General features: G+C 38.2%; 1 protein-coding gene across 1 annotated transcript; it reads right to left on the bottom strand.

Moving 5' to 3' along the window:
- Positions 1-78,597: 78,597 nt before the first annotated feature.
- ATKRS-1 (lysyl-tRNA synthetase 1) lies at positions 78,598-239,649 on the bottom strand. Its single transcript, XM_089384261.1, has 17 exons — positions 239,194-239,649; positions 238,970-239,042; positions 238,292-238,372; positions 226,194-226,359; positions 225,994-226,087; positions 198,554-198,639; positions 163,347-163,468; positions 163,172-163,252; positions 162,731-162,856; positions 162,295-162,577; positions 162,004-162,100; positions 161,672-161,828; positions 137,695-137,838; positions 137,332-137,400; positions 81,887-82,030; positions 81,757-81,807; positions 78,598-79,013 (listed from the first exon to the last, which is right to left on the bottom strand). The coding sequence occupies exons 1-16, from the start codon at positions 239,283-239,285 to the stop codon at positions 81,769-81,771; spliced, it is 1,854 nt and encodes a 617-aa protein (XP_089240387.1). The 5' UTR covers positions 239,286-239,649; the 3' UTR covers positions 78,598-79,013; positions 81,757-81,768.
- Positions 239,650-288,358: the final 48,709 nt, after the last annotated feature.

Here is a 288,358-nt window from a genome sequence, read left to right as displayed (position 1 = left end):
CAGATAAGTTGGTCATGCAAGAGGTTGCATATCACATCTCACAGGGTTATCAGCAGGGCTGCATATGAGGAAGAAGGCACCATGGATTTCTCTTCCTCTGCAGATTGGATTGTATGAGATTAAGAGCTTGAAAGAAGCGGATACTGAAGCCAAGGAGATATCGACGTATGAGTTTGGCACCAAATATTACAATCTATATGATCCCCATGAGATTTGCAGGAACCACTGTGCGAGAGTGTATTATCCATGGATTCACTTTTCATGTCATTGGGTAGAGGAAAACGCTTGGAGGTATTGTTACAACCACTGCAAGCTCAATGAACCAGTCAGCATAGTTGTAGAATGGAAAGTTGCTCTACAGGTAGCACCACCACAGGAAGCAACAACAACAGTAGCAATAAGTAACAAACTGGCACAGGATAAGGGTAAGAGGAAGATTCTTGAGAACCCAGAAGCTGAGAAAAGCTACAAGTTCAGAGAATATCCTCTCATTGAGAAATCAACTTTGGCAACGAAGGCAAAGAGGCAACAACGCATAAAGATAACATAACAGAGGAAGAGAGAGAAACAAAGGTTGGAGGAAGCAGAAAGGAAGTTGTAGGAAACGAAGAAGAAGTTGAAAGAGGAACATGAGATAAGAAGGAGAGAGAGGGAAGAGAAGAAGAAACAGGAACAGGAAGAAGGGAAAGGCGCGATCACAGAGAAAATTGTGCCCATATATGTTGAGGACTCAGAATAACCAGCAGATGAAGAAGAGGGTGAGCAGATGCAGGATTAGGAGCTCACTCAACAGATTGAGAAAATGGTTAAAGCGATGAACATGGAGTTGGGATAGGAGACACAGGACCAAGATATCAACCTCATATTGAGAGCATTTGAGACCGTTGCTCAGTCTCCACCACCTCCTGTATCATAACCAGTCCCGAGCGAGCAAGGAGAGGTTGTTCTCCTTGATGATGATCTGATGATCGATGTGTACAATCTTTCATTTGATTAGTTGCAATAGAGGATTCTACAGGCGTGAGGAAAGAATTTCTTGGATGATCACGCGTCACGTGCATTTATGAAGGAAATGGTGATAGTGCTAGATTTCATGAAGCATCTAGGGCCACAGCTGATGCAACTATGGCTTATGCAAGAGACACAAGCTCAAATGTCAAGTTCTTGTTAATAGAGAATGAATAGATGGCTAAGAACTTGCAAGTGTCTAGGCATAAAGCAAAACAATCGGCGGGATCCGCAATGGCAGAAAAGAGGAAGGAAATACTTGCTGAATTATTAGCTTTTGAGGCCACCGTGGGGAAACTCTATGATGGATTTGTAATCGTGCATAAGGCAGTTGTCCATCTATGTGTTTTTCAGCGGTGGAGCAGAAAGATTGTCCAAACTCCTAGAGACATACACACTATTATCGCCCATGTGCAGGAATAGAAAATGAGATACAAAGGAGCCTCACTTCACTTGCCCAAGATGATAAAGTTGTAGGAAGAGCTAAACAAAGCAAAGATCTGGATGCAGATCAAAAAATTATGAGCAGCTCGCCTCGTTTGTTAGTAACATATAGGCTTCATATGCAGGGTTTTTTAAGAGTTTGGATGTGATGGTGAGGACACAGAGGATCCCGTCAATCGGTTCCCTCACCATAGCCAGGGAGAAGAACCAAGTCTAACTAGAGATCAACAAGTACATGGAGCATCTCAGGCGAGAGGCCACCAATGATGACTTGGAGATGAGCATAAAAAACATGCAGAAGTACATGTCAGTGGCCCTGCCATAGTCAAGACCATGCTGCACATGTTTCTGGATGAGTTGGACAAAGGTTCCCAGATCATATACCCATAATCTATGGGGGCAAGAGTTCACTTCCATAAAGACACCATCAAGCAGTATGGGGACACAATAGCACAGTACCAAGCTTGGTATCAGTACATCATCGAGATTCATCAGGTAGATATTGCTGAGTTGGTCTTCCCCCAGACTTCTGATTCATAGTGTTGTGTCCTGTCTGGCTATCTATAGAATATTTTGTCTCACATGGGTACATGTGGAAATTGTATATTATTTGTAAATTTATTGTAAGTGAAATTTTAGGTGTCATTAGTGGAATGTGAATAGTCTCTATGTAATGTAATGAGTTATTTGTAAAGAAGTTGAAGAGTAATGAGGGTAGTCAAAGGGGAATGTCAAGGGTCACCCCACCCTTTGTTATAAATAAAACCTCATAACTCATAGAACATGCTTTCGGGATCCAATATTTTTGCTAGGCTTAGGCTTAGAGAAGGCTTAGGAGTATTGTGACAAGCCTTGGCTTCTCCACAGTATAAAGCGAGTATACTTTTTTGGAGGAGTAGGCGGTGTTGACTGTAATGTTCCACTATTGGGGCTAGTGGTTGCCAATGGTGTATGTATGGATGGAACTTTCACTTAATAATAATATAATCGAGCCAACATGTTTTCATGCATATGTTGTTATTGTAGTTGTACTATTCTAGTTGATTTAGCAATGTATGTTGTTTAACTTACACATTGTCTTGTGAACTATTTTGTTTGCAATTGTATGAATTTGGTTAAAGGTGTGTTGTTGGATTAACCCGTCACTTTGGTTTGTGGACTATTCTGCTTTCCATCTTGTGATGTCATTCTACTCGTTTGTTCCTTTCAAGCTGCGTAATATTATAGGCTTCTAAGGGACACATGTCCTTTTCCCGTCCATGTGTTAGAACCCCCATACATCTCACTTGACTTGCTGCAAGGTCACACACTTGCTTCCTACCAAATTCATCATACTTATCTCTACGCACTACCACGGTCAAGGCACTACATTACCACCCACTGTTGGGACTCCTACTCCAAATGATTTGAGGTCTAGTTGGGACTTCTTACTGGGGAGATCGCCTTGAATGTTGGCAGGTCCATCACCGTCAACAATCCTATAGATAAAATTTATCTTCACAAGAATGCAGGAGAAATTATATACACATCCTTGACAAGTTTTTCCATGGAAGCATCTAAGCTATAAGCATCTCTGAACAATATTCACTCTCAATTGAAGCTAGAAAAGATGTCTTCTCTAGCTAAGGATACAAAAATTAAGGGGCTAGAAGATCTGGTTTTAAAGTTAGGATTGAATGCTAAATATGTAAAGGAAACTGAGGAAATAATTAAAAGGAAATTTTCATACATTCAGGTACTAAGGAAACAACTGAGATTACCAACAGCTAAACATCCCCTAGCACAAGAAGTAGGTCAGCTAGAGAAGGAAAAGAAAAACATGTTTCGGATGATTGTGGAACAAAATGTGTAGATTCAGAAGATGGGGGCAGAGATGGAGAAATTAATCAAGGAAAAATAACTTCAAATCAACACTAGAGCAGGGACATCTACAACAACAATTTCAATAATAGAAACAGAGTCTACTATTCAAAACCCATCCGAGCAATTATCAAAAGCTATGGGAGATCTATCATTACAAGATATGGAGATTGAAAAGCTTAGAGCTTAGTGGGAGAAGAGCCAAGATAACAAAATAAAAGTTGATAATGCATATCTTGCCGAAGTACATAAAAACTTCATATTAACCAAACAAATTGAAAAATATGAAAATAAATCATTGATTGGAAAAAAATTATCTGAAGCAAAAGAAAAAATATGGATTGATATAAATTCAACCATGACTGAACTCTGGACATCTATTAAAATCATTTTTGAACATGAGGAACCAGTGACAAGGTCAAAGGCAACGATTACAGAAATCAAAGAAGATTTAGATCACAAGCCAGGGGAAGGAACCAAAATAATAAAAGTGATTAATTATAAAAAAAAAATAAGAACAGGAGGAATTTGGAACTGAAGACATGACTAATATAATCCTAGAAGTTAGAAGATTTTTGAAAAAAAATAACTTAATGTTACAATTAGAAAATAAATGTAAAAACTTAGAAGCACAGGGTAAAAAATTTCATAGAAAGTTTAATGTCTTATGCTAGAAAGGACTTCCACCTCTACGAGATTCTAGTGGCCAATTGATTCCACTAGAGAATTAACAGTAGAGATTGCATGAGATAGCAACAGATAGAACAAAGTTTGTTAAAATCAAAGGGATAATCAGTGGTAAAGCATTCCTTGAAGGCCTAGAATATGATATTTTTATCCAACATGAAGTTCAACATTTTTTCATTACTAGGCCAACCTTTGAGAAGTATACAGAAGTTGATGAGGCATATAGAAAAGTAACAAAATTTTCTATTCCAGATGATAAAAGATGGGATAAATTACTTGAACTCATTGAGTGACACTGAATGTAGAAATTCAACAACCAGTTGCAGGGAAAGAATGAGTAGAAAGCAAGATAACATGAGCATAAAGCAGAGAATTCAACTTGAAGCAGCAATCATCAAACAACACCCTTGAATTGTGTGTTGATTACTCAAATCAGTTCAGAAAAGCTATTTTTATGTTCTATTTTTGTAATATCCAAATCAGTTTTGGATAATATTCCATTTTGTAATAAATTTTATTAGATCTAGATATTTTTGAATTACACTCTATAAGTATTTTGTAGTTCGAAGAAGAATGGGTTGAACCCTTGTGATGATCCAGTGACACTATTGTAATACTCTGAAATATTTCTGAAGATAATCAAAGGATTTTGGCTTCATTCTTAACAACTTTTGTGTTCATGTGAGTTTTTCTTGTTTATTCATTTATGTTTTTCATAATTTATTTATGCATATGTTGAAGGTAACATAGGAGTTAGGCTAGGGCTAGATTGAGTATCAATCTCCCCAACAACCTATTGCAAAGTTATATCATTATAGATATTAATTAACTAAACAATTTGTTTATGTTAGTTCCTCTACATCTTTTAATTGTCGCCTTATGTCATATCTTGAACATATATTGTTTGGCTGTAGAATTCTTCTACATGCATCAATTGTATTTCATTAATTAAATATTCAATATGGATGTTTGATTATCACATATATTCTTATTTTCCACCTTCAAACTCAAGTTAAAGATTTATTTTGTTATGAATGAAAATCGTCCCTTTGAACTTCTCAAAAATATTTAAATTTTACAAGTGTTAAAGGTTAAATACATTGGTCATCCAATTTAATTAAACCCTTACTTAGATGCTTTGGCACAGTTCTCTAGCCTAGAATTGTCTACGAAGTTACCACATCAGATTGGTGTTATTGACGGGGAACGAAGTTTGAAGTTTTTCCCTAGTACAATGACCAAATTTTCCTCTTAATGGTAAATAAGAGGTCAGTGAGCTAAAATCTTTCACTTGACGACTTCACTAGTTAAATCTGGCTTCACGCAGGCATACCAGATCTTATTCCAATGTATAACTCTTCTCTCCTTTATAAAATACAGAGAGACTTGTGAGAATTGCATCTATCAGACGTAGATTAGAAGCTTCCACTTCTGCTTCCGCCTCTCTTCCACCTTAGATACCCTCACAAACTGAGTCTTTTCAATCAATCCCAATACCTGCTAAATTATCAAATCTTCCACGTAAAGTTAAATAACTCCTTTCTAACGGATTAGATCTTCAACTTGCATTGCTAGTTCATTAGCTTGATACCTTTGAGTTTCCTACTTCCCATTCGAAACCATCTGATACTGAAGTAGATCTCGAACTTCAATTACCTGAATTGAAACCACCTGATTTCATTTTCTATCTCATACATACTTATCCTTCAATTTTTGCTAAGCCTGAAGAGGAACTTAGCATTTATAGCAATCCTCTAACCTTTGAAGATCAAGAGAAAAGCATACCCGAAGTTTAGAAATTAGTTGTCATCCTCAATTTTTCAAGAAACCTAAACCTCCATCCCAGTCATCTTCAAGCAAAGTTGTCTCTCCAAATGATCCACGTGGATGTTGGTGGCCACCCACCTATTGCACTTGGATCCCCACCACTGTCTCTTTCAGTTTTTCAGTTTGCTTAATTGTAGCACAATTTACTATTTTTGGTAGTTTTTTGGGTCTTGAACTTCTGGAGCTGTTTTGAGGCCCTAAATGAAGTTTTTTTTGGGAAAATCAGGGCCAACATAGACGTTTGTTTGATGTTGCACACACATAATTTGTAGTCCTTGCATTGATATTTCTAATGAGGTATTGTGCACATCAAATGAAGATCATATGCCAAAGTTGTAACCCCGGGAAGTTGATGTACCAATTTACCCAAATAGGGCCCATAGTTTTGGTGCTTCATCTCCTAGGGTTAGGTTTTTGGATGTTTATGTTTTTCCATTATTTCTCAATAATAAATAGGTCTTTGAGCCTCATTGTAACACAGTTCAGAGGCATGTAGCCTCCACATCTCTTCTCAGAGATAAGCTACCATTGCCCGAGCTAGTCTTATTTCCATTATGTTTGCAAGAATCTTACATTATTTGATGAAATGAAGTGTTATTTCTACTGCATCTTTGTATTTATGGTTATATCTATAATTTATTGTGTTCTTGTTTAAGTTTGGATCAGTGGTATCAGAGTGGTCTGCTCTTTCTCTATTTTTCTCTGCATGTCCCCAACGAGGTCGGGATATAAGGAGTTAGGGCTCGAACTAGTCGAACCTTTGCAATACCAACCTCGCAAATCCCAACAGCCTCCCATGGCGGAAGAGATGAAAGATGAGGGGGCAGGAGATCCTTTCAAAATATTGCTCGAAGAAGCCCTCGAGCGACAGAGGAACGCGATGATGGACAACTTTTCCCTGATCCTTTAGCGGCTACCCAAGGGCGACACATCTCCTTCCAGTAGCTACTCTGGAAGTGCCACACCATTTAAGGTACAAGTGAACTTTAACATCCCCATACTTGAGGGTCAAATAGATGCAAACGCCGTAGATAAATGGTTAAATATGCTAGAAGGATATTTTTTTGTTCATGGTTTTTCCAGCCAAGAAAAGATTACTTTTTCACTTCTCAAAGATTCCTGCCATGTCAAGGACTAGTGGGAAACCTAATGTGAGAAGAAGGTAGAAAGTACACCCTCACTATTTTCGATCGCACCCACTTGGGATTCGTTTCGGGATGCCATCAAGGAGCATTACTACCCTGTTGGTAGCTTTGAGGATACATACATAAAGTGGACCACGTTGCAGTAGGGAAGGGACCAAGACATGCCAGAGTTTACCAACGTTTTTCATAACCTTTGCACGAAGTTGGGTATCAAGGATTCTGAGAAAAAATTGGTACTCAAGTACCGCGACTGCCTACACAAGTACATCCAAGATGAGATGGAGTTTCTGGACATCTCCTTGCTCGACACAATGTACCAATACACTGTCAAGATTGAGCAGAAGTTTAAACAAAAAAGGTGAGACTTTGGATATGTGAATCTGGAGCAAGGGAAAGACACCCCCAAACCATAGAGAAAAGGGAAAATCCAAGGCAGGGTGACCTCGGATAACCCATTGAAGCAACAAGCAAAGACAAAGAAGGAAGGGGGAAAGTGGTGTGAGTTCCATAAGAGCTCCACTCACAACACAAGTGAGTGTCCGGCCAAGCAGTCACTGGTGGCGAAGTTGAAGGCTTCCGAGCCAGACGTATGTTCTGACATTGAGTCAGAACCTAACAAGGAGAATGATAAAGGGAAGAAAATCATTGATGTGGAGCCTAGTGCCATTGTGGCCACCACCAAGATCCATAAGATTGAGCCTGAAGATCTAGAGGAGGGGGAACACCTATTCCACTCACAGATGTGGGTGAAGGGTTCTCCGTTGTAGTTCATTGTCGACAATGGGAGTCAAAATAACCTCATTTTAGTAGAGGTCATGAAGCGACCGGGCCTACCGACTACAACACATCCACATCCATACACCATTGGGTGGCTTCACCAAGGATGAGATCTCTGCGTCAGCCAGTAGTGTCGCCTTCCCTACAACATCAAGCCCTTCACACATGAGGTACTTTGTGGTGTTTCTCCTCTTGAAGTTTGTGATGTATTATTAGGAAAACCATACTTATGGAAGTGACATGTTGTATATGATTCTATTCCCCTATATATTATTATTTCTTTGGGTAGTAAATTGTACAAGATACTGGAGGTATCCCTCCTACCACTATCTCTTTGATCTTTGCTAAGCAATGTAGTAAAATCATCTACTAGTCTGGGAAATTTGTTTTCTTTCAGATTCACTCTCAAAGTAAGGGGAAGATTGTAGCCACATCTATGGCCCCCGCGAAGGGTTCCTCCATGCAGCAGAAGCAGGTGGATACGGTCATGGAAGAATACAAGGACATCTTCTCCTCACCCACAGGGGTACCCTTGCACTCTCAGGTCGAGCATTTGATCAATATAACTCTCAGAGCACCTCTACCCAATGGGCCGATATATCACCACTCCATTCTGTAAAATGAAGATATCAAGGGGAAAATCTAGGATTTGTTGCAGAAAGGTCACATCCGACCAAGTTCCTCGCCTTGTGGGAGCCCAATTGTACTTGTACAAAATAAGGATGGGACCTGGAGGATTTGCATTGAATATCGGGCACTAAACAAAATCGTTGTCAGGAACATGTATCTAATCCCATGGATTGATGACCTTCTAGACCAACTCAAGGGGACCAAGTATTTCAACAAGATCGATCTGAAGTCTGGCTATCACCAGGTTCCAGTAGAGCCCATAGATGTATGGAAGTCCACATTCAAATCCAAGAAAGGCCTTTTTGAATGGTCGATTATGCCCTTCGAGTTGAAAAATTCCCATGTTACTTTCATGAGGCTAACAGATGACATATTGCAACCCTTCACCAAGTCATTCATGGTTTTTTATCTGGATGGCATCCTCATCTTTCAAAAAGATTTGGGAAGAACACTTGCAACACATTTGACAAGTCCTTCCAACCCTTTGGCATCACAAACCGTGTGCCAACTTGGAGAATGCACCTTTGGCATGAGCCAAGTCCAATATTTGGGTTACATCATACATGAGCGTGGCATGCATGTGGATCCGACTAAGATCCAAGTCATTCGGGATTGGCCAGCCTCGACCACTCTAACAGAGCTTCACAACTTTTTGGGCCTTGCAAATTTTTATTAGAGATTCGTGTTGGGATTCTCAAATGTCACTTGGCCTTTGAGTCTGATTAATAAGGGCGGGGCGAAAGTAAATTTTTCCTCATCTGAGTCCCAACAGAAGGCGTTTGTTGAGTTGAAGCACCAACTCTACTCTACATCAGTATTCACACTGCTATACCTGCAGTAGCCATTTGAAATCGAGACAAATGCCTTAGAATATGTTATTGGTGCAGTCCTCACCCAACACGGACATCCATTGACCTATCATAGTGAGACACTTTCTGATACAATTCAGAAGTACCCCACCTATGATAAAGAGATGTATTCCAATGTGCAAGCTTTCCGGCAATGGAAGCATTACATTATGGGGAAGGAGACAGTCATCCACAAAAACCACCGACCTCTTCAGTTTATACAGACACAAGGGAAGTTGTAGGACGATCACCATCAGAAGTGGTCTACATATCTGCAACAATTCCACTTGAACTTTAAATACAAAAAGGGAAACACTAATAATGTTGCAGCCTGCCTTAGTCAACCTCCAGTTGTAGGACTAACTATTGTTCTCAACTCTTGTGGCCATGAGACCTATGGATGGCCCCAAATATATAAAAATGATCCAGATTTCTCCTCCACATACCAGATGCTAGTAGATGGAAAGCAAGTTCCTGATTTCCACCTCTAGGACACATTATTATGTTACCTGGGCCACCTTTGTATTCCTTCAAGCGAGCATGCCAAGTTGATTTTGGAGGCGCACTACAGTTGGGTAGCATGACACTTTGGTGTGGAGAAAATTATGGTTGTACTACAAAAGTACTTTTATTGGCCCAAACTCCAACTAGATGTTGGGAAATATATCAGATCCTGCACTGTCTGGGCTATCGCCAAGACAACCATAAATAAGAAAGGCCTGTACACTCCTTTGCCTAGTCCCAACCAACCATGGGAATCCATCTCCATGGACTATATGTCTAGCCTCCCTTCTACGAAACATGGTAATGACTGTGTATTTGTGGTCGTGGATAGATTTTATAAGATGACTATATTGGCGGCCTGCAAGAAGAGTATCACAATAGAGGAAACTGTAAATCTCTTCTTTGAATGAGTATGGGTACATTTTGGGATCCCACAGACCTTTATATCATATCGGGATAGCAGGCTCCTAAGCACATTATGGTCAAGTCTCTGGACACTATTGTACACCTTGCTCACCAAGTCGACTACTTTCCATCCCCAGATTGATGGCTAGATAGAGGTCGCCAATAGGATGATAGTGCACATACTCTGCAAGTACAACTCAAAGCATCCACGAACCTAGGATGAGAGTGTTCCCTATGTGCAACACAATTATAAAAGAGCTCTCCATAGTTTGATTGGTTGTATTCCCTTTCAAGTGGGTCTAGGATTTCAATCATTATGTCTGATTGATGTTGCCATGCCTCATGCGACTACATAGACGGAATCCACACATGTATTTCCTGAGGTTGATAAAGAAACCAAATTTATTGAACGCATCTAACACATCTGCCAATAGGTTCACGACATCTTGGAGAAGTCAAATGCCAAATACAAGCAATGACATGATCAACATTGGGTGCCACACAAGTTTCAGGTGGGCGACAAAGTTTGGTTACATTTACAGAAAGAACGCCTTACCAGAACCCATCAAAAGCTCAAACCACTCTGATATGGTCCTTACACCATTACCAAGGTTGTGGGATATAATTATTTTGAGCTCAAAATTCCACCATTCCTTGGTCTGCACCTAGTGTTCAATGTGGACTGCCTTCGACCATACTTCCCACCATTACTGGACACATCAGACATTGTAGAACAACTCACACCAACAGAGTTAAACCCAGACTGCATGGAACATGCCATAAATGATCGGATTATGGACACATAGGTCAAGAACACTTGCCAACAAAATATCCAACTGTATCGGGTTGTCAAAGTTGGCCAACTCCTGCAATAAGGCAAGTGGCTCACCAGGGACCAACTTTAGCAGAAGTTTCCCCATCTCATGGAGGCACTCAACACAATGGGGACCATTGATTCCTAAGGGGGAGGACTAATCCAGGTGGATGTTGGTGGCCACCTACCTATTCCGCTTGGAACCCCACCACTCTCTTTTAGTTTTTTAGTTTCCTTAATTGTAGCACAATTTACTATTTTTGGCAGTTTTTCGAGTCTTGAACTTCCGGAGCCATTTTGAGGCCCTAAATGACGTTTTCTGGGAAAATCATTTCCCACGAGGTCTTGTTAACCCATGTTTGTTGCTCAGAAGTTGTTTTCCTTGGATATACCTTTCTAACAAGGTATTGTGCACATCAAACAAAGATCGTATGCCAAAGTTACGTCCCTAAAAATTTGATGTACCAATTTAACCAAACGAGGCCCATAGTTTTGTCGCTTCATCTCTTAGGGTTAGGTTTTTGGATGTTTAGGGTTTTCCATTGTTTCTCAATAATAAATATGCCTCTGAGCCTCATTGTAACACAGTTCAGACGCATGTAGCTGCCACATCTCTTCTCATAGATAAGCTACCATCACCCAAGCTAGTCTTATTTCCATTATGTCTGTGAGCATATTTCAATATTTGATATTAATGAAATGAAGTGTTTTTCCTATTTCATCTCTGTATTTATGGTTATATCTGTAATTTATTGCATTCCCATTTAAGTTCGAATCACCAAAACAGACAGTTCCATTACAACACCAAATGGCTGGATTTAGGCGAATTGTAGTAGCTTGGTAAGTAGCATTAGTACTTCCTCCAACAACCCAACTTCATGATTTTCCTGAAGGGTATTTGAAACCTTGTACCTAGATTTAATGGAGAAACTAGGTCATCTAAAGAAGATCACTTGATTGCATATCTTGATTTTGCATACAATGTGAACATTGAACATGAGGATGTTTATACAAGTCTATTTGTTCAATCATTAGAGGGAAATGTCAGGATATGACTTAGACAATTACAAGTAAATTTTATAAAATCATGGGCTAAACTAACCAGCATCTTCAATAATCAATGGGGAATTAAAAATTATCATGTTTACTATTTAACAAAATTTGAAGATTTGAGAAGAAACCTTGGGGAACCTGTTGTAGGGTTTATCAAAAGATTCAATAATATTTATAACAAGATGCCACCATATTGTAAACCCCTAGTCACTATAGCTAAAGTCATATTTTCTAAAGAATTTGATGACAATTTTGTTGTAATACTTAGAGAAAGAAAATATGAAGCCTTAGCATACATGCAAACTAATGCAATTGAGGTGGAAGCTAACATGTCAACATCCAGTAAATTGAAAGCAAAGGCAAAAAAGGTTGAAAGGAAAATCAAATCTAGAGAGGAAAGTACTTCATCATCCAAAACCAAAGATGAAGAACACAAAATTGATAAAATAACCTCTTTATTAAGAAATTTATCTAATAGAATTTCAAGAATGGAAACTCAGCCTAGAGTAACCCAACAGGTTGCAAATAGACCTCTAGTTCAATATAGAAGACCTTTACAACCTCAAATTTTGCAAAGACCAAATATTGATCAACAAATTCAACCTCCATTAATGATTGATGATCAGGACCCTGAAGAATTTTTCCATGTTGTTACAAATGATATCAATTATTCTTAAGATCCATCATCTCAAAATTCTCTTGTCCCAATCAGTCAAGACCAACCTCTAACTCAAAATCAAGAGTCCTCCCAAGTTTCCAAAATATCAAGCTTTTTTTTAGTTTCTCATTATTGAACTGAATAGAAGATATGACCTAAGACCTAGACAAGGTCCTAATAGACCTGTAAAAAAGGTTACCTTTGATGAACCTCAAATGAAAGTTGTTGAAATACCATTTGTCCAACCACAAATCAGTTAAAAGAACAATCCTCAACTAAAAAATTTGTTCCAGTTGTTTTTATGTTGAAAGAGAATTAGAAAGGGTTAAAATTCTTAGTCCCTTATTTGAACTTTCTAGAAATCTAGGTTATAAACAACAAGTATTCAAATGGATACAATCTTCAAGTGTAGATGTTGAGGGGGATGTCATTAGCCTACAAGATGAGAAGCCTTTAGTTGTTTTTGGTGCTAGTTCAGATATGATTGATGAAAATGTGCCACCTTTCTATGTTACATTAAAAGTTCATGATTTTATTTTATATAATTGCATGTTAGATTCTAATGCTTCCCATAATCTGATGCCTAAAGTTATCGTGGACCAACTTCAATTGCAAATTACCAGACCTTATCACGATCTATACACATTTGATTCAAAGAAAGTATCTTGATTGGGATTAATCAAAGATTTAGTTGTTACACTTGCTCAAATCCATGTTAGAAGCATAGTATTGGATATAGTTGTTACAAACATTCCTCGAAAATTTGGTATGTTGTTGTCAAGATCTTGTTGTGCTAATCTTGGAGGAATCTTGGAGATTGATATGTCCTATGCTACAATCCTAGTTTATGGAGGTGAACATCTAAGGATGATAGAGAAGTAAGATTCATAAATACTATCTATAAAGCTAATCAAGCAATAAATCATATTATATATGTTATTGACCAATATTTTGGATGTTTTACTTTGGCTTCAATTGATCTCTCTAATCATCAAACTAGAATTGAAGATATTCTCAATATACCTCAATTTTCAGATAGTGACTTTTGGAAAATGTATTTTGATGGAGCATTTTCTAAGGATGGAGTTGGCGCAGGGATTGTACTCATTTCCCATAAAAAGAAAAACATAACCCAATCCTTTAAATTAGATTTTAAAGTCATGAATAATGTGGCAAACTATGAGGCTTTAATTTTAGGATTGAAATTAGCTAAAAGTTTGAAAGTACAAAACCTAGCAGTATATGGTGATTCAAAATTAGTTGTAAAATAGATCAGGAATCATTTTCAAACAAAACCTCCTAGACTTAGAGCTTATCGGAAACAAGTATGGGACTGTGTGGAAAACTATTTCCAAACTTTTAATATCTCGTCAATTTCAAGAGAAGATAATATCCATGTAGATTCCTTGGCAATTTCTACAAGTTATTTTAAAATACTTGCTACTTTGCAATTACATTACTAGATTGAAGTAAAATATAGACCTTCCAGCCCAAATCATTTAAGACACCGGAAAGAATTGCTTACAGACAATTTTGATTAATTTTCTGGTTTACATGTTGAAGAAGAAAATAATGATGAAATCAAATCAAATGATAGAGACTTAGATTTGAACTTTAAACAAAAAATTATTGATCATGATATCATTCAGTTATCTAATAATTATATTCCAAAGGGATTGGTTCCCCTTGAAAAACTTTTTGATCAAAATGATGTGTCAAAAAATTCATTGCTAGGTTCACAACAAGAAGACGTACAAGACTATAATATTGGTACTACAGAGGAAATCAGAAATATCAAAATCTCAGCTAGTTTTCCTAAGGACATAAAAGAAAAATATGTTAATTTGTTTAAGCAATAAAGAGATGTATTTCCATAGTCATATGAAGAATTGAAAACCTATGACACAACTATTATTGAGCACAAAATTCCTCTTAAACCAGGAGTTAAGCCATTTCGGAAAAAATTAAGAAGAATTAACCCAATCCTACTACCAATTATTGAGAAAGAAGTAATAAAGTTGTTGGATGCTAAAATAATCATTCCCTTACGATATTCTAAATGGATAGCTAACATGGTACCTTTTAGGAAGACAAATGGAGAAATAATATTTTGTGTTGATTTTAGAAACTTGAACAAACTGTCCCTGAAAGATAATTATCCATTACCAAAAATGGATCAATTGCTTCAAAGAGTATCAGGTTCTGACAGGATTTCAGTGTTGGATGGATTTTCTAGGTACAACCAGATTTTGTTCAGTCAAGAAGACAGAGAAAAGACAACATTCAGAACTTTATGGGGTACTTTCATGCATGCCAAGATGCCATTCGGTGTAATCAATGTTGGAGCAACATTTCAAAGGGTAATGGATTTGGCATTTGTTGGTAAGGTAAATAAATTCATAGTCATTTACCTTGATGATTTGATAGTATTTTTTGACTCTGATGCTAAACACATCAAACACTTGAGGAAATTTTTTGAGAGATGCATAAAATTTGGGATTTCTCTTAATCCTAAAAGGTCACTTTTTCAATGAGGAAGGAACATTTTTGGGACACATAATTTCAAAAGGATTTATAATTGATCCTAAGAGAGTTTCAACAATTCAGGTAATCAATTTGCCTATAAATAAGAAAGAAATTCAGTGATTCTTAGGAAAGATAATTTTTTTAAGGAGATTCATACCTAATTATGTTGAAATTGTTAAAGATATTATTGATATGCTCAAGAAATATAATGAAGTTAAATGGACTATCCAAGCTAGATACTCTTTCTCATAGATCAAAAAGGAAATTTCAGAAGCTCCAGTGCTAGCCAACCCAGATTATTCAAAACTTTTTAGTATTTTCTCCTTCGCCTCAAATACTACCATAACAATAGTTTTATTGCAGAGAAATGATGATCAACATGAGCAGCCAATTGCTTTCTTTAGTAAGGTTATGAGAGATGTTGAACTAAAATATGACATCATAGAAAAACAAGCTTATGCCTTGGTACAAGCTTTGAAAGAATTTAGGATTTATGTTTTACATTCTCCTATAATTTCTTATGTGCCTAACAATGCAGTAAAGACAATGTTGACTCAGCCTAATACAGATGGAAAGAGGGGGAGATGGATTGCTAAGATACTTGAGTTTGATTTAGATATCAAACCTACAAAGTTGGTGAAAGGACAGGGTTTAGCTAAGTTGTTGGCATAATCAAACTGCAAAATACTTGGTATTATAATGCAAATTTTAAGTGAGAAGAAACCACAAGAATCTTCTCAGATTTCAGGTGAGAAGAATCCACAAGAACCTTCTTCTATTGGAGTTCCAATTCCTCTTCCTTTACAAATTGATGAAAATGTTTTACTATCAGATTAGTACAAAGACATAGTTTCATTTTCTACGTGATTTCGAGTATCCTCTTGAATTCACAAAGAATCAATGTAGATCCCTTAGACTCAAGGCCATGAAGTATTGTATAGTAAATTCAAATTTGTATTGGAAGGATCCCTGAAATATTCTCTTACTATGTTTGACTGAAAGTGAATTTTGTGGAGTAATTGAGCAATTTCATGAAGGAGTTTGTGGAGAACATTATGCTTGGAAGGAAACTACATATAAAATACTAAGAGAAGGTTTATATTGGCCAAAATTATTTGCATAGGTTGGAGAAAAGGTGAGGAGTTGTATCCCTTGTCAAATATTTGCATGAAAACAAAGGTTAGAAACACTTCCCCTTGTTCTGGTTTCAGTAGAAGCTCCTTTCTTGCAGTGGGGTTTGGATTTCATTGGTGAAATAGTTCCTACTTCCAGCGATCAACACAAATGGATATTAAAAAGCACTTATTACTACACAGCATGGGTAGAAGCAATTCCTGTTAAGAGTGAAACTGACACAATGGTGAGAAAATTAATTGAAGAAAACATTTTGTCTAGATTTGGTTGTCCAAGACAAACAGTTATAGATAATGCTCAAGCTTTCACTAGTATAAAGATGATAGAATTCTATCAAAAAAAATCAGATTGGTTTACATCATTCTACACCTTATTATCCACAAGGTAATGGGTTTGTAGAATCTTCAAATAAGAGTATGATTAAAGTCCTCAAGAAAGTGTTAGTCTATCAGAAAAGGAACTGGGACAATCACCTAAAATATGTAGTATGGGAAAATAAGGTTTCACCTAAAAGGTCTACTGGTAAATCTCCTTTTCAACTTGTTTATGGAATATAAGTTATCTTCCCTACACAATTAGCATTTCCAGTCATGAATTTTTTGCAGGAGTTATATGAATAAGTAGATAATTTTTCAAGAAGGATAAATCAAATCAGTGAGCTAAATTGAGATAGAGATGAAGTTCAACATAAACTTCAACAATATCAACAAAAGATGAAGAGTATGTTTGAAACAAAAGCCAGAGAAAAATATCTCATACAAGGAGATTTAGTTCTCAGATGGGATGCAAGAAGAGGAGAAAGAGGAAAACACGGAAAGTTTGATAACCTATGGTTAGGACCTTTTAGCATTGCAGAAGTCAAAGGCCATAATACATTCATATTACACAATAAGGAAGGAGAATAGTTCCCATTACCAATCAATGGGAAATATCTCAAGCATTATATTCAGTATTGAATTTTTTTTATCATCATCATTGTACATTTTGTATATTTTTACTTGTAGATTCAAATTGCTTATGTAATATGCTAAAACAAAAGACTTGAATCTATTTTACTCATCAGTGGAAACAAAAATTGATCAATGAAAACACTAAGTAGAAAATGAGAAATTTGAATCGCACTTAACAAAATATTTCTCTAGGGAAAAAAACGGCTTGAACCCCCGACTATCTATATTACATAAACCAGAAGATCTGAGAACAAAATATAATGTTTGTTCAACCCGAACAATTCCTGCACAAGTACAATATATTTCTTTGCTTCACAAACCAACTTAAGCCAATACTTAGTCAATTATGTTGCCTACCAAGACCCTACTTCCTTGCGCAATTCTTGGTAGAATTAGCCCATATTTAATTGGAAAATCCACTCCCCATAATTGCGCAATCCATACATATGCCATCAACTGATTGCATGCACCATTTGTACTGTTAATTTTTCATAGGGCGACCTTTTTCTTTTCTATGATAGTTGCATTTCATCATTAATATATTAAGTTCACCCCATATCATCATTACATTATTAATATCTACACCATTATACATCAACATATGAAAATATATAGAAAGAAACAACATCACCATCATCATCAATGCAACGGAGCATAAAAGGAACAATAGAAGAAAAGCATGCACACACATAGAGACACCGGGATTGGTCCAAGACCAGGGAAAAACCCACTATGGGGAAAACCCTTGCAAATATTCTTCTTCGTAAATCATCATCAAATGATGCAGCAAAAAAGAGTACAATGATCCATAACTTTATCTATGCACCAAAAAAATAATGATATCCATGAAATGGATCTAATAATGCTAGGAATAAAAACCCTTATACTGATGGATGTAATGTGTTGTCAAAAATTGATGTCAACTAATGTATATTGTTGTCACTGTGTAGAACACTGTTGAGTACTGTTGTTAATTTCAATGAGGCCAATACATATGTTTGCAACGGATACTAACAAATCAAATCTACAGATATATATATATCTATATAACAACAAAGAGAAACCCAAATCCACCAGACCACTAAAGTCAATTAAATCCAAGATGTTAAACCCTAGATCTGAATTCTGGTCACTTTCATGAAACAAATATAATCATGCTAGGAATCAAAACCCTCATACTGATGGTTGTAATGTGATGTCATAAATTGATGCCAATTGTTGTATATTGATGTCATTGTGTCGAACACTTCTAAGTAGTGTTGTCACTATCAATGAGTCCAATGCATATGTTTACAGTGGACACTAACAAATCATATCTACATATATGTATAGCAACAGAGAGAAACCCATATCTACGAGATCACTAAAGTCAATTGAAGCCAAGATTTCAAACCCTAGATCGAACTCAGGTCACTCTCTTGGATATTATGTGAGGGTGGCTGTGACTGCTCGGTCGCTCTATAGAAGACTTTGTGCATGTGACCGGGGTGAAACACACCTAAAACCCTTGGTCACTCCCTTGAAGTTATTTTGCATGCGTCTAGGACAACCTGGTCGTTCTCAGTACCACTCTATGCGAGCGACCAGGGACTGATACCTCCAGATCTACCTTTGAGGCCAAAGTCGCTCCCATGAGCCTCTGTGCCAACGACTATAGGTCTCTGGTTTCTCTCATAGGCTTGTGTGCTAGTGTCCAGGGACCAAAATTCCTTGTTCTGTGCCAGCAGCCAAGATCCAGAAAACCATAACTCAGATCGAACCTTTCACCTGTGATTTTGGACCCTTGCGAGAACTCCTTCAGTCCAACATATGCGAACCAAGAAAAAAGAGAAGAGAATATATGTCCAAATGATCTTGAGGTCTCTTCTATTTATAGGTTTTCCTGAGGGTTCACTTGGGGTTAAGACTGGCCCAAGTAGTTACTCATATGGTTAGGGCCGACCCATTCCATAATACATGTATGAATAAAATAATTCATAACTCAACTTTTGCTTGACCAAATTGGGTGATCTTTAGGTCAATTTTGGTCCTCCCAAAAAGGGGAATCTAATGCAATCATTATATCAATCATTTGAGCTGTCCAAGGTGGAATTTTACCGTGGTTTCAAAAATTAACACTCCCTCTCAACTAGGGAGAATTCCACCTCCCAATTTCTATCCATCGGTCAATATGCCATTATGGAATCTTCAAGTGTCATCACGTATCATAACAGGTCATATTTTTCATGTAGTCATAGTGCCATGTCCATCTCAAGTGTCTTGTCATCACAAATCATCATTGTACATCTTGATCCATCCTTTGATTATTCCTTCTTATCTCTTGATTGTTCCTGCTCATATGTTAAACATTCTCGGATCTAGAAGAAGAATAATTTGTTACTGGAGGAGAGCTCAGGCTACCACCCTCTATCCATCAGGTTGCTATATGGAATATTTGTTAGTGGGCTACTACCCAAATCATCATCAATTATCATTGGAGAGAATATAATCAGGAGCACATTTCAACCTGAAATCACATTGGGGAGAAATAGATTCCACACATAACAAGAAATAGGATAACTCATCACAGAGGGGAGTAAATGCTCGACCCTAGAATTTCATTAGGGAGCTTTACCCTCAACCTGCAATCCTATTTCCTACCAATCTTCCCAACTATGACCCTAAATAGTCATGTGGTATAACACCTGCATCATAATCGCCTTAGGTTGTACACCCCAAAGTACACTCTCGAATTGTTGGCCAAATGAGGAGCGATACTCCCAACAAGCTCAGCTTGTGGGTATGATGCCAACTGGGGTATACTCTACAAAGACCATATAAGGGAGTAAAACCCTCAACCCTATGGGTAACAGATAGGGGTAACACACTATTGTCCAGAGTTCCCTCAACCCCAAGAGCCCTCTATCTCGATTCCTCAACCTGGGAGCTAAAACAAGATAGGAAGAGTTAATTCAATGTCCTTAATCAGTGCTGCCCCTCATCCGAAGGGGGTACATCCATCAGTCCAAGATACTCTCTGAAAAGCAAGAACTTTCTCTTTGGTAATGCCTTTGTGAGAATATCTGCAATCTGCTTGTCTCAATAGAAGTTGTTTCTTGTTCATACAAAACATAAAATCAAATATCATGTCAGATCATATATAATCATATAAATCACAAAAGGATACCATAATCATCCTCACTCTCAAGGAGGTGCCAACCACAAGCCTGAGCTTGTTTTAAACAACTACATTGTCTCAATATATGAGAGTATCTTGGTCCCAACTATATATATGTAACCATGTCATATCCAGATCATGCTCAAACAACTCTCTAAGGAGATTCTATATCCTACCTCATAGCTAGCCATGCTAGAAACATTATGATCAACCTTGGTCACGCTATGGACCTCTCATCCAAGATATCACGGCATGTCTCATACTAAAGCAACATTCAAAATTTCTTATCAACAATAATATAAAATATCAACAATACATCTATGTAGACACATACCAAAAGAGAAATATAATACCTCATGCATATATTTCAAATCATGCTCTGTGGCAACTCTATGTGAGTGAAGTAGCTCAATCATGAATTTATTTAGGTTCTATGCACATCATATATGTACAAATGGTTGTTCAAAAATGCAATCAACAATACTTCAATCAACTGTTGGATGCCATGTCGAGTTCAACAACATCTTTGAACTTGAAATCAAAATATCAAGGATTTACAAAAACATTTTCCAATAACTTTGCAATATGGAATTTCTTTCCCAAATTCCAAAAATCAATTCATCATGCCATGATACATCATTTCCAGCTTCAAAATCCATATCCCTCTTATTTAGATCATCAAAGGATCATCACCTATCACAAGTAGATCATCAGGATATAAAATCAAAACCATAATCAATATCAAAACCGTATCTTGAAACTCATCATCCTGACTTCATCAGTTAACTGTCAAATTGACATATCTAGATTCTAAGCATAATGCCTTTCTAAGCCATCATAATCATCCTTACATAAATCAATCTTGTATAATCATATCATCAAAATCATCTCATCATAGTTTAGAAGCCAGATCACAACCATTATCAAATTCATCATTATCATAGTATTAATACTTTCAACCAGGAGACAGGTAGAGCTCATATCAAGTCTGAATTTGATTATTATCAGGTCAACAAGTTGTAATCAACCATGCAATATAAGTTTGAGGCTTCATAAAGTCATTCTCATAATCACAATTATCATTATTTCAACCATTGTACTAAAAACAAGGAGACCAATTTCCACATAAGTCATCATGCCCACATAGTATTGATATCAAGGCAAATCAACAATCATCAAATTAGATCACTAAACATCATGTCAAGTCAAATCTGTTATTGTAGAGACAACTATAGTCAAATCAAATCTAAATCATCAATTCAAAGTTATTTTCAAGCATAATGTCAAAACACTTTTAATGTATACCAATAATACCAAATCAATTCCAACCTCTTGTACCACAAACATAGTGACATATCTATATGTATGTCCTGGTCAACTGCAAACACAAGTTCAATCTACATGTTCATTTAATCTTTTCCTGCTAGCAGATCTTGCTATTATCTACAATACATATGTGGTACTGACATATTCTAGGTGACCATCTGATTTCATGCACAATACTTCATGATATGATCAACCATTTAACTCAATAAATTTAGAAATCAGTTAGCACTGGCAAAATATGTCATGGACATCATTATTCATAGTTCATACAGTTTCAGAAAGCTTTAGATGATGGTCAACTATAGTCAAACCTCTAGTCTCTCCCTTCAGGTTAGCATGAGAGCGACTTTAGCTGCCTAGACATTGTCTAGAACTTACCATGTGTGTGTCCAGGGATGAGATCTCCTAGATTTGTGACTGCATCCAGAGCAGAAACCCTAATTTTTGTACGGCCTTTAGATCTAAGACTCTGCTACAGAGAAATGTTGTTAGCTGCACATACTTCAACAACTTAGAATACAAATAGTAATAAGAATCTTGATAATAGACTCTCCCTCTGACTAGGGATCTACATCATTTCTCCTCATTCATGTACGAAACCTATCTATACTTGAGTCATGCAACAACATATATGTTAGATCATAAACATATGGCTATCATCATGATGACATCAATCTTTCATCAAAGGTTAGACTCAAAGCAGTAGATAGATGCAGCATCATATCTCAAGGATTATGAACACAATAGCACTTTCTATCAAGTCACTTCATCAAGTTAGGACATTCATTTTAACCACGAACATAGTTAGTAAGAGACCTACTTATCAATCCTACACTTATACTTCTCACGTCAAGGTTACCAGGCTCTTCATGACCAATGAAATCACGTTAGATCATTCAATAAAACTTTATCAAAACAACAAGAGTGTTAATCACTCTTTCCATATCCTTTCATCATGCTTATCACAAGCATTACTAGCATACTCATGTATAGGAGTCAATGAACTATCCTTCTATATGAAATCCAACATGACAAGTATCAAGAGTATCATTTTCTAGAGCTAAGGCGCTAAACTTCTTTATAGGATCAAGATATCAAATGGATAGATCATAGATGTTAGCAAAACATCAAGTGTATCAATGTATCAACATTATACAGCCTCATAGAATTCAAGAAGATCAAAAGTTCAACATTAGGAGAAACATTTCATTATAGGAGACATAGATCCAAGTCGCTTTCATATACATCTATGAGTCATTAAAGAAAGAGACATTCTCATCATACCTTAGGGCTTACTGAGTCAACAGCTGAAACATACCATGCATATCTTGTGGTATTACTTGTGCACCTTTTCATTAGACATAGGCCACTTGAAGCACTTTGTCATATGTTCATCAAGTACCTCTTTGTCTCTTTCCATATCTGCATCTCAAATTGTTACTCAAGAGGATCTAATCATCACATCTCATAAAGGAGGTTAGAAACATCCATATACTCAAATATATATGCAGGAAGTATAAGCAATAAACATAATCATCAGATCCATAAGTCTAACAAGAAAGAAGCATCATAAGTCATGAAATACTTATCTTCAATTCGAGGTGATACTCTCCCTCTTGAACAAATATTCAAGAGCCATCAATGTCCATGGTCCATATAGCAATGTTGCTTTCAAGTATCCAACCAAGTCTTCTAGGTATTATCCCATCTGGGGCTTCATCAAATCCCCCACAAGTGCTTGACATAAACCATGCTAGAGTTTCATACATAAAATCTCAAGTCATTTCCATATACCAGGGTTTTCTCTCCACCTTAACCTAAAATAATCCATCAAATCCTAATCATCAAGATGCCTAGGGTTTTCTTCAAACCCTGGAATTATTTTAGGTATCCACCATCTAAGGTGTCATTATCAGGGTGATCTCCATGACTTTTCTTCAGCCCAGCTCTGATACCATGTTAATTTTTCATAGGGCAACATTGTTCTTTGTTATGATAGTTGCATTTCATCATTAATATATTAAGTTCACCCCATATCATCGTTACATTATTCAGATCTATAATGTTATACATCAGCATATGCAAATATATAGAAAGAAACAACATCACCATCATCATCAATGCATCGAAACATAAAAGGAACAGTAGAAGAAAAGCATGCACACACATAGAGACACTAGGATTGATCCAAGACTAGGGAAAAACCCACTATGGGGAAAACCCTTGCAAATATTCTTTTTCTTAGATCGTCATCAAATGATGCAGAAAAAGAGAGTACAATGATCCATAACTTTATATATGCACCAAAACAATAACGATATCCATGAAACAAATCTATTCACGCTAGGAATCATAACCCTCATACTGATGGTTGTAATTTGTTGTCACAAACTGATGTCAATTGTTGTATACTGTTGTCACTGTGTCAAACACTGCTGAGTACTGTTCTCACTGTCAATGAGCCCAATACATATGTTTGCAGTAGATACTAAAAGGTCAGATCTAAAGATCTTTATAATTGTAGAGAGAAACCCAGATCTTCCAGATCATTGAAGTCAACTGAAGCCAAGATGTCAAACCCTAGATCTGAACTTTGGTTTCTTTCATCGGAATTGTTTTTGTGCGATCGAAACTCCTTGGTCACTCTCTCGGATACTATGTGAGGGAGACTATGAATTTTTGGTCGCTCTATGGAAGACTTTGTGTGTGCGACCAAGGTGAAAAACACCTAAAACCCTTGGTCTCTCCCTTGAACTTATTGTGCACGCATCTGGGACAACCTCATCGCTCTCATGACCACTCTGTGTGACCTTTGAGGCCAAAGTCACTCCCATAAGCCTCTGTCCAAGTGACTACGGGTCTCTGGTTACTCTCATAGGCTTGTGTGCCAGCATCTAGGGACCAAAATTCCTTATTCTGTGCCAGCGACCGAGATCCAGAAAACCCTAACTCAAAGTGAATCTTTCGCCCGTGGTTTCAAACCCTTGCGTGAAATCCTTCCATGGAACCTGTGAAAATCAAGACAAAAGAGAAGAGAATATATGTCCAAATGATCTTGAGGTCTCTTCTATTTATAGGCTTTCCTGAGGGTTCACTTGGGGTTACGATTGACCCAAGAAATTACTCATGTGGTTAGGGCCGACCCATTCCATAATACATGTATGAATAAAATAATTCATAACTCAACTTCTGTTTGACCAAATTAGGTGATCTTTAGGTCGATTTTGGTCCTCTCAAAAAGAGGAATATAATGAAATCATTATATTGGTCATTTAATTTTTCCAAGGCATAATTTTATTGTAGTTGCAAAAATTAACACTCCCTCTCAACTAGGGAGAATACCACCTCCCAATATTTGTCCATCGATAAATATTCCATTCAGGAATGTTCAAGTGTCATCACGTATCACAACGGATCACATTGGTCATGTATTCATTGTTCTATGTCCATATCAAGTGTATCGTCATCACAAATCAACATTGTACATCTCGATCTATCCTTTTCTTATTCCTGCATATCTCTTGATTGTTCCTACTCATATTCTGAACATTCTCGGATCTAGAAGAAGAAGAATTTGTTATCGGAGAGGAGCTCAAGCTACCACCCTCTATCCATCAGGCTACTATCTGTAATCTTTGTCATCGAGCTACTACTTGAATCATCATCGATTATCATCGAAGAGCATATCATCAAGGAGCACATCTCTACTTGTAGTCACATCGGGGAGTAATAGGTTCCACCCATACCGATCAATAAGATAACTCATCACATAAGGGAGTAAACGCTCGACCCTGGATCACATAGGGGAGAAAGCACTCAACCCAGGAATTTCATTGAGGATATTTACCCTCAACCTGGAATCCTATTGCCTACCAATCTCCCCAAAAATGACCCTGAATAGTCATGTGGTAGAACACCTACATAATAATTGCCTTAGGTTGTACACCCCCAAGTACACTCTAAACTCGTTGGCCAGATGAAGAACGATACTCCCAACAAGCCTGACTTGTGGGTATGATGCAAACTGGGGTATACTCTGCAAAGACCAGACAGGGGAGTAAAACCCTCAACCCTATGGGTAACAGATATGGGTAATGCCCTATTGTCCAGAGTTCCCTCAACTCCATGAGCCCTCTATCTCGATTCATCACCTTGGGATCTCAAACAGGGTAGGAAGAGTTGGTAAAATGTCCTCAATCAACGTTGCCCCTCATCTTGAGGGGATACATCCATAAGTCCAAGCTCTTATATGAAAACCAAGAACTTTCACTTTGGTAATGCCTTTGTGATAATATCTGCAATATGCTTGTCTCAATAACAATTGTTTCTTGTTAATACAGAACATCAAATCAAATATCATGTCATATCATATATAATCATATAAATTACAAAAGAATACCATAATAATCCTCCCTCTCAAGGAGGTGCCAACTACAAGCTTGAGCTTGTTTCAAATAGCTGCATTGTCTCAATATATGAGAGTATCTTGGTTCGAACTATATATATGTAACCATGTCATATCTAGATCATGCTCAAACAAATATCTAAGGAGCTTGTGTATCCTGCTGCACAGCTAGCCATGCTAGAAACATCATCATCAACCTCGGTCATGCTATGGACCTCTCATCCAAGATATCATGACAAATCTCATACTAAATCAACATCAAAAAGTGTTTATGATCAATAATCTCAAATATCAGCAATACATCTATGCAAACACATACCAAAGGAGAAATATAATACCTCATGCAGATATTTTAAATCATGCTCGATGGAAACTCTATGTGAGTGAAGTAGCTCAATCATGAATTTATTTCGGTTCTATATATATACAAATGGTTGTTCAAAAATAGAATCAACAATACTTCAATCAACTATTAGATTTCATGTCGAGTTCAGCAATTCAAATCAAAGTATCAACGATTTACAAAAACATTTTCCAATTTCTTTGCAATATGGAATTTCTTTCCCAAATTCCAGAAATCAATTAATAATGCCATGATACATCATTTCAGGCTTAAGAAGCCATCTCTCTCTGATTTCGATCATCAGAGGCTCATCACCTATCACAAGTAGATCATCAGGATATAAAATCAAAACCATATCTTGAAACTCATCATCTTGGCTTCATTAGATAACTGTCAAATATAGACATATCTAGATTCTAAGCACAATGGCTTGCTAAGCCATCATAATCATCCTTACATATATCAATGATTTATCATAATATCAGCAAAATCATCTCATCAGAGTTTAGAAGCCAGATCACGACCATTATCATAGTATTAATACTTTCAACGAGGAGATAGGTAGAGCTCATATCAAGTCTGAATTTGATTATTATCATGTCAACAAGTTGTAGTCATTCATGCAATATAAGTTTGAGGCTTCATCAAGTCATTCTCGTAACCATAACATAATTCATTCTCATAATCACAAATATCATTATTTCAACAATTGTGCTAAGAACAAGGAGGCCAATTTCCACATAAGTCATCATACCCAAATAATATCGATATCAGAACAAATCAACAATCATCAAATTAGACCACTAGACATCAGGTCAAGTCAAAATTGTTATTGTAGAGAGAACTATGGTCAAATCACATCTCAGTCATCAATTAAAAGTTATTTTCAAGGATCATGTCAAAACACTTTTCATATATAGTAATAATGTCAAATCATGCCAACCTTTTGTAGCACAAACATAGTGACATATCTATATGTATGTCCTGGTCACCTGCAAACACAAGTTCAGTCTACATGTTCATTCAAGCTTTTCCTGCTAGCAGATCTTGTTGTTATCTACAATACATCTGTGGTACTGACATCTTCCAGGTGACCATCTGATTTCATGCACAATACTCCATTATATGATCAACAATTTAACTCGGCAACTTAAGAAATCAGTTAATAGTGAAATAATATGTCAGGGACATCATTATTTAGAGTTCATACAGTTTCATAAAACTCGGATGATGGTAAACTATAGTCAAACCTCTGGTCACTCCCATCAGGTTAGCATGACAGTAAATTTAGCTTCCTGGATGTGTTTTATACCTTACAATGTGTGCGTCTAGGGAAAAGATATCCTAGATCTGTGACTACGTCCAGAGCATAAACCCTAATTTCTGTATGGGTTTTAGATCTAAGACTCTGTTGCAGATCAATGTTGTCAAATGCACATACTTCAACAAAATATAATACAAATAGTAATAAGAATCTTGAGAAGATATTCTCCCTTTGACTGGGGATCTACATCATTCATCCTCATTCATGTAAGCAACCTGTCTCTACTTGAGTCATCAACAACATATCTGTTAGATCATAAACATATGGCTATCCGCATCATGACATAAATCTTTCATCAAAGGTTAGACTCAAAGCAATAGATAGATGCAACATCATATCTCAAGGATTATGAACACAATAGCACTTTCTATCAAGTCACTTCATCAAGTTAGGGCATTCAGTTTAACCACGACCATAATTAGTAAGAGATCTACTTATCAATCCTACACTTATACTTCTCACATCAAGGTTACCAAGCTCTTCATGAACAATGAAATTAGGTTAAATCATTCAATAAAGATTTATAAAAAAACAAGAGTGTCAATCATTCTTTCCATATGCTTTCATAATGCATATCACAAGCATTACTAGCAGACTCATGTATCGGATTCAATGAACTATCCTTCTATATGAAATCCAACATGACAAGTATCGAGAGTATCATTTTCTAGATCCAAGGTGCTAACCTTCTTTATAGGATCAAGATATCCAACGGATAGATCATATATGTTAGCAAAACATCAAGTGTATCAATGTGTCAACTTTAGATAGCCTCATAGAATTCAAGAAGATCAAAATTTCAATACTAGGAGAACCATTTCATTATAGGAGACATAGATCCAAGTCACTTTCATATACATGTATGTGTCATTAAAGAAAGAGACATTCTCATCATACCTTAGGGCCTACCGAACCAATAGCTGAAACATACCATTCATATCTTGTGGTACTACTTGTGCCCCTTTTCATTATAAATAGGTCTCTTGAAGCACTTTGTCATCTTTGCATCAAGTACCTCTTTGTCTCTTTCCAAATCTACATCTCAAAGTGATCCTCAAGAAGTCTCTACTCATCGCATCTCATCAAGGAGGTTAGAAAAATCCATACACTCAAATATATATGCAAGAAGTATAAGCAATAAACATAATCATCAGATCCATAAGTCTAACAAGTAAGAAGCATCATAGTTCATGAAATACTTATCTTCAATGAGAGGTGATCCTCTCCCTCTTGAACTAATCTTCAAGAGCCATCAATGTCCATGGTCCAATACCAATGTTTCTTTCAAGTATCCAACAAGGTCTTCTAGGGATTATCCCATCTAGGGCTTCATCGAATCTCCCACAAGTGCTTGACATAGACCATACTAGAGTTTCATACATCAAATCTCAAGTCTTTTCCATAAATCAGGGTTTTCTCTCCACCCTAACTTCATATATTCCATCAAATCCTAATCATCAAGAAGCATAGGGTTTTCTTCAAACCCTAGAATTCTTTTAGGTATCCACCATCCAAGGTGCCATTATCAGGGTGATCTCCATGACTTTTCTTCAGCCCAGCTCTGATACCATGTTAATTTTTCATAGGGCAACATTGTTCTTTGCTATGATAATTGCATTTCATCATTAATATATTAAGTTCTCCCCATATCATCATTACATTATTCAGATCTACACCATTATACATCAGCATATGAAAATATATAGAAAGAAACAACATCACCGTCATCATCATTGCAACAAAACATAAAAGGAACAATATAAGATAAGCATGCACATATAGAGAGACACCAGGATTGGTCCAAGGCCAGGGAAAAACCCATTGTGAGGAAAACCCTTGCAAATCTTCTTCTTCTTATATCATCATCAAATGATGCAGCAAAAGAGAGTACAATGATCCATAACTTTATATATGCACCAAAACAATAATGAAATCCATGAAACAGGTCTAATCATGCTAGGAATAAAAACCCTTATACTGATGTGTTATCACCAAAATAGGACCCTGATAGGCTGCTAATCAGACTACCTCAGTGTAACTATTTCAAACCAATCTTTTAGCTAAGGCTTAGCCTCCTCAGCCTGAGAGGGCTCTCTCAAAGGGTTAATGATTTTGATTAAAGAATAAGATAGATGGCTAACTCTATGGTTTGTGATTGTATATGTTTATAGGTTGAAAGAAGAAGACTAGCTACCATTGGGATATGGAGTCAAAGTATGTTTGAGTACCACAGCAAGATCAGCTTAACATGAAGTCAGGGTATAGAGAGTTTTTATATATCAACAAAACAAAGATACAATGCAAGGAAACACAGTTTATAAATACATGAAGGAAGTTAGAGCATCATTGATGAGTTCTAAGTAACATGTATTCATACCACTGCAAGTAAGTGAAAGAGGAAAGCCATGAGACAATAGGACATTAAAAACTCTCTTTGAATCCTGAGTAGTGAAGCCAAAACATTCTACCTAGCATGGAAGTCAAGGAATTATAGAGTTCAAGTGCAGAAATGCAAATATAAAACAATGAAACACAATTAGTTTATCTATGAAGGAAGTCAGAGCATCATTGATGAATTCTGAGTATCATAAGTAAACACCACTGCAATGTAAGTATTGGAAGATGCCATCAAAACAAGAACATACAAGAACTCTTCATGAATCTTGAGTTGTCTAAGTAGAAATTCTGCATTAGGTTAAAAATATACACAATCTGCACATAGAGCAGCAGCTGAGCCAAAAAGTCTCCAACCCTTTGCTAATTTGACCTCTTGCTCTATATAAAGCATTTACAACATGGATTCCCTCATCACTCATCAAGAGAATTCAAATTTTCTATGAGTGACACCTATTCTAACCATAAAACAAACTATTAAATACAAATGATAGCTAACTAGCAGTCCTAGAGTCCTAATACAATTAGGAGTGTAACTCCTTATTATGATTACAACAACCTTATCTAAACATTGAAAGCATTCTTTGACAGCTGCAACCTCATGAAGTCGAATTTGATGAAGCCTCCCATGTTGTCACCTTACTGCTGATGACAAACCCTAGAAATTAGGGAACATGTTTCCCTGTTTTTAGGTTTAGGATCCTTGAAAATTGGCATGTGGGACAGAGCCTTTATCTTCTCATACATGAAATATTTTACAAAACTGAAGGATATTTTTTTAGTCCATTCTTTCTAGAACAAAAACGTCTCTTGGTTTTTTAAAACACTTCTCTAGTTGTCCAGAATCTGTCCTTGAAAAACACGTGTAAAACAAGAAAACTCTGTTCTCTGAAATTATGGTTTCAAAGAAAGCTTAGTATCTCCGAACTGAAAACACTTATGAAGAAAGTGAGATAGGTTATTTTAGCTGGAGATTTTATGAATATAAACCTCCTTCAAAATTCCAAAATACCTTTTCCTGTGACCAGAAACTGATCTTGAAAAATACTGCTCAAACCAGAAGACAAAGCTTGACTTTCAACAGTTTCGTAGCGCAAGTTTAACCATAAATTCCTCCCACCTCAGAACGAATTTGAAGAAACTGAAAGAGGTTTTTGTAGTTAAGTATGTTAGGAAGAAAAGCCTCTTTCAGTTTTGAAAATTGAGTTCTTAGCTACTCAGGAACCCTTCTGGAAGTTGACTAGTAAAAGCAAAAAACAGAGTCTTTTATGCTGAAACAGGCTGCTTCAGGGGTTTCGTAGCGCGCTACGAAAACTCCTAGTTCAGAATCCCCGATTTCGTAGTGCAGCCAGTGCAAATTCTGGGTTTTGCGCTACGAAAACTCCTAGACTGAGTTTTGCACTACGAAAACCTTGACACAAGTTTGACACATGGAACTTATGTGTGATGTGGGACCAGTGATAGGCAAGAACAAAGTATTGAACCTATTTGACCATACCAACAAGACTCTCTTTTAGATCTTAGACTCTAAAACAACCATGGAAAGACTAGACCAAGACTAACATCAATCCTTTGGAATCAAACTGATGTCAAAACACATGGTGAGGCTTTTAGGACATGGAATGAGGCTGTGAAACTTTTTTTTGGAAAAGAGAATGACGCTTATTGAGATGAGATGACTCAAAACCTATAAGACTATGACTAGAAACCAGGCAAACTTTCCAAAGCTTAGAAGCAAAAATTTTAGGGTGATAACATGATGGATGTAATGTGTTGTCACAAACTGATGTCAACTATTGTATAATGTTGCCATTGTGTCGAACACTGTTGATTATTGTTGTCAATTTCAATGAGGCCAATACATATGTTTGCAGCGGATACTAACAAATCAAATCCATAGTTCTATAGATATGTATAACAACAGAGAGAAACCCAGATCTACCAGAAACTCCCTAGTTACTCTCTCGAATAATGTGTGAGGGCAACTGTGACTACTTGGTCGCTCTCTAGAAGAATTTGTGCATTCGACTGGGGTGCAAAAAACCTAAAACCCTTGGTCACTCCCTTGAAGTTACTGTGCACGTGTCTATGATAGCCTGGTCTCTCTGCGGACCACTCTGTACAAGCCACCGAGGACCAATACCTCCACATATACCTCTAAGGCCAAAGTTGCTCCCATAAGCCTCTGTGATAGTGACTATGGTTCTCTGGTCGCTCTCATAGGCTTGTGTGCCAGCGTCCATGCACCAAAATGCCCTATTATATGCCAGTGACCAAATGGAGAAAACCCTAACTCGTAGTGAACCTTCGCCTGTGATTTGGGACCCTTGAACGAACTTGTTCCGTCAAACCTGTGCAGACCAAGACAAAAGAGAAGAGAAGATATGTCCAAATTATCTTGAGGTATATTCTATTTATATGCTTTCCTAAGGGTTCAATTTGGGTTAAGACTAACCCAAGCAATTACTCATGCAGTTAGGGCCGACCCATTCCATAATGCATGTATGAATAAAATAATTCATAAAGCAACTTCCGCTTGACCAAATTGGGTGATATTTAGGTCAATTTTGGTCCTCTCGAAAAGAGGAATCTAATGAAATCATTATCTCAGTCATTTTATTTGTCTAAGGTGGAATTTTACCATAGTTTCAAAAATAACACTCCCTCTCAACTAGGGAGAATTCCACCTCCCAATATTTGTCCATTGATCAATATGTCATTTTGGGATCTTCAAGTGTCATCACATATCATAACGGATCAGACTTGTCATGTACTCATCGTTCCATGTCCATCTCAAGTGTCTCATCATTATGAATCATCATTGTGAATCTCGATCTATCCTTTTCTTATTCCTTCTTATCTCTTGATTGTTCCTGCTCATATGTTGAACATTCTTGGATCTAGAAGAAGAAGAATCACCTATCAGAAGAAGATCTTCGGGTTATAAAATCAAAACCCTAATCAATATCAAAACCATATCTTGAAACTCATCATCCTGACTTCATCATATAATTGTAAAATATAGGCATATATCGATTCTAAGCATAATGCCTTGCTAAGCCATCATAATCATCCTTACATAAATCAATGTTTTATCATCATATCAACAAAATCATCTTATCGGAGTTTAGAATCCAGATCACCACCATTATCAAAGTCATCATTATCATAGTATAATTTCAACCAGGAGATAGGTAGAGCTCATATCAAGTCTGAATTGGATTATTATCATGTCAACAAGTTGTAATCAGCCATGCAATATAATACTGAAGCTTCATCAATTCATTCTCATAATCATAGCATACGTCATTCTCATAATCACAACTATAATTTTTTCAAAAATTGTGCTAAGAACAAGGAGGCCAATTTCCACATAAGTCAACATGCCCATATAGTATAGATATAAAGGAAAATCAACAATTGTTAAGTCATATCACTTGACATCAAGTCAAGTCCAAATTGCTATTGTAGAGAGAACTATAGTAAAATCACATCTCAATCATCAATTCAAATTTATTGTCAAGCATCATGTCAAAACAATTTTCATATATACCATTAATGCCAAATCATGCCAACCTCTTGTAGCACAAACATAATTACATATCTATATGTATGTCCTGGTCACCTGCAAACACAAGTTCAGTCTACATGCTCATTCAAGCTTTTCCTGCTAGCAAATATTTTTGTTATCTACAATACATCAATCATACTGACATATTCAAGGTGACCATCTGATTTCATGCACAATACTTCATTATATGATCAACAATTTAATTCAACAACTTTAGAAATTAGTTAACAGTGCCAGAATATGTTAGGGACGTCACTCTTCAAAGTTCAGATAGTTTCAGAAATCAGGTTAGATCATTCAATAAAGCTTTATCAAAACGACAAGAGTGTTAATCACTCTTTCCATATGCTTTCATCATGGTTATCACAAGCATTACTAGCAGACTCATGTATAGGAGTCAATGAACTATCCTTCTATATGAAATCCAACATGACAAGTATCAAGAGTATGATTTGCTAGAGCCAAGGTTCTAACCTTCTTTATAGGATCAAGATATCCAACGAATAGATCATAGATATTAGAAAAGCATCAAGTGTATCAATGTATCAACATTAGATAGCCTCATAGAATTCAAGATAATCAAAAGTTCAACACTAAAGCAACATTTCATTATAGGATACATAGATCCAAGTCGCTTTCATATACATGTATGAGTCATTAAAGAAAGATACATTAGCATCACACCTTAGGGCTTACTGAGCCAATAGCTGAAACATACCATGCATACCTTATGGTATTACCTATGAACCTTTCATTAGAAATAGGTCGCTTGAAGCACTTTGTCATATTTTCATCAAGTACCTTTGTGTCTGTTTCCAGATCTACATCTCAAATTGATCCTCAAGAAGGATCTACTCATCACATCTCATCAAGGAAGTTAGAAACATCCATATACTCAAATATATATGCAGGAAGTATAAGCAATAAACATAATCATTAGATCCATAAGTCTAACAAGTAATAAGCATCATAAGTCAAGAAATACTTATCTTCAATGAGAGGTGATCATCTCCCTATTGAACCAATCTTCAAGAGCTATCAATGCCCATGGTCCATATACCAATGTTGCTTTCAAGTATCCAACCAAGTTTTCTAGGGATTATCCTATCTGGGGCTCCATTAAATCTCCCAGAATTGCTTGACATAGACCATGCTAGAGTTTCATACCTCAAATCTCAATTCTTTGCCATAAACCAGGGTTTTCTCTCGACCCTAACCTCATATTATCCATCAAATCCTAATCATCAATATGTCTGGGGTTTTCTTCAAACCCTAGAATTATTTTAGGTCTCCACCATCCAAGGTGTCATTATCGGGGTGATCTCCATGACTTTTCTTCGGCCTAGCTCTGATACCTTGTTAATTTTTCATAGGGTAACATTTTTATTTGCTACGATGGTTTCATTTCATCATTAATATATTAAGTTCACCTCATATCATAGTTAAAATATTCAGATCAACACCATTATACATTAGCATATGCAAATATATAGAAAGAAACATCACCATCATCATCAATGCAGTAAAACATAAAAGGAACAATAGGAGAAAATCATGCACACACATAGAGGTACCGGGATTGGTCCAAGGCAAGGGAAAAACCCACTATGGGGAAAACCCTTGCAAATATTATTCTTCTTATATCATCATTAAAGGATGTATCAAAAGAGAGTACAATGATCCATAACTTTATCTATGCAACAAAACAATAATGATATCCATGAAACAGATCTAATCATGCTAGGAATCAGAACCCTCATACTGATGGTTGTAATGTGCTATCACAAACTGATGTCAATTGTTGTATATTATTGTCATTGTGTTGAACACTGCTAAGTACCGTTGTCAGTGAGTAACATTTCTTGTTCCTATTTTCAACACATTTCTAGTTTTTCTTTAAAATTCAGAGCAAGTGTGATTTTCACGGCAAAGACTCCATAGCCCAAGGAGAAGGCACACATATCTGCAGGTTCTCTGCATCCCGCAGGGGGAAACAATCCCCAATGGAGCCGATGTTGTAACTTATTGTTACCCTTACAATAATTTGTAAATTTCCTTTTATTTTCAAAAAATAAAAAGAGAAAAAGAGAAAAATAAAAATAAAAAAATCAAAAAATGAATAGAAAAAAAAATCAAAAGGAATTGAAAAATAAAAGGGGTAATTAAAAAAAACAAAAGTAAAAAATATTTTTCCCCTCGAATAAGCGAGCACATTTAGATGTCGCTCTCTATATTTTATTTTATTTAGAAATTTGAATAATTTTTTTATCTTAATAAATTTTATATATTTTTGCCCGCAGAAACTTAATTCTCATGCATCTTTTAACAACTACGATTAAGTGTGTCGATATCAATGGAATCCTATGCATTGCAGGACCCCCCACATTCCCGAAAGTTTATTGGGGGGGGGAGGGGGCATCCGCAAAGTGGTTTCGCTCAACTTCACTTTTGCTACATGTCCAGTCCTTGTGTATTGCGGTACCCCCCTCACTTAAAACCACAAACCACCAGCACCCCTCCCTCGCAAATCGCTTATCTCCTTCCGCCAACCCTCTGCCATTATTATCGTCGTTTTCACCTTCCGCCAACACTTTGCCATTATTATTGTCGTTTTCACCTTTCACCAACTCTCTACCATTATTATCATCGTTTTCACCTTCTACCAACACTCTGCCATTATTATAGTCATTTTCACCTTCCGCCAACCTTCCGTTATGATTTCCTTGATAAAAGTTGTTATCCCCACTAGACCATATTCTTTTTCCATTTTACCTGCAACTAGATCTTCTAGAACGACACCATAAGCGAAATCTAGTGAATAGCAACCTCCAATCATCGCTACTTCTGGGTAATTTTCCAATTGTTCTCAAAAAAATTATTTTTCCCAAATGGCCAGCCATAAAGGAAAATCTAAAGTGTTTGTAAGAAATCCCTTGTTATCCCCTGTGATTAATTTAGATGAACTTCCCCTTATTGATACCTATTTCAAAATTATTAAAACCAATTGTGAATTCAACTTGTACGAGCTTCACAATTGGGCACTTCAGAAATATGAAGATGCCAGTGACGATTTTTTTTTTTTTGGGAATCCTTACTTCCTCAGTTGTGTTTCCCTCAGACATACCATTTTCCAGAATTTGTCACCTGGTGCGGAGCCCGATACCTTCCCAATCAGAGAATTGTAATTTCTCAAAATAATGAAACTCTTTTCTACATAACCTCTAAGTTATGTTGTCATGCCCTGCAGTTAAACCCTCAAGACTCCCTTCACTTTTTTTCCATTGATTCTCTTATGGAGATTTATCAAAAAATTTCTTTTTTAGAAAGAACACATATCTTTGAGTCTTTTCTACTAGAAAATTCAGAATTACCCAAAATAAACCCACCTTGTCCCTCTACAGTGTTCCCTGAGATGTCTAGCAAGTTATTTTCTTAGTTTCTTGTTTGTTAGGATATCCCAATGATCAGTGGGTAGATGAATTTATTTTGGGGTTCTTATCAATGTTTTCTTCAGGTAAAAAACCTTCAATTATGTTCAATTACAGTCAATTTTTATCTGATGCAATTCATGATCAGTTCCTAATGTTCGATGATGAAGGGTCATTCAAGAACCAATAAATTTTGGTTTACTTATTTTTATATCATCATTCAGAAAGGTTCAATTTTACTCCATAGAAATTGGATTCTGAAGGCAAACCACAGTCAGTGATTCATTGGACCTCATTAGTGAGGAAAACTTCTAAAGAATTATCTTTCATTGACTTTGTCAATCTTTTTTTATATATGGAAATATGTTTGTTAAGTAGTGATGCAGTTCCTAGAGTTTCTATATAGATCAAAAGGATCCTACATTTGAGTGAGCAGTCTAAAGTTGGAGACTAGTATTTATACCAGAATTTTATAGAGATTAGAATCTATGGTTGCAAGCTTCCACCTTACAAACTACCAATGTTCCTCCCCGTGAGTATTTTTGCACTAGAATATATCATAAAGATGATGAACATGGATGATGTTCATTTTATTTCTAGGAAACAAAAAGCTCAATTTAAACTAAAGGCACAGGTTGGCCCACTCATAGTCAACTTGAGCTACAGTAAAAGAAGTCAACGATTTGTTAAGTCATATGAATTTTAGATTGAGTTTTGGTCAGTCATATGATCCATTAGGAGTAATATCATCAATGAGAGTTTAGAAGAAGTTTGTAACATATGTATATATTGCAAAACCTGAGATTGAACACTATGCCAACAAAGAAGAATGGGAAGATAACACACTACAGGAAGTTGAGGAGATAGTTTCCAATCAAACAACATTGGAAAGTCCAAGGATGACAAAAAAAGAATTGAAAAGACCTAGAGAAAGTTTGTCCCTAGCAAGATCAGAGTAACAGAAGGAAACATTCAAAATGTTCAAGAGAAGAAAGACCATAAATGTTGAAGAAGAGTCTTCAAAAGTTCAAACTTTTGAAGAACCTACCACAGCCATACCTTTCAGGAGAATCTGCATTTTCATTAGAGAAAATTGAAGAAACCACCATAGATTCTGCTTATTCTTCGTCTTCTTCAAGGTAGCGGAGTATTTTTGCAAAATTATTAGAGATGAAGAAGAAAAACAAGGCACTAAAAACTTCAACATATGCACAGTTCTCAAAACAGTCTTCCACAACTTTGCCTTCGATAGTGAAAGAGGACAGTTCCAATTATAATTTTTTGAACCAAAGGTCCATGTGCCTAAAAGTGTCGAAGATTAAAAAACCTTTGTGTTTTCATTTGATACTAAAAAAATACATCTTATAGATCAAATTAATCTTCACAAGCAAGCGGGAGAAATGATATACACATCCTTGACAAGTTCTTCCATGACAACATCTAAGCTACAAGCATCTCTGAACAATATTCACTCTCAAATGAGCCTAGAAAATATGTCTTCTCTAGCTAAGGGTACCAGAATTAAGGGGTTGGAAGATCTAGTTTTAATGTTAGGATTGGATCCTAAATATGTAAAGGCAGTTGAGGAAATAATTAAAAGAAGAAATGCAAACATTTATGCACTAAGGAAACAACTGAAATCACCAACAATTGAACATCCCCAAGCACAAGAAGTATGTCAGCTGGAGAAGGAAAAGGAAAACGTGTTTTAGATGATTGTGGAACAAAATGTGCAGATTCATAAGATGGAAGAAGAGATGGAGAAATTAATCAAGGAAAGAGAACTTAAAATCAACACTGGAGTAGGGACATCTACAACAAAAGTGTCAACAGTAGAAATAGAGTCTACTAGTCAGAATCCAGCAGAGAAATTATCAAAAGCTATGGGAGATTTAACAATAAAAGATATGGAGATTGAAAATCTCAGAGTTTAGTTGGAGAAAACCAAAGATAACAAAATAAAAGTTGATAATGCATATCTTTGCTAGGTACAGAAAAACTTCACATTATCTAAAGCAAAAGAAAAAATATGGATTGATATAAATTCAACCATGATTGAACTCTAGACATCTATTGAAATCATTTTTGAAATGTGGGAACTAGTGACAAGATCAAAGGAAACTATTACAGAAATCAAAGAAGATTTAGATCACAAGCTAGGGGAAGCAACCAGAATAATCAAAGATTTAGATCATGAGCTAGGGGAAGCAACCAGAATAATCAAAGTCTAGAATTCTAAAAGAAAAGAAGAATTGGAGGAATTTGGAATTGAAGACAGGATCGATATAGTCCTAGAAGTAAGAAGAGTTTTGAAAACAAAGGAATTTAATGTTACAGTTCAAAAATAAATGTCAAAACTTAGAAGCACAGGTTAAAAAAAAAATCATAGAAATTTTAATGTTTTACGCCAGAAAGGACTTCCAATTGTACGAGATTCTAGTGGCCAATTGATTACACTAGAAAAGTACCATCACAGATTGCATGAGATAGCATCAGATAGAACAAATTTTGCTATAGTTAACGGGATAATCAGTGGTAAAGCATTCCTTGAATGCCTAGAATATGATCTTTTTATCCAACATGAAGTTCAACATTTGTTCATTACCAAGCCAACCTTTGATAAGTATACAGAAGTCGATGCGGCATATAGAAAAGTAATAAAATTTTATATTCCATATGATAAAAGATGAGATAAATTACTTGAACTCATCGAGTGAAACATAATGCATAAATTCAACAACCAGTTGCAGAGAAAGAAGGAGCAGAAAGCAAGATCACAAGAACATAAAGCAGAGAATTTAGTTTGAAGCAACAATCATCAAATAACACCCTCGAATTATGTGTTGATTACTCAAATCAGTTCAGAAAATCTATTTTTTATGTTCCATTTTTGTAATATCCAAATCAATTTTGGATAATATTCAGTTTTGTAATAAATTTTATTAGATATAAATATTTTTGAACTACACTCTATAAGTATTTTGTAATTCTAAGGAAGGGTTGAACCCTTGTGATGATCCAGTGATACTATTGTAATACTCTGAAATATTTATGAAGATAATCAAAGGATTTTGGCTTCATCCTTAACAGTTTTTGTGTTCATGTGAGTTTTTCTTGTTTATTTATTTATTTATGTTTTTCATAATTTATTTCTGCATATGTTCAAGGTAACATAGGAGTTAGGGTAAGGCTAGATTGGGTATTAATATCCCTAACAGCCCGTTGCAAAGTTATAATCATTATAGAGATTAATTAACTAAACAGTTTGTTTATATTAGTTCCTCTACATCTTTTAATTGTTGTTTTTTGTCATCTCTTGAACATATATTTTTTGGTTGTAGAATTCTTCTGCACGCATCAATTGTATTTGATTAGTTAAATATTCAATATGGATGTTTGATTATCACATATCTTCTTATTTTCCACCTTCAAACTCAATTTAAAGATTTATTCTATTTTGAATGAAAATCAACCCTTTGAACTTCTCATAAATATTTATATTTTTAAAGTGTTAAAAGTTTAATACATTGGTCATCCAATTCAATTAAACCCTTACTTAGATATTTTGGCATAGTTCCCCAGCCTAGAACTGTCTACAAAGAAACCACACTCACAACCACAAATAAAAGAATGGTCTCAAACCCTCTTAGCCAACTTCTAGTCCCAATGGTCACAAAGGACCAAAATCAAATAGTATGAAGACTTGTGAGCATTGCAATTTTTGTGGAAAAGATGATCATTTGGACTTTAAATGTTTCAAAAACATGGAGATATTACAAGCAGTTATGAAAAAACCCACCATCAATATTGATTCTTCTTCTTGTCCCACTTCTTCTCATGGACATGCACTTTTTTGGTCTAGGTTTATTTCAATGCAACATCTACTTCTTTTGATGAATGACTTATTGTTTTATGAGCATCTTATCATATGGCTAACGATAAAACCATTTTTTCTGCTCTTAATGATTGTAACACTAAAAAAATATTTGTTGTGGGTGATATATCTCTTAGTTTTGTAGGGTTTGGAACAACTGAAGTAGATAATGGTCATTCAACGATGTATTATGTGTTCCAAATCTTTCTTGCAGCCTTTTATTGGTATATAGTATCACTTATTCAAGTGAAAGTAAAACAATAGAGTTTTCACCCCACCACTCATAATCAAGGATTTAAAATATCTTGAGCATGTCTTCAAAACTATAGTAGGTGATGATATTACCAGGTTGTACATGTTAACAACTTTGGGTCATCACATTTTCCATCAGTTTTTATTACTCACAACAATGAATTATATAAACTTTGGCATGAGTGGTTTGGTTATCTAAACTATCACTCATTGTCAAAACTATGTAATCAAATATGGTGATTAGTCTTCCTCTCATTTCTCGTAGATATGGTGTTTATATCAGAGGTGTTCTTGAAAAACATCATCTGAGCAATTTTGACAAGCATGCCTCTTGGCAAGCTTTGGCTGCTTCGCAACTTGTTCATAGTGAGTTTCGTGGTCCTCTTTATTCTCCTTCTTTCTTTGGGTACAATTACTTCTTAACTTTCATTGGTGACTTCTCCAAACACACTTGGGTTTACTTCTTAAACTTGATAGTGAAGTTTTTGACATGTCTTTGGCTTACAAAGCCCTTGTAGAAAAAGAATTTGGACATCTATTGTAGAGGTTAAGTATATGGCAATGGAGGTGAATATGTCCACACCAAATTCATGACTTACTACACTGCACAAGACATTTAAATGCAACCTATTGTTCCATATACACCACAACAAAATGGTGTTGTTAAGATAAAGAATCACACTTGAAGTGAAATGACCAATTGTGTGATCCAATATAAGGGGTCAAGTCTTCATTAATGGGCAGAAGCAATCAATTGTGCAAAATACATCTTAAATCACTATAACAAATAGGCTTAAAAACATGATAATGAAATAAACATAGATTAAAATTAAGCCAAATGTAAGCCACTTTCATGTATTTGGTAGTGTAGCATGGGCTCACATTCTCGATGAGAAAATGAAATTCTCACAACCTAAAAGTGAGAAGTGTACTCTTGTTGGATATTATAAGGATGTAAAAGGTTATAAAACTTTTCAACTTCATTCCAATGAAATACTTACTCGTATGGATTTTAAATTTGATGAAAATATCTTGATATGAATCCTAATTTAGTGTTTGTGCCATCTTCATCTTGTGAGCCATCTTCGACAATTGTGCCACCTTTTGTTCTTATTCTAGTTTCTTCTTCAAATGATGATAATGAGGATGAAAATCCACCTTTTCGCACTCACCTTCCATCAAATGAGTCCATTGAACATGAAGCTACAATAACACAACAACTTTATATATGGGTCCATTTAACACGAGAAGCAGTTGGTGACATTGTCGGTAATACTTCAAAGCAATGCCTTGATTATAGTTCTAGTGAGCCTCTTGTATTTTCAATCAAGTTTTAGAGACTCATGATCAAGAAACGTCTACAAAAGATTCAAACCATCCATATCGGGACACAACGTTGTATGAATAATATTGTTCCTTAATGATGAATGATACTAGGGATCTTGTCCCTATTCCAAAAGGGAGAAAAAAAGTTACATGTAAATGAGTGTATAGATATAAGTATGCATCCAATGGAAATGTTGAGAGACACAAGTCCTAGTTAGTTACTAAATGGTTCTCTCAATTTGAAGGAATTGACTATAATGAAACCTCTACCCCTATTGCCAAAATGAATTCCATCCACCTTGTTCTAGCTCTTGTTGCCGCACATGGATCAAAGGTCCATCTGATGGATGTTAAATCTACCTTATTGCATGGTGATATACAAGAAGAAATCAACATGGAATAGCCTCATGACTATGTTCAAAGTGACTTCAACCATGTTTTCCACCTTAAGAAATCTCTCTATGTTCTTAGGCAACACCTCGAGCATGGTATGTTAAGATGGATGGGTTTCTTCTTAACATCGACTTTCTAAATGTCATTCCAACCCTAATGTCTACACCAATAAAGTAAGAAGTCATATCATAACCCTTATTATTTATGTTGATGATCGTATCCTCATTATTTTTGACTCTAAAGTTTTAACCCATGTGAAATCAAGCCTTAGTAAGAAGTTTGAAATGATAGACTTAGGCTATTTGCATCTTTTCCTTTGCCTCCAAGTATTGAAAACCTAGGAAGGAATTTCTCTTTCCCATTCTAAGTATGCATGTGACCTCCTAATCTACTTTGACATTGAAGATTGTAAACCAACCCCTTCTCCCTTCTAGTGTGGAGTCAAACTTCTTTCCACTTATACCACACCTGAATTTGATGCCACTTTGTACAACCAGTTAGTTGGTAGCTTCTTATATTTGACTCATACTCATCATGATATTTCCTTTGTTATTGATCTTGTTGCTCGGTATATGAAAATGCCCCATGAAAGTCATTGGAAAGAAAATAAAGGATAGTTTAGTATATTTAAGGTATAGTTCAGTGTGGGATACATTGTTTACTCGCCATGACTATCATATTTCACTTGGAAATATGTGGTTATTATCAAATGAAATTGGCATATAAATTGTGTAGTGTCTACATGAAATAAAGTTGTATCATTTGTTGGGTTGTGTTATATTCTTTCCATGACTAGCCCACGTAGTTAACTGGGGGGTTAAAGGGGGGGCGGAGCCCCCCCTTCGTTGCACCGATTGTGTAGAAAGGGGGGTGTCACAGGGGGTTTGAGGTGTACCCGTAACCCCACTTTATGGGGTTCGAGGCAGCGCCCTGGAAAATTTTGGTTTTGGACCCTATGTTAGGTTGGGTAGACCCACCTATGGTTTTGTGCATGATTTCCGCACATGGTTGTGGACGCGATGGTTTTCGGTCCATGGTTTTGGATGCGATGGTTTTTTGGTCCATGGTATTGGATGCTTAGGCATGTATAAATATGTATTGTAACATTGAAAGGAATATAATGAAAAATCAAGCTGGTGGTCCTGGTTTTGGGATCCAAGGGAAAATCTCTGTGTATATGTGTTTTATGTGTTATTCTCTCACATTGTTTATTTTCCGTGTTTTAGAATTTGTATGCAGGTAATTTTTGTACAGGGTTAAAACCTACATTTGGTATCAGAGTTGTTTTGGCTTCAAGGGGACGCCTTTGTTGTTGAGGGGTTTCACTCGGGCCTGTGGTAGACCCTGTTAAGTGGGAGATCTGCAAGATTGATTTTGTTGGTGAAAGAAGATGGCGAGCAGTGGAAAGATAGAGATCGAGAAATTTAATGGTCAAAGTTTTGACTTATGGAAACTCAAGATGGAGGATCTATTGGTGGATAAAGATTAGTGCATCGCGGTAGATCCATGTACTAAACCAACGGGAGTATCCAATGAAGAATGGAAGAAGTCGGATTGGAAGGCAAAGAGAACAATACGATTGTGTGTCTCAGATTCAATATTGCTGAATGTATTAGGGGAAGCTACGGCGAAGGCTTTGTGGGACAAGTTAAGGACTTTGTACCAATCTAAGTCTCTAGTGAATAAATTGTTCCTGCAGAAAAATTTGTATAACCTGAGGATGAAAGATGGAGACTCGGTGATAGAACATCTGAATGCATTTAATATTGTGGTAAGTCAATTATCATCTATTGATATTAAAATTTCAGATGAAGATAAGTGCATTAGTTTGTTGTGTTCTCTATCAGATTTGTGGGATAGTCTGGTTATTGCAATAGGTAGCATTGCAACTACCTTGCAGTTTGATGAAATAGTCTTAGCCTTGCTGACGGAGGAGATGAGACGAAAAAATATGGAGAGAAAAATGGTGATGCCTTGTCTGTACGAGGATGGTCCTAGAACATAAACAAAAATAAGTCATCGAATGGGAGATCTAAATCTAGAGGGAGATCTAAATCTCCTAGAAAACCTGTAAAGGTGGTGTGCTGGAAATGCGGAAAGGAAGGGCACTACAAAAGGGATTGTAAATCTAAAGCTCCTGATAAAGGAAAGGGATCTGATGATGCTTCTTCTGCAGAGGCAAAAACCACCTCAGATGAAGGCGGGGATGTGTACTTGGCTTCTTCAAGTACACATGTAGATCATGAGGCATGGTTGATTGACTCAGGTGCATCCTTTCACTTCACTCCCCATAGAGAGTGGTTCTGTGAGTATGAGAAATATGATGGTGGTGATGTCTTCTTGGGGGATGATAGGAAGGCTAGAATCATTGGTCGGGAAAAAATAAAGTTGAAGTTGCAAGGTGGAAGGATTAGAACACTTCCTGGTGTTCTGCATATTCCTACATTAGCCAGAAATCTGATTTCTATAAGCAAGTTGGATGATGCAGGTGTAAAAATAGTGTTCAAGAAGGATACCTGCAAGATGGTTTGGGGAGCATTGGTATTGATGTGGGGAGTTCAGATTGGAACTCTTTACAAGATGCAAGGTAGCACTGTTATTGATGGGTGCAACAGTTCTGTGGTTCCTGAAAGTGGAGCAGAAAATCTAGTGGTCTCTAGAGAAAAGACCATGCTATGGCATCAAAGACTTGGACATATTGGAGAGTGTCAGGCCAGGCAATAACTCTCCAAAGGCAGTAAAACTGATTCCATTTATTTCATTAGGTATGCTATTGTTATATACAAAGGGTGTGACTGCTCAGTTCATCTCCTGATAACTGTTCACATTCCTAATTTAGCTATTTACATAAATTCACCTAATCGTGAGGATTAGGTGTCAACATTCCCCCCTTAATCTGAATGGATGTTGGTGAGTCCAAGCATCATTCTGAATCTTTCAAGCTTTTCTCTTCCAAGCGCTTTGGTGAAGATGTCTGCAATTTTCTCATTTGTGGAACAATGATGGAGATGGATTGTTTTGGCCTACACATGATGTCGGATCATATGATATTTAGTATTGATGTGCTTTGTTCGAACATGGAACTTTGGGTTCTTGGCCAACTTTATTGCAGAGGTGTTGTCAATCATGAGTGGAGTTGATTGTACTTGTTTTACCTGCAAATCTTCAAGAATTTTCCTGAGCCACACAATTTCTTTTGTTGCTTCAACTGCTGCCACGTATTCTGCTTCTGTTGTGGAATCTGTTGGAACTGATTATTTGCGTGATCTCTAGGAGATAGCTCTTGATCCAAGACTCATAGCATATCCTGAAGTAGATACCCCAATTTCTTTGTCTCCATCGAAGTCTGAATCAGAGTATCCGATCAAACTGAAGTCATCCACCTGTGTGTACTTGATTCCAAAGTCTTGAGTTCCCTTCAAGTACTTTAGAACTCTTTTTGCAGCAGACCAATGTCCCTCACAAGGCTTTTGCATATACCTGGAGAGGATTCCAACAGCAAATGAAATGTCTGGTCTGGTAGTAGTAAGGTAGTTGAGACTTCCTACAAGCTGTCTACACTTTGTTGCATCCTAAAATTCCTTTCCTTCAATAGATGTGAGCTTTAAGTTTTGTTCCATTGGAGTAGTAAGAGGATTGCACTCTGTCATGCCAAATCTGTTTAACAAATCTCCAATGTATTTCTTTTGAGAAAGAAATATGGACTTTGGATGTTGGGTTACTTCAATGCCAAGATAGTAATGAACATAGCCCAAATCAGTCATTTCAAAACTTTTCCCCAATTCCTTCTTTATGGATGCAATATAGCTTTCATTGTTCCCTGTCATTAAAAGATCATCTACATACCACAAGATATACAACTGTTTTGCCAACTTTCTTGACAAATAAAGTTGCATCATCAAGATCAAAATGATTGAAGTTGAGTTTCAGAAGATGCTCAGTTAGTTTTTCATACCAGGCTCGCGGTGCTTGTTTGAGGCCATACAAGGACTTCACAAGTTTGCGTACTTTATGTTCATGTCCTTTCACAGCAAATCCTTCAGGCTGGGACATAAAAACATTCTCTTTTAGATCTCCATTCAAGAAAGCAGTTTTTACATCCATTTGATGGACTTTCCAACCGTTCTGAGCTGCTAGTGCAAAGAGTGTCCGGAGGGTGGCCCATTTTGCTGTGGGGGAAAAAGTCTCCTCATAATCGACCCCTTCTTTCTGTGCAAAACCTTTTGCCATGAGCCTAGCTTTGTGCTTGTCAAGTGAGCCATCAGCTTTGTACTTATTCTTGTAGACCCACTTGCAACCAATTGGTTTGGTTCCAAATGGAGGATCAACCAGCTTCCAAGTGTCGTTCTTTATGAGGGCATCATACTCCTTTTGCATCGCTTATTTCCATTCATCATGAGAAGAAGCTTCTTTAAAGGAAGTTGGTTCAAAATATGTAGACAAGTTCAATTCACAATCATAAGAAACATCCATATCAACAAGTGAATTAGAGTCATCTACATCACCTCCATTTTGTCGATTTGAATTTCTGGTTCCTGTTTTTCCAATTTCATCAGGATGAACACTTTCAAGTGTCTTTGTCAGCCACTTTGGGGGACCTTTCTAAGATGGTCCAGGCTGCTCTGTTGATTGAGTTGGGACTGAATCAAGATTGAGTCTCCCAATTCTATCAATTACATCACTTAAAGCATCATCCGTTGTTGAAGTTTCATTCGGGGGAGAGTATTCTTCAGAAGAAGATTCCACATGTTGATCTAGAATAGGAATCCCCCCTTCAAGATGTGGAATCTGATTATCAAATTCTTGAAATGATTTTGTTTTTTTGAATCTATCCAAGCGATCAAGTTGCCGCTCAACAACATTGTCAGATTTGGATGATTCAAGAAAAATTACATCTCTAGATACAACAAACTTTTTATTTACTTCATCATAGAGGCGGTATGCTATGGAGGTGTTTGAATACCCCAGGGAGATACACTTACGACTTCTAGCACCAAGTTTTTTTATATGTACCTTTGGTATCAAAGCATAACAGGTGGAACTAAAGACCCTGAGATGTTTTACCCAAGGAACATGTCCATAACACAATTCATAAGGAGTCTTGTTTCTTATAGCATTAGATGGACATCTATTATTTATATATGCAGCACATAGAACAGCATTAGCCCAAAACATTATCTTTACATTTTTGAAGAAAAGCATGGATCGTACCATATTCAAGATTGTTCTATTCATTCTTTCAGCTACACCATTCTGTTGGGGATTATAAGGCACATTTGTTTGATGTTTGATCCCATGTTGGCGAAGATAGTTTTCAAATTCATTTGATGTATATTATTTTCCATTATCAGTGCGAATAGACCCAATATTAGATTGTGCATCATTTTCAATCCATTTATGAAAATTCTTGAATGTTTGAAAAGCATCAGATTTGTTCTTCAATAAATAAACCCCAACACATTCTGGTGTAGTCATCAATAAATGTCATGATATATTTATTTCCATTTGCAGAAGGAACAGGCATTGGACCACATAAATCTGAATGAATGAGTTCAAGCTTCCTATGTTCTTTTGAATGTGAATCATGAAAAGACTGTTTGCTATGCTTTCCTAGAATGCAAGCATCACATTGCTTATGTTTCCTAGGAATTGTAGGCAAACCAGCAACACCATTTTTCTTCAATAAGCGAAGATTGTCATAGTTTAAATGTCCAAATCTAGCATGCCATAATAAACTTGATGGAAGTGTACCTTCTTCATGATGAGAAATATATGAGAAATGTTGTGCATGAGCAGAGGTTCCTTGCAGTTTGAGAAGCCTTTCTTATTCTATTCCCCTCATGAAAAGTGAGTGGTCAAATGCTTTTCTTACCTCAAGCTTGCCATCAAACATATGAATGGAGTGACCTTGCTCGCGGATGTGGACCAAGGACAGCAAGTTTCTCTTGAGCTATGGGAGATATAGAACATGATCCAGAAGAAAGTCTGGAAGACCAGGCAGTTTAAGCCTGATTGTGCCAAGCCCTGATGGCTTGATTTTTGATTGATCTGCAAAGTATACTGCTCCATCAACATTGTCAGTGAAATCTTCAAAAAAATCTTTTCTATGAGTCATGTGACAGGTTGCTCCTGAATCAAGCAACCAATCATTTTTCCATGAAGCAAGTGAAGCATTAAACAAATCTTCATTTATTCCAATGTTACATTGTGCCTCAACATAGTGAGCGGATTCAGGTGCTTTACCTTTGTCTGTATCATCAGTTTTACCTTTCTGTTGGTTTCTTTTTTGCTCAATTTTGTCCCATGGTAGCTTGCTTGTAGAGGCATCATGTGATCCATTTCTTTTGCAGCGAATACAGTGTAAATCTGCCTTTCTTCCTTGAGAATGTCTGCCCCCCCCTGCCTCTGAAGTATCTTCCTCTTCCTCTTCGTCCACTTCTTCCTCTTGTAGAATCTTGAGCAGGATGCTTTTCTTTATGAGCAAGGCACACAGTCTCTTCAGAAGATTCAGGGGTTGTCTTCTTTCCGAAAGCTTTCTCTCTTTTAGCAAACTTTTTCACAAGAGAGTCAAAGGTTATCTCTTTAAGATTTCCATTTGCTTGCAATGACTCAAGATAATTGGAGTAAGTAGGATAAAGTGCCTTGAGAAAAGCAATAAGAGGAATATCCAATTCAACCTTAGTGGATTTGATATCATGCATTATAGACTTTACTTCAGATGCAAGAGCAAGAGGATCATTATTTTGCAGTTCAAGAGTGAAGAGTTTAATCATGAGTTGGATAACTTCAAGTGCAGAATGTGAGTCATAGAGCTCTTTTAGCTTTTGTAGGGCTTCAAAGCCAGTTGAATATGACGAAATATGGCGACTCACCTCTTCATTTACAAATGTTGCGATTAATGCATAAGCTTTGTTGTTCTTGTTTTCCCAAATGACGAGCTCTTTGGCTGAGGTAGGCTGTACTGGGTCATTGTCTCCTTCTCTGACACACACTCCTTTCCACAACTCATTGAAGATGAGGGTGTGTTTTATCATCGGGACCATTCAGGATAGTTCTCCTTGCCAGTGAGAACTATTCCTACCATGGAGATGATTGAATGCATTCTGTAAGAAAAAAAATTACTTCTGCTGATAGAAAACAGTATATATGTTATACCTTCCACTTCATTCAAAATAATATATTATCACTCCATATAATATATTATTATTCTTACAGACATGAACATATGTTGGTCACCGCACCAAACTGAACTGAGCAGTAATTTAAAAAACTGCGATACCATTCAAATGATTTAAAAACTGCGCATTTGAAATGTTACCATTCAACACTCCATACCATTCAAATGTTACGCTTCCGCTGCGCCAACATTATACTCGTTCAATGAAACAATATTCATGATATGCGCCACCCAATAAGAAGGTATAAGCACTAACAAAACTTTGATACAAAAATAGATATTTATAAATGTACATAGGGTGCCATACCATTCAACGCTGGTCCGAATTCCAGAAAGAGAAACAAAATATTCGGGTTACCCAAAAAGGATTCAAGTTCTTCCAACTTAACAGCATGTGATTTCTGGGGATAGAACACTGCACAAACCGATTTCAGATTGGATGGCGGACGACATATATAGTATTGTTACCGTGTGGGTCACAGGTTTGAATCACGCACGAACCGATTTCAGACCTCACGAGCATACTAACACGTTCTGATCCGCATTCGAACTTATTTGAAATGACATTATTCAAAGCGTATTTGAAATAAACAGCAACATTCGAACTTATCAAAATGTATTTGAAACCATTCGAACTTATTTAAAAACAGCAGCTTCAAAACCATGTCAGGCAGCATTTATTTGAAAACAGCAGCATTCATTGAAAGCACCACGAACAAGGGAAGAGACCTGGGCTCATCAACGCTTCCGCTGCGCTCACAATCACGCTTCCGCCGCTGGGCTCATCACGCATTCAGGCAGCATTAATGGTGGTATGTCGATTCAACAGAGTTTAGTCCGTGGAGGGTAGTATAACAATTCACCAAAAAGAAGCAAACACATTTGAAATAACAACAAACGTATATGAAACAGCGTTCAATTCAAGTGTTCAATGTAACACAGTCAATTCAAGCATTAACCAAGCAACAAGGAGGAGTGGTCAGGCGTTGAGGCAATGAATCACAACGCAGAGGACAAAGGCGTTGAGGACAGTGCTCAGGTCAGAATGACAGAGGACAGCACTCAGTGGACAGTGCTCAGACCAGCGTACAGCCCATAGTAGCAAAAAATGAAGGGAGTTACAACTTATTTTGAGAACTGGCTCTAATACCATGTCAGGCCAAGTAGTAACTCTCCAAAGGCGGTAAAACTGATTCTATTTATTTCATTAGGTATGTTATTGTTCTATACAAAGGGTATGACTGCTCAGTTCATCTCCTGATGACTGTTCACATTCCTAATTTAACTATTTACATAAATTCACATTTACATAAATTCACCCAATCGTGAGGATTAGGTGTCAACAGAGGGAATGGCCTTTGAATACTTCATGGTAAAGGTATGGTAGAAGGTATGAGTAATAGCTCTCTGGATTTTGATTTCTGTGAAAATTGTGTATATGAGAAGCAAAATCGGGTGAGTTTCCTCTCTGGTGGTAAGAGGGAAAAACAAATATTAGAGCTTGTGCACAATGATGTGTTTGGACCTGTGAAGGTTCCATCACTAGATAAGTCTGTGTACTATGTATCATTTATAGATGACTTCTCAAGGAATACATGGATATATTTCCTTAAGAAGAAATCTGAAGTCTTTGAAAGGTTTAAAGAATTTAAGGCTCTCGTGGAAAATCATATAGAGAAGAAGATAAAGTTGCTGAGAACAGATAATGGTGGAGAGTTTTGCAGCAAGGAATTTGAAGAATTTTGTAAGAAGTGTGGTATAGCACGACATAAGACTACTCCATATACACCTCAGAAAAATGGAGTTGCAGAAAGAATGAACAAGACATTGATGGAAAGGGCAAGAAGCATGCTCAGTGGTGTCGGGTTAGGACAGGAATTCTGGGCAGAGACAATGGAGACAACATGTTACCTGGTCAACAGATCACCCTCATCAGCGTTGGAGGATAAGACTCCACAAGAGGTATGGACTGGTAAGAAACCCTCTCTTTCACATCTGAGGGTATTTGGGTGTGATGCATATGTACATGTTCCAAAGGAGAAACGAACCAAGTTGGATAGTAAATCTGAAAAGTGCATCAATATTGGGTATAAGGATGGTTTAAAGGGTTATAAGCTTTGGAACCCAGTAACAAGGAAGGTTGTGTACAGTCGAGATGTGGTGTTCAGAGAGGTGAAAGATGTTATTAAACATGAAGTCCAACCAAAGGAACCTGAAAAAATAGAGTTTGAGCTAAAGGAGGAAGAATCAAACTCTAGAGCAGAGGAGGAATCAGAAGATGAAGAGCCAGAAACTCTGGCTGTGAGAATATTAGTTCGAGAAATAAGGCAGCCAGAAAGGTATAGTCCATCTGCTTTCTATTCAAATTTTTCTTTGTCTGTCACTGATGATGATCCCAGGACTGTGAAGGAAGCAGTGGATTCAAAGGATGGAAAACTTTGGAAAGAGGCCATGGTTGATGAAATGGCATCTTTGCACAAAAATGAGGCTTAGGATCTGGTGGAGTTGTCGGCTGGAAGGAAACCCATTGGAAACAAATGGGTGTTCAAAAAGAAGACAAATGCAGAAGGAAAAGTGGAGAAATACAAAGCTCGGTTGGTAGCAAAAGGTTATTCCTAGGTGTTGGGAATTGATTTTGGTGATATTTTTTCTCCTGTTGCCAAGGTAACTTCTATCAGATTACTTTTATTTGTTGTTGTTGCTTTTGATTTTGAGGTAGAACAGATGGATGTGAAGACATCATTTCTTCACGGGATTTGGAAGAGGAGATCTACATGAAGCAACCTGAAGGCTTTGCGCTGAAGGGTAAGAAAGAACTGGTATGTAAGTTAAAGAAGTCTCTATATGGGTTAAAATAGTCACCAAGGATGTGGTATCAGAAGTTTGATACATTTATACGGGGACTTGGCTTCACCAAAAGCAAAGCAGATCACTGTGTGTATTTTAAATTAATTGGTGATCGTGTTATTTATCTGGTCTTGTATGTGGATGATATGTTGCTGGTTGGAAATGACAAAGAAATTATCCAGGATTTGAAGACACAATTGTCCTCCAAATTTGACATGAAAGATCTTGGTGCTACAAACTATATTTTGGGCATGGAAATTAAAAGAGATCGGGCAAAGAGGAAGCTCTGGTTAAACCAGAGGAAGTATGTTGAGACAATACTACAGATGTTTAATATGCAGGATAGTAAACCAATGAAGGTTCCTATTCCTGTAGGTGTGAGGTTATCTGCTGAATAGTGTCCCAAGACACAAGAAGAGGAAGAGGACATGTCCTGTGTTCCATATGCAAATGTAGTCGGTAGCCTGATGTATGCAATGGTCTATACTAGACCAGACATTGCACATGCAGTGGGAGTATTGAGCAGGTTTATGTCAAAACCAAGAAAGGAGCACTAGACAACAATGAAGCGGGTTTTCAGGTATTTGCGTGGCACTAGTGATTATGGTTTGTGCTACCAAGGAAGACCAGGATTGGACAGAGTGTTGGATATTCATGGCTTTGTTGATGCAGATTGGTCTGGAGATCTGGATCAGAGAAGATTTATAAGTGGGTATGTGTTTAACCTATTTGGAGGTGCAGTTTGTTGGATGAGTAAGAAACAATCTGTAGTGGCACTATCAACTACAGAGGTAGAATACATGGCAGCCACTCATGCAAGCATGAAGTAGTTTGGTTGCAGAGATTGTGTTCAAATATGGGGTTAGTACAGGGAGCTATAAGGATAGACTGTGACAGCCAAAGTGCAATTTTTTTGGCAAAGAACCTTGCATATCATTCAAAGACAAAGCACATTGATGTTCAGTATCACTTTGTGAGGGATATGATAGAAGACAAAAAGGTGTTGCTGGTAAATGTGGACACTTTGAAGAATACTGCAGATGCATTAACAAAATCTGTGAGCTCTAAGAAGTTCTCTTGGTGTAGAGAGACAATGGGCATTTCAGGGCTGGAAAAATGACTAAGCTCTCTTGTGGCCCTTGTGGAAAGAAAACAACAAGTGGGAGAATGTTGGGTTGTGTTATATTCTTTCCACGACTAGCCCACGTAGTTAACCGAGGGGTTAGAGAGGGGGCAGAGCCCCCCCTTCATTGCGTCGATTGTGTAGCAAGAGGGGGGGGGGTCACAGGGGGTCTGAGGTGTACCCGTAACCCCACTTTATAGGGTTTGGGGCAACGCCCTAGAAAATTTTGGTTTTGGACCCTATGTTAGGTTGGGCGGACCCACCTATGGTTTTGTGCATGATTTTTGCACATGGTTTTGGACGCGATGGTTTTCGGTCCATGGTTTTGGACGCGATGGTTTTTTGGTCCATGGTATTGGATGCTTCGACATGTATAAATATGTATTGTAACATTGAAAGGAATATAATGAAAAATCAAGTTGGTAGTCTAGGTTTTGGGATCCAGGGGAAAATCTCTGTGTATATGTGTTTTATGTGTTATTCTCTCGCATTGTTTATTTTCTGTGTTTTAGAATTCGTATGCAGGTAATTTCTGTACGGGGTTAAAACCTACAACATTTGAACTATGTTTCTTTCATGCTAATGAACCTATGGTAAAGTCATTTTGAATGTTATCATAAGATCAATGTTACTTGGTTATAATATACTAATTTTCTAAGTGGTTACAATCATCACATATTCCAATCGCTATCACTAACAATCTTATTTAAAGCATGTGCATAAGTAATTTGTTGCAATGCCACTATAGCTCCACAACTATGTCTTCTCTTCTCATCTATCTTCTCCACATGTAATGATCGCCAAATACATTCATTGAAAAGTACAAGTGCATTTGTTATACAATTTAAAAGGATTTCAACTACATGCAAGGTAAGTGATTACATGATTATGACTAAAAAGCAATGCAATTATTGTAACTAGTATATATCATAATAAGACAATATTTTTCATAATTCAAACATGAATATTGACATTATCATTGTACTTGCACGCAACTATATGTAATTATAGTTATTCAAGTATTTGCTCAATAAGAAATAGTATATATGCTTTATTACCTATGTGCCTCTAAGCTTAGATTTGTGTGTAATATTGGGTTTCTTTGAAGTGAGTTCTTTTCTCCACTCATAAATGCAATGATTTGAAGAACATTTATGCAATTCATTTGGAAATGCTTTCGCGTTATTTTTTAACTCTTAATTTCTTAATCTCTTTATGTTAATCTTTCTTTTTCCTCACATGACTCCACCCAATATATTGTTACACCTAAATTGTATAAATAAATTTATCAATTACTTCTATCTCATTGAACCCCATACATGAACAAATTAAATAATTATAATTAAATGATTTCACAAGGAAATGGAATGGTTCACACTAGAAGGACAATTTTACTCCCCCTAACGAAATGTCTTGCTCTAGCTTCTTGCACTATGCCTTTCTTCCTTTGACTACTTCTCTCCCTTAACTTGTTATGCCTCTTATGGCTTGCGATCCCTCCTATCAATAAGCATTCCTTCTTGAAAATTTTCCATGACTCTGCTACTCCCCTAACTAATATGTCCTAAAAACTTCTTCACATCTGCCATTTGTCAAACTGTTGAAGGATAGATTCTTCAACCACTACTACTTAGACTCTCCCTCTTTAACATTCACAAGACAGGGAGACATCAAGCTAAGATTCTTCAAATTATTGTATGAACCAGCTCTACAGTAGAATTATCTTGAACCTTGACATATTCCATTGCACATGTAGATTCATCATGGACTTATGATTTTACAAACCTTGAGAGCATGACTGCTAAAATTTTTCCATTCACTTAATCATCTTGATTTTGCTTTCTTCACCAAATCTTCTTGTACCTAATATTGAGTTTTCCTTCACAGAAGATTTCATCATGTATTTTCAATCACAAGCTATATGTCCATATTTATGGTATTTGAAGCAATCTACATGATACCTAAATGACAGACCAACTGACGTATACTCTTTGTTGATGAGGCCATTTGGATGTCTGCCTTGTTTTCCCGCAAACTTGCTTCTAGGGTTTTGATAATGACCTTGATAATCATTCTTGCCATAAGCTTTGTAATCCCTATCCTTATTCTCAAAGTTAGTACATGAAAAACAATAACCATAAAACATATTGGGGTACCTAGATGACGTAGCTTGCTTTGATGTTCACTTGAAGACATTCTTTCTTGGAAGAGCTTTAGTTCTTTGTTGTTTCTTGTTGTCAATTACCTTAGCACTTCCATTCTTCTTCAGTCCTTCACTTTGATTGGCCTTTGAAGGATTTTTATTTCTTGCTTCTCTTCCACCTTGTTGTGTGGGGGCTTGGAGCTTGTGCCTTCATTGCATGGATCTTCACCTACTTCTTTGGCCTTTGTCTTCAACTGAGCAATTTCTTGATCCTTCCCATTAATGACATGATTTTTCCTTTTGACATCTTGCAATTTCTCTTTCTTCCATTCCTTGAGCTGGTTTATTTCATCTAGAGTTGCATCAAGTTCCTTTTGCTTTTGACTAACTTCTACTTGTAAATTTTGAACATATTCTTCTAATTGACTTGTCAATTTTTTGTCTTTCTTTCCTGCCTCCTCCACTTGAAGTCTTAGAAGTGAAACTTCTTCTTCGAGTATCTGATTTCACTTCCTTGCTTTGTTAAAATCACATAAGGCGTCAATCATTTCTCCCTCCATGTCGACTACTGCTTCTTCTTCTTCTTCATCGTGAACCTGAGAAACTACTTTATTTGAATCACGATCATCATCATCTTCTTCTTGACCTGCATGCTTCTTTGAGTAGAGACTATGGAGCAACTTTCAAAGATTTTTTGTTGATGAGCATTGATCCACTATGGCTTTCACAGACTCTAGCAAAGCACTAAGAATGGCATTCATTTCTTTTGTAGTATACCTTCTAGATTCGTTAGTAAACGTGTCTTCATAAACAACAAAATGCCATACATCATATCCATGAGCTTGCAAATAGGTTTCCGTTCTTGATTCCCATATTTCATATTTGGCTTCATCAAACTCAGGAGTTGGTGGACCAACTTGATTCTCTTCATTAGTTATAAAATATTTTGATACTACTGCAATACCAGAGACTTCCTTCGACCATTTAGATACATGCTTTGTTAGCTTTCCCATCTCTGCTCTTTGGAGATCTGCCTTTCGGTTATTAAGCTACAACTAAACGAACCCACTCTGATACCAATTGTTGGAAATACTAAGAGGGGGACAAATTAGTATTTCACTTCAATTAGTTGATTTTTATTTTCAAAGCATTAATTAACATTAGCATTAGATCAAACTTAAACAATTAGCAACACCATTCAACAATGTGCAACATCAAATACAATACACCATATATTTTTACGTTGAAACCCTTCCGAGAGAAAAACACTTTTAATATAGGTCTTTTCAAGATTACATCAATGAGAAGCTCCAACTTCTGAGATTTTTTAGCAACAACTGGGAGGAGGCTACAACCCCTTGATTTATCAGCTTCAATTGAAAGGATGTTCCAACACCCTGGTTTACCAGCTCCAATTGAAAAGGATGCTCCAACACCCTGCATAGGGTCCAACCTTCCCTAGCACCACCCTTCCTCCTTGAAGTGTTCTTAGGCTCCAAATTGAAGGAGACTCTAATCTCCGCCTTGCACCACCCTGTCACCATACTCAGTAAGCCACCACTTACCCTGAAGGCTTTGACCTTTAGTTCACCACTATGGACTGCATTTCACAATATTCATATTGAATCATGTATCTTTGCATATCAATAACATCAAACCAAATACCTCAATACAAGCCTCTGCTCAACTATTGGATCTGTGTCTGCTCAACATGAATGTCAACATCAAACATTATCTCAATAGCTCTTCTCAAGTTACCATGTCACCATACTCAACATGCCACCACTTACCATAAAGGCTTTGACCTTTAATTCACCACAGTGGACTGCATTTCACAATATTCAGATTGAATCCACGTATCTTTGCATATCAATAGCATCAAACCAAACACCTCAATATAAGCCTCTGCTCAACTATTGAATTTGCATCTGCACAACATGAATGTCAACAACAAACACTATCTCAATAACTCTTCTCAAGTTGCATATGCCTCCGTCAAATCCTAGCAATATGTCGATCATCCATAGTTCAAGGCATTCTTAACAATGCACCAAACCCTAGTTGGTCAATTCTCGCTCAGTCGTATGTCATCATGTAAACTCAATGAAAATAACACATATCAGTGACATATAAGAGACAACAATGATACAATTTCACTTATGATAATAAGAGGTGAAGCAATGTATGCATGTCAATGGTCAAGCTCTCTACAATGGTGAAATATCAACAATCCATTTCTTGAAACTGTTGATGTGAGGTTTGTCTTGAAGATTCCTTTAGGAAATATTTCTTTCAAAATGCTACTTCTATTTATTCACTAAAGATACTATTGATTCCCTTAAGAATTATTTCACATCGACTCATTCAAGTCTTGCTTCAAAATTTGTTGTGAGGTCTATTCTCATGTTTCTAAGTTCTTCAACTATGGCTAATAACTTGCAATTGCTTCAAAACTAGGACATGATTTTAGCAAACATTGACTTCTAAGAGTTCACAAGTGAGCCCTAGAAAGATTTAGACACAACTCAACAAGTTCTGGTACAAGTGACAGATCTTGGTCTAACCTTAGATCAGCCTCTGAAACAATATATTAGGACAACAACTCAATCTGGGCAATGTACTATTAGCAATATACCTTTTGGATACATGTCCTTGACAACAATATTGATAATGTTAGTCAAGGTTGTCATTGATGTCAATATGGTATTATTGGGATGGCAATATTCTTGTGATATCATAACCTCATGCATATTATGATGATTTCCTTGCTCATGATGACAAGTCCCTCTTGTTTGATAAGGATGCCATTAATGAAGATGTCAAGCTATTAATGATGCCATTATGATGTCAAGCCACTAAGAAGAAGTCTTGTCCTAGATGCTTATTGTTCATAATGTCCTTGAATTAACCATGAAGACACCATAACCTCTTGTATTCTCTCTCTTGATGAAGAAGCCTTAGAAATCATGATGATGTCCTTACTCTCGATGGAGGACTCTGTGTTATTGATGCTCATAGTGAATCTTGATGAAGCTCTCATTGTGAAGAACTTACTCTAAGAAATTGATGAATGTTGCATATGGTTAATGACATATCACTGCACTATCATGATGACATCTATAGTGACATTACATTTGATGACATGGACAATGAAGGAATTGGAGATCACTTGATGACATGATGATTAAAGACATAACAAGTGGAGACCTCACTTAAAAACACTTGGTGACAAAGAAGAGGCCCTTGTTGTCTCAAACAATTTATGCACAAAAATTAAGGACAATCACAAAAAAAAAACCACCTTAGAGGCGTCCTTCTGAAATGATTCCTATACCATCTTTCAGTGTATATTTTTTCCTTTCCAATGAACCCTTACTTGCCCTGAAACTCAAAATAATTTGTGAGATATTGAATTTTTAAGTCAAGAAAATTATATTTAACAGTGAGCCGACCTACACTCAATCATACAAGCCGGTCTAGAGGAGGCCGAGGAGATAAAATCGAGATCATAATTACAACGTTTGGGAAAAAAGGTTCAAGAGGCCGAAAAAGATTATTTGTTTAGGAAAATCAGTATTTATCTAACAGCACGGATACTTTTGTGCAACCCCTTACACATTAACATTAACCCTTAACACTTTGCCTCTAAACTCTATCCATTAACATTAACCCTTAACACTTTGCCTTTAAACTTTATCCTTGAACCTTCGTTGACTATCTTAAGAGCATAACATATACAACATTAAAACAACGAATACAACACCAAAATAACCATCACACACCAACACGAAAGAATCTCATTTTCCAATTTAGTAAAACTGAAAAGCAATTTCCTTGTCAATTTGTAATAAAAACAATGTTTTCTATTACCTATTAGATGTTAAACGTTGATTCCTTCAAACATCAAAATAACATTGTTGAGTGCCAATTTTGGCTACTTGTGAAGGCTAACTATTTACAACAACACTAAGTCTAGCTTAGTGTTGTAACTTAACATAACATCCAAAAGTAGTAAGTTTATAAAATACATCAAAATTCTCGAAGGCACTTTTATTAAGAATATCATAAAATAGTGGAACAAAAGGTTATAAAATATAACACAATCTTAGAAGGTAGTAATTTTATTATGGTATATAAACAACAATGAAATATTGGGACAATAAATAATCTGAATGTAATTTTATTATGGGATATAAACAATAATGAAATATTGGGAAAATAAATAATCCTGATGAAGTTGGATTATGTAAGTTAGCAATAAGTGAAAATTACAACTGATGGATTGTTGATGAAGTTGTTTATCGATGGAGTAAATTGGCCTAGAGACTAAAATTTGATGATTTTTTAGGAATGTTTGAATCTTGTTTTCGCTGGTGGAAATGGATTCAGCGCCATCAAAAACTCCAAGGTCACCCGAATTTTTTAAGCTTGACAACTATACCTGGGATTTCCAAAAAAAATACCAAATTTTACCAAAATCTCGCCTGAAAATCCATTGTTTTCTGGGCCAATTTACTTCATTTTTAGACTACGCGATTGTGGACATATTTTAAATCTAAAATGTACAAGTAGCATGCAAGGGTGAGCGTATCATTTGAGTTGCACATTGGAGTAACTATTAAAGTGGATATATGGCATCTAAGATTTGAGCATGCATGAGAAAAATCTTTGAAAATTTTGATGAAGGGCCAATTTGATGGCCAACTTGCATTTGCCAAGGAATTTAGAGATTTGCAACAAATGTCAAGTTACTTGATCCGAATTGGATCCTAGAACACTCTCTAAGTTTTCATGAACTCTTAAAATTATGCCAAAGTTTCAAAGTCTTATAAAAGTCAAGCTTATCAGAAATATCCTCATGACAATGGCAATTTGTGATCAGCGCGGAGCAACGAGGACCCTTGGTCAAGCGCGCAGACCGTTGGCCCATGGTAACGCGTGTTGGCGCAAATTGGCAAAACCAGAGGTTAATTTGAGAAACGGGGGCAGTTTCTGATATGCGATTAGCGACAAGTCGAGGCTTATCCTTCTTTGATGGGTCGCTAATCGCATATCGCAGGGCAAACCCCTCAAAGAAGGATAAGCCCCGAGCGCCCGGACCCAAAAATTTTATAAAATGCAGAAAAGTAATTAATTCAGTTCCGACAGAGCGGGATTCCACAAAACTGGCAGGATATCGGAAGGGCTCGAGGCGGTAAGCGGTTTCAACCGAGTCCCGCCCGATGCCACACATCGATTGCCACGCGTCCGGCGGAAGAGAGAGAAAACCGCTCACATCAGACGGGTAAACGTCATGTTACTTATCCGCCCGATATGAGCGATGACCGTTGGATCTGGAGGCCCCAGATCAATGGCGGAGACGTGATCCAATGGATGACCAGATTCGGCGGGGTAAACAGGTAGAATTATATAAGATTTGAAGTCCGATATGGATGATGCATTGGCAAAGATTCGTATTTCGTGGGCAATCTTGGAGCAAACGAAAATAACAACCGTTCAAACATTTCCAAGAGAACTGACACTCAGTTCATTATGAAACAGGTGGTCGCCTCCCTATGAAGCGTTACACAGTGATGATGACGCAGAATAGAGGAATTCAAACGAACAGAGGCAGGAGATCCAGAGCGCTGGGAAGCAGAAACGAACAGTCAGAAAGCCAATGGCTTTAAAGCCACGAACTAACAGAGACAGAGAGAGCAAGCAGAAGGAAGTAGTGAGAAGAGTTAGTCAAGGCAAAAAGCCAAGAGCAGACAACAAAGAGAAGAAGCTGAGCTGACCTGAAGGCAACATCGAGCCAGACAGAGCCTGAGAGAGTTAGAGAATCTGTGTACTCCAGAGAAGGCTTGAGAGGTTCAAGTGAACTCCTATGTACTTGCCTGTCATGTATGAGTATCAGATTGGGCTCATACTACTGTGACCAATAGAGATCGAGAGTTTCAGTGAGGAGATTTTGTGTACTCCAGAGACTTGGTGGATCCAATTCCAGTCCTACTGATTTATATCTGTTGAGTGAGACTCAAATTGAGCTCACTGTTGTAAAAACTCTGCTTCAAAAACATAATAGAGAGGCCACCACTGAAGGCTGGACCAGGAGACGTAGCCCAGGAGCATTGGGTGAACTCCTTATTAAACTTGTTGATTTACCAATATATGATGGAGAGTTGAATGCAGAGAAGCTGGATAATTGGATTAGACAGATTGAAGTTTATTGCAGAGTGCAGAGCATTGATTCAGACAGTAGTAAGATTCGGCTGGTGAGCCTACGCCTTGGGGGCACTGCCTTGGTATGGTGGGAAGGCAGGACACACGCTGACATGAAGAAGCATAGTAAAATTCTTTGTCTAGAGTGAATTTGTTTTTGCAATTAAAAAGCAATTCTATCCACTAGCTTATATGCAGCAAGCCATGATGAGTTGGCAAACTCTTCGACAATTAAAAGGGAAAAGTGTACAAAGTTACACTCAAGAATTTAGGAAAAGAGCTTTGATTCTAGGAATTTCTTTAGACTCACCTAAAACTCTGCTGAAGTATATAAGTGGTCTACACAACTACTTAAGGCACACAATTCTCATGTTTAATCCCGCTAGCATAGATGAGGTATCTATTCAAGCTACACATCTAGAGGCTAGAGGCAAAAATGTGAACCCGGAAGTTGGGGAATCATCAAAACCCACTGCAAGCAAGAATAAGGAGAAAAGAAAACAGAAATGGAAAGAGATGAAGACAAACACTGTACAAAAGACCAAATCTTCATGCACTCACTATAAGAAGGATGGGCATGATGATGAACACTGTTGGATTCTGCATCCGGAGCTGAAACCCAAGAAATACGATGGCAAGAAGAAGAAGACTATTGCAGCTATTCAAAAGTATTTGGGGTCGGACTCAGGAGATGAAACAACAATTGCAGCCATAGGTTGTCTATTTTAGAGAATGCGGAAATCAAGAAGAAGGTACAGGAGCTGCTCGAGAAAGGGTTCATTAGACCTAGCACATCACCTTGTGGGTCTCCAATTGTCTTGGTGATAAAGAAAGATGGCTCATGGAGAATGTGCATTGATTACCAAGCACTGAATAAGATAACGATCAAAAATCATTATCCCCCTCCTCGCATAGATGATCTATTAGATCAGTGGAAAGAAGCTGTTTATTTTTCCAAGTTGGACTTGCATAGTGGCTACCATCAGGTCAGAGTTGCAGAGCAAGATGCATGGAAGACTACTTTCAAAACAAAGTAGGGATTGTATGAGTGGTTGGTTATGCCTTTTGGCTTAACTAATGCTCCTGCTACTTTCATGAGAATAATGAATGATGTACTTAGACCTTTTATTGATGATTTTGTCATTGTATATTTGGATGACATTCTTATATTTAGTAAAACATGGGAAGAATATTTAAAGTATGTCAAGCAGACTCTAGATGTTTTGAAAAAAGAGAATCTTCATGTCAAGCTCTCAAAATGTAAATTTTGTAAAACATCTTTGAATTATTTTAGTCATATTGTAGGGGGTGGTGAATTGAAGATAGATCCCTCTAAGGTTGCAGTCATTGTAAACTAGCCTAAACCCAAATCTGCTACAGAAGTTAGAAGCTTCTTAGAAGCAGCATAGTATTAGAGGAAGTTTATCTCTAACTTTTCATTGATTGTAGCTCCCTTACATGCTTTAACAGGATTGAACAAGGTGTTTCAGTGGGGAGGCAAACAGCAGAAAGCCTTCGACACCTTAAAAGAAAAGATTAGTGCAACACCAGTACTAGCACTGCCCGATCTTCAAAGACTATTTGAGATTGAAACGGATGACAGTGACTATGCCATGGGAGAAGTGTTGATGCAGCACGGTAAACCCATATGTTATCATTCTGAGACATTTAATTCTGCAGTAGTTAACTATCCCACATATGATAAAGAATTGTAAGCATTAATACAAAGTGTGAAAAATTGGAAACATTACTTAATGGGAAAAGAGACAGTTATACACATTGATCGTCAACCACTTCAATATTTACACTCACAAACTAACTTGCAGCGATCAAGACACTATAGGTGGATGGGTTTTCTACAACAATTTCATCTTGTCATCAGATATAAAAAGGGCATACACAATAAAGTTGCAGATATGTTGTCCAGACCAATCATAAATGCATCCACTATACTTGAGCATAATTCAGTATTGCATGAAAGCTACATTGAACAGTATGCTCAAGATATAGATTTTAAAGATGTATATGCAACTTTAAGTCATGGAAAACAAGTAGAAGAATTGGATTATCATGTTAAGGACCAACTCTTGTATCATTTGGGAAAGTTATGCATTCCTCAAACAAAAAGAGTAAAGATAATTTGAGAAGCACACACTTCTCTAATATCAGGTCACTTTGGTGTAAGTAAAACAGTTGCACAGCTGCAAAGATTTTGTTATTGGCCAAAAATGCATGAAACAGTTTCTAGATATGTAAGAGGGTGTACCATGTGTACTAAAAGCAAACCCAGCGATAGAAAACTAGGCTTGTACACTCCACTATCTGTTCCTTCTCATCCTTAGGAAAGTGTTTCTATGGACTTCGTTGGGGGACTACCTAAATCTAGAAAAGGTCATGACTATTTATATGTTTTTTTGGATAGGTTCAGCGAAATGTGTATTTTAATACCTTGTAACAAACAGATTACAACTGAGCAAACTGTAACGTTGTTCTTTCAGCATGTATGGTTTCATTTTGGATTACCCACTTCCATTATCTCTAATCGAGATACCCGATTTGTTGGGAAATTTTGGTCAAGTCTGTGGGAATTGATGGACACCAGACTGAAGAAGAGCACAGCTTTTCATCCGCAAACAGATGGCCAAACAAAAGTGGTAAACAAGACAGTGATCCAATTGCTCAGAGGCCATTGCAACAAGCATCCCAAGCTTTGGTATGAACATTTATGTTATGTGCAGCATGCTTACAACCGAGCTAAACATTCTTCTACACAAAGATCTCCTTTTGAGACCTGTTTTGGTTTCACACCAAGGTTTCCTTTGGATTTTTCCTTTGGTAAAGACATAGTGGTTGATGGACATAGTGATGTGGACAAGGCAACCAAGTTCATCGAACAAATCCAAGAGATTCACCAAGCAGTACAGAACAGCTGGAAAGAGCCAAGCCAAGTACAAGGCAAAGCATGATAAGCATCAAACTAAGCATAATTTCCAAGTGGGTGATCAAGTCTGGTTGTATATCAACAAAGACAGAATGCAAGGTGAAGGTAAGAAGCTAAAGCCAATAATGTATGGACCTTTCAAAATACTTGAGAAAATTGGTGAGAATGCTTTTCGCCTTGATTTACCAGCTTACATGCACATCTACTCAATTGTTAATGCAGACATCTTGAGACTATTTGAACCTTCATTGATTGAAGATCTCGAAGAGCAGAATCAATTGTCTTCTATTGATGATCTGTTGCCTGAATATCTCAATGAATTACAGGAAGATACAGTTCTGGACAGGGAGGTAAGTACAACGCACAAAAGGGATGTTGAGTACCTCAGGATTGGGCTCAAAGGTTCAAAACCAAGCAGTGTAAGATGGATAGAAATTGGGCAAGCAAGGAATTTATACCCTCACTTGATTGATGCTTAAAAACTAACTTTTGGTGATCCAAAATCTTTTTCAGTGGGAAGGCCGTGATCCGAGTTGGATCCTAGAACACTTTCTAAGTTTTCATGAACTCTTAAAATTATGCCAAAGTTTCAAAGTCTTATAAAAGTCAAGCTTATCAGAGATATCCTCGTGACAATGGCAATTTGTAATCAGCGCGGATCAACGAGGACCCTCGGTCAAGTGCGCAGACCGTTGGCCCATGGTAACGCACGCTGGGACAAATTGGCAAAACCAGAGGCTAATTCGAGAAAAGGGGGCAGTTTCTGATATGCGATTAGCGATAAGTCGCTAATCGTATTCGCAGGGAAAACCCCTCAAAGAAGGATAAGCCCCGAGCGCCCGGACCCGAAAAAGTTATAAAATGCAGAAAAGTAATTAATTTGGTTCCGACAAAGCAGGATTCCACAAAACCGGCAGGATATCGGAAGGGATTGAGGTGGTAAGTGGTTTCAACCGAGTCCTGCCTGATGCCACACATCGATTGCCATGCGTCTGGCGAAAGAGAGAGAAAACTGCTCACATCGGACAGGTAAACGTCTTGTTACTTATGCGCCCAATATGAGCGATGACCATTAGCTCTGGAGGCCCCCGATCAACGGCGAAGACGTGATCCGATGGATGACCAGATTTGGCGGGGTAAACAGGCAGAATTATACAAGATTTGAAGTCCGATATGGACGATGCGTTGGCAAAGATTCATATTTCGCGGGAAATCTTGGAGCAAATGGAAATAACGATCGTTCAAACATTTGCAAGAGAACTGACACTGAGTTCGTTATGAAAAAGGCGGTCGCCTCCTTGTGAAGTGTTACACAATGATGATGACGCAAAACAGAGGAATTCAAGTGGACAGAGGCAGGAGAACCAGAGCGCCGAGAAGCGGAAACGAATAGTCAAAAAGTCGATGGCTTTAAAGCCATGAATTGACAGAGACAGAGAGAGAAAGCAGAAGGAAGTAGTGAGAAGAGTTAGTCAAGGCAGAAAGCCAAGAGCAGAGAACAAAGAGAAGAAGTCGAGCTAACCTGAAGGCAGCATCGAGCCAGACAGAGCCTGAGAGAGTTAGAGAGTCTGTGTACTCCAAAGAAGGCTTGAGAGGTTCAAGTGAACTCCTTTGTACTTGCCTGTCATGTATCAGTCTCAGATTGGGCTCATACTATTATGACCAATAGAGGTCGATAGTTTTAGTAAGGAGAGTCTGTATACTCCAGAGACTTGGGGGATCCAAGTCCAGTCGTACTGATTTATATCTGTTGAGTGAGAATCAAATTGAGCTCACTGTTGAAAAAAATTTGTTTCTAAAACATAATAGAGAGGCCACCACTGAAGGTTGAACCAGGAGACGTAGCCCAAGAGCATTCGGTGAACTCCTTATTAAACTTGTTGCGTTTACATGTTTGTCTGTTATGTTTTCCCTAACTGCTTCAATGTCTATGTATTTCGCAATCTTATCGATCCGTTGCATAAATTAACATAGGCACATCCATGCACATGAGTATGTAATACCTTTAATTCTTTGTCCTGGATAAATTCCAGATCATTACCTAGCAACTGAAATGTTTGCCAAGGAATTTAGAAATTTGCAACAAGTTAAATTGACCAAAAACATTACAAATTGATACATATTTGTAATTTCCCTTATGGATTAATTTCCTACAAGAGGATGAAGTAGCTTATCCAACCTCGTAGGCTATAATCTTGATAAAGGGGGGAAACCTAATTATCTAATGTTTGGGGCAACATTGGGTAATTTTGTATGAGTTGGGCAAAAAGCCCAAACTAGGGGTTGCACTTGCAACCCCTCACCTTTGAGAAACCCCATGAGGGAATCTATAAATAAAGAAGAGTTGGAATCACATTTTCATCATCAATTTGGATCAAAATATATGTTTCTTTGAGTTGAATTTCTAAGGGTTTTAAAACCCTTTTTCCCTTATCTAGTTTCGATGGAGGTGATTCCACCCTAGCTAGATTTTATCTAATTTTGGTGATGAAAGATTCCACCCTAGTCATAATCTCTCTTATTCTCTTCGCTTTTATCATTCACCCAAAGCAGCTTGTGGATTATGGTTTTGGCACAAATTCTAGTCAACAAAAGGATTTTGTTTGTCGTCGACTGAAGACAATTCATTGAATATTTGGAACATACTTTGGGCAGCAAAGGGAGTTCAGTTTGTGGATCAATTGAGTTTGAAAAGAATGAGTCATTTTGGCATTAACTCATGTTCAATCTGTGGAGACTTAATTATAGTAGAAGGTTGTAGCCACAGCCACAAGGTTGAGGGCCTCAAGTCCCAAATTTGACAACCAATCAGTGGTAGTGACCTGTTGGGAATCATTGAGGGAAACAGGGAGTTCAGATCCCCTATAACAATGAAGTCGAATGCAATTAAGACTGACAACATTATACAGTGAGTTGAATGTTGTTGTTAGGGCTAGACAATGGATTATTAGTAATGTTAAATAGTAGAATTGATTAAATAGTGAACTATTGGTTATTAAACATTGGTTCTGCAAGTCATAATTACATTGGTGGATTGGGTAGTCAACCCTAACTTATGATAATTGTTAAGGATCATCTTGTTGTTGGATAATTTATTTGCTTATGTTATTGTTGAATAAATAATGTGAATGCACTACTATTGTATAATCTTTTTGATTTATTAGAAATCCTAACCAACATAGAAACCCTAAGGGCAAAAAACTACCCAGGGACATTACAGTGGTATCAGAGTTGGCTCTCATGTTAGCCTAAAGGTTTGTTTTAGGATGGAGCAATGGGAATCAAAGTTTGGGAAGGAATACGCAGAGTATTCGGGGAAGCTTGAAGAGTCTCATAAGAACCTCGCAAGGGAAAACATGGATAAACTCACACCCAAAGGATTAGTCATGGTTATACCCTCCTAAAAAGAATAAAGGACCTCAATCCTTTGAATTTGATGGGATGGGAAAATCAACATCTTTGCCATACGCAATTAATGGGGCTCAAAACAAGTTCAAGATTAGTAAGTTTGAGCAGAGTTTATCAAAGGGATGGAATTCAACCAGTTTTGTTGAGCTCCAATATTTCACTGAAGAGAACTATGAACCTGAATCGTAGGGTATTTCAATGAAGAGAAAATTTTGAATTATCACCCTTTGGTCAATCATCTCAACGTACATCTCTTTTTGGGTCAATCCCTTTGTTGGGGTCAACCCCTGCATATGAATCAAGCACACCTCTTAGAAGTACTTAGTCATTTGGAATGTTTCAATCTTCAACGTCATTTTTTGGCCACAGCACTCCTACTTTTGAGAGCAACCTATTCTCTAGCATCACATTCGTTGTGATGTCACAAAGCAATCCAACAAGCCTTGTATAATCAAATTCTTCCGTATTCAATGGCCTTCCATCACCAAACCCTACCTAGGCATAGGGTGCTTCTTCTTTTGGCAATTTTGATCAGGGACAACCAACTGCTTAAGGTGCTTTTGGAGGATAAAGGCACACATTGGAAAGCAGTCACAAGGAACTGGAATGATTTTTGGGCTAGCAACTGGAAAGACAGACCTTATAGTATGGACATTGAATCAAAGGCAAAATAACATGGCACTAAGGTGAATGTAGACAAATGGAAAAATAGTAGTGATTAAGATGAAAGCTCGGTTGTAATGTAAACAATGATGTTCCAATGGAAGCTGAAATTGGAGCTACAAATGGCAAGTATATTGGTCCCATTGTTCATTCCATGAATGCCCCACTAAGAAAATTGCATTCTCCTACCAGTGAAATAGTCAAACATGATGACGATCATGATCTCACTTCTACTGAGATTGGAGAGGCTATACCTATGAAAGAATATTACTCTTCCAAAGATAATGGAGAAGAGGATGAAATTTACTTTGTTGAATGAGCACATGAGGCGAAGTTGAGGTATCTATTCCAGTGCATTTTCTTTAACAACAACTACTATGAATGACCATGACCATGTATCCTGTGAAAATTCCAAACTGGAATGCTATTACAGCAACTAGAAATTATTATCCTAATTGTTAATTTAATTTAGCAAATTATTTATTGTTTGCTACAACAAATACTGAATAAATCACACTGCAATATACACAAATAAAAATGTGGAAGAAAAAATGCTAGCACACACACATAAAATAACACAGTTATTTTTGGACAAAAATCCCCGGAAAAACCCAACTTGGGAAAACCGGTGCAACAGCTGAGGGTTTTATTATTAAGTAAGAGTGACATAATCTGAGTACAATTTGGATGTTGAATACTAGCAATCCTGCAGAGAAAATACTGGCAAAAACCTAGTGAGGAAATTTCCTCACCCCACAAGAAAATTCGAGCTTTGACCTCAGCTCCAAGTCAGCCATCCAAACTATCTCTACGCGGCTACTGTGTCACCCTAGCACAGTCCCTTCTGCACTCAATCAGGAATAACCTCTCATCAAGCCATCTGGTCTGTTGTTTTTTGGGAAAATGTTTCCCCTGACCTCCAGAACCTTTGTCCAGCTTCTGGCACTGAAATGTGTCTTTCCTCAGCAGAATCGACACTGCCTCTATAGGCTACTATGTTGCCCCAACGTCGGCCTCTCTATGGTTCTTATGCCTCCCTAAAAATGTACTCACCGGATTTGGAATGCTTCCTCCGACTTCATTATCTTTGCCCCTCTCACTACTTCAATCTCTAGCTCTCTCTCCGGCAACTAATTGTTGCTACTCTGGAAATCAATATGCCAAGATATCAAACTACTCATGTGTGTTCTCCAAGTGCCCATTGACTTCCTCTTATAATCCATTGTTGAAGCACCAATGGCCAAGATTAAAACTTAATTGATGGCGAGAATCATCTTGGAATCGATCTGTGAGTTTATAGGCTATTCTCACCTTGACTTGATTAATACTGATTAATTAACCAGTTTTCCTAAGTTTAGACTTAGGAAACGTTAAAAAAAAGTTGTTAATAATCTAATTAAGTCACTTTTAAGCGGAATTTCCAGAAGCAATTTCTAGGTCTTGGAGATCTCATGTATTCTAGACTCTCCACAAAATTTCAAGGGTAGAACACATCCGATGCTACAAAAAATAACATATCCATCAGTGCTAAAGAGAGCTATCAGAAGTAGAGACCATTGAATTGTTCCTAATGCAAAGGTTTGTCCTCGATTGAACTTCTTCATTGGTGGAAAGCAGCTAGATAGGTCATCTACATTAATCCAAGGCAATAATGCATTATAAAGTACTAGATGGATATCAACAAAAATATGTTGGTTCAGATTTTTCTATGTATGACAGTCAGAGATTTTGGGATGAATTTTACATTATTTCTTATCAAAGCACAGATGCAACAGTTGAGAAGGATTTGACTGGAACACCTAAAATGTTTTCTATGCCTAAGAATATTGAGTATGTGTCCCTTCTAAATAACATTTTGCAAACAAAACTTCCCTGTGACATGGAGGAATTAAATAGCACATATAAGATTTTGTTGTTACTTATAAGGGAAACAAGCCCCAATCAGAGGATTAGTCTTGTCTCTATCAAGCGTGTATGTGGAACATTAGACACAATAATGAGAGAAAGAATAGACATCATGGAGATTCCTATATTCAAGTAATGGATATGTTGGGGCCTAGCCCTTGGGATGTATGGAATTCATCTAGCCCAACAATGTCTACAAAGATGGTTGCATGCATTGTTCTGAAGGCAATGTCAATACTTCAAAAACTGCATTTAAAAGGCCTTGTTCATAGATATGTTAGCCCTAGAAATTTTTCACTTTTCCAGCTTGGAACTTTTGATGAAAAAAATATCTTTCTAGTAGATTTTGGTTTGGCCTCAAGGTGGAAGGATTCATCATCAAGTCAGCATGTTGATTATATGTTGACTATAATCAACATCATGATGTCTTCAGAGGTATTGTTAGGTATGCCTACACACATGCACATTTGGGGGGAAGAGTAAGTAAATGAGATGTTCTAGAGTTTTTACAATACAAAGATGGTTGCATGCATTGTTCTGGAGGGAATGTCAATACTTCAGAAATTGCATTTAAAATGACTTTTTCATGGATATGTGATGCATGAAAAAATTTCACTTGGCCAACCTGGAACTTTTGATGATGAAAAGCTCTTTTTGGTAGATCTTGGTTTGGCCTCAAGGTGGAAGGATTCATCATTAGGTTAGCATGTTGACTATATGTTGACTATAATCAACGACATGATGTCTTCCAAGGTATTGTTAAGTATGCCAACAGACATGTACATTTGGGGAAAGCAGTTAATAAAAGGGCTCTCTTGTTTGTAAAAAGAAGATGTTGACTTCCCCCTAAATGTTGTGTTGCCTATGTCCATAATCAAGATTGGGATGTCTGCCTCTTCCATTATCCAAGGAGGGATTGGAAGAACACCTAAAATTCCTCACAATGTAGAGCCTAGTTCATTTCATTCAGATGTTGGAAATTCCGAACAAGGTTGAATAATACACATACCCTCATATCGCAACTTTTATGGTCGCTATTATTTCATGTCATAACATGTTTATCCCATAACATTTGGAGGATAAGCCTCAAATGGTAAAGTCCATATAAATGTCACGTATAGAATGTTGAAGAAAGTGTAACTAGGTTCGAAATTTACAAATGTAATTTTGATCTTTGTACTTGTCAAGAAAAAGAAATATTATCTTTTGTGAATTATAAGAATGAGTTTCTTGCTCATTTCTTAGGTCTAGTCAAAGAGTCAATGTCATGCTCTTCTTGAGCTTATATGTAATGTAAATGAGTCAACCTAGTGTCTAGATCAAAGCCCTCCAAGACAAGCACCATCCCCTTGAAGAAGGCAGCAAGCAAAATGAATTAACAAGAACAGTCATGTCAGCCTGCAAATGAATTAACAAGTACAGTCATGTCGGCTCAATAAAAGGACACAACGGTTCACACTGTCATGTCAACTCAAATGCATAGGCTGACCACTATATATATGCGGCTAGGGTCTTCGTAAAAGAACAAGAGCAGAACTCGCATCCCTCTGAAGTTTCGGATGGTAGTTACAGGAAGGGTTTTGTATGCCACAGGAAGGTAATGTCGAAGTTTGTCCATAATGAAGCTTGTGTATTTTTTGAATAAGTACCACTGCCTCGGCACCCTAGTTGCAGTGACTATCTCGACATATTTACACTCTCATAATACTATCTCGGTACTGTTACAATCTCGGCTTAATTGTGATGAAGAGGACTTCGATGATCTACAGTAGCACACTCAATCTCACAGTGACATGCATTAGCTTGACATATAGTCTGGACACAGTGATGATCTCAATCTCTATCATGGATATGTTGAAGATATAGTTACAAAGTCTTGATCATGTAAAAGTTCTCGGTGCAGCTCTCATGAATACATACATATGGACCTCGTTGTTATGATGGTGATCATGATGAAGGTGTAGAGATGATCTCAGTAAAGGCATAGTGCTGATCTCAATGAGTCAAGGTGCACGGCAATAATGATTTTGTTAAGGCAATAATGGTGATGATGATCTCAGCAGTAAAAAGAAGATTGGTGTCTTGGTCTTAGAGTGGCTTGATAGGTCAACGGTCATGATCTTGGTAGTTGTCAATTAGAATCTCTATAAGAAGAATTTTGTGTGGGTTTTCCTCGTCAAGAAGGAGAGGTTTTGGCCCTGGCAAAAAGCCAAACATCTTGTGTTCTTGGCTCTTTGTTTTGGTAGCAGTTTGATGAAGCAAACACTCACACTAATGATAAGAAGAAGATCAGACTAAGATAAATTGCAAAAGCACTTCACAAATTGTTATAAAGTCTAGAAGAATCACATTAATCCTGCTTGTTTTAGATTCTTCAACATAGAAGCTGCTTTAACTAAATGATCTGATAGCATTATTTGTCATTTTGAGTTAAAAGCCTTTGACAATGTTCTTAAAATTAGCTCAATGCAGAGTTTCGCAAAGCATGCCTCATCCCCTCAAAGACTACAATATAAGTGGAGCAGTACGAGCAGTGTTGACTTTGGATGGGACCATGAAAGCCTTAATTAGTGGGAAGAACTTATATGAAGAATCCAAAACTATCAAGCTCTCTACATGAAGATCTTAAATGTGCACTATGTGAAAGATGGTTCTTCAAAATTCATGATGGAGTTCTCAGAGGATGGTAAGGACTGTAATTATGCCTATTGCAAGGGCATTGTCTTGCAGCCATGTTTATCACGCAAAATGCCTAGAACAAACTACTCCCAACTCTCATAAGAATGATCCACCTTTTCCTTTGTGTATCGGAGCTTTCAAGCCTCCCATACTCTCTAGCCCCGCTGATTTTGTTTCAATTAATGAGCTAGAGATGATTTCCACTCTAGTTAACAAATTTCCAAGCTTCAAAATAACTACTGACGATGGCAGGCCGAGGTTTTCTGGAAGTGAAAATTTTTCATCAGTGAAATTATATGGTAGATATATTGGGCACAAGGTTCACTTCTCAAATATATGATCTTTTTGTTGTCTTCCTGCACAAGGATTGGATTATGAAACAATGGGAGAAGAATTACTATATCAGGGCCATTTTTCAGTGCTATGAATGGCAATCTTGTGTTTGTTATGTCCAAGGGAACACCTTATATGCAGCAGTGTTATAAAGTCAACAATTCTTTTCCTTTCCAATGGATCAGTGAAAAGTGGGATGGATTTTATGTCACATCGATGACAACTACTAGTCTTTCCGGTGTGGTCATGTCTCGAAATGCAGGGTTTTCAAATGTTGAACTTGATTTTCTTGATCCAAATGAAGGCATTCATAGATGTTGGGAGAACGCAGATATGGATGAAGGGCTACGGGATCTAAGAGAGGGGGATGACATTAGCAAGGTGGAAGAAAAGTGTAATTGCAAATTCTTGGGATTTTTCCTGGTCAAGGAATTTGCTAATATAACGACAAAAGAGCATGGTGGATTGCATCTACCATCCTGTCATAATTTTCTCTAGAGAACCACAAGACAAGGATGTCTTACCAAGAATATGAGGGTAGATTTCACAGCACCTAATGTTGTCATTGATTGAGGACAAGCAACGTCAAGAAGGGGGGACTCTAATGTCCCTTATGGATTAATTGCCTACAAGAGGACAAAGTAGCCTATCCAACCTCGTTGGCTATATAGTCTTGATAAAGGGAGAAAACCCAATTATCCAATGTTTGGGGTGACAACCCCTTACATTGATGACAACCGCTAATCATTGGGGTGTGGTCATGTCTTGAAATGCAGCATTCTCAAATCAAGTTTTTGAACTTGATTTTCTCTATCCAAATGAAGGCATTCATAGATGTTGGGAGAAAGCAAAAAAGGATGAAGCTCTGCGGGATCTAAGAGAAGGGGAAGACATCAGCAAGGAGAAAGAAGAGTGGAACTACAAATTTCTTAGGATTTTTCCTGGTCAAGGAATTTGTTGATATAATGACAGAAGATGATGGTGGATTACATCTACCATCCAATCATAATTTTCTCCAGAGAACCACAAGACAAAGATGTCCTACCAAGAAAGGTCATTTTTGAGAATATGAGGGAAAATTTCTCAGTACCCAAAGTTGTCATTGATCAAGGACAAGCAATGTCAAGAAGGGGGACTCTAATGTTCCTTATGGATTAATTGCCTACAGGAGGACAAAGTAGCCTATCCAACCCCGTAGGCTATAGCCTTGATACAAGGGGAAACCCATTTATCCAATGTTTGGGGCAACATTGGGTAAATTTGGGTTCACTAGGGCAAAAGCCCAAATTAGGGGGGACTCTAGTGTTTCTTATGGATTAATTGCCTACAGGAGGACAAAGTAGCCTATCCAACCCCGTAGGCTATAGTCTTGATAAAAGGGGAAACCCATTTATCCAATGTTTGAGGCAACATTGGGTAAATTTGGGTTCACTAGGGCAAAAGCCCAAACCACATTTAAAAAACCCCATGAGGGAACCTATAAATAAAGAAAAGTTGGAATCACATTTTAATCATCCATTTGGATCAAAAATATCTCTATTTCTTTGAGTTGAGGCTCTAGTTTCCTTATCTAGTTTTGGTGGAGGTGATCCCACCCTAGCTAATTTCTATCTAATTTCAATGGTGAACTATTCCACCCTAGTCATAACCTCTCTTATTCTCTTTGCTTTTATCATTCACCCAAAACAGCTTGTGGATTATTGTTTTGGCATTTTGGCACAAATTCTAGTAAATGAAAGGATTTTGTTTGTGGTTGACTAAAAGACAATTCCTTGAAGATTTGGAACATATTCTAACCAACAGAGGGAGTTCAGTTTGGATCAGTTGAGTTTGAAAATGAGTCATTTTGGCGTTTATTCATGTTCGGTCTGTGGAGAGTTAATTACAACAAATCGGTTGTCTAGCCAATGGACCTGAATTTGACAACCAATCAGTGGCAAAAATGTGTTGGGAATCATTGAGGGAAACAAGGACTTTGGAACCCCTATAACAGTGATGGCAAATGCAGTTGATATTGACAACATTAAATAATGAGTTGAAGTTATTGCTAATACTAGACAATGGATTATTAGTAATGTGAAATAGTAGAATTGGTTAAATAGTGAACTACTCGTTACTAAATATTGGTTTTGCAAGTCAAAATTACATTGGTGGATTGGGAAGTCAGCACTAACTTATGGTGTTTGTAAAGGATCATCTTGTTGTTGGATAATTTACTTGGACCGTCTTGTTGTTGGACAATTTACTTGGAACATGCTACTTTATGCTACTGTTGAAAAAAAATGTAAATGCACTACTGTTGTATAATCTTTTTTATTTATTAGATACCCTAGCCAACATACAAACCCTAAGGGCAAAAAAATTACCCTAATACATTACAATCTTAAATTGGCAAGAAATAAGATTACATATTTTTTAAATTCGTAAATTTCCTCTATTGAAATTGTTGTCACTATTATTGAGTGTAAAATCTATGAAAACTCAAATTTCTTAAATTCATGAACTTCCTTGATTTAAAACTACAAATTTCTTAAATTCATGAACTTATTTTATTCAAATTATTGCAAGATGAATCTAAGATGGTTTTATTATTAATTATAATTATAAATATGATTATTAATTTTATGTTTTTATTTTATTTTATTTTTACTTATAGTTGTATGTAATTTGATCAAGTCAAAATATTTTATTGATAATTATTAATTTATTTTTATTTTATTTCATTTTGGCCCAGTCATGTTTATTCAATGTTACAACATTTCATCATACTGGTTTGCTTTTAGATTTAATTAAAAAAATGTTATAAAATAAAATTAAAAGTTATAGTTTATACAAAATAAATCCAGTTTGATCAGCCAATGCGGATAGGACAATCCAAAATAGCGAGTTTGATTACTAAAGACCTGCGAAATGAGGAGCTAAGTTGCTCGACTAAAACGGAGAGGATGTGTAAGCATGGCCTAGCGTATCAAATGACGAGAGGAGAGAGGTTATGAATGCTCATGGAAAGAGTTAGTCGGGAATCTCAAGAAAAAATCAAGAACCCATGTAAATATTTAAGAATGTGGGTAAGATAAATTATGACTTCCTTTTTAGAGTCCTTAGTTCTTTTCCCGCCACCAGAATCCAACAAATTTTGATTTTCCATACTGCAGGTGCGCTGTTGGTTTTTGGTGGCCTCTAATTCCGTTTGTGGCATCTAGTGAGGTGATTTCTGTATGTTTTGGCGTGAATATGCCTTGACAAATTATGGTATGCCTCCTTGGAAAATTTTGAAATCTTTGGCTAGTCGTCCACTTTTAAGAAATTGATGTTTGTGCTGAAGAACAAATTGCAACACCATTAAAAAGTTCTACGTGCATTGGTGCCCACTTACCCCAATAAAATAGAGTTAAGAAACGAGAAAATATAACTTTATTTGAAAATGCGAGGTATATGTTTCTAAGAGTTTTAGATTGCCGCTTTATAATTGAGACTACTACTACTTCACATAAGCCGCGGCCAATCAAGCATGAGAATGAAGACAGACAATTATTTATTGTTGAAAAAAAAACATTTACCAAAGGGACGCATCAGAAGATCATTAGAATACAGTGCATGATAGTAAACAATTATTTATTGTTGAAAAAAAAACATTTACCAAAGGGACGCATCAGAAGATCATTAGGATACAGTGCATGATGGTAGGTCGCAACTCGCATTCAAAAGCATATAATTTGATCCCATAAAGTATCAAGTCATTATAAATCGAAATGTAAACTTCGATAAAGTCGAAAACAACGAAACCAAACATACAGAAATAAAAGTGTTATGACACGAAGTACAAAGGAAGCATTCCCTTCAAGTGGCACAAATCAAACAAAATGTAATTTTGCAACCACAAATTGGAATTGAACATATTGGCTAAATTAATGCACCAGCACTATGTGAGGGGAGTCAAAAATTGAGCGGTGTCCAATCATTGTAAGGGAATATTGGGGGCGAGCCCCAATCTTGGATTATTTTAAAACTATTTATTGTTGAAAAAACTATGATAGGTTTTTCGTGAGAGTGTTTTATGTACTGTTTAAACCCAAATTTCATTTCCTTTGCTCAGCCAGTCGCCACAGATGACTTTTCTTCGGAGAAAATTACCAGATTAAATTTCAAATTAAAACAATGTGATGTAAAATGAAATGATACCCAATCATTCCTTGAAAGTAAAGGAGATACTAATACCAAAATTCCCTCTTCTGAAAAGGCCAGCTAATGAACTGAAAATTACATGTCTCAAATTTTATGAAAGCTGACAAGATACTTGTAAATATTTGAACTCATCTTGAAATGTTTCCAATGTTGTATTGTTATAACGCTGCTTTCTTTTGTCCGCAACTTTGGGGTGTGAAACGGCACTTTACTAGTGGCCGAAAATTTATGCTATTCAGCTGCAAAGAAAATCATCATGACAACTGTATATAGGCCTACAAGTATTTCCAGAGTCTCCTCGAGCAGCATGTGACCAAATCTCACCTCCCTCATCAAACGTTCAACCTGCAACATGCACTCATCCAAACATCTTTTACTTGATATGAACAATATAGCATCTGCAAAATCAAAACATAGGATGTTCCTACAGTGTTCAACTATAATAAAAACTAAACTGTTTTTGAAACTCAGACATGGTTTCTATTGATATCAAATACAATCAGATTATAACGAAAAAAGGCAAGCTACTAATGTCTTGTGTATGAAAAACTTTCTAGCTTCAAAACCAACCTCCGACATTTTTAAATGAAGGCCGTATACAATGTCATCAGAGAATTTTCAATTCCAAATTGGGACAGCCAGTGCTTACATAGACAATTTCCAGATCTTGAATCAAAGGAATCTGAAGTTACATGCACTCATCTGAACATCTTTTACTTGGTATGTACTATGAACAACATAGCATCTACTAATAATAGATCTGCAAATTGAAAACATAGCTGTCCCTACTGTGTTCAACTCAATGTTGCACGACTCGTACTCGTATAGGACTTGCCTGGCTATTGACTCGGTGACTCGTATAAGAATCGGGAACAACCCATATAAGACTCGTATAAGACCCGGCAAAATTCAGAAGGAAGAGAACAAAAAGAAAAAAGAAAAGGGAGTGTTGAAGAAAGGGTAACTAGGTTTGGTCTTCATAATGACATGTAATTATGACTGATGTAAATGATGTAATAAAGAGAACAAAGTCATTATTCTAAACTTGCTTCATTAAACCCATTTCATGAGCAAGTGATTTTAGAATAATAGGATTTGTCATTTAGAGTCTAGAATTAATGTCAGGTATGAAGAGCTCTTCTTGAGCCTATGTTTAATGTATACTAGTCTCTAGAAATGTCTAGAAGCACTCCCAAGACAAGCACAATCCCTCTTGAAGAAGCCGGCCTCCAAACAATAACAAAGGAAGATCATGTTGCCTTGCATCAATAGACACGTCCATTCATACTGTCATGTCGGCTTAATATGTGGGAAGGATTACTATATATGCCCAGCTAGGATCTTTGCATAAGGGCGTTGAAGAACTCAGATCCTACTGACGTTTCGGAACGCAGTCATAGAAAGGATTTCGGAGGTCACAGTGAAGTTTCGGAGGTCTGTCCACAGTTCAAGAATTCGGATCTCTCTGTTTTTCAAATGGGTGCCACAGAGATGAAGTCTTGGCCTCCTCACAGTCTCGGTAATCACTATCTCAGCATACATTCTAGACGCAATCACAGTCTCGGCATATTTGTGATGAGGAGGATCTCGATGATCCCACAGTGACACACTCTGTCTCAGCATACATTCTAGACGCAGTCATGATCTTGATGGACACATGGTTACAAGGTCATAATCTCAGAGAATCTAGGTACAACTCTCATTTATATATATACATATCTGAATATGGAGATCTCATTGTTATGATGAAGATCTCGGTGAAGGTACAACAATGGTGCAGCAGTAATGATCTCGATGATGCAGTAGTGAAGATCTTGGTGTAGCAGCAATGATGATTTCAGTAGCAGTGATGATGATCTCAACAATGACAAAGAAGAGGATTGGTGTCTTGGTCTTGGAGAAGCCAAATAGGTCAAGGGTCATAATGTTGGTATTCATCAATTGGAATCTCTAAAAGAAGAATTTGTGCGGGTTTTCCTCTCAAAGAGTGAGAGGCTTTTGCAAAGACAACATCTTGTGTTCGTGTCTCTTTTGTTTTGGTAACTATTTGATGAAGTAAGAAAACACACATTAATGATAACAAGTGAAGATTGTGCTAATAAGAAAAAGTAAAAAGTACCTCACAAATAGTCATCATCGTCAGAAGAATCTTATTAACCTAATTGCCCTAGATTCTTCAACACTCTCCACTATAAAGATAAATTCTTCAAAGATTTACTAAAGGCCGATTATTATTAAGAAGATTCAACTCATTCACAACACGCTCAATTTTATTTAGCTTCTGAAAACTTTCAAGAAAGAACATCTTAATGAAACATAGAAACCTCCTCAAAATCCAAAATGACAATCAGTAATCACCTTCCCTGTCTTTTAACCATGTTTTCTTGTTTACAGGAAACAATGATAAAGAATTTCGATCAATTAGCCTAAGTTAAAATAACATGTAAATGTAAATCAGATTATCAGGCAGGAACAGATATCAGACCAACCTAGTCCTAAGGAAACGGGTTATTCGGATATGGGAAAAAAACATAGTTGAACGAGCAAAAAGATTGGTTATGTGATTTTGCCGAAGATTTTCTAAACAGAGCAATGCTTAAATTACATCTACCTTTTCCAAAGTGTGTTAACTTGAAAAGTTTGTTTGACAGTTTCTATATAACTATTATAACAGGATCATAAAGTGCTCAATAAGCACATAATGAAAACGGATCTGCCAGGGCAAACTGAAGGACACTACAAGTTCATTTTTAGACATGCTTTGTACAACATTGAGCTAGGATGATGCTAATCAGAATGCAAATGGTATCCAACTGGTAACATACAGAGAATAATAAGATAAAAATTATATAAAGCTCAATTTAACATCATCTGCTCAAGGTAAAGAAACATGATTCACCTATTGTTAAGCCCACCCACTGGCAGAAGAGATGGCGTTAATAGTTTCGGACTTCTTGTACACCATTATTTAGTAAAAACTTAATTAGAGGCTGGCATCCTGGGAGAGATTATGAGGATGGGGCTAGGTGGGTCTATAGTAATTTCTAATTCAAAATGTTTGCAAATATGTGAGTAACAGCTAACTCACCTTTGAAAAAAGCTATTCTTGGGGCTTCATTGCAGGGAAAAGTAAAACCTCCTGCAAAAAGAATTAAAAAATCAATCTCTATATTGAGAAATCATCTCCCAGACAAAACATTCTAATAAACAATTATGACCTTTATATTCTGAGAGTCTGTTAACATCATGGCAAGTCGATCAATGCCCATTCCCCAACCACCAGTTGGTGGTAAGCCATACTCTAACGCAGTGCAAAATGTCTCGTCAAGAGCCATTGCTTCATCATCACCTGATTGTCTGTCCTGAAATATTCAAAGCCAACAGGAAAAGAAAAACCATAAGAAAATATTTAAATTGAATATCCATTTATGATATCAAATGATTATTCAACTCTGCAAACATCTATGAACACTCAACAGTTGTATCTACCCACCCTTGCAAATCAAAATTTCATTGCCAAAGTTGATATTTTATAATGTCACCAAATGAATCTTCTAAACTCCAAGCTATACTGCCACTTTCACCCACGTTCTACCTTTGAGCACAGAATTTGATTGAATTAAACAGTCACATGCAGAGGAGTTCAACAATTAGGTCCCTCATTTTTTGTCAACAATTAGGAGTTCAACATGCTAGTGCTTTGACTGCTTAATATTACTAGACATCGATTCACCTTTTCTCATTTTAAAAGCAAAAATATTATTTCATTAACATAAACTCAGCATTATAGGGTGGCAAGCATGGGAGGGATCCACACTGATTGGAGGAAAAAATAAATTGTCCTATGCTTGGGTATTCAAAATGTCATCCAACAAACAGGCAGAAGCCTACTCACTACTCTAGGGAAAAAGGTTAGCAGTGGAAACACAAATTGGATTACAAGTCCACAAACTTATTCACCACATGTTTTCCATGCACCAGCCCCTCTCCAAAGGCAAAGCAATAAACCTGATGAGACCCAAGGCTCCCTCGTACATGCTTGAGCTTGCAGTGCTGACAGGTAATGAAGCCAAAAGTTTAATACATCCCAAGCAGGTTGAGATAAGGGACCATTTGACCTGTGTGTAGGGACGAATTCAGAGAGCTCTGTTCATCTGGACTACGATCATAATTCTCTTTGACTCTGAGGTTGGTGGTTGGTTCTGTTATCACTCTGTTTGCCCTTTATTTGCCGAGTTTGGATTGTACACAAGAGCTGGCTATTAGAATAATAGTTGTCTCTGGTCTGAGTCACTGTGGAATTGATTTTGTATACTTGGGGAAGGGTGTAATTAAAGCCCCAGTCGCCACTCTAAAGCTGTGAGCAGCTCTGTTTAAATGGGCTACGCTCGAAATTCTCATGGGCTCTCAAATTGGCAGTTGGCTCTGTTATGACACTGTTTATTCTCTGTTTGATGAATTTGGCTTCTAAACAAGATAGGGCCAGGGGTCAAACCAGCCACCAACTTGAACAGGTGTACCAGTCTGTACTAGTTTGGTATCGGTTTTTTGCTTAGGGTTTAGGAGTTAGGTTTTTACAGCATGACTAGTTCAGGAAGGGACCAGCCAGTTCAGACCAGCCAGTCCCGTCCTGAACTGGTCATACCATAAAAAACTAACTCCTAAACCCTAAACAAAAAACCTAACTCCTAAACCCTAGCAATGTTGGCAATCAATGCTAATATTAAGTTCTTAAAGTAAAAGTTAACAAATCCTTATCTTTCCTTAGTTGACATTTCCTACATTTCCTTTATCCTTCCTTGGTTGACATGTCCTTTATATTTCCCTTTTATAATTTTACTTAATTTTTAACATTACCATTAATTGTCTTGGGATGTTTGAGAGTAATTATAACCTTATCAAACTTCATAAGTAGAAAGTAGATTTTCATATCCCACTCGAAAAACTCAGCAGACTTAACAGTTTTCATGATTTTGGGATTGGTAGGATTGTAACATTCCCATTGAATTCTATCATGTATGAGGGTATGGCACTAACATTTAATCAAGAGTGCCAAGCCTTTTATGTACCTTGATGTCGTTGGTAATGACTGTTGAACTACTCTGATGTTGGTGGTATTAATTGTTGAACTTGTCTGCCATGGCCTTAACAAAAATATACCCTTCACGCAAACCAAAATCATTGATTAGGCATGTTAAGTGTTTTCTACCATCTTATATGGTTGAAGAGATGAACCTTTCACTAAAACCAAAATCACTGGTTAGGCATGTTAAGGTTTTTCTACAATATTATAAGGTTGACGAATCTGATGATTCTGAAGACTCTAAACCAGATGATGTTCATGTAGCTCCTATTGATGATCCCTTTTCCAATAGTGGTGATGACCTTGACGAGTGATCATGTTGATCAGTTTTTTGTGGAAGGCTAGTGACCCAGTAGTTTGTAGCAAGTCAACTCAAGAAGGGCATCAAAGAAGTAATGGATCTCCTATTTTTCTCTAAAAAGAAAGTGACCAAGACATCTACAAGGATGAAGGATTATTCTCAGCACTCACTGGCACATTTCAAGATGAGAATATTTGGGTGATCGACAGTGGAGCATCAAGCCATATGACTGGTCAACATAATCAATTGAAGACATTATCAAAAGGGAAGTCTTCTTACTCCATAGAACTTGGTGATAATAAAAGCTACCATGTGAGAGGAATTGGATCAACTTCAATTGAGCTGGAAAATGGAGGAAACATTCATCTCAACAATATCTTATTTGTTCTAGGTTTGCACAAAAAATTACTTTCCATTTCATGCTTAGAAGACAAAGGTGATCGAGTTGCATTCATTGATGGAAAGGTTGTAGTATGGGGTAAAAACTCAAGCATAGAAGATGCTACAATGATTGGGATTCGTGAAGGAAGACTCTATAGATTGATAACTCCCCTCGCTCAAGCTTTGGTTCACATTGAAGTTAGCCTGTGTGAACTTTGGCATAGAAGATTTGGTCATCTCCACTAAAAAATCCTTCCAATCCTATATACCATAGTGAATGGCATCCCTGAATTGAAAGATCATGGAGTTTGCAAGGGATGTGCATTGGGTAAGAACACCATGAGACCATTTGGAAGCAAAGTTTCAAGATCAAAAGAAATCTTGGATCTTATTCATTCCGATGTATGTGGTCCTATGACTCCAAAATCACTTGGAGGCCATCTATACTATGTCACATTCATAGATGACCATTCAAGGAAAGGGTTTACTTTACCAAATTCCAAAAATTCGACGCTGAAGTAGAGAACATTACAAAAAGGAGAAGCAAGATATTAAGATCTGATAATGGAGGAGAATATACTTCAAAAGAACTTATAGCCTTTTGTAAGCAGTCTCAGATTAAGGGGGAGATGATAGTCCCATATAATCCCGAGCAAACTGGAGTTGCAGAACGAAAGAACAAGCCCATTGAGGAAATTGTGAAAGCAATGCTACATGATCAAGATTTGCCAAAATTCCTATGGGGTGAAGCAACAAAAACAATTGTATAGATTTGCCAAAATTCCTATGGGGTGAACCAACAAAAACAATTGTATACATATTGTTGTACCTTGGGAGACAATCCCTGGCTAAGTAGAAACTAGTGCCCAAGACATTCATTAAAGCTTACAGATTTATTATTTGTTTGTCTCATCATTTTGCAAACCCCAAAATATTAAGTTTTAAACCCTTTAACCTTCAATACATGGAATACAACTTTGGATGGCCTTTAACTATTGAATACAAATGGATTGAAATTTGTGAGAAGTGTTAGTGAAAGCTTCAGAATAAAAGATTGTCTTCGCAGAATCTTTTATCATAAACTTAGAGGAAAGTGTGTTTGATGAGAAATGAAACTTTGAAAGAAGAGCATTGTTTTTAAGGATTTTTAACCTCTAAATTTACAGAGAATTATAACCATTAACTGTAAATAAAGAACAAACTACTTCAATTCTTTCAATGAAGAAATACATACATAATATGACACAAGGAAAACAAATCATACCCAACAATTTCTGGAATTACTGAAAGCTTTTTTATCATTAAAGCGAAGATCAAAGTACAAAGTGGTCCTCTTGTGGACGTACACTTATACAAACTTCTCAATGTTAGGATATTCCAACACTTAGGAAATAGTTATGTATAACTTGGTCTAGTATAGAGTTAGGTAAAGTGTGTTTCTTTACTATGTACATTTTGTAACTTACAATCCGACGGTCATGATATGTAGTGATCCGACGGTTCATTCTCTCCTCGGTATTACCGACACTTGATCCGTGGCTTAACACCCGATTGGTCCATGATCTCTATTTAAAGAGCATGGAGGGTTATTTGTAGGGTAACCGTCCATGAGAGAAGCTTATGTAAATTTTCATTCTTTTATTAATAAATTGCCTGAAGTGGTCGTGTTGGCTCAGGCTGTGGACTGTTTCCCTCTTTGAGGGTTTTAACCACGTCAAAAGTACTGGTGTATTGATCTGTGATCTGTTTGTGAGCGGTGTCCTTTAGTGTTCTGTCTGAGGAACTTACCCTGTAAATTCCTACATGGTATCGGAGCTATTTGAGGGCCGCGTCCATTGGTGATCCAAATCTGAAGCCGGTAGAACTGCATCCGACTACCGTTTCCTAGATCTACTGTTTCTGACTGCTTTCGGGCCGAGAGGACTGCTCTGTTGTGTTGGGAGCATCTGTTCCAGTGAGGAGCCCCTTTCGTTTCACCCGAAAATGTTTCCGCTAGCCCTAGCTACGTCATTTTTAATATCTAGAGGTATACAGTGTTTATTTGCAGTTTACAGTTATTTTCTCTCTGTTTATTTCGGTTTCAGTTTATTTAGCATTTTTTATTACCGGATCTATACCTTTCATTTCTGTGTATGCTCTTTGCCCCGCGACTCTGTGCGATCTGGGCAAATCAGAAACAGAAAGGAAGGATTTTTCTCATGCGTATGCTCTTTTCCGCTGCGCCTTAGTGTGATCTCGGAAAATCAGAAACATTCAGGAAAATATTTAGTTTCTGGCTAAAGCTAATTTCGAGCCGCAAGGTTCGTTTTTTTTGTATGTTCGTGTTGGGTTTTGTGTTTTTTTGTTTTGTAGGGAAAAAGAGCTTTCTCAAAGCAAGCACGCAACCCAAAGCTTCAACCTCTCTCTCTCTCTCTCTCTCTCTCTCTCTCTCTCAAACTTTTTGTATAGCTCACTTGGTCCAAAGCTAATTTATGAGAGTAGAGGTCTTGAGTTCAAATCTCCTTTTTTGTGGGGGCGGATTTTTCGTTTCCGCACATTCCCGCACTTCATCAACGACTTCATCAAATTTTCTTCAAAAAGCCATAACTTCTTCATCCGGAAGCCGTTTTCAGAACCGTTTTTTTTGAAACAGCCTAATTTTTCGAGATCTTTCCATTAGAACACTTAGTTTCAGCATCTATTGCTTCAGTTTCTGTTAAAATGGAAAGTCCATGCCAAGTTATTCTTGACAGCACCAACTACTTTCAATGGTGGTCCTACATTGTGGATTTACTTAGAAGTAAAGGTCTTTACAGAATAGCCTCAGGCCAAGAGACCAAACCGAAAGATGAAGATAAGGCAGCTAAATGGGAAATAGGCAAGACCAAACACGTGGGTTGATAGGGATGTCTACTTCTCCAGATCTTAGATTCCATATTGCAGAACTTGATGCTCTTGATGAAGCAATGAAACATATTACTAAAGTTTTTGGAATTAAAAATGAACTTAGAGCCCATCAACTTGAAAATGAGTTGCTTACATTGGACCCCAATAATTTTTCTTGCATTGAAGATTTTTTGTCCAAGTCCGAGACCCTTAGACTTCTCTTGGAAGGTGTTAAGGTTAAGAAAGAAGACAGTAATCTTATCTATTCCATTCTTACTAAGTTGGGACCAGCCTACTCTGTGTTTGTTTCCACCTTCCATTCTACAAGAGAAGCCTTCATTTCTCAAGGACAAGACTACAAGTCCCCTTCCTTTAATTCTTTTTGTGATTCTTTAATAAGAGAACAAGAAAAACTCTTTCACCTTGGTCTTCTTAATCTTGGAAACTCTTCTAAGAAAGCGTTAGCCGCCCAGCAACAACCAAATCCAAAGAATCCTAAGAAGTTGTATCCTAAAAAGAATGGTCCTAAACCAAACAAGGGTCCTAAGCAATTTAAGCCTCAAAATGAAAAATCATTTCAACAAAATGATAAGACAAATAAAAACAAAGGGAAGAAGACTGATAGACATTGCAACTTTTGTAATCGAGATGGCCACATAGAATCCAAATGCTTTAAGAAGATGGAAGCCTTGGAAGAAGCAATGAAGAAGCATAACATCCATTTGGAGCACTCTTCAACTTCAACTTCATCTTCAGGAATGGCACTTTCTGCATGTGGTTGTCAAGCATCTCGGTCTGGCTATGCACTAAATGTATCTTCTTCTTCTCATTCTCATGAGTGGCTCATTGATTCTGGAGCTTCTTATCACATGTCCAAAAACAAAGCCATGTTTTCTTCTTTAAATGATTGTAACACCAAAAATATATATGTTGGTGATGATAGATCTCTTAGTGTTGTAGGGACTGGCACTGTTCATATAGACAATGGTCAGTTTAATGATGTATTATGTGTTCCAATATTATCCTGCAACCTTCTATCTGTATATCAGATAACTCATTCAGGTGAAGGTAAAATCGTTGAATTTTCACCTCACGATGTTGTAATTAAGGACCTAAGAGATCCTAGACAGATTTAACTACTGGCATTGCTGATGATTCTACAAGGTTGTATAAGTTTCACAACTTTGGGTCATCAAATCTTCCCTCGGTATTTGTTGCTCATAATGATGAAGTGAGCAAACTTTGGCATGAGCGATTTGGTCACTTAAACTATCGCTCTCTTCAAAATCTATGTAAAGAAAATATGGTGACAGGTCTTCCAATGGTATCTTGCAGAGATGGTATTTGTTCCGGATGTGTACTCAGAAAACATCATCGGGACAGTTTTGAAAAACGTGCCTCTTGGCACGCCTCAGCCCCTTTACAGCTCGTGCATAGTGATTTATGTGGTCCACTTCCAGTTGTTTCATTCTCTGGCTACAAGTATTTCTTAACTTTCATTAATGATTTCTCCAGACGCACTTGGGTATACTTCTTAAAACTCAAGAGTGAAGTATTTAACATGTTCTTGGCCTTTAAGGCCTTTGTTGAAAAACAATCTGGACATCAAATTCTTAAGTTAAGATCTGATAATGGCGAAGAATATGTTAACAACAAATTCATCAACTTTTGCACTGGGAATGGAATTCAAATGCAACATATTGTTCCATATACTCCACAACAAAATGGTGTAGCTGAAAGGAAGAATCGCACCTTAGACTTAGTCTTAATTATTGGGCAGAAGCAATTAACTGTGCAAATTACATAATAAATCGCACTCCTACTAAGGTTTTAAAGAATATCACTCCAGAAGAAGCATGGAGCTCAATCAAACCAGATGTAAGTCACTTTCGTGTTTTTGGAAGTGAAGCATGGGCCCATATTCCAGATGAGAAACATAAAGCTTTAGAACCTAAGAGTGAAAAATGTATTTTTGTTGGATATTCTGAAGATGTAAAAGGATATAGACTTATTCAACTTAAGTCCAAAAATGTTATCATTAGAAGAGATGTAAAGTTTGCTGAAAATATATCGGCCTGCGAGCCTAGTTCGGCGGATCTGCCACCTCTCCCTATCTCTTCTACTTTTGAAAATATTTCTTCTTCAGATGATGAAAGCGAGGATGAAAATCCTCCCCCACCTTCTCAGGATCCTCCTTCAGCTCCTCAGCTTCCAAAATGGGTCCGTGCTACTCGGGATGCAGCAGGTGATCTTGCCGATGATCCTACAGATCAGCGACGTACACGTTCTCAGTTCGAGAGAGCCTCTTCTTTACTGGCTCAAGCTTCAGTGAATTATGATCCTGACACCTTTGCAGAAGCTTCAGGCCATCCAGATTGGGAAGCAGCTATGAATGAAGAATATCATTCATTATTGGAAAATGATACATGGGATCTTGCTCCTCTACCAAAGGGACAAAAACTTGTTAGATGCAAATGGGTTTACAGAACCAAGTATGGACCAGATGGGAAAGTTGATAAACATAAAGCTCGTCTTGTTGCTAAAGGTTTTTCACAAGTTGAAAGCATTGACTATACTGAAACCTTCTCCCCTGTTGCCAAAATGAACTCTATCCACCTTGTTCTTTCCCTTGCTGCCTCTTTCAAATGGGAAGTCCATCAGATGGATGTTAAATCCGCCTTCTTGCATGGGGACTTGCATGAAGAAATCTATATGGAACAACCTATTGGCTTTATACAAACAGACTCCAGCCTTGTATGTCGGCTTAAGAAATCCCTTTATGGTCTCAAGCAAGCTCCTCGAACTTGGTATGCCAAAATGGATAACTTTCTTTTAGAAAATGGCTTTTCTAGGTGTCATTCTGACAATACTGTCTACACCAAGAAAGTGGGCAAGTCTCTTATCATTCTTGTTCTTTATGTTGATGATCTTATCCTGACTGGTAGTGATCCCAACCTTATAAACCATGTGAAGTCTAGCCTTAAAAGGAAGTTTGAAATGACAGACTTAGGACACTTACATTATTTTCTTGGTCTTCAAGTCTTGCAATCCAAGGAAGGCATTTCCCTTTCCCAGTCCAAGTATGCCTGTGATATTCTACGCCATTTTCACATGGAAGACTGTAAGCCAGCCCCTTCTCCCTTTCAGTCTGGAGTCAAACTTTCAGTCACTTGTACTTCTCCTGAAGTTGATGCTACCTTATACCGTCAACTTGTAGGAAAGCTTTTGTATCTAACCCATACTCGTCCTGACCTTTCCTTTGTTGTTGGCCTTGTTTCTCAGTTTATGCAAAACCCACGTGAAAGTCATTGGAAAGCAGCTAAAAGAATACTTCGTTATGTTCGAGGTACAGTTCCGTTTGGGATTCATTACAATGCCGAAGCATCTCCTCTATTGGTTGGTTTCACTGATTCCGATTGGGCTGGTGACCCTGATGATCGGAAGTCTACTGCAGGTTATGTGTTCACTCTTGGTTCAGGACCTATTACATGGGCTTGCAAGAAACAAGGTGCCATTTCTCTTTCTTCAGCAGAAGCAGAGTATCGTGGTGCCGTAGAAGCTAGTAAGGAAGCCTTGTGGCTTCGTCAGATCCTGTCAGAGTTTGGCTTTCAGCAGCAGCATCTGACTACACTTTGGTGTGATAATCAAAGTGCCATTCAACTATGCAAAGATCCAGTCCAACATCAGCGCAGCAAACACATTGAACTACACATGCACTTCATCAGAAAGCTCATTCACGACCATGTTCTTGAAGTGCAATATTGTTCAACAGATGATCAAGTTGCAGACATCTTTACAAAGGCTCTCACAAAGGCAAAGTTCACTAAACTTCGATTTATGGTTGGAGTTCAGGAAGTTGTCACTAAGGGGGGATAGGCTCTAGTGCCTCCTTCCTTCTCCTATTGTGTCATATTTGTAAATCCTTCAATCCTATCCCAAGTTGTTCTTAAGGGGGGATGTTAGGATATTCCGACACATAGGAAATAGTTAAGTATAACTTGGTCTAGTATAGAGTTAGGTAACGTGTGTTTCTTTACTATGTATATTTTGTAACTTACAATCCGACAGTCACGATATGTAGTGATCCGACGGTTCATTCTCTCCTCGGTATTACCGACACTTGATCCGTGGCTTAACACCCGATTGCTCCATGATCTCTATTTAAAGAGCATGGAGGGTCATTTGTTGGGTAACCATCCATGAAAGAAGCTTATGTAAATTTTCATTCTTTTATTAATAAATTGTCTAAAGTGGCCGCGTTGGCTCAGGCCGTGGACTGTTTCCCTCTTTGAGGGTTTTAACCACATCAAAAGTACTGGTGTATTGATCTGTGATCTGTTTGTGAGCGGTGTCCTTTGGTGTTCTGTCTGAGGAACTTACCCTGTAAATTCCTACACTCAAAAAGACAGTTATCAAAACTGTCAACCTCCTGACCACCTGACTATTCAAACATTACACTGAAACATAAAAATTATATGGCTTGAAAATAAAACAACTTTTAAAAGTGAACATTTCATCTCAAATCAATCTGAGATTATGGAGCAGTAGAGGGTTTTGCTTCTATATCAGCAGCTTGTGCCGACATTCCTTGGTCTTGCTCCAGATTTATGTACTTGTACTTGAGGAATTTATAAACTTAACATGTGTTATCCTGAAGTCCATGATTCTGCTGTATGTAGGCTTCTCAATAAACAGAGTCTTCATCATCCAAACAAGTTGAAAATCTTTATGAAGATAGTTGACAATTGTAGCTCCCTTTAAGACTACATCTTTTTCATGCATAGAATTGATTTTACTTTTTGCTTCCACCAGTAATGTTTCATACAGTTCCCAGGATAACAAATTGTTTTGTTGATCCCAACAAGATGGAAAACCAGCGCTTGTTCTTTTATCAAAATTGATATCAAAACTCATCATTGCTTCCTTAATCTCCATCAATTTCTTCTTTGCTGCTTTCTAGTTGGCATGTTTCAATATCATTTTGTTTATCTCCATCACATGCTTTGTCATGTCTTCTATTCCAAACTCTTTCATTTCCTGCGTATACTTTGAATTTAAGAAGTTAATTAACTTCTTAGCAAACTGGGCTGTATTCTACAACTTTTGCTTATTACTGAGGATGACTTCTTCTAAGTCTCTGATAATAATCTTCTCCTCTTCAATGATAACTAGGAATTGCCAAACACTCTTTACAGTATTGATTATGTCATTTCACAATATTTCTCTTGCTTGTACCAGGGACATATTTCCTTTCACTTTTTCCTTCAATTCTTTAATTTCTTGCTGAGCAGCCTAGAAAGCACTTCTATATTTTTTTGCAGTCACTTTGGTCATAAACAGCGCTTGCTCAGTTGCTTTGATGATTTTCACAGCATTGTCCAAATCTATTTGCTTCTTCTTTAACTCATTTTCAGAAATGTGCAACTCAGTCCTAATAATTGCCAGAGGGATCATCTGAATCTGTTGCCACCATAATTGTGCATACATGTGAATCAAACTTTTGTTGTAAAGAAATATTCATTTCCTTCAATTTCATTATCTCCTCATGCCTTTGTAGAAGCTCTTGGACCAGAAATTCTTTTTCTTTCTCAACCCCTGCTACCTCTGAAGCCATGGGATGCTCTCCTTAGGGCAACTTCAACTTTTTCTTCAGTGCTTGAATCTCTATCTCAACACTCTACAGTAACTTTTGAATTACAAACCTATCTTCTGGATTTACACCAATCTTAACAATTATTTTTTCAGCTCTTCATTTTGAGTATTAAGAGCTCTGGAGTTTGCTTTCTCCAACTTTAGTTGGTTTACCACTTTCTCTAACATATTTTCAGCTTTAGAAGCAGCTAAAGCAGATTTATATAAATCATGAAAAATTAATTGCCCAATTTGCATATGTAGATTAATCTTATCAAGCAATGGAATCCTCTTTGCATCCACTGTTAAATTAACAGTCTTGAACCCTGCTGCAGATGTCATTGACATTTTTGATGGATGACAGAGAGCAAATTTTCGCTGGCTTTTCTCTAAATCCATCGTTGATAGCAGCTTGTCTGATATTCAGAAGATACCTGAGCTTTTGATTGTGATTCCATGTTTTCTCTAATTTTCTTGTTTCTCTCCTCCACCTGCAAAAACATCTGTTTAATCATGGAAACTGAATCTTGAGAAGATTCCCCTGAAACTGGAGAAGGAGTACAAAAAGTTTCCCCTAACTGCAATTTTATACTGGGAGCTGCTGATGCGCTAGTCTCTTCAAACATCTTTGCCCTTTTTGTTGCTTTGTCTTCCTCTTCCTCTGGATCAACTACCTCTGACTTGCTTCTCTTCAGGTTCTTTTCAATAGCAAGAGGGGTCTCAATCTCTATATTTCCCAAGGGAGTTGACTGCCCTCCATTTGCCAACTTTTCAATTTCTAGTTTTGATTCGTGCACAAAAGGAGCATACCCATTTTATATTCTTCTATTTGAAATTGTATGATATGGATCATAAGCCCATTTCTCTTCTAGTAATAAATTCATCCCTTCTGACAGTTTATGGACTTCATCTCCTGCTTGCCTAGTATTTACAATGAATGGTCCAACAGTCCTAGGCAACCTGCAAATGAGTCCCTTCTTTGCGGATACAAAATGTACCTGATCCACATTTAGACTCTATCTAATGAATTCAAGAGCAAACATCCTCATGGGAACAAAAGTTAGTAATATGTAGGGCTCAACCTCAACTCCATACAACCTTATTTCAACATGATCCTAGAAAAAAAAAAAACCAATCTCCAACCTTTACATCTTTACTCACTTGAAGGAAAGATTGGACTTTAGGGAGTAAAGTTGGTGCAGGTGAACTATTGATGATTGAATATACAAGAGAAAGGAAAAAAGATGCAAAATAGGACAGACCCCCATTTCTAGGATCAATTCTTACGATATCAATCCAGAACACTGATTGTTTATGCTTGAGGGTGTCCATGATATTCAACCCTAGATGCATGAATTTCTCAACATTGGAATACAGGAATAAATATGTTACAAGTGAAGGAAACATAAAACAAACTATAAGAGTGAAATTCATGTACTGGACATTAATTTATTTTTCCCAATAGGTTGGTATATCTAATACAACTCCAGGGTTCACCATTACAGCAAGCATTCCTAAAATTGCTTTATCAACTACTGTAATGTCCTCTTTCCCTAAAAGTTTGGCCAAGACCTGAAGAACTAGTCTTACATCTTCCGAAAAAATATCCAAGGGAAAATGAGTGGAATCTACAGGGAATTGTTTTCCATTAGTCATTAAATACAAGTGAATTACAGCAGATTCTGATTCGTATAATTCTTCAAAATAAGCAGTGAATGATTCTTCAGAGAAAGAGAAGTAAGACTCTGCAAAAGGATAGCACAATGCTTGTTGAATCAAAAGAGAGGACACCTGAAAAACACTTTTTCCCAACCTATTTATCACAAAACACCTTTGAGGATACATTGTTGAAACTAGCCAATGAATAAATTTAGGAAATAGGTGTTTGAGGGAAAAAGGTTGCCAACACACCAGATTTTACCATTGCAGCATAAATTGGGGAATTGGATTGGTTTAATTGGACATGTTGGTAGAATTCATGATGGATGACAAGGAAAGAAACATCAAAGACATCCATTTCAGTATCCATGAGCGGAATGTGAGAGAATGAACAGGCTAAAACAGTTTTCTTGGCCATTTTTAAAAGATAAACAGTTGATTATGGAAAAATACCTGGTACTGGTGATGAGGCTGACTCGGATGTGAGCTGGACTTTGAATTTCTTGGCAGTGAACAACAAGACAATGTACTGAGCAAAAGCCAAGAAAAGGTTTTTATAGCGGAATGAGAAATTATAAGAGGGAAAACGACATTAAATTCCATCATGGGAAATGACCGAATTAAATGGAGGATTTGACAGTTTGGAGGACAGTTGGACAAAGGAATGTGACATGGTGAATGAAATTAGAATGAGTTGGCTCGCTTGTTGTCGTCACTATGGGGGGACTACTTTGTACGGAACCAACTTCTGAGTGGTGCCCCCGCAGTAAATCTACACCGTTCATTTAAAAGTCAACAGAGTCGACAAAAGTCTTTGCGGTGGCACTGTTTGTGTTAATCTTCTCTTTAGTTGTGCTATCGAGTTTTCTCCATCGAGCGGGTCCCATCCTCTCTGCCTTTCGTGCGCCATCACCCTGCTCACACTTTAACACTTCCGATTGTCACCACAGGGTCCCACCGTCCGTCTCAATTTATTACAATAAACTTTTTAGGCACAAGATATTAGTAATGCAAAAGACTTTGATAAACCAACATAACTTAGTTTAATCAAATAACAAAAAGTCTTTCACATTTTTCTTTTCCTCTTTCAATATTTGATTTTGTTCTTTTTACACTTATGTTTAACATGTACATCACATATAATTCAAAACATGTTACAACACATACAAAATCAAAGTCCCCATAGGTCACTAGATAACTTAACTCTTGAAGAAGTATTCACTAGGAAGAAACCAAGCGTAGATCATCTCTGAATTTTTGGTTGTCATGTTTATATTCATATACCAAAGTATAAGAGAAAGAAGATGGATCCATCAGGCATGAGGGGAACTTTCATTGGCTACAGTAATTCTTCTAGGGCCTATAGGATCTACATAAAAGGACACCAAATAGAAGTCAGTTGAGATGTAATATTTGATGAATGTATTGCGTTCAAGAAATCGAAAGATATCCCTATGGACTTTGATGATGAAGAACTTATGGTATTTGAAGAAAAAGTCACTAGGGAGGAAGAAGAATAAAATCATGAAGTTGAAGGTCCCAGTGAACATATACCTCGAGACTAGAAAGAGACCTAACAAGTTAAAATCTACCGTATTGGATGCAGAGGGACATGGAATTGCTAAGATCACATTCAGGGAAAGCAAGAAACCAAAAATGTATTATATTTATGCAGCATATATGCCAAAGTTAATAGAAGCAGAACCATCCACTTTTGAAGAAGTTTTCAATCATCAAGAATGGAAAGATGCTATGAACGAAGAATACCAATCGATTATGAAGAATGGGGTATGGGAGATCGTACCTAGGACTAAAGACAAGTTTGTGGTAACTTCCAAGTGGTTGTACAAGATTAAACATGTGGCAGATGGAAGTATTGACAAGTATAAATCAAGAATTGTGGCTAGGGGTTTCTCTCAACAAGAAGGCATTGATTATGAAGAGAGTTTTGCTCCAACAGCAAGGTATACAACTATTAGATCATTGATCTCTTTGGCAACATCGATGGGATGTAATATACATCAAAGGAATGTTGAAACTACATTCCTTAATGACACAATTGATGAGGAAGTCTATATAGAGCAACCTTTGGGATTTGAAGTCAGAGATAGAGAGTCATATGTTTGCAGAGCGAAGAAGGCATTATATGGCCTTAAGCAGGCACCAAGTGCATGGTATGAAAAGGATGGATGCATACCTTCAAAGATTGGGCTTCACAAAAAGTTTTGTTGATCTGAACCTTTACTTCAAGGTTGTAAAGGGTGAGACTATACTCATTCTTCTGTATGTGGATGATCTTTTCTTGAGAAGTGTGGAAGGTCGAATTGAAGAATGCAAGAAGAAACTAGGAGCAGAATTCGATAAGAAGGCCCTTGGGTTGATACACTATTATTTTGGACTTGAAGTCTAGCAGGGACCTTATGAGATCTACCTAGATCAAGGGAAGTACGTGATCGAGATGTTGAAGAGGTTTGACATGATGGATTGCAAACCAATGACAAACTTGAAGAGACTAAGGAGTTTCGAATCTAGCCCAGTGGATCCTACCAGGTATAGACAATTGATTGGCTCACTGATTTACTTGGTGAATACTAGGCCAAACATATGTTTTACAGTGAATGTTCTTAGTCAGTTCTAAGTAGAGTCAAAGCATGATATCTGCAAGAAACAATCCACTACTCCCTGAAATATGATAGGATGAATGATGTCCAGTTGATTGGATATACAAATTCCAACTGGGGAGGCAGTGAGCAGGATGGAAGTAGCACTACAGGAGGATGTTTTAGTTTAGGATCCTCCATGATCTCATGGATGAGCAGAAAGAAAGATACGGTTGCTTTGAGTAGTGTTGAGGCTGAATATATTGCAGCCTGTGCAGTATGCAAAGAAGATGTCTAGTTGAGGAAGTTGATGTTCGACTTATTTGAAGGACCAATGGACCTTACAGTGATACATTGTGATAATAGCAATTGCATAACATTGTCTGAAGACCCAGTGTTTCATGGAAAGACAAAGCATATCAACAAGTATCACTACATTCAGAAGCTAGTACAAAATGGTGTGTTGCAGCTACCGTATATCTCCACCGATGAGTACGTAGCTGACATATTGACAAAATCTCTTCCTAATAAGAAGCTTGTGTATTTGAGAGACAAACTTGGTTTGGTTGATATATCCTCCCTGGTTGAGAGGGAGAGATAGGCACATCACTTTTGTCTGCACTTGGGAAGACATAATGGAGGATTGGGTAAGCATCCGGCATCTAATACTCTTTGAGAATGTGTTAGGACATCCAAGATAAGAGTAGTCGAGTATCGATATTCTTTGAGGACTACCTATCCAAGATAAGAATAGTCCAAGGAAGGAAATACTCTGCAAACACCAAGGTGGGGTATGCACCTTGACAGACAATGATGATGGTCTCTATAAATCATTGGTCTCGTCAGCATCGTGCTCTGATCTTGTGGAGAGATAGAGTTGTTAGTCAAGGCCTTGCTATATGACAATGCTTGTTGATATGATGCTAAACAGATGGGTTACCAATCTGACTCTTCTTATGAGATGTCTTCAAATTGAGAATGTCAATGTACCATTTGTGAATACCTCCTTAGTTAAGAGGGAGTGTTGAAAAATCTGTAGCTAGGTTCGATCTTCATAAATATGAAATATACTTTTGATTCTTGTATATTGTAAAATGAAAGAAAATATATTATTATTATTTTTAGAGCATGGGTTTCATGCTCAAGTTATTGTATTTTATAGGTCAAGCACCCATTGAGTGCTTCTAGGATTTGTCCTAGGTCAAAAAGTCAAAAGTCATTGTCATAAGTTGAAGACCGCATCAAGCACATTGTAACTTGTAAAGAAAATTACTTTTGTCATTAAAAGTGTCAAAATACCCTTCAAGGCCAAGTCATCCTAGCAGCTGGGAAGTCAGCCTATTTTGAGGAGCCACGTGCAACTTTAGAAGCCTATATAAAGGAGGGACCTCGACCTCCTTGGAAGACATTCATTCACTCAGCAATTGAAGTGAAGAAGAAGAGCAAGAAAGCAACGAAGAAGGAAGAGGACGAAAAAGGCTTGTTTTTGGGCTATTTCTTTCCCACACGTATGAAGGAAGGCTAGGGTTTTATGTTGTTGCACTAGGGTTTTTCTTCAGCAAGTTCGATCTTGAAGAAAAAAGAGAAAGAAGGTCAGCAAAGGTCACATTAGGTCATCTTCAAGCACAAGAAGAAGAAAGCCAAGTGAAGGTCTAGACTCTAAATAAGCCTTGGGAGGCCAAAATAAGTTCACACGTGTGGCAACAGCGGTTGCTGGGAGGGCCGAAAATTTCAGACCTACAGTAGTCGCCGAAATTCTGAAACTGGGGGTCAAAGTTGTGCTACTGGAAGAGACTTGACTAGATTTGACTTGGACAAAGGAAGCACATCATCTGGAAGCGTTGGACATGGTCTTGGACAGTATTGGTCTTGGTCTAGAGGTCTTGGAATTCGTCAATTGAAGAATCTATAATAAGAGAAGAGATTTGCAGGTTTTCCTCTCAAGTGGAGAGGTTTTTGCCTTGGCTTGCAGCCTACATTCTGTGTTCTTGTGAAAAAACTAATAAGTAAGAAAAAGTAAAAAGAATGTAGGAATTTACAGGGTAAGTTTCTCAAATAGAAAACCAAAGGACATTGCTCACAAATAGATCACAAATCAATACACCAGTATTCTTGACGTGGTTAAAACCCTCAAAGAGGGAAACAGTCCACAGCCAGAGCCAATGCGACCACTTGAAACAATTTATTAACAAAATCAGTAAAATTTACATAGGCTTCTCTCATGAATGATCACCCTACAAATGACCCTCCATGCTCTTTAAATAGAGATCATGGACCAATCGAGTGTTAAGCCACGGATCAAGTGTCGGTAATATCGATGAGAGAATGAACCGTGGAATCACTTAATGTCTAGAACATATTGTGACCATCGGATTGTAAGTTACAAAAGTACATAGTAAAGAAACACACTTTACCTAACTCTATACTAGACCAAGTTATACTTAACTATTTCCTATGTATCGGAATATCCTAACATCCCCACTTAAGAACAACTTGGAATAGGATTGAAGGATGTACAAATATGACACAATAGGAGAAGGGAGGAGGCATTAGAGCCTATCCCCCCGTAGTGACAACTTCCTGAACTCCAACCATAAATCGAAGTCTAGTAAACTTCGCCTTTGTGAGAGTCTTTGTAAATATGTTTGCAACTTGATCATCGATTGAACAATATTGCACTTCAAGAACATGGTCATGAATGAGCTTTCTGATGAAGTGCATGTGTTGTTCAATGTGTTTTTTGCGCTGATATTGAATTGGATCTTTGCATAGTTGAATGGAACTTTGATTATCACACTAGTGTGTAGTTGAATGTTGCTGCTAAAAGCCAAACTCTGACAGGATCTGACGAAGCCACACGGCTTCCTTACTAGCTTCTACAGCACCACGATACTTTGCTTCTGCTAAAGAAAGAGAAATGGCACTTTGTTTCTTACAAGCTCATATAATAGGTCCAGAACCAAGAGTGAACACATAACTTGGAGTAGACTTCCGATCATTAGGGTCACCAGCCCAATCGGAATAAATGAAACCAACCAATAGAGGAGATGCTTCTGCACTGTAATGAATCCCAAACTGAATTGTACCTCGAACACAACAAAGTATTCTTTTAGCTACTTTCCAATGACTTTCATGGGGGTTTTGCATAAACCGAGCAATAAGGCCAACAGCAAAGGAAAGGTCAGGACGGGTATGGGTCAGATACAAAAGTTTTCCTACAAGTTGACGGTATCAGGGACCATCGACTTCAGGGGAAGTACAAGTGACTGAAAGTTTGGCTCTAGACTGAAAGGGAGAAGGGGTTGGCTTATAGTCTTCCATGTGAAAGTGGCGTAGAAGATCACATGCATACTTGGACTGGGAAAGGGAAATACCTTCCTTGGATTGCAACACTTGAAGACCAAGAAAATAATGCAAGTGTCCTAAGTCTGTCAATTCAAACTTCTTTTTAAGGTTGGACTTCACATGGTTTATAAGGTTGGGATCACTACCAGTAAGGATAAGATCATCAACATAAAGAACAAGAATGATAAGAGACTTACCCATTTTCTTGGTGTAGACAGTATTGTCAGAATGACACCTAGAAAAGTCAGTATCTAAAAGAAAGCTATCCATTTTGGCATACCAAGCTCGAGGGCTTGCTTGAGACCATAAAGGGATTTCTTAAGCCGACATACAAGGTTGGAGTCTATTTGTGTAAAGCCAGGATGTTGTTCCATATAGATTTCTTCATGCAAGCCCCATGCACGTAGGCAGATTTAACATCCATCTGATGAACTTCCCATTTGAAAGAGGCAGCAAGGGAAAGAACAAGACAGATAGAGTTCATTTTAACAACAGGGGAGAAGGTTTCAGTATATTCAATGTCTTCAACTTGTGAAAAGCCCTTAGCTACAAGACGAGCTTTATGTTTATCAACTTTTCCATCTGGTCCAAACTTGGTTCTGTAGCCCACTTTCTTGGTGTAGACAGTATTGTTAGAATGACACCTAGAAAAGCCAGTATCTAAAAGAAAGTTATCCATTTTGGCATACCAAGCTCGAGGGGCTTGCTTGAGACCATAAAGGGATTTCTTAAGCCGACATACAAGGTTGGAGTCTATTTGTATAAAGCCAGGACGTTGTTCCATATAGATTTCTTCATGCAAGTCCCCATGCACGTAGGCAGATTTAACATCCATTTGATGAACTTCCCATTTGAAAGAGGCAGCAAGGGAAAGAACAAGACAGATAGAGTTCATTTTAGCAACAGGGGAGAAGGTTTCAGTATAGTCAATGTCTTCAACTTGAGAAAAGCCCTTAGCTACAAGACGAGCTTTATGTTTATCAACTTTTCCATCTGGTCCAAACTTGGTTCTGTAAACCCATTTACATCTAACAAGTTTTATTCCCTTTGGAAGAGGAACAAGATCCCATGTATCATTTGTTAATAATGAACGATATTCTTCATTCATAGTTGTCTCCCAATCTGGATGGCCTGAAGCTTCTGCAAAGGTGTCAGGATCATGAATCGTTGAAGCTTGAGCCACTAAAGAAGAGGCTCTATCAAACTGACAACGTGTACGTCGTTGATCTCTAGGATCACCTGCAAGAGCACCTGCTGCATCCGGAGTAGCACGGACCCATGTTGGAAGCTTAGGAGTTGAAGGAGGATCTTGAGAAGGTGGGGCCGGATTGTCATCCTCGTTGTCATCATCTGAATAAGAAATGTTTTCAGAAGTAGAAGCGATAGAGAGATGTGGCACATCCGTCGAACTAGGCTCATAAGCCGATATATTTTCAACAAACTTTACATCTCTTCTAATGATAACATTTTTGGACTTAAGGGGAATAAGTCTATATCCTTTGACATCTTCAAAATATTCAACAAAAATACATTTTTCACTCTTAGGTTCTAAAGCTTTATGTTTCTCATCTGGAATATGGGCCCATGCTTCTCTTCCAAAAACATGAAAGTGACTTATATCTAGTTTAATTGAGCTCCATGCTTCTTCTGGAGTGATATTCTTTAAAACCTTAGTAGGAGTGTCATTTACTATGTAATTTGCACAATTAATTGCTTCTGCCCAAAAATTAAGACTAAGTCCTTTAGATTGAAGCATAAAATTAGCCATTTCCTTTAAGGTGCAATTCTTCCTTTCAGCTACACCATTTTGTTGTGGAGTATATGGAACAGTATGTTGCATTTGAATTCCATGCTCAATGCAAAAGTTGATGAATTTGTTGTTAACATATTCTCCGCCATTATCAAATCTTAGCTTAAGAATTTGATGTCCAGATTGTTTCTCAACAAAGGCCTTAAAGGCCAAGAACATGTTAAATACTTCACTCTTGAGTTTTAAGAAGTATACCCAAGTGCGTATGGAGAAATCATCAATGAAAGTTAACAAATACTTGTAGCCAGACAATGAAACAACTGGAAGTGGACCACATAAATCACTATGCACAAGTTGTAAAGGCGCTGAGGCGTGCCATTAGGCACGTTTTTCAAAACTATACCGATGATGTTTTCGGAGTACACATATAGCACAAACACCATCTCTACAAGATACCATAAGCAGACCTGTCACCATATTTTCTTTACATAGATTTTGAAGGGAATGATAGTTTAAGTGACCAAATCACTCATGCCAAAGTTTGTTCACTTCATCATTATGAGCAACAAATACCGAGGGAAGTGTTGATGACCCAAAGTTGTTAAACTTAGACAACCTTGTAGAATCATCAGCAATGCCAGTGGCTAAAATCTGTCTAGGATCTCTTAGGTCCTTAATTACAGCATCATGAGGTGAAAATTCAACGGTTTTACCTTCACCTGAATGAGTTATCTGATATACAGATAGAAGGTTGCAGAGTAAGGTTGGAACACATACTACATCATTAAATTGACCATTGTCTAGATCAATAGTTCCAGTCCCTACAACACTAAGAGATCTATTATCACCAACATATATATATTTGTTGTTACAATCATTTAAAGAAGAAAACATGGCTTGTTTTTTGCCATGTAATAAGAAGTTCTAGAATCAATGAGCCACTCATGAGAATGAGAAGAAGAAGATACATTTAGTGCATAACCAGACCGAGATGCTTGACAACCACATGCAAAAAGTGTTATTCATGAAGATGAAGTTGAAGTTCAAGAGTGCTCCAAATGGATGTTATGCTTCTTCATTGTTGCTTCCAATGCTTCAATCTTCTTAAAGCATTTGGATTCGAAGTGGCCATCTCGATTACAAAAGTTGCAATGCCTATCAATCTTCTTCCCTTTGCTTTTATTTGTCTTATAATTTTGTTGAACTAAGTTTTCATTTTAAGAATGAAACTGCTTGGGACCCTTGTTTAGTTTAGGACCATTCCTTTTAGGATAATGTTGCCTAGGATTCTTTGAATTTGGTTGTTGCTAGGTAGCTAAGGCTTTCTTAGAAGAGTTTCCAAGATTAAGAAGACCAAGATGTAAGAGTTTTTCTTGTTCTCTTATTAAATAATCACAAAAGGCATCAAAAGAGGGGGACTTGTAGTCTTGTCCTTGAGAAATAAAGTCTTCTCTAGTAGAATGGAAGGTGGAAACAAACACAGAGTAGGTTGGTCCCAACTTAGTAAGAATGGAATAGATAAGGCTACCATCTTCTTTCTTAACCTTAACACCTTCCAAGAGAAATCTAAGGGTCTTGAACTTGGACAAAAAATCTTCAATGGAAGAAAAATTATTGGGGTCCAACGTAAGCAACTCATTTTCGAGTTGATGGGCCCTAATTTCATTTTTAATTCCAAAAACTTTAGTAAGTTGTTTCTTTGCTTCATTAGGAATATCAAGTTCTGCGATATGGAATCTAAGGTCTGGAGAAATAAACATCCCTATCAACCCACATGCTTGATCTTGCCTATTTTCCCATTTGGTTCCATTATCTTCTTTAGGTTTAGTTTTTTGGCATGAGGCTATTCTATAAAGATCTTTACTTCTAAATAAATCCACAATGTAGGACCACCATTGGAAGTAGTTGGTGCTGTCAAGAATGCATGGACTTTCCATTTTAACAGAAACTAAAGTTGTAGATGTTGAAACTAAGTGTTCTAATGGAAAGATATTGAAAAATTAGCAGATTAATTAAAAAAAACGCTCTGAAAACAGCTTTCGGATGAAGAAGTTATGGTTTTTTGAATAAAAGTTGTTGAAGATGCCAACGAAGTGTGTAAAAGTGCGATTTAGAAATCTCCCCCCCCCCCCCCCCGACCCGCCCTTTCCAAACATAATCTAATTAGCTCACTTTAAAAAGAGATTTTATGTGACTCACTTTTCTAAATAAGAGACTTTAGAATTATAAGTGACTCACTTTTTATAATGGGTGAGAACACTTTTACATAAAATAGCTTTAAAACATAAGTTACATGTGCTTTTTGAAAAAGTAACTCAACAAAAGAAAGACTTGAACTCAAAACCTCTATTCTCGTAAAGTAACTTTGAACCAAGTGAGCTAGTTTAAAAGGCTAGTAATATTTGGAAAAGAGGGAGGGGGGCTTTTTTTTTAGCCATTGAAGCTTTGGGGTGTGTGGTTACATGAAAAAACCCTTTTTGCTTACAAAACAAAAAACCACACAACCCAACACGGACATACAAAAAAACCAAACCTTATGGCTTAAAGTTAGCTTTCGCCAGAAACTAAATATTTTCTCAATGTTTTTGATTTTCCGAGATCACACTAAAACGCGGCGGAAAAGAGCATACACATGAGAAAAATTCTTCCTTTTTGTTTCTGATTTGCCCAGATCACACAAAGTCGCGAGGCAAAAAGCATACGCAGAAATGAAAGGTATAGATCCAGTAATAAAAAGCAAAGGGATAAATAAACTGAACTAAACAGAGAGATAAATAACTAAAACTGCAAATAAAGACTATATACCTCACACAATAGAGCAATCCTTTCAGCCCAAAAGTGGTCAAAAACAGTAGATCTACGAAACGACAGTCGGATGCAATTGTACCAGCTTCCGATTTGGATCACCAACGGATGCGGCCCTCAAATAGCTCTGATACCATGTAGGAATTTACAGGGTAAGTACCTCAGATAGAACACCAAAGGACACCGCTCAAATAAATCACAAATCAATACACCAGTATTCTTGACGTGGTTAAAACCCTCAAAGAGGTAAATAATCCACGGCTTGAGCCAATGATACGAATTTCAACAAGAACGCAACAAATTACAGAGATGACCATAAATACAAAGGTGCAGCAGAAATAATACTTCATTTCATTAATGTAAAATACTGAAATATGCTTACAAACAGAGATGGAAATAAACTAGCTCAGGCGATGGTAGCTTATCTCTGAGGAGAGATTTGGCGACTACATGCCTCAAATTGTCTTACAATGAGGCTCGAAGGCCTATTTTGTTGAGAAACAATGGAAAACCCTAAACATCCAAAAACCTAACCCTAAGAGATGAAGCGCCAAACTATGGGCCCCGTTCTAGGTAAATTGGTACATCAACTTCCTGAGGTCGTAACTTTGGCATACGATCTCCATTTGACGTGCACAATACCTCGTTAGAAAGATCTATCCGAAGACTACAACTTTGGGATGAGAAACATCGGTCCATAGACCCTCGTTGCTCCCAGTTTTCCCAAAAAACGTCGTTTAGGGCCTCAAAACAGCTCCAGAAGTTCAGGACTCGAAAAACTGCCAAAAATAGTAAATTGTGCTACAAATAAGGAAACTAAAAAAACTAAAAGAAACAATGGTGGGGGTCCAAGTGGAATTGGCGATTGGCCACCAATATCCACCTGGATCATTCCTCCCCCCTTAGGAAGAAATGGTCCCCATTGCGTTGAGTTCCTCCATGAGATGAGGAAACTTCTAATGAACTTGGTCCCTGGTGAAGGAATTGGCCTGCTTTGACAACTCGATACAGTTGGATCTTCTGCTGGCGAGTGTGCTTGATCTGCATGTCCATGATCCGACTAGTTACAACTTGTTCCATGCAATCTGGATTTAACTCTGTTGGTGTGAGTTGTTCTGCAATGTCGGATGTGTCTATTAATGGCGGAAAGTATGGCCAAAGGCGGTCCACATTGAACACTGGGTGCAGGCCAAGGAATGGGGGAATGCTGAGCTCAAATGCATTGTCTCCCACAGCCTTGGTAATGGTGTAAGGACCATATCACAGTGGTTTGAGTTTCCGATAGGCTCTGGTAAGGCGTTCATTTTGAAAATCCAACCAAACTTTGTCACCCATCTGAAACTTGTGTGGCACCCGATGTTGATCATGTCGCTGCTTGTACTTGGCATTTGATTTCTCTAGAATGTCGTGGACCTGTTGTCGGATATGTTGGATGTGCTCAATGAAGTTGTTTGCCTAATCTGTTTCGAATTGGACATGAGCCGAATCTGCCTGAGTAGCTGCAGATGGCATGGCCACATCAATGGGACATAGTGGCTGGAATCCCAAGCCCACCTGAAAAGGGTTGTGGCTAGTCGAGTTGTGGAGAGCCCAATTATAGTTGTGTTGAACATAGGGAAGGCTCTCATCCCATGTGCGTGGATGCTTTGAGTTGTACATGCGCAAAATGTGTACAGTCACCCTGTTGACAACCTCTGTCTGGCCATCAGTTTGGGGATGGACGGCTATGGACTTAGTGAGTTTGGTGTCCAACATCAACCAGAGACTAGACCAAAATGTACTGAGGAACCTGCTGTCCCAATCTGAGATGATAAACTATGGGATCCCAAAGTGTACCCACACTCGTTCAAAGAAGAGTTTAGAAGTGGCTAATACTGTGATATTCTTCTTGCAAGCCGCCATAATGGCCATCTTTGAGAACCTGTCGACGACCACAAAAACACAGTCGTTTCCATGCTTAGTAGAAGGAAGGCCCGACATGTAATCCATGGAGATGGATTCCTAAGGTCGACTAGGGGTAGGCAACAGAGCATAGAGGCCTTGCTTATTGATGGTCGATTTGACAATGGCGCAGGCAGTGTAGGATTTGATGTACTTCCCGACATCCTGTCGAAGATTCAACCAATAGAAATACTTCTGTAGTACTGCCACCGTTTTCTCGACCCTAAAATGCCCAGCGACCCAACTATAGTGCTTCCCAAATCATCTTGGCAAGCTCGCTTGAAGGAACACAGAGGTGACCCAGGTGACTTAACAGGGCATCCTGGAGGTGAAAATCTGGAACATGCTGACCCTCCAAGAGTGTCTGGTATGTGTGGCCGAATTATAGGTTGCTTTTGTATAGAAGTGGCCAATCAGAAGTCTCGTGCCCACAAGAGTTGAGCACGGTGGTTAACGCCATGATCAGTGGTCAATTGAGGCAATCTACAACATTAATGGTGTTGCCCTTCTTATACTTAATATTCAAATGGAACTGTTGCAGGTATGTGGACCACTTCTGATGGCGATCATTCTGCAACTTCCCTTGCGTTTGTATGAACTACAAGGACCGGTGGTCTATGTGGATGACCGTTTCCTTCCCCAAAATGTAATGCTTCCACTGTCAGCAAGCCTGCACAATGGAATACATCTCTTTGTCATAAGTGGGATACTTTTGGACTGTGTCTGAGTAAGGATTGCCCCAATAGCATAGTCAGAGGCATTTGTCTCGATCTCAAATGGCTGTTGCATGTCTAGTAATGCAAGCATTGGTGTCGAGCAAAGGCGATGTTTCAACTTTGTGAATGCCTTCTGTTGAGATTCAGACCAAAAAAATTTTGCTTTCGCTCCTTTCTTGGTGACTTGACTCAAGGGCCAGGTGATATGAGAAAATCCTAACACGAACCTGCAGCAGAAGTTGGCAAGACCCAGAAAGTTGCGGACCTCTGTCAAAGTGGTTGGAGATAGCCAGTCCCGAATGACTTGGATCTTGGTTGGATCCACATGCACTCCCTGTTCATCAATAATGTATCCGAGATACTGAACTTTGGTCATGCCAAAAGTGCAATTCTCCAAATTGGCACATAACTTGTGTTGCCGCAGTGTTTGGAAGACCTGTCGGATGTGGTGGAGGTGCTCTTCTCAAATCTGTCTGAAGATCAGGATGTCATCCAAGTATACCACTACAAATGAGTTGGTGAATGGCCGCAAGATGTCATGCATTAGCACCATGAAGGTTGCAGGAGCATTCGTCAACCCAAAAGGCATAACCAACCATTCGAAAGGGCCCTCCCTCGATTTGAAGGCAGTCTTCCACACATCGGAGGGTTCAATTGGTACCTGGTGATACCCTGACTTCAAATCGATCTTGCTGAAATATTTTGCCCCCTTTAGCTGGTCCAGAAGATCATCAATCCATGGGATCGGTACCTATTCCGAGCAGTGATCTTGTTCAACACTCGATAGTCAATACAGAGCCTCCAAGTCCATTGGGCAGCAGCGCACCTGGGGTTAGATCGATGGAGTGCTTGACTTGACGGTGCAGAGGCACCCCTGCGACGGAGGTGAAGATGTCCTCGTACTCCTCCACGACCTTGTCCATCTATAGTTGTCGTGCAGAGGGGCCCTGTCTGGAGGCCATGGCCACTGTCCTCTTCTTTCCTTGAGGGCGTATCATCAGGAAAACAAATTTCCCAATTTTGGAAATGAGCTTACTGCATTGTTTTGTAGTAACCAAAGAGATGGCGGTAGGCGGTGCTACCTCTGGTATCTTGTACAACTTATTTCCCAAAGTAACAATAACAGCACGAGGCCTTGACTCATATACAACATGTCGCTTCCACAAGTATTGTTGGCCTAATAATACATCACAAACATCAAGGGGAGCAACGTCACACAATACCTCATCCGTCAACGGCTTGATGTTGTATGGAAGGCGACACTGCTGGCTCACGCGAAGATATCGTCCTTGGTGAAGCCACCCAATGGTGTATGGTTGTGGATGTGTTGTGGTCAATAAGCCCAGCTGCTTCACGACCTCTGCCGAAATGAGGTTCTTTTAGCTCCTGCTATCGAAAATGAACTGTAGCGGGGAGCCCTTTACCCACATCTTGGAGTGGAAGAGGCGCTCCTCCTCCTCTAGATCTTCGAGTTCCTTCTTCTGGATCTTCGTGGTGGCAACTGTGGCGTTGGGCTCCGCATCGATAATCTGCTTCCCTTTGTCATTCCCCTTATCGGGTTCTGACCGGAGTCTGAACATGCATTTGATTCCAAAAACTTTAGCTCGGCCACAAGTGACTGCTTGGCCCGACACTCACTTGTGTTGTGAGTGGAGCTCTTATGGAACTCACACCACTTTCCCGTGTCCTTCGGCTTTGTGATGTTGTTCTTCACTTGCGGTTTTGGCGGGTTGTCTTGGGCCACCCCGCCTTGGCTTTGTCCTTTGTTCAAGGGTTTGGGGGCGCCTTTCCCTTGCTTCGGATTTGCAGATCCAAAGTCTCGCTTCTTCTATTTAAACTTTTGCTCGATCTTGACATCGTATCAGTACACCGCGCCGAGTGAGGAGAGGTTCAGGAACTCCATCTCGTCCTGGATGTACCTGTGTAGGCAGCCGCAGTATTTGAGTACCAAATGTAGCTCAGAATCCTTGCTACCCAACTTTGTGCGAAGGGTATGATAAAGATTGGTAAACTCCGGCACATCTTGGTCCCTTCCCTGTCGCAGTGTAGTCCACTTTATGTATTTATCCTCATAGCTTTTGACAGGGTAGTACTGCTCCTTGATAGCATTCTGGAATGAATTCCAAGTGGGTGCGGCTAAAAAAAGTGAGGTCGTACTTTCATCCTTCTGCGCGCAGTAGGTTTCCCACCAGTCCTTGACGTGGGGGCGACTTTGAGAAGAGCGAAAGTAATCTTTTCCCAGCCGGAAAAGTCCTGAACAAAAAAATACCCTTCTAGCAGATTTAACCATTTATCTACAGTGTCTGCATCTATCCGACCCTCAAATATGGGAATGTCAAACTTAACTTGTACCTTAAAGGGTGTGGTGCTTCCGAAGTAGCTACTGAAAGTAGATGTGTCGCCCCTAGGTAGCTGCTGAAGGATCTGGGCAAAGTTGTCCATCATCGCGTTCCTTTGTCGCTGGAGGGCCTCTTCGAGCAAGATTTTCATAGGATCTCCTGCCCCCTCGTCTTTCTTTTCATCCGCCATGGGAGGCTGTCGAGATTTGCAAAGCTAGTCTTGCAAAGGTTCGACCAGTTCAAGCCCTAACTCCCTATATCCCGACCTCGTTGGGGACATGCAAAGAAAAACAGAGAAAGAGCAAACCGCTCTAATACCACTGATCCGGATTTAAATAGGAACACAACAAATTATAGAGATAACCATAAATACAGAGATGTAGCAGAAATAATACTTCATTTCATTAATGTAAAACAATGAAATATGTTTACAAACAAAAGTGGAAATAAACTAGCTCGGGTGATGTTAACTTATCTCTGAGGAGAGATGTGGCCGCTACATGCCTCTGAACTGTCTTACAATGAGGCTCGAAAGCCTATTTATTATTGAGAAACAATAAAAAACCCTAAACATCCAAAACCCTACCCCTAGGAGATGAAGCACCAAACTATGGGCCCCATTTTGGGTAAATTGGTACATCAACTTCTCGGGGTCGTAACTTTGGCATACAATCTCTGTTTGATGCGCACAATACCTCGTTAGAAAGATCTATCCAAGGACTACAACGTTGGGATGAGCAACATTCATCCATGGACCCATGTTGCTCCCAGTTTTCACAAAAAAAGGCATTTAGGGCCTCAAAACGGCTCCAGAAGTTCAGGACCCAAAAATCTGCCAAAAATAGTAAATTGTCCTACAAAAAGGAAACTGAAAAACTGAAAGAAACAATGGTGGGGGTTCAAGTGGAATTGGCGGGTGGCCACCAATATCCACCTGGATTAGCCAATGCGGCCACTTCAAGCAATTTATTAATAAAAGAAATAAAATTTACATAAGCTTCTCTCGTGAATGGTCACCCTACAAATGACCCTCCATGCTCTTTAAATAGAGATCATGGACCAATCGAGTGTTAAGCCACAAATCAAGTGTCAGTAATACCGAGGAGAAAATGAAATGTCAGATCACTTAATGTCTAGAACATATCGTGATCGTCGGATTGTAAGTTACAAAAGCACATAGTAAAGAAACACACTTTACCTAACTCTATACTAGACCAAGTTATACTTAACTATTTCCTATGTGTCAGAATATCCTAACAAAGACATCACAAGCAGTTATCAAGAAAAGAGAAATCATCCTAATTATTGCCCTACTGATTTCTCAACACATTGTTTGTGAAGGAGTGGTGGAACATGCATGGTGATGCTACCCAATAACTACAACATTTGGCAACTTGGGTGCTTTCAAATTCATGAGCACTTATTCTGTAGAGAGGTGTTTAGAAACTAGCTCAATTTATTATTCTATACCTTTTGGTCTCCATATTTCAGTGTGTAGATGGCCTATTTTATAAGCATAACTATTTGGTCATATTATTGTTGACAATTGCTAGATAGCCTATTCATTCCATAAAGTAATGATATACTTTCTATTATGACTCAAAAATTTCTATGTTTGTTTGTAATTGAGAGAATCTAGACTCTAGATGGTTGGTGCTCAAATAATTAATCATAAATGTACTACAGATGCCATTTTTACTTTGATTTATGCACAAGTATGCATGCTTTCATATTCTGCAACTAATTTGGCATTCTCGATGTTTTTTTTAATACAAATGAAATGATATATATTATTATTATTATTATCATCCAATTTTAAGGTCACAACCAAGCCAGACACCAAATTGGCGTATGAGACCCCCTTGTTTGTGGGACAAGGGACCCACCTCCATGTAGTGATTTGACCTGTAAGTCTACGAAGGCATACATACCTTACCCCCCTCTGGTTTTGAACCTATGACCTCTTAGGAGAAAACACATGCTCTTAACCATTAGGCCCACTCAAGTATATATATATATATATATATATATATATATATATAGATAGAGAGAGAGAGACTTCCATGATGCTTCCCTTGCAAGGATTTCTGGAAAATAACATTTATGATGCTTCGCTTCCAAAAAACACACTTGCTTCATCCCCACTTTGTGCAACACTCGTTTGTAGCATGGTTTTTGGACTCTAGAGGTCATTTTGAGCCTCACTGATTATCTATTTTGCAGCTGATATGTATTGCACTCAGTGTCACTTGGATATATTCACCTTTACATATATATAAATGAGCAAAGTCTGCATATTTTGTCTCTAATGCTTAGGAACTAAGTTGCACGAAACACCGAAACATTTCAGAGTTTCCAAAACAGGTACATTTAGAAACGTCACCACCCAAAAATGGAAACATCAACCAAAACGTTGGTTGAAACACCATAACACATTATCTTGCAAGAAAAAAGGGAATAAGACCCATAGATGACAATTTGGAAGGAAAACCAAGTCTATATTAACGCTCATAGATGATTACATAATGATCGAGTTTCGGAGTTTCGGGTACGAGTACATCCTGAAATGTCGGGTTCCTAGAAGTTTCGTGCAAAATAGGTTAGGAATCATGGTTGCGAATCATAAAAATATTTTTTTCACAAAAAAATAATTATTTTATGCATTTTTTAAAATGGTTCATTGAATCCAGTTTGATCCAAGTTTGGTTGAAACACAGTTTGGTAGGTCGCTGATTCAAAGACCAGTTCTGAGTTTTAAAACTATGGTTAGCACAGCAGCCAATCCTTGTCTCTCTAAGTGTGGAATATTCTTTGAATATCTAGGTGCTCATGTAGGAATTTGCAGGGTAAGTTCCTTAGATAGAACACCGAAGGACACCGCTCACAAACCGATCACAGATCAATACACCAGTATTCTTGACGTGGTTAAAACCCTCAAAGACGGAAACAATCCAAGGCATGAGCCAACGTGGCCACTTCAGGCAATTTAATAATGTAAAAGAAAGAAAATTTACATAAGCTTAGCTCATGAACGGTCACCTAACAAATGACCCTCCATGCTCTTTAAATAAAGATCATGGACCAATCGAGTGTTAATCCACGTATCAAGTGACGGTAATACCGAGGAGAGAATGAAGCGTCAGATCACTTCATGTCTAGAACATATCGTGGTCGTCGGATTGTAAGTTACAAAAAGTACATACTAAAGAAACACACTTTACCTAACTATACACTAGACCAAGTTGTACTTAATTATTTCCTATGTGTCGGAATATCCTAATAGCTCAAGTAGGGAGTACAAAGCTTCATAGTCTGTTTTCTGGTTATGGATTTTGTCATTTTGAGTCTCGACTGTATGAGTAGTGGGGGATTTTCTTTAAGTGTTGTGTTGACACACACCAGGGTTATTGGAGAGCAAGAGTCAATTCACACTACCATAGGTCTGAGATAGGCTGCAAGTCATCATACCTTCCATTAGTTTATATTTGATAAAAGTACCAGTAGCTTAGGTATTTTGTAGATTACATTGCAATAATAAAAACTGGGAAATTTTGCTAGTAGATATATGTAAACTTTGTATGTTGTTTTGGACATGTGCAAACAGCTTGAAGGACACTATGTATGTTGAAAGAGTGTTGTTAGCTTTGTTGCAGCCAATTTTGATAATATAAATTACCCAGTTTTTGTTAAGAAAGAAATCATAAACTCTGCATTAAAATATTTTGACGCAAATAGTTTATTGAATTGTTCCCATATATTCTGTGAGCTTTTGACAAATCTAGTTTGCTAAATTGAGTATTTGACATCGTTAGGTCAATATTGATTTCACATTATCATCATTAATTGTCCATTCCATCATTATCAACATTACAAGCATTTATTGCCCACGGGGCTTTGAATTGACAATCAATGGGTGTATTGTTAAGGCACTCCTTAAAAAGGTCACCACTTCAAATCCCTTTATAGATTAGTCAACCCAAAAAAAAATTATTGCCATTTTTTGTCCATTCCATGATTATTAACATTATTGTCATTTTTTGTCCATTACCATCAATTATACTATTGATACCTTATTGCACCGAGAGTTAAGAGGTGCATCTACAGCCCAAGTAGATGTGTCACAACTAAAATGTTTAATAACTAAATTGAAAAAAAAAATGGAGTCCATAAAAGCGAATTTGTTTTTGAAAAGTTGACCATAGTACTAATAAAAGAAGCCAATGATAAAAACAATATAATAAACAAAACAAAAAATCGACTATGATAATAATAAAATAGATCGGCGTAGATCGATCTTAATCATGATCTTTAAGCATCAATGGGTTTGTGCTTCAATTTCTTTTTTCTCTTGCTCGAGCATGTTAGATCCATAGTTTTAAAACTCTGACTCGGATTCGGAACCAACTAAGGGTCGACTCTGATTCCAACTCCGACTCGGTATCGACTCGGCCTAAGATGATTTCAATGACTCAGTGTTTCTAAAAAATACATAAAATATTTATTATTTTATGAAAAAACATATTTTTAAACAATTTCATTCATGTTTCCAAACTCAAAGCATTAGAATATAGAGAAAAGACAACATATGATCAAAGTATGCTCATGAATATATCTATTATATCAAAATGGCACCCAGTGCACTGTCCAATACATGTAATATATAGAGATCAGAACAAAAACACATAACCAAGGAGGCTCTAAATAGCCTCTACAACAAAACATCACTAGTCACCATTGCTGAAAAAGCCAGCATCATCTGTTAGAAAAATTAGCTTTCAAGACTGACTTTGCTGCCTTTTTCTGCCGCAGACTGGCTCGGCCTGGTTATGACAAGCTCAACCGAGTCGGGCGGTTTGTTACCGAACCAGACGAGTTAGTGTCGGCCTCAGCCAATTCGGTAACAGACAAGCCTTTGAACCGATTTTTGTACCAAGCCGGCCCAGGAACGGGTCTGGCTAGGTCGACCAGGCCGAGTCTGATTCGGGCCGACCTGGTTTTAAAACAATGGTTAGATCCAAGGTTAAGATGGATTTATGCAAGTTATTTGTAAATGGTCATTTAATGTTAACCTTGAACCAATAGTATTGTAGTGTAAATACTTCAATATTGAACATAAAGAAAACATATATATCTACATACATTGTACGCCCGAGGTGGTGGATCCACTAGTGAGGAATGAGTAGTTTTACATCAATGACCAAGTTCAAACCTCATGAGGTCATTTGTGCTTCACTTAGGTAACAATAAGGTCACCAAGAGGTAGTAATTGAATGTGAGACGCTACATAGCACTACTACCCATGCACTTATAGGAGGACCAACATCCCAAATCCATGCTCCTCGGGGCTGGTAAATTTTACAATGTTTCGAGTTTTAGGGACATGGAAATGTGGAAACAAGGAAACTAAAAATCACAACTACAACAATTCTTCGCATGATATTTAATAACATACGTCATTGTACAATGTAAATTCAAATTTCAAAATAATATAAACATGATTCTTCAATCAGCATTGTATTTGATATTCTGATTTATCTTATTTTGAATCGAATTGATGATACATGCATATCAAATTTCAAATTTATAACTTATAACAAAATGAGATATATATTGAACTGGATTTTAAATAGTAATAAGTAAATGGTAGACACTAAAATAGTAAATTAAAATTAATCAAAAATAATAGAGGGAGTGATAAGGGAGAGATGAAGATGGAATGAGGGAGAGAGGAGACAAGGGAAGGGAGAGAAAAGGAGAGGATAGAGATAGGGAAAGAAGAGGAAAAGAGAGATACGGAGACATAGATATGGAGGGGGGGAGAGGGGGGGAGAGAGAGAGGAGAGAGAGAGAGAGAGAGGGATAGTGAGAGTTGGAGGGTGGAGAGAGAGAGTGTGTGTGATGGGGGGGGAAGACAGAGAGAGGTGCGAGAGAAAGGGAGAGAGAGGAAGGAAAAGAGAGGGGAGAGAGGGATGGAGTTGGAAGGGGGGGAGAGAGAGAAGAAAGAACAAAGACATTGAGAGATAGAGGTGGAGAGAGAGAGGTAGTGATAAGGGAGAGATGAAGATGGAATGAGGAAGAGAGGAGACGGGGAGAGAGAGGGAGTGATAAGGGAGAGATGAAGATGGAATGAGGACGAGAGGAGATGAGAGAAGGGAGAGAAAAGGAGAGGATAGAGATAGGGAAAGAAAAGGAAGAGAGAGATAGGGAGACATAGATATGGAGGGGGGAGAGGGGAAGAGCGAAAAGGAGAGAGAGAGGGAGATAGTGACAGAGTTGGAGGGTGGAGAGAGAGAGAATGTGTGATGGGGGCGGAGACAGAGGGAGGTGGGAGAGAAAGGGAGAGAGAGGAAGGAAGAGGGATAGAACTTGAGAGGGAGGAGAGAGATAGAGGGGAGAGAGAGATGGAGTTGGAAGGGGAAGAAAGACAGAGAAATGAAAGGTGGAGAGGGAGACAGAGTGACAAGGGAGAGATAGTGAGAAGGTGAGGGAAAGAGGAAAGCGAGAAAGAGAGACAGAGAGAGAAATTGTGTATGTTTTGAGAGTGAGAAGGAGAGACAAGGGGAGATAGAGATATAGATGGAGGGGGGAGAGAGGGCAGAAGTGAGAGGCAAAGAGAGGTAAGGAGGAGGAGAGATAGATATGGGAAAAGAGAGAGAGAGATGTAGAGAGTGTGTGTATGTTTGGGGGTTGAGATATATATATATATATATATAGAGAGAGAGAGAGAGAGAGAGTATGCAAACTAATATAAAGATATGAAGGAGAGATAGAGGGAGATAGAGATATAGATGGAGGGGGAAAGAGGGAAGAAGAGAGAGAGAGAGAGAGTGTGACATGTGTTTAGGGGGCTGAGATAGAGAGACAAATAAGGAGATATGGAGGGAGGTATAGATATAGATGGCAGGGGGAGAGGGGAATAAGAGAAAGATAGAGAAAGGGAGGGAGAGGTGGAGAGAGAGATGAAGGAGAGAGGGAGGGGGAGAGAGAAGGATAGAGGGAGGGAGATAAACACAGAATGGAAGGTTGAGAGAGAGGGAAGAAGAAAGAGACACACATAGAAAAATACAAACATAGAAGTTAGATCTAGAAAGTCATGAATATTTTGGTTTTTCACTAAAATAGATGTATTGATTTCAGTGTAGTTGTTGATTTCTAATCCTATTTGATCGCTTGCACTAGATGCATTGATTTCAATGTAGATGTCGATTTCTAATCCTATTTAATACCTTACACTAGATGCATTGATTTCAGTGTAGATGTTGATTTCTACTCCTATTTGATTGCTTGCACTAGATGCATTGGTTTCAATGTAGATATTGATTTCTAATCGTATTTGATCACTTGCACTAGATGCATTGATTTCAGTGTAGATGTCAATTTCTAATCCTATTTAATACCTTACACTAAATGCATTGATTTCAGTGTAGATATTGATTTCTACTCCTATTTGATTGCTTGCACTGGATGCATTGGTTTCAGTGTAGATATTGATTTCTAATCCTATATGATCGCTTGCACTAGATGCATTTATTTCAATGTAGATGTCGATTTCTAATCGTATTTGATTGTTTGCACCAATTGCATTGATCTTAGAGTAGATGTTGATTTCTAGTCCTATTTGATTGTTTGTACTAGATGCAATGATTTCAATATAGATGTTGATTTCTAATTTGATGTAACTAGATGTATGATGTACATTAATTTCGAAGTAATTAGATTAATAGTGTGCATTGATTTCAACGTAAGCATATCTTTGCCCCCTCCATCTATATTTCTATCGCCCATTGTCTCTCCTCCTCTATCTCTCTATCTCACCCCCCAAACATACACACTATCTCTCCATATCTATCTATCTATCTCTCCTCTCTCTCTCTAACACTTCTCTCTCCATATCTATATCTCTTCCTCCCTCCCTATCTTTGCCTCTCTTTTCTTCCCTCCCCCCCCCGCCTCCCCCACCCCCCCCAATGAAAAATAAAAGTAGCTAGAAGAAATGAACATCAAATGAGCCCACTAGAAAAGAAAGCAACATTTTAAACAAATCGACAACTATGCCCTGAGATAAATTGTAATGATCAATGAAATCAGGTAGCTAATTCGATGTAAGATTAGGTTTTTTCTTTGGCGGGATGGGGGGATGTTACTCTCAGACAAACTACTTTTAGAGAAGGAATGCTCAGGCATCCTTCATTGTGCATTTCATAATAAAGGGAGAGTAGTAATGTTGATTTTTCAAAACTTCCTAATCTAATCATTATTTCCAATGATATCTTAATCAATCCACCATGTGTCACATTCATCATTAACCAACTATACATAGAAAATTCGCAACTGTAAAACAATTATGACAATAGAATCATGAAGAGACATCCAAACACGAGACACAAAACTTTACCCTAGGAAAACCCTAACTAGGGAAAAACCCAACAATCTTTTCTTAGGCAAAATTGATCAGTTTTACAAAAGTACAATCTAATTTTCTCCCATGAACAAACTTTTAGGGCTCGACTAACCCTTCATCCATGAACAACATTCTTTTAGGGCTTGACCAGCCCTCTTTCTTCATATACAACAAGACCAGAACTTCGACATTTCTTCTTCTTCCTTAGGCAGATAAGTAACTTGCATTTCTTGTATCGATTTGTCCATGATGAAGATTTGTGGCTCCCTTTCATTGATGATTCTCCAATAACAACGTCTCAGTTAATCTTGGACTTCTACCCTACCACAAAAGATAAAACAAACAAGACCAGAAGTTCTCCTCTTCTTTATTTTTGTAAGCTTGGCAGGACCTTTTCATTCATTTTCAACAAAAGCAAGTTACAACCATAATCAAGGAGTTCAGTGGCCTCATCCTACCCATTGGGAAACCAAGATTGTTGGCCACTGAACAACATTATAAGCCATCCAGAAACAGTAAAGTTTGAGTTAGTCTAGCAATGCCTTATAGGACTGAATGTCTTGAAACCATCTACAAGCTAAATAACTATAACATAAGAGCATAACCAACATATATAACATAGAAAATTAAACAAAATTGATAGCAACTAAAGTCAAGCATATTGTTATTCATTAGATGAATCCACTGGAGTTGGATCCTTCGCACTTGAACCTGTTAATTCAAAGTGAGGAAGACGCGGAATGTGTTTCTCAATGCGGCTGAGACAGACATTCTGCTGCTGAATTTGAAATTGTATAAGTTGAAATTCTCTCTGAATTTCCTAAAAGCCAGGATCAGACTTAATGGAGCCAACTGGAGGGTTCATTATAGCCTTGGCCACAATGTTTTTCATCAACTAATAGAGGTGAACTGTTTGCTTATACGGAGAAGTAAGACCTCTGGAATGACGAGGGCCAGGAGCCAAGTCTCTTCAATCTTCCAATTGAAACTTTGCTTTTTCTCGTTGATTCAAATCTGCTTCCCAATTTGAACTGTCAAACCTGAGCTGGAGTACCTGTCTCATATGTGTTTGTTACATCTTGGATAAGTTGAGTAGTTGATTTGTGACCTCTTCCTCGTGGTTGGCGAGCTTGAGCTTGGCTATTGCCTCCCTGCTTCCCTGCTTGCCTTCCCCAACCTCGGCCACCTCTGCCCGAAGAATTAGCAACGAAGGATGGGGGAACCATGATGACTCTTATCCAAACAATGGATACGACGGAAACCCTGAAACATGTTGCACCGACCGCGAACTCGGCGCAGCCTATAAGCGTGGGGTCTCAACAATTACAATGGCAGTGAAGACCTGGCAAATTATCACTACATAGAGGCAATGTATAGCTAACATTATGCCTGAAACTGTCAATTAACCTGAGAGTGGAATGGGTTTGCCATCCACGACATGAAACAACATACCCACACTCCCCGAGCCCATTTAAGGCGAGGATAAACAAGATGGGTCTACCACCCAAGGTAGAGAACAACATACCCCGGCTCCCCGAGCCTGATTCCAACCAAACACAAAAGTAAGACAAGAGGAGCCAAACATAGGAGATTCTAAATCCTCCACTCTTAGAGACATCGATTGAAGTAAGTATCCAGCACAAACGAACAAGCATGCAACTTCCATATAACTCCAAGCCAAAGAAATGAAGTACATACCCATGCGAGATAATAAAATGCCAAAGAGAACAGAGACAGTCACATAGAAAGCAAACAAAACAAAGTACAATTCGGCAGGAGCTTTCCATATTTCACGACATAGATTCCAATTTCTTACGGAGACAATATTATAAAGCTTTCCCCTTAAGATCTGACAGACAGTAGAATAAGTTGCAGAGAGCAGGCAATGAGGAGGGTTAAGATAAATAACATACCCAGTGTATGAGAACATGAGATTGGGGAAACCAACTGTGTCAGGGTAACCAACCTTGCGGAGCCTTCCTCTCAAACGACCAAAAACTAACCAAGAGCTCTATATCAACACCAAATAATGAAACCAGGCGCCAAACATTTGAGAGCATGGAGCTGCAAACCCTTACCACCTAGAGGGATATATCACTCTAGCTCATCGCATCGTTATTAATTGATAACATGCGCGTTGCCACGCGACCTTCAATACCAAGCATGCGAGGGTTGTTGGTGAGCCTCTCTCCGACCCCTACATCATTCAGTGTACACATGGCTCGAATTTCGACAAGGTCCATTTGTTGGCTCGCACACTGATCGGGGAAGAAGTCCTCCTCTTCTTAACATATGTGATTAGCCTCAAAAATTCACAATTTTTCATGCTGAACAAAACAATAGAGATGATCTGAATTGGTTGATTGAATGAGTAGGTCAAGGGTCCTATTATAGTCATTTAGAGAACCCAAGAAGGGCCCCTACATCATTCAGCATACACATGGCTGGGATCCTGGCAAGATCCATTTGCTAGCTCGCACCCTGATCAAGGAAGAAGTCCTCTTCTTGACATGTGTGATTAGCCTCAAAAAAATCTCATTTGTGCATCTTGAACAAAACAATAGAGATGATCAGAACTGGTTGATTGAATGGAGTAGGTCGAGGCTCCTTTTATAGTCATTTAGAGAACCCCAAGAGTGGTGACACTAAACTGGGCCAACTTGTCTTTCGGAGGCAAAATTCAAAATTTAAATTTCCTTAAGTACTGACTTGAGTAATTTAGAACTTAATTTCCCTCTTATGGACCAACTGGAATACAAATTGAAGCTACAATAAATTCAACACTCCCTCTTAACTAGGGAGGTATTCAATTTGTCTTAGTCAGATGTACATTTTGTTGAAACAATCTCTCCTTCCCAAGAAAAGAATCAAAGAGCTAGCTATGTTGATGTATCCATCCACTACATGTGGAAACCATCATGCATCGACATCGTGCAAAGGTTACACGGATTTAGTTACCCACTAGTCACATCTCCTTTGCAAAGGATCTAGTCACCCACAAGCCAATTACCAAGTCGTCACTTGTTTCACCATCCCACCAAGTCGTCACTTGGAATCAGGCACCCCCTGACAAATGGTCAAAACCTAGACTCATTTATCATTTCCACATGTCGTCACATACTATTGGGGTAAACCCTAACCAGGGGAGCACTCTGGGCCTTGATGCTCACTAGGCCAATCCCCCTAGCCACATTACACGGCCCCCCATCAATACCCATTACCTGTCGATATCTTGACCTAGGGAGAATCTCCACCCCTTGATGCTACAACATCAACACTCCCTTTAACCAAGGGAAACATTCTCAACCACTCCAAGCTTGTCCCTGAAGTATACAAACTTCATCCTAGGATAGAGGCTTTGTGAGAATGTCAGCAACCTGCTCATTTGTAGAAATGCATTGGAGCCTCACTGCTCCTATTTGTACCAAGTCTCGATACATGATCTTAATGTGCTTCGACCTGTCATCACAGTCATCTCCAACATCTGATCAACCAATCCTGTGAATAGCTTGTCTCCCACTTGACCCCCTCCCTCATGTGGTCCCCCTCAATTAATGAGTCTCCTAATACTTTTTAATGTTTTGTACCATGTAGACTTTTTCTCTCATAAAGTCACTTTTAAAACATAGAAGTCAATTTAACATTATAAAGTGTACTTAGTATTCTTCTCATAAAGTCACTTTTATAACACATGTGACTTTAATAAATTGAAGTACATAGCACATCACCCATAAAAAGTAAATGTGCTCATGACAGTAATAGAACTCATAATATCACTAAACAATAGGGTCATTAATGTGTCTTCTTAGGCCAAAAGGATAAATGCACTAGGAAACACCTCCTTGGTACCCCTTATTTTCAACACTCCCTCTTATCGAGGAAGGTGTTTCTCACCACTCCCATCTTATCCCTGAAAAATACATGCTTGCCCCTTAGTAATGACTTGGTGAGAATGTTTGCTACCTATTGAATATTAGTGGATATATACTCAAGCTACACAACTCCCCTTTGAATCCAGTCTCTGATGAAGTGGTATTTGACCTCAATATGCTTTGACCGATCATGAAATACTAGATTCTCAAAGAGTTTGATACAACTCTGATTATCACAGTAGATCGTAGTTGTTCTCAACCTCTAACCAAATAAGCCATGTAGCATCTTGCGAAGCTAGAGTACCTCGCAACTAGCCTGACTACATGCCATATACTCTGCCTCTACGATGCTGAACCAAGACACAACTACTGAGCCCAACGAGAAACAACACACGAAAGTACTCTTCCTATCACTAGCACTGCCAACCCAATCTAAGTTCGTGCAACCAATCAATCTAACTCCATCAACCCTAACATAGTCTAGACCATAATCCATTGTGCCCTGCGAGTACCTCAACACATGTTTCGCAGCCAACCAGTGCACCTTCCTAGGTGTTGATGGATTATGGTCTAGACAACACATGTTTCGCAGCCAACCAGTGCACCTTCCTAGGCTCCATCATAAATTGACTCAACATGTTGACTGTGAAACAAATATCCAATCTAGTATTGACTAGATACATCAAAGAACTGATCAACTGAAGATAAAAGGTGGGGTTCACCACCTCGAAATCTGAAGCATGCAACTACTTCTAGTTGGTGATCATAAGAGTAACCATGGGCCTGCAACCCTCCATATGGAATCTCCTCAATATGACCTCTGCATATCTACCCTGGCCCATGAAGATATGCCCATCCTCCTACCAACCTTGAATCCCAAAAAGCAATGCATCAATCCCATATCGGTCATGTCAAACTCTAAAGCAATATCTCTCTTGCAGTGTTGGATGAGTATGTCCTCTCCTGTAATAAACAAGTCATCCACATACAGAACCAAATGAGTGGATCGTCACCAACCATAATGAAATAGAAGTTTGGATTTGCATCACTCTTATGGAAATCCATCTGCTACAAGTAGGCATCTATCCTCTCATACAATGCCCTTGACGCCTGCTTCAATCCATACAAGGCTTTCTTAAGGCTACACACATGAGACTCCCTCCCATGCACCTCAAATCCCTATGGTTGCTCAATATACACCTCCTCCTGAATAATTCCATTAAGAAAGGTGGTCTTCACATCCATCTAGTGAATCCTCCAACCCATCTCAGTTGCTATAGATATCATTGGTATAATGGAAATATAACGAACAATTGGTGTGAAAGTCTCCTAATTGTCAACTCCCTCTACTTGTGAGAACCCCTCCGCCACAAAATGATCTTTGAATTTCTCCACACTACCATCCACAGCGTGTTTAATCTTGTAGAGCCACCTGGAAGTCACCACTGACTTCCCCTCGGGTCTCAGCACTATCTCCCACAAATCATTCTTCATGATGGAGGCATATTCTTCCACCATGGCATCCTTCCAAATCTATTGACTAGTGGCCTAATTGAAATATAACGAGCAATTGGTGTGAAGGTCCCCTAATTGTCAACTCCCTCTACTTGGGAGAACCCTTGCGCCGCAAAACGAGCTTTGAACTTCTCCACCCAACCATCCACAACATGTTTAATCTTGTAGAGCCACTTGGAAGTCACCACTGACTTCCCCTCAAGTCTCAGCGCTACCTCCCACAAATCATTCTTGATGATGGAGGCATATTCTTCCACCATGGCATCCTTCCAAATCTATTGACTAGTGGCCTCCTCATAACTAATTGCTTTGTCTCCGCAACATCCACCACATAGCCACCCAAACTCTCTAATGGTCTGCTCTCTCGCACTGACCACTTGGGTTTCCCCACTGCCTCCTGAAGTTCCTTCAGTGTCTCGCGAAGCCATCTTGGCTTCCCCTTCCCTGTAATAACCTCCTCTGCTAGTATGGGAAAATCCTCAACTAGAGCCTCTCCTCTTAACGAGCAAGGCCCTCCTATGATCAGCGGTGATCCTGGACTCTGGATCCTACACCTGGTGATCCTGCACTCAGTGATACCGGACTCTATGAACCTATCACCCCTGAAGTAGGTGATCCTCCTGAGCCTGGTGTACCACCTGAAAATCTCGATACCTGTGATGTGGCCCCCTACTTAAGGAGCCTATTGATCTACCTGGCATATTCTTCCACCATGGCATCCTTCCAAATCTATTGACTAGTGGCCTAATTGAAATATAACGAGCAATTGGTGTGAAGGTCCCCTAATTGTCAACTCCCTCTACTTGTGAGAACCCCTGCGCTGCAAAACGAGCTTTGAACTTCTCCACCCAACCATCCACAGCATGTTTAATCTTGTAGAGCCACCTGGAAGTCACCACTGACTTCCCCTCAAGTCTCAACGCTACCTCCCACAAATCATTCTTCATGATGGAGGCATATTCTTCCACCATGGCATCCTTCCAAATCTATTGACTAGTGGCCTCCTCATAACTAATTGGCTTTGTCTCCGCAGCATCCACCACATAGCCACCCAACCTCTCTAGTGGTTTGCTCTCTCGCACTGACCACTTGGGTTTCTCCACTGCCTCCTGGAGTTCTTTCAGGGTCTCGCGAAGCCATCTTGGCTTCCTCTTCCCTGTAATAACCTCCTCTGCTAGTATGGGAAAATCCTCAACTAGAACCTCTCCTCTTGACAAGGAAGGCCCTCCTATGGTCAGCGGTGATCCTCGACTCTGGATCCTACACCTGATGATCCTGCACTCAGTGATACCGGACTCTATGAACCTATCACCCCTGAAGTAGGTGATCCTCCTAAGCCTGGTGTACCATCTGAAAATCCCGATACCTGTGGTGTGTCCCCCTGCTCAGGAGCCTATTGATCTACCTGATCAACCTCCTAGGACTTCCTCAAGGCCCTCTCCTCAAATCTCACATCCCACCTCATGACAACTTTCCTCAGTGCAAGAATATATATACAATATGCCCTGCTAGTCTCACTGTAACCCACAAGGATACCCTTCTCTGCAATGGGTTCCAACTTCATCCTCTTATCTTCAAGGACATGTAAAATATGTAAGGCACCCAAAGATCCTAATGTGCCCAATCTCATGCTTCTTGCTAGAAGCCTCCTCAAGAATCTTACTCCCCAAGACTCTGGGTGGGCTTTCGTTCTACAAATTTAATGCAATGTTACACGCCTCGGCCCATAAGAAGAAAGGTAATCTCTGATCATGCAACATAGCTCCCATTGTGGCCTTGTTCTTCCTCTCTGCCACCCCCATTTTGCTGGGGGTTATAAGGCACTGTGTACTCCCACTTTATGCCCACACTCCTACACAATGTTGCACGAAGCGGGAGCGAAGCGGAAGCGTTTTTTGGAAGCGGGGACACTGAAGCGTCATTTTCCAAAAATCTAGGAAGCGAAGCATCCGCGGAAGCGTCTGCTATATATATATATATATATATATATATATATATATATATATATATATATATATATATATATATATTTTCTTGCATTTATACTCAAAACAAACATCCCAAATACCAAATTAATTGTAGAAGACATGAAAACATGCATATTTTTGCATAAATCAAGATAGATATGGCATCCATGATTCCATTGTAGTTACTAGTATGTACAACAATCATCTATATTCTAGCTATTACAAACATACATCAAATTTTTAAGCATATTATAAAACATAAAACATTTAAGCATATTATAAAACATAAAACATAGAGCATATTATGATTTATCTAGCAAGTGAGCAACTGTCAACATTTGTCATGTCCAAAATTCAAATAATAATGTTTACAAAATATGTCACTTGGTCACCGCCAAGCCAAAAAGGTTCAAAATTCAAATTCACAAGTCTACAAGTCTAATGAGTAATCTATGACAAAAAGTAGTAGATTGTGAATATATCTACTAATCTCTCCTCCTTCCACCACGAATAGAACGTGGTGGCAATGAAGAAGATGGTGCCTGTGGAAGTCGTGGCACTGAAACTGATGAAGAAGAACCCCCTGCTGTTGGTGTTGAACCATGGAACCTAGGAACCAAGGGACCAGATGGGGGTGGGGGTGTCATATCAACACGGTCATCATCATCGTAGAATCGCTCAAAAAATTCATGCAAAAAAAAAACACTAGTTAACAAAAAAAATTAAAAACATGAATTAGAGAAATGCTTTCTAAGGGAAAATTGGAAAATTCATACCACAATGGACATACCTGGATAAGAGCATCCTCTAATTGCTCTAATCGCAACACTCCATCCTCCAAATTGGGCTCCTCTGGATTCTTGTCCCAAATCAACAAGTCTTTATTAGACTTTGCATCTTCACAGTAATGGGACAACAATCGCAAGTTGTAATGAACATAAACCAAGCTCTCTGCCCGGTCTAAATTCAACCTGTTCCTTTTAACACTGTGGATGAAAGAATAAGAGCTCCAACACCTCTCTGCAGAAGAAGTATTTACCACCTGTGATAGCACCCGCAATGCCAAACTCTGTAGAAGTGGAGTACCCCCTCCATGCATGTTCCACCACTCAAGAGCAGAAAAAGTCTCTCGATCTTTAATTGCATGCATGCTCCCAAATGGACCAGTGTTGAGCGTATAGTTGCTCACCTGTCTCCGTACCAATGCAGCCTCCTTCTCATCAGGGATTAATTTACTCAATGCAGCCATATATTTTTTGTGAACCTCTTGATCTTGGTGTGGTTTTCTCCTGCTTCCCCCCCCCAGGTGCTGGTGTTGAAAGCCATGATGGATGATAGTATTTAGATGTCAAAACATATGCTAATGCATGCAATGGAACATTTAGCATTTCCCATCGGTTTTCCACCTCTACACGAATATAATTGTACAAGGTGGTATCTCTAGGCTCAACAATGTCTTTAATCTGCCCCAACATGCTATCCATTTGCTCATACACCTCCCCAATTACTGGTCGATCTGAATCTGCAAACTTGATCATGTAATAAATTGGCTTGGTGAATTGCAAAACATATTTAACCTGTCCCCAAAAGTAACTGTCAAGAACAATGTCCTTGACTGCATTAGCACCATCTATGTCAGTGTTAATTTCATCCCATGTTTCAGCACACACCAGATTAGTTAAAGCTTGTCTCACCTTCACTAGCCGCCTAAAGGTGAGGTAATAACTAGCAAATCTTGTCTTTGCAATTTTAAGCAATTGCAACTTGGAGTAAGTGCCATAGAAGTAGTTTACCCTTGTATGCCCTATGATGAATTTAATGAGCTGCTTCCCTCTCCTGTAAACCTCAGCAATCCACCCACATTCTTTGTGTTTCACAATATCATGCATCAAAAGGTTCAATGTGTGAACCAGGCACCCAGACCAAAAGATGTGTGGATGAGTACGCTCAATAATTTTTCCTGCTGCCTTACAATTTGCTGCATTATCTGTGATCACTTGAACCACATTATTCGGACCAACATCTTTGATTGATTTCAATAGGATATCTGCAATGTTTTGTGCATATGCAGTGATGGAGGAGTCATGACATGCAATAAATACTGCACCACTAGAAGAAACACCAAGAACATTTATCAAATGTCGGTTTCTAATATTTGTCCACCCATCTGATACAATGGATACCCCAGAATCTACCCACTCATTTGTAAAGCGTGTCAAAGCTCTTTGAACCTTAGCTTTTTCTCTTTCTAATAACACTGTTCTAGCTTTCTCATAGTTGGGGGCCTCGTATCCTTTTGGGGCTTCATTGATGGCCTTTACCATTTCATGCCAATAGGGAGAGCGAAGCACATTGAATGGTACACCGCAAGCACAAAGAAAACAGACTATCTTTCCATCCACATCATCCCTCCCAACAACATTAAGGAAATCCCCTATTGTTCTTCTACCTCCAAAGTTTGCAGAAGTACCATGAGGAGATGAGCAACTACCAAATTTAGAGGTTGCACTTGATTCAGAATGAGTTTTTTGTTTCTTGTTTTTTTGTTGTGCAGCCATCTCTATTTGGATGTATTTTCTTCTTTCTTCAGTTGAAATGTTTGGGCAAATTTGTACCCCCACAGGACCCTTTTTTCATCATTGTCCAGCACCCCACAAAGATGCCTCCTCAGATGGGTATATGAACCACAATATGGTTTTCCTCCATGACAACCATGAGGGCACACAAATTTGTAAGATCCACCACCCTTTCCCCCATCAAGTTTGGTCACATAGTTCCACAAGGGTGTTGATGTAGCTTTCCCATCTTGTGTTTCAGTGTCCCCTTCAAGTTCATCCCCTTCCTCTTCAAACCCTTCCTCCTCATCATACATTGGGTCACTCATATTGGGACCATCACCACTGTCCTCTTCTGTTTCTTCCCTTCTATTCCTATTCACCTTTGCCATCATTAAAACCAAGAGTGGAATAATACATAGAAGCCAAAAGAACACCATCTTGGAATATGGATATAGGTGGTGGACAACCTGTAAATAAAGGAGCAAGTAGAAACAATGGCAAAGAGTAGGAGAAGGAGGAGAAAAATACAAAAAAATTGTCAAAAAAATAAGGGAGTTTGGAGTTTGAACTTACCTCTTTAGCTCTTGTAGATGAAGTCCTCCAAGCTCTTGCTCCAAGCTCCTCCTCCTTCTCCTAGCTCCTCCTTCACTCCTACAAGCTCTCCTCTCTTCTCCTCTCCTTTCCTCTCTTCTCTTCTCCTCTCCTCTCTTCTCTTCTCCAACTCTCATAAACTCAAAGTGAGAAAATGAGGAATGAATGGGGGCTTTATTCTTTTCATTCCTCACCTTAACCTCACTCTAACCTCACCCTAACCCACCCCCTTAATGCTAAGTTAACATAACTTTAAAAATAAAATAAAAAAAGAGTGCCTTTTTCCCTTGCGTGCGCCCTGTTTGGCCGAAGCGTACGGAAGCGTGCGTGAAGCGTGCACTTCCTGCTCCGAAGCGCCGCGCTTCTGAGGCCCAAAGCGTCGTACGAAGCGCGCTTCGGAGGCATGGAAGCGGCGCTTCCGTCCGGCCCTTCGAAAATTCTAGGAAGCGGCTTAAAAAGCCGAAGCACCGCTTCCGATGAAGCTTCCTAGGCGCTTCTGTACGGGACGCGCTTCGGAGCTTCGAACCGGGGGGGGGGCTTCGTGCAACATTGCTCCTAAACAACTCCTCCATCTCCTTGGAGCTATACTCAACCCCATTATCTTGCCTCAACACCATGATCTTCTTCCTTGTTTGGTTCTCCAGAAGAGCATTAAACACTTGGAACCTCTTGAAGACCTCATCCTTGGTCTTCAGAAAGAAAATCCAAGTCTTCCTAGAGTGGTCATCAATGAAGGTCACATAGTACTCACATCCACTCAATGATACATGAGACATAGGACCACAAACATCAGAGTGTACCAAGTCTAGGATACGTGCAACTCTACTGTCACTGATCGGCAAAGGTGTCTTGGTGTACTTTCCCAAAGCACACCCCCTACACATGTCATGATGCTCAGTATTGAACTCAGGTAAACTAGTAACCATTTCCCTCAACATCCTGAATGCTCCATGGTGCAAGTGGGGCATCTCCATGTGCCAAATCTCACACAACTCATTGTCATTGGTCTGTGCCACCAAGGCTCTAGTAGGCTGAAATATAAACTTATATACCCTACCACTATGGACTCCAATCACACGAGCAAACTCGAAACTAGATCCTTTTTGATATATCAGCCCCTGTCCTCCTCAAAACAGCACCTCATACCCCCTCCTCCTCCATAATAGAGACTAATATCAAGTTCTTCTTCAACCCTGGAACATAAAGAACATTTGTCACTTTCAAAGGAGGTAATGACTCCCTCTAAAATGACATTGTCCACACTCCTGTTGCTTTGACCTTGGAGTTATCTCCAAGCACAACCTCCAAGTCAATATCATCCTCTGAGAGACTAGTGAAGTGCTCTCTCACTCTTGTCATATGGGGGATGCTCCACTATCTACAAACCACACGCTAAAAAATGTGACATGAATGGTTAAACTCACCACTAAGGCAAACTCATCCACCTATGTTGATGAAGCAAACTCTATGTCAAATCTAGAAGTGAACTCGTCCACCTCTACCGAAGTTGGAACTCCCTTCTTCTTCTTGCCCTTCTTGTTGGGACATTGAACATCATAGTGACCCATCTTCCCACAAGCAAAGCATTTCACTTTGCTCATGTCCTTCTCCTCGACCTTTTGCATCCCCTTCTCCTACTTAGCTCCACTAGAAGACCCCTTCTTGGCCTTCTTCTTGCCCTTAGCAGCAAGGGAAACATTGTACTCCTCACCTACGACACCACTCTCACTGCCATTGTTGGCACTTCTCTTGGTCTCCTCCTAGATGAAATCATCCCACATCCTCCTCCAATCTGGGAAATGCTCTTTGGCGACAATGCCATGTATGAATCCATCCCACTTCTGAGTGAAACCATCTAGTGCAATCCTAACTAATTGGTCCTCAAGGATGACCTCTCCCATGGCAGCCACCTCATCCTTCACGTATGAGATCTTGGTGAGGTATGAGGTCACATTGTCAGTCATGGCCATCTTGGTGTTTCTTAGCTTTTGCCTCAACACTATCTTCCTGTTCTCATTTGAACTCTAGTGTAAAATGACTAGGGACTCGCACATCTCGTATGCAAACTTCTTCCTGGTCATGAGGGAATAAGTGGTCTTTGATGGCATCACAAAGGATCATCTTAGCCTTCATTTTATTCTTGTTGAAGTTCACCAATTGACCTGGATCAATTCACAACAGATTGGTTTGTAACATACCAGGTTGGAGTTAGACCATTAACACACATATTCTATCATACTCCAAAACAAGGAATGAACCTACAACCATAATGAAGCAAATCTTCCTTCCACACACACCTCTCAATCTCAATCATCCTCATACAAGCTCTTCACACAAGATCATACATTTAATCAAGCATTCAAGATAGAGAAGATAGGGATTAACGTACCATAACAGAGTATATATAACACCACTTGTCCAAAACACCATTGTGCCACAGATCAATTTTAAAATCACATCAATTCAAATTGGTTATCATACTTTGATCAAACCATAGAATTTTAACTGCATTCCAAACAATCCGATCAGACATCACACCAACATGCTCTCAATGCCCAAGCACAAATGTTGTCATACTCACACAATCAAGTCGCATACTACCACGCTCAAGATCAAATAGGTATTGGATCACTAGCCTTCATATATTCACAATATTTGAGATTTAAACATGGCTTCATCGGATCAAAACTCCCAACGTACTGAAAGGGCTTTCGCACATAGATATGTTCGGATCAAATTGTACTCCACTTTCTTATAAATTGTACTCCACATTTTCTTATATGAATTTGGATCCAATCAAAATCCTTGACCTCTACATGGTTGATCCCTTATCCCAACTCTGACACCTTGTTGATTTTTCAGACTTCCTAATCTAATAATTACTTCCAACGATCTCTTAATTAATCCATCTTGTGTCACATTCATCATTAAGCAATTATACATAAATGTCTCAATTGTAAAACAATTATGACAGTAGAATCATGAAGAGATAGCCAAGCACAAGAGACAACAAATTTTACCCTACGAAAACCCTAACTAGGTAAAAACCCGGCAAATTTTTCTTAGGAGAAATTGATTAGTTTTACAAAATTACAATCTCAGTTTCTTGGAACAACCTAGGAACTCCTAGGGCTTGACCAACCCTTCTCCCATGAACAGAAATTTAGGGCTTGACCAGCGCTTCATCAATGAAGAACATTCTTCTAAGGCATGACGAAACCTCTTTCTTCATACAAAACAAGACCAGAGATTCGACCTTTCTTCTTCTTCCTTAGACAGATAAGTAACTCGGATTTCCTGCTTCAATTTGTCCTTGATGAAGATATGTTGCTCCCTTTGATTGATGACTCTCCACATAACTGAGTCTCAGTAACTCTAGGGATTTGTCCCTACACATAAGATAAAACAAACAACACCAAAAATCCTCCTCTTCTTCGCATATGTGATTAGCCTCAGAAAATTCTCATTTTCACATGTTGAACAAAACAATAGAGATGATCTGAATTGGTTAAATGAATGCAGTAGGTTGAGGCTCCTTTATAGTCATTTATAGTCAATCATCAATCACTTTGGAGATTCAGGTTAGGTACTTGATCATAACTAAAGCTTATAAAAGTAGGGTTATGCCAAGGGAGAAGACACAACACACAAGGGCACAAAGCATTGAAAAAGGCATCTTTGTGGTGGGTGAACTTCTACTCAAGTGTGTTGGGTCAGAGGAGATTGCTAGGGCGCAACAAGGAGATCCAAATCAATCAAGACTAGGGCTTGATTAGCTCTATCAGATCTAGATTTGTTGCATGTATTCTCCTCAGTTTGGGCCATTTTCCCAATAAGGGAGACCAAGTAAGTTCTAATCATTATTAATGAAGAATTGATTTGATTTGGTAGAAAATTTGTGTGTGCTTATGTGATTGAGATTGGTTTATTCAATGTGACTCTGCTGAACATTTTTATTTACAATAAAAAACCCAGTTGTGTTTTTATTCACTAGATCTAAGTTTAATTGCTAGGTTGATAAAGTGTTAGGTGTTAGGTTTAGAAATTAAGATTCTCCACTTACCCTTTAGGCTAAGGCTTCCACCATCTTGGCTATAATTGGCTAACACTAGCTAAGTTCACTCTTAGATTACCAATTATTAAATAAATTTCATAGACATAAGAAATTACATGCCCCTTTCACAAGACTTAGTTATTTCACTAACTAACTCAATATTAGGAGAGAGTGTGCAAGTAATTGTCCTCAACTGTAAATGAGTGTTACATTGATAGAAATAGATCAATCACTCTAATGGAGATATTTGTGGTTGTATTGTTGTCGCCACCTAATCCACACCTCAAGTCACATGGAAGAAATCTTCAATCCACTGGGAGTGGCCTTGGGGGCGAGTCTTAAGTCGAGTTTACTATCATTGTATCTTGACTCCTCCGTCTAAGCTAAATCCTAGCGAAGCCAAGGGGGTTAGTCCTTAAACAATATACTAAGGCTAAGTAAGCTAAAACAAAATAAACAAATTATTCTAGGAGTTTATTCTACTACCAAAAGTACAAAACCAATAGCATATAACTCATACGACTTACAAGCAAATAATTAAACAATAAGATTGATATAGTAAGATAGACCAATGCCCAAAGCATATGCTTGTGTATTGAAATATGAATTTTGGCAAATGTAATCGTGGCCCAATGAAGATGTTGTCAAATGTTTTGAAGAAGTGCTCTTGGTAAATTATGGCTAATTTTACTTGGAATTATTTAAAGTGAGTGCAAAATGGAGAAACGGATATGTGATTTGTTCGTGATTGCAAGAAAAGGAATTAATATATGGCTTGCTTCCTTTATGGCCTTTATCCTTCGAATGAAAACAAGAGTTGCTTGGAGATCCAATGAGAAGAAAGTTGAAACGTGGTTTCATGGCATTCCCTTGATTCCACAAGTCAACAAAATGCTTCTAGACTCACAATAAGAGTTAAAAGGTTTTTTTTTAAATTAGACTATCCAACACAACACAAGTCCTCTTTGTATCATGCCACAAATCAAGCCTTCACTTACGACAGCCAAACATATAACAAAACTTGTAGGGGAAAGATTCGTTACTTTATTTGGAGAGAAGTAAATCTAATCTAAGACAAAAGGAAATCTAATTCATGAGTAAAATTAAATCTAAGCTAAGAAATGAATGTTTTGTGGTGCTTGGGTTTATTACATTATATTACTTTTACCCAAATTGAGGAAATCACAAAAATGAGACAAAACACAAAATCCCCTCGGTGTAGGAGGGATGCGATGCATAGGGGGCTCCCACTAGCTCCTTCAAGGTTACAATGATGTTTTTAGAAGGTTTGGTACCCTTGAAACAAAGGGAAATGGTTTGTTGGCCCCTTTTTAACTAGGGGGGAGGATATGGATGCCTTTTGGTGTCCAAGATGGTCTAAATCACCAAAATTTGGGCAGCACTTCTCCTTTGTGTGCACAAACCTGCAAAAAACAGCAAGCTACTAATGTTGAAAGATGCCCAAATGACTTTGGGAACACCTGCAAAAGTTAGTCCCAAAATCAGAAATTTTCCAAGTGATAAATTATTTAAAAAATGAGCAAATCTAGTTCAAACAACCAAGAAAGAGCTAACTAAAGTTAGCTCAAAGTTAGCTTTCTTAGATGCTTGTTATTTGTTGATAGAACAACAAACAATTAGCACTAAGATTTGTCAAATATATCAATGATAGCTTAGAAAAGTAACCGGAAAAGACTGTAGAGATTTTAGCTTAGAAGTAAGAGAAAAGGAAGAAGCTTGTAGGAGGAATACTTAGGAATGGAGCCTCTTGTTGGAGCACAGTGAGATATTGCTTCTTATGGTTTAAAGTTAATGGAGCATAGGTGCCTATAAAGCTTGCAACAAATTCTTGCAAAGAAACTTTAAGAGATAGGTGTTTCCAATATATGAAATCTAGAAAAATATGCCAATCAAATTAGAAGCACATATAATCCTGAATTCCAAGATTAGCAATATTGTAAGACAACGAACAAATTTAACAAATAACCAACTTTGAAAAAATCATTCCTACTGGGTAACGATACCCCTACAAAGGCCTATAACAAAGCTTAAAGCAATATAAACACAAAGCAATATTACATCATATCTTAAAAATCAAGCATCCACACAAAGCTTCTATACAATTATTTGCCTCCAAAGCCTTTTATTCCAAATCACAGAACAATTACAAATGCTAGCAAAGCTGTCTTCCAATCTTACTCTCTAACTCTTTTTGAAAGGGAAGATAGTGCTTTGTTTTATAGACCAAGAGGGAGGAGTTTCCAAAGAAACTCTTCACTTAAAAGAGAGGAAACTCTTCAACTTAGAAAAATAGGAAAAAAAATTAATTAGAAAAAGAGGAAACTATTTTAATTAGAAAAAACAAAAAAAGGAAACTTTTTAACTTTGAAAAAGTTAATTTATTCACCTTTTTGAGTGAATAATTAATTTTCATGAGGAAAAATTAATATTTTCTCTCAAAAAGGGGGTACTAAGGTAAAGTGGGTACTCTGAGTTAGAAAACAAGTACCCCCAAGGCATATGACACCTCCTAGTACCACTTATTTTAATTATTAAATAAATTTAAAAAGACAATTCCCGTTTGCAGCAAAAAAAATTATGTAAAAAATCCTTGAAAAATGTAAATGCAATTCCATAAGACTCTGGATAATAAGTAGCATGGTAATATACATTGACTTTAGACTTAGACAACACCACTAAGGCCTAGCTATTAGAACATACTCCAGTTTTGAAGGTATGAATGAAAAAACTTACAAAATTATTAATCCGCTAAAAAACAAAAAAAAAATTAACGAAGTTAAAAAAAACACTCTAGAGTAACTTCCCTAATAAGTTATAACTAAGTCCTAGGGAGCTAAGTCTTTTTACATAATTTCATCATGCTAACATCATTTATTACAATTCCCCCATGGGGGTATGAAAGTTGCGTATAGAAGAAAACCAGAAGAAAGGAAAAAATTCGAACAAGTGTCTTGTTCAACCTTGGTGGCTCACTGCAAGTCCTGCCTGGTACATCTGGGGAGGTAACATGTACCACTGAGCATTTTTCAATGTAGTCAAAGATCACCTCCTCATGTTGCCTCCTATTGGATGTTTTAACATCTTGAACATGCTAACATTCCCATATGTAGATTTGAACATGTGATAATGCCGAAGCAGCGACTGTTGTTACCAATTTAGATTTAACATAAGCAGTGTGTGTTCCAGAGATGAGTGGAGTGGGGTATTAAACAATGGTGAAGATGATAGCTGATGCCAAGCTCCCCAAGAAGTGCAACGCTCAAAGAATATTGAAAGAGGTACTTGACAACAATTAATAAATGTTCAAAAACAAATTATAGATGTTTAGACTCTAGAGCAATTGCCTCTCTACATGGAAAGTATTTGATAGGATGAAGACCATCTAGATTTTCAAAGGTAATGCCAATAAATGAATACCATCCTTGCTAAACCAAACTGCAGGTCAGTAGTGTTTCAAGCCAAACATGATGACAAGGCCAATACAACCAAGGCACATAGTGAGTTCAAAGACAAAGCCAGAAATGAGCAGAATCACGTTATTAAAACACACAAAAATTCAAATTTTGAACAGGATTGGTTCGGGATTGTTGAGCACTTTCCATTCTCAGAAGACAGGCAAAGATGTAACAAAGTAAAAGGAGATACTAGTACTATGAGCATCAACCAGTTAAGCATGACGTTGTATTTTTTGTGATAGAGCAAATCATTTTTTCATTGGAAAAAGAGTGCAATTACAGATTCACCTTGACATAATTTATAAATTATTGATGAGCAAATTTGAAAATTAAAGCTAGAGAGAAATATGGGGAACAAAATATTACTGCAATCAATAAGCTTCAAACAATATTGCCATATTTGACAACTAAAAATATAATGATAACATGCACCAAGTTCCATATAGCACAGATATCAAACAATTGTTTCAATTGCTCGGTGAAAAAATAGGTCAATGTGCATCCCCTATATTTCAGTGCATAATACCATCAGCATACTCCAGCACAAGTGTGGAAAACCCATGATGTGACAGTGTGTGATAGGTGCATGGTGAAAAAGATACATATAAAAATAAGAATTCATTTAATTCGATGATTGCCTTACAAAAGCAAGAAAAAAAAAAAAGCAAAGGTTAATAGCAGTATTAATGATTGCCAATTTCCAAATTTACATAAATACACTTCAAATAGTTGTAATGCTAAAGTGCACAAAACTATGCCTGAAACTCAAGGCAATGGACACACATGCATAACAGTTAACAAAAACATGAATACCTTAAGCTGATCTGCAAAGCGCTCACGCTGGACAACTGGATCATTAAGCTCGGTATAGGCATTGCACACCTGTTATAGATGAAAAAGCATTGAATACTAACGGTCACAAAAGCAGAAATCATGCTTTAAAATTATAGTAAATGTCATATCAAACAATTTAGATTAGAGAATAAGCATATTACATTATGGACTGCAATGGCACAAAGCATCTACAATAAAATAACATGATAATGCATGTAATATTACACATTCCTGCCGAAATTTAAGATTGACTGTGTTCTTCCATCATATAAATTCACACTGAATAGACATAAATATCAACTTATTAAAATATAAGCCAAACTAAATATATGGTTCAATTACCTCGTGTTTATTAACAAATAGTTCAAAACGTTCAGTCAACCCTGGCCTTGTCCTGTGCCACTTTGCCAAAGGGCTCATGATCTGAGGATGATTTATGATGAATGATGGATTTACGCACTGCTCCTCCAAGAAATGTCCGACAAGCTGCCAAATCACATGTATATCATTCAAACTTGCACTCAACTTTTCTACTAAATATCATCAAAAACAGCAAAAATATTTCTACACGATAACCCTGTTGGGTAAAATTCAAACTATTTAATATGCAAGAAGTAGCTATTGCAGGGAAAACCATGACTAATATGCTGCAGCAAATCCATACAAATTAGTAAGCATGCCAAAACTGAAACAGTTAACATCCCAAATATGATCATCAGTATGTCATGCTCTATTTACAAAGATCCAATTCCAATTTAATGTACAGTTTGAGTGGGCCTGGTAGTTAAAATTTTGTGTTTCCTTCTTCAAGATCATGGAACCAGATCCAGAAGGAGGTAGGGCTATGTACACCTCTGAAGAGGCAAGACTAAGCAATCAAATCACTGTGCAGATGGACTCTCTCATCCCACAAACAAGGGGATTTGGGGGCCTTCTTTACTTGAGTCTGATTGGGCCTCCACTAAGAGAATCCAGAGTCCAAACACTACTAAGAGAGTCCAGACACTTCTCCTCCAACACATCATTAGATGCCAGCAGACAGTCCCTCAACACATCATCCTAGCAGAGTCTGGGGCCTAGCCCTTTCAACATGACATAATGTTCAGACTGGCCTCTTTTCTGTTTCCCACTTGAAGCCTCACAAACTCAGCAAATGGGAAAGACTTCCACCCATATTTGGCCTATTGTTCTTCAGATACCATTGCCATTTCTAGCCCTTCGGGCTAGTCTCATGTTGGTTTGTTGGGGTTTCAGATCTTCTAGAGCTATGCAAAAAAAAAGGACATCTCATTAAAGTAAAAGATGCACCAAAGGGGTGGAAAAAGAAGACCAAGGAAAGGGGTAACTCATCCCTCCATGGTCGCTCCCTCTTCTCATCATTACACTCGAGATGTTGGACCTCCTTCAACTAGTACCATGGCTATGGCCATCTTCCTTGAAGTCTTTCCCATTCCATGTCCACATTTATCATATGCATTTATGGATTGATGGGGTCTACTTGTGAAATGCCTTTCCCCTTGGGGCTGGAAGCACCTAATAGGGTAATTGTATAATCATCCTAACATAAGTGTGGTAACTTGCTTCCAAACCATAAGCTACAAAGGCATTTCAAGATAAGGTTTGTGTGAACTATTTTTGGGCCCCTAACATTGAATATGGCCCACCATGATACTTTAGTGATTTTTGTCCCTCATTATGTTGAACTCACTTTCATCTTAAGGGTATGTTTCAAGTGGTTCATTACACATGCAGCAAAGATACTGTGAGGGATGGCTTCACACCTCTCCAACACCAAAAAGAGGATGTCTAGCCCAATTTTGAGAGCACATATGACACTTTAGCCCCAACTTTGCCCCTCCTAGGATGAGTGTTAGGCTTTGAGGAGCCTCCACATCATTGAAAGCCCCTAGCTACACCTCTAAATGTTGACATGTTGAGCCAAGAAGCCATGGCATTGGCTTGAGTAATGATGTGTCCAAATAGACCTAGTACGTCCTCAAGCTGGCCTTGTACTTGTTTGGTGGACATTGCCCTATTCCAAATCCCTGAGGATGATGATGGTACTTGAGATGTTTTGGGAGGGCTAGCACACCATGTCTTGACACCAACACTTGATCCTAGGGCTACCACATCACCCATGCATGCCTTCGGAAAGTGATGAGAGTCTTCTCAATGATGACATCGTGGTGGAGGAGATGTGCCCATGCACTTTGATGATGTCCCTTGCAATGATGAGCAGCACTCTCGGACCCACTTTGTCATTTTCTTCATGGAAATTCCCATTTTTGGAGGATGATGTCATGTTTCATCCCACACAAATGTAGAATTTATGATGTATTTCTTATGTTTTATCATTTCGTAACGCTATCTTAAGGTTGGTTGTGACCTTTAGGCCTAGTTGAACGCGTCAAGCAAACTTTTAAGGCTTTTGATGTAAATTAGTGAAAAGTGACTTGGTTGCCCTTATATAAATAAATGGAAACCACTTATTCATCATCACACACTCATCTCTTCTCACGCGACTGAGCACTAGCATTCTTGTCTTTTCCTCTTCGTTTTTGAGTAAGTGAGGTCGTTATGGATGAATGATGGAGTGAATTACCTTGGGAGGGATATTTTGGCATGGAAAAACCATCTTTCGAAACAAGAAGTGATTTTTTATTGAATGGTGTAAGTTTATTGCCATTTTTCTTCCATTTTGCATGTTATTTTCTCAAATTAGGGTTTCTATTGTGCCATATAAAAAAGAGTAGAATCTTTCATGAAATCTTGTTTCTAGATGTTATGTAAAAAATTTCATTCACGAATCCATTAAAGGAACTTGTTGCATGCATCCTTTGACCTTAAATATCCTACTACAAGAAGTCGCTAGGGTTTCTAAGAGAATATATTTAGTCTTCCACCCTCTTCATCCAAGTCTTTCTATCATTGACCTCACCCTCTTTGACTCCATAGTCCAATTGAATAAAGGCATTAGTCTAGTTGTGAGATCACCTTGTAAAATTTCTTTGTTTTCCTTATTTCTTGGTAACTAGGGTTAGGGTTTGGTCTAAATCTGCATTTTATAACAATTTTACATCTATATGTTATTGTTCTATTGGTAGGAATTGCATTTAATAAATTTAAAAAGGCAAAATCTAGCATTAATTGCATGCTTTACCCCTAAAAATAAGGTTGAAGTCTAGATATCTATTGTTGTTACATGTATTTTCAGCCATTAAAAGCCTAAGTTGATCTATCCCTTGCTTACATCTTTGATAGCCTTTAGTCCTTTGTTGATTTTACCATTTCGAGGCCATATATTTGTTGTTATATGCTATTGCATGTTGTAAATCTACATATCATAAAAACCCTATTGTTTAACAATTATTCTCTAGTTCAATGGGGTTGGTGGAAAATGTACTTGAACATTTGTAACTCTTGTCTTGCCCTTCAAGGCTTTGTCGATACCTTCTCCCATAACCATTAGAGTCCAATCACCCTTAAGCCCTCCTTTATTGAAGACTTTTTTATTTGATTTATCTGCAAGATCCTTAGAGAGCCATTTCGCTTGGAACCCCAAGTCATCAATCCTCTAAGTCTTGCTAGGGAAGCCTCCCTTGTGAGGATAACATCCAACCAACAAATACCAGGCGAGAGGTTGTTGAGGCAACAGTGGTGGCTAATCACTTTGTTGCCATAAGATCTAGATTGCTTGGTGATGCTTTGCATTAGGCATGCTAGATTAAGCAGGCTCACAATGATAATGTCACCCATCCCAATTCAAATCCTAACTTGCTTTGCTCGATATGGTTTACAAGCTATCATATCAAGCCGGGAGGGGTTTCCTGGAAGCCACACGACGTCATCCTTGGTGGCAATCACTATATGTTATAGTTATTGATTCCCCCCTTGACATAACACACAAACATACTGTGGTGACATGAAAAATGGTATCATAGCCAAATTCCAGCAAGAAGCACATGGGTCACTGGTCGCATCTCATAGAACAAAGGGAGAATGAATGAAATTTGCCCACAATGAAGGCCTACACATTTCATGCAATCTAACTTGATGCCAATAAACTAAGCCAAGCAAGGGAGAGCACTCGATCATAGCTTGAAGAAGAGAAGGGTGTTCGATTTAGACAAACCAAAGGAAAGTGCAAGGGTTCCAACAATAGATGTGATCATAGCAGTTTGTTGTTCATTTGATGCAACTCTAGCAGTTTGTCGTTCATTTGATGCAACTCATGTAGCATAGTAGAACTGGTCAAGTATGAGGCTTGGAGTCTCAAGTGGTGGCCAAGACAAGCATATGCAAAGGTTCTGTTATGTGGAAATAATCAATGAAAGGACAATCCAAGCACTTGGGGATACAAGTGTATCACATAACTTCATGAGGACAAATATCACTTTAGGATTGAAGTAACCTCAAGTAAAGCTGCGATGAAAGCAATGAACTTCGAGGCAAGAAAGCAGGAGTTGCCTCATTGGTTTGTATACAAGCGGGTGAGTGGCATGGATGTGTGAACTTCACAATGTTACCAATAGATAACTTTGAGATTATCTTAGGGAAATACTTTCTCAAGAGGAACAAGAATGTTTCAATGCCATGCTTAGATCAATTGGTTATAATTAGCAACACAAAAAGCAAGTTGCGGACACAACTGCAAGAAAGTCTAGTGAAAGAGTGCAACTTGTGTCTACATTGAGCATGAAGAGGGAAGCATGATGCCATGGATTGCAAAATTATGCAGCAATGATTGGAGAGGTCATAGAGGATGGAGTGGGGATGCTTATTCAATTAGAGCTTTCCAAACCGTTGGACAACATTGTGGACGGGATGTTGAACAAGTTAGTGAAAGTGCTCCCACTGAGGCACATTACTGGTCATCATATAGAGCTAGAGCCAGGACTATAGCCACCAACAAGAGCTCCTCACCAACTGTCCAGACTAGAATTGGAGTTGAGGCGACAATCAACATCGTTGACTGATACAGATCTTATACATCCTTCAAGATCCTCGTATGATGACCCAGTCCTATTCCAATAGGAAACACCAAAACTGAGGATGTGCCTAGACTATCAGACATTACACAAGCATGCAGTGAAAAGTTAGTACACACTACCACGTGCGACAAATTATTTTTACAAATTGGCTAAGGCCGAGGTGTTCTCGAAGTTGGATGTGAGGCATGGGTATTATCAAGTGTAGATCGCGAAGGGAGATAAGGCAAAGACAACCATGGTAACGAGGTATGGGAGTTTTGAATTCTTGGTAATGACTTTTGGCCTATGTAATGCCCTAACCACTTTTTGCACATTGATAAACGATGTCCTTAGATCCTTCTTGGACAAGTTCATTGTGGTGTATTTGGATGACATTGTGGTGTACAGCAAGAGTATGGAGGAGCACAAGAAACATTTGGTATTTGTCTTCAAGGTACCGAGTCACCATTTATGGGCCATTAGATTGGACAAGGATGCATTCCTGTGGATCCTGTGAAGATCAAGGCGATAGATGCTTGGAAGAGTTTGTTATGAACATAATAATACATAATAATATAATCAATATTCATCAGTTAACTAGTAATGAAAAGATGTCCCTTATCAAAAAGACAAGTCCCCCGCCTAAGTATTCATATAGGGGGCCCTCATTGCAACATCATCATTCATATGCATATTTATCATTCAATATATGTATACATCTACAAAATAGTTCTATCTTCAAGTACAAACAAGGATTGTTCGCTACAGAGGTATTAGAGCCCCAATTTTAAGGTTTGCCATTATGTTTTTAGATCCCAAAATTACAAAAACTAAAACGCTTTTCAATGAATTAAGGGAAATCAATGAATCAAACAAGGAATTTCTACGACAAATCAAAGAATTAATTAAAAATTGATCAAAGGATTTTAAAATGTCAGATTCCCCACCTCTAATAATCTTGTCCATCGGGCCACATTCTCAAAATGCTCCACCTGTACAACAATATGCACTAGTGCCAGTTTTATCAACAACCTAGGCCTTCAAATAATGCTCCATGGCTATATAAATCGAGGCAACCTTCCATCAACAGTGTTCAAATATCGCATACTAGCGATAGAACTTGCCAAAATGTTGGTTGTCAAAAAATATCGTGAAAATGAATGGAATGGTTAGAAAATGGACCAATCTCAATTTTAAGGATGATAATGAAAAACTCGTTGCACAACATGAACATCATCAAACCAGTATGTTGTAATGTCCCCAATCGCTTAAGAGACATAAGACAGGGTTTTACTAGCCTCATAAAGTTCCCATGGGCTAAGGAGGGGAAAATTTTAATAAGGGAACCTGATTCGCCTAGGAAAAACATTATAACTGCTTGAGGGGTGAACAAGGGGACATATCCTAGGCTAGTGAAAAGTCACTTTCATTTATAAAGCAAAAAGTTCCTAAAGTGACTTTATGAAAATTAAAAGGGTAAAATGGCGACAAAAGTGACCACTAAATTACAAAAGGGGAAAAGCGAGGTGTCTCTCCTCGTTCTATCACTTGCCATTTGAAAAAAAAAAATGGGGACTTTTTGGAGAGAAGCTTAGGGTTTGGGAAACCCTAGCCGCCACTGCTAGCTTCAGTTGTGAATCACTCAAATTTCACCATTACATCTCAAAGAAGGAGAAGATTTGCAGAAGATTATGAAGGTACAAGGTTTTATCAATTGATTTTATCTTCTAACATTGAAGGAGGTAACCCAAACCTTAGGTCCTTTCTTGAGGGTCTATTATTACCATATACCCAGGACAAGTTTCTTGAAGAGTCATCGCCACTGCTAGCTTCGGTTGTGAAACTATACACCTTAGTTGGTACAGAGAGCGGAATCACTCAAATTTCACCGTTACATCTCAAAGAAGGAGAAGATTTGCAAAAGATAATGAAGGTACAAGGTTTTATCAATTGATTTTATCTTCTAATATTTGGTTTTCTACATATCTATTTGCAGGCTCAAACATTGAAGGAGGTAACCTAAACCTTAGGTCCTTTCTTGAGGGTCTATTACTACCATATACCCAAGACGCATTTCTTGAAGAAGACCTAGTTCACTTTGTAAAAGGGTCAAGTTTCAATCGACTGTAGAGGTCGTGTTTGCTAGTAGACCCGAGGTTGAGCTTCACTGTTGAAAGGGACGAGTTTCCCTTTCTTCTCCTGCTAATCGAGTTCTTCAATTGGTTGGAACGAGTAGCTCACAATATCAACAAAGTATATCAATGTTTAAGGTTGATATTTAGAGTTGAACAAAGGTAAAGTTTCATTGCTGGAGGGGTTTCAAACTCTCCCTTATTTGTTGATTGCGTGTAACCCTTTGTTGGAGGTCGAGTTGGGTTTATATGGGCCAAGTTGCTTAAACTGATTGACAACGTGTGTCTCTATTTGTATGTTGAGCATACATTGAAGACATACAAGGGCTTCACTTGTACAAGATTGAGTTTCCTCTTATTCTATTAGACATGAGCTCCATTTTGTGGTTGAGAACAAGGTCTTAGAGAAGGTCAAATGTAGTCTTACCCAATGTGAGCAAATACCATTGGTTGTGCATATTCGTGGAGTATTGTGTTGTTGTAGCAAGAGGTTCAAGTCAAATAAATCGATGGGGTTGTTTTCCTGGAGCCACCATTGCTCAAGTTGTACAAGAGACTAATTTTCACGTTGAAAAGACATCACTATGTTACCAGGTTCCTTATGGTGTTTATTATGGTGTCTTTCGTTTACAAAAATTAATATAATAATTGTATGGTTTCTAGTTCGTTAAAAATTGCTACATGTATCAATGACTTGTGTCATTTCTAATTATGATACATTATTCTAGTGTTGGCCTGAAGTTTAGTTACATATTCTTGTCACTATGTGTTTTTACTCCAAAAAAACAAATGAAAATCACACCTACAGTAGTGAATCTACAAACCATTTGATACAATCCATCTTTGAATATTTCAACGAAAAACTCATGGTGAAGAATTTGGGGTATTTCCAAGTGGGAATCTTACGTATGCTAACTTTGAAAATAGACTTACCATAAAACAGTGAAAATTGAATATTTTGGATTGGCAACTCTACTCGAGAAGGAACTCGTATGAAGTTAAAAAGTGTACCAAACATGGTATTGCGATTTCAATGAAGACTTCCTTTCGAAGATACATTTCACGTAGTCGCAATCTTTCATTGGCCAACCCATGGATTTACAAACTGCTCCTCTCTAATCAATTTTCCTCCCAAAAACCACAATCACAATAACTACTTATTAAATATGTTGTTTGCACTTTTCCATTAATTAAAATTTTTCAAATGCCAGATGGCCCCATGGATAGGTCTCTACAAAATGTGTTGATGGCATTTTCTATGTACGACACAGATGTGGGGTATACGCAAGGGGGATAAATTTCATAGCAGTAATGCCATTGTTTTACATGAACAAGGAAGAGGCACACCAATTGGGGCTTCAATGTGAAATGATCTCTATCCATAGAGGAATTAATGAGGTATGTTGGTTAAGATTTCAACATGAAATTTAATCATTGGCTATGAATTTCCACTTGAACTATGGTCTATCCTATGTTGAAAAACTAGGGTTTATATTGTCAAACATAGATATTCAGCGCCAGGAAATCATTAAAACACTAGCAAGAAAGAAAAGCCCACAAGTTGTTAATGTTTGTAGCTCAGATAGTTATTTCCATGAGGGTGTCTACTTATGGAAATCGTCATTAAATGTATCCTATGTTCTTCCTAGAAGTTCACTTTATCAATTAATTAATAAAGTTAATTTTTTTATTGAAGTGACTTTTAATTAATAAAATGAAGAAAGTGGGTCATTTAATGATTTATTTAAAAGTGAGTTGTTGACCTCACGATTAGATCTTAACCATTGAAGAGTAGGGTTTTCGCTCATGTAAAAGTTATAAAAGGAGAGGGCAAAGGAAAAAGAAACACAGAGACCATTCACTTCACAAGTCACGTGAGTGAAGAAGAAAATCAGAGATCTGATTCTCAACCATTAGCGAGGATTTCAGCAACAGTTCAGCAAGGAGAAGGCAACCAATCATTAGCAAGGAGAACGTAGCCAATCAGTAGCAAGGAAAAGAGCATCCATACAACCCATCAAAGTAGGTCGTACAACCATCCATAGATATTCGTTTGATTAATTCCCCCAGAAGGGATCCCTTATAAGTTCTAAAGATAATTTTAAATGATGAACTGATCTAGAAGGCCAAAAATAATTGTGCATTGTGTTTGATTGCTTTTGTTGTTTTCCGCTACATGCAAGAGTTAATAATTCCCACAAGTAACTAGATCTAATCTATTTGCTTAGATAGCTAGTTTTAGGGTAATTTAACACAAGCTCCATTGGAATTTGAGAGTGAATGTAGTGGAACTCAGTCTGTTAAAATCATTGTTGATAACATGATATGCAAGAATGGTATGTAGATCTTCAAATCTACACTCGAGACGATGTGACTGGACTATAGAATAGGAGTACCGCAATGTTGTCATTTATATCTCTTCAACTATCCAACCTCATGGGCAAGGGGATAATCCATCAAAAGTCATTTATGAGAATATTTCATATTACATAAGTTTCGCTAACCCTCATCACAGTTAAGGTAAGATGTACCATCACCATTGACCTTGATTTACATTGTGACTTATAGCCATCTATCCACTAAAGGGTGGTGATCTATCATTCTAAGACCAAGGGAATAGTCGAAATTGGCAAGTATACAATGCCCATTTCTAATATCGTTGAACTTTAAATTTTAAAATTACACTTAGAAAAGGTAAAATGAAGTTGAAGTTAATAATAGCGACCAAAAGTTTTATAAAGTCAATCAAGTGAACTTTGTTTTCAAGGAAAAGATATTAACACCAATTGGTACATCGATTATTATCATTATTATTATGATTATCCAATTTTAAGGTCACGGCCAAGCTAGACACCACATTGGTGTAAGAGACCCCCCTTGTTTGTGGGACAAGGTACCCACCTCCGCACAATGATTTGATTGCTAAGTCTACGAAGGCATACATACTCTACACCCCCCCACTCTAGTTTTGAACCTTTGACCTCTTAGGAGGAAACATATGCTCTTAACCATTAGGCCCACTCGAAATTCAACAAGAAGATTCATCATGGAAAAGAAAATTCTCATCGATGATGTCCTCATTATCTTAAATTTGAGAACAAAGCACTTTTTAAGGGGTGGCAAAGTTATCAATGTCATACTAATAATAATAATGATTATTAGTGATGAAAAGATGCATCTTATCAAAAGGCCATGTCCATTAGTGAAAATCCACACCCCAAAGGTATTTATATCGAGGTCCCTTGCTATAATATCATCATTCAAATACATATTTATCATTCAATCTAATTTAAGCATCTGCAAGATAATTCTATCTTCGAATACAAACAAGAATTGTCTGTGACAAAGTTGTGCGACATGCATGATGTGAGGGTCTTCCTAAGGTTAGCCAACTACTACAAGAGGTTTCCAAAGGGTTACTCTAAAATTGTTCCACCACTCACTAACTTGTTGAAAAAGGATAAATAATGGAGATGGTCAAGGAGGAGCAAGGTGGCATTTGAAGAGATTAAACACGAGAATTCTTTTTTCCCCTATGTTGAGGCTATCAAACTTTGAGTAGCCATTCAAGGTATAGACTCATGTGTTGGACTTTACGATTGGAGGAGTTTTGCCAAAGGATGGATACCTAGTAGCTTTCAAGGGCTAAAAGTTACGAGACTGGGAAAGGAGGTACGTGATTCATGAAAAGGAAATGAGTTTAGTAGTGCATTGTCTACAAGTTGGAGGCGTTACTTGTTGGGCAAGACATTTGTGGTCAAAACGAACAATGTTCCAACGAGCTACTTTGCCACACAACTCAAGTTGTCCCCCAACCAGGCACGCTGCCAGGACTTCTTGGCGAAGTTTCACCTGACCACTAAGTATAAGTCGGATTGACTCAATGCAATAGTTGATGACTTGACTAGAGTGGCAAAACCTGTCGCACTTGAAGAGGAGTTACCTACACCCAATGAGAATCAAACTCAAGTGACCACAAGGCTGCAAAACCGAATTAAGATGGGATTGTAGGTTGATCCAACTGCAAAGAACAATATGAAACGAGTGACGAAAGGCAAGACGAAAGTTTTTGCTTCGTGATGGATTCTTCTACTTTGGTGAGTGCATCTATTTGCCCAAGTCAAGTAGTCTCCGCAAGGAGCTCTTGAAGGACTATCATGACTCACCTTGGGTCGACCACCCAAGAGAGCATATGACATTGGCAATGTTGATGAGAGGATACTTGTGGGAGCATATGAAGCAAAGCATGGAGTACATCCAGACTTGTATTGTTTGTCAACAAGACAAGGATGACACCAATTGCAAGCAGGTCTATTGCAACCTTTATCTATCCTGGAGAGACCAGAGGTGAGTGTTTCAATGGACTTCATTACACAACTTTTGATAGTGCAGGGTACAACGAGATTATGACTGTTGTTGATCATGTTTCCAAGTATGTCATCTTCATACAAAAGAATATGCCTTGCAAGGCAAAGATGGAGACATGGATGTATTTCGGGAATGTAGTAAAGAACTAGGGTCTTCCTTTAAGCATTGTGTCAGACAAGGACACAAGATTCATCGAGAAGTTTTGGAAATCATTAATCAAGCTTGTTGGAATGAAGTTCTTGCAAGGTTTTAGTTATCATCCGCATATAAACAAACAAACGTAACACATCAACGAACTATTGGACGACTACTTGTGACACTATGTGCAATTCAATTAGACAAATTGGCTAAATTTGTTAACCATGGCATAATTCAATAATGACTTGTAAAAGAATTCAACGACGGGCTATAGTCCATTCGAGTTGATGAATAAACAACAACCCACGACACCACACTTGGTGATGCAAGGCTATTATGGGAGGTGTCCCACATCCTTAGGATTCATGACAAGTTGGTAGGATAGGTTGGAGTTGGCTCATGTTCATTTAACTCATGCATCTGAGAGGATGATGCAGTGGGCAAATCGTGAGACATGACATAGAGTTCAACGTGGGATATAAGTCTTTCTCTGGCTAAGCAATGAACAATTCACGCCACTAATTGATGGCTCAGTCAATGGTACAAAGGTCTAAGAGTCCATTCAAAGTACTTGAGAGGACACATGCACATGTACGAGTCGGACACGTGCATGAGCTGGTGTGTTGACTAAGTTGGGGCACACAAAATTTAGGGTTTCTACAGAGTGCATGTCTACACGAGCTAAGGTCAACTCATTCCACTTGGAACAACACGACCCATGATACAAGGGAGAAGAACACATGGCTTATAATAAGAAGCACCACTACCTTGTGGCTAGCCCCATTGGCATATAAATCATTGCATATTGGAGCTTATATGTTACCAAAGACCAATTTTCTCAAACAATGTAGAACAATTTTCTTATTGTTATGGAAACAATTCCAAAATGCATGACTATTTGCTTTACCAGCCTTATTTTATTGGGCATTCGTTTGGATGGCATGTGAAAGGGGTATAGCATTTTTTTGAAGGCATAAGGGAGAACAGGGAAAACAGTGAGCCTACTCACCCACAACCAATCAACCATTTTGTTAGTAGGAAGCACCACTCCCTTGTAAGTTGTAACTACCCCCATTGGCATAAGTAATGGCATATTAGGGCTTATATGTCATTGCAAACCAATTTCATCAAACAATGTAGGATAACTTTTTTATAGAGAAGTATTTACATTGTAGAAACAATTCCAAGATGCACAAATATTAGGCATATCCACCTTATTTTATTGGGCACATTTGAGGAAAGCATGTGAAAGGCATATAGTTTTTTGTATGGCATGAAGGAGAACTGACAAAGTCCTAACAGAAGGTTGTTGATTGGTGTTGTCATTCATGCCACATCGATCTTTGAATGCTCTTAGTATTCGTCTATGGATCATAGTTTTAAAACCAAGTCGATCTGACTCAGATTTGGCCTGGTTGGCTAAGCCAGGCCCTTGCTCAAACTAGTTCGATTAATTGACTAGTTCAATGACCGATCTCTTACCCAACCGGTTGAGTTGGTCACCGAGTCGACCGATTTGGTAATGGACCAGTCGGATCGACCGAGCCTGACTTAAACCGGCTGGCACATTCTAAGGTTGACCTTTGAGTCATTTTGGGCTACATACAAAGGACAAGTAAAGCCCATTTTGAATGCAATCAAGGGCTCCTCCAGTGATTTGTGCTAAGCAAAGTTTGAACAGACAAAATTTGATCAAGAATTATGAGAGTGTGCATATGCCTACATTAATAGTCATTGATCACTTGTCAAGGGTATTCTTGTAGTATGTTGCCTAAAGCAGTTTATTTGAATGATTGTTTGATAGTCAAATTGGTGCCTTAAATCAAAACAGGTCTGCTGAGAAGGGTTGAATATTTAATGAATTGTTGATCTCTGAAGGTTGAAAACCAAATTTCTTGAGAGTAAGCCTAACTCTAAGGCAAAAATTTGAGGTTGTTTCAAGGATCGTCTCTAGTGTCATTCTAAGGGTGAATTCAGTGGAAATTCTATGAAATAAAGAGACTCAGGTATGTCTATTTTCAAGTGGCTTGAATTTAAAGACTATTTAGGGCTAGATTCCAAAGCTCATCAGGAGCCAAATCTAGACCAAGTTGTCTTCTCTCTATTATTCTAATGCTTTGAGTTTGGAAACATGAATGAAAATCTTTAAAAAAATGTTTTTCATAAAAATAAAAAATAAATTATAATGTATTTTTTACAAAAACCAAGTCATCAAAATCAACTAAGTCGAGTAGATACTAACTCGTAGTCGACCCTCAGCAGATTCTGAGACTGAGTCTGAGCTTTAACACTATGTTATGGATTGCATTGATTGGAGTCTCTTGCGGTGGGGTCATGATACCCCGCTTTCAATTAAGAATTTGGATGAGAAAATAAATGTTTTTGCTCTCAAGGCCATCATCAGTTGATAGTGCTCATCATGCCGATTCCAACGGTGGGTGGCACACCACATAACTCCTCACAATCAAGGAGATATGTCTTGTCCAAATTGAAGGCCCAATTGTGTGGTCATGGTGCCCAAATCTAGTTGATAACTCGGTCCAAATATTGGCACAAAAATTTTTATGAAAATATATTTCTTTGGGTGAACCTTGATATAATTTTGTTGAGTCATTCATTGGCAAAGTCAGCCTTAAAAAGGGTAGATTTATAACTTGTAAAAGGATTCAAAAAGGGAAAGTTGGATGACTGGTGGCTAAGAAGGATTTAGGTCGGCCCAATACAAGATTTTATTTGTTGCATAATAATCAAGTCAGCCTCATCTCTTTTGGTGATATTTTTAAATAAAAATTGGAAGTCAAATAAGTTGATCCCCTCCCCTATACCCATTTGAATGGTTATAAAAAGGGAGCAGTCGTATGTCCATTGGTGATATGGATTGATTGCTCATATATACAGTATATGATCTAAAGACTATGCGAAGTGTTTTTTTTTTATCCTTCTGTTGTTTGGTATAGGTTGTTTGTAGATTTGAGAAACAATTGGTGTTTTTTTACTCCAAACAAAAGCCTAGACATTACAACGCAAAGAAGAAGATTCAGCAAAGGTAGTTTCTTTCTAATATGGACGCATGACTATTCACAAGAATGTTTGTTTTCTTTGTCCTTTACATTATCAAACTTGGCCTACAATGGTCGATTGAAAATTTATGGTGTGATCTGTAGTTTGTGCACCATTCGATCAAATAGTGGTATCTTCCATTCAACATGTGACCTCTAGATATATGTCCTGCGATATGATTTTCTTTTGATCCAATGAATTCAAGCATATGCGAAGATCAAATGAGGTATGTTGAGAATGATTGATTTAGTGAAAGTCTCTATAGAGTGTTAAAACCTCAAGAGCAATTGCAATGAAATGCAATCATTCAAGGAGCATCTGGTACAAAGTGTAGTCGCACATCTAAGTAAGCTACGTACATCCATGAGTATAGTCAAATGCGATACTAGAGTGTATATTTAGTCGATGTCTCCAGTGCCAGTGCTAGATTAAATATGATGTTAACACAAAGGTGTTTCTTTGAATGTGAAATTGTCATGTTGTAATTGTTGGTGCCTTAATACTCATCCGACACACTATCGACACTGATCCGTTGACGTAAGTCAAGCTATGGTTTGAATCGTAATACATGTTGGCCCATATATTATGTGAAGTGGGTTCCAAGTAACAATAACAGTGAATAGGCAAAGGCACAAAAGTATGTGTTGACTGGAAACCAATCAAGTGCCACTTGTACGCGTCAACATCCTGTGGATCTATTGACCAAAGTGCTACATAAGGTCGGATCCTCCTATATTATTTTTGAAATTGCTCTACAACCAACATTGCATACATTTTATTTTCAACGACTATAGCACGAGCGTTGCATGTTTAGCAACTGTGAAAACACAGAATTCAATAATTCTAACATATGTTATAATATTGAAAGGAATTTTGCCGTGGAAGAATTCTTATATGTCAGAGTGTGGTTAAGATTTGAGTTGGCGTATTGCTTCATGTGTTGCTATGATTGACAGTTGGTGTTGTTTGATACTATTAATGAGCATATTGTCAAGACAGTAACCTTGTATGAGTTTAATCGATTGTTGATTTATTGGGTAGACCTAGGGCTTGTGCCAAAATCTGCATCCATTAGGGTTTCATGTATATGTTGAAACTTGAGACTTAGGACAGAGATTGGTGCTCCTACCAGTTGCCTTGTCAAAGCATTTCTAAGGCGGTAATATATTGTTGGTATTTTGAGCATGTGCCATTGGTCATATCATTGATAAGCATAATTTTGTGACAACATTGCTCCTAGGGTTTGATATACTGCTAGTGCATTGATGCAAAGGATGTAGTGAAATGTATGTAGGTTGTTAGTGTAGTATTGCATACATATTATGATTGAGACACAAAGTCTATCAAGATTGCAAATATTGATCCCTATGTGACTATGGAGATGAGCTAGTGTTTGACAGAAACATATGATTGTCTTGGGCTTGATGTATGATGTTGACCTTGCTCCAAGTTGTTGATGCAAATACATGTACCAAGGTTTAATATTTGTTGTATTGTAGATGTCATCATTTTAAGAAAGGTTGATTGTTGACTTATCTCTAATGATTGATATGGTTGAAGCAACTACTAAGGTTTTCATTTATATGTTGATAGCATTAGGGTTTTGACAGTGAAATGTGTTGAGCTAAAGTGCACATTACAGAGAGGTAGCTGGCTTGGTGTCTTATGATTGTGCGTCCTAAGGAAGAAGTTGAGATAGCTTAAGGTTGGGCACAAGACAGACTTGTGGCGCATTGGATTGTGCATGTGGACACGAGATAGAGGTGACAACAATGGCATTTATGCAATATTATGATAGTGATATGACAAGAGCAGAGGCAGTCCAACAATGTTATTGAGAGTAGTGGTTGAGCAGTGTATTCAGTGTAATCTATCTTATTCTTTTATCTTCTATCTTTAGGGTGGCGGGGAGGTGCATGGTGTGTTGAGATATCTAGGGGCAGCTAGATTAGGTGATTTCTCTTACTTTCATAACTGCTTGTGATGTATTTTTACTTAAATTGATTAGCTTCTTCTTTCACTTGATTATTATTAGTATTCTCTTCATCAAACAACTACCAAACCATAAAGAACAATAAGACAAAGGACACAAGATATAGGTGATCATCCAGGGCCAAAACCTCTCCAACTGAGAGGAAAACCCGTAAGAATTCTTCTCTTCTTATAGAACCTTCAATGGACGAATTCCAAGGCCTATGACAGTTGACCAAGACCCTCTAAGACCAAGTCAACCCTTTCTTGCTTTCCAGCAACTTCTGCAATTTTGATCCTTCGCAGCTTCTTCTGCAATTCCAATCCTTCGCAACTTCTTCTACAACTTCGACCTGCCCAGCAAATTCTTCTGCATCTTCGACCTGCCTAGCAAAATCTTCTAGAACTTTGACCTACCCAGCAAATTTTTTTGCAACTTCAACCTACCCAACAAATTCTTCTAGAACTTTGACCCATTAATGCCTTCCCAGTACTTCGACTTGCCCAACAATAGTAGAAACCCTAACATAAGAGAGAGAGAGAGAGGCCCAAAAACTTTGATCTTGCTCTTCTTCTTTTTCGTCCTCTTCCTGCTTGTATCTTCAGGAGATTGAATTTTCTTGAGTGTGTCTCCAAATGAGGTCAAGTTCCTTCTTATTTATAGGCTTTAAGGGGTACGAATTGTTATCTTTAGGACAACTTGTCCTTCATGTAGGCCAACTTGATCTTTGCACCAAGACAAGGTCTTGGAGGGCCTTTTGACTTTCTTTTGACTCAAATAAATTTTCTTTTATGATATGTAACATGCCCAAAAGAGCCTTTCATACATGGTAATGATGCAATTGACTTGTAGGCTCAATGACGAGCCCTAGAAGAACTCAATGGGTGCTTGACCTAAAAATAAATTTCCCTTGAGCATGAAACCCATGCCTCAAGAATAACAATAATAATTTTTTTTCTCTTTTCACTAAATACATAAAATCATGATTACATATGTCATTATGAAGACTGAACCTAGTTACATATTTCAACAAGGTGGAGATTAGAGTCTCCTTCAAGTTGGAGCTTGAAAACACTTCAGCGTGGCAGGGTGGTGCTAGGACAAGTTGGAGCCTGTGCAGAGTGTTGGAGCATCCTTTCACTCAGAGTTGATAAAACTAGGGTGTTGGAGCGCCCTTCCAATTAGCGCTGGTAAATCGAGTGTTGGAGCCATAGCTTTAAAAACCAATCGGCTTGAACCAGAAATTGGTCAAGCCGGCCAGTTCATTGGGGGACTGGGTCAAACTGGCCAAAACCCCGATTGAAGGGTCCATTTTGCCCAAATTTCACAAAAATCGGACCAAACAGGTCGGTTTATGACAGAACCGACCGATTTATGGTCAAACCAGTCGGTTCCATCATAAACTGGTCGGTTTATTGCCAGGGCAGCGATAAACCCCACAAAATGCAGTTTTGTGAGCTTTGAAGTTGTTTTGAGGGAAATTTGGGGTTGTTTTCCTCCAAAAATAGTCCCTCCAAGTAAAGCATGCCTACCCTCTCATTTTCCTGACATATCTCAACCCTAGCAATGTTAGCAATTAATGGTAATGTTAAATTCTTAAAGTAAAAGTGATGTTTCCTTTATTTTTCATTTTCATCGTTTTACTTAAATTTTTAACATTACCATGAAATGACTCAAGATGTTTGAGAGTGGTTTGGACCTCATTGGATTTCATATGGAGAAACTAGAATTTTAGATTTCACTCAAAATTCAGCAGACTTAATGCTTTTCAAGATTTCATGGTTTGGGGGTTTGCAATGTTTCCATTTGATTCTATCATGCATGAGGTTATGAGATTGGCATTTGATCAAGAGCATGAAGCCCTTTAAGAACCTTGATGTTGGTGGCATTGATTGTTGAACTTTGTTGATGTTGGTGGTATTAGTTGTTGAACTCCTCTACCTTGGCCTTAACAAGAATGTACCCTTCACTCAAAGGAAACCAACTGGTTAGGCATGCTAATCTTTTTCTACCACATTATAAGGTTGAGGAGATGAACCCTTCACTCAAACCAAAATCATTGGTTAGGCATGTTAAACCTTTTCAATTTCTATCATGTTATAAGGTTGAGCAATCAAAGTTTGAAGACTATGAGCTAGATGATGTTTATGTATCTCTTGTTGACGATCCCATTTCTAGTAGCGTTGAATCAAATGATGAGTTTCATGAGTGACCTTGTTGATCAGTGATTTGTACTTTTGATGTCTATTTTTGCTACTACTACTAAATATGTAGAGTTGTTTTAGGAGTCCTCAAACTCTTAGCCATATTATTTATGTAGTTCATGTTGATGATCTCTTGTCTAGTAGTGGTGATGAGTTTGATCATGATGAGGAGTGATCATGGTGTTGATCACTAATACGTAGACTTGTAGTAGGTCAGTGGCCCCATAGCTTAGAGCATTGTTTTCGGACTCTAGAGGCCATTTAGACCCTCATTGATTATGTATTTTGTTGCTGATATGTATTGTATTTTTTTGCTGATATGTATTGCACTCGTTGCCATTTTGATATATTCACCTTTACATGGTATATAGATGAGCAAACCTTGCATATTTTGTCTCTATTGGTTTTGAATCATGGTTTTAAATCTTAAAAATAGTTTTTTATTAAAAACTAATTATTTCATGTATTCTTTTAAAGATCAGTTCATTGAGATCTGACCCATCCCAGTTTGAAACACGGTATATTAGGTGGACTGGTCCGGTCACGAGTTTTGGTTTTTAAAACTATGGTTGGAGCATCCTTTTAGTTGGAGTTGATAAATCAGGGGGTCGTAGCCTCCTCCTAGTTGTTGCTAGAGAACATTGGAGCTTCCTATCGATGTAATCCTTAAGACCTATATTAAAAGTGTTTGGTGGTTTTTCTGCCAAAAGGGTTTCCACCTGAAAATCCCTTGTGTACTATCTTTGATGTTGTGAATTGTTGAATGGTGTTGTTAACTAATGCTAATGTTATTTAATGCATTGAAAATTAAAATTAACTAATTGAAGTGAAATATTGATTCACGTCCTCTCAGTATTTCCAACACAAGCATACCCCACAACCAACCAACCATTATGATAGTAGGAAGCACCACTCCCTTGTTGTTGTCCCCATAAATACAAGGTTTGTGGCATATTGGAGCTTAGACATTAACGCATACCAATTTTCTCAACCAATGTGAGATAACCTTTTTATTAATGTATTTATGTTGTAGAAACAATTTCAAGACGTATAGGAGGAGGATAGAGAAGGCCCTTTATCTTCACCTTACTACCCCAAGAAGTCTTTTCACCTTCTAGTGTTCCAAGAGCATAAAGAGGAAAAGAAAAGATCAAGTTTGTACATAACAAAATAGGAGTTCTCCCCCAAGTTTGTCAAGTAGAGGAGTCAAGCTCACATCAAAGGTGATGAGAGGTATATCCAATGAGGGGAGTGACGTCAGTATTTTGCTATCTATGATGGAGATTATGCTCCTAAGACACCTAAACGTTATCTTCTCAAATTAAACAACGACAGGGCACAAGCAAGTTTGATAAACGTAGTGTTGAAATGATGGAAAACTTCACTTATGGTTACTTGATATTATGGCCAAGTGCCCTCACTATTGTATTACTGGGTTATGATTTAATAACCAATGTAGTCAACATTATTTTATGTTAATTTAGGTGACTAAGGTCAACCTAGGCATTTATGTGAACCCATAATCTCCTCATGGGGGAGGTAACCACACCTCATAAGTTGTGTATAAATAAACACCTAATGAGTTATTTGTAAAATCATATCAGATTTATCAGTGATTGATTCATTATCCTAAGGACACCATATCTCTTGTTCTCTCAATCATGGGTTCACTTTTGTTTATGTAATATTTCTATTCAAAGTTACATTGGATTATGGTTGGTTGCAGTGTTCATCATAGATCCACGATCTCTATCATTTCAACATGAACAAGGTGTAGGACTAGAAATAAATACACCATCATTATCCAAGATGATGCCACGAAGAAAATTTACAATTTGAGTGGCTAAGATAAGATAATTGTATTGTGTTTGAGACAAAAGGCAATAAAAGGAGCCCTTAAGGTAAGTGTTCGTCCAAAAATGTCAAATGGGTGTAGATCAAGTGGTTCAATTCCACGTGACATGCGCAGGTCATAATTAGTATATCCTTGTAATGGCTTTGAGCCCCACAAGGACTGAAGCATGTATGTTCCTCATGTGGAATGTAAAGTTACTACATCGAAAAAAAAGTATTGGTCCAAAGATGGGTAAGAATTTATTCTAACCTCAACATCATGGATGAGACCACCCAAAAAAATATAAGAGAAGAGAGTTTTATTGATGTCCAACCACTGACCACAAAAGTAGGTCAATAGCACTGAAAAAGAGTATAATCAGTACGAATAGAGATCCTTGAAATATTTAAGCACAAACAAAAAAGGAGGTTTTTTTCAAGGAAATGATGCTTATGGGAGATATTGTTAAGTCATCTTTGTAAGCAATGTTAACAAGGTGGGATTTGTGAGCCCACGAGGCTTTGGATTGACGGTAACTAGGTGCATTGTTAAGGCACTCCTAGTGGAAAGGTCATTAGTTCCAATCCCCCGTGAATGTTAGCCTACTAAAAAAAGTGGGATTTGTGTACATTATTCAAGCACACAAGGGGTAAGTCTAGTGTCGTTTCACATATAACCACTATGGGAAGGTGATAAAATGTACATAGTAAAATTATCATATTGTAACTACTTTATATGTCATTACACTTTTGACAAGAGGTCACATAAAATGACTTGCCACATGCACTTTTATTTACACATTGTTGGTTGCAACCGAAGTACATCTCTCTTACCAGAAAATTCACTTCTATCTATTTTCACACATTGAATAAGTAAGCACTCGTCTATCTTCTCCAAACAACTCTACTTATCATTATATGGGGGTAAATTTTACATATATTTTTCATGTGTTCTTTTCTTTCATTCCTATACACTTCAAATGTTTCTATAATAGATTTCACTCTCAAATCTCCTATTCACTTGTGTTATTCCATTTTCATTATGAAGGTTTGTCTACAATAGCATGTAAGTCACATCATACAATGATCCTTATAGTAATGGGCGCACCGATAAGAGAGTAGTGTCTCCTTCTAAAATATTGGTTGATTGGTTGCAAGGTAAGAATGCTTGCTTGCTCATCCTTCTTTTCCTCCTCTGTGGAGCATGCTGTGTGGGTACATGTGTGAATCAACAACGTGATATGCCTATCTTGTAGCTTCTTAGAATAGTTTCTACAATCATAAAATCTCCTCTGCCCATCCTCCTAATGTATAAGCTGGCTTTGTGGAACTATTTCTGAAATTTCAATAAGCTTCTTACTTATTTTGTATGAACTCCATTGTTCTTGGTAGACTTACCTTGTTATCATTCTTGTCAGCAAGCAGTTAAGAGTGTGTGGGGTATTGATCTGATCCTATTTCTACATGTATTTCAAGTTATTTTTCATCAATATAGGGTACCCACACTTGACGGAAATTCAGTTATTCTATTGTCAAACTTATGAATTCTATAATCTGCCTAGAACAGAACGCCCCATGTGATATCATGCTTGATTATTTTTTAGCGACAAATCTATCTACATTTTATGCCAAACTTCAAAGGAGGGCACACTTCTTAGGAGATATTTTGGGACTTAGCTTGGGTTATTATTAGCAATAAGAGGGCACCTCATATGAGGAGATTTCTCATGCTTGATTTAATAGATAAAGAGAGAGGGAAGGCTTTAGTTATTTTAACCATTGCCCAAGACTGGAATCACAAAAGCACTGGCCTTGTACAGATCTAGAGCCTATTCAGGCTTAAGAAGCAAGAGAAGGAGCAGATCATGACTGCCTAGTGTCTTTCACACTTTTTCAGCAATCCTTGTCTTCTTCTCTACCTCTGTATCCAACCTTCCGAGTTGTATAGCTTCTGTTAGAGGCCTTCAAAGTTCAATAAGGTATGAAGTAGTGACATATTATCATGTCTCTTTTGGTTCCTTGGAACAAGCTTGATCTGAAATTTTATGAAGAATTTTAATTGTTGAGCATTCAACTGATACAATGATTGCTCTCTTTGCTCAAGGATTCACTTTTAGGATCTCTAGTTTCCCAAGATTTAATCTGAGATTATCTTTCTGGTGTTCAACTTTCCCATGATCCATCTCATCCATCACACATAAGGACTTGGACCATTCATGCATGCAATTCAAAGTATATTTTTACATATTTCAAGCACTGACTACAGAGATCATTTCACAGATTTGAGAAATCTGCGTGCTTATTTGCAACATTCAATTGCATATCCGCATGCTATTGTTGTTGACTTGAAGCCCTACTTTGCAGATTTTCAGTGTTTTGATCAGCGAAATTACCTCAAGGACACACCCTCAGATTATCAAGCAGTCATTTGGAAATGAGAAGTTCGTTATTAGTGACAGGGACAACAAACCTAAATTGTTCTCAGAACACCGTGGGATTGATTACCCAAGGGGCATTTCTAAGTGACCACACCCCAACAAAGAAAATAAAATTATGTTAATGTCCACAAATGACCAAAATACATCAATGTCAGTCCAGAAGAGAGCAATCAATAACAACAATAACCAGTGCCTAGAGCATTTACAAAGACCAAGAAACCCAAAACTAAATCCTAGACTAGAAAAAGAGTAGACAAAAATATAGAAAGTGGGTGAACTCAAAAGTATCAACCTGGATAGTGTGGTATTTAATATATCAGAAGAAAACACTCCTCCATGAAGAGAAACTGACTCATATGAATAGAATGTCAAGGAGTAGCAACACCCCAAGTCAGTGATAGTCAGAGGAGGAAACATCATCACTGCCAATGACAATAGATGTGAATATTCTTCAGTCAAAATATTACAAGCTTCTTCATCCTTTATTCGGCATTGGATGTTTGTACAGCCATTATTGAAACGTTAGACTTGCATCTTATACATTCAGTAGACTCTTTAGGCCAATAGATCGCCTGACCTGATTTGATGATACTGCCTAGACATTGGGACATGACAACACTTTTTACTCCCCATTGACATATATTGCGGCCTCCATTTACGGGTTCTTGTCCTCTTGTTGAGCAACCTTGATTCTCGAGTCCATTGCGACCTTGTTGGACTTGATCCTTTTAGACTTGCCCTTTTATGCTATTATATTTTGTACTTCATTTTTTACTTGAACTAATTATGGAGTGTGAGGTTCTTCCACTGACTCACTAGGTGCCTCCACAAATGGAATATTACAATGTACATTCACAATTCCATTAGTTGTTTTTCACTACTACTGAAATTAATAAGATATTTGTTTCATACTTCTTCCTTATTTTCCTGTGAACAGATTACCGGGGGAGAGTTAGAAGTTAGAACTACGCATGAATTTTAGAATTGTTAAGGGATATTCCAAGATACATTTGATGTAGCCTTCTTAAACTCTATTATGGCTACTACTTTCAAAGAGACAACCCCAGAAAAATAAGAGATGTTTTGTCCCTTTCTATTCCTGATGAACATACACATCACTTGAAATGTTTGTGCAAAGAAAAGAAACAACAATTTAAGAGACACTGTGCAACTTTCCAAAGATTTTGTTCAATGCATGACCAACCTTGTCCAACAACCGTGTAGTTGTTTGAGGAGGAGGGCATTTCACATCAAACTTCTCACACGCAGCCAAAAGATACTTGTTTGCCTCCTCAGATGAGATATCTTTAGGGATGTTGAGTTGTGCAGCCTCTTCCAACCCTTGAACCATGTCTATCCTTCTGAAATAAACAGGATAAAAATAAAATAAAAATTAAACAATAAAAAATAAAAAACACCTACATTTCCATTACCACCAAAACATCACAGAAAATGGCCCCAAAACAGGAACATGCACATATTGAACAAAAAAATAATAAAAGCTATCTAAACATCTCTTAAATGCTTAGAAATCACCTGAAAGGAGGAGTGAAATCAATTTCTATAGGATCCTTGTCCACCCCATTAGCATGGTAAAGGATTTTATAGCCACCAGTTAACTTCTTGACCATGCCTGAGACACCCAAAGAAATTTTTTAAATCAAAAACCAAATATAAAAATACTATCTACTTTACTAAGCCTTAATGATAAATTAACAATATTGCCACTCAATCATGTTTACTTCATCTGCATGTCAAATTACTACAATAAAACACATCAATCAACTCCATGGGGCCAAGCTTCTATAAAAATACTGTTATTTGAACCTGATAACATCTTTTCTGTCAGTTCCATCAAGTCATTATAGTCGGCATAGGCCATGTAAAATTCACAAGTAGTGAACTCTGGGTTATGAGTTAAATCAATGCCCTCATTACGAAATTGTTTCCCAATTTCATACACACGATCAAGTCCACCCACGATCAATTCTTTCAGATAAAGCTCTGGAGCAATGCGCATATATAGCTTCATATTAAGGTCATTGTGATGAGTAACAAATGGCCTAGCAGCAGCTCCACCAGCTATCATATTCATCATTGGTGTTTCTACCTGTTTATCAGATTTGGCATAAGAGATATTATATGAACAGAAGGAATGGGCAGCCAAGAAAAAAACTTTTAATGTCATTTTTAAGTAGAAAGTATTATCACTGCAATCAGAAAAAAGCTGCAGACAATAGTATAGAATACAAAATGCCATTACCTCAAGAAAGTCAAGGTCATCAAGGAACTCCCGCACATAAGATATTATCTTTGCTCTTGTTTTGAAGATATGCCTAACCTCTGAGTTGACCATCAAATCTAGATAACGTTGCCGATATCTTGTTTCCTGTCAACCAAAACTCCACAATAATCAAACTGTGAGTAAATCATCTTGACTGTTGTATCAAGTGATACAAAAAATGAAGAGAGAGATTTGCCATCTATTAAACAAGTTATTCAATACAAACATCAAACTAGAGTTTGCTGATGGCCTTATTCTGTAGACAGTCAAAAGATACAAGAACACATAATGGCCCAACAAACTAAATGCTCATAAGAAGCAATTGCTAACACCATAAACATAAACATATGGTAAAAGAATATTCAGATCAAAAGTAACTATTTAGGGACACAGATAATTTAAAAAAAAAAAATGAAATACCTGGTCTTTCAGAACATATCGTTCAGGGTTTCTAGGCTGACCAGGAGACCATATATCAGTCGTTTTATCTCCCTCATTTTCCTGGAACACCACAGGAAAGATGATATACATGTTCTATATTGCAAGAGAAATTATAAATATAGAAAGCTCAACTGATCCTTGGAGTATTCAGAACCTTTGTCTGAGCCTGGTGGTCTTTTGCTGGGAGAGCTCTTTGCCTTGGCATCATGTGTAGACAAGGCGAAAGAACTAAAAAGGATACAGGAAATATGCTAAGTTCTCCCCTTTTGCTTTTTCCTGTAACACAACCAATGGACATTTTCATTTACTCATGATACAATCTCCTCTATAAGAGTTTATAGACAACAATATAAAGAAATCCCGTGTGCACAAAATAAATTTGCAGTAAACCAAGAAAAAAAATAGAAATAAATCCTTGGTGCTGCAGAAGAATTTCAGCAACAGGAGATTTTATCCTGTATCTCCCTAGTTAGTAGATGAACATAACAGGAATCACAAAACATGTGAAGATCCCTCACGATGCATCTGCCTAGTTAGTAGATGAACATAACAGTAAGCAAAGAACATTTGAAGATCCCTCACAATGCATCTACCTAGTTAGTAGATGAACATAACAGGAAGCACAGAAACATGTGAAGATCCCTCATGAGCAAATGTAAGTAGCTCCATAGTACACAACAGACAATAGACAATAACTCCATGAATAGACTTAGGACAACAATAAATACAGAGGAACTAGCAGAGACATACAGCAGGGCATCGTTCATCAAGAGTAGCCAGAAAAAGGAGAAAAAAAGAGGTTCAGATAGACCCTAATCTGCAAAGTTGTTTCTGCATCGATGACACCTTACAGAAACATGGACTCCAGACCTTCGACACAAAATATAGGAAAGATAATGGATCTGCAGAAGTCCAAGCCTCACCCCTTCCTCAGAACAAATGATGTTATGTCTTCAGGAAGACAAGCGAGAGATTGTCACACATGCTGCCAAGAAAGGATGCCAGGAAAGAAACATTTCCAAGCCCCTCATTGAACTTGTGAACTTATGATCCTGCCTCCTGGACACAGCAATTCTTCGCGGTAATTTTCTCTTCCAACGAACAGAAATATGCCATTTTTAAAGGAGGTCCCTGAATTTTGAAAGGGTGGCTTGTATGTGAAATTCTGGTAGACTAGTGGATTGGACCCTCAAGCTAAAATCCTTTCCAAAGCCCCAGATTGGGTTCAATTGCTATTTCACTCCCTGGAGTTCTGGAACAAGTTCTGTTTGAAAATAATCACTGACAGCATAAGGTCCTATCATCTATGTGAGTATGACATTAGGGTTTTATTTGTGTGTGATAAAACCTACTAAGAACATCCACCTTACACAGAACTTGCCATGAATACTGTCACTTTGAAACACCATGCCATTCCAAACCAAAGGCCTCCACACAGGAGCAAGATAACATCATCAAAATAAAAATATAAGTTCAACCTTCCTCAAGAAAGCAGGTCCCGAAAGCAGATGATCCATCAAAACCTGCCAACAAGCTAAACAGATAGAAGTTTGGATTCCTAAAGCCAACCAGATACATCTGCAGAATGAATTTCCTGTATTAGATAAAGAAGATCACTCAAATTTTGACACCCCTTAAGTGCAAAGCTTAAACCTCATGCTCAGCCTGAGCCTATGCAAGGAATGTTCCATGATTCCCCATTTTTAGACCCTAGGATTGATGAATTTACTACCAGAAAAGTTGTTGGACGTGGCCCTGTCACATGGAAAAATGGATAGTCCGCCAGGAAACCTCACCAATGGGATTCAGAAAGAGCAATGGCCCCGCAACTTTCTGTCCTTCAGAAAACAGGAGGGAGAGCTTTTAGATAACTAGAAATACTACTAGGTCAGTATTCACTCTCACTGATTCACCTAGCATTCATTCCTTCCATGCTCACATCTGCCATCACTCTCTTCAACTGCGTCAACTCTACTGAAACCACATTGGCCCTACCTTTCTCTGAGCCTGTGTCAGCCATCACTCTCTGAATTCTGCAACAAGCTCCCATGTTTCCCCTCCCTTCCTAAGGTCGCATCAACCCTATCTTCCCTTCTGAGACCGTGCCAGCTTCCTCTATGAGTGCATGCCAACCCTCTCTCTTGTTGAGAAATCTAGGGGCAGCTTAATTAGATAATTTCTCTAACCTTGATAACTGCTTCTGATGTATTTTTACTTAACTTGATTAGCTTCTTCTTTCACTTTATTATTGTGCCTTCTATCATCAAGAATAATAAGACAAGAGAACACAAGATGTAGGCTATAAGCCAAGGATAAAACCTCTCCTCTTGAGAGGAAAACCCAGAAGAACTCTTCTCTTCTTATAGAACTTCAAATGGTGAATTCCAAAACCTATGACCCTTGACAAAGACCCCTCCAAGACCAAGTCAACTTTCATAGCTTCCAGCAACTTTTCTAACAACTTCAACCCCAGCAACTTTTTGATTGCAATTTTCAGAACTACAAAAACCCTAGCTCTTGCACTTGTGGAAAATATGGTGATTTCTTGCTTCCTTCTCCTTCGCTTGACTTGGTTCTCCCTTCTTTGGAACTCCGCTTGCAAAGTAGACCTTTTGGTGCCCTAACTCAGCTCCTTTCTGCAATTCATCTTGTTGTAGTGATGTAGCCCTAATCTTTGCACATGTGAGGAGATGATAGCCAAAAAACAACTTTCAAAGACTTTGTTCCTTTCCTTCTTCTAGTCCTCCTCCTCTTCGCTTTTTTAAGTCTCATCTTTCTTAATCGAACTTCTTGTTGCTTGATTTATTGATCCTTAAATGGGGTCGATGTCTCTTATATATAGGCTTCTTAGGAGGTTGAATTGTTGTCCATGAGGCCGACTTGATCCTTCTTGTAGACCGACTTGTTTGACAAGGTCTTGGAGGGTCTTTATGACACTTTTGACTTTACAAAAAAATTCTTTACAAGATACAATGTGTCCTAAGGGGTCTTACATGTATGGCAATTACTCTTTTGACTCCGTAACTCTATGGAAAACCTAGAAGCACTCAATGGGTGCTTGACCTATAAATAAATTATCTTGAGCATGAAACCCATGCATCAAGAATGACAGTAATAAATTTATTTTTCTCTTTACATCAAATAAAATCATGATTACATTAGACATTATAAAGACCGAACCTAGTTATACATTTCAACACTCCCTCTTAACTAGGGTGGTATTCATAATACATACACAGTACTTGGACATTCTCATATAAAGAATTCTCATAAGAAGAGTCGGATTGGTAAGCCATCTCATAAGCTATTTTCTCAACTTATACTAGTGCATTTCATCATATTAACCAACATTGTCACAGAAAGCCCTTGACTAACAGCTCTATCTCTCCACAAGCTCAGAGCATAATGTTGGCAAGACAGCTCTATCTCTCCACAAGATCAGAGCACAATGTTGGTGAGACAATGACTAATAGACACCTTTCATCATTGTCTCTCAAGGCACATACCCCATCTGAATGTTCACAAGGTATGTCCTTTTAGGACCATTCCTGTCTTGGAATAACACATCCTCAAGGAATTTCCTCTTCGACTACTCTTGCCTATTAGATGCCCTATCACATCCTCAAAGAGTATCAAAATCAACCTCGGATGTTTACCCAATCCTCCATTCTTTCTTCATAACATGAAGACAAGAATGATGTGTCTATCTCTCCTTCTCAACTAGGGAGGGGATCTACACATTCCTATAAAAGAAATATTCCAAAGATCCCTTTTAACAGGGGACTTGCCCAAGCTCCCTCTTAACTAGGGACTTGTTTCCAACAGCAAATATCTACTCTTTGGTGGAGATCATGGTACTATCAACTACTTGTAGGGCTCCTCTTTCTGCATCATGTCATGAACTTCATCTTCTTCATTATGGAGCCTTCTTCATCATAACTTCTTTGTAGGGCTTCGGCCATCTTTCTCCATCACTTACCTTCAACGAACCATAGGGTTGAACCAATAGTCATGTCATCCTTCCCTTCATTGGAAAGTGATCTTCTAGTCCACATTGACTTTACATCTACCTCTTCTAAGTCATGTTTCTTTCAGGATCTTCCATCCAATTTGATGAGTACAGGTTGTAGGCAACTTTCTACAACCCTCTTTCGGTAGCCCTGTAACAACCCAACCAGATGCTTTCAAAAATCAAAATGAACAATAAATCAAAGTTACCTCTTTATGATGGTCTTTCGTCGTGACATCAGCGTCTTGTAGCATCAACATCCTGTATATATATGAATCCATCTCCAAGACAAATATTACCAAGGTTTTCCTTTTCCATCATACATATTAGGGTCTTTATACCTTCTTTGTGGAGATGTCATAGCTAATCCTCCTAGATATCAGATGTTGATAACTTATCTTATCTTATCTTATAGATGCATCTTCCCACGAACTCTTCTTTCATCTTTTTCACGTATTGCTTCCCTCATGATCTTCCTTACATGGTTCTTTCAACATAGGAACCATGATTGTCAACCACCTCATATCCCATATGAGGTCATATTATGTTGATTTCATTTTATCAATATTTAGAAACGTTCAAGGCGCATTGTCAACATGCCTTCATGCATCATTCTAATGGAAGAGATCCTTCTCCCTTGATCATGCTCCTAAGATAGAGCATTCAACCATGCCATCTGCAACTATATGATGACATGACTTTATCTATCAAATATATACATACATTTTCCTTCTTTTGGTCATCTAGACTTCCTTCTAGCAACTTCCTTTTCTTGCTTGAAGATGAAAGTACTTCAACCAACTCAACATGTTGCACATCTTCGTCATCATACCTTACCAATGGATCCCACACAAGGTGGAATGTGGACTATCTGCAAGGCACTTGCTTCTTCTAAGTAGAGGTGAACCTTCTTATAAAGATTCTAGTGGAGGATCTTGATGATCCCCATTCTACAAATGCTCCTTTCTAATAATGATGATGTATGATGACCTCTTTTATCTTTTATCTTGCTAGATGACTTTGTCCAACCATATATACTACTACTTCGGTTGTCTTTTCATGCTTTCAATGAAGATACCATGAGCTACTTCCTTTCTATCATGATGACTGCTTTATATAGACTTCAACTTCGGCTATATCATGCTTCTATGATGATGTCATCTCTATCTCAGCTATAATGCATCCTATCATACTTGTGATGCTTTCCATCATGACTACTATCTTCTTATAGACAAAGTGAAGGAGGTTATTTCAGTCATAATAACAATCTTCACTTCCTCCCTCTTTGACTTCTTTTCAGGTTCTTCTTCTTCTTTGGAGATATGGGTTTCAATTCTACCTTTTCTTTACTTCTTGTCCTTTTTGAGTTTAGGACAATTCCTCTTTTAAGTGCCCATATTCATTACATTCATAGCATTGGATATTTGACATGTCAAGCTTCTTCTTTTTCCGAGGATCAAACTTTCCAAACTTTCCTTTCTTTCTAGCCATAGTTGCATATGCTTGAGTTTTCTCACTTGATCCAACATCGCTCTTTGCCTTCAACCTAGTTTCTTCAATCTTACATAATGACCAAAATTCATTGAATGGAGTGGCTTCCTTCTTTCCATAGATACTTGATACAAGGTTGCCCCATTCATCAAGTAGTGCATTGAGCACAACGATGGTCATTTCTTTATCAAACATTATTTCTCCTAGTTCTTGTAGTTGATCTCTTCTATGAGAAACTCTCATAAGTTATGAGGCTACCCCTTCATCCTTTGATACCTTCATTTTGTACAATTCGGTTCTCAATGATATGACTTCTCCTGCAGTACTTACAAAAAACAATTCTACCAACTTTTCAGAGATATCTTTCGATTTCTCCAACTTTGCTACATAAGGGATGAGAGAATCCTTGATTGATTCTATGAGGATTCTTTGAGACCTTATTTCATATACTTCGATAGTGCTTGAGCTTGCTCTTGAGATGGTTTGGAGATTGCACCCTTAACATATTCAATAACTTCATTCTCTGAGGATCAAATCTATCCACTCTCCATCCAAGAAAATTTGATGACCCAACCAGTTTGTTGCTCTCCTTGCAGAATGAAGTCACGTTGATAGCAAATTCAAACATAAATAGAAAATACTTACTTGTCAAGTGAAGATGCTCCTTTTGAAGATGATATCTTCAACTTGATGCCTTCTTGATGATGTTGATAATTGAAGGTCACTTCTTGATGATGATTTGAAGATGTCTTCCTTCTTCAAACATGACAATGCTTCCTTTTCAAGAGAGGGACATAGTCTTGATTGCTTTGATGATGATGGCAATGCTTATTTTTGCTTCTTTGGATGATGATTGTAGATTGTGTGAGCTTCCCAAGAATGCTTCAAGTGTAGAATCCTTCTTTGAATGAGCTACGGTTTTTGAGGTCTTATTGTTCCACAAAGTGTTGATCCTTCTAGATGATATGATCCTTGAGATGAGAAGGGTAGTCCTCTTTGATGCTCCTAATCTCTTTCTTCAAGATGATGTGTGCATTAGTCCTTCTTGGTGACCTTAGGTATCCTTCTTCAATTGATGATCTTCATCACGTTGTGTTTCCTTGTTGTTGTCACCTTAGCTTTGGTACCACGTTGACAAATCTAGGGGTCGCTTAATTAGATGATTTCTCTAACCTTGATAACTGCTTGTGATGTATTTTTACTTAACTTGATTAGCTTCTTCTTTCACTTGATTATTATTGTGTCTTCTATCATCAAAAATAATAAGACAAGAGAACACAAGATGTATATTATAAGCCACGGCCAAAATTTCTCCTCTTCAGAGGAAAACCCACAAGAACTCTTCTCTTCTTATAGAACTTCAAATGACGAATTCCAAGACCTATGACCCTTGACAAAGACCCCTCCAAGACCAAGTCAACTTTCACAGCTTCCAACAACTTCGACCCCAACAACTTCTTGACTGTAATTTTCGGCAAATGCAGAAAATAGCACTTGCACGTGTGGAAAATATGGTGATTTCTTCCTTCCTTCTCCTTCGCTTGACTTGGTTCTCCCTTCTTTGGAACTCGGTTTTCAAAGTAGACCTTTTGGTGCCCTAACTCAGCTCCTTTCTGCAATTCGATCTTGTTGTATTGATGTAGCCCTAATTTTTGTGCGTGTGAGGAGATGATAGCCAAAAAACAACTTTCAAAGACTTTGTTCCTTTCCTTCTTCTAGTGCTCATCTTCGCTCTTTTAAGTCTTCTCTTTCTTTCTTAATCGAACTTCTCGTTGCTTGATTTACTGATCTTTAAATGACGTCGATGTCTCTTATATATAGGCTTCTTAGGAGGTCCAATTGTTGTCCATGAGACCGACTTGATCTTTCTTGTAGGTCAACTTGTTTGACAAGGTCTCGGGGGGTCTTTATGACACATTTCACTTTACAAAAAAAATTTACAAGATACAACTTGCCCAAAAGGGTTTTACATGTATGACAATGACTCTTTTAACTTCATAACTCTATGAAAAACCTAGAAGCACTCAATGGGTGCTTGTCCTATAAATAAATTTATGTTGAGCATGAAACCCATGCATCAAGAATGACAATAATAAATTTATTTTTCTCTTTACATCAAATAAAATCATGATTACATTAGACATTATGAAGACCGAACCTAGTTACACATTTCAACATCTCTAACTGTTATGAAACCAGCTCAAGAAAAGATAGAAAAGAAAGATCCACGCCTTAGAATTCAGCCTCTTCGAGGGGGCAACCTCCTTTACATTACATAAATGAACAATTCTTGGATGATAGAAATGACAAAACCTCCTTTCTATATATAGGAGTCTAAGGAGTCACAATATAATCCAGCCGACCTAACAATAATAATATAAAGCCACAAAAATAACAATAGAGGGATTCTATGGGGCACAGAAATAACAATATGGAGGTAATAGGGCACAACAATATAAATAAGGGGTATAACTACAATAGTAATGGGGTAATCACTAGTATTATAGGGACCCAACATGCCCCTCTCCTTCAAAAAAGTGTTGTCCTCAACGCTTGAGCAATTCTGGATACTTCTGCATAAAATTCTCATCCTCCCATGTGGAATCTTCAGCGGATAAGTTCTTCCACTTGATAAGATACTCTGAAATTGATCGATTTCGTAGCTGTCGAGTTCTTGTTTCTGTGACTGCTTCCGGTTCCAATATAATTTTTCCTTCCTCGTCAAGTTCTGGCAATATTGTTTGAACTGGGAGCTTGTCGCCTATAACCTTCTTTAAACATGAAACATGGAAAACTGGGTGCAATCGAGAAGCTGCAGGAAGCTCCAATTTGTATGCCATAGTACCAATCTTTTCCAACACCTTGTACGGACCATAATACTTTGGTGATAATTTATTATCCTTCTTAGCTTGCTTTAGGGACATTTGCTTATATGGTTGTAGCCGTAGGAATACCCAATCACCTACATCAAAACTTCTTTCACTGCGATGTTGATCTGCCTGTTGTTTCATTCTATTTTGTGCCAACACGAGGTTATCCTTTAAGAGTTGGAGGACTTGTTGTTGATGTTCGATGTGATGTTCCACTGCCTGAACCTTAGAATTTTCTCTTAAATATGATGTGATTGATGGTGGTTGATACCCATAAAGTGCCATAAATGGGGTCATTTTTGTTGCTGTATGGAAGGAAGTGTTATACCACCATTCAGCCAGAGGCAACCATTTGACCCATTGTGTCTGTTTATCAGATACAAAGCAACGAAGATATCCTTCCAAACATTTGTTTACTATCTCAGTTTGCCCATCAGATTGAGGATGATAAGATGAGCTATGAGCTAACTGAGTACCAAGACAAGAAAATAATTCTGTCCAAAAATTTCCAGTGAAAATGGGATCTCTGTCACTTACAATAATCTTTGGGTTTCCATGTAGCTTTTGAACTGTTTCCATAAATGCAGTAGAAACTGTACTGGCTTTAAATGGATGTGATAATGCACAAAAGTGTGCATACTTGGTAAGTCTGTCAACTACCACCATGATGACACTCTTTCCCTCAGACTTGGGTAAACCTGTGATAAAATCCATTGAAACCTCCTCCCAACGTTGGCTTGGAATGGATAAAGGTTGTAATAGACCCGGTGTCTTAATTGTTTCAACTTTATTTTGTTGGCAAACCAAACATTCTGCCACAAACTTTTGAATATCTGATTTAAGGCCATCCCAAAAAAATTCCTTCTTAACCCTGTGGTAAGTTTTTAAAAATCCTGAGTGCCCTCCTAAGGGAGAAGTGTGCAATTCCATAAGAATCTTTTGTTTTAGCTGGGAATTCTTACAGAGGTATAAGCGATCTTTGTACCATAACGAATCATTTTTCCAGCTAAATGTATCAGAAGTACTGGAATCTTGTTGTAGCTTTCGAATAAGTGCCCACACTTCTTCGTCATTCTTCCATTCCTCCTTTGCTTCGTTTATCCAATCTGGTTGGATAATAGAAATGGCACACAACAATGCTTCCACATCCTCATCCTTTCTTGAGAGTGCATCTGCCACCACATTTTGCTTCCCTTTTTTGTAGATGATTTCAAAGTCATAACCCAACATCTTTGTGACCCACTTTTGTTGCTCTTCAGAGGATAATCTTTGTTCTAAAAAGTATTTAAGGCTATCATGATCCGTTTTTACCTTGAAGTGTCTTCCCATTAGGTAGGGTCGCCATTTCTTAAGTGCATGGAGTATTGCCAACATTTCCTTCTCATAAATAGCTTTGCTTAAAAACTTTCCCTTGATTGGACGACTTTCAAAAGCAATGGGTCTTTCATCTTGCATTAGAACAGCACCAATTCCATTTCCTGAAGCATCACATTCCACAATAAAGGTTTTTGTGAAGTCCGGTGTAGCTAAGACCGGTGCTTGGCACATTGCCTCTTTAAGATGTTTAAAGGCCTTTGTTGCTTCTGGAGTCCATGAAAATGAATCTTTCTTCAATAATGTTGTTAGAGGTGCTGCTATTCTCCCATAATTCTTAACAAACTTGCGATAATACCCTGTCAACCCAAGAAATCCTCGCAGATGCTTTATGGATGTGGGGATTTTCCATTCCTTAATGGCTTTAATTTTGCTAGGGTCTACCTTAACTCCTTCATGAGATACAATATGACCCAAATATTCCACCTCCTGGACTCCAAAGAAACATTTGGATCTTTTTGCATATAATTGTTTCTCCTCCAATAGTTGTAGCACCTTGTCAACATGTTCAACATGATCCTTCCAAGACTTGCTGTAGATTAGTATATCATCAAAAAATACTAACACAAATTTTCTAAGGAATGGTTTGAAAATTGAATTCATCAAACCTTGAAATGTTGAAGGTGCATTGGTAAGGCCAAAAGGCATGACCAAAAATTCATAATGACCCTCATGAGTTCTAAATGCCGTTTTCGGAATGTCTTCAATCTTCATTCTGATTTGATGATATCCCGAACGAAGATCCAACTTGGTGAAGTAAATTGATCCATGCAATTCATCCAGTAATTCATCAATGACAGGAATGGGGAACTTATCTTTAATAGTGAGCTTGTTGAGCTCCCTATAATCTGGACACATGCGCCATGATCCATCCTTCTTGTGCACCAATACTACTGGAGCTGAGAAAGAACTTTGACTCGGTTGAATTATACCAGCCTCTAGCATTTCTGCAACCATACGTTCAATTTCACTTTTTTGGACATATGGATATCTGTACGGCCTGATGTTTGGAGGAACACTTCCTGGAATCAGATGAATAGCATGATCATGATCACGCATAGGTGGGAGACCTTTGGGAGTCTCAAATACCTTGGAATGATTGTCCAGGACTTTTTGGAGATCTGGAGAAATAGATGATTCCAATGTGGAAACATCTAGCGAACATAATTGTGCAATTACACCTCTTTGCTCCTTTTTTAGAAGCTTTGTCATGCCATTAGAGCTGATTATCTTTCCTGGTTTCCCTGCAATACCCCTTAATTCAACTTCCTTTCCTTCCACAGAAAATTTCATGAAAAGTTCTTGAAAATTAAAAGCTATTGTACCCAAGGATTGTAGCCATTGGACTCCTAGTACAACATCAGCACCTCCCATTGGAATGGAAAGCATTGGGCTAGTCAATACATATTCTCCCATGGATAGCTTGATATTATGGCACTTTCCAGAACAATTTATTGTTCCTCCATTTGCAATCATCACTTGACACTCTGGTGCTGGATATAGGAAGCAATTCAATTCTTTTGCTACCCTACAATGAATAAAATTGTGGGTGCTTCCTGAATCAATCAACACTATTACCTTTTTCTTCTTGATTTGTCCTTCTATCTTGATGGTTTGAGGAGTGGTAATTCCTGCCAATGCATTACAAGATATGGTCGGATTTATTTGTTCTTCATCTAGGCTTTGTTCCTGGAATATATCCTCTTCTTTTGACCTTTCTTGCTCCTTTTCTTCTTCCTCTTCACAATCTATGTAGAATAATTTCTTCTCAGCACACTTATGACCTTTTGTGTATTTGCTATCACAATTGTAACAAAGCCCTTTTGCTCTTTTTTCTTCCAATTGTTGTGGTGTCAACCTTGTAGGTTGTGGAAGACTATGGGCAACAACACTTCCGTCTTTATAGTTGTGAATGGTATGCTTCCTAGTTGCCATAATTTTGCTTTCCATTTTTCTTGCTAACCTGAATGCCTTCTCTAATGAATCAGGTTCCCAAAGGCGCACATCATGTTGGATATTATCCTTTAAAGACCCTATGAACACATCAATCCTATGCTCCTCTGGAATATCTTTTACCCTTATGTTCAATTTTTGGAACTCCTCAATGTGCTCCATTATTGAACCCTTTTGTTTGAGACTTATCAATTGGCTAAAAAAAGTGTTGCTTTTTGTATCCTCATAATGTGCTATCAATTCTTCCGTAAAAATTGCCCAAGTGATAAATTGTTTACGAGAACAAAGCCATTGATACCATACAAACTGATTTGGTTCCAAATATAAAGTTGCCATACGTACCTTTTGTGTGTTTTGCACATTATTGAGATCGAAGAATTGCTCCATCTGTAATATCCATGTGGCGGGATCCTTGCCATCAAACTTCCTCATATCGATTTTTGGAATATGGTGGGTCTTCGATCCAACATTAGAGTCTATGGAATCATGATTAACATTTCTTTTGTTCACATCATGAGTTTCCTTTACAACCTTTTCACCATTAGTAAGTATTTCTTGTAGAAAATTTGTCAAATCTGTCTTCAAATCTGCCATGTCTGTCTTCAAATCTGTCCTCAAATCGGTCTTCAGATCATCCATCTTAGCTTCCATGCCCTTTACGTTAGATTCCACACCATTTATCTTAGATTCCACACCATTTATCTTAGCATCTGTTAGCTTTTGTGAGCGTGACATTTGTTGCACTTGTTCTTGTAATTTTGATATATCATGTAGCATTTCTTCCTCTTCTTCATGAGTCATGCTAGAGCTTTCAGGTTCCTTACTAGGTGTTTGCATTTTCTTTCCTCGGGGCATCAGTTACCGATAATAATGCTTTACTATGCCCTTTGAATTCCTTCAAACCAAGCTTATGCAAAAATTAAAAAAAAAACTACACACCTTTTTTTACTTTGTAGAAGCCTGATATTGAATCTGATGTATCTCTGTAATTCCGAATCCTCCAGTTCTGAAATTGTGACCTGTAGTAGCCTCGTATGTCCTCTTTCCAATGCCACTAGTCTGATCCAAATTGGATTCTCCATGAAAGAGTTATGCACAATCTCCCGCAGTGACCTGATTATAGACTATTTCAGTAGAGCGAACTTGTATGACGTGCCACGTGTCACTGCTTCAACCTTTGACTTTGAAAAATATATAAAAGAAAACTACAGTCCGTCCTCTTTTTGTACCTTCTGACAAAATTTCAATCCGATTCTCAGAAAGAAAGTTATGACGATTTTCCCGAGGTCACCTGTTTTGAGTGTAATTCAGGAGTCTGCAAAAAGACCAACTTCCTCAGATCATATCTCCGAAAATATCGTGCGAAAAGCTCTGAAATTCGGACCCAAGGTTCAGCGCGATCTCTTCTCAAATGGGTTTTTTTTGCGACTTCTGAAACGTCACAGAAAAAAAAGTTATAGCGAAAATGCCACGATGACCTGTTTGGAGCAGCGAAACCCTAGAATCCAAAGCTCTGATACCAAATGTTATGAAACCAGCTCAAGAAAAGATAGAAAAGAAAGATCCACGCCTTAGAATTCAGCCTCTTCGAGGGGGCAACCTCATTTACATTACATAAATGAACAATCCTTGGATGATACAAATGACAAAACCTCCTTTCTATATATAGGAGTCTAAGGAGTCACAATATAATCCAGCCGACCTAACAATAATAATATAAAGCCACAAAAATAACAATAGAGGGATTCTATGGGGCACAGAAATAACAATATGGGGGTAATAGGGCACAACAATATAAATAAGGGGTATAACTACAATAGTAATGGGGTAATCACTAGTATTATAGGGACCCAACACTAACATTATTAGCCCAAATCTTTGTTGGCAAGTTGGCCTTGAATTTTGTTGAGCATTTTTGACAACCCATACAACCTTCACCTAATGACAAAATTCTGAGTGTTAGCCATGTCTGCCAGGATGTATAAACATTATAGGACTTCGATATAATTATTATCTATACACAAAACTAGCCTTTTTCTCCCTCCCTAAACCATGTCTACTACAAGAGTGTTTTGTTGCCCCTCATTTCAACAGGAGTACATACAAATATTTTTTCACTTTACAATGCACCATTGTAAGCCAAGGGATGCGAGTTAGAGTACGTACAAATATTTTTTCACTTTACAATACACCATTGTAATCCTAGGGATGCAAGATAAAGCCTTGTAAGCCATGTGAGTCTTTGCACTGTGATGTCCTAGGCCTATTCTTGTTGACCATGGCCAGTCCCTTTGGTTCCCACTCTTAGCTCCTTTCGTCTTCGATAAGATTATAGGACTTGGAGTGGACCACATTGGGACTCATGGTTTATGGAAGCATCTAGTTATGTAGAGGTGATCACGAATAAAGGCGCCAGTACATCCCAAGCTATGCGCACTTATGTCTTACCACATGGTCATGTGTCATAGAATCTGTATACATCCTTGGCCTTCTTGCAGTATTTATCAAACAATTCTCAATAGGACATTCTCATAGTTTTCAACAATTCACATTTCCTAATGAATTTGGTCCTAGAAGACAAAAACTATGTTATCGGATTCGTGGGTCTGGGTAGTTGGATATGTGGATCCCCGGATCAGATACGGATTCAGATCCGAAGACACCAGGATTCGCTCAATTCACTTTAAGAGCCGCTTTTGAAGAGTCCCATTAAAAAATGTGTGCAGAACATTTCAAATATTATTGAAAAATCTATTGTTCAATCCCCCGATTATTTAGTGGCTTGTGTGGACTTTTAAAATATTATTGAAAAATTGATTGTTGAATCCCACGATTATTTAGTGGCCAGCCAGGTCTCACATTACCTTATTATGCTGCCAATTTTAAATTTAGTCTTGGATGATTTATAATAAATTCCTATTAAATTAATAAATCCAATTCACTTTATAATCTAATATAAATAGTTCGTGTCCATTTAATTTAATTTATGTTTATAATTTTATAATCGTTGTTGTTATGTATTACATTAATTGTAAACTAACTGATTTGGATGAATATTTAATATTTAATACTTATAAATAATATATTAATTTTAAAGTTATTAATAAAATATATTAATTGTTTTATATAAGTATTACATTTTACAAATGTATATAAATTATAAAATATAAAAATTATAATTTTTATTTTTATTTGTATTCTTAAAAAATATAAAAAGTATATTTAAATTATTTGTACTTGCCATTTTCTTCGCGTATCCAGATCCTGGCTTTTCAAAACACTAGTGGATCTGTATCCAGATCCGAATCCTGGTAACTTAGCAAAAATTCAACTTGGTCTCAAATTGCTTGGAATAAAATGTAGATGACATGCCACAAAAAATTTTGCAAATGGTGAAAGCATCAGTTAGAAAATAGCAATCAAAGGTGGCCCAATAGAACATCAGAATTTCAAGTGGCAAAACAGGGTGAAGAATTGGCATTAAAAGGTAAACTTGGCATCAAAAGTTATGTGAAACATTAGCCAAACAAAACCCATGTGGCAAAATCATCAATTTCTCAAAGGCATTGGCAATCTAGTATCAATGCAACATGATGTGGAACATTGGATCATTTGTGGAAATAAAATAGTCGTTGCAAAGTGGATTAATGCCTTCCCTTAGCAAATTGAGTTTCTCTTGGACCAAGATGAGCTAAATCAAACAACACAGCTTCCTCAAACTAGTCAATGGATCAAGTCAAGCTAGACATTTAGCACCTTTTGGCTACTATTCTTCATTTTATGCCTCTCAAATGCAAGGGAACGTTGCCTCCTCAAGTAAATTCAATGGTCAAATCAAGCCAAATTGAATTCTTCATGTGGACAAGCATTGCAATAAAAATATTTTATTTTGCATTTACTTACCGGGTTGTGGACGACGAGTAAAAAATATTATTTTGAGAATGAGGTCCTACTAGCCGTTACTAAATAAAATTATTAAAGGCTAGTCCCTCCTCCCATTCTAGTTTTTGTTGAATTGTAAAATCAAATGCCATGATAGAACTCTCATTTTGCAAACATCTTGCATACAATTTGTGGGTTGGTTTTTCTATTTTACTTTTTCTCAACTCTTGTCATGATAGTTTTAAATAAGATAAACACAAGTATTTCTAGGTTACACAAAGGTTGGAGGGACAATCCATTGACGAGATACATGGTCACATGGAGGTAATAACCAAGGCACTAGCCTTCGCTATTTCCCTTGTTAGAGGTTTGAGATCTCCTCTACACCACAGTCGACCCGAAGATTGGAGACACATTGCTAAAAGTCACTCCTAGTTGGATCCAGAGGCTTGTGAATTATTTTCAACAAAGGGGAGGGGCAACGTAGTCTTCTCAACGCTAAGACCATCTATTGTCCAAAGTGCAAGGCCAACGTAAGAGAGGTTGTGATCAACTGACAACAGCCCAACACTTGAGAGGTAAAATTTGGCCAAGGTAAGTATATCTCAATTCTCAACAACCATATATATTTCTAAATTCGCAAAATCGCGTTTCGTTTCGCTTAACTTTCAACAGCCCAACACTTGAGAGGTAAAATTTGGCCAAGGTAAGTATATCTCAATTCTCAACAACCATAATTTCTAAATTCAAAATCTTTTTTTTATTTTATGATTTAAAAACTAAAAATAAAAATATTTACTAGCTTGTTTTTATTCATATTTTAATCTTGATATTAACTAGTTAATCCTTGGGTTCTGAACCAAATTTTTAGATTTTATCCAAGGGTAAAATATGCCTTGTTTTGGGCTTTCAAACACACATATTTCACAAAGTATATTGAGCCAGTTTTGCAGATATGCATTATTTTACAGTCATATAAACAACAGATCCAGCAAAGTCCAAGTTACAAGGGCCTCCACCAAGTAAGTATTCATCATTAATCCCTTGTATTGGTTTCCAGACTTATTCAAGTTTACATCATCATTCTGAGACTCTTTTTAGCTTGTTATAGCCATCAGATATTTTAATTACAAGCCGCAATAAATATATGGGTTTTCACAAAATGGGGATTTGACCTCTGGACACTTCTACAACAAATTTGCAGCTTGCTGTAAACACAGATTTCTTGTAGAGCTGAAGCTAATCAAAATTTATTGCATAGTTGAAGCATGTTAACTTCAGCTCACGAAGGATTAAATTGACATACATTTGTTGTCTTAGCTTCCCCCACCCCTAGATTACTAAACTAGAGTGTACACACTTTTGGGTGTCCCTGCAAAGGAGTTTTATCTTGTTGTTTTCTACAATTTTCTGTAATTTTCAGATCTGAAATCACAAGACAGCAAGCATAAATACATCGGACAGAGAGCTGAAATACACAGGACATCCCCTTACCAAATGGCAAAGGCACACTTCAAGGGCAACTCATATATTTACATGTTTGTTATCTTCAGTTTTGGGTAAATTTCCTTGCTATTCTGCATTAACTTTTTGCATAAACAGCATTTCCAAACCGGTAAAATAAGAAAGAATAACTTCTTCTTCACCCAAGGTGCCATTCATGGCAGTAGTCTACTAATTGTTGGGTGAAGTATCTCACATAGGAAATTCTCCCATAGCCATTCAAGTAGGAGTTGGGTTTAAATAGTGAAGACTCATGGCAGAGTGATAGTGGGCACTTGTCCTACATGTGCCACCTTAGCAACTTGCAATGACTTTGCAAATGCCTGCCAGTTTGGGTGGTAACAAGCCCTACCGGGGTCTAATTATGAATATGCTAGGGAAATGTCTACCCAAGATAAGACACCTCCACCCTGAGCCAAGACTTCACACCAGGTTCTATCTACTTGTTTCTAGTAATAGTATTGCTACTGATGTATACTCTCCCTCTTCCACCTCTACTTCTACTTTTATTTACAATTATGATTTTGATGTCAAACTGGTACCTCATGCCTCTTAGGGTTTTTCTCATTTGCTTTTACTTAGATCCTCCTACGCTCTCTTTATTCTCAGTTTAACCATAGCTTCTAGGAGTACTCTAGACACTCCCATAGTCTGTTGGCAATTGGTTGTACTTTCCAATCCCATTGAGATCTCCTCTACCCCACAGTCAACCCAAAGGTTGGAGACACATTGCTAAAAGTCACTCCTAGTTGGATCCAGAGGCTTGTGAAGTATTTTCAACAAAGCAGGAGGGGCAACATAGTCTTCTCAACACTAAGAACATTTATTGTCCAGACTCCAAAGTGCAAGGCCAATGTAAGAGAGGTTGTGATCAACAGCCCAACACTTGAGAGGTAAATTTTGGCCAAGGCGGGATTGGATTTAGCTCATGGTCACCAACTCCCTATTGATCAGGTCCTTAGAGCATTGACCTCTCCCCCCCCAGTTCTCCATGAAGTGGTTATCTTACAATTGTCGTGGGATGGCTAGTCCTGCCAAAAAACTAACCTTTAGACGATTGCTTGAGACTGATGGTGGATATCATATTTCTGCAAGAAGCTCTTGCACCTTGTGACTAGATCATCCCCACTTTTGAAGCCCTTGTTCCTGGTTGGCATTTTAATGCATTGGATGTTCATGGACGATCTAGTGGCATGGCATTGGGATATAATCCTCGGGTTGTTAAACTTCTTAATATTTGGGGGAGGGGGGCAGGGGAATCAATGGAGCTGATATTTTTATCTCTAACATCGGGAAGGAGATGAGACTTAACCATGTATATGGACCCTGCATCAACCGAGCATATTTCTGGGAAAATCTCCTTAATCCCTCATACATGCAAGCTGACAATATAATCCTTCGAGGTGACCTTAATTTTTCTATTGACCATGCGGAATCCTAGGGACACAAAGCACAAATTGACCCTCAATCTGATCATATTTGTTCTCTGTTGGAGGATCATCACCTATCTAATATTCCTATGGCGCAGTCTCAACCGTAATCAGAGGACTAGAGATGCCATGCTTGCCAAAAGGTTAGACAAGTTCCTCGTCAAAGAACCTCTTTTGGAGCACTTCTCATTATATTGGCAGTGGGTGGGTTTTGGTGGCCTGTCTGACCACTCTCCCATTTATCTTGAATTTGCTAGTGTTGATCGTAAGACCAAAGCCCCCTTTAAATTCAATTCTACCTAGCTCAAAGAAGAGGGATACATTAATATGGTCACTGATTATTGGAAGGCTCACCCTCATTCTCTTGGTCAATTTGTTTCTGAAGCATTTGCTAAAAAGATGCTTTGTCTCAAGCACAAATCTATTGAATGGGCCAGAGAAAAAAGACTTAAGGATGACCATATCCTTAAAGACATTGAAGTGGAACTTGCTAATCTGGTGGACAGGGATGGTCATGGTTTTGCATCCCCAGAAGCCAAAAAGATCGACTAATCAAAATCTAAGCAGACCGGAACAAAATCCTAAAAGATAGAGAGGAAACCTAGAGACACCGGAGTCGTGCTATTTGGCTACAGTTTGGGGATGATAATACGAAGTTTTACCACGGTTTGCAAATGGTCGACAGGTTATCAACACCATCTGGCACTTGGAGTATGATACTAGTCGCCAGGTGAAGACCTTTAATCAACTGGCCACCCTCAGCACAACACATTTTAGTCGGCTATTCAGAGCTCCACAGGATGCTACCCTCACAGAGATCATCAAGGTGGTTGGGCTATTCCCTAGATTTGTAAATCATGAAGTGGCAGAGGATCTTGTTCAGCGTGTTTCTCTGGGAGAACTGGATGGCACTCTTAAATGGTTTAAAAAAGACAAAAGCACTAGTCCGGATCATTGTTTTAAGATCCGGCTGGCTCAGAACCGACTCGGCCGAGTTGGTCCGAGCCAGAAATTTAAAACAACAAGAACAGAAGAACAAGTACAACCAAACAAAAAAAAAATTCAACCCGACAGAAAATTCAGTTTGGTCGGCCGAGTTGTGACTGACTCGGCCGAGTCAGTGATAACTCAGCCGACTCGGCCAGATCCGTAACTACTCGGCCGGGTAGCTGACAGTGGCCAGTGAACCATAAAAACACGCCTTTTTTTATTTATTTTTAATTTTTCTAAGTGTGGGGGACTCCAAAGGGGTTTATGAATTAGTTTGTTGGTCTTTGGGGTCCATTCCCCTCTCCCAAACCCTAGTATTTGATCATATTGCCCTACTAAGGCTATGCTATTCATGGTAACGTTAAATTCTTAAAGCAAAAGTGGCATTCTCCTTAATCTTCATTTTCATCCTTTTACTTAAAGTTTTAAGATTACCATGAAATGACTCAAGATGTTTGAGAGTGGTTCCGGCCTCATTGGATTACATATGGAGAAAGTAGAATTTTAGATTTCATTCAAAATCCAGCAGACTTATAGGTTTTTCAGGATTTCAGGATTGGGGGATTGCAATGTTTCCATTGAATTTTGTCATGTATTAAGGTATGGAACTCGTATTAATCAAGAGCACCAATCCCTCCAAGATTCGCTCCCAAACCGGGAGCTTCCGAAAATGTCGCTCCCGCTCCCGCTCCCAAGTAACACTCAGCCAGATGATGTTGGCAACTCTAGCAGTAGCCAGTAGTACTTGTCACAGACTTTTGTTGTAGAGGCCATTTCTAGCCTCCTTGGTTATGTGTTTTTGTTTTGATCTCTATATCATCATCGTGTATGTATTGGACAGTGCACTAGGTGCTATTTTAATATAATGGATATATTCATGAGCCTACTTTGATCATATGTTGTCTTCTATCTATATTCTAATGTTGTGTGTTTGGAAACATGAATGAAAATCTTTAAAATTATGTGTTTTTATAAAAAATAAATATTTAATGTATTTTTTACAATGACCGAGTCATTGAAATCGAGTCGGCCGAGTCGATACCGAGTCAGAGTCGGAGTCGAAGTCAACCCTCGACCAAGTCAGAGTCCGAGTCGGAGTTTTAAAACATTGGTCCGGATGGATGGCCGGTTGAATTTTACCTTTCCTTTTTTGAAGTATTGGGAAATGATATCCTCCAGGTTATTGAAGAATTCAGGGTGAGTGGCCAAACGTATGATGCATTCAATTCTACCTTCATTGCACTCATACCCAAATCGGATGATCCCCAAACTTCCAATGATTTCTAGCCTATATCTCTCTATAACTGCATATATAAGATCATTGCAAAGATTATAGAAAATCGCCTCAAGCCTATGTTATCTGAGTATATATCCCCAGAACAGTTTGCCTTCCTCGACCACAAGCAGATACATGAAGCAGTTGGTACTACACAGGAGGTCCTTCACTCCATCAAAATCAAGAGGTTAAAAGGTATGATACTTAAGATTGATCGGGCTAAGGCCTTTGACCGCACTAGTTGGCTCTATCTGAGGATGCTATTGACTCACCTGGGCTTTCCTTTATCTTTCATTCAATGAATTATATGTTGTATTTCTAATGTCTCATATAGTGTTCTTATCAATGGTTCTGCCTCACCTTTTTTTCATGTTGAGCGTGGCCTCAGACAAGGTTGTCCACTCTCACCTCTTCTTTTCTTGCTAGTCATGGAAGGGTTGAGTCAATTCATAACAAAGGAAAAAAGACAAGGCAGACTGATGGGCATCAAGATCACTAACAACTGCATCCTTACCCATCTGCTTTTTGTTGATGATGTACTCATTTTTCTCAATGGCTCGATTAGTGATATTACTGCATTCTCCTCTGTTCTTCGATTATCCTGTTTTGTTACTGAAATGGAATGCAATCAACTAAAATCGACTCTGACATCTATTGGCTGCTCTCCAAATGAAATCCACACAACCCAGCAGAGATTTCCATATACCATCCTCCCCTTTGATGAAGGGCTTAAATATCTAGGATTTCGACTCAAGCCTGTTAAGTACAAGATTGTTGATTGGGTTTGGCTTGTGGCAAAGATTGAAAGGCGCCTGAATATCTAGCATCATAGATGGCTATCCAAGGCTGGCAGACTCGTTCTCATCAAATCTGTTTTGGAGGCTACTCCGGTGTATTGGATGTCTCTGGCTTGGATTCTGAGGGGCATACTACACAGAATTCAGCAGCTTTGTTGCAGATTCTTGTGGAAGGGAAAACAAGAAAAGCACACATTTCCTTGGGATATATGGGATACTATTGCTCTTCCCAAAAAAGGGGAGGATGGGGTATGAAAAACTTAGAAGCCTTTGCTAGTGCTCTAGCAGCCAAAACGGGTTGGAACATTCTTACTTCCAGGAACCTCTGGTAAGGTGGTCACCCAGAAGTATATCTCCCCTCTCCATTCTCTCGATTGGATTAGGAAACCTACTTGGAACAGAACAAACATATCTACGGTTTAGAGGGCGATTCTCAACTCACTTGCATTTATCAGAGATGGATTGACCTGGAGGATTGGAAATGGTCACTTGGTTCGCATTGGATTGGATCCTTGGTCTGGTTGCGGGAATGCTTATCAGTTACCTCAGGAACTACTTCACTTCCTTACCAATGTTGGTATTACAGACTTGCTCATATTGTTGACCAGGATAACTCTTCTATCTTCAGACAAGCCTGGAAATCTGTTGAACTGTTGGGCATCCTTCCTATCTGGAAAAATAACTGAATTCTCTTACTGAATCTCATGTCTGAATCACTAAGGGGGAGGATGAGCTAACTTGGGCTCACTCACAGAATGGTAAATGCTCCTAAGTATGGTTATCTCTCTATATATTCTGGTCATAAACCCCCTATATTTGCTTGGTGGTGGAATGTTCTCTAGAAATTGAAGGCGCCACCCAGAGCTAAGTTATTCATGTGGTGCATTCTCCGAAACAAAGTACCTACCGGGGATAATCTCCAAAAGCGAACTTATCATGGCCCAACCTGGTGTATTCTCTGCAAACAGGCCTCGGAATCTATTGATCACCTATTTCTTACATGTCCTATTACTATTTTTTTTGGCAAGAGGTACTTACACTACTACAACTTCAATCTAGGTGGCAAGGTGCAGATATATTGGAAGCATGGCAATTGTGGTGGTCAGCAGCACAGACACATAGGATCTGAAACCTTCCCATATTGATTTGTTGGAGTATTTGGCTTCAAAGGAATAAACTCATTTTCTCTGGTACCTTACCTCACTGGCCACATGTCACTACTCACCTTATCTCTATTTATCATAGCATCCCGGAGGAAGACCGACCCCCCACAGCTCGCAATATCTCTGCTGAGATTATTGACAGGAATTTTCCATGGGCATATTTTGATGGCTCGACACAACTACATGGTTGTGGCGACACGGCGAGGGTATCTTACTACACATCACAAATAATCATTTCTATAAGATTCAGATGGGACTGGGGGATGGGACAAATAATTTTGCTGAACTCATTACACTACATCATTTATTATACTTTGCACTTGAGAAGGGATGTCGCCACATACAGATTTTTGGTGATTCCAAACTAATCATAAACTAGTTTAATCAACAAACTGCATGTCACATACACACACTCCGACATATTTTGGATGAGACTATGATGCTGAAAACACAATTTGATTATATCTCTTGTCATCATATATACAGGGAACGCAATCAAATTTCTGACGAACTATCCAAGGAAGCCTCGCACCAGCCATGGGGGATCTGGATGATTCAGGAACAAACTGATCATGACTTCTACAGATATTATCATCGACCATATGAGGATCAGCAGCAGAATGGGGCCAACAGGCCCTGATTTATTTTGTCTTTACTGGATTTTTGATGTATTTAAACATTTTGCTTTGTATATTCATGTTTATATTTTACAAGAACATATCATATGTAATTATTAACAATCTCCCAATCTTGGGATAGATATATTTTTGACAGTACATCACAGAAAATGGCATGACCACACATACAACATATGCTTCTAACATCAACAGCGTGTAATTTTCAACTTATTAATGAAAATTACGATTTTTCCTTAGGGAAAAAGTTGTAGTGGGTATGAATATTCAAAATTAGACCTCAACACCTCATCTTTCTATCTGGATACACTTTGAGGGTGGAAAAATATGTCTATAACCCTCAAAATCCATATTTTCTAATTTCTGGCAAAAAATGGCAAATAATTAGCCAAAATATTAAAATGAGAGAAAAAATAATATGAGAGGGAAATTCCCAAACATTAAAAATTCGTGGGAATTCCATTTTCCAAAAAGCAGTAGTCTAAGAAAAAAACTCAATGGACCAAGAAAAAAAGGCCCATGGCCCAAGAAAAATTGATTTTTTAAAGAAATGGTCCATGGAGGTTATTCTGAATGGGGGATTTTCAAGGAAAAGATTAAGAAAAATATTTGTATGGTCTGGGATCAAACCTTTGGTCAATCTACTTCAATCTTCAAGGCAAATTGAGCTCCTTCCTCAAAGATCTACACAGGAAATCAAGGGCTAGGAATTTTTTGGAAGATCTAGCCATTTTTCTTCATGGGATCAAATTAAAGATGTGCAACTTTTGGGACCTAGCCATTTTCACTTGGAGAGCGATCTAGATCTCTCATTTTTTCTATAAATTGAACTCATGCTCCTCATTGTAATCAATCTTTAGTCTCTCTTGATCATTGTAATCGAGCTCTTGGATAAGGAAGCTCCATATTTTTTCTTTCTAAATAATATAAAGGAAGTCTTTGGGGTTAATTCATGGTGGTATTCCTCTTTTATATTCTATGATTTTTTTCTTCTAAATTATTTCTTAATGCTCTAACTGATTTTGATCAAAATTATTGATATTTCACTAGCCAATTTGTGGATTCACTATTTGCACAGGTATCTTGCATTAGTATTTGAGTTTAGAGAAGCATTTTGAATTAATCAATCTAGCGGGTATCCCTAGATCTTTTGTTTCAATGTGTTATCTAACTCCTCATTATCTAAGAATTTTATCTCAAGTGTGTAGAGATCATTCTATTTTTCAGATCTTGGGCATTAGGGGATGTTTTTGGTTGAACCAACCAACTCCCAAGACATAGAAGTGGAAGAGCCTACTTTGGTTGCTATCAAAGACTTATCTAACGAAATTTTGCAGGGATTTCTTGGCCATTACTTGTGAAAAAATTATTTATCTTATCTATTCTCTCTAATGTGCTTTACTAAATAAATTTGGCTAATATAAAGTTAATTGTTTGTTAATCAAGGAGTGGAGTTGTACCCATACTCCTTTGATTAAGCATTTGTAAATTTGCAAATAAATTTTGTATATAGATCCAACCCTTGTATATAAATTTTGTTCATATTGTATATCTTTGCTTGTCTCCTTGGCTTGCGCGGATTCAGTGGAAGGAGGGTTTTCTCTTGGAATTTGATTTTTTTTATCCGCATTTGGATTGGTTGGATATCAAGGAAAAAATCGAAATTTTTTTGTGAAGCAAATCCCTTTGCTTATGGTTTTAAAACCCTCTCTTTGTCCTTCATCTACATATACCCTAGCTGCTAGGGTTTGAAGGTCTTCAATTTCAAATTAGCAAAGATCTATCACTTAAAAGCTTGGAAATTAATTCTAAATTTTTTCTGCGACGGATGTAAACCCTTTTTAGGCATTTCTCCCTAGACCATGTTGAAATTTGATGACTAAAAAGTTTCTTGCAATCCCAACCCGGTTTTAATTTCACCTTGTCACTCCCATTCAGTTAAATGCCTTTTCCCATAAATATACATTCAACATATAGAATTCTGGAAATGATATTGTCAGATTAAAACACATGGGACTGTCAACACGTTGAAAATAAATATGGACATAAAGAGACCAGCAACACATAAAAATACACAGATTTTTGGTCAACTTAGCCCCAGGCAAAACCCCTTCAGTCTTCTCCAAGGAAACCTTGTTAGAGAGCTCTTCAAATTTAGTTATCTTGCAAGTTCAGGAAAAATACATTTGCAGACAAAAAAAACAGCAAAATACAACTTATCTTTTCAGCCCAAAACTCCTTGAAAATCGTGCCCACTTTGCCTCAATTTTTGTGCCCACTTGACGCTAAAAATATGTACTGACTATATTGTACGAATTCCATACAAAATGTATGGATTTTCGTACCGTTGTACTCCCTGTACGGAATTTTTTCAAAAAAAAAATTGTCAAAAACTTCTCTCAAATGGCATGCAGCTCCTAGCATTAAATGTTATTTGTATTGTACCTTCCATTGTCTTCTAAACCTTGATTTTGGTGCCCAGCTTTACCTAGAAATCACTCCTTCAACTTGTTGCAACAAATTTCTCCTTCAGAACTTTTCTCCAGCTCTCAGCCTCCTTTCTCCCATCTGCTCATGAAGAATGAATGCAATCTCTCTTTTGTTTTCCTCCTTTTGTTTCCCTAAATGACTTTTGGGCAACCCTAAGATCTAATGGCTCAGATTCATTTAGATCAAGGGATGAGAATAAATGTGCATTGTGCATTTAATTCTCACTTTCTATTTTTTAACTCACCCATTAAATAAAGTACCCACATTGTACTTTGTCTAAAGTCACTTTTCATTTTACAATTTAACATTGACTTTACCAACTTATAAAGTCACTTTCACTTTATAAAGTCACACTTGGGAAAAAAATTATTTTGGACACCTTTCCCTAGGTAGAGACTAACCGATGGGAAACCACTTGTCCAAGGTACATTAAAAATCAACACTCCCTCTTACCGAGGAAAGTGTTTCTCACCACACCCATATTGTCCCTGAAATGAACATGCTTGCCTCTTCGCAAGGACTTCGTAAGAACATCGGCCACCTGCTCATAAGTTGATATATACTCCAGCTTCATTGCCCCCTTCTGAACATAGACCCTGATGAAATGATATCTAATGTCAATGTGTTTTGAATTGTCATGAAACACTCAATTCTCCATGAGTTTAATGCAACTTTGAGTATCACAATGAATAACCATCGACCTCAACTCCTGATCAAATATGCCATACAACAACTTGCGAAGCCAAATGGCCTCACAACTAGCCTGGCTACTAGCCATATACTCAGCCTCAGAAGATCTCAAAGCAACTGACTTTTGATTTTGACTGAACCACAACACAATTGTCAAACCCAATCCGAAGCAACACCATGAAGTGCTTTTCCTGTCAGAAGCACAACATGCCCAATCTGACTCTGTGTAACCTGCGAACCTCACTCCATCTCCCCACTTATATTCCAAACCATAATCAACAGTCCCTTGCACGTAGCAAAGAATGTGCTTTGCAGCGATTCAGTGCACCCTCCTGGGCTCAACCATGAATTGGCTAAGTGTGTTCACTGTAAAGCATATATCTGGTCTAGTGTTGACTAGATACATCAAGGACCCAATAAGCTGCCTATACAATGTGGGATCCACCAAACTAGAATCTGAAGCATGAAGCTTCATCCAGTTGGTGATCATAGGTGTAGACATGGGTCTACAGTCTGCCATGTGAAATCTGCTCAACACATACACAGCATACTGCCCCTGCCCCAGAAAGATATGCCCCCCCTCTTGCCACACCTCAAGCCCCCAAAAGTAATGCATTAGCCCAATGTCCTTCATCTCGAACTCCATAGAAAAATCCTCCTTGCAACCACTAATCAGTCTCTTTGCCCCAATAATGAACAAGTCATCAACATACAGCACAAGAATGAGTGGATCATGCCCTACAACAATGTAGTATAGGTTCGGATTTACATCACTCTTCGTGAAATCCATCTGCTGCAAGTAAATATCAATCCTCGAATACCAAGCTCTCGGAGCTTGCTTAAGTCCGTAGAGTGCTCACCTCAACAGGCATACATGGGTCTCCTACCCAAGTACCTCAAAGACCTGTCGTTGCTCAACATACACCTCCTCCTCCATAACTCCATTTAGAAATGTGGTCTTCACATCCATCTGATGGATCTGCCAACCCATTCCTGCAGCAATAGAAATAAGGGACCGGATCATGCCCTACAACAATGTAGTATAGGTTTGGATTTACATCACTCTTCGTGAAATCCATCTGCTGCAAGTAAGTATCAATCCTCGAATACCAAGCTCTCGGAGCTTGCTTAAGTCTGTAGAGTGCTCACCTCAACAGGCATACATGGGTCTCCCGCCCAAGTACCTCAAAGACCTGTCGTTGCTCAACATACACCTCCTCCATAACTCCATTTAGAAATGTGGTCTTCACATCCATCTGATGGATCTGCCAACCCATTCCTGCAGCAATAGAAATAAGGGACCGAATAGAAGTATACGGAGCTACAGTAGTGAAGGTTTCATCATAGTCAACTCCCTCTATCTGTGAGAACCCTCTAGCCACAAACGTTGCCTTGAACTTCTCAATGCTGCCATCTGCAGCATGCTTGATCTTGTAGAGCCACCTGGAAGTCACAACTGACTTGCCCTCAGGCTTAGGCACCACTTCCCAGACATTGTTCTTAATGATAGAGGCATACTCCTCCATCATAGCCTCTCTCCATACCTCCTGGATGGTAGCCTCCTCATAGCTAGTAGGCTCAGAGTCAACAATGTTGGTAGCCTTGGCTACATAACTGCAAACCGCTCAGGTGGCACACTCTCCTTGTTCACCCTCTTCGGAGGACCAACGAACTCCACTTCCTTCAAGGTGTCTTGAATCCACTTGGGCCTCCTCTTCCCTAAAGAAGCTTCCCCATAGGGAACCTCATCCTCTGCCCCCCAGTCTAGTGAACTTGAAGGTCTACCAACTGATTTTGGTGTGCCTGTACCAGCACCTGTCCTCGAAGAACTTGTACTGGCACCTGTGCTTGTGTCAGTTGAAGTGCCATGTGAACTTTGTACCAGTGGACTCCCTAAAGAAGTGCTCGATGAACTAGCCACTGGTGCCCCAGATGTCACTGACACTGAAGTACCTCCTGTACCAGTCGATCCGAACCCTGAGGTCCTACTCCTTGTACCTGACCTCCCTATTGAGGAGAAGTCTATGACTCTCTCTCATCATACTCATGTGATCTCCGATAGGCCCTCTCCTCCTCGAACTTCACATCCCTCCTAATCACCACTCTCTGTTTAGAAGGAATGAAGATCTGATAAGCCTTCAAAGTCCCATTGTAACCCATAAAGATACCCTTCTCTGCCATGGGTTCCAGCTTCGTCCTCTGCTCCTTGGGGATATAAGAATATGTGAGACATCCAAAGATACGAAGATGTCCCACATGAGGCTTCTCTCCAGTGCAAGCCTCCACCGGAGTCATATTCCCCAATACTTTGTGAGGACTCATGTTCTGAAGATAAACAGCAATATTGCAGGCCTCAACACACAAAAACAAAGGCAACCTCTAATCATGAATCATCGCTCTAGCCACCCAACAATAACTTTGTTCTTCCTTTCAGCCACGCCATTCTACAGGGGTTGTAAAGAGCCGTGAACTCTCTCCTAATGCCCTCCTGTGCACAGAAGTCAAAAAACCCACCATCGGTGTACTCACCACCATTTTGTCTGACCTCAAGACCCGAATCTTCCTACCTGTCTACTTTTCCACAAGAGCTTTAAACTCTTTAAACCCACTGAAGACCTCACCCTTGGCGTTCAAGAAATATACCTGAGTCCTCCTAGAGTAGTCATCAATGAATGTAACATAATACTCATAACCACCCAAAGACACATGAGACATACGACCACTAACATCAATATGAATCAAGTCTAGTATACCTGTAGATCTCTTGTCGCTCGCTAAGAATGGTAACTTGGTGTACTTGCCCAAAGCACACCCTCTACAGACCTCATAATGCTCGACACTAAAATCAGGAACTCTAGTAGTGATCTCCCTCAGTACTCTCAAAGCTCCATGATGCATATGCGTCATCCTCCAGTGCCATAACTTACACAAGTCTCTACTGCTGGTGGTACTAGTGCGAGTGCTACCAGATGTGCTACTCACCAATGCTCCTACTGACTGATAACTGAACCTGTATAGTTTCCAAGATCAGACTCCAATCACTTTAGCCGAAGTGATGGAATCTCCCCTGGGATGCATCAATAACTTCCCTCCTAAGAAAGTGACGTCAAACCCCTTCTCCTCCATAGCAGACACTGAAATCAAGTTCTTCTTCATCCCCGGAACATACAAAACATCCATGACCTTCAAAGGAGGCAAAGACCCCCCTCTCAAAGGTCATAGTCCCCACACCAACAACTCTCACAATGCAGTCATCTCCTAGTACAATCTCAATATCAGGTGCCCTCTCTGCAAGGCCTGAAAAGAACTCCTATGTACCTGTCATACCGCGGGAAGCCCTGCTGTCTATGTACCACACAATGGATGATGTACTCCTACTAGATGTAGAAGTAATAAATGCAAAGCCCTTGTCAAATTGTGAAGCAAACTGCTCCACCTCTGTTGAAGCTACAGTACCCTTCTTCCCCTTGTTCTTCCTCTCAAAACACATAGTAGCATAGTGTACCCTTCTTCCCCCTGGCTGTCGAGGCTACATCTTCCTCATCTGCTATCTTCACACCACCACTGCCAGTCTTCTGTATCTCATGTTGCACACAATCATCCCAGAATTTGTCCTAATTGGGAAGATTCTCCCTAGAGGTAACAGCATCTCCAAAGACCTCCCAAGACTTAGGAAGTCCCGCTACAGCTATCCTGACTAACTCTGTGGGTGCAACTGCCTCACCAATAGCAGTCAAATCATCACTTACCTATTTGACCCTGCCAAGATAATGAACTACACTTTCAGCCTTTGTCATCCTAATGTTCTTCAATTGTTCTTTGAGTACCATCTTCTTGCTCTCATTAGTACTCTGATAGAGAGTGGTTAGAGTTGTCCACATCTGATATGCATGTGTGTTTCCTCTCACCTGAGGAACCACATGATCCTTCACACTGTCCATCAAAATCCTTTTTGCCTTTGCATTATTTTTTGTGAATTCAGTGAGTTCATCTACAGCAGTAGGAGGTACAACCACTTGCCGCACTATGTCCTAAATTGTTGCCTCCTCAAACACTGTCTAAATTTTGTCCTTCCAAATGGCATTGTTGGATATCCCATCCAATCTGTCCTCTATCCTTAAGAACATGGCCATGGCTGCTATCCAAAATTTACAAAACCAAGAAAATAGAGAAATGAATTTTCCAACACACCTTGTTGTCCTAAAAGTTCAGTCCATGTGAAATTTTACCTTGTTGTCCCAAAAGTTCAGTCCATGTGAAATTTTACCTTGTTGTCCCAAAAGTTCAGTTTGTTGTCCAAATATTCAGTTTGTTCTCCAAACCACTATTTGTTGTCCCAAACTATTGTCTGGTATTCAAACTGCAATTTTCAACCTGTAGCTCTGATACCATGTTGAAATTTGATGACTAAAAAGTTTCCTACAATCCCAACCCGGTTTTAATTTCACCTTATCACTCCCATTCAGTTAAATGCCCTTTCCCATAAACAAACATTCAACATATAGAATTCTGGAAATGAAATTTTCAGATTAAAACACATGGCACTGTCAACACAAGTTGAAAATAAATATTGACATAAACAGACCAACAACACATAAAAATACACAGATTTTTGGTCAACGTAGACCCAAGGAAAACCCCTTCAATCTTCTTTGGGGAAAACCTGTTAGAGAGTTCTTCAAATTTATTTATTTTTCAAGTTCAAGAAAATTTCATTTGCAGACAAAACAAAACAGCAAAATACAACTTATCTCTTCAGCCCAAAACTCCTTGAAAATCGTGTCCACTTTGCCTAGATTTCCTTGCCCACTTTAAGTTGAAAATATGTATTGTACGAATACGAACTATACGGACTATATTGTATGTATTTCGTACGTAATGTACGGATTTCCGTACCGCTATACATACTTTACAGATTTAAAAAAAAATCTCAAAAACTTCTCTCGAACGGCATGCACCTCACAGCATTAAATGTTGTTTGTATTGTACCTTTTGTTGTCTTCTATGCCTTGATTTGCGTGCCCAATTTTGCCCAGAAATCACTCCTTCAGCTTGCTGCAACAAATTTTTCCTTCAGAACTTTTCTCCAGCTCTCATCCTCCTTTCTCCAATCTGCTCATGAAAAATGAATGCAGACTCTCTTATTTCCCCCTTTTGTTTCCCTAAATGACTTTTGGGCAACCCTGAGATCTAATGCCTCACATTCGTTTAGATCAAGGGATGAGAATAAATGTGCATTTAATTCTCACTTTCTATTTTTTTAATCACCCATTTAATAAAGTACCCACATTGTACTTTATGCCTAAAGTCACTTTTCACTTTACTACTTTTAAAGACACTTTCACTTTATACAATCACACTTAGGAAAATAATTATTTTGGACACTTTTCCCTAGGTAGAGATTAACCCATGGGAAACCACTTGTCCAAGGTACATTAAAAATCAACAGACCGAGAGCTCAAGGAAGTCATCAAATTTTCTCTGGTGCGAAAGGCTCTCTTCTGTCTTGGACATATTGCGAAAGATAGCAAAAATTTTTAGGGTTCAAGACTAAAAATTTTAAGAAATCATTCAAAAAAATTTTGTAAAATTTAATTTGAATTTTAAGTTATTTTCCTTGCCTAGTCCTAAGCTACTAAGGGCCATCCCTCTCTCGGCCAAGAACAAAAAAGGAGGCTCTTTTTCTCTTTGTGAAGACCGCATTCAGCTAGTGGTTTAGAGCGAGTTCCTTGTGAAGGATTATTCATTGTCATTTGTTGTTGAAACCTCTTTCCATTTTCTTGTAGCTTGAGAGGCATTGATGTTCGTTTTGTAAATTTATAAGCTTGCCTTAAGGATTTTGAAACCCTCACTCACTGTCTAGGAGGGTTCTCTCGTAATATTAATAAAAAGCATTTTTTTCTTTTCAGGGAGCTTGGGGCTTTCCACATGGTATCCCACCTCCTTATTTGAGAGGAGGGCTTCTTGTGGTGTTGACTAACTTCTTACCTAGTTTTCATTTCATTGTTATCTACGTCTCTAGATCTAATTTCTAGCTTGTTCCCTTACTTTCATTGGATTAGTTCCATTTTCATGTTCATCACATTTTAGATCTAATCTCTTGAATTGCTTCACTTGTTCACTGTTAGATATAGACTTCATGATTAATTATTTGATCTAATCGCTATTGTGATCTCATTGGCTATTTGATCTATATTGCATTTGAGTAACTATTGTCTTGATCTCACTTGTGTTTTAGATTAAAGTAGTCCTAATCTTCTAATTTCTCAGACTACAAGATCTAATCAGAAATCTCATCTACCATCATTTAAATAACTACTTGTGCTTTATTATAACTCACATTTGCTCTTTGGTTTCGGCATATGATACTTTTTTTCTGTCAGTTATTTTGTTTCTTGTTATCAGCAATCTAGATGAAAAGCAGCAAACTATTTTTTCTTATGTAAAACTATTACTAGTAAACATCAACATCGACTTGGTTTAAACTGTTAGCTGAACTCATTCCTGTTTGGGCTGTTTTCCTCAATGAGGAGGCCCGAGAATGGCTCAAGACATATCTTTTGGTGCTATTTTTATCAGTTATCAGTTTTTGCTTATGTTCTTTTTGGAGTACAATTACTGGAAGCTGATCAACATCTATTTGGGTTGTTTTCCTCATTGAAGAGGCCCAGGATAAAATTTTCAGCGATCTTGATTTAGCAAACATGAGATGGTAGAGTTAGAAGATCCTCAAACTTACCATTTCAGAACAACTCTATGATTTGAACAAAGTCATACAATTAACTGAATGCTTAAATGCATATACTATGTAACGTTTTATTATATTAATAAAAAGTTCGATTTTTTCTCCGGGCAAATAAAGAAACTTATGAAAAAAATACTCACATTTGCTCTATTGCTCTTGAACACTCATAACAGAATATTATAAGTGAAGTGACATTCTTAAATCTAATCAATAACTCACTCCACATTAAGAGCATTGTCTATTGAAGCACTTGTGTTATTTCTCTAACTCTCCTTGTTTTATTCAGTAGTTTCTACTTCATTGATCATTGTTATAAGCTAATCTCACTATAATTTTGTGCTCAAAGTGCTTATCATAATTTTGTTTTATAAGTGGATTGGTATTTCACTCCTTGAGGCATTTTTTGTTGTAATTGTATCTCATTGAAGCATTCTATTAACATTTGAATCTCATTTGCATATTAGATCTAGACTTGCATCTCTAAAATTTACCTACAAGCACAAGCTTGGTTAATAGAAAATTTATTACAACATTCCCTAACTTTCATTCAATTTGATAAATTTGAGTTTGGAGAAAAGGTTAAAGAACATGACCTCACACTTCTCTTGTGGCCGAGCCCTTGTAGGAACAAAGGGACGTGGCTTGTCAAGGAGCCTAGGCGGGTATCATTAATGACGAACTAAGCACCTCCTCGTCCTAGCCTTCTTGCAACTCACCTCAGTCCTTACCAAGTTTGAGAAATTGAGGGGAAGTCTCACCATAGTTCAGGCATATAATTAAAATCAACCAAGATCGCTTGCGTCACACATTCCCCTAACATTGTCTTATTTTTCATTTGGTTGATTTGTGAGCATTTCATCTTATTTGCAAGCTAATTGTATTGTTCTTGTACTTTTCAATTGAATTACTTGCTCAATAGACTTTGATATTGTTCTATCTTGTTTGAACATCCCTTTAAGTACAATTATAAATTTTATTTATCTTGCAAGTCATATCTTATTGTTCATATTTCAATATTGTGCTATCATCTTGTACTAACACTTGCCTTGCAGCATTGCCTATCTTGTAACTTGAAGCTTCATTCTCTTGTCTTGCAAGTATTGTAATCTTATTTGAGCATTGTTTATAAGGCACTGGTCTCTCGTCTTTATCTTATTGAATGCCATATTGATTCAAGTTATATTGAGCGGTAATTACCTTTCCTTTTCTCTTCTAGATCTTGTTGTCTTCAACAAGTTTTTCTTAGATAATCATCTTTTAGGGACTACCCCCTATAGTTTTCCTATGAGAGTTTAAACGGAGAGAGTTGGGAATAGGTGACAGTCCCTTCTCTAAGCGGTGCACCTTGAAGACTACACTTTGTGGGGTTAGAAACTTTTCCCACTCTTAGATGTACATCTTAGGCAACCACAGTCACTCCCACAGTCCCAAACCATGATTGCAAATGAGCAAAATCAGCCCAATTCCGGCTTTTAGCAAGCCCTTGGGTAGCTTTTTGGCAGACACATGTCCAAAAATCGTTATTCTTCATGGGCACGAATTGGATTCCTGTAGGGCACAAATCCCAACTCTGTGACACGCTCTAGGTTCAAATCGGACACGTGTCCCTTGAGAATCGTGTCCAACATGATGGATTCATGACATGTGGAGGGCAAGCAAATCCAATGACTTAGCCGGTAACCTATTTTCTTGGATATAATTTAGAAACAAATTACACCCATCCTTGGGGAATAATGAAAAAATGCAATATGAATCTGCCACTTGTGGGTGAAGAGGTCTATGGAACAACGTAGTCTACAATGTACATATACATTATATTTACATCATCTTTTATGTTGATTTATTGCCTTTTTAATGATAAATAATAAAAATGGATTATAACATCCCTTATTACAATGTAAACAGCACACACATTGTTATCACCTTCCAAACAGGAAAAACAGAATTGTGATCATATTAACACTTTGCAATGGGACAGGAATGTTCTTTATATAATACAAGTTCAATCTGAAGACCAATGTCAAAACTTTATCAACAACTCTGCCTTCAAAAATATCACAGACCTGGAAATCCACAAATACCAACAATATCACCACGCTTCACACCAGCATGATGCCTAATGAACTCATCCTCCTCCATTCCTGAGTTCCTGAAAAGAAACATTAAGAATGTCAAGTTTATACTTTTTAAAAGAGTTTTTACGTTCAGATTGAAATAAATTTTAGTTAAACTGTTTCAGAAGATCTCAAAAGGAAGAACAAAGAGACTATTGTTTGAGAGTAGAAGTCATGACTCAGATCATATAAAACTATTGAAACAGTTTATGAATATGCCTAAACTAATCTTCTGAAGCTTGAACTGTGAAGTACAAAAGTAGTAAGCATAGTTCATATGAAAGTAAGTTACGACTTTCTCAATAAAAATAACATAAACAATAAATCAGAAATGAGTTAATCTCAAAGTTACATGAACCATATGTGCAATCAAATTGCCCAAAGAACCAGGTGCCATTACAGCACTCATTCCGAAATTAGGAAATGGGGAATCAGAACCCTAACCCTAATTTTTTTGATAGATTCACTGGTAGTCATCAAGGCAATGCTTGGGAAATCCTCCCCTCCAGGAAGCAAACTAGCAATAATCATTGCATAAACAAAAAAGGAGGCTCGTTTTTTTCCCTAAAAAACTCTATACTTCCATGTCAAACAAGATTTAAATGTCGAAGCAGATGAATGAGCTAAGAAAGCCTCCAAGCTTAGCCAAGGAATGCTTTTGAAAAATGGGGAGTATGACCAAATTTCTATCCCCTAAGGTATAGGATGAAAGGGCACATCAATCACCATTAATCTCCACATGATTCAAATCTTCACACATCATCTTTGTGGCATCAAAATGGGAACACCAAGAACAAGCCATATCCCTCATTGCATGTGAATCTCTGCCTTGCCTTTGGTTATTGAATGCAATGATTTAGAACACCATCAGCTTTATGGGATAATAGAGAGGTCGTGGTCCAAAATTGGGCATAAATTCAATTGGCACTCAGGAGCGTCTAACCACCTGGTAAGAATTCCCTTTGTATATGGGCTGTATGTCAATCATTTTATTTCAAATTGGAAAGAGTCTCATTGGAATGTGGTGGAGATTGGGGGTCAGCTGCTTGCTAAACCTTTAAAGATTCCCCTCTATGTAGAAGTGTATTTTAGTTCTGGTTTCCACCTCTCTATATGTAAGGCTATCAAGTTATTTGTTCATTTCTGGGATTACCCTTAGTGAGGAAAATTCAGGTTCCAACCAATCTATAGATTCTAAGTTTTTCAGTTAAATAGGGGGCCTAGTGACACCTCCTCTGATTCTTTGGACAAAGTCTCCCACACTACAACTATCCATTTCCAGGTTCAATTTGCAAGGCCTCCAAACATGGACATTATTGAAAATTTGAAATTTCGACAACTTCTGAGAAGGCATGTAAGATTTCAATGACTCCAACAAGAGCTCATGATTCTCTGTGACTTCCCAGGTCCATGAGAACAAGCATTTGTGTGTATCTCAGAATGCAACTATGATGAGTTTATTGGTACAGCAGAATCATGTAATAGCTATTCTAGAAGCAGAATTCGATATATTACGAAATTTGGCTCTCAACCTCTGCATGAACACTTTATCTACAACGTCAAACAATAAGGTACCCGAAAATTCAGTTCAGACTGAACTCAAGGAAGATGAAACAGTTCACCAGCTCAAGGAATCAATCGAAATCAAGAAGCAAAACTCTCCTCTTTCAGATTTCAGTGAGGAGGAAGCAAATACTCACCATGTATTTCATTAGACACTGTTTTTTTATTAGTATTTTAGGTATTTTTGTTAAACAGACCACCTGCGAGACAACTTGGAACATTTACTATATAGTTTGTAACAAACTTCTTTTTGTAGCCTCAAAGAAATATCTGTTTATATTGGAATAACTTTGGAATAGTCTCATGTATATTGTTGTCAGCCTGGCTATGGCCTTTGACAAAATAATATTTATATTTCAGTTAAAAAAATAGAAAGCGAAAGAAAAAATGAAATCTCAACTGACAAATATGAATTAAATTTAAAGCATATCAACTAATAAATACTAAATTAGTAACTTGTAACATCATGATTCAGATTTCTCATTCAAACATCATAGAATCACAGACCCATGCATGTAATTTTTAAAGTTGAAAATTATTTTTAATTGAATTTGATTTATATGAAATAATCAAACATTAAAATAATCAAACAAATAGAAGATTTTCATTTCATGAAATCATCTTTCTAGACAGAATGAGATTAGTCAACCTAGGCCTAATATCAAACTGAAATTCAAGTATCACAAATTCATAATATGTCAACATGGCAGTGATAAAGAGTTAGGATTCAAGTTCTTATAAATAACAAAAGCTGTGCTTATACACAAGCCCAGAACAACACCTAATTCCCCAAATCAATGATATGAAACTAAATGGGCAAAAATGCAATATGACTACCATTCTACCACCATAAACAGAGGCAAAAGAACCTGCCATAGCCAAGCAAGACCCAGGCATGGATGCCTCATATATAACCCCAACACCAAAAGGATCTATAGAAGAATTAAGCCAAAAAGAGGTTAGCCATCAAGCAATCAGTGTTATCCAAGATAGCATCTTTGAGATTTGCCTATGTTTCAGGCAGTGTTACTTGGGAGCGGGAACGAAAACAGGGGCGGGAGCGACATTTTCAAAAGCTCCCGGTTTGGGAGCGAATCCCGGAGAATTTTTTATATAATATATATATTTTTTATATTTTGATACATATATGTCAATAAAAACATGTAGAATTATGAATTAGATATATAAAAAAAAAATTCTACTTTCTCCATATGAAATCCAATGAAGTCGGAACCACTCTCAAACATCCTAAGTCATTTCATGGTAATGTTAAAAATTTTAAGTAAAAGGATGAAAATGAAGATTAAGGAGAATGTGTCACTTTCACTTTAAGAATTTAACATTACCATGAATCGCATATCAATAATAGGGCCATAGGCTTGATCATTAAGTTGCCCCACTCAAAACTTATTTGTTTCTTTGAAAAAAATACATTTGGAACATTACTACAAAAAAAAATTGCAAAAAAGGTTAACGCCCCCGAAAAGGCGGGGAGCATTTTTATTAGGGAGCGCTCTCCCGAGTCGCTCCTGCCAGAAGCGCAGATTGGGAGCGGGATTGGGGGGGGGGGGGGGGGGGGGGCTCCCCTGCAACACTGGTTTCAGGAAACGGCCCCCAACCCAACGTACCCATACCGGAAACACCTAAAAAAGTTGAAATGCCGACAGTGGTACCGTACAACATTTCATGATTTGGAAATGTCGAATGCTACCGCCGACAACATTTCGGTGCAAATCCACCTTGTTTCATCCCTTGTTTTTTTCTTGTGCAGGCCCACTCGAGCACCCAGTAAGGGTATGGGAACCTTCTATGGCCAAAAAAATGTAATCTACCACTAAATTTTAAATCTAATCAATCCACACTCTAGCTCTGTTAAACAAGCACTTTGTTCTATTTTTGTTGACGAGGATGAGAATGAAGATTATTAGGATATGTAATTGTACTTGTCTTTAGCCAATGTTTTATTTAGCTTTTCTTGGGTTTTAATTATACAGTTTATGTTGCCAAGAGATTTGAGATTTTAGCTCACATTCTTCAAGAGGTTGTTGAGGATTCCTTTCCACTTGCTATCCACTAGCCAAATCCACTGACCTAGTTGGTTCTTATTTGTTAAAATTGGCAACTAGGGCCAAATTCCACCCTAAGACAGCTCATATGATGGAGATGATTATTGCATTGGATTCCTCTTTTCGAGAGGTCCAATTTTGATATAAAGATCATCTTATTCTGACAAACAGAAATGGAATTTTGAATTTATTCTCTCTCATTCACAAATTGTCAAGGCTGATCAGCCTTAGTGAAATGTAGGCTCATGAAGCCCAATAAATGTGTCTCCTCACCCTCAACGAAGTGTATAAATAGGATTGACCTCTCTCCTCATTTGGACATCACTCATCTCATCACATATCTCTCTCTCTCCTCTCTTTATTGGTTCGTACAGCTTGGAGGCAGCGTCTTCATACTTCGCACGTGTGAAAGGAGGACGAATTTCTAGGATTGTCTATTGGCCCAATTTCAGGAAAACAGACCAGCATTGACTGCATTTACTTGGGAAAAATTCGATTTTTGAAGGCTGCATCTATTGGCACAGATATCAAGTTTGGGATAGTTTGAGCAAGGTTGACTTCAAATTTGACTGTAGAAATTACAATAGTGTTTTCTCTCTCCTTTGACTAGTTTGACCGAACTATTTTGAGCTGACTTTGACTCTCTTGGAAAGCCGAATTAATATGTTGTTGATCGAGCTGCTTGGAGGACATTTTGGTGCTGCTTTGACCAGCGTTGACTTTCTAGTTAGGGCTGCACTTGACTACTGTTGACTGCTGATTTTGTCAGAACTGTTTTGGGCAAGTTAATTTCATATTTGTACTCTCTCTCTCTATTGAACTATTGAATAATAATAAGAAGATTTGATCAAATGATTTCCCCATGTTGACCCTACCGCCTACACCTACCTACAAGTCAGTGAGAAAAGCCTTCAACCCCACAAGGTGTGGTTGGTGGCAGGGACCTTAAAGAAGGGGTTGTCACACTAAATCCCCTCTCCCTCCGTTTAAGCTATCTCCTAGGTTAGCTAAGGGGGGTGGTCCCTAATGAAAAGTTAAGTTAAAGAGATGTGAGTTTCTAGGAGAATTGTTAGAGTTAAACAGATTATTTCTTTAAGATTTATAAGCAAAAAACTGATATGAGCAATAACCATCAATACACAAGATAAGCCTGAAATACATAAACAACCAGTGCCTTCAAAGTATTGCTCTTTAAGAAATGAAATTGTATTTGCTTAAAATGAAGTGAAATGCTTTCAAATGGAAAGCCAAAATAATCCTGAAAAGAAGACAAAGATGACATGAAAGAGTCAAAATGATAATCTACAATTAGTGTACAAGAACTAGATCAAGACATGCAAGTAGAACTCCATATCCCATGCTCTAGATAGCAAATAAAATCCTTGAAAGCACAAGATATTGATCAAGAAAAATATTTAATTTAAATTTATGTGATCTTAGTAGGCTAGAGGAAAGGAAACTCGCTCTTTCAAAATCATTTGATGAGATCCTTGAGGCAAACCGATTGGGTCCTTCTATTTTTGATCTTGGGAGTTATTTCGTCTATTGGAGAGTTACACCACACCCAAGTAAATCCTTCAACCAAATCTAAAGATCTCTACACACTTGGAAAAAGATGTTAGCAATCATAAAGAGATTAGATTATACAATGGAGGAGAAGGCTAGAGATTTCACCAAAAATCTTCTAGTGCTCCTCTTCCTAGAGTATTTTTCTAACCCACAAACCATACAAAATAGCTTGCATATGTTAATCCAAACAAGTAGCAAAATGATAACTAGCATAATCCAACATACATGTATAATGTAAAGCACAACAATTGAAATAACATCACCTCAAGAAATGGAAGGAGAACACTAACAAAATAGTACCCCAAAGTCTCTTTTATTATATGAAAGATGAATATAAAATCCAGCAAAGCCTCCGCAAGCCCAACAGCTCCTAAAGATACAAAAATGAGAGCCAAAGCTCATTTAAATAGGCAAATGGGAGCCAATCCCAATGTGAGTGCACGTGACAAGTAGAAGGGTGAAGATCCCAAAGCAAAAACGAATTTGCAAGTGGTTGCATGAACTGTCCAAGTGCTGGATCACTATCGTAAACTGCTCCCTAACTGGCTGTGTATATCTCCCTTGAGAATCAGTGTATCCTCTTGCTAACCATGTGTAGAGAGGACTGCAAACAAAGGGAGACAAGTCTCTTAAATAAAATAAGTAAATTCACAGTCAACATGCCAGCAAAATAATGAGTAAACCATCCTCTGCGTATCCTCCAAATCAGGCCTGCGTATACACTAAAAAATCTGTCAGCGTTGATGCTTTGTATATCTTCTTGTGATTCGTTGTTAGTGGGAGACAAGCACTGTCACATGTGGCAGTTTTGTCCCCATTCAAACTTTAACAAAACCGTGAGTTAAAACTCTTGTTGTGTTTGGATATTCCCTTGCTACGTGGAATACTTTAGTGGCATGTGCATAAATCTGTGTGTTATCATCAACATATAACTGCCTGTAGAGTGTTGTAATGAACTGCATGTGGCTGCGCGCGTGTAACCTTAATTGTTGTGCATATATCCTCATGTGGGCTGGCAGTGTTGACTGCTGACTTGGCCTTAATGATTTTCCAATGTGGCTGCCATGTCATTGCTTGTCCCCCACTAACTTTAATGTGCACCAACATGTTGAAATAAATCAAAATATTTAAACTTTAGCCATATGTAATATTTCAACGTTGCCTCTTTAACTCAACATTGACCCTTTTGACTCCCTTTGACTTGCATTTGGAACTTTGACTTTGACTTTCCTCCATGTGGTGGGCCCCACATGGCTGCCACATCACCCTTGATATTCCCTTATATTTCCATGTCAAAATTTGACTTATTTTGACTTTGGAAAAATTTAGAAATTTTTTCACTTGTTGAATTTTTTGAATTTTTTCTCATTTTTTGCCACTGTCACTAGGAAAATTGGCTTTTGAGGGACTATAAGTCATTTTTTGACCCTTAAAGTGGGTCCTAGGATAACGTTGGGTCTTTGAGGATGAATTTTGAGTAGTCATACGCCCCAAACATTTCCTAAGGCCACTTATTTACACTATTACATAGCAAATAATTAAAAAATCTCGTTTTGCAGGAAATTTTTAATTATTAACAAATCCTATTTAGACCTAGCCAAATTCCACGACTTTTTTTGTGTGATCTAATATGGTAATATACATCGACTCTAGACACTAAGATGTGTTAGAGGCTCAACCTTCAAATCGTCACTTTGGTTGTGGGGTAAAAAATGAGTGAAAAAACCCAGAAAATTATTCGCCTATGAAAAAGAAGGAATAATTAACCAGATAAAAAAACACTCCAAGATGTACTCATTTGCTGATAGAGTCCCAACATCCTAGACCTGTTACAGACTCAAAAACTCATCATTACTAGTATCACTTATTGCAATTCCCCGCAGGGTGTGGAATCTAGGTACAGGAAAAATGATGAGAAAATAGAAGTCAAGTTAAAAAACTTTGTTCACTGATGATATCTGATGGTACAAGTGTCCTCTGGATCATCCTTGGGCATGGAGTTTTCATATAATCATCAGGTGCCACTCCAATGGTCAACATCCCACATTGGGGTTTGTCCCCGACATCCGCCATATCATGTGCCCTCTTGTCTTGGCTTGTCTTCTGCACATGTTTTTATGTTCTATTTGCATTTACTATCAATGTGTTTAAGTTAATGCGATTGCTACTAGATAATTGGAAATTGTCATTGGGCTGCTTAAGGAACATTGAAGTAAATTGTGCTAAAGCATAGAACATACCATTGTTATTAAAATTAATATTATTGCATGAATAAACAATATGACGATGAATGCAAGGCTATGCATAAACAACACCAGTTTTTCCATGCCTGTCATCATGGTCTTGTGTTCGCAACTCAAAATTTACTAGAAATGGCTCCTCGAACAAGAGGCGACAAAGTCCTATCACTCTTCTCAAACATTGTGTTTAACCTTTATACCAAAGAAAACTCCCCCCTCCTATATTGATCCTCGTACCTGAAATTTACATGTGTTAGATTTGTATAATGTCAATTGCATATGCTTGGTTTTTTCCCACCCTCTTTCTTAACACTTTTCACCCTAAAATCAATTGCTCAACATGCAGAGAAACCAACAGCGACAATAAATCAACTTCTTATCTTTAGCATAAATGAAAGTGCCAAGTGGCATTGCATCGTGAAAGCACTAAATTTCTTTATCACGTAGTCACATGATAGTACATACCTAAATAGGTATTGGACTATTATGATTGAGCATAACTTTGCCAAACATTACGAGCCATCAATACGCATCTTTCTGACATGCTAGAAAAAGGAGGGCTCAAGAATAAAAGCCAAATCAAGTTTTACACTAACTATGATATAATGGACCTTAATTTCACACCACAAGACATCATTAAGGAGATAAGCAAGGAATTTATGAACTCCTGCTGTAATAACTCAACTTGATCTAGGTGGTAATAAGTTTGATGATCGCACGCACTCCTTCCGTCGCCGCCTTCTGCCTGTGATTTTGATTCAGCCCTAGGCCTCTCGGCATGGCCCCTCCGAAGGCTCCACCAGAGGAGGCAGTTCTTCAGCAAGCCTTCTCCGACCTGGTTAGGTCTTTGCCTCCTTAGCGAACTCGCCCCACAGTTTCGAAATCTGTGAAAAAGCTTGATGGGTTGCAGGAAGTATCTCTACCTCCAACCTTGCCTCGTATTGCTACCCTTGCCTTGGCAAAAAGAGGACCTATTGGACAATTTACAAGACTCTGGCCCTCTCCAAAACAGTGCAGAGGTGGGTGGAGAAGAACTGGTCAGAGAAAACTCAAGGGAAAATCTCTATCACATTTTGTGGGAAAGGATATTTTACTTTTCATTTTGAAACAAAGGAAGACAAGGACTTAATCTTCCGCAATGGGCCTTACTTCATGGATTCCAGAGGATTATATCTCAATAAATGGACACTGGACTTCGATCCAGAGTTGGACATACCTAGTGTTGTTCTTGTTTGGGTCTGGCTTGCTCACCTCCCCCTTCACTGCTGGGGAGATGAATCAGTGCGTGCTATTGGGAATGCTATAGGGAAATACATCGATCGGAGCAAACCTAAAGACAACATGCAGGCCTGTGCTCGCATCTGTGTAGAAGTTGATTTGAGCAAAGGCCTGCCAAAAGCCATCAAGCTCAAGGTTGATGATTGGACTCACATTCAGCAACTTGACTATGCGTAGATCCCTTTCAAGTGCAAGGTATGTCACGAATACGGCCACTTTGCCAATCGTTGCACTAAACTTCTTAATGTTGAAAGCACTTCACAAGAAGAGCAATGGGAAACAGTAAAAAAAAAAGGCAACTCCTAACCCTAAACCATCTCATGACGTTGGGCCATCCTCTCGACCTCCCCCTAATCCTCCACCCTCATCTCCTCCCCCCTCATCATCCCACCCTCCCTTCTTCCCTGACCGTCAGCCAGATTCCCTTCCCTCCTCTCCTTCCTCCAATCCCTTCCACATCCTCTCTCCTCCTACGGATCCCCCTACTCCTGTGATTCAATCTGACCCTTCAAATTCCCCCCTTCCCCTGATCATCTCCTCTTCCCTCCCGCCTGATCCCCCCCCCTCAGAATCACTAGAAGCAATTCTAAGGAGCATGGTACCACCCTTGACAACCAAAAGAAGCCCAGAAGAAAATCTGCCAAACAGCACAGAGATGAAAATGCGCAAAAAGATATAGCAATGGGCCTTCAAAACCCCATAGAATCCTGTATTCTAGGACAAATAGACAAAGACTCAATAAACAAGGACCAGGGAGGGAGAGCAACTCCTCGCATCCCTCATCTAAAAAGATGAAAGTTCTCTCATGGAACAACAGGGGATTAGGGCACCCCTCCAAAACAAATGCCTTAAAAGATCTAATTAACCAAGAGAAACCAGATATTGTTTTACTGCAAGAAACAAAGCAGGGGCAGTTAGAAATGAACAAAATTATTGAGCAGCATAAGCAATACAAAGGATGTGTGTGTGATTCCAGAGGAGCCTCAGGAGGAATTGCTACGCTCTTGCATCAAGATAAATGGAACAATACAGCAGAAATAGTAGAGCAGCACTGGATCAAGATTGTCTTGAAGAACAACATGATCAGTCAACAGCTAGTCATATATAATGTCTATGCTTTGAATCACTATAGGGATAAGGAAGTTTGCTGGGATTCCCTCAGCAACAATATGGCGAAAGAAGATAGCAGCAACATAATTTTAGGTGGATATTTAAATCTCATCTTGCATGCTAATGAAAAACGCGGTGGTAGCTTCACCCCAGATCCTTTTAGAAACCAGCTGGAGAACGCAATGCAGCGTGGTGACCTTGTTGATATAATTCCAAAGAATTGCAAATTCACTTGGAGTAACCGTAGGTTGGGGAAAATCAATATTATGGAAAGGCTTGATCGAATCCTGGTAAATGTGCCCCTTCTTTCCACCTTTACAGTTGTTTATGCATCCATTCTTCCCTTTGCAGCTTCAGACCACCGCTTTAACCCTTGAATCTCACTGCCCCCTGGACCCTCTCCCCTTTAAATACAGCCCTTTATGGAATGACATTGCGGCAGCCAAAAATTTTATCCAGCAAACTTGGCGACAGCACATTGAAGGTTCTCCAAGCTTCATTTGGGAAAGCAAACTCAGGAATGTAAAGAATGCACTCAAGGATTGGGCAAAAACTCACTACAAAGAGCCAGAAACAAAGAAAAGAGAAGTGAAAGCTAAAATTGAAGATCTCCATCACACAATGGAAAAGCAAGAGTACTATCAGGTGGAAAAAAACAGGAAGAAAATCTCTACAGTCAGTTATATAGTATAAGAAGAGAAGATGAAGAGAAATGGCGAATAAAATCGAAGCAGCTTTGGTTGAACAGCGGAGACAGAAATACGGCTTTCTTCCACAAGCAAGCCACGGTTCGACAAATCAAAAACAACATAACTATCACACATAGCACAGGCATTCAGCATAACAATCAAGCTGCCATCAAACACATTGCTTCAGAACATTTCAAAGAGCTCCTAACCGAAAAAGGAAAAGAAGAAGACTATGTTGATCTCCTACAACATATGCCAAACAAGATCTCTACAGAAACAAATGAAAGACTGACCGAAGAGATAAAGGAAGAAGAAATCAAGGGAGCCATCTGGGCCCTTCAGCCCGACAAAGCACTAGGACCAGATGGCTTCCCAATCTGCTTCTATAGGGAGCACTGGGAAATTATCAAAAAGGATCTCATCAAATATTTTAAATGGATTCAGCGAAAAAATAAATTGGGAGATTATACAAATTCAACCCACCTAGCCCTCATCCCCAAGGAGATCCGACCCTCTAATTTTTCCCGTTTCCGCCCCATATCCCTATGCAATTCTTCTTACAAAATCTTCACAAAAATCCTTGCAACTCGACTCAAGCCTCTCTTGCCAATGCTAATATCTGAAAATCAAGGTGGCTTCATGGCAAATTTCAGATTCCATCCTCCTTGATCAGGAAGCCATTCACTCAAGCCATACCAGGAACGAAAAGGGATTCATCCTGAAATTAGATTTGGCGAATGCCTTTGACAGGGTCAGGCATTCCTTTCTATTTGCTACTCTTCAAAAAATGGGCTTTGCTTCTTCGTTTCTCAACCTCATAAGAGCTTGCATCTTTGGACCTTGGATAGCCCCCCTTGTCAATGACAGGCCTAGCCCTGCATTTCAATCTTCAAGAGGATTGAGGCAAGGTTGTTGTCTTTCCCCCTACTTATTTATCTTAATGGCCGAGTCCTTCAGTTGCGCCCTTGATCATAAGCGACAGGCAAGTCTCATTACTGGCATCAAATTTAAAGATGGAGTTAAAAACATCAACCACTCCCAATTTGTTGATGATACCCTGCTAATAGGAGGAGCATCTACAATCATAGCTCAAAGATTCAAAGCTCTATTAGACAAATTCATGAGATATTCTGAGGGAATGATAGATCATCTCAAAAGTTGCATATATGGCTGGCATGCCTCAACTCAAACTATTCAAAACATAGCCAACATCTTTGGGTGCCTTGCAAGTTAAATTGGGACCACTTCAACTATTTGGGAATGCCAGTGAGTATAGGACCCACAAGAGCTGAAATATGGGAAACGACTCTAGATAAATTGAAAATAAAAGTTCAGAAGTGGGGATCCACTTGGCTCAACCCAGCTGGCTGATTGGTCAGGCCTTTCTTCTCTTCCTCTATATCAACTCTCCCTAGTTCAGGCCCCAGCATCTTTTCATCACAAAATGGAAAGTATCCTCATGTATTTCCTTTGGCAGGGGGGAAAGAAAACAACAACAACAAAAAAAATAACTTGGTAAGGTGGAAGCAAGTGATCCAAAGACAGGAAAAGGGAGGACTTGGAATGAGATCTCCAATGCTCACAAACTTAGCCTTTGGTGGCAAAATAGTCTAGAGATTTATTGAGGATAAGCAAACTTGGTGGAAAAAAGTTCTTGAGGCCAAATATCTCAGCAGCCCAAGGCAGCAACTTCTAACAAGTGAAATACCCGCCAAAAGCAACACAAGAATTTGGAAACTTTGCAAAAGAGTCATCTCCTTCATGGCACAAAATGTCTCTAAGGTCCCCAAAGGTGGCAACAAAATCAACATTGGAGCATAAGATTATGGGGAACCAACCAATTAGCAACCGACCAGGTATGGATCCAATTCTCCTCTTTCTTCAAAGCAAAGAAATATACCGTTTAGATCAAATCTCTCAATGAGATTTAAACACTCAAGCTTGGAAGGGGTGGAGCTTCCCTCCCATCCCTAAAAACCTCAAAGAGAACCGTGACAGTTTTCAGATCCATCTTCACAACATTGCTCCTATAATTAAAAATGGCATTGATGGATTCCGATGGGATCCCACTGGTTCCAGTTACTCAATACAAGCAGGTTATCATTATTTGTGTAACAGGGACTATCCGGCTCCTCCATGGATGTATTGGAAAACAATATGGAAATCTGAAGCCATCCCTAAAGTAAAATTCTTTATGTGGACCCTCTTAAAAGGGAAAACCCTCACCTCAGAAAATTTGCAAAAGAGAGGTATTGTTGGACCCTCCCGATGCCCAAATTGTCAAGAGGCAGAAGAAACTATCCAGCACCTATTCATTTCGTGCCCCTTTGCAATCTCTTGCTGGAATAGCATTGCCCCAAATGGCCCTCTCACCTAGAATTCACAACTCTCCATTGGTGAAGTCTTAAACAACTGGAAGAAAAGCTACCCCTGGCAGCCCAAGAAAAACAATATTGCCAAGAGGGTGTGGGATGCCCTCCCATATACTCTCTTGTGGAAAATCTGGATTGCTAGGAACCGCAAGGTTTTTAGAGATAAGGAGACCTTAACCAGACAACTATGTAGCAAGGCTAAAAGCCTTGCGATAGAAACTATTGCTGCCAAGAACACAAATAAAATTGATATTGCTAGCCTGTGCATAGAAGAAAGAGACTTTATCAGGAGCCTGATAGACAAAAGTAGTATCGTTCCAACAGCAAACATCTACAACAAATCAACCAGCACTCTCAGCTACAATTGGAAAATCAGATTTAAGCAGGATGAATTAAATGAATGGCTTCGCAACAACAACTCTCATTCCCTTTTCTTTGATGGTGCCTCCAAGTCAAATCCGGGAGCGGCGGGGGCAGGGGGAGTAATCTATAAACCCAATGGAGACCCCTTAGTCACCTTTGAGTGGGGATTGGGAAACCTTTCTAATAACCAGAGCAAAAGCACTGGTGGTCTATCAAGGCCTACTCCAGCTTCAAATTCATGGAATCAAGAAAGCGTTGATCTTTGGAGACTCTGCTATCATTATCAGTCTAATGAACAGCAAGCGCAAAGCCTCCAACATCTTCATACAGCAAACCATCAGCAAATGTCAAACTATAATCAACCAAAACTGGGAGCTGAAATTTTTCGATATTCTCCGCACCATAAATCGAGAAGCAGACAAACTCGTCAGTCAAGCGTGTATCCGAACTAAAGGAAATATCCTCTGCAACAATGAGGATCTTTTCCAACACTTCCCCTGATCTTCTTCATGATTTGTGACAATCCTCTAAAGCCTGAAACTTGCAGAAACTTCAAGGCGAATCCTGACAAGATCCAAGGCAATCCCGATGTGGTCAATTCTCTGCCACCGAAAATCTTACCTCCTACTCCTGCAGCCTTCACAGCTTTTTCGAAATTTGGTCACCCATGTGAAATCCATGAATTCTCCATCTCTTACTATGTGACTCTATCCTCCCTCTCTTATGGCCCGCTCGCCATAAATATCTGAGCGCCATTGCCTCGTCTCCAGGCCTTCACTTCTATCAGCGCTTGCTTCGCTGCTGCCGCGCTCATCTTCGATCATAACTGCTCCTCAGCGCTTGCATCTTGTGCCAGTTCCCCCCCATTTTCCTTCTTTAATTCAGAGTATTTCTCCTGGAAACCCTGTCATTCTGTCTAATCTTTGTAGCTCCTCCCTTGTTCTACTAGTTGCTACTGCTCTTCCTGTGTTTTGTTGGCCTTCGTTCCCTTCCCCGCCATTTCTCAACTTTCCTTTCATTCTAGCGCTCCCCCTCGAGCTAAAGCAGTTGAGGGCCAATTCAACAAAGCTTTATTCTCGGACTTCATGTAACCAATCCTCCCGCTTACCTGCTCCTCCCGCTTGTTCTCCCTATTCTGGAAGTTATCATCGACCTTTTCTCCTTTCCCTGAGCACTTATCTTTCCCTCTCCTCTATTCTGCAGATCTTCTATCCTGACTCTTTTGTAATGGTTGCATCAGCTCTTTCTCAGTGCAGTAAATCCCTGCGTCCAGCGTATCATCAGGAAAGAGCTAAGGATTCTCAGATGGCTCGCAGTGAAGACTGCCTGCGCTGCCGAGACCTCCAGGAAGAGCTTGAACAAATCAAAGCGCACCAACGTGTTCTGGATGAAAAAATTGATTCATCCACTCGGTTAATCAATGCAAAATATAAAGCTGACTTAAATTTTTTTATTCATCGTGTCTCCTCCCTACAGGATCAATTTAATGCCTTATCCAACACTTGTGCTCATATTCAAGAATCTATAGATATTCTTAAATACATGATGGAGAAGTTCAATGCTCCAAGCACTAGCTCTTCCAACTTCAACATCGTTGAAGTGGATAGCAAGCCGGATGAATCTACCGCTCGTCAGATTAACCACATCAATATAGACTAGGATGTTTTGTAAAGTCTGTCTACTCTTATTTCAGTTTGTCAAAATCTACTCTTGTGCTAGTTTCCTTCAAATCAGAAATGACAGTAATTTAGCAGAATTTTGTAATGTAATCCTTCTACCAGCTCAACGTTCGAACTCTGCTCATGTAACTCAGGAGCTTAGCCTCCCAAACTTTTTTGGAATATAATGAGCAACCGAATTTGTTAAAAAAAAAGACATCATTGAGGAGATGTGATGCCAAATTTGCCACCCTTGGGTAGTGAGCCCATCTCCAATCTGCAAGTACTCAAAATCATTGATCCTCGTCAAAAACCTTAGGAAATGCACCGAAAACAACATCATTTTGCACACAATAAGTAGAAACAGACTGCACATAAGTATAGATTCAAGGGCAATGCATAAACTTCCATTAGTGCATTTAATTTCAAATATATTGTATGTATTGTAACATGTTATTTAGCCTTGCCTTCGCCAATAAATATTGAATTGAGGATCTATGAATTCTTAATACAGTTGCAAATAAACTCTGTTACTAAGCCAACTCGAACTACACTAATTCCACCGAACAGCAGTGACAAGAATACAAACAACTATGCACACCAATATAATCATCCCTAGTGAACAAGAAGGGTGGCCCAACCCAAAGGCCCAAAGGTTAAAACAATAGCCACAACCAACAAACACCACAGCAATGTTATTAGAACCGAACCGGTGATCAAACCGAAACCAGACCGAAACCAAAAGAAGTAACAAATAAAGAGAACAAACAAACAAACAAAATCGATTTACCAAAAACACATAAAATATTCATGTTTTAAAGAAAAACATATATATTCATGTGCATGCATATGAATCCAAACCATTTATACACAACTATGCAAAAGTTCTCATTTATATAGCATGTAATAGTGCATATAACAAAAATATCACTTGGTGCAAAACATCATTGAACCAAAAAACATCAAAAAACAAGCTCTAGAGGATCTTTATAGTCCAAAATAACATGACAGTATGATACTACAGTCTATAATACTACAACTACAACCTACAAGTGCTAATTGTCAATGTCTTCATCAGAATCATCATCCTGAAACTCCTCCTTATCCTCATTTGAAGAATGAGTAGCATCCAAGTCTGCAATGGGATTATTGGCTTGATTCCCTTAACCCTAAAGCTATTATTGATGCCTCTGATATCTCTGCCTCTGCACCCTGTGGAGGTGGGTCCAAGTCCAACCAAGAAAAGTCTTCATTGTCAAATGTTGGTGCTTGACTCTCCACAATGCATTCTGATGTTGGATCAAAGTCAGCCAAGACAAGGTTATTTGATTTAAGGGTTTTATTCAACAAGTAGTTGTGCCTCAACCTAAGGTTGTACTGAACAAAAACCATGTCATTCAATCGTTTTTGCTCCAAACGATTACTCTTCTTAGTGTGTATATGCTCAAACACACTCTAGTTGCGCTCACACATTGAAGCACTACATGTTTGCCTCAATATTCGAATTGCAAATTTTTGCAATTGAAAGCATTCACTACCAAATTGTTGTCACCAAAATGCTACAAAAAGGGTGGAAGGCAAATAAGTATTAGCAAATGAATTTGAAAGTTGAAACTTGGACTCAACGATTTCAAATTGAATTGAGTAATATAATAATTTGCAAATTTTGACATTTCTTACCTGGGGGATTCTTTGCTCTATTTCTTCCAACCATAAAAATGCCAAAGGTACCGATACTCTCACTGAAATTCAAAAGGTTGTTATGAATCTGATCTTGAGTCTTGGAATCTAGGACCATGCACTAAATGCATTTATACAATCCCCCTAATACCTCCCCATCATCCTCAAAATTTGTAGTGTAATGGTACCTTCAAAGTTCAAAAAACAAAAACATATTCATCAAGTCAACAAAAGTTAAAACTTAAAACTTATAAGCAATGAGCATTGAAATCCAAAATTACATAACTTGGATTTTAGTAGTAGTCAGTTGCATGTAAAGGTCTATAGAGTTGTTTGTTCCGTCTTTCATCAATGATTCTCCATAAAGGTATGTACTTATGTCTTTTATCCCCATATGTTGTCTTTATTTGTTCCTTGACCTAATCCATGGCCTCATAAACAAAATCCATGGCAGCTTTATCACTGTCCACCATCCGTAAAACTCTAACAAGAGGCTCACTAAATAGCACAATATCCTCTGTCTTTGACCAAAATATTTTGTCAAATACTTGGTCAACCATTTGTTTCCCTTCACTTTTTTTGCTCCACTGAAATGCATTCCATTAATCACATAAAAACAGCTTCCTCAAATTTGATTTCTGTTGAAAAAGGGATTGCAAAAAAAGAAAGTTGCAAATCGTGTGATGGTTGATTGAACAAGCTCCTTACCCCCAATGTGCTTTCTCATAAGGTTCAAAAGCCATGAATGGTTGTAGATGTACGTGATTATGGATTTTGCATCATCCACACACTTTTTCACCCACTCAATTTTGCCAATATCCTCAAGCATGAGGTCTAAAAAATGGGTTGCACATGGAGACAACCAAATGATGGGATGTTTTCCCTCCAACATCTTTCCAGTTGCAGCATAGTTAGAGGCATCATCTGTGATCACTTGTACAACATTTTCAACACCTACTTCCATAACTACTTCATCCAAAAGACGAAATAGCAATTGAGCATCATTCATCTAATCAGATGCATCAATAGATTTGAGAAACATAGTACATTTTAGACAAGCAATTAAGAAATGCCAATATCCTCAAGCATGAAGTCTAAACAATGGGCTGCACATGGAGACAACCAAATGGTGGGGTGTTTTTCCTCCAACATCTTTCCAGTTGCAGCATAGTTAGAGGCATCATCTGTGATCACTTGTACAACATTTTCAACACCTACTTCCATAACTATTTCATCCAAAAGACGAAATAGCAATTGAGCATCTTTCACCTAATCAGATGCATCAATAGATTTGAGAAACATAGTACCTTTTAGACAAGCAATTAAGAAATTTAATATGGTGCAAGATCTACCATCAGACATAATTGCGAATCATGTTTTGGTCCATGATTGCTTAAACTCTGCAGTTACTCTTGTATTTCTTTGGACCTCATTTTGTAAAAGTGGCCCCTAATATCTTGAAAGTTTGAGCCTTTGATGCCTACTCCACATGAAGTTATAGCATCAATCATGGGTTGATAATATACAAAATTAGTAACAATAAAAAGTAGGTTTGCATCATACCCCATACCACCATCTAGCAATGTATTCATATGCAACCTCCTTCTCTATCTTCTTCCATTGAGCATCAAGGGTTGGTTGAGAACCAGGGGTGGTGCGGGGTACAAAAAAATAGTTAATCCCTTTATGGGCTACTGTTCTCTTTGAGTTCAAATCACTTGAACTGAGATCAAAAGTCCCCTCTCCAACTCTAGCAGGGAATCATCAAAACTTGGCATATATTCTTCAAAATCAGGGTCACTAAGTGTAGCATCATCCTTTTGACTTTTGCCTATATCTTTTTTAATTCTCTTGTTTTTGCCATTTTCTTCATTGTAGGCTTCAATTAGACTTTGCATCTTTGTTTAAAATCATCATAAACATTTTCACATGGTTTTACTTTCCCTCTCCAATGTGTTAAAGGCTACTACAGAGCTGATTTGGGGGGGTTTTGGAGCTTATTTTCTTTAGAAAATTTAGTGGGAAAGTCAAGGTATTTTTTGCCATCTATTATTGTTCTATTTTTCTCAAGAAATATGTTCTTTTTTTCCCTAAAAATTTAAAAACCCTAGTGTCTTTATGCAGATTCGTAATTTTTATTTGCAAAAAAATTGTGGTCATTATTTTCTTCTATTTTTTCTCAACAATTGTTGAAATTTGCAGGATTATTTTGAGGGATTTTCTTGGCAAACTTGTGAGGGAGATTTTGCAGTTAATTGAAGAGTTTATTTTTTATTTGTGGGAGCTTCTCTTCTCAAAATTTACAGATCTTCTCAAGGTATTTCGTGGCTTTTATTCCTCTTTTATTTTTCTTAAAAAAAATTGCCATAGAATTCTAAAAAACATTAGGGTTTTCTATGCACATTTTCATTTCTTCTTGTAGAAGTTGTCATGGCCCCCAAAAACAAAGATGATCTAGCTTGAGTTCACTATCATTTAAATGACCAAGGGATAAAATTCTGCAACTATTGTGAGAATAAAGTTAAAGGTCGAGGGATCCATAAAATTAAAAAACACCTAGCATATTGGAAAGGGCAAGTAAAACCTTGTGAAAATGTTTCTGATGATCTTAAAGTATGGATGCAAAGTCTAATTGAAGTCTACAACAAAGAAAAAGGGAAAAACAAGAGAATTGAAAAAGATATAAGAAAAAGTCAAAAAATGATTATTAAAATTGGCAACTAGGGCCAAACTCCATGTGGGTTTTCTTGGATCCCTCTCATCGAAAGGTGTAGGATTGATCTAAAGATCATCCAATTCCGATATGTATTCGTGGAGTTATGAATTTATTTGTGTTATAAGACAATTCGTCAAGGTTGGCCAGCAACCAAATAAACCCCACATGTGCTCAACATTTTAGTATAAATAGAGGTGGCCTTCAAGTCATTTCAACACACTTTGGATCTCTTCCTCTCTCTACTTGTCTTTGGGTTTTAGTACGAAGAGAGATCCCAAGGAAAAACGTTGCCCTGATCCAGAGGGCAAAAAGCCAGAAAAGCCGGAAAACCCAGAACTGCCGAAACTGCCGGAAAAGCCGGAATTGCCGGAAAAACCAAAAAAGTTGGAACTGTCGGAAAAGCTAGAACTGCCGAAAAAGCCAGAAAAGCCGAAACTGTTGGAAAAGTCGGAACTACTGGAAAAGCCAGAATTGCCAGAAAAAGCCGAGATAATTAGTTCTCCTATGGGCCGGGATGATTAGTTCTCCCGTGGCAACTGTGGAACGGGATGATTAGTTCTCTTGTTGGCCAGGATGATTTGTTCTCCGTGGTGACTGTGGAACAGGATGATTAGTTCTCATGTGGGCCAGGATGATTAGTTCTACGTGGCATCCACTGACAGGATGATTCGTTCTCCTATGGACGGGATGATTAGTTCTCCTATCGAGGCATCCTACCCATGCAGTCTGGGACTCATGGGAAGTACCTCTCATCTGATCAATGAGCAAGGAAATGAGGATAGGAACCATAGTAGTACTATCAATGGATGCATCGCAATATCTACCGTACTCCCTATGCTAATATGACCTCCATTGATCTGGGATCAATGAAACTGATCTGGGATCAGTATGAGTGGTTTGAGACACTCTCTTGTGACATTGATCTGGGATCAGTATGAGTGGTTTGAGACACTCTCTTATGATATTGATCTAGGATCAATAAAATTGACTTCGGGTCAGTAAGAGTGATGTGACACACTCTCTTCAGATGAAACTGACTTCAAGTCAGTAGAAAATGGTATGAGACATTCTCGATCAATTCTTCTTCTTCGTGGTTCAGCAAATCAGAGCAATGCAGGGCATTGATGGCAGAGATAGTATAGTCGGACATATGGATCAATGGATGGAGTTCTCCCAAGTTGAGAGGGGCAACTAGGGCCAAACTCCATGTGGATCATCTTATTTATGGCAGCTGATATTTTTCTTAGATCCCTCTCATTGAGAGGTGTAGGATTGATCTAAAGATCATCTGATTCCGATAAGTATTCATGGAGTTATGAATTTATTTGTGTTATAAGACAAATCGTCAAGGTCGCCCATCAACCAAATAAACCCCACGTGTGCTCAACACGTTTTAGTATAAATAGAGGTGGCCTTCAAGTCATTTCAACACACTTCGAATCTCTTCCTCTCTCTACTTGTCTTTGGGTTTTAGTAGGAGGAGAGATCCTAAAGAATAATGTTGCCCAGATCCAGAGGGCAGAAAGCCGGAAAAGTCGAAACTGCTGGAAACGCCGAAACTGTCGGAAAAGCCGGAAAATCTAGAAAAGTCGGAATTGCCGAAAAAGCCAGAAAAGCCGAAACTGCTGGAAAAGCCGGAACTACTGGAAAATCTGGCACTGCCAGAAAAGCCGGAACTACCGGAAATGCTGGAAAAGCCAGAACTGCCGAAAAATCCAGAACTGTCGGAAATGCCGAAAAAGTCAAAAAAGTTGGAAAAGCTGGAAATGTCGGAAAAGTTGGAACTACCAGAAAAGCCAAAAAAGCCAAAAAAGCCGAAAATGTCGAAATTGTCGGAACCACCGGGAAAAGCCAGAATTGTCGGAACTGTCAGAACAACTGGAACTACCAGAACTGTCGGGAACAGCGGGAACTACCAAAACTGTCAAGAACTACCGAAACAGCCGGAGCATCTGTCTCCGAAGGAGAGCAGCATGCAAGGGACAGCGAACTAACATTGGGACAGTTGTATGGTACTTAGCAGCAAATACACCAAGCATGCAATGTTACAGCTAGCATGCAAGGGACAACTAGCATGCAACAAGCAGAATGCTAAGGACAACAAGCATGCTAGGGACAATAAGCAAGCAAGGGACAACAAGAAAGCAAGGTGCAGCCAACACATAGGTCAGGATGGCAACATGGTGCAGCAATGGCACATAATGCAATACAGTGATGGGTACAGTCATGATTAATGAAGCGTGATAAGATGCAGCATGGTACAGCACAGTGAGGTGCAGCATGATGATGAAATGCAGCACAACGATAAATGAAGGAGTCACCTTGGAGAATCAGTTGAAGCAACATGTCTTCAACTAATCTCATGTATCATCTTCTTAGAGATGATCTATGCTCTTATCTAGATAAGTCAAAGTGTTGACTTCTGTTGTAAACGTACTATCTCTCTCTCTCTACTGAACTATTGAAGAACATATAAGAAGAATTGATCAAGGGTTCCCCACATTGGGGTTTGTCCCTGGCTAGCGCCACATCTTGTGTCCTCTTGTCTTGGCTTGTCTTCTGCGATTTATGTTTATGTTCTATCTGTAGTTTACTTTAATGCTGATGTGATTGCTAATCTAGAAAAGATATGGAGCTAACTGTGAAAATTGAAATAAATTGCTCTAAGCATAGAACATACCTAAAATTAACAATGATGCTACACTTAGTGACCCTGATTTCGAAGAATATATGCCTAGTTTTGAAGATTGCTCTAGTTTCCCTGCTAGAGTTGGAGAGGGTACTTCTGGCCTTAGCTCACGTCCTTTGAACTTGAAGATGACAGCAACCCGTAAAGGGATTGACTCCTTCTTTGTACCCCGCACCACCCCTAGTTTTCAGCCCATCCTTGATGCTAAATGGAAAAAGATAGAGAGGGAGGTTGCATATGAATGCATTGCTAGATGGTGGTATGATGCAAACAAACCTTTTAATGCTACTAATTCTGCATATTATCTTGCCCATGATTGAAGTTATAACTTCATGTGGAGCAAGCTTCAAAGGCCCTAGCTTTCAATATATCAGGAGAGCACTTTTACAAAATGAGGTCCAAAAAATAAAAGAGTAACTTATAGAATTAAGCAATTATGGACCAAAACAGGATGCACAATTATGTCTAATGGATGGACTGTTGGTAAATCTCGCACCATATTAAATTTCTTAATTACTTGTCCAAAAGGTACTTTGTTTCTCGAATCTATTGATGTGTCTACTCAAGTGAAAGATGCACAATTGTTATTTCGTCTTTTGGATGAAGTAGTTATGGAAGTAGGGGTTGAAAATGTTGCACAAGTGATCACAAATAATGCCTCTAACTATGCCTCTTTAAAATATGAATTTTTATGTGTTTATGGTAAGCCAATTTTTCCCTGTTCTGACTGATTCCCGGTCCTCATGGTTTTTTGGTTCAATCACTGATTCGGTTCTAATAACATTGGTCAAAACGAATCAAGGAGAGATAAATAGTCAACATTGGTTCATAATCAAAGACTACAACAGATGGGTCTGAATTTCGTCCTCTTCATCAGTCATAGAACTTTATTTTACCACAGAGATAAAGAGTCACAGAGAAGCTTGCATACCACAAAGAATAGTGACACAAAGAAGCTCACATACCATAGAAAATAATGCCATAGAGAAGCTCGCGTGGATCACAAAAAGAGTGCCATAGAACTCGTATGAGATATGTCACAAAACTTGCATATTTGATGCCACAAAATTCGGATGTGTGATGTCACAGAACTCAAATGAGATATGTCACAGAACTTCGGATGTGATGCAACAGAACTTTGGATGTGATGCCACAAAACTCGCATAAGATATGTCACAAAACTTCAGATGTGATGCCACAGAACGTCAGATTTGTAATGCTACAAAACTCGCATGAGATATGTCACAGAACTTTGGATGTCGTGCCACAAAACTTTGGATGTGTGATGCCACAAAAATCAACCTAAGTCACAGAGATATGATGCCATAAGTCTGCACTATTCCACAAAATCATAGTGCCTCAAGTCCGCACATGCCATAAAAGATATAAACCACAAATCTGCAAGTCACAGAACTTTGGATGTCGTGCCACAAAGCTTTGGATCTATGATGCCACAAAATCAGCCTAAGTCACAGAGATATGATGCCACAAGTCTGCACTATTCCACAAAATCATAGTGCCTCAAGTCCGCACATGCCATATAAGATATAAACCACAAATCTGCAAGGTTCCTTAGAGGTCTTAGCCCACCAAAATAGAGATACATAAGATGATCTAAATCTGCCCTTGAAGGAGAGCAAATAGGCTCAACATATAGTTGTTCGTCCATGCAAATAGACGTGTCTCTTAGGCACGCTAACTTGATCTTAGAGGGGCCGACTTGGAAATTTGTTGGGGCATAAATTCAAATTTAATTTTTCTTTTCATTTTTTGATGAAAATACCGACCATGGCTACTAAATTCCAATAATGGCATGCACTTGGAACATTGTTATGATGTGAACTTTCCTTGATGCCTCCATTTGAAAACTAAATGTGTTGGAAATGGAAGCTAAATCCCTTCATCTTGGACGTCAACATAGTTGTTCAAGTTGTTTGTGGCTTACGTTTTACTTAAAAAGTCATCCCCTTGCTTCTTGGAGATCCTTAGACCAAAGGTATGGGCGTGGGCCCTCACTTGAAAAGTTATTGAAGGTATTAAATGTTTTAATATCTTTTATGGAATTGACTTCATAGAGGCCGAAAATTAATGTTTGGACGTCAATTTGCTAGCCAGGGATTTTAAAACCCATTTTGTGACTTAAAAAGTCACTTCCTCACGTCAAGGAGGTGTTTTGACCCAAGGTATTACCATCAAGACCCATTTGAAACGTGATGAAGATGTATTGGGACCATTTTTTCTATATTTTACAAAGTTGTTTGAAAAGTAATGTCCATTTAAAATTGAATCATAATTTAATAATGACATTGCACAAGGGGAATGTTGGACCTTATCTCATCATACAAGAAATATTCAAGCATTTCAAGAGACAATTAGAACTTTTGAAAGCAACTTTGACCTCTTCTAAAGACATCCTTGGCTCATTCCTCAAGGAAAACTACTTGTGGGCTTTTTCAGAGGGATGTGGGGGCATCATTCTCAAAGATTAAAATTTGTTGGAATTTTTCTTGTCTAGTTGGGAGAATTGAACCACCTTTTGTGGGGATTTATTCATTTCGCATTGCACATGTGGCATTGACCACCTTTATTTCAATCCTAGTATTTGCTTGCTAGATCTAAGGAAATTTGCAAATAATATTATTTTATTGCAAAGGAAATTCCTTACCTCCTCTATATAAAGGAAGGACTTCTTCATTTGTAATCATGGTTGGGTAGTAGGAGTATTCTTCTCCCTATGGTTTAATGAGAATATCTTTGGTGTATGTTGGCGTTTGGTGTCTATTATGTGACCTGTGTTTCAAAAAAGGCTAGTCCTTTCTTCATTCCATCTACAATATTTGTAAGAGTTTGATTTGTAAGTGATTAAGATCACCACAAGGCTTAGTGAGATCAATCCATTGAGGGGCAACATTGTCATGTGGATGGAGATGTCAAAGGCACTAGTCTTCATGCTCCCTTTGTTGGTGTGAAGTAAGTGTTGAGCCTCTTTGCTAGGCAAACCCTTGATGGGGTTCCCTTAGCTTGGTTTGTTTCATGCCATAGTCGATCCTTGGGCTGAGGACAATGAAACTAAGGAATCCTCCCTAGTGGGATTATCACTTTACAATGTGCCCTAGTTGGCCAAGAGATTACCCATCCTCTAGATGCTAGCCTCTCCCTTGCCCCATTATTCCAAGCAATTGACAAAAGGAGGGCTTTACTTCTTGATATCCTCTCATCACTAATCTTCTCTTCACTCCATAGCCCTTGGATATTACCACTAATCTTTACATCCCTCCATCACCAATCTTTTCTTCTCTCCTAAACCTAGCTCGATTGCTAAGGTTGCTTGTGATATCACCTTGTTTCTTATTCCTTAGCCCTAGTGATTCTATAGTGAAGCCCCCCTTGAGCCAGAGGAAAGTCTGCCTAAAGTGCAAAGGTAGGTCGTTGAGGTTACAGTGGGTGACATTTCGAGGTTCCACTTGGAATGTATGGTGTGGATTAGAGCTTTTACAACTCTGACCTACAATTTGAGCAGTAATAGTGCATATTTTTATTGGTACATCATCCCCTCATGAGAATTATCTTGTTCTTCACTAGTTTCATGGATGAGGGTGAGTTGTCTTAGAAAGGAGAGTGTCCAGATGTTGTGACATGGTCAACCATGGATTTAAGAGGAATCTAACTACATTATTATAATATTTGTTTGAGTTGTAATGGAGTTAGAAAATAATGATTTCTTATCATATGAGAGAAGAGACTCGCTCTATAAAGAGGAACTCTCTCTCAATTGCAATGGTTGTTGGGAATTTGGGGATTGAGGAGCTCTCCCCTTAGACTTCATTTGTACTTCACATGCTTGGAGACTAATGGAAGATTGGAGGTATATCATTTTTATGCAAGGCTTTCTTTTGTGTAATTTTGCTTTTCATGTTTTGATTTCTATTGCAGGAAAAACTTGTATTGTTTATGTAAAGGCCTTGTAATGAACCTTGATTCATTTCAATAACTATTTTAGGAAAACCTTGTATTGTTGATGTGAAAACCTTGTAATGAACCTTGATTCATTTGGATAATGTAAATGTGAGAATTTAACCCCTCTTGCATTATTGTTGTTGTAAATAGCTCACACCTAATAAACCAAATAGCTGTTAGCATGATCTAGCATCACCTCACACCAACATTTTGAATCGCACACCTAGCATTCCAAGGACAAATTTCTGTAATAGAAATCAGCAAGCTAAGGCTGATTTGTTGCATGCATAGAAGCTCCTATTGGCTTACATTTTCATGCACTTGCACTCTTTAATCTATACTCCCTTAACTGCATTTGGCCAAAGGTGTGATAACACTTGGTCCTGGTATCTGCAATAAAAATCGGCAAGCTTACTCTTCATTAAATAACTTTGTACCTCCACTCTGTAGCCTTAGCAATCCTACCATTTAGGGATGCCAATCAAAAGAGAAAGGAAGAGCTAATGTGGTGATAGTGGACAGCCTTCTTGAGTTGCACAACCTAGAGCCTTGCGCCTTGGAACTTTACATGATTGGGTGTGCTAGATTTTGTCATAACAGATTGTAATCTTACAGTTAGTGATAGGTGTGATGTGATATTTTAGGGTTTACCTTTACTTGGTATATCCAAATTTTCATGGTTTTTTAAGGTAGGATATGCTTTAGGCACTCCTCTCACTACTATTATTGTTGGTTGTAATTTCGAGTTCCATTGTATTATTTTGGCCATTCAAGGGTATTAACACAGCTTCTTTCTTCTTTCTCTCTTCCTCTAAGTATTAATTTATGTTTGCAATTATTAGAATTTATCAAATGAGCACAATTTCTCAACTTCTTTTAAAGAGATATAAATGTTTTCTAATCCAGACCAAAGAGGCCTCCAAGAGTCAGTGCTAAAGAGTGTAAGAAATCTCACTAACATGTACATCCTCGTATTCAATATTCTACTTAATATTTCAATCTATTTCTGATATGGGCATCTCACAAGCAAATATGTAATTATAACCAATCTCATACGACATACTTCAACTTATTTCAATCTCAATTTTAGTATCACAATCATTCCCTATTCTAGCAAGAGACTGCATGAACACATTCAATATCATATCTAATGTTCCAATACCAATCAATCATTGCAAATTTATAGTTTAATGCAATTAACTGTATCCTTACCACTGTATACTTCAATGTTTTACAATGTTAGTTACCAGATAAAAGGAGGGGAAAAATAAAAATTACAAAAAGCAATTTACACAAGGACAGTAACATTCAGCTTCATAATAAATTTTATAAGTGATTTCCTATGCAATGAAATTCAAGACATCAACAATATATTTGAATATAGATCTATTGTATATAGAGGGCAATATCGTGTGCTCACAACCATGGAAAAAAAATACCTTGCATCAGCCATGACCTGTACTTTTGCTCCATCGCTGTGTAAATCGTAGAAGTTCAGCTTTGCCCCTGAACTTCTCTTACTCATGATTCTCCCTACAAAATGTGGGATACTATTAACAATAATGGAAATATAACTGGTATTAGATACCTGCTATAACCAAACAAAAAATAAAAATGTGGGAATTATAAATTTGCTTACCAGCTAGAGAAACTTCCACATCTTTAAGGTGCTCCCCACTGTTTAAATTTGCATACTTATTTATGAACTCGGGGAGAGATGAAGAGACGTGAAACTTGTGGGGATACGGATTTACCCCAGAGCTCTTCAATGTAGCCAAAACTTTCAACCTGTTTTCAAAGTATTGCTGCATACAAGCACATTTGAATCAGCTTAACATGTGAACATAGGGACCTCAGCCCTTAGTACTTACCAATATGACTGCCCCTAAAAGAATGCAACATACTGAAAAAACAATGACTGCAAAACCTATTAAATTCTGTATCTATGGTCAAAGTCTTCATAATTAATGTTTTAGCCTTTCTCAAATAAATGTAATGATAAATTCAAGACATGTTCTTCATGTCGGCTTCAAAAAGAGGGAAATTTGAATTTTCAAATTATGAATTTTTGCCTCCAAAATGTAAGGTCGGCTCCAAGTCAGCCCAGCCCTAGAGACGTGTCTATTTTGGTTTCCTTGATCTCTATATAAAGGCCATTACACCTCCTCCATTGAGATATGTTGAGATTTTCTGTGTAATTGCTTTACAATAAATGTGATTACAAGAAAGATTAATGTAAGAAATCACAAGTAATTATCAGATTAAAAGGTCACGAAAAATCAACATGGTATCAAAGCTTGGCTGAAAGAGCAGGCTTGCCAAGTCTTGAAGAAATCCGAGATCCTTAAGAAGAATCCACAGTCAATTGCTTTCTGTGTTAAGAAAAGAAGTTTTCCCTAGAAGTTATGTTGCACGAGTTTCCGGTACATTGGTACTTCGGGTATGGGAGATCAGGTATCCGGCACAGCTAGAAGCTTTGCCCAAATTTACAGGAAACATCAAGCTGGGAGTGGCAATAATATAATATATTAAAATTTTATATATATTAAAAAAAATTATTTCCATCCAAAATTTGCCAATCAAATTCCATCTTGCAAAGAAATATGTAAAAGATTGAACTTTAAAACACTGCCAAAAAAATCAAAATATTAATCAAGCAACGATTTGCCAATCAAATTCCTTCCCAGCAAAGAAACATGTGGAACTCCCAAACCGGAAAAAACGTTGATATTACTCGATTATTATGTGATTTCATGCAATGCTATTTTACATTCAAGTTTGGAAATTTATAGAATGAAATTAACACACACACTACTCTTTCTCTTTCTGACCATCACTATAATTCGTTGAATCTTATCATTAAAGCTTCAAGATAGGCTTCAAGATAGTAGACTTATTTGCAATTGTTGAAATTCAAGATTTGCAACAGACGCTGCCAAGGAATGACTAGCAATTGTCTATATTTTGTTGAAACTTTCGTTACATCTCCACGTCTTTGTCGCTTTACAGAGTTCATGCAGTCCAGCCCCCTGACCTGGCATGTATCACTTAGAAAATAAACAAATGGTACCTTCCCTGCTCAAAATAGGTACCCGAAACATCAAAATCTGGTCAAAATAAGTACCCAAAACATCAAAATCTGTTGCAGTGAAGCTCCCGAAAAGCTCCAAAGTACCCATTGAAGCTCCCGGTGATTTTGGAGCATTTCCTACCAGCTCCCAAGCTCCCAGGAGCAGGGGAGCATGGCATATGTGCTCTCCAATGCCTGGGAGCGGTATCCGTGTAACTATGCCTAGAAGTAAACCAAGCTACCTGTCTGCTGGAAATCCAAGTTGCTATTGTTCTTTGAAGAAGGGCCACAATTATCTGAGGCTAGACCCAGTCCGAGCCACAGAGGGCCGAAAGGCATCAGTCCGTGCCTCAGGAGGTCCAAAAGGCCTCAGTATGACATCCACACAGACCAAGAAACCTCAATGCAGATTGCAGAAGATCAAAAGGCCTCAGGGCTGGTTGCAGGAAGCCGAGAAGCCTCAGGGCTAGTTGCAGGGAACCGAGAGGCTCAGGGTTGACCTCAGGGTGATGGAACTAGGCTGAATGAACACCTACTAAACTGATAAGACATGCTGGTGATAGAATGCAGGCTCATAATTTGAATTTGAAAGCAAGAAATTTCATGCTTTCATATTTATCACAGTGCTATGCTCATCATGCACAGGGACAGAGTTCATTCCTGTTGGCAGGGCATTCATAAGGTTACAACAAGGCAGAAGCTGAATTCCTCATCAAGATTCTCTTGTGAAGAGCGAGTCATTTGCAGACCTGGAGTTGTCCTTGTAAAGGACAAATTATTGCTATTCCTACAATATTTTTTTAAGAAGGTTGAGCTACTTGGTTTGGAAAGGCATACATAGATAGTGCAGTACTATGCTTGCAAGAATTTCATAATTCATTGTTGGTACTGCTGATATAAGAAGCAGCAACCAAGTCTGCTGAGGGTCTGCCATACTGATAAAGGCATCTTACTTTTATAAAGCAGTCTATATTGATCACGAGGGCATTCTAGAGAAACCTTGAAGATTTGCAAATATGTTTTGACCTACAGTGCTAAACGCAGAATACAAGCCTCGTAAAGGCCATCACTAATCCAAATATACTTGCGTCAACTGATATTGGTCATTGTTTGACTAATAAGTTGACATGGCATGTCATGGTTGATAAGTTAGAAGTGTATTAAGTTTGGTTGTTTAACTCGATTGATGGAACAAGTTCTCTTCAAAGACTTCTATGGAAGACATTGAAACATGAAGCATTCAATGTCTTGTTGACATAATGATAATACTAATCAACAAAGAGGCAGATGGAGCAGTCCTTTGAACCAATAACATCACTGTCTTCTCCTCTTATGGTTTCGATGAATTGTCCCATCTGTATTGACTTCAGCAAGAAATGTTGCACATGACAGATATAAAAGTCTTATTTGTCCGAGGATGAAGACCTTAAAGTTTTAAATTTGACATATGATTCAAAAGTTTGAAAGGCAGAATAAGGCTTGCTAAGAGAAACAGACCAAGTGTGTTTGGTATTCTGAAGTATGATTGAAAGATAAGTGCTCAAAAGAAGTTGCAAAGATCTAAACCTCTAATGCCATATAACTTGAACTTCTGCAAGAAATATATTGTATAACTGAATAAGAGTTCTTGTCAAGAATGCAAAAGATATCTTGATTATATTGGCTGAGATATATTGTTGGAACAAGATTAGCATATGGCAGAGTTTTACTTCATTTGAGATATAATCTAGTAAGATACTCCAAAGATGCTATGAGATTCACGGCAGGATATTAGGTGTCAATAACATTTGGAAGTCTTAGTGATTTGTAAACCCTAGAAGACAAGAAGTCTTGAAAAGACCTAGGGTAAGTGGATAAAACCCTAGTGCTAGACCTAGATTGACGTTTCCACTGAAAGAAGAAACCCTATCTCATGCAAGCAAGGAAGGAAAGTGGTTGGTGATGAGGACAAGGATGATGAGTTTACAAGATGGATGCAAGAATGCAAGGATCAAGAAGGAGCTGTCAAACTCCCCTCATTTCCCCCTTGATTATTATCTTTTTATGATTACTCAATCTGTTGTCTGTATTTCCTTTTTGCTTGGTTATAACTGTTTCTTCCATGGCTTCTTAATGAGGGTTGCAGATACATTGTCAAGGCTGCCAATATTTGATAGCAAATGGAAGCATCAGGAAAAACGAAGCAAAATTGTGGCAAGAGGATTCTCCCAAGCTCGAACATAAACTCAGCCAGAGTGATTTGTGTTCAAGAAGGAGAAATTTATACTGACATCTAGAACTATGCCAGATGACCGAAAGAGCTCCTAGTTCAGAGGGCGCAGGCAGGTCAGCAAGTTTGAAGAATGCCATAATGGAGATTATGCCAAGATCTGTGGGAAATTAGAGATGACTTCAAAATGGATCTACAAGATCAAGCTTTCAGTAGATGGCAACCTACATAAGTACAAAGGGAGATTTGTGAAGGTTCTCCCAAAAAGAGGGAGAAGACTAATGACAAGACGTTTACTCCAGTTGACAAGTACATTTATGTTAGAACTATTATTATTGATTTAAAAAATGCACCAAGTGATTGTGGAGATCACTTTCCCCAGTCGAGTAATTGAGGAAGATGAAGTGCACATAGAGCTACCACAGAGCTTTGAGGTACATGAGAAGAAGGCATTGTATGAACCGCGGGCATGGTATTCTTGGATAGATGGATATCTTATGAGTCCTGGTTGATCTTGTTATCATCTGACTTGTTTTTTACGGGAGCAAAAGGACTTCCGTGACAGAGGGGACAACAGTGGCAGGAGGATTTGCCTTCATGATAGAGGGAGCAATCAAGCCCTACTTTGGTGTTAGATGGAGTTGACCATTGAGTTCAAGATGAAGGATCTTGGTTGGACACTTTACTTCTTAGAACTAGAAGTGTAGCAAAAGTTGGATAAGCATGGTATCACGATCCTTCAAAGGGAGAAGCCAAGATAAGTAGCAGAGGGAGAAGCCAGGACCAGGATTGCCACAACAAGATCTATTTCAGTGTCAAAGGGAGCACCTAGTCAGGGTGACCGGAAAGTAGCTAAGGCACAACATGTGTTGAGGTGCCTGCATGGTACAATTCGGTGTGAAATGAGAAGCACAGTTGCAGGGATATACAAATTCAAATTGGGCAAAGAGTGTTGATGACAAGAAGAGTAAATCAGGATAATGATTCAATTTGGATTCTGCTTGGGCAGGAAGCAGACATCTATTGCACTCATGACTGCAAAGGCCAAATATATTGCAGTTAGTTTAGCGAGTTGTGAAGCAGTGTGGCTTCAATAATTACTCACAGGACTGTTTGAGTAAGTGCAAGAGACGACCATGATGACAAGTCGAAGCACATTGAGATCAAGTACCGAGACATGGTAGAGAAGGGAGCAGTGGGGTTCCAATGCATTTCTACAGTCAAGCAAGTTGTTGACACTCTCACAAAGCCTCTATCCCAAGGAGAAGTTTGTACACTTCAAGAACAAGCTTGAGAAGTCTGTACGCATCAAGGGCAAGCTTACGAACTCTGTACACAACGGGAAAAAGCTTGACAAGTTTGTATACTTCAAGGACAAGTTGGAGTAGCTGATAATGTTTTCCTTAGTCAGAGGGAGTGTCGATGTTGTAGCATCAAGGGGCAGAGATTCTCCCTAAGTCAAAATATAGACAGGTCAAAGTATTGACCAAGGGCCACAAAATGTGGCGAGGGAGAATGGCCCAAAGTGCTCCCCAGGTGGGCGAGTGACTGCCTTTAGCATCAGACAAAAGAGTTACCATTCAATTAGCATGTAGGACTAGTAATAGCCCAGGGTTTCACCATAGGTCACAGGTGTTGACCAGGTTCCAATTGATGACCTGGATAATTGGTGAACAGCTCCAAGTGATGACTTGTTGAACATGATGTTGATGAAGGATGCTTTCCACAACTAGTGGATAGATACATCAACATAGCTAGCTCATTCAACCTTTTCTTAGAGAAAAATTTCAACAAGAGAACATTTAGATAGTTATTATGAATACCTCCCTAGCTAAGAGGGAGTGTTGAATTTTGTAGCTATGGTTGGCCTTCCTTTCAAATAAATGTAATGATAAACTCAAGGTATGTTCTTCATGTCAACTTCAAAAAGAGGGAAATTTGAATTTTCAAATTATGAATTTTTGCCTCCAAAATGTAAGGTCGGCTCCAAGTCAGCCCATCCCTAAAGACGTGTCTATTCATGCTTCCTTGATCTCTATATAAAGGCCATTCCACCTCTTCCATTGCGCAGAATTCGAATCACAACATGGATATCTACTGAGGTTATTTAAAGGATGAATATGAGGCTCTAGAAGGATGAATCTAAGGAAGGAAGAAATCTGAGGCAGATCTAATTCCTTGATGAAGGCCAAAATCTCCAAGGCACAGCAGAACGAGTTTATGAGGCTACTTATTGTTGAGGTTTGACCTAGTTATGTTCACGATCAGTTTGACCTTTGTTTTGATTGGAAGGATTTGATGCATCCCTTGTTGAACTGATTTCTCTAAAGGAAAGGTTGTTGGGTTTTTCCCCCAAGTGAGTTTTCCCGGGGAAAAATTCTTGTGTTTCTTCTTTAGCTATCTCTTTGTTTCTACTGTTGAGATCTTTTGTGTAACTGCTTTATGATCAATGTGAATACAAGAAAGATTAATGTAAGAAGTCATTGTTGAAAATAGTAGCGAATAAGGTCTTCTTTGACTTGTGCCTTAGTCAAAGAGACCACAAGTAATCTTTCTTAGCATGCACAAGTTCATATAAATTAGGAAGAGTTCCTATAAGTTAGGACGAGTTCATGAAGCAGTTTAACTCATGCAAATAATTGGAGGCTCAATTTGTTTGTGTCTTAGTGTGAATTAGATTTGGGAAAGGGCAAGTGACAAGTCTCAATGGTTATTTGTGGCTAGGACAAGTCGCAAGAGCCAATTAGACTTAGTTAACTAGTCAATCACAAGTCAGAGTTCCAAAAATAAACTTGCCAAATTTAGATGGGTCGAATTGCTTATAACAAGGACGAAGGCACATAATTGAATCATTGTTTTGTGAGCACAATATTGTGAGACAAGACAATAGAGAGCATGAGTTTGAGTGACAAGAGTTTGCTTGTGTTGTGTGCATACTTGAATACCAAGTGCGCATGGATTGAGGGATTTGCACTACAAAATAGGGAGGCCTGCGCATAAATTTAGGAGCCCAATGTGCTGCAAAGTAGGAGACTTTGTGCACATGAAAGAAGGCTAGTGCGCAAAAGAATTTGGGCCTGGTTGTACACAGAGTATAGGAGTAGAGATCAAGTACGGATCTAGGCAAGTCTATGTTAGGTCAGCAAGAGAACATCTTTATCCTCATAGACAGATTGTCTTGTATTTGTTCAAATTACTCTATCAATAAAACTACAGCAAGTATTGTGTGAATGTGTTTTTATTTCTATTCTATTCTGCTGCAAATTGGTAGAAAAATTATGTGTCTTGGTGCAAGGATTAGTTTCAAATTTGTTCACTACAGCAGTTGCAAAATTTCAAGGAAATTCTACATGGTATCAGAGCAAGGAACAAAATAGGTACCAGCACAAGTTGATTGGCACATCCAATGCAACATCATAAAAAGAATCTCCCAAGTCTTGGTACGGTTTCCAAGATGCAGTAAGTGGTAGAGAAAATTTTCCCAAATGGGAAAGGCTATGGACTGATTGTGTTCGAGAAGAGATCCGGGGAGGGACCAGAGATGGTAGATCGATGAAGACAAAGGACAAGGAGAACTTTTCCTTGGCAAGCAAGAGCAGCAAGGCCAAGGGAAAAGAGGGCCAAGGAGTTGTCGAGTCCAGTTATAAGGAAAAGAAGAAGGTTCTAAGCGAGATCAAGTGCTTCCGTTGCCATGAGTTTAAACAATATGCCACTAAGTGTCCTAAGCGAAAGGAGTCTAGTAAGGATCATGTAGTTGCATCAGCAGAGGTAGATACATTTTTTGCCCAGTTCAAGAAATATTTTTCATTGATAGCTTACGTGGCCAACTCAACAGACAGCAGTGTATGGTATATTGATTTAGGAGCATCCTTCCACATGACCAGGAAGAAGAAGAGTTTCGGCCACCTGAAGGAGAAGTACATGCAATTTTAGATTGAGCTAGGAGATGAAGGTATGTATGCAGTTAGAAGAGTTGATACTGTCAATTTTTAGAGGGAGTTAGGTAGTCCTCCCCATCTCAGAGATGTCCTTTATGTTTCAGGATTAAAGCAAAATCTTGTTTCAGTAGCTACCCTTGAGGACAAGGGTTATGATGTCATCTTTAGCAGAGGTAAGGCTTACCTCTAGCACTTAGCTTTTGGATGTAAGAAGCAAATAGGTGTAAGGTAGAAGAATCTCTACAAGTTCGAGGTAGAGACAGGTACAGCCTTGAGCAACAAGCCAAGGAGAGCTCAAAGTAGAGAAGTGATGGTTGAGGAGAAAAGAACTCAAAGGGAGTCCTTAGAGCAAGAGCAGATTAGAGTACCTAAGAAGAAGTTACTCAAGATGGAGCCTCAGCCAGTATCTCAATGTGAGTCTAAGCTAGTTAGCAGTTGGGCTAACCAGCAGGATGACGAGGAGCATAGCCCAAGCCAAGTGGAGGCAACCACTCAATCAGTTACTCCTAGAATAGGAAGAGTTCAAGCCACGTGGGCAGAGGAATTGTTTAAAAGAGATCAAGAAAGAGTTGGATCTCCCATTACCACCTTCAACCATAGTAAACAGCCACAAAGGTACACAGGGTACATGGCACTTATCACTGAAGTGATGGACTCACAGAACATGTTTGAAAAAAACAAGTCTTTAGATCAGGGTCCGCAAAAGAAAGCAAGGAAGTCTTCTAGTTCAAAGGGAGTGGTTGCTACAAGAAAGAAAGTGGTAATGTTGGAGACAAATCCAGATGGACAAGGTTCTTCCAAAAGCATCTTCCTCGCTAAGAGGGAGTGTTGAAAATAGTAGCGAGTAAGGTCTTCTTTGACGTGTTCCTTAGTCAAAGAGACCACAAGCAGTCTTTCTTAGCGTGCACAAGTTCCTATAAGTTAGGACGAGTTCCTAAAAGTTAGGACAATTTCATGAAGCAATTTAACTCATGCAAGTAGTTGGAGGCTCAATTTGTTTGTTTCCTGGTGCGGGTTAGATTTGGAAAAGAACAAGTGAGAAGTCTCAATGGTTATTTGTGGCTAGGATGAGGTGCAAGAGTCAGTTAGACACAGTTAACAAGTCAATCACAAGTCATACTTCTAAAAATAAACTTGCCAGATTTAGATGGGTCAAATTGCTTATAAGAATGACAAAGGCACAGAATTGAATCATTGTTTTGTGAGCACAAGGTTGTGAGACAAGACAACAGAGAGCACAAGTTTGTGAGAGGAGAGTTTGCTTGTGTTGTGTGTATACTTGAGTACCAAGTGCGCATGGATTGAGGGATTTGCGTTACAAAATAGGGAGGCCTTTGCGCACAGATTTAGGAGCCCAATGCACTGCAAAGTAGGAGACATTGTGTGGTGGAAAGAAGGCTAGTGCGCAGAAGAATTCGGGCCTGCTTGTACGCAGAGGATAGGAGCAGAAATCAAGTAAGGATCTGGTCAAGTCTATGCTAGGTCAGCGAGATAACATCTCTATCCTCATAGACAGATTGTTTTGTATCTGATCAAATTACTCTACCAATAAAACTACAGAAAGCAGAGTATTTTCCCCACTGGGTTCCCTGGAAAAATTATGTGTTACTGTATTGTGTGAATGTGCTTTTATTTCAGTTCTATTCCGCTGCAAATTGGTAGAGAAACTCTGTCTTGGTGCAACAATTAGTTTCAGATTTGTTCACTACAGCAGTTGCAGAATTTCAAGGAAATTCTACAATCATAAGAAGTAATTATCAAATTAGAAGGTCACAAAATATAAACAAACCCTACCCTAAAGAGCCAAAAATCACAATTCATAGAAAACATTTTCAACTAGAAACTCTATAATGGTTGAGAAAAAGAATCTATATTTTATTAAATCAAAGAGGGGCACGAAGGACATATCAACTATCAACTAAGACATGACAAGATGGAAACATGTGAGGACATTCAGATCTTTTAATGAAGAAAGTATTCAGTATTAACTATCACGAGCGATGAAAAGAAGACAGATGAAACTATATTAACCAATAACATGTAGTGGATCAGATATATCTTCTAAGGAAATAATTGAATTGGTTCTCAGTTAAAAAAAAAAAAAAATAGGAAGTTAAATTTGTGTCATGTTATAAATAAAAATTAAAATCTTTTGTCAATAAATCTTTCTGAAAGAAATTTACCAATAGAATGAATTACATATATTGCATTTAAATAGTGATGAGATAAGAACAGCCTGAATAACAAAAAGATAAGTTTCTTCGGGAAAATAATAAATACTAACTCATAGATGCCTTTTTTATATTCAATAGACTTTCGTAGTCATAACAAATTACTGTTACAGGATTAATCTGTCACAGGATAATGCTCTACCATCTAAGTACCAAACAATTAGATTGTGATCAAGACCTCTATGAAGAGGAAGTTTTACAGGGGATTCACCTTATAAAATTAAGAGCACTAGAGTGATCATTAAAATGTGAAATTTGACAGGGGATTCAAAGAGAAATCCATGCAGAGATGAAGCAGGATGAGCAGTATAGAAATATGAAATTCAGATCATTAGTGTTTATAGTTTGAGTATAGTTCAAAGTTCCAAAGTTCCAACAGTGAAGCTGAGTTTATTGCTCTTATCCAAGGTCCTAGATTATTTTTAGCAAGAAGCATAAAGCACTCGACTGTTTCAGCGATTTGGATGTCAGTCATTAACCTTGTCAAATAGTATTGAAGGAATACAGGAGCACATACCAAGGAGTTAATTAAACGCATGGTCAAGTTGTTGAAGATCTCAATATTTATTATTAGGTAATGTCCCAATGAACCAGAACAGACAGGCAGACAAAACAACTTGAGAATTCCATTTGACCAAACGAGGTTAAAATTGATCTCTATAGTGAGAGAATCATATAACAAAATCTCAGCTGAGGATAGTTGAATTGATTTGGATCTTACTGGAACTTGTGTCATTTCATTGATCAGAATGCCTCTACATGTAAAGTTGAGACCTGATCACCATTGCCAAGACAGTAATAAATTGTGCATTTCATCATAGCCTTCTCCCTTTATATGATAATGATTGCCTCTACATGAAAACTTGAGACCTGATCACCATTGCCAAGACAGTAATAAATTGTGCATTTCATCATAGCCTTCTCCTTTTATATGATAATGATTGCCTTGGCTTTGTTTGCATCCATTAGATAACGGTCCTACTTATGACATTAAAATGATCACACATCAAGGAGGTCAAAGCATGGCAGAAGAATGGACTGCAGGCAGCCAAATTCTAGCTTGATGCTAGCTCTTATCAATCATATTAAGTGGCCGTGGTTATCTGTTGCTAACTGCCAGCTTGTAATCCATCAAAACAGCTAATTGATTGGTTATAGTTATTCCATTCCAAAATGTGCATTAGATAAGCTCCTTCAGTTTTGTTTGCAATATTTCAACGTGCTCCAGATGCTGCATGAAAGCACATGTGTTTGAAAGAGTTAAGTGAGGATGTGGGGTATAAACTTGGTGGATTCAGAGAAGAGATAACATAGCTAAGAGATACGATGATGTCTTCCTCAAAGAGTTCTTTTGAGGAACAAACAATTGCTAGCTGCAAGACTTACAGCAAAAAGAGATGCACAAACCGAACATTTGGAAGGAATTTACATGAGATCATAGTTTCAACTGATAAATTCAAGCCAGTGGCAACTGAAGTAGATCATTAAGTGTCTCAAAAACCAGTTGTTTTTAAAAAAAGGGCAAGGTTGAATGACTGCTTTTAAAGGATAACTTGAACAACTTTGCTTGTGAGTTTGATTTTGATGGCATATGAGTCTTTGTATCAAGTTATCTTACCCTCTTTGTTTGTATTTTTGCCCATTTGTCTCGATATGTGTCAAGTCAGACTCCAAATGTTAAAGAGGTTAGACAGCTACATAACAAGAAAGCTATCAATCCCAGGTTGTTATACAGTGAGAAATTTTTACATATAGAATGCATGGTAAACAGACATGGTTGACAGTCTAATGAATTAAAAATGTGCATTACTGCAATTTAAGAGCACCCACTATGGACAGAGGATCCAAGCTGTAATTCCTTATGGCAATGCATAGTTTTACGCATTGTAGACAATTTAAAATATTGATGGAACAAGGTTCGAAGATTACAGTTTGTGCATAATATCGGGCAGCAGATTTCTGTCTCTATCAATCCTTGAAGTGAAAATATTTTTACCGAGGAGCAGAAGAGACTATTTGATTGCAAAGTCCCATTAATAATTAAGGATAAGTAATAACCAAGGGAACAATAGAAAAAACACCAAAATCCAATTATGAGATGATTGGATGTGAGCCTGGATTCTCTAGTATTTCTAATTTATTCAAAATATAACATCAATGTCGATAACTTCGACAGTTTCTGACCATTAACAGTGTTTATTTATGAAAAGATGAGCTCCTCTTCTGAAATAAGTAAAAAAATATTTAACTGTGGCTGAAATAACCAAACTGCAAGTATCCGATACCAACCGTAGGATCCATGTTCTCCTCGTCATCTTCCATGCTTTGGTGCTTCTGCGCCTGTGTGGCCGATGCAGATGCAGCTGCAACCTGCATTCGGAATGAAATTAGTGGCAACTTAAACGTCTCTGCATTCATAAAGAGACTATTACAACCCATAAACTCCAATTAAGGAAGTCTACTTCACCCTGGGCAGATTACATAAGGTACTATAGATAAATATCAACTTTTTTTAAAACAGGTTTCTTTGAACTCCAGAAGCATTACAATAGGTCTGCAATATCAGGCGCCACAAGCAACCCACTTTCACGGGCAGGACAAGCCCTGGAGGATGAACAACTAATCACGAGCACTTCGGCTAAGTTGTTGCAAGAAGGAACCTCAAATCACCAGGACGTGCACCTGGCCCCGACGGCTTATTCGTGCTTTGGCGATAATTGAGCATTCGTAGGTGGCCTGGGATGCCACTGCCTTCGACGCTGAAACATCGGTATTACTTACAACCAATACCCGAAGATGAAGTTTGCAGTAGTTAAAACCAATAAATAGTGTTGTGGGGGTCATTTTCCAGTAAATATAGAGGTAAAATTGAATAACAGGTTATAATTATGACAAATTGTCCTAATTCAGCGTAATATATATCAGCAATGAAGAGTGAAAAAAGGATAGTAAAATGCGAGCATTTACCTTCTTCTTCTCCTCTTCTTTGAGACGCCTCTCCTCTTCCTTCTGGCGGAGCTTTGCTTCCCTCTTCAAAGCGCTGCACACAAAACATAATCATTAATAAATAATTATAGTTTGCGTCACTCTGAAGCGTTTAGCTGTGAAATGGCTTCAAACAAAAAAATTGAAAAAATAGCAAGTGCAGGGATGAACGGATGAATATAAAAACAATTGTTATGATTACTGACTTCTTGCTAGGAGCAGCTGCAGGGGTTGCAGGGGGCGAGGGTTCGCGCTGTGAAGCAGACATTGACTGTTGATCCTCTGTAACGTCTCCCATTGTGTTTGCTGCTCCCCAAAACCCTTACGCCTGCTGAAGTCCTCGGGGAAGGCTGGCTCAACGGAGAAAATGTGGAACCAATCTAGGTATAGATTAAGTTTTATAAAGGTAGCGGGAAATGGTCTAGGGTTTTGGTCACGGCCCCTTATTCCACAGCAACGAGAGCCAAGAATAAAACGGATACTATTAGTATTCTACTTTTGCTTTTCAAAAAGAAATGTGGTCTCTCGGCACTCCACACACCACGCAGGCAAGAACGTTGAGAGGAGTAAGACATCGACTAAGTTGTTAATGGAACAGAGGGAAATGAATGAAGGGCTTTTAATGACCAAGCGTACAAGGGACCTAGGATTCGAACCCATCACAACTTCACACACTTTTTTTTCAGGACTCCCGCTCATCACAATTTCACACGTTTTTTCTTAGCAGGCGCTCATCACAATTTCACACTTTTTTCTTAGCAGGCGCTCATCACAATCAATTTCACACTTTTCTCTAAGTCTACTTTCTTACTTCCGGAGTGAGGAGGAGAATTCCCAATAGGTGAGGTCCTCAGAAGATGATAAAGTTAGCAATTATTTTGGAGAGGAGTTGCTTACATTGTGTGGGGTTTTTAACTTAATTATTTGCAATGGTTTAGATAGATGGAAAAGGTCTCAGAACTTCACTTGCAACATATACAATGGAACAAGTGGCGTTGCTTATGTGATGTGTTCACAAAGCTTAATAGAAAAGATAGACGAAGTTAGTATTGGAGAGCATATTTGGGACTTAAAATCAGACCATAACCCAATTTATATAAGGTTATCATGGTGAGAAGAAAGGCAGCATTGGAAGAAAACCCAATGCTCTCGACAAACAATATCAAAGGGCAAAATTCTTCTAACACAAGAAAATTGTACTATCTTCAAAACAATGTTAGAGAGATTAATTCAGAAGGACAAAATTGGTTTCAAAAGCTTCAACAGTCATGAGTTAACAAATATAATTCAAAGTGCACTTGAGACGTGCAAAAGAGCAAAAATAGGAAATCATAATCAAATTGTTTCCCTGTAGATGTTTGGTTTGATGAGGAATGCAAAATGGCAAGGAGAACCTTGAAAAAGGCAGGAAAGGAGAAGATGAATGTAAAGTTATATAAGCAGATACTAAAAAGGAAAAAAGATGAGTTCATGCAAACAAGGAGAGAAGAGTTAATATATTTAAGCAAGAATAATCCAAAGCTTTTCTAGCAGGAACTACAACCAAGAAAGAAACAAATTGAAAATAATTTTACAGCCAATCAATGGTTTGAATATGCAAGGCAACTCTATGAGAAAGAATATGAGGCGGAGTCCCCCCCAGGATCAACACAAATTCAAAGCTCTTCACATTACAGGAGGTGGAGAATGGAATTAAGACGCTGAAAACAGGAAAGGCAAAGGACTTGGTTGAACTTCAAGCAGAGTATCTAAAATGGGGAATGAACACCCTTGCACCACACATCATGGAAATATTCAACAACATCATTTAACAAGGATTCCCAAGAGACTCGACAACTAGCCTAGCAATACCCCTTTTTAAAAGTGGAGACATTAATAATCCATCCAACTATAGAACAATTATGATCAATCCTTTGTTTGCAAAGCTTTTCGGCAACATGGTAGAAGATAGAATTAGTAAGTGGGTACAAGTAAAAGAAAAGAGGGCAAGAGGACAAGCGAGTTTTAGGCCGAAACGTTCTACAGTGGATCATGGCATCACGTTGAGACACATCGTTGAAAAGGTTTGGGAGGACAAAGAAGAAGTATTTTGTTGCTTTGTTGACTTCAAAAAAGCATTTGACACAGTCACTAGGGATAAGTTGTGGCGTAGAATGGAAGAACTTGAAATTCCTATGCATTATAGAGGTGTTGTCCATGGACTTTACGAAGTGAAAGTCAAAATTAGAACCTCAACAAGCATTTCAGAAAGCTTTAAAAGTGACATTGGAGTCAAGTAAGGTTGCCGTCTATCCCCTACTCTTTTTGGTCTATATATTGATAAATTGGAAGAGTGGCTAAATCTGCAAGGTTGAGATGGTGTTTGGTTGGGGGAGTTTGTGATAAAGCTTCTTTTATCTGCTAATGATATTGTATTGATTTCTAAATCGGCCCATGGATTGCAAATGCACTTATATCCCCTTGAGCATTTTTGTAGAGCAGTGGGGATGCAAGTCAATATTAGCAAAACCAAAATAATATTTTTTTGTAATAAAAGGAAGAAGAGTCAACATACTTTCTTCTTTGAAGACAGCATTCTTGACGAAGTAAATGAGTACAAGTACCTTGGGATTGATTTCAACAACAAATTCAATTGGGAGGACTCCAGAAATAAGATAATTTTAGGAGGGTGGAAAGCATTATATGCTCTTCAAAATATATGTAGAGAGGCAGAGTTATGGGATTGGAAAACGATTAAAGTGTTTTTTTGACTCCTAGTTTGTCCAGTGATGCTATATGGGTGTGAATTGTGGGCTAGCAGCACTCCTGTCTCAAAACGGAAACAAATTGAGAAAATCCAAAAACGCTTGATCATGAGCAAGTTCAAAATAAAAAAGTTCAGTACCTTATGAGATAATGTTGAGTGAAATAGGAGCAACTCTCATTGAAGCAATTGCTATGGTACGGCTCATAAGATATCTAAAAATAATTGAGCAAATGGGAGTAGGTAGATGGCCTAATGTTATCTTCTATAAAGGCATGAGTGAAAGAAAGAGAACATGGATGAAACAAACTACACATGGATGCAAAAATGGAATATCTACCTCAATGTATGTCCCACAAAAAGCAAGGAGCTAAAGGATTTTGTTATGGAGAAGTTTCGTAAAAAGGTATGGGGAAAAGAGTTGGGTAGAAAGAAGAAATATTACATTGAGGAATTCAACCCTAAGTGTGATCTACAACAAAAAGAGTTCATTGGAGCTAGCATTTCATAGAGGGCAAAGGTTCTTATTGCTCAATTAAGGACGAACTCACATCAACTTCAGTGTGAAACAGGACGGTGGAAAAGGCCTAAAAAAGCTTGGGAAGAACGGGTGTGTATATTTTGCACGTCTGGGGTTGTGGAATCGAAAAAACATTTCATTTTGGAATGTGATGCATTCAAAGACATCAGAGATAGTTATGAGAAATGTTAGCATCAATTTCTTGGCATTCTCTTTTTATCGAGGGGATTGTTGGAAGGTTGGGCCAGCTCATCATCAATTTGAATCGGAAAATGATTGAATTGCAAAAAGCAAAAAACAGGGAACTAATGGTCTCATAGACTATTTTTAGTCTCGTGGACCTTAAAATATCATTTCATTAATATTTCAATGAAAAAAACATTCCTAATAAAATAATATTAGTTTTATTTTTTTGGGGGAAATTTATAATTTTTTATTTTTTGAGTTTTTAATTTATTGGGAGAAAGTTATAATTGTGGCTAGAGGCACTCTCCAACTCTTGTGAGGTTAAACATGTAATGTTTTGTTAAACATTTTGACTCGATAAAAATAAAACAAAATTATATTATATTATATTTATATTTGTATTTAACAATTAAACTAGCCTAGATCTATCTTAACTCTAGATCTACCAAGCACCGAGAGGGATCAGATCTCTTTTAGACTGAAAAGAAATTTGATCCCTCTCAGTACTTAGTAGATCTGGAGTTGAAATGGATCTATGCTAGTATAAAAGTAAGTTAAGAGTAAGAGGGAGGTGTCAAAATGCTAAAAAAATTATTTTATTTAAGCATACCATATAATTATAAAAATTTAATCATTATTTAAGCATGCTATATAATTATTAAAAAAATAGTAAGTGCATGGCATTGGTAGACTTTGCTAGTTGGGCATGACAATCTCTGCTCAACCAACATGCTATAGTTGAACCCAAGGGAAGCACCTTAAATTATGCAAAAAGTTGAAATGCCCATTTAATGGTAAGTAATGTTACATCATCACCACCTAACCATAGACAACATTCTATCACCTCCTTTAAGCCAAACACTTTTGAACAACTGACCACCCAATGTAGAATTTTGTTGTCTTTGACTAAGCCAACCTATTGTAGTCCTCAAATGGTCATGTACCTAGTGGCAACAAGATTCCACTTACACTTCACACATCAATGATGTTTCCTTTCCATGGCTAACACAATATTCAAGTCATTGCAAATTTACATCATCCTCCCTTAAGCTTGTGTTGCAATGCTTTATCAATGATCAACCCATGTTAGGGGGATATCCTTAGTCCTCCTAGTCCACGCCAAACTAATACACCATCCTAATTGTCTCATGAATCAACCTGAGTCACTCACAAAGTCTATCAAACATATAAAGTCATTGCCCACTCTTAGTCATGTTTACCCAACATGTCATCCATTGTGCCATTGCTAATGGCACCTCAAGTAAGATCCATGCATTCTCCCCCACTTTAATTGTTGGCATCCCCATCAACATGGCCCTATTGGCTTCTCTAATGGATGAGATGGTGAAGAGACACTTTGTAATTTTTGCATTTAAACGTGTTGTTGATACCATTTGTCATGAGGGTAAACTTTTCAATCCACTTAAGCATCTAATACCACTCGAGAAGGCTAGTTGTTATATGGCATTGACATGACATTACTAGTTGTGCATGACCATCAACCTCGTATATCACTTGAACTACGCATAACCAACATGTCCTAACCGAACCCAAGCTAGGCACCTTAAACTATAGGAAATGTTGAAGTGCTTGTTTCATTATAGGTGACATTGTGTCATTACCACCCACCTGTAGACAACCTTTCACTGTCTCCCTCAAGTTAACACGCTTGAATAACTAACCACCTAATGTAGGACTATGTCGTCTCCATCAAGACCAACTTCTTGTAATTCTCTAAAGGTCATGTACCTAGTGGCAATAGGCTTCCACTTACCTTCAATACACTCATCAATAATGTTGTCTTGGCATGGCTAACACACTATTTACCATATTTCCAAATTGTGTTATCCTTTGGTGAATTTGTGTTGCAACACTTCATTGATCATCCATCCTTGTTAAGCTAGACATCCTTCATCCTCCTAGTCCACACCAAATTAGTACACCATCTTGAATGTCTCAAGGATCATTGTGAGTCAATCATGAGGGTTACGAAACGATAAAGTAGTCATGTGACCTTTATCATGTTTGCTAAGCATGCTATATATGATGACATTTCTAGTGGCACCTCGAGTAAGGTCCTTACATTCTTCCCAACTTGAATTGTTAACATCCTCATCAATACAGCACCATTTGATTCTCCAATGAAAGGGGTGTGGATGGTGAAGAATACTTCCATAATTCTACATTCAAACATGGCTTTAATACCATTTGTAATGGGGTTAGACTTTTTATTGCACTTGAGTGTCCAATACCACTCAAGAAACATGCACACCAAGCATCTTCAACATGACCTTACTAGTTGAGCATGACCATCAACCATTTGTATCGCTTGTGTTGCACCTAACTGCCATGTCCTAACCAAAACTAGGTTAGGTACCTCAAACTGATTAGGTAGTCAATATTTAGCTCAAAATTCAAAGTTCTCATATTGGCTCAAAAATTGTATGATTGCTTCCGTCTCGTCAAGACGATCGCAATGCAATTCATTTCATCGAAAACGGAGTCTGGATGAAGGAGAAAAGGCCTGCTGCTTGTTTTCCTAAATAACTAAAAAAAAATTGCAGAATGATGACATGGCAGTCCAATCAATAGTTCAGTCAGCAAGGGGAATCTTCTTCAGTTTTCATCCAATGGAGCTGTGACAAATGTCACCTTCGGATTCTCCAACATGGTTGTGTGCAAGGGAAATTGCCTAATTGGCCTCTAAGGTAGAATTTGATTTATTTTATTATTTAATTAAATATTATTATATATAATTTTTATGTTATATATAGTTAATGTATTTGATATATATAAAGACTGCAACAATTACCACAGAGCTGTAGTCCCGGAAGCGAGAAGAGATCATGGATTTTTCCCCAGTCGCCGTCGCTCCTAGGCCTGTTGGCCCCTTCCCCTGCCCTCGAAGTGCTGTTGTCGGCTCGAATGGCCGTCATTGCAGGCCCAACGAAGTCGCCTGGTGGTTTATGGACGCGTCGTTAATGTCTGTCGTTGCTAGTGGCCTGGTGGCTCACGCGGGCTCAAGGGGGCACATGAAGTCAGCCACCACTGAGATCTGCGGAAGGCCCCTGGTGGACTCTGCGTCGAGGGGTTTAAAGAAGAAAGAAGAAGGCGGCCTCATCGGAAGGGTCACCCCGTGTAGAAGGGCAGGCAGGTTTTCACGAAAATGCTCAGATTGGAGTGATGGAATCCCTGTTGCAGCGGCCAGCGTTGTCCAAAGGGAAAGAAGCGGGAGTGTGAGAGATTTAAGAAGTTTGGACATCCAGCACCAGGTCCGGTTACCTCTTCTTTTCGGAACCAAGGAGGATGTGGGGCAACTGTTTGACAAAATGTCCCATCGAGTAGTATCCCCTGTTAGGAGCCTGTTTTCACTCTCAGCTCATAAGGAATGTGTTGAAAGGGTTGTAGGTGTCCGGTATAACCCTCAAGACTCGGTGGAGGAATGGCCTATGCACAGAGGCGCGTACACCAGTCCTCTCGGACATCAGGGTCACAGCGGTAAGCAGAGAACAGCTATCTCGGTTCCTCTTTTGATTCAGCCAGAATTGTTGGAAGAATCTCAGGAATTTCAAATCCAAGTTAAACTACAGGGAAAGACAAGGATGCATTGGGTTCGAGCAACAGATCTAGTCCAGGATCTACTGCAAAATCTGGAATGCCGGCTGGGGATCCCCTCCTCCCTCATCAGATTGTTATATAAGGGTAAGCAACTAATGAATCCCCTACCTCTCTCTTTTTACAGCATTCATAAGGACGCCTCCATCGAGGCTTCTTTTCGTTTAAGAGGTGGTTCCTTTGGGCAGAACTCCTCTGCCCCTTTTTTCTCTTACAAAGATGCAGCTAGCAAAGACGCTGCCCAACCTCAGTCTTCTTCGAAAATAGCCCTTCCAAAAGGGGCTCCAAAGCCTTTTTTGGTAGATAAATCAGAGGAAATTCCCTCCCTCAATTTCACTCATCCTGAGATTGAAAATCGTTTACAGATTTTCGAAGAATCGGCACTCATCTGCAGATTTAATGGGCTTTGGCCTCGCACAACAGAACTTTACCAATGGATCCACTCCACTTGGACCAAAAAAAGCAAGATTTACTTATGTTCAAAAGGATTCTTTATTGTAGTTTTTGACTCAAATGACGATTACCAGAAGGCCTTAATGGAAGGCCCTTGGTTCTGGGGTGCGGCTGGGCTCTTTCTCACCCCCTGGTTTCCAGACTTTGACCCTTCTACAGCAGTCATCACCAAGCTTCCCATTTGGGTCAGGCTCCCGAATCTTCCAGCTCATTTATGGCATACATCTGTTTTCATAGCCATTGGAGAATCTCTGGGACGGTTCCTGGCTGTAGACAGCTCAAGAAAGGAAAATGGTCTTTACACCTACGGCAGACTTTGTGCAGAAATAGACATCAGTAAAGGACTACCGGATCAGATTAAACTCAAGATTGGAGATTTCCATTGGACTCAAACCTTGGATTACGAGAACATAGCCTTCAGATGCCGCCATTTCCATCAAACGGGGCACCTCCAAAGTACATGTTCTCAGTTCCTCCAAAAAAAGAAGAATCTAAATCGCAAACCCAAATCCAAGCGATGGAATCCTTGTGAGCCTCCCCGCTCAATGTTCGATCTATATTTCTCTAGCTCGGATGAGGAGGAAACTGAAGATGTTTTGCAGAATGATGAGGCTACAGTAGCAGATGTGAAGAATGATGTGATTCCGATGGACACTCCCTCGGGTGCTCCAGCAGTATCCGCTGACCCACAGCTTTCTCAGAAACGTACTCATTTGTCTTCTTCCTCAGATTCTGACAAGGAGCTTCTGCCGCCTATGCAGAATAGTCTTCCGATTGTCATGGCTCAGTCAAACTCCACTGGATGGGTCAAAGTAAACAAGAAAAAAGGCAAAAAATGTCGTGTGGCTGGAAATGACTCCTCGGGGTAGTTCTCTGAGCCGAGTTCTTTCTTTTTGTTCTCCTTTGTCTACTTAGTCCTTTCATGGAATGTCTCTTAGCGCGAGGTGGTTTGCCTTTCACCGGTGGCTCCCTTGCTTTTCTGCTTCGCTTGCTTGCAAGCTTGATTGTACTATACTTTTCTTTTCTTAATAGAATTAGTCTTTATTCAGAAAAAAAAAATGTATTTGATATATATATATATATATATATATATATATATATATATAAATATCAAATATCAAATACATTAACTAGAAGTCTGAATTCCGAATGACATATAAATGTTATGGTGATGGCACATTAAATTATGGCGCATAAGTCAAGGTTACGTTGGCATATAATATATGTTAAAAAAATGTAAAGAGCGAGGGAATGGAACACATGACCTCCCCTACCCCACTCCATAAACCTTGCCAAGGCACAAAAGGGCGCACATTTAAAACAAGTAGCGCGCACATATTTTTATTGCCATAGTTAAGACTGACAGCAGGGTGGTGGGAGCTAGCCCTGCAGGCCAACCCCCACCCCATGCGACTTTCAAAAACGTGACCAAGGGCTAGCGCCAACGCTAAGCGCATTTAGTGCCCATAATTATGATTAACTGCTAATTAACTCTCAGTTAATGACGGATTAAGTTGGCTGAGATTTTGGAGGGAACGCCAAATTCGACGGAACTACCAGTTTTGGCAGACTTAACTGGAATCTCTCCAGATCTAGCGGAGGTTTTCTAGGAAAAACCGTTTGAGCCATAACTTACTCAATTTTCGACCAAATTGAGATAAAAAAGAAGTGTTCTTAGCTAATTTGGACCTTCTGAACACATTGGTATAGGTATCAAGAGCCATAGAGATTTGTAAACAACATTTTTTCCACGTTGAGCTAATATAGAGGCCCAAGCCATGGAAGCTGGACCAAGGAGATGTAGGCCAGGAAGGGTGAACTCCTTCATCAAAACATTGTGTTAATGTGTCTCTTTGATGGTTTGCTGTATTGTAGATGTTTGTTGTTCATTATTCATTTTTGAAGCTATTTTGCTCATGAATGTCTAGTTTAACTTAAGGAAATTTACTTGTTTGTAAGCACCATCAACTAAGGAAACCTCAGTACAAAAAGCAAGAAGCAAGCACATGTTTATAAATTTGTAATTGTTATTAGCACAAAAAAACTAATCATACAAATACAAATCACAAACTGTGTGAGATGTTGTAGTGTTCATCTCACTTTAGGAAATGTTGTGTCATTGCCACCCAACCATAGGCAACCTTCAATTGCCTACCCCAAGTCAAGAACACTTGAACAACGAACCACCCAATGTAGCATTATGTTATTTCCATTTAAGCCAACACTTCATAGTCATCTAAAGGTCATGTTGTTGGTGGTAGTAGACTTCCACTTATCTTCAATACACTCATCAACAATGTTGCCTTGCCACAACTAGCACTTTGTCCAACACATTGCCAAATTGCATTGTCCTCTACCAAGCCTACATTGTCCTACCTCATTAATTGCCCACCTCTGTTAGGTTGGACATTCTTGGTCCTCCTAGTCCACATCAAACTAGTATATTGTCCAAACCATCTCATGAATCAATGTGAGTCAATCACCAAGGCTACCAAATATATAGACACCATGCACACCTAGTCACATACATAGTGCACCATCCATCATGCCCTTGCCAATGGCACCTTGAGTGGGGTCTTTACGAGAGGGAATGGAGATTTTATTTATGAATACAACAAAAAAGTAAGTTGGATAAGTTGTTGGTGAATAAAATCTAATATATTGTTGGTTATACAAACTCCTACATAAAAGACTCTGCATTTTAGGTAAACAAGATCAAAGGAGATATAATCGAGGAAGAGGATGTATTGATCATTTTTAATATAGTTTTCTTGTATATTAAAATCCCCGTTGTTGAGGCCATCAATATTATCAATAATATAATGGATGGTGATATTGCAAAATTCGTTGAAGTATGCCTTAGATCTACATATTTTAGAGGTGAATACTAGAATGGATTGAAGGACTAACAATGATTCCCCTTTGTCACTGATGTTGATCTAGTATTAATATTCCCAATGACCTTTTTCAACTCTTACCTCCAATGCACAATTATTTGCAATATATCTTTTAAATAATATCAAAGAAATTAAAGAAAACCCACTTTTATTAAATATGCAACAAAAAGGTCGACCCATTCTACCAATTTACAAGGCCATATTGAGATTTCTTACAAATTGAACGTTTTATTATAACTCCCGACTAGGATTGGGGCAGACTCGTCTGTAGTTACTCAAGATTTGAACTTCCATGTGAGGATGGAGGTCAAGACCAACGATACAAAGCACTAAAACAAATGGTTTCGAATATAAGTCAGGCATGGCTACTGTAATATACATTACAATATAAAGCGTTGTGCAAAATTCCGACTGGGCCCTGTAGAAATTATGGTGTATATTTGTAGCTGCTCATGAAGTTTTAAATCAAAATCACAAGACACAAACCTACTCTACTACCATGCGGAAAGTAATTCACAATCTAAAAAAAAAATTCTCATAAATGCAATAAGAAATCACACACATGCAAATAGTGTTTTTTCCTAGGGAAAGCAAACTGCTAAAAACCCCAATGCTTGCTTGCATTAATCTGATGAATAGAGTTGTATTACAATTGCTTTGCTCAATTGAGCACAACCTGTAAGTGCATAACCCATCTCGCTGCTCACTACGAAGCTCTGACCCATACTTAGTCAATTTATGCCTCTGCTTGAGCTCTTATTTCCTTGTGTTGTTCCTTGAGAAATTAGGCCCCTATTATTTAGGAAATTCGTCAAATTGATTGCACAATTCCTTTAGGTTGATCATATGACTGCATGCAACACCTGTACACTTAATACTAGTTTATAATTGATGTTACACTGCCATGGAATCTCCACCAAGCCTAGGGAACTCGAATTCTCTGCATGCACTAGCTATTTTCGGTTGATTGATCAGTTAACTCAATGATCACTGAGTTTGAATGAAGTCCCACTACTTAACTGACCTTCCATTAGTTCCTCCAAAAGTTGGAACTAGTTTAACTGAAAACACCCTCAGATAACTAACCTTGATTTTTACAAATTAGCAATCACACATGATGAATTAAACTCTAACTCCTCCAACTTGAATTTACTTAGTAAATTGAGTGACACAAGCCACGTCACACAAGTTAACATCATCCAAGTTGACTGTTGATGTGGAAATTCGAATTTTCTCAATTTCATCAAGGAAAAATCAAATTGACAATTTGTTGTTGCATTTTTCAACACTCCCTCTAAGCAAGAAAGGGATTATCAACCACCATTATTCTGCACTTGTGGAACTCAAACTTCCCTCTTGACAAGGCCTTTGTCAAAATGTCAACATCTTGTTCCTCTCTCGGAATGTACTGCAACAACATTATCCGCCTCTATACACAATCCCGTAAATGGTGACACTGAATACCTATATGCTTGGATCGATCGTGAAAAACAGGATTCTCAAAGATCTTAATGCAACTATGATTATCACAATAGATCACAGTTGGATCCATCATTTGACCAAACAATCCAACAAGTATCTTTCTCATTCAGATTGCTTCACATGCTGCCCTTGCCAATGACACCTTGAGTGGGGTATTTACAAGAGGGAATGGAGATTTTATTTCTGACTACAACAAAAAAGTAAGTTGGATAAGTTGTTGGTGAATAAACTCTAATATATCGTTGGTTATACAAACTCCTACATAAAAGACTCTGCATTTTAGGTAAACAAGATCAAAGGAGATATAATCAAGGAAGAGAATGTATTGATCATTTTCAATATAGTTTCCTTGTATATTAAAATCCCCATTGTTGAGGCCATCAATATTATCAATAATATAATGTATGGGGATATTGCAAAATTCTTCGAAGTGTGCCTTATATCTACATATTTTAGAGGTGAATACTAGAGTGGATTGAAGGACTAACAATGATTCCCCTTTGTCATTGATGTTGATATAGTATTCCTAATGAACTTTTTCAACTCTTACCTCCAATTCACAATTATTTGTAATATCTCTTTTAAATAATATTAAAGAAATTAAAGAAAACCCACTTTTATTAAATATGCAACAAAAAGGTCGACCCATTCTACAAATTTACAAGGTCATATTGAGATTTCTTACAAATTGAACATTTTTATTATAACTCCCGACTAGGATTGGAGCAGACTCGTCTGTAGTTAGTCAAGATTTGAACTTCCATGTGAGGTTGGAGGTTAATACCAATGATACAAAGCACTAAAACAAATGGTTTCAAATATAGGTCAGGCACGACTACTCCAATATAAATTACAATATAAAGCGTTGTGCGAAATTCCGACTGGGCCTTGTAGAAATTATGGTGTATATTTGCAGCTACTCATGAAGTTTTAATCAAAATCACAAGACACAAAACTCTACTACTATGCGGAAAGTAATTCACAATCTAAAACAAAAATCTCATACATGCAATAAGAAATCACACACCCGCAAATAGTGTTTTTCCTGGGGAAAACAAACTGCTAAAAACCTCAATGCTTGCTTGCATTAATATCATGAATAGAGTTGTATTACAATTGCTTTGCTCAATTGAGCACAACCTGTAAGTGCATAACCTATCTCGTTGCTCACTAAGAAGCTCTAACCTAGACTTAGTCAATTTATGCCTCTGCTTGAGCTCTTATTTCCTTGCATTGTTCCTTGAGAAATTAGGCCCCTATTATTTAGGAAATTCCTCAAATTGGTTGCACAATTCCTTTAGGTTGATCATCTGACTACATGCAACACCTGTACGCTTAATACTAGTTTATAATTGATGTTACACTGCCATGGAATCTCCACCAAGCCTAGGGAACTCGAATTCTCTGCATGCACTAGCTATTTTGGGTTGATTGATTAGTTAACTCGATGATCACTGAGTTTGAATGAAGCCCCACTGCTTAACTGACCTTTCATTAGTTCCTCCAAAAGTTGGAACTAGTTTAACTGAAAACACCCTCAGATAACTAACCTTGATTGTTACAAATTAGCAATCACACATGATGAACTAAACTCTAACTCCTCCAACTTGAATTTACTGAGTAAATCGAGTGACACAAGCCATGTCACACAAGTTAACATCATCCAAGTTGTCCGTTGATGTGGAAATTTGAATTTTCTCAATTTAATCAAGGAAAAATCAAATTGAGAATTTCTTGTTGCATTTCTCAACACTCCCTCTTAGCAAGAAAGGGATTATCAACCACCATTATTCTGCACTTGTGGAACACGAACTTCCCTCTTGACAAGGCCTTTGTCAAAATGTCAACATCTTGCTCCTCTCTCGGGATGTACTGCAACATCATTATCCACCTTTATACACAGTCCCGTAAATGGTGATACTGAATATTTATATGTTTGCATCGATCATGAAAAACAGGATTCTCAGAGAGCTTAATGCAACTATGATTATCACAATAGATCACAGTTGGATCCATCATCTAACCAAACAATCCAACAAGTATCTTTCTCATTCAGATTGCTTCACATGTTGCCCTTGCCAATGACACCTTCAGTGGGGTCTTTACAAAAGGGAATGGAGATTTTATTTCTGACTACAAAAAAAAAAGTAAGTTGGATAAGTTGTTGGTGAATAAACTCTAATATATGATTGGTTATACAAACTCCTACATAAAAGACTCTGCATTTTTGGTAAACAAGATCAAAGGAGATATAATCAAGGAAGAGGATGTATTGATCATTTTTTATATAGTTTCCTTGTATATTAAAATCCCCATTGTTGAGGCCATCGATATTATCAATAATATAATGGATGGTGATATTGCAAAATTCGTCGAAGTATGCCTTAGAAATACATATTTTAGAGGTGAATACTGGAGTGGATTGAAGGACTAATAATGATTCCCCTTTGTCAATGATGTCGATCTAGTATTCCCAATGACCTTTTTCAACTCTTACCTCCAATGCACAATTATTTGCAATATCTCTTTTAAATAATATCAAAGAAATTAAAGAAAACCCACTTTTATTAAATATGCAACAAAAAGTTCGACCCATTCTACCAATTTACAAGGTCATATTGAAATTTCTTACAAATTGAACGTTTTTATTATAACTCCCGACTAGGGTTGGGGCAGACCCATCTGTAGTTAGTCAAGATTCGAACTTCCATGTGAGGTTGGAGGTCAAGACCAATTATACAAAGCACTAAAACAAATGGTTTCAAATATAGGTTAGCCACGACTACTCCAATATAAATTACAATATAAAGCATTGTGCAAAATTCCGACTGGGCCCTGTAGAAATTATGGTGTATATTGCAGCTACTCATGAAGTTTTAATCAAAATCACAGGGCACAAACCCACTCTACTACTATGCAGAAAGTAATTCACAATCTAAAACAAAAATCTCATACATGCAATAAGAAATCACACACATGCAAATAGTGTTTTTCCTGGGGAATGCAAACTTCTAAAAACCCCAATGCCTGCTTGCATTAATCTGATGAATATAGTTGTATTACAATTGATTTGCTCAATTGAGCACAACCTGAAAGTGCATAACCTATCTCGCTGCTCACTAAGAAGCTCTGACCCAAACTTAGTCAATTTATGCCTCTGCTTGAGCTCTTATTTTCTTACGTTGTTCCTTGAGAAATTAGGCCCCTATTATTTAGGAAATTCCTCAAATTGATTGTGCAATTCCTTTAGGTTGATCATCTGACTGCATGCAACACCTGTACGCTTAATACTAGTTTATAATTGATGTTACATTGCCATGGAATCTCCACCAAGACTGGGGAACTCAAATTCTCTGCATGCACTAGCTATTTTGGGTTTATTGATCAGTTAATTGGATGATCATTGAGTTTGAATGGAGCCCCACTGCTTAACTGACCTAGTTCCTCCAAAAGTTGGAACTAGTTTAACTGAAAACACCCTCAGATAATTGACCTTGATTGTTACAAATTAGCAATCACACATGATGAACTAAACTCTAACCCCTCCAACTTGAATTTATTCAGTAAATTAAGTGACACGGGCCACGCCACACAAGTTAACATCATCCAAGTTGTCCGTTGATGTGGAAATTCAAATTTTCTCAATTTAATCAAGGAAAAATCAAATTGAGAATTTCTTGCTGCATTTTTCAACACTTCCTCTCAACAAGAAAGGGATTATCAACCACCATTATTCTACACCTATGGAACTCAAACTTCCCTCTTGACAAGGCCTTTCTCAAAATGTCAACATCTTGTTCCTCTCTCAGAATGTACTGCAACAACATTATCCGCCTCGATACAGAGTCCCATAAATGGTGATACTGAATAGCTATATGCTTGGATCGATCGTGAAAAACAGGATTCTTAGAGAGCTTAATGCAACTATGATTATCACAATAGATCATAGTTGGATCCATCATCTGACCAAAGAATCCAACAAGTATATTTCTCATTTAGATTGCTTCACATGTTTCCCTTGCCAATGACACCTTGAGTGGTCTTTATAAGAGGGAATGGAGATTTTATTTCCGACTACAACAAAAAAGTAAGTTGGATAAGTTGTTGGTGAATAAACTCTAATATATGGTTGGTTATACAAACTCCCACATAAAAGACTCTAAATTTTTGGTAAACAAGATCAAAGGAGATATAATCGAGGAAGAGGATGTATTGATCATTTTTAATATAGTTTCCTTGTATATTAAAATCCCCATTGTTGAGGCCATCAATATTATTAATAATATAATGGATGTGATATTGCAAAATTCGTCGAAGTATGCCTTAGATCTATATATTTTAGAGGTGAATACTAGAGTGGATTGAAGGACTAAAAAAGATTCCCCTTTGTCACTAATGTCGATCTAGTACTCCCAATGACCTTTTTCAACTCTTACCTCCAATGCACAATTATTTGCAATATCTCTTTTAAATAATATCAAAGAAATTAAAGAAAACCCACTTTTATTAAATATGGAACAAAAAGGTCGACCCATTCTACCAATTTACAAGGTCATATTGAAATTTCTTACAAACTGAACGTTTGTATTATACCTCCTGACTAGGGTTAGGGTAGACTCGTCTGTGGTTAGTCAAGATTCGAACTTCCATGTAAGTTTGGAGGTCAATACCAACGATACAAAGCACTAAAACAAATGGTTTTAAATATAGGTTAGCCACGACTACTCCAATATAAATTACAATATAAAGTGTTGTGAAAAATTCCAACTAGGCCCTGTAGAAATTATGGTGTATATTTGCAACTGCTCATGAAGTTTTAATTAAAATCACAAGACACAAACCTACTCTACTACTATGCAGAAAGTAATTCACAATCTAAAACAAAAATCTCATACATGCAATAAGAAATCACACACATGCAAATAGTGTTTTTCTTGGGGAAAGCAAACTGCTAAAGCCCCCAATGCCTGCTTGCATTAATATGATGAATAGAGTTGTATTACAATTGCTTTGCTCAATTGAGCATAACCTGCAAGTGCATAACCTATCTCGTTGCTCACTAAGAAGCTCTAACCCATAATTAGTCAATTTATGCCTCTGCTTGAGCTCTTGTTTCCTTGCGTTGTTCCTTGAGAAATTAGGCCCCTATTATCTAGGAAATTCTTCAAATTGATTGCACAATTCCTTTAGGTTGATCATCTGACTGCATGCAACACCTATACACTTAATACTAGTTTATAATTGATGTTACACTGCCATGGAATCTCCACCAAGCTTGGGGAACACGAATTCTCTGCATGCACTAGCTATTTTGGGTTGATTGATCAGTTAACTCGATGATCACTGAGTTTGAATGAAGCCCCACTGCTTAACTAACCTTCCATTAGTTCCTCCAAAAGTTGGAACCAGTTTAACTCAAAACACCCTCAGATAACTGACCTTGATTGTTACAAATTAGCAATCACATATGATGAACTAAACTCTAACTCCTCCAAATTGAATTTATTGAGTAAATTGAGTGACACAAGCCACGTCACACAAGTTAACATCATCCAAGTTGTCTGTTGAGGTGGAAATTCAAATTTTCTCAATTTAATCAAGGAACAATCAAATTGAGAATTTCTTGCTACATTTTTCAACACTCCCTCTAAGCAAGAAAGGGATTATCAACCACCATTATTCAACACCTATGGAACTCAAACTTCCCTCTTGACAAGGCCTTTGTCAAAATGTCAACATCTTGTTCCTCTCTCAGAATGTACTGCAATAACATTATCTGCCTCTATACACAATCCCGTAAATGGTGATACTGAATACCTATATGCTTGGATCTATCCTGAAAAACATGATTCTCAGAGAGCTTAATGCAACTATGAGTATCACAATATATCACAGTTGGATCCATCATCTGACCAAACAATCCAACAAGTATATTTCTCATTCAGATTACTTCACATGTTGCTTGACCTGCAACCATGTATTTTTCTTCTGCCAAGTAAGCACCACAGAGCTTTGCTTCCTGTTATACTAGGAAACCGCTACAGACCCAACACCGAAAATTCCACCTGATGTACTCTTTCGGTCTTATGGACTCCCACATAGCTCCACTCCCTCTGTCCGTTTGTACCATAGTCCAAACTAGGTAGTGCGTCTAAGGTACCATAGAACATGCTTAGTTTCCCTCAAAAATAATTTGGTTGGCCTAACCATAGCTTGGCTCAACTAGTTGATTGCATAACACATATTTGGTCATGTGTTCATAAGGTACATCAGTGAACCCACTAGTTGTCGATAAATGGTAGCATCCACTTCCTCATCTTAAGTGGCATCCTCCTTCCTCCAATTGGTCGTTAGAGCTATCTCCGTGGGTTTGAAACTCTCCATGTAGAATCTTTGTAGTGGCTCATTTGTATACTTGCCTTGAGACACAAACAATTCCCCATCACCTTGCCATACTTCCAAGCCGAGTAAGTAGTGAATGAGACCCATGTCCTTCATTTCAAACTCCCTTGAAAGGTAATCCTTGCAAGTTCTGATGAGTTGCTCATCACGAGTTAAAATAAAATTATCAACATATAAGACAATAATGAGCAATTTACCTTCTACCAAGATATGATAAAGGTTTTCATCTACTTCACTTTTGGTGAAGCCCAAACTGGTGAGATAGCTATTAATCCTAGTGTACCTAGCTTGGGGTACTTGTTTGAGACCGTTCAATGCTCGCTTGAGTCGGCACACATGAGACTCTCAATCAAATGTCTCTACCCCTTGTGGTTGCTTGATGTACACCTCCTCCTCAATAACTCCATTGAGGAATGTTGTTTTTACATCCATTTGGTGGACCTTCTACCCCATATGTGAAACCATAACAAGAATTGATCTAATGGATGAATACCTCGCTACAGGAGCAAAGGTCTCCTCATAGTCAATCCCTTCAACTTGAGAGTACCCCTTGGCCACAAATCTGTCCATATACTTCTCTATACTTCCGTATTCTTCATGATTTACCTTGAAGATCCATCTCGAACCCACAACTAATTTATCTTCTAATCTTGAGACTATTTCCCAAACATTGTTCTTTACAATGGATTTGCATTCCTCCACCATTGCATCAACCCATACAGGTTGCTTTACTGCTTCCTCGAAAGAGGATGGCTCATTGTCTACAAGATCAGTCATTAGAGCCATGTAGTTAGCGTACCGATTTGGCGACCTTCTTTGTCCGTGTTGATTTGAAGGAGCACCCACATTCTCCCTCGCATCTTGCACAATTCTTTCAGCTTCCCTGTTCCTTTTTTTGCCTTCTATGAATGGTTCTAGTTGAGTGGTTGTCTCCACTCTCTACTCCTCGATTTGTGGTTGCTCCACAACTTCTTGAGGTTCCTCCTTTGGAGCTAAAAGCTCCTCTTCTGGTGGGATTTGAATTCCCTTTGCACAACTATCTTTCTGAGGGATGGCAAGTACACATGGTAGTTGTGGGGAGTTTCTGTGTAACCCACAAATACCCCCAATTCTATTGTTGGCTCTAGCTTCTTCCTTTATTCTTTGGAGACATGGCAGTAAACAGAGGCTCCAAAAATCCTGAAGTGCGACACATCCGACTTTATCCCCGAGAAAGCCTCCTCTGGTGTAATCATGCCTAAAATTCGATGAGGACTTTGTTTATGTAAATATACTGTTGTGTTGCATGCCTCAACCCACAAATGCAAAGGTAGGCCATAGTCATACAACATCACCCTCGTCACTCCCACAATGCTATGATTCTTTCTCTTAGCCACCCCATTATGTTGTGGGTTGTGGGGTGTTGTCAACTCTCATCGAATGCCTTCTTTTACACATAAATTTTTAAATTCATTCGACATGTACTCACCTCCATTATCGCTCCTGAGAGCTTTCACCTTCTTGTTGGTTTCTTTCTCAACCATTGCCTTGAATTCTACGAACTTGGAGAATTTCTTATCTTTCTTCCACATGAAGAATATCAACACTTCTGTGAGAAGTCATCAATAAAAATGACAAAATATTTATGTCTGGCAATGGAGGTTGTTGAGAAAGGTCCACAAACATCATAATGGATCCTTTCAAGGACTGCATGTGGTTTGTTGTCCCGATCATGGAAAGTGGATTTTTTGTACTTCCTTAAGGCACATCGTTTTTATACATCTTGATGCTCAAGTGCTCCTTCGGGGAGGCTTGTGGTTATCTGCTGCATAATCTTCAGGGCGCCATGATGCAAATGGCCAAGTTTTTTGTGCTAAAGTTCACCGACATCACGAATTTGCACCTTCTCCGCCTTTGTTCTTAATGCAGTACAATCTTCCACATCTAGCTTATACAGGTTCTTCACACGAACCCCGATCTGCTTCACCTGTCCCATGGCTATGTGTCTCGGGAATGCCTTTCCTTTGTTGAATATCACATCATAACCACGGTCTTCCGAAACTGCAATAGAGATGAGAATTTTCTCTAGGCCTTGAACGAACATGCCATCCTCAAGCTTGAGGGGGGAGCCTGACTCCCTTTGAAAGGTGATTGTACCAATTCCTATTGCGCTACACCTTCCTTCATCCCCTATCTCGATTTGAATCTGCAAATCTTTTTCTTCCAGGTCACTAAAAAAGTCTCTACACCCTGTCATGTGGAATGATGCACCTGAGTCCAAGTACCACACGCTCCCCATCACTGTGTTGTCCATGCATGCAATAAGGGTAAAGTCAAGCTTTACCTCCTGCTCCTCCTAAGGTCTTGTTGTGTGGACACTTCGTGGTATAGTGCCTGAATTCATGAAAATGGAAGCATTTAATTTTGGACAAATATTTATTTTTCCCCCTTGACTGGATTCTGGTTTGGATTGAAATTTCTTCCCTTTTCCCTTCTTTGCCTTTCTAGCCAATGTAAAATTTTCTTCATCCTCGCCCTTAGATGAAGTCCAATCTCCGGTATTCCGTCATATTTCCAAATCAGACCATAACCACTCCCAATTTGATAGTTTCTCCCTCCCATTCACCGAATCTTGATAGCTATGCCAACTCTTGGGAAGGCCCATAAAGGCTAGGCTTACCAAGTATTCTTCAGGAACATTAACATTGACCCCTCCAAGTTCATCACGACATTGTGTGAACTTGCTCAGATACTGTGAAATAATGTCATTCTTCTGCATCTTGATACTTCAAAGTTTATCCTTGAGCGTCAACTTCCTGTGATCTCTATTATTCTCAAACAATTATATTAGTGATTTCCACATAATGAACAAAGTTTATTTTCCATGGATATTTGAGAAAATGTGATCCTGTACTCCCTCAAAGATTATTCTCCTTGCCCTGGCTACATATTTATTCCACTGAGCAAGGTTTTGGGCATCAAAATCTAGTGGTTTGGTAACATTTGTCTTGATGTATTTTATCAATCCATTTTCATGCAATACTGCCTCCATGTGATCCTTCCATGCAACAAAATTAGAGATGCCTTCCAATTCATACTCTAGCCTTAGTCCATTGAAGGCCAACTTCTCAGCTCTGAAGAGATCCTGCTGCACTGAACTCCAAATTCGAACCTCCTAAGAAACAAATTCGAAATTCCTACTCTAATGTGAATCATGCTCTGATACCATGTACAAATTATGGTGTATATTCACAACTTCTCATGAAGTTTTAATCAAAATCACAAGACACAAACCTACTCTATTGCTCCACGGAAAGTAATTCACAATCTAGAACAAAAATCTCAGACATGCAATAATAAATCACACATGCAAACAATATTTTTCCCGGGGAAAGCAAACTGCTAAAAACCCCAATGCCTGCTTGCATTAATCTAATGAATAGAGATGTATTACAATTGCTTTTCTCAACTGAGCACAAACTTGCAAGTGTATAACCAATCTCTATGCTCACTCAGAAGCTCTAATCCAGACTTAGTCAATTCTGCCTCTACTTGAGCTCCTATTTCCTGTTGTTGTTCCTTGAGAAATTAGGCCTTTCTTATTTAGGAATTCTCAAATTGATTGTGCAATTCCTTTAGGTTGATCATATGATTGCATGCAACACTTGTACACTCAAGACTAGTCTACAACTAATGTTACGTTGCCTTTGAATCTCCACCAAGCATGGGAACTCAAATTCTCTACATGCACAAGCTATTTTAGGCTGATTGATTAGTTAACTAGATGATCATTGAGTTTCACTGAAGTCCCACTTCTTAACTAACCTTCCACTAGTTCCTTCAAAAGTTGGAACTAGTTTAACTAAAAACAACCTAAGATAATTGACCTTGATTTCTACAAATTAGCAATCACACACGTTGAACTGAACTCTAACTCCTACAACTCGAATTTACTGAGTAAACTGGGTGACACAAGCCATGTCACAAAGGTTACCATCATCCAAGCTGTTTGTTGACGTGGAAATTCGAATTTTCTCAACTTAATCAAGGAAAAATCAAATTGAGAATTTTTTGCTACATTTTTCAATAGACCCTACTCAGGGATCAGACTCAAATTATCCAAAAGAACTTTCACCTCGACAGTCGACTACCGATTCTCTCAAATTTTGTGCCACCATTTAAAAAGATAAAGGAAAGAGCCTTTTATAAAAATTTACCCAGCTCCATATAGTCCCAGAATAAACTAACTCTGTAATGATTGTACAACAAAAAGTTCAACCTCATTCATTGTCAATGCCTGAAATATAGACTTAAATAAAGATCTGGATTAATCTTGAAACACAATCTCGGAAGCAAATTAACCATATGAAAAAGGAAAAAAATTATGCAATTAGATTATGTTTTTTTTCCCAGAATAACATAAAAAACCACACAATTCCACACTCACACTCTCAAATTGTTGAAACTATTTGAATCCCCTTTATGAGCTACATAATCTACTTTCAATACAAAATAATAATCAATTCAGATCCACTAATTGTGAATCTAAATCCTAAATCTAGAAAATATCCAAATAATAAAAATGTTTACAATATCTCTCAAAATTTGCTACAATAAATTTATATTATATGCAAATACATAATAATTCTAGCTAAATACTAATTATCCTAACTATTTCAAACAATTAAAATAGATCCAGGAAGCCCACTTCTTGTAGTAAGTGAATTTTTGACCATCATTGTCAAAATGAATTTACTGATTGTGATGCTCCTACATCAGACTCCCGAGGAAAGAAAGTCTTCATAAGAGTTTCTACAATGGTACCATACTTTGAAATCTTTGTGTTTATCATCCAAGTAGAGTTATCAACTCATTGATTCTTCCTCATAATTAAATGCTGATAATATTCCTTGCCTCTAGTTATTTTCATCAATTTCTGGTCCAACACTACTTTAGCCTATTTAGGAACTGCTTTTGGCAGTTGACTCTCATATCCACCAGTCTGATTTTCATCACTAACAATTGCATCATTTAAATATTGTCTTCTCCTCTAAAAGGATCCAAGTCAACTACATTAAAGATAGGTGAAAATCCAGTATCCTTAGGAAGTTATATTTCATACGCATTTGAGGAAAATTTCCTCAAGATTTTACAAGGACCAATCTTCTTCATTTTGAGCTGATTGTATGTGTTTTGTTGGAAATATCTCCTTTCTCAAGTGTACCATAACTAAGTCACCGATCTGAAATTCTTGTTGCCTTTCTTCATGTCCACTTGTTGTTTATATTTGTTGTTACTTTCTTATAGTTGTTGCTTCACCCTTTCCTGCAACTCCTGCATACTAATTGCAAAATTTTCTCCTGTTACACTTCTAAATTTTTGATTACCCAAATTTCTTAATTCATATACACCTCTAGGATGCATTCCATGTAAAATTTGAAATAGGTTCATACCCGTACTTCGGTTGGGTGAATCATTATAAGTGAGTTCATCTTGAGCGAGCACTTGATCCCATTATTTGGGGCGATCACTTACCAAGCTCCTTAGAATATTACCTAGACTTTGATTTATTACTTATGTTTGACCATCGGTCTGCAGATGATACGTGGAACTTAAATTTCAATTGGTACCTAGCTTTCTCTATAATGTTCTCCAAAAATGGTCCACAAATCTGTTGTCCCCGTCTGACACAATACTACAAGGCAATCCATGTAGTCTCACAATTTCTTAAAAAAAAAAATTTGCCACATTAGTTGCGTTAATGGTTTTGGTACATGGTATAAAATGTGCCATTTTTTTTTAAGCTTAGTAGGAACTTTCATTCATTCATTTGCAAAAAGCAGGTTGCATCCATGAAATAAGTTTCATGGCCTCAACCCGCCCAGTGGGAAACCAGGTTTGTTGGCCATCGGAACGCATTATAATCCATCCAAATTATGAGGATCTTAAGTCTGTCACATAGAGCCTTATAGGACTGAATGTATATGAACCATTTCACCCTTAACATGCTAACATAAGTACGAATAACCGACATATACATCATATAAAAAAAAAAAAAAAAAAAAAAAAAAAAATAAAAAAAATAAAAAAAAAAAAAATAAAAAAATAAAAAAAAAAAAGAAGAAGAAGAAGAAGAAAAAGAAAACAAACAAACAAACAAACAAAACAAAAAAAACAAACAAACAAAAAAAACAAAACAAACAAAACAAACAAAAAAAAAATCAAAACAAACAAACAAAAAACAAAAAGGAAGCTGCCTGCTACTACTTATCAGAGGACTCCATCAGAGCTGAGTCCTTAGCACTGGAACCTGGTAATTATGATTGAGGAAGGCACGGAATGTGCTTCTCAATACAACCAAGGCAAACATTTTGCTGCTAAATTTGATGTTGGACAAGTTGAAATTCTTTCTGAATTTCCTGGAAACCGGGATAAGATTTAATGGAACCTGTAGAATTCATAATATCTCGAACTAATATACTCTTCATCAACCACTAAAGATACATTTTTTGTTTATACTAAGTGAGCCTGCCTCAGGTATGGTATGGATCAGGAACCAGTAAACACCAATCCTCTAGTCGCACTTCATTCTAAGTCCGCTGGTTGAGGTCTACCTACCAAGCCGCAATCAATTGCCTCACTTGAGCAGGAGTACCTATATTATATACTTGAGTTGTTGCATTGATATGTTGGGCGTCATTTTTTCTACCACTCTGTCTCGGCGGCTACAACGAGGAGGATCCTCATCCACCCCGGTGCCCAACCTTTCGACTACGACCCCAACCCCCAATTCCCGACAGACCAACACCCGAAGATGGCCGAGCCATATCTTTCAACCACCACTTCACCACAATATACACGTCCACTTGAACCAGCCAAACCACCAACCGGAAAAAGACTAGCGTTGTGCAGGATCCCAAACTAATAAGACCTGACACATATACAGATGAAAAGGGCAAGAAGTAAATGACATTAGACTCGGGCCATGCAAGAAAATAACAGGTCGAGAGGGCCAACCACTAGCGTCGCTTGTTTCCAATCACCAACACCTCGTGCTCAGACATATCTCGTAACAGAAAGAAACCAGGGATGGTCTGTCTCCACAAAAGGGAGGAGCTACAAACCGACTCCTCGAGCCAATTCCCATATATAAACACACCAGAACGATATAAAACCAGAAACAATGAGATAAAAGAGAATTTCAAAAGCCATTCTATCCAATCACATAAACAACCATTCCCATCGGGCGGGTATTCCTTCCAGAAAAGACAAGTAACCCAAATTGTTCCATACATTCCCATTCGAAGCAGTAAAATACCATATAAGATGGACATCGACATAGAAACAACAGATGCAAGATAAAATTTAGCCACACAAACATGCTCGTTTGTCAAGCAGACAATTTCAGGTCGCATAGTCATCCAATTGTAAGAGAGGTCGACAACCTTGCCTGCAACAATCGTAATTATACTTTGTCGTGAACGGGGAGGGTAAAAAGAAACAAAACATACCCAGTTACCAATGCCATGAACCCGAAGCTAATGTTTTCCCGCAGACGGAGCCTCCCTGTCGAGCTTGCCACCAGAAAATAGAGACACAGATACCTTTGTTTGATGCTTGAAGCCACACTACACCACAAAGAGATTGCATGGAATGGGCTGCATGCCTTCACCACCTGGAGGTTAAGCATGCGACAACGAATTTCTCCCGCCTTAAACTCTCCCACGCGATTATTGTAGTTGCTACAACCACCGTCCAAAATTTTGCCTTAGCTTCATTTTGGAGCCTCCCTACAAACCATCCTTAACACCATGTCTAGCACTGTCAAGTACTTAGGCTTCAGTTGAGTTTCAATGGCCTATCGACCTTTGCATGTCAGCGTATTTATCTCCCTCCCACAGGCTGGAATTTTGGACTTAAACTATTTTCTGGCTGAGAGACTCCCCCAGAAAATTGCGCAATTCTGGAGGGGAACCAATCTTCCCTCTAAAAATTGCGCAAATCAGTTAGACAACCTACTGGGCTCCAGAATTGCACAGAACAGTCAGACACCCATCCTTCAGAAAACTGCGCAATTTGACCTGGCACTAGGCCTCAGCCCATAAATTGTGCAATTTTGGGAGGCAGTGACCTGCTCAGCCCAGAAATTGTGCAATGCCTGACAGGCAGCGAGCTCTGCTCAGCCTAGAAATTGCGCAAAACTGTTGGGCAGCCTGCTGAGCTCCAAAATTGTGCGCAGAATAGTCAGATAGGATTCCTTGAGAAAACTACGAAATTTGGCACGGTACTGCAGCTCAGAAATTGTGCAATCCCTTAGGGACAACCAACCCAGAAAATACGCAAATTTCCATCACAGGCTCACACTGTTGCATGTACCTTCAGGTTGACCGGTTCCCTCCAGGACTGAGGAAAATTGATTTGAATGCATGGGTTGCTTTTCCTGAAATAGAAAAAGGCAACATGAAAAAGGCATGCATGGACCTATTTTTAGCAGCTAGAGGTTACATGCAAAGATCATTTTAGAAACCTCTTGCCAAGTGTCGCTTTTTCCTAGATTTGTGGCACACGCGTCATAACCTCGATCTTATCAAAACTTATGAACCGGACATTGCAGAGCTCATTCCTCACATCGATCTTGCAACTCTGGCATTCCACATCACATCCACAAGTCTTCGACACTTTCAGCTTATTTGTTTCAAGGTAAGTTTGCTTCTCATGTCTTACATTGCGTTTTTGTCACTTTTTGTGTTTCGCTTTGTGTAAGTGTATTCTGCTTGATTTCAATGAGCGCTTGTTGTTGTTTTGATGTATGTTAGCTTGTAGAAGCACCGTTTCAGTTTTTGTTTGCATCTCACTATTGTCGCATGCATGACACTGTTTTTGCACCAACGGTCGTCGTTGTGACGACTTGCTTCACACACATGCATTCTTTCCCATTTTTTGAGTCCTACACTTACTATTTGCATGCATGATCATTCACTCTTGTTTACACTTAGTATCACCATGCATTCAGACTTCTCGTGTTTTCAGTCGCCCGTCGGCAAGTCTGGGGTGCCTTGGCCAGGACCTTGCCTTGCCTGCATAGCATTGCACATTTGTGGAAGTGAAGGCTCTGCCTTCCCTCCAAAAATTGCACAAGTTTGGCCCAACACTGACCTCCAGGTTTGCGTTGCACAATTATGGGAGGCAGTGGCTTGTTGGCCCTAGAAACTCTGCAATGCAGTTTGCTAGTTTGCATGTCACTGCTAATTGAAATTGCGCATTGCACAGTTTCAATCCTCAACAGGCTAGGTTTGATTGTGCATTGTGTAGTTCCAGCAATCAGTCAGCCTCCTAACAGCCCAGACTGTGCCTTGTGTAGTTTTGGCAATCAGTCTCCCAGCCTCCCGGTGAAAATTGCGCAATATTCACAAATAGTCACACAGGTATGTTGCATGTCAGTCCTCCAATATTTTTTTTGGTTTTCAACTGACAGATTGCTTGTCATTAGTGTTGCTATGTCTCCAGGTATCACAGATGTTCGTCTGCCTCTAAGCAGCACAGGTATAATGGATTCCAGGAGAGCAGAGTCAAAGACACCGTTGAGAGCACAACTGAGGATGCAATCGATCAAGTGTCTATGAACTTGCCTGGCTATGAATACATCAAATTGTTCATGGACAAGGATATCAAGATGAAATGGCAGTGATATCATAGCCAACAACACTATCAATAACAACAGAAGGTAGCAGACCCGCGTGCAACAAATGCAAGAGGAAGTTTGTTGACAGCGTAGAGGCGGAGCAAAGTTGCAAGTTCAAGTAGATCCACTTGTGATGAAAGCAACTTTGGAGATTGAGACTATGAGGTGACAACGTGACAAGAGGATCGCGCGAAGGCAGAGAGAGCAACATAGAAGGAGTTGCAGGTGTTGAAGCGGAAACTCAAGGAAGAACTCGAGCTGCATAGATAAGAGGAGTTGCAGCAAGAACAGGTACAACATGAGGCGTAACATGCACAGACTAAAGAAACTGCGCCCATACAGGTTATGAACCCATCCAACAACTAGCATGGAGTAGACAAGGTGAGAAGTGTTGTTGATCGCATGCAAGGGTGTTCAGGAGCAGGGATGTCATTGTGCACACGCATGCGATCCCACCCATTTGGCACACTAACCGAGGTGAAGACGAGAAGCAAGTCCGACTAGAATTGAAAATGTATTTCGACAAGTTGATGTGCATGGTCACCAACACACACTTGGATATCAACACGGACACTATGCATCAGTTTGTTGATGGTCCAACTACACTTGAGATGATGATGCACATGTTATCAGACAAGTTGGATAGAGGAGCCATATCAGTGTACCTAGATGCAACGAAGGCAAGAATTCACTTTTAGCAGGATGTCACCTTTGAGCGCCTGGACACCATCATGGACAACTAAGCTTGGCATCAATTCGCCACCATCGACCATCATGAGGATGTCGAAGAGATGGTCTTCCCACAGTTGTCCGAGTCTTAGTGATGTCTTGCATGGCTTGCTCGAGCCATTTTGTCTCACATGGTTACATGTGCAGATTGTATGTAACATGTTGCAAAGTGGAAGTCCAAGTGTCGATAGTTGAATGTAACAATCATAGAGTAGTTGAAGGGTCATGAGGGTAGGTGAACAGTCACAAAGAGGAATGTTAAGGGTCTCCCCACCCTTTGTTATTTATAGTACCTCATAGCTCATTGTAGAGGCTTTTGGTTAGCCAAGCTTTCGATAGGAGTATCTTAGAGAAAGCTTGGAGAGTATTGGAACGATCCTTGGCTTCTCCACAGTGCAGAGCTAGTACATCTCTTTGGAGGAGTAGGCGGCATTGACTATAACATTCTTTTATCGGAACTAGTGGTTGGTCATGGTTGTACTGTATGATTGGAACTTTCACTTCTTAATATAATAAAGCCAACACATTTCATGCATACATTGTTATTGTATTTCAATTAACTTGTTTACTCTAACGACATATGTATATGTTTGCTTACACATGTATGTATAGACTCTTTCTATATATGTATATATGAATCTAACTAAAATGTGTTGTTGGTTTAACCATCACATTGGATGATTGGTTTACCATCCTTCCAACTTGTGATGCATCTTTTCTTGTGTGTTCTCTTTCAAGTTGCGTGTTTACACAAGTTTCCAAGGGGGGCACTCATTCCATCTTCAGTGTGTTAGAACCATTCATACACCTTCCCTGGCTTGATTATGCATGTCACACCCTTGCTACCAATAGGGACATCTTACTTGCCTCTGCGCACAACCACGATCAAAGCGATACCATACGACCCATTGCTGGGAGTCCTATACCAAACAGTCTGAGGTCTAGTTGGGACTTCTTACCGGGGAGATCCCTTGACATGTTGGCGGGTCCAGCACCGTCAACATCGATCTACCTCCTCTCCATCTTGTTCCCACATGCAGTGTACTGACAAGAGTCGCCCTTCCACTCTGCCTCCCATCATGTCACCTTTAACAAGAGTCCCAAGAGGGACTATGAGCTGTCACACACCCCAATTGGGGAAAAATGTGTCATTTTTGAAAATATGTCCATAATAACAAAAATAGAGTCATTACCTTGATGAGTTCAAGGCAATCCTAAATTGAAATCCATGTTGATTGCGTTCCAAGGCTTGCTAAGAATGGGTAATGGCTTATATAACCTAGTATTTTGACTTCTTCCTTTTGCCTGTTGACAAATATTGCATCTTTCCACATTAGCTCACATGTTGGCTAATAATAAAATGAATTTAACACAACAAAAGTTTTATCAGTTTTGAAATGTCCAACCAATCCTCCACTGTATTTTTCTTGTATTAAATTATCTCTCAAGGGGAATTTGGGAATATATAGTATGTTGTCTTTAAATAATAAACCATCTTAGATCATATAATTGGACCACTGTGTTGTATTTGAGCTCACACGATTTGTATATCTTGTATATGCTTCCCTGAAATCAACATCATTCTCATACATTTCTTTGATTTCATCAAATTTTGTAACATGAAATTGAAATTCTTGTAGAATTAAATTAATCCTACTTAATGTGTTTGCTACTTTATTTAAAGAACCACTGGTGTGCTTAATTACAAAAGTGAAATTTTGTAAAAACTCCACCCATTTAGCATGCCTTTGGCTAAGTTTTGGTTGATTGTTTATAAATTGTAATGCATGATTATCAGTGAATAAAATAAACTCCTTTGGCATTAAATAATGTCGCCACTTCTTCAAAGCCCGCACAACAACATTAAATTCATTATCATATGAGGAGTATTTCTTCTTGTCTTCATTTAATTTATCATTGAAATAAGCGATTAGATGCCCTTCTTGGCTCAAAATTGCTCCAATAGCGTTGCTGCTGGCATCTCCCTCCACTTGAAATGATTTTTGAAAATAGGTTTGCTTCAACAATTTTTTATTTTATTTTATCTGTTGCTATAGTCCACTTAAATGGTTGATTAATTTCCTTAATGGTCTCAATAATTGGTGCACACAAACTGCTAATTCTTTTAATAAACTTTTGATAAAACTAGCAAGTCCATGAAAACTTATTACCTCATACACATTTTGTGGAACTGGGCAATTTATAATTGCCTGCACTTTATTTGGATCCATCTTTAGTCCATCTTTGGAAATTACAAAACCCAGACAAACTAACTCCTCTTTCATAAAACTACATTTCTTTAAGTTTATCAACAAATTCTATTCTTTCAGTGTGCCCATAACTGATTTTAAATGCTATAGATGCTCTTCCCTAGTCTTATTTTTTTTAAATAAACAAATAGTTTTTATATTAATCTAACTGGAAAACAGGCCAACACCCTTACATTCAAAGATTTTTTTTCTTCAGCAGGATTCCAAAATTGTTCAGAGAACATCCTACATCTACCTTGCCTTTTCTTAACTATGATTCTTACGACATTTAGTTTGTAGAGTCTCCAAAATACTCCATTGTATACAATGAAGTTACAAAACATTCACAACTAAACAAAAATGCTACATGTTGTCGTCTTCCTTAGCTTGAGGGCTTCTATCTTGTTCTTCCTAGATAGTTTCCATCTAGAGAGGGGGCATTGCTACCATGCCAAGCTCCATTTCAGTCTGTGAGGCTACCTAGTCACCTTGTGGAAATACTTAAGGGATCCCAAAAACATCTTTGAGCACACCCAAAGTGGCAACTTCCACTGATACTTCTATGTTGTCCACTTTGAAGCTTAGGTTCTCCATCTTAGTAACCAATTTATCCACAAACAACGAAAGGTGTTCTACATATCCACGAAGCTCTTCTAGTTGAAGAGAGACCCGAGCAAAGTGGGAATGGGCCTCTAACACTATTTGGTCACTAACCTTGGTTATAAGATCCAAAAAAATTATCTCTGCCAACTGATCCTCAGAGATATCACCGTTGCCATTCCTATTTGGAGATGCCATTTTGTAGATTACTCTGCCTCTAACATAAACCAACAACATTTCCAACACCTACAAGCACCCTTTATAATGCTTGCCACATTTTGTGCCTTCTCCAATGATAATCTATTCGCATCGATGATCGACATCTCATCCCTACATATTCTTAACTCAGAATTCCATACCTATAATCGTCACTCTTCATGCACTCTTCCCGCAATCTCAGAGAGAATTAACTACTTCAAATTGAATGGAGTACTGGCTAGCCTTCTTTTGATGTGAAGATTAAATGTAATTACAAATATATTCAACTTGTCCTGCATCATGATGTCTCCTTTCCTATACTCCCATCTGAATATCTTATCAATATAGTCCTGCTTTCGGGATTGTTGTCTATTGAGAGCCTTTCGTGTCTTGGGCTTGATGTTTGTCATAAGTGGCCTGACAGGGCTTAATTCCTCTCCATTCATTTCCATGGGGGTCCCTGTCCATATTAATTTATAAATCATGGGATATGAGATATCGACGAATATCTTTGATCTTGAATTATCACCCTTGTTCAAGGTTTGCACCCTTATTAGATCGTTCATCGACATATTGATTATTTTCCCTCTTGACATGGAAAAATTCTATGATTTCAAACTTCTTAATTAACAACCATATTCGATGGATTATCGACAACAAATATTCTTCCAAGTGCTTTTTACATTTGTGACATTTTTGGATATCTTCCCTGGTCTTGTTGTACACCAAGATATCATTGAAATAAACGGTGACAAATTTTCATGTAAATTATTTTAAAACTTTGTTCATTATCCTCATGTAAGTGTTGGGTGCATTGGTTAGACATAAGGGCATCATAAGCCACTCATATAGCCCATGATTTGTTTTAAATGCAGTTTTCCACTCATCTCCCTCGCTGATACCAATTTTATGATATCCAGTTTTTTAATCAATTTTCGAAAAGAATTTTGATTCACTTAAACAATCAATTAAATCATAAATTCGTGGGAGTGGAAATCAATACATGATGCTAATTTTATTAATTTCCCTGGAGTGTGTACACATTCTCCAGCCTCCATCTCTTTTTGGACTCAATACTGTAGGTACAACATAAGGACTCAAGCTTTATTTTATCAAACCATTTTCCAACAATTCTTTTACCTATATTTTTACTTCTTCATTTTCTTGTGGTGTCATTCTATAAGCAACTTTATTTGGAAGAGTAGATCCTATAATTAAATCAATATGGCTGTTGATACTTCTAAGATGAGGTAAACTGCTTGGTAACTCGTCCACAATAATGTCAACAAACTAATCTAACAATTTTCTAATTTCCTTTAACAAATCATTTAAATTTGTGCTGGTAAGAATTACCTGTGGTTTCCCAACTAAAGCAAAGTGCAATTCTTCTTTTTTTTGTTTCTCGCAACAACTCCTTTCCCCTTGTAATCAACACGTTGGGACTTGCCTCTTCCTTGATTTCTTCATATAGTAAATGTAGCATTAAATGCTTTTCCCCATCCTTTCCAAAATTATAAGTATTCCTTCTGCCATCATGTATGGCCTTCCTGTCATATTGCCATGGTCTCCCCAATAACACATGGCAACATCCATCGACATTATATCACAAATAACTTCATCCTTATATTTTCCAATTTGAAAATCTACCTTACATTTCTCATTAACTAACACTTGGTGTCCTTTTTGTAGCCAAGATACTTTATAAGTATGAGGATATGTGGTTCTTTTTAAATTTGTTTTTTCTACCATTTCCACATAAACCAAATTATCAGTACTTCTGCTATTAATAACAATCTTGCAACACTTACCCTTTGACATACATAGATCAAAATAAATTCTTCTTTGAGTTGGTTCTTTAGCCTCCTTTTCAACTTTAATCAACACTCTTTTCATTAACAAAGATTCTCTTGCTTTAGGCACCTCTTCAATAATAGTTGGATATTCATTTTCTTCCACTGCTTTGGCAACATGAGCACCCCTCTAATCTGTCCGTGCATTCTCAAGACAATCCCATGACATGCGGCCAAGTTTTCCACATTTGAAACATCTAGGTTGATAGTTTCTTCCACGACCTCTACCATCTTGAATGATCTTCTCCCTCTCAAATCACCTCCTCTTGGTGATTGACAGCTGGAACTTCCTTCACTTCTCTTTTTACAGAATGAATTCTTCCTCGTCCAATCCATTGTCCATTGCCTATTGCAGGACTCCTTCCTCGACTTATCTGACTTTGTTTTCTAGCAAGCTTTTCTTTTGCCTTTAATTCGTCTTGAATAGAGTTTAAAAATAATAATCTAATTTCATCTTTGAATATCAAATCTCTAACCATTAATATATCTAGCAACTTTCTTAGTAGCATATTATACTCAACCAACTCTAATGTTCAATTTATAAAACTCCTTTGTATATTATTTAACTGACATAGACTTTCGTTTAAGATTTTGTATTTGTCTAAAAAGATTAATCTGATATTTTTAGGGTAAAAAATTATCTATGAGTTTTTCCACCATTTGTCCTAGTCTTTGATTTTAGCTTTTCCTTTCCTCTTTTGTTCAACTTGTACTTCATCCCATCATAGTGCATATGTCCTTTTTAATATGGTTACTACATACTTAACTTGCTTAGCAACTTCAACATCTTCATAATCAAAATATTTATCAAGAGCATTTATCCAATCCATTAATTCATCAACATTTAAATTACCTTCATATGGCAGAATCTCCATCTTTGGCCGGACAATTATCTTAGCAAACATCTTCATCATCCTTACATCTTCTGATTCTTCTAGCTCTTCATCACTGGAAGAATCTTCTCCAACATCATTGACATCTCCCGCATAAGTTTCTCTCCTTTGTGCAGTCTCCAAAACTATTACTCTCTCTCTCTCTCAAAGTCTTCTTACTTCAACTTGCAAACCCACATTTGCTACAGGTCTCCCTCGACTTGGTCCTCGACGATCTACCATTCTTCTTTTTAATTTAAAGAAATATGCTATGATACCACAACTGATGTTGATATAGTTTTCCCAATCACCATGTTCAACTCTTGCCTCCAACGCACAATTATATGCAAATTCCCTTTTAAATAATATCAAATAAATTAAAGAAAACTCACTTTTATTAAATCTGCAACAAAAAGGTTGACATGATCTACCAATTTACAAGGTCGGATCGAGATTACATAGAAATTGAATGTTTTTGTTATAATTCTTGACTAGGGTCGGGGCCTACTCATCCATATTTAGTCGAGATTTGGACTTCTGTTTGAGGGTGGAGGTCGACAAACGATACAAAGCTCTAAAATAAATGGTTTTGAATATAGGTTGGGGCCAACTACTATGACATAAATTACAATATAAAGTGTTGCGCAAAACTCCAACTGGGCCCTACTTGGGTGTCAAACTTGAATTCTCCAAAAGAACTTTCACCTCAATGATCGATTGTCAACCATATCAAATTCTATGCCATAATTTGAAAAGGATAAAGGAAAGAACCTTTTATAAACTTTTAACGGGTTCCATACAATCACAAAATAAACTAACTCCATAATGAGTGTACAGTAAAAGAGTTCGACTTGATTGATTGCCAACGCCCAAAATAGAGACTTAAACATAAATTTGGATTAATCTTGAAACACAATCTTGGAAGAAAATTAACCATATGAAAAAGGACATTTTTTATACAATTAGATTAATGTCTTCTTTTTTGCCATAATAAATGGAAAACCACATAATTCCACACTCACACTCTCACATTCTCGAAACTATCTGAACCCTCTCTCTGAGTTACAAAATCTACTTTTAATACAAAATGACAATATGTTTAGATCCACTACTTGTGGATCTAAATCCTAAATATATAAAAATCCAAATAATAAAAATGTTTACAATATCTCTCGAAATTTGCTAAAACAAATTTCTATTCTATGCAAATACATAATAGTTCTAACTAAATACTAATTATCCTAACTATTTCAAACAATTAAAATAAATTCAGGAAACCACTTCTCGTAGTAAATGAATATTTCAACATCATGGTCAAAATGAATAAAATAATTTGAGGTCTAAAGGAAAATTAACTTTCAACAGTACATACTTAGTTATTTTATCAGATATGTTGTGTTGAACTATTCCAGTGGAAGACCCATGGTAGTTTACATATCATATTGGTATCAAAACCATTTTCTTTGGGGTATTTTTGTGGGAAGTCACATGGATCTAGTAACCAATTTAAGAAGAAAGTCACCAAACCCCAGTCATGGTCGATGATCTTGTTCACAATAACCCTCGTGATTTGGCATATGAGATATTTGCAAGGTGGAATTTCAAGTCATTGACATCAATCATAATATGGATGTCCTCATGATGGCCCTAGTAAGAAATCTTGTATCATTTAGAGAGGAAGGAGGATTTGACTTAGAGATCGGGTTAGGGGAAATCAAGAGATCATGAAGACTTAGAAAAAGAGTTATAGAAAGTGCCCAAGAAAGAGAAGTTGAGTTTGAGTACCATTACCCCTCCACAATCCCTATTCGAATGGAAGCAAAAGTAGACATAAATCCATACCAAGATGACATTAATGCATTAAAACTCAATTGTTGGTTGCAACAACTAAAAGTTTATTTCAACATTCACCATATAGATGAAAAGCAAAAGATTTCATTTCCTAGACTAAAGTTAGAAGGCCATGCTTTAACCTAGTGGGAAATCCATATGGAAACACTTAGGTTGGAGGGTGATCTACCGGTAATTAGTTGGGATGACTTCAAAAATACCATTAACTCCCAGTTTTAGTGTATCAAGTATGTAAAGGACTAATGGATATGGTTGACTGCTTCAGATAAAGGCAAGGGAAAAGTATGCAATACACCACTAAATTTAGAACGATGGTCATCATTTTGGGTATTTCTCTCAAGAACCAATATGTGCTCCTCAAGTATTTGAGGGGCCTACATAGCCATCTATGAAAACAAGAAATGATTTCAAGTCGAAGACAACGGTAAAGGCATGTGTACAGGCACATTATCTGGAAATCATTAGCCACGAGAAAGGGCAACCAAGCAGTTCCAAGTAGAAAGAGCTATAGGAATATTATAAGGAGGGGAAGAAGTGGAAAATGAGGAAGGATAAGAAGACTATTGCCACTATACATTAATGTAAGGATCATAGTAATTATTATAACCATTGCAACATTAATGGTCACACTAAGAAAAAGTGTTGGAAACTACATCTAGAGTTGAACCCAAAGAACAATAAGAAGGATGCAAAGAAAAGGAACCTTCTAACCAAAGATTCGAGCAATTAGGTTGAAATAAGCTCCGATGTGGATGATAATATTATCTACACATCATTTCAGAAGGAGGTGAACATAAGTAGACTTCCTGAACAGGAAGAAAAGGAGATTACCAAACTCTTCCACATTAAGATCTAGGTTAAGAAGATCAAGATGGATGCTTTGTTTCAACTCCTTAGGATCATCTCATAGTAATGGATATGATCAACAAGCTTGGTTTGGAGGTTTGTGGTCATCCTAGCTCATATCCATTAGGAAAAGTAAATAGGGATGCAAATATCAAGGTAACCAATGCAAGATTGACATTGTTGTAATCGTTGATTTTATGGACGAAGTGGAATTGGACAAAGTACCGATTGACGTATGTGGAGTAGTGTTTGAAAGTCCCTACGTGTATACAAGGAATTTAATCTTCATGCAAAGATCTAACCAATACTACTTAGTTAAGGATGGGATGTCCTACATCATAATGCACATAAGGGTAAGTCAAATATTTCACTATAACTGACAACTAAGCCAAGAAGTTGATTAGTTCTATTAAGAAATATGTGTTACTTTTCCTAAGAGAAAATTAGTGTGATGATGAGTTAATAAGAGCAAAGGAAACCTTGTAGGGCTGTACTAAAGAGCATAAAAATTGATTGGAGGAGTTGCTACAAGCATATTGAGGAGCGTAAAGGGATACCACACAAGAGGGAAGTACAACATCAAATACAATTATTGCTAGACTCCCCATTGCCAAATATTGGGATGTATAGATAGTTCATTTTGGAAATAGATGAAGTGAATAAGTAGTTACAATAGTTGTTGGAGTAAGGTGTGATTTGACCATGCAACTCGCCTTATGGGTCACCCATCATAATTGCGTCAATGGAGGATGGGACTTGGTGAACATGCATTGATTACAGAGCATTCAACAAGATTATACTCAAGAATTTATACTCTTTGCCCAATATCAATGATATGTTATATCATTGTAGCACACAAAATACTTCACCAATTTGGATCTAAAGTCGGGATACGACTAGGTTTGAGTCAAATAAGAAGACACATAAAAGACCGTCTTCAAAACTAGGCAAGGTTTGTATGAATGCTTGGTCATGTCATTTGGCTTATGCGATGCATGAAATATGTTTATGAGATTGATGAATAATGTATTATGCCTATATCTACATTCGTATGTTGTAGTCTATTTGGATGATATACTTGTCTATAGTGATATCTAGGAGGAGAATATCTCACATCTTATGTAGGTGATAGAGATTTGGAATAAACATTAGTTACTAACTCAAGAAGTGTGAGTTTTGCCAATAGTCTCTAGTGTATTTAAGGTATGTGATTGGTGGAGGGGACATCAATATAGATCCCATGAACATGGAGGCCATTATAAAGTTTTCAGCTCCTACAAATGTCTCTAAAGTTATAAGTTTTGTTGGTGAAACACAATAATTGTGAGAGTTCATAGCTTCATTTTTAGCAGTAGTTACACCACTCCTTGCCATAACAATGAGCGATAAGAGTTTATAGTTGGGGAAGAATCAACATAAGGATTTTAATAAGCTAGAAAGAAAAACCAGTCAAGCATCAATTATTGTCTTACTAAACTTGGAGAAGTCTCTTAAAATAGAGATAGATGCAAGTAGGTATGCCATGGGAATGATTTAATGCAAGGAGGAAGGCCTCTATGTTATCATTCTGAATTATTTCATGGGGTGTTTCTCAACTACCCTAATTATGACAAGGAGCTCTATGCCCAAGTACAAGCTATTAAAAAGTGGAAGCACTATTTGATGGGTAAGGAGACCATCATCCACATAGATTACCAATCACTATGGTATCTACAAGCCTAGAGTAAACTACAATAGACCATACATTACAAGTGGATGGGGTTTTCACAACAATTTCATCTAGTCATCGAGTATAAGAAGGGAAATACAAATAGGTTGGTAGACATACTTTCAAGGCCACCCACATCTCAAATTATAGCTTTGGTAACTTTAATGCACATGGAGATTTTCACCCATGATGTATAGAGAGGCATACAAAGAAGGCAAGGACAATAAGGAAGTGTTTCAATTGCTACAAGACTACAATCATGTAGAAGATGGTGACAATGAAATTGACTATGATCTTAAGAATGGGTTACTTTATAAGCAAGACAATCTTTGTGTTCTTAAAGGTGAGCAACTACAACTTATCATAGAGACGCACACCTCCAAGGTTGTAGGAAATTTTGGTGCTGGGAAGATAATTTCCAACTTAGAGAGGTATGCATTAGCCTAGAATGCAATAATATGTAACATTATACATAAGGAGATGTATACTTTGTTGTAACAAGAAGTCCAATAATAGGAAGGAAGGTCTACTAGGAAAGCATTTCCCTAGATTTTGTGGGAGGTTTATCCACAACCTAATAGGGACATGACTATCTTCTTGTGGTAGTTCTCAGATTTAGCAAGATGGTCATTCTCTTGCCTTGTAAAAATACCATTAAAGGGAAAGAAATGTTGAAGAATTTAACTAGTGTTGGTCTTCATAATTGTACTTGCCAAAAGAAATTATACTATTAAGGAAAATGACTTATTAAAGCATGGGCTTGAGTCAATGTTTTCTAGGTCAAATCATCCATTGAAGGCTTCTAGGTTTTGTCTTGAGTCAATAGAGTCATTTTCATTTTTGTTAGACCCTTCTTGGGCTTTTGTTTCATGTAAAAAGAATTATTTTTTAGTCAAAAAGGTTATTTGTCACCTCCACACCAAGTCGACCTTGTCCCCACGAAGTTGGCCTACATTAGGGCAATTCAACCCAGCAAAAAGGCTATATATAGAGAGGTAGCTCAACGTATTTGTCACATGCACTCAACAAGTTCGATCTACAAGGAAGAGAAGCAGAAATGAGAGCGAAGTAGCTAGAGAAGGACGAAAGAAGCTGGGAAGACCTAAAACGAGTTCTTGGGCTATCTATCTCTCACACGTGTGAAGTTAATGAGCAGTTGATGGGGTTGAAATTTTGGATCTACTACATGTCTGAAATTTTGTAGTTGGGGGCTGAAAATTTGTGGCTGGGGGTCAAAATTTTGGATTGTAGTTGTTACTGGGAAGCTATCACTTGGAAACTTTGACAGGGATCATCTATTGGAAGGAAGGGATGACTTGGGGATTGGAGGACGTCTTTGTCTAGGTCTAAAGGGTCTTGGATTATCTCATCTTGATTTCAATCTACTAGTGAAAGAGTTGGAATAGGTTTTCTCCTTGAAGGGGTTTTGCCCTGGCTGAGTGCCTACATCTTGTGTCTCTTGTTCTTGTGAACTTTGTTGTAGATAAGTTTTGCTAGCTCGAAATAACAAAATATCTTTAAGCATAAACTCGGGAATGGTTGAAAATAAAGTTTTGCTCTTTAAGTCATATGGTTCCTTGCGGGGAAGAATAAGATTCTCATGGGAGCCTATGATGTTATGTGACACATTTTTGTTCTTATTTTGGCAATTCTATATACTTGGTTTTTATGAAATTGGGTTCCAAGATCTAGTTTGCCCACCCACTATAAGTTAACTGTTTCAAATTCACAAGTAAAGTGTGAGGCCCTCCACTAATTGACAATGAAGGTCTACCTGGCCAGCGCACATGCAAAGCACCGAGAGCTGCGGGACATTGTTTATAAAAGGTATTACATACGATGTTGCAAATAATTTTTTTAATTAACATATATGCGCCAATAATGACTCATGTTAATTTCAGAATAATGACAAGGAAGCAATCTACAATGTCATTTTATCTTCAATTTGATTGGTAGTGTGCTCTTATGGGTGAGACACCATGGCTAGATGAAGTAATACAAAACGCTGTGGAAATAATTCCATAGACTCCGATTTCTAAAAAAGACCAAAACCCAAGATCGTTGCATTCAAAGGCAACATCCAGACAAGGCATCAAGGGAGAAGCTCACAAGCGGAGCGCACTATCATCATCCCGAATGTCATCAAGCAACTTAGAGGATCAAATGTATCATATTCATATTCATATTCACTGAATCCACCAAGAACCACAACGGTCACAAAAAACAATGCTCATACAAAGTACCGAGAGGGGAAACCTACAAGATACATTACTCAACACGTCAGCGTGTAGTTGGAGTGCTGGTGGATATTAACACCTACGAAGCCTTTTACTAAGCGAATGTGAGATATAGCACCACCTTTCTAACAAAGTTTATTTTTAACTCTACTTTATGAGTGGCACAAGCAAATTACAAAAACTTCATTGCTTTCTATTTGGAAAAGAGAGATTTACGTGGTTCCTTTGATGTGTTTGTCGCCAAGTAGCGGGCTATAAATATCATGGAGGCTGCTTTGATCGATCCCTTCAGATGGATTATGTGTCTGCTAATAAGATGTTTGTAGAACTTAAGCGTGAAGATCGTCTCCACCATCAATAGGAAGTGACACCTAAAAGGTGGCAGATGCTACTCACCATGAATATATTAAATTGTGGTTGCTATTTCATGCATGCAAATATAAACGCATTAGATTTTCTAGCTCCAAAATCTTTTTTGTTTCGGTGAAGAGTAAGTCTAACGTCCTGCTTCAGGACAAGGATGAACTAGAATACTATATTTATGTCACGTTGTGTGGTGGGAGGCGCCTTCGGACATGATCGGTGGGCTGCTTACAATATTTTTGGTGCTGACCAGAACTGTAAAGAAGCAAATTAAAAAAACGCATCAAAATGCTAAGAGCATAAATATGCGTATGGCATTAGTGCAGTTCCGAAAATCGAGAATGGGGATATTGGTCATATAAAGCAGTGCAAGTTCTTCAATATTGAATCTTGTCATATATGGGCAGAATATGATTGGAGAAAAAATGGTCACAACGTTTATTCTTATGTAGTGATATGGCATGCACAAGTGAAGCAGAAAGAAAAATAGAAAGGCTAACATATGTGGAGCACTGGTCAATGACATGATCAAGTTATATATGTGGCAACTGTTAAGCAAGTCAATGACCCATAATGTTCTTGCTCAGATCCACGAAACCTCGAAAACAAAATATGCACTAAGTTTATATCAAAACATGCCCCCATAAGCGGTGTAACTAAAAATGCACATCAACGAGATCAACGATCTACATTTATTCCAACAACACTCTTAGTGTTTTCTAGAACCTACTAGAAGTGATCCCGAGAGGCGGTTCGTGATTTCTACCAAACCAACAAATAGTTTTTTGTGTGAGAAAGTTAAAGTTGGGTCCCACATGGTTCCCGACTACCAAGGAGGTCTGCGCTTTCCAACATACTTCCAATGCAACATATTATAACAAGGAGGGCCCACATGATTCATACTACACCTTAAATTTCATTTTATTTCATATTTATCCCGTAAAGTTGGGAATGCTTGTAAAGTTCATGGCACTTTTGTAAATATTTTACATGGCAAGGTTTATTTTAAATACTAGGTACATATATATATTATATATGTGTAGTATTTAAATCAATTGTAAATAAATTATGGCCATTTCTTAAGGAGTTGTCTATAATGTGATTTTTTGGAGATTTCCGTGACGGAATCCGGTGGAAGAAATTGAGGTTAAATCTTGATTTGTTGCAGTTAAAATGGTTTTTTAACTGCATATTTGGATTCAGCACCCTCGAAAACCCCTGGGACGCTTTCATTGTGCGGAAACTAGCTATCAAACTTGCGATTCCAATAAATTCCTGCCGGATTTCGACTGGAAAAACCCGCCGGAAAGGCTTTCAAAAAGTCGCGTTATAGACAACTGCATTTCTTAAACCTTTAGAAAGAGAAAGACAATTTCGTAGCTATTTTAGGAATTAGTTTTATAAGTGATTAGAAACAGTTAGGCCAAGGGTGGGAAAATAAAAGTTTGATATTGACATTTTGTAAAGGTTCAAAGTTTAGTATTCATGACGGACTTGTAACAATAAAATCTCTTTGAAATCAAAGAACATGAAGAAGTTTTGATTCCAACTTTGGGGTTAATTGCATATATTCGTTTTTTCCCCTGTTCAACATTCATTTATGTTTTTTCCTCTCTTGGACAATGTAAGATGAAGCTGGATGTTTTAGTTTATTTTTTCATGAATTTACTTAACTATACTCATGTTTTTTAAACTAGATACCCTTAATGAAGCACTCCACATCTACGAACTCATGCATATCTTCTCAGTGTTCCATTATTCTTTATACAAAAGTTTAGTTTCAAATTCTTAATTGAATGGATTAAACTTTGTCTTCTTTATTTCTCTTCAAATCACTCCTTTGATACAAATACCCTGCAACCCTTCGAGTTTTCTGACCATTATGTTTTGGAGGCTAGGGTTTCAGAATTAGAAGCTTTGTTACAAGCCCTCATGGCATGTCCCTTCTCTCACAGATTTTAACAATTTCCATCAATCTTGATATATCCCATGCACTGATTCCCTTATAGTGAGGAACTGTCTCCGAGAAAACAACATCAAATTGGCATCGTTGTCAGGAAACACATTTGAAATTTTTTCCCTATGTTTCATAAAATTTGGAGCTGATTCTTGAAGGTGACAAGACTCAACAGTTGGCTATATATTATCACCTGTGGTCTTCACTTTGGGTGCTCTTTTTTTGGGTTTTAAGATGGCAGTCCCTGCATTAATTTCTGATGAGCTCATTCTAGGAAAAGAAGAGTTGGTTGAGTTGCAGACAAACCCTCGAAGGTCATTTTTTGTATATTTTTTGGTGCTTCTGTTTATGATGTTTATCTTTCAGATGAGGGTTTTGATTCCTCGACAAATTCTCCAATTTATGATACTTATAGTTAAGAGGAGGAAGATTATGTTGCAGATTTCCACAAAGTTTTTGTGTTATGAATATAATTCATATAAAAATAATAATGTAAATATAAAATATAATAATAATAAATAATACTTAATTAACTAATAGTTAGTTAGTTAGTAATGAAGAGGCATGTGAGAGAGACATGACCATTTATGAAAGGGCACCTAGATAAGGTATATATGTAGGCCCTCACCGTCATTGTAATCACACATTATTTCTTTTATACAATATACAATTACTTGTCCTACTATGGATGTTTACATATTTGAAGTATTTTGAAGATTACTTTGCTACGTATATGAACCTTGCTTGTTACATTGGTATCGAAGCATTCCTATGAGTATATGAACTTTGTTTGTTACATTGGTATCAGAGCCATGTCTTATCCCGACCATGGCCATTAAAGTATCTATATACTTGTTGTCATTGCAAGTTAAGCATTTCACTTCACAAAGCTTTGGAGATTCTCCATTTCACCATCAGGCCATTGACCATTTAAAAAAAAAAGAAAAAAAAAAGAAAAAGAAAAAGATTTAACAAAAAAAATAGGGAAGATGAGTTTTAGAAAACAATCACTATTTTGGACTAAATGTTCATTTTGTCTAAACGAAATTGGATACATATATTAAAGAAAGTTGCAAATGAAGTTGTCTAGCATGTGGAAGATTGTTTAGTACATAAGAACATCAAGATAATAAGTAGATGCAAATGAAAAAGATTAAATGAAGAACTCGTAGAACTACACCAAAAGAATGAAGCATTAGAAAACAAATATAAAGATCTTGAAGACCATTATCAAAAATTACTTGAGAAGGTTAAGAAGTGCAAAGCTACAAAGAAAAAATTAGAAGAAGAAAATGAATTCCTCGAGAAGAAAGTCAATAAGAGTCTATTAGAAAAGAAAGAAGAAAATTTGCATTTAAAAACCCTTAATGAAAGGTTATTAGAACAAAAAAAAAGGTTTAAAAGATGAGAATGATACTAAGGACAAAACAAATAATTCAGAAAACAAAGAGCTTTTACGCTTAAGGAATCATAACCAAATCCTACTTGTGCAAATAAAGAAGCTTAAAAGTGACAAGAAGTCACTAAATGACAAGTTAGAACAACTTCAATGAGAAGTATTGATGTCATTGGTCGTTTCAATCAAAGTTGAAGATAAAGGAATAAATATTGATCCAACTGATATCACAACTAAACAAGAAGAGGAGTCTAGAGAGGTTAAAACATATTTAGAAGTTGCAGTTCAAAAGATGGACAATGGACATTCCAAATGGTGATTTAATAGCCAACTCCACAACAACAATGAGTAAAGGAAATCAGGAAACAACCACTAACATAATAAGGGAAAGTCCAACCAGAAGAAATATTTATCGACATCTGAACCATAAGAGTAGATTTTGTTGAGAATGCAACAAGATGATGGAGCTTAGTAGAAAGGAGTCGCCTTCACTAAGTGGGCCCACAGGCTATTTTTGGCGCAAAGTCTCTTTTTAGACATATGGATCATGGTCTATGAGTTGCAGGATGCTATTTGTGGATGATTGGTCATGTTGGTAAAAATAGATGGACTTCTATTTTTAGACATATGGGAAGTTTCTATTTTTAGACTGCCAGGCTAAAAATAGAACAATCGAATATTATTAGCTCATAATAATATTTGGACTATAAACATTATCTTATCCTCTTGGAGCACTTCAGTTTGAGCTACAGATGTGGCACATGCAGCTGTCAGAAGGAAATACGCTTTTCTTGTGGGTCAGTTGAGCTATTGCATGGTGGACTTCAGTTAGAACTCATGTGGTTGAGTTTGGTGGAGTTGATTGAGGAGTTGATGGAGTTGTGTTCAGTTTGACTTGGTTGAACTAGTTGTATTTAGTTTAACTGCAAATACACTAGTGATGAGTGATGTGAATTAATTGTTAATTAATTCACTAATTATTAACTCATAAAGCAACTAAAGAATACATCAGTTAACTCAGTGCATGGACAGTTCAGTGGAGATAGGTGTTAGAGGTTGAGATTGTTATCAGTTGTGACTATAGTTGTGCATGAGATCTTGCACAATCAATGGGATTGAGTAATGCCAATGAGAATTTCGTGGTTCAGCCAAGGAAATACGAGTTTGCTTCAGCCATTCATCAATTATTCTCATGCAGGATTGCGCAGTGGAGGCAGGAAAAGCAGTGGAGGAGATTTGAACCTGTGATTGATTCAGATCTGAGCTAGTTTTGTGTGTAACAGGTGGAGATAGTACTGAGTACTTGTGAGGAGTATTGTACTATGTATTTTTACCTGTTCTTAATCATTATAATATATAGATAGTGTGGGGTTTTCAGTTGTATGCTTTCCCCGAGTTACATACTGTGTTAATATGCGCATGCGATTGATGTTTCATTGTTTTTAATGCTGCTAAATTGATGATCAACGTAGAGGAGGTTATGTATTATGCATGTATTCTGCAATAGTGTATAATCAGGATAATATCTGTGAATAAGTGTTTAATTATTCAAAATTTCTACATGGTATCAGAGCTGTTGATCATCAGATCTATTATTCAGAAAGTGATTACATTTTATTTCTTCAGGCAGAGTCTGTAATCGGGCCAGGTAGCCTCTGGATTCATCCTTCCTTTGGAAGGTGAGATATCTGGTAAAAGCCCATATAGTCAATCTCTGTACGAGAAATACTTTGTTCTCACGAATTTTAGATCAGAAGCGGTTGAGTTTTGAGTTGGTGGAATTCCAATTTGCAGCAGTGTTTTCTTGGTGTCAAAGTTGCAATGTCTTTCAACGGATTGTGATTGGAGTATGCTCTTGAGGGCAGCTCGAAATATATTGCATGGAAAGACAGGATGGAGGCAGTGTTAGATGACAATGGGCTGAAGGAGTTCATAAAGGCTGAGGTCCCAAAGCCTACTGATACTGCTCAAGTTGATGCTTGGCAAAAGAAGACAGCAAAGTGTCGATGGATTCTGTTGGAGGGTGTGAAGGATCACATTGTGTCCAGCCTACATGGAAAGGCTTCTCCATACTTGATGTGGAAAGCGTTGACAGATCTATTCCAAAGCAAGAGCGACCAGAGGAAGTTGGCGCTCAAGTAAACTCAGAAACATTACGTGCGAGAAGGGAGACAGCATGCCCAAGTATCTCACGAAGTTCACTCAGTGCAGGGATGAGCTGGGAAGTGTGGGGGTGACTGTCGATGATGAGGACTTGGTGAGCTTGGCTCTCCTTGGTCTTCCGAAGAGTTGGAATTCCTATCAGGACTCTGTCAATGGTCGGGAGAAATTGCCAGGATGGGAGAGACTTTGGTTAGATCTTGTGCAGGAGGAGATCAGGTGGAATACCAGGGACGGATCTTCATCAAAGGCAACTGATGAAGAAAATTGCGCTTTGGCTGCCAAAGCAAAGAAGGGGAAGAACAAGAAAGCTTCTCATTCTGGTGCGAAAGGCAAGAAGCAGGACATGTCCAAGGTGAAGTGGTTTCACTGTCACTAGCACGGACACTATGCCACAAATTGTCCGCAGAAGAAGAAAAATAAGCAAGCAGCTGGATTTGCAGCAGGAGAGGCCTTAGCCTCGCAGTTTGAGCTTGATTTTTCGTTGATCGCATGCTTGGTATCAAGTGTGATGGGATCGGTATGGTTCTTGGACAGTGGTGTGTCTTTTCACATGATAGGAGATCGTGATTTCTTTTCTGATATGGAGGAGAAAGATCTTGGAGTGCACATCGAGATGGGCGATGATGGTAGATACAGTGCGACCGGTATCGGTACCATTTACTTTGAGAGGGAGTCTGGTAAATCCTTCATATTGAAGGAAGTGATGCATGTTCCAGGATTGAAGAAGAATCTTATCTCTGTGGCGATGTTAGAAGACAAGGGATATGATGTTGTTTTCAGCGAGGGAAAGGCTTTCCTGCGCAGTAAGACAACTGGAGAAACCCAGAAGATAGGGGTCCGAGTCAGGAACCTTTATCAGTTGCATGTAGATGGCTGCGCAACAATGGCATGCAAGGCAGAAGGATTGGTGAGCCGGGATGATGGCGAGCTGTGGCACAGGAGATTGGGTCACCTTCACCATGGAGCCTTGAAGATACTGTAGCAAATTACTACAGGGCTTCCTAAAGGCACTCTTGCACAGTCAGATCAGTGCAAGGGGTGTACTTTGGGAAAATTTGTGAAATCCACCTTTCACGAGAAGGATAGCCGCGCCATGACCATCCTTGAGAGAATTCACACAGACATGTGTGGACCTTTCTCAGTAGCTTCGATAGCAAAGCACAGGTATTATGTGATCTTTGTTGATGATTTCTCTCGAAAGTGCTGGATCTTCTTCATGCAGAAGAAGAGCGAGACATACTCAAAGTTCTGTGAGTTCAAAGCACTGGTCGAGAAGGAGTTTGGGAAGAAGGTGAAGGCTCTTAGGAGCGACAATGGTGGTGAATACATCTCTGGCGAGTTTAAGGACTTCTGCAGCGCAGAAGGGATTCGAAGAGAGCGCATAGCTCCCCATAACCCACAACAAAACGGGGTTGCTGAGCAGAATAATAGAACGATCGTGGGTGCTGCACAAGTGATGTTGCATGATCAGGGCCTACCCCTTCACTTGTGGGCGGAAGCATGCAATACTGCAGTATATGTGCAAAACCGTTGTCCTCACAGGATACTTGGTATGAGTACACCCGAGGAGGCTTATTCTGGTAAGAGGCCTGATATTTCTCATTTGAGGATTTTTGGTACTAATGTTTACATGCATGTGACAAAGGATGTCAGGAAGAAGCTGGAGCTGACCGTAGAGGTTGGGATATTTGTGGGGTACACTGATACGCCCCACAACTATCGTGTGTATTTGCCAGACATCGCAAGACTGTTGTGCGACGGGATATAAAATTTCAGGAGGAGAAAGCCATGAAGTGTTCACTTGAGAGGGAGCCACACTTGCATGCAGATGAGGAGCTATTAGTTCCTAAGGATGAGCTTCAGGACGTGGATCAACCACAGGACGAAGCTCATGGAGTGGAAGAGACCACTCATGCAGCGCCAAACATTAGAGGGCGAAAGCGCTTGACAGAAGCTGAGCGACTGGCTCAAGATGCAGAGAAGGTTGTAGGACCACCTACAGCTCAACGTAGACAGAGACAGTCACCTGATCGGTACACTGGATACATGGCTCTTGTGAGAAAATGTGTTGTGACTGAGCCATCCTCTTTCGAGGAAGCTGTGGAGGATCCCGCATGGGTAGATGCCATGGTGGAAGAGTATGATTCGATTGTCAGAAACAGTGCATGGGAGATTGTCCCAAGACCGGAACAGAAATCAGTGGTGGGTTCAAGATGGATCTACAAAGTGAAGCAGGCAGCTGACGGGAGTGTGGAGAAGTACAAGGCAAGATTTGTTGCCCGAGGCTTTTCACAGATAGAGGGGATCGATTATGAGGAGACCTTTGCACCTGTCGCAAGGTATTCTTCCATACGGACGATTCATGCTCTCTCAGCGCAGATGGGGTGGAACAT

This window comes from Pinus tabuliformis, chromosome Q (genome assembly GCF_031772625.1).
Source record: "Pinus tabuliformis cultivar Carrire ecotype Pingquan chromosome Q, CPIR1, whole genome shotgun sequence".
In the NCBI taxonomy this organism is placed as follows: domain Eukaryota; kingdom Viridiplantae; phylum Streptophyta; class Pinopsida; order Pinales; family Pinaceae; genus Pinus; species Pinus tabuliformis.
Note: the sequence above shows the minus strand (reverse complement) of the source record. Positions and strands in the feature narration are given on the sequence as shown.

What these genes read in the sequence shown, in the direction of transcription:
- ATKRS-1 (XM_089384261.1), bottom strand. Translation starts at nt 239,285, where the DNA reads ATGGGAGACGTTACAGAGGATCAACAGTCAATGTCTGCTTCACAGCGC. An exon ending in TGTGGAAGTTTCTCTAGCTG is followed by an intron (nt 226,088 to 226,193) that starts GTAAGCAAATTT and finishes CACATTTTGTAG; the next exon opens with GGAGAATCATGAGTAAGAGA. An exon ending in GACAGAAAAGATGTTATCAG is followed by an intron (nt 162,101 to 162,294) that starts GTTCAAATAACA and finishes TGGGTGTCTCAG; the next exon opens with GCATGGTCAAGAAGTTAACT.